General features: G+C 25.4%; 18 protein-coding genes and 1 non-coding gene across 36 annotated transcripts; 10 read left to right on the top strand and 9 right to left on the bottom strand.

Annotated features, from left to right (window-relative positions):
- The first annotated feature begins 108,538 nt into the window (after positions 1 to 108,538).
- On the top strand, positions 108,539 to 111,284 carry LOC129605468 (multiple inositol polyphosphate phosphatase 1). The gene is made up of 6 exons (XM_055515251.1): positions 108,539 to 109,198; positions 109,312 to 109,739; positions 109,798 to 109,945; positions 110,347 to 110,557; positions 110,616 to 110,804; positions 110,869 to 111,284. Exons 1-6 carry the CDS (start codon positions 109,015 to 109,017, stop codon positions 111,038 to 111,040), a joined length of 1,332 nt encoding a protein of 443 aa, XP_055371226.1. The 5' UTR covers positions 108,539 to 109,014; the 3' UTR covers positions 111,041 to 111,284.
- A 1,312-nt stretch (positions 111,285 to 112,596) lies between these two features.
- Positions 112,597 to 118,748, bottom strand: LOC129605484 (antigen 5 like allergen Cul n 1-like). Its single transcript, XM_055515267.1, has 4 exons — positions 118,423 to 118,748; positions 118,168 to 118,317; positions 114,580 to 114,824; positions 112,597 to 112,952 (listed from the first exon to the last, which is right to left on the bottom strand). The coding sequence occupies exons 1-4, from the start codon at positions 118,588 to 118,590 to the stop codon at positions 112,679 to 112,681; spliced, it is 837 nt and encodes a 278-aa protein (XP_055371242.1). The 5' UTR covers positions 118,591 to 118,748; the 3' UTR covers positions 112,597 to 112,678.
- A 25,423-nt stretch (positions 118,749 to 144,171) lies between these two features.
- On the bottom strand, positions 144,172 to 154,790 carry LOC129605178 (antigen 5 like allergen Cul n 1-like). Its single transcript, XM_055514771.1, has 4 exons — positions 154,727 to 154,790; positions 144,862 to 145,014; positions 144,529 to 144,764; positions 144,172 to 144,415 (listed from the first exon to the last, which is right to left on the bottom strand). The coding sequence occupies exons 2-4, from the start codon at positions 144,976 to 144,978 to the stop codon at positions 144,172 to 144,174; spliced, it is 597 nt and encodes a 198-aa protein (XP_055370746.1). The 5' UTR covers positions 144,979 to 145,014; positions 154,727 to 154,790.
- Positions 150,137 to 151,723, bottom strand: LOC129605230 (nuclear pore complex protein Nup50-like). The gene is made up of 3 exons (XM_055514850.1): positions 151,329 to 151,723; positions 151,144 to 151,269; positions 150,137 to 151,079 (listed from the first exon to the last, which is right to left on the bottom strand). Exons 1-3 carry the CDS (start codon positions 151,531 to 151,533, stop codon positions 150,214 to 150,216), a joined length of 1,197 nt encoding a protein of 398 aa, XP_055370825.1. The 5' UTR covers positions 151,534 to 151,723; the 3' UTR covers positions 150,137 to 150,213.
- On the top strand, positions 152,488 to 153,924 carry LOC129605231 (nuclear pore complex protein Nup50). The gene is made up of 2 exons (XM_055514851.1): positions 152,488 to 152,820; positions 152,872 to 153,924. The coding sequence occupies exons 1-2, from the start codon at positions 152,640 to 152,642 to the stop codon at positions 153,876 to 153,878; spliced, it is 1,188 nt and encodes a 395-aa protein (XP_055370826.1). The 5' UTR covers positions 152,488 to 152,639; the 3' UTR covers positions 153,879 to 153,924.
- A 551-nt stretch (positions 154,791 to 155,341) lies between the features above and the next one.
- On the top strand, positions 155,342 to 156,711 carry LOC129605566 (uncharacterized). Its single transcript, XM_055515411.1, has 2 exons — positions 155,342 to 155,816; positions 155,882 to 156,711. Exons 1-2 carry the CDS (start codon positions 155,453 to 155,455, stop codon positions 156,640 to 156,642), a joined length of 1,125 nt encoding a protein of 374 aa, XP_055371386.1. The 5' UTR covers positions 155,342 to 155,452; the 3' UTR covers positions 156,643 to 156,711.
- A 519-nt stretch (positions 156,712 to 157,230) lies between these two features.
- Positions 157,231 to 161,351, bottom strand: LOC129605445 (chromosome-associated kinesin KIF4A-like). The gene is made up of 8 exons (XM_055515220.1): positions 161,016 to 161,351; positions 160,467 to 160,914; positions 160,240 to 160,391; positions 159,413 to 160,076; positions 158,749 to 159,351; positions 157,797 to 158,691; positions 157,416 to 157,732; positions 157,231 to 157,360 (listed from the first exon to the last, which is right to left on the bottom strand). The coding sequence occupies exons 1-8, from the start codon at positions 161,239 to 161,241 to the stop codon at positions 157,273 to 157,275; spliced, it is 3,393 nt and encodes a 1,130-aa protein (XP_055371195.1). The 5' UTR covers positions 161,242 to 161,351; the 3' UTR covers positions 157,231 to 157,272.
- Positions 161,352 to 162,095: 744 nt separating this feature from the next.
- LOC129605401 (chromosome-associated kinesin KIF4-like) lies at positions 162,096 to 166,377 on the bottom strand. The gene is made up of 8 exons (XM_055515147.1): positions 166,052 to 166,377; positions 165,506 to 165,950; positions 165,283 to 165,434; positions 164,564 to 165,224; positions 163,889 to 164,491; positions 162,895 to 163,831; positions 162,454 to 162,803; positions 162,096 to 162,287 (listed from the first exon to the last, which is right to left on the bottom strand). The coding sequence occupies exons 1-8, from the start codon at positions 166,275 to 166,277 to the stop codon at positions 162,197 to 162,199; spliced, it is 3,465 nt and encodes a 1,154-aa protein (XP_055371122.1). The 5' UTR covers positions 166,278 to 166,377; the 3' UTR covers positions 162,096 to 162,196.
- Positions 166,378 to 167,490: 1,113 nt separating this feature from the next.
- LOC129605392 (ubiquitin carboxyl-terminal hydrolase MINDY-3 homolog) lies at positions 167,491 to 171,929 on the top strand. 3 transcript variants are annotated; one of them, XM_055515130.1, is made up of 10 exons: positions 167,491 to 167,686; positions 168,121 to 168,254; positions 168,311 to 168,511; positions 168,577 to 168,750; positions 168,802 to 168,955; positions 169,127 to 169,264; positions 169,352 to 169,511; positions 169,620 to 169,779; positions 169,841 to 170,007; positions 171,576 to 171,929. In XM_055515130.1, exons 1-9 carry the CDS (start codon positions 167,575 to 167,577, stop codon positions 169,988 to 169,990), a joined length of 1,383 nt encoding a protein of 460 aa, XP_055371105.1. In that variant the 5' UTR covers positions 167,491 to 167,574; the 3' UTR covers positions 169,991 to 170,007; positions 171,576 to 171,929. The 3 variants fall into 3 exon arrangements, with proteins under 3 accessions (XP_055371105.1, XP_055371104.1, XP_055371103.1); XM_055515129.1 differs by lacking the exon at positions 171,576 to 171,929 and adding an exon at positions 170,454 to 170,555; XM_055515128.1 differs by lacking the exon at positions 171,576 to 171,929 and having other exon boundaries at positions 169,841 to 170,408.
- Positions 171,930 to 173,316: 1,387 nt separating this feature from the next.
- LOC129605277 (uncharacterized) lies at positions 173,317 to 216,540 on the top strand. 5 transcript variants are annotated; one of them, XR_008696707.1, is made up of 10 exons: positions 177,279 to 177,344; positions 196,479 to 197,019; positions 208,776 to 208,878; positions 211,129 to 211,155; positions 211,308 to 211,498; positions 211,574 to 211,690; positions 211,810 to 211,893; positions 212,034 to 212,141; positions 212,997 to 213,270; positions 215,200 to 216,540. XR_008696707.1 is itself a non-coding variant. In XM_055514928.1 (9 exons), the coding sequence occupies exons 2-9, from the start codon at positions 196,819 to 196,821 to the stop codon at positions 215,272 to 215,274; spliced, it is 906 nt and encodes a 301-aa protein (XP_055370903.1). In that variant the 5' UTR covers positions 173,317 to 173,336; positions 196,479 to 196,818; the 3' UTR covers positions 215,275 to 216,540. The 5 variants fall into 5 exon arrangements, 4 of the variants coding, with proteins under 4 accessions (XP_055370903.1, XP_055370902.1, XP_055370905.1 ...); XM_055514928.1 differs by lacking the exons at positions 177,279 to 177,344; positions 212,997 to 213,270 and adding an exon at positions 173,317 to 173,336; XM_055514927.1 differs by lacking the exons at positions 177,279 to 177,344; positions 212,997 to 213,270 and adding an exon at positions 177,050 to 177,099.
- Positions 216,541 to 218,245: 1,705 nt separating this feature from the next.
- Positions 218,246 to 219,874, bottom strand: LOC129605460 (uncharacterized). Its single transcript, XM_055515242.1, has 3 exons — positions 219,514 to 219,874; positions 219,364 to 219,450; positions 218,246 to 219,297 (listed from the first exon to the last, which is right to left on the bottom strand). The coding sequence occupies exons 1-3, from the start codon at positions 219,657 to 219,659 to the stop codon at positions 218,454 to 218,456; spliced, it is 1,077 nt and encodes a 358-aa protein (XP_055371217.1). The 5' UTR covers positions 219,660 to 219,874; the 3' UTR covers positions 218,246 to 218,453.
- Positions 219,875 to 221,441: 1,567 nt separating this feature from the next.
- Positions 221,442 to 223,885, top strand: LOC129605508 (protein lin-9 homolog). Its single transcript, XM_055515305.1, has 2 exons — positions 221,442 to 222,334; positions 222,394 to 223,885. The coding sequence occupies exons 1-2, from the start codon at positions 221,648 to 221,650 to the stop codon at positions 223,633 to 223,635; spliced, it is 1,929 nt and encodes a 642-aa protein (XP_055371280.1). The 5' UTR covers positions 221,442 to 221,647; the 3' UTR covers positions 223,636 to 223,885.
- Positions 223,886 to 224,029: 144 nt separating this feature from the next.
- Positions 224,030 to 227,277, bottom strand: LOC129605509 (F-box/LRR-repeat protein 4). 2 transcript variants are annotated; one of them, XM_055515307.1, is made up of 11 exons: positions 226,894 to 227,277; positions 226,733 to 226,835; positions 226,376 to 226,668; positions 226,003 to 226,321; positions 225,691 to 225,941; positions 225,514 to 225,623; positions 225,132 to 225,462; positions 224,875 to 225,069; positions 224,742 to 224,811; positions 224,612 to 224,684; positions 224,030 to 224,541 (listed from the first exon to the last, which is right to left on the bottom strand). In XM_055515307.1, exons 1-10 carry the CDS (start codon positions 227,052 to 227,054, stop codon positions 224,613 to 224,615), a joined length of 1,905 nt encoding a protein of 634 aa, XP_055371282.1. In that variant the 5' UTR covers positions 227,055 to 227,277; the 3' UTR covers positions 224,030 to 224,541; position 224,612. The 2 variants fall into 2 exon arrangements, with proteins under 2 accessions (XP_055371282.1, XP_055371281.1); XM_055515306.1 differs by having other exon boundaries at positions 224,030 to 224,684.
- Positions 227,278 to 228,448: 1,171 nt separating this feature from the next.
- LOC129605505 (E3 ubiquitin-protein ligase Ubr3) lies at positions 228,449 to 258,647 on the top strand. 9 transcript variants are annotated; one of them, XM_055515298.1, is made up of 14 exons: positions 228,449 to 228,637; positions 230,309 to 230,943; positions 236,166 to 236,644; positions 236,728 to 236,831; positions 237,416 to 237,804; positions 238,256 to 238,668; positions 238,728 to 238,883; positions 253,230 to 255,126; positions 255,188 to 256,158; positions 256,229 to 256,652; positions 256,715 to 257,337; positions 257,514 to 257,645; positions 257,713 to 257,852; positions 257,909 to 258,647. In XM_055515298.1, the coding sequence occupies exons 2-14, from the start codon at positions 230,508 to 230,510 to the stop codon at positions 258,024 to 258,026; spliced, it is 6,282 nt and encodes a 2,093-aa protein (XP_055371273.1). In that variant the 5' UTR covers positions 228,449 to 228,637; positions 230,309 to 230,507; the 3' UTR covers positions 258,027 to 258,647. The 9 variants fall into 9 exon arrangements, with proteins under 9 accessions (XP_055371273.1, XP_055371270.1, XP_055371277.1 ...); XM_055515295.1 differs by lacking the exon at positions 228,449 to 228,637 and adding an exon at positions 228,652 to 228,803; XM_055515302.1 differs by lacking the exon at positions 228,449 to 228,637 and adding an exon at positions 228,652 to 228,837 and having other exon boundaries at positions 238,436 to 238,668.
- Positions 240,178 to 251,372, bottom strand: LOC129605506 (uncharacterized). 2 transcript variants are annotated; one of them, XM_055515303.1, is made up of 7 exons: positions 250,774 to 251,372; positions 249,943 to 250,263; positions 242,072 to 242,213; positions 241,550 to 241,905; positions 241,264 to 241,487; positions 240,814 to 241,200; positions 240,178 to 240,742 (listed from the first exon to the last, which is right to left on the bottom strand). In XM_055515303.1, exons 1-7 carry the CDS (start codon positions 251,059 to 251,061, stop codon positions 240,430 to 240,432), a joined length of 2,031 nt encoding a protein of 676 aa, XP_055371278.1. In that variant the 5' UTR covers positions 251,062 to 251,372; the 3' UTR covers positions 240,178 to 240,429. The 2 variants fall into 2 exon arrangements, with proteins under 2 accessions (XP_055371278.1, XP_055371279.1); XM_055515304.1 differs by lacking the exons at positions 249,943 to 250,263; positions 250,774 to 251,372 and adding an exon at positions 242,657 to 243,686.
- Positions 258,648 to 263,073: 4,426 nt separating the features above from the next.
- Positions 263,074 to 268,887, bottom strand: LOC129605374 (sorting nexin-25). The gene is made up of 13 exons (XM_055515088.1): positions 268,546 to 268,887; positions 267,395 to 267,491; positions 266,717 to 266,851; positions 266,424 to 266,600; positions 266,176 to 266,348; positions 265,862 to 266,110; positions 265,646 to 265,803; positions 264,872 to 265,576; positions 264,666 to 264,821; positions 264,434 to 264,571; positions 263,782 to 264,348; positions 263,597 to 263,722; positions 263,074 to 263,528 (listed from the first exon to the last, which is right to left on the bottom strand). Exons 1-13 carry the CDS (start codon positions 268,664 to 268,666, stop codon positions 263,436 to 263,438), a joined length of 2,895 nt encoding a protein of 964 aa, XP_055371063.1. The 5' UTR covers positions 268,667 to 268,887; the 3' UTR covers positions 263,074 to 263,435.
- Positions 268,888 to 269,521: 634 nt separating this feature from the next.
- LOC129605197 (anaphase-promoting complex subunit 1) lies at positions 269,522 to 276,447 on the top strand. Of its 2 annotated transcripts, XM_055514803.1 has the most exons (18): positions 269,522 to 269,653; positions 269,728 to 270,046; positions 270,107 to 270,649; positions 270,741 to 270,960; positions 271,015 to 271,176; positions 271,254 to 271,440; positions 271,503 to 271,765; positions 271,821 to 272,086; positions 272,162 to 272,724; positions 272,784 to 272,946; positions 272,998 to 273,090; positions 273,235 to 274,257; positions 274,314 to 274,532; positions 274,599 to 274,728; positions 274,782 to 275,216; positions 275,292 to 275,537; positions 275,594 to 275,927; positions 275,992 to 276,447. In XM_055514803.1, exons 1-18 carry the CDS (start codon positions 269,630 to 269,632, stop codon positions 276,394 to 276,396), a joined length of 5,595 nt encoding a protein of 1,864 aa, XP_055370778.1. In that variant the 5' UTR covers positions 269,522 to 269,629; the 3' UTR covers positions 276,397 to 276,447. The 2 variants fall into 2 exon arrangements, with proteins under 2 accessions (XP_055370778.1, XP_055370777.1); XM_055514802.1 differs by having other exon boundaries at positions 272,998 to 274,257.
- A 4,679-nt stretch (positions 276,448 to 281,126) lies between these two features.
- Positions 281,127 to 285,145, top strand: LOC129605578 (calaxin). The gene is made up of 4 exons (XM_055515437.1): positions 281,127 to 281,422; positions 281,614 to 281,737; positions 284,490 to 284,849; positions 284,912 to 285,145. The coding sequence occupies exons 1-4, from the start codon at positions 281,190 to 281,192 to the stop codon at positions 285,029 to 285,031; spliced, it is 837 nt and encodes a 278-aa protein (XP_055371412.1). The 5' UTR covers positions 281,127 to 281,189; the 3' UTR covers positions 285,032 to 285,145.
- A 1,398-nt stretch (positions 285,146 to 286,543) lies between these two features.
- On the top strand, positions 286,544 to 286,615 carry Trnap-ugg (transfer RNA proline (anticodon UGG)). Its single transcript has one exon. It is a non-coding gene; the product is annotated as a tRNA-Pro (tRNA).
- The last annotated feature ends 1,743 nt before the right edge of the window (positions 286,616 to 288,358 follow it).

The following is a 288,358-nucleotide window of genomic DNA, read 5'->3' as shown; positions in this document are numbered from 1 at the left end:
TAAAATAAGGACAATTCATATACACTTTCTTTATACCGTTTCATTTATTCCAACGCTCCAGCCGTTCAATACGTATTTCTTACTCTTCTGTCTTTTATTTCTCACAGATCATTAATATAAATGTAGAATTGTACATGTTTACAAATACAAATACAAAATTCCTATATGAATGTACTTACTCGTATGTACACCAGTATATTCTTAGAAAGTACATTAATTTCCTCCTTATACTTTTGTACTTGCATAGCAATCCCCTTATTATTACCGCACCAATGTCTATATGTACATGTGAATAATAATGGAAAATTTGGTTTAACCCAAATTTTACGGAAATCGAAATCAATTCAAAATAGCATCGAAATATAATAAGATTTTTGGGAACCATATTGAATAATGAAAATTGAAACAAAAAAAAATATTAAAAGAAAAATTTTGGAATAATATTTTCAAGACAAAAATCTAAATTGTCCCAAAATGTTATACTCGGTTTAAATTATATCAACTATACAACTGCATAAATTCAATTTTCGTACAATTTTCGAAATTTGTTAGTTGTCATATTACCATTTTCAAATTCCTGACCATATTGATTTGCTTGATTTATAAAAAATTTGTAATAAAGTATAAAAATTAGAATTTAGAATATGCTCTTCTCACAAATTAGTTTTGTGGGAATAGCATTTTCTAAACTAGCAATATATCTTAAAAAAAAATAAAAAATATTGCATTTTAAAAAAATATCTTCGAAAATCTTTTTGCGACAATAATTTGAGTCTCTATGAAAAGGCAATAAGCATATTATTTTGCATTACATGGTAACTCTCAATATTTTTCATCCTAAATTTATACAACCATTTCAGCATTCTTCACTTCTCTGCTCAACTAGGTAGCCCTTAAGTATTCACAATACTAATAACTAATCATTGACTGAATTGTGTTATTTTATGAGCAACTGAACACAAACATTTACCAAATTCCAATTGTCATTTGAATATTTTAAGAAAAAGAGTATAAAAAAAAATTATTATACGCAAACCGATTTATAAGAAATTGTATAATTTTCTGCAGGGTATACATACATATGTGCATATAGAAAACAAAAATACCTGATACAGCAATTGAAATTTTTCTTTTGTATAAGCTTCCAGATATTAGGAAATCATGAAAATATTCAATTGTAATTGAATTTTTGAAAAAAAGGAAAAATATATAAAATTTTATAATAGCTTACCATACATACTAAAGTCTTCCATTTATTCATATACGAACAATATTCATTGAACAAACATACAAACATACATTATACAAAATAATATTAAAACGTTTACATTACAAATACTCCAACTTTTATAATTTTAATTTAAAAATAAAAATAATAATAACAATAATATTTTCAATTGACATTTTATTCGATATAATAAGCATCTGGATTTCAAAAGTTTTTCAATTTGAAAATTCATATTGATATTTTGTATAATAAAATTCATAATGGCATGTAAATAAAAGAAAACAGTGTGTATAAAGAATCACAATATACTCGTTAGCTTAACATGGAGAATAATAATTACCTAATATAGAATTTGGAAATTATACTGTTTCACACTAAAGATTTTAAATATGCAACATGAATGAGTTGAAATTTATGGAAAATATTCGCGGGGAAAATTTAAAAAATTTTAATTTTGTGTTGAAATTAAATTCGATTTTTTATTGAAATTAATACACAGTTTCCGAAAGGAGTGTTTTACGAAAATGATGTAATAAAATATGGCGTACCAATGTTAATTAGAAATGAAAACTGTGAACTTCCTTCAATTGTTTGCTTTCGCTGAAAGAATGACAGCAAATTTTTCTTTAGTCAGCGGAAACCCGTTAGCCTTTGCGTACCCAAAAGATGTACTGCGTTACATGTAAACGAAGGTACTAAGTAGCTTCCCAATAAGCTTACTGTTCAAACTTACTAGAATATTTTAATTATTATTTATTTTTACATACTACCACCGGTTTTCTTCAAATTCAAAAATTCAGATTTTAATAAAAATGAAATTAATCCAATTTCATTTAAAAAAAACCCTCAAAACAGTTTAACACATCTGATTCTATTCAACAAATTAACACCATCTTTAACTTTTCAACTTAAAACCAAATTTAAAATTTTAATTACCTTATAAAATGCGAATTGTATAATTAGTCAAAATATGAAAATTGTACTTCACAGTAATAAATTACACTTCTTTCTATAATAATTAAAATTTAAAAAGGATAAAATATAAAAATCGTACATTTTAATTTCACTTTTATCTTATTTCTGCATCCTTAATTTTTAATTTGTCTTTTTTGTCTCTTTTATTACATTTTATTTCAATTTTAATTGCAGAACAATACCAGATATCGTTTCAATTCAATATGACACAATACATATACATGCAAACATATACATGTGTGTATATATATATGGGCGTTAAATACCTAATTAAAAATTCATTCACTTTTAATGTGTAATTATGCTAATCGATATTTTCAATTGCATCCTTTTATAAAAATTTAAAATGCGAAAAAACAAAAAGGAAAACAAAACACCAACACACACACCAAGCTAATTGATAATATTTTTCTTTTTGAATTGTGAAAAATACGTATGTATATATACATAAATGCGTTTAAATATTCGCAGAGATCCTTAATTTATCTGAATTTAAAATAATTTCAAAAGGAAAAACAAAAAAAAAACAATACACACTTTCACATCAATGCGATTTATTTATTTCAATTGTTACGATATGCCTGCTTATCCAATTGATTTTCATTAGTGAACAAAGGAGAAAAACATTAAAAGAGAACAATAAAACAACAAAAAATTTCGAAACAATGAAAAATAAATAAATTGTCACGGAAGAGAACAAGAATATTAAAAAACATAAGGTATAAATAAAATTTGCCTTTAGCTAAAATTTTAACAGACCTGAACAGAATAAAATCATTAAAAATATTTTAATCATAAAATATTTTTGTAGAATCAACTAAAAATATTAATTGTAAAAAATATTTCAGAAAATTTCGAATTTAAACCAATTTTCAACAAAATATGTGTGTGGTTATTAATTTCACTCTGTCCGTCCTAAAGGAGAAATTCTTTTTTTTCAATACGGAAATTCTGGGAATGAAAAACGGTAAAGTCTTCGAAATTTCTATAAAAGATGTAATTCTGTTACCTATCTCATTCACCTAATTTATTTTAAATAGTTGTTCTCATCCCAAAAGTATGCAATTTTATATTCAAAGAATTGTATAAATAAATCATTGCCATTTTAGTGTTTTCACTTCTTTTAGAACAATACGCTACTATACACACCATTTGCTTGATCTTAATTTATTATTCTACTCATATAAAAGAGTAAAACTACCACAAAATTTAACAACTTTATAACAATATAAACAATTTTATTATAATGAATAACAAGTTTATAATACCCAACCGAATAAAGTTATTTACAATATAAACAGAATTTTAACAGGATACACAATAATATTTTATATATCCTAGAAAATAAAAGCCAAATAATAAAGAACACCATATAATATCGCTATTGTGTAATTTTTATATTTTAATGAGCTTAAAACCAGAAAAACCAACACAAATAGTTGCCATACATATAAAGAATATTATATATGTATATGTAGAATTCAAAATGATAGTATGAACAGGAAGCGAACTAATTTGAATTTTATGTTCTGTTTTAGTTGCTAATTACTTTCTGCATTGCGTGCGAGTTCAATATAAAACAAAAAAATAAAAAAACCAAACCAAGTTTTTCCTCCAACAACAACAGTTGTTTATTGAAATTTTAATAGGGCATAAACTTAGTCGTCGTCAATACTCTTCACCCCTCTCCCTCTTTTTTAATCCATGCCTGAATTACACTATTGTATGTACTATTATTTACTATGAATATTTTTTTATAATAATTTTATATAGTAAAGTAACATACTTATAAAAAGTTATAATTATATACGAGTATAGTCCCCATCATACATAATTATATAGAACAATGTATATTGTTAAAAATACAATCAAAGTTTTCTCATTCCTTTATAAAAACAACAACAACAGTACATAAACATGGAACAATGTTAAATATGGAATGGACTTAATGGTTACTAATTTACTGACACATAATAATTTTACTTAGCGCTTTATGTATGTAGAGTTATTAATAAATTATTTCTTACTATATATAATGTGATTTTCAATGAACAAAATTATACAAATAAAATTTCTCATATAATATACGTGCAAAGTGGCAAAATTATTTAAGTGTGAATTAAATAAAAAGCGTACATTTAAGTACATTGAAAAATATTTGATATTCTTATTCCGGAAAAGTTATAAATTTAATATTTAGGTGCTTAATATTTGCTTATCAAAACAAAGATTTAATTTTATAGATTTAAAAATGTTCAAGTCTACTATGGGTACATATTTGTTTATAGCTCTTGAACGAATGCTTTCATTACAATAAAATGGAATGTAAATATCTCAATTCTTACACAATCTTTTGAGCTTTAGAGTCTCCACTTTAGGATTCAATGTGGTTTTAATAATTAATTTTGATTTCAGCTTTTGTCCCCCGTTTGTAAGTAGCTCTTGCTTTTTTGTTTGTGTTAATTTTTTTTGCGTTATTAGTGTTTTAGACGTTATTATTTTTTTAGATATATGGATAGACCTTTCTGTTTCTTAAAATATCGTTTGATCGTTATCTTTATCACAAATGTGTATTTTAATTTACTCTTAAGTAAATTGAGTTGGTCTTTATTTCATTTTATAACTCTTTACTCGCTTCGGACATCAAAAATCCTGTTCCCATTCATATACGAGTGCACAATTTTCTTTCTTTAATTTATTTTATAATCTTTTCTCTTTTAGATTGTAGATACATTTTATTTTTTTTTTATTATTTTCCAATTCAATGAAATGAATTCGAAATTGAAAAAAATTCTTTGTTGACCACATAGATTTCTTTTTTTTCTAGGTAGTGGTTTCCTCTAATATTGACCATCAAATATCTTCTCTGTTCCACAACCAAAGCAAATATTTAAACCTGAACCTTGGAAGAAACCTATTCCTTTTAATTTTCTTGCCATTTCCACTCTTGCCATTATTCATTGAAAAGTAAAGAAATTCCTAATAATACAAAAAAGAAAAAAGACTTTTTAAATATAAATCAAAGAAATTAAAATTTCGTCCTTTTTGTATATTTTAAAAATATAAAAGAGTCCTTGGAATAATGACTCTATTTATTTTCAAATTCCACTTAGAAAATATTTAATAACGTTATTCCTCTAACTTATCTTAACTATTGAACGAATTCTATAAAATATTTTGCAATTTAAATTTGAAAGTAAATAGTAAAACTCATAAAAACCATAAAAAAAAAACAGAAAAAAAAACAATTTTTTTAATGTCATAATTTACAATTCACCTTGAACCCGATATTGATAACAACATCAAAAGATTCAGAGGAAAAATAAAGATTTTTATGCTGCAATAACATTTTTATGTTTACTTAATAGAAGTCTTTCTCAACCATAGCACTGCTTTTTTGATTTGAATTTTAAATATTTTGCAAGAAATTTTAATTTTTATGTTTTTGTTCTTCTTTTTAAGTATAAACATAGGTTGTAGTAAAATTCTCAAGTTTCCACTTAAAATTAATTTTATTCATTAAATTCTAAGAAATTTACACTGAGATTTTCATCAAAGTTTTATTGAGTTTAAAGGCAAACTGTTTTGATTTACCTGCACTGTACAATAATATGTGCGTTTATATCGTTTATAAGGACATTCATTCATCACACCAAAAAATGTTCATAAATAACAATAATAATATAATATGTTATGTATGTATGTATTCATATACATGTTATATAAACTAAATGTACACTCCTATTCTCATAGTGAATTCCTCAGTTTGAAAAATTTATGCAAACATAAAATATGAACAGTAGAAAATAATGTGAAATTTATTGTCGTTCTGGGGATTTTCAATTTAGATTTCATTGTGTATGGGGTAAATAAAGTTGAGATATACGAGTATACAATGAGATTTGTTTATTCTTTTGAAGTTCTGTTAAAGTTGAGAGCCCGCAAAACAAAAAAGAGAAAAAAACAAATCAAAAAAGAAGGTAAAAAATATTTTATTGAAAGAATGAAAGAGATAAATGATAAAATGATTTTTACGATTGTGCTGAAAGTTAATTTTTTTTTTGTATTTTGTTGGTGATTTTCATTTTTGAAAAATCACTCATTTCATTCTCATCCTCTCTCTCTTTTTCTATCTCTACAGAACAGAAATCAAACGAGTCCCGTTGTAGTAATTTACATTTTTTTCCGTTTTTGCTCATCTTGATGAATGATAGGTCATTATAAGGTACAATATATACTTTTTGGACAGTGTATTTCACTTTGATACATGCGGGAGATCAGTGAGTTTCTCATTTTTAAAATTCATTTTCAAAAGCATACAATAAGCTTTAGTTCTCAATAATGTATTGTTGAAATATTCATTGGAGCAAGCCCGTATGAATATTCCTTATATAAATTATTATATACATAGAGCAATATTGCAAATTATTAAACCAGTTTCTTGTTGTCCTATAATGGTTAATCTCCTATGGTACTTAATATACTGATTATTTTATCTATCAGCTTTTGCTCATTACATATTTAGAAAAATATTTTAAAACCATGGATCCTTCTATACCAATGAATAAAATATTCCGGTAGATGGCTGCAATAATTCCATTGTTATCATACTCTTTGACCGGTACACATTGTATGCGCCCAATCCAACATAAATGGCTTAATATTTCAAACTCATATTATATAGACACATTCAATATGGTATAATCAGATTTGATTTTATCTATGCATACATAAATATGGGCAGGCATTCATTCTCTTGATAATAATTTTATTATTTTTTAATGTCATATTTTATTACCGCTTATGTTTTGTATATATGTACATAAGTAATGTATACTTGCCGCCTTATATACATAACTACATAAAAATGAACAATTCATCAAAGTCTAAAGTGGAAAAAACAATAAAAAATTAATTAAATAAATTAGAAAAATTATGATTTGAGACCTAAATTCACAATAGTTATGAAAATTAAAGGTAGGCATGCTATTTTTTCTTTATATCGTAAAATAAAATATTAAAATTTTATTAAGGTAATAATTTTGTTTTTTTTTTTGTCTATTTCAAAGTTATTGCAATAAAATTCTTTTCGGATTTGTTGCTTTTTCAATTAGTCTCTGAATAAATGAGTTTTTTTTCTAAATACAAAAAAAAATTTTGGTCTATGTAAGCACATATCTACGTTACAGTTTGTCTATATCAAAGAAAACTCAATTTTTTGAAATAGTCAACTGGAAATCATAAAATTGATTTATGGCTAATAGATTTAAGGCAATCAAAGTGAGATCACATGAATATTTTTATTTGATAAAAATTTTCCGATTTTTATTCCAATTTCAATTTGTTAATTGACAAAAGAAACTATACCGTTGTTCAATTAATTCACAAGGATAATTTGATCTTCTCTTTGACGTTTTTTAATGTGTCATTCGCATTATCAGAATTCAATTCTCAATTTTTTATTTCACATAAAATTGATTTAATTCTTCGAAATGCAATTAACACAATTATCTTTATCGAAAAATCATAACGCATGACAGATAAAAAAATGTATATTTTGTTAAGGTGAAAAAAATTAATAGCACATGACCAATGTTGTGTTTTACCTTAAAAATTTTTACACAAATGCATACAAACTTCCTATTAGTTTGATGAAAGAGTTAGACGAAAACGTAGTAAATTTTTTTTTTAATTTATCTGAAATTTGAGATCAGAAACCTGAAATTAGAAAGCTTCTGAAACCTGACTTTCGCATTCTTTCAGTTAATAAAGCAATCTATGTATAAAGTTTATCATAATAGTCAAATAAAATATCAAAATAGTCAAAACCTATAAGCCCAGATTCGACGATATCAAATTGCCGGAATTTTTATATAAGTCAGTTATCTCGATACTTATGCGTGTAGAATTGCACGGACAGATGGCATCAACAACTCGACATCAAGTTGAAAATTGTTTTTTTTTTTTGTTTCTTCAAAGCAAAATATTGTAATCCATAGACCTACAGGTTTGCTTTTAAATCTTCATGTTTCTTTACTTAAGTTATGATTTCCATATGTGCAAAAAATTGTTGTGCCTAAGATTGATCTCCAACAATCCAATTGGTTATGGCAATAAATGAATTATTCGATCTGTTTAATTACTTGTGACTCACCAAATACTAAACGAAATGTAGTTTCCGTTAAAATGTCAAGAAATTCATTTAAAGACCAAATTATTAGGTCACCACTTTATGTTCGCAATCAAAGACTCTACAAAACCTGAAATTGAAAAGTTAAGAATAAAAATTTAAATTTAATATTTTTGTGAACGTGTGAAATTTTTTTTTTTAAATTTGTTTCTTTGGAAAAGAACAGATTAGATTATATTGAAATTGACTTTAATAAACACACACACACACATACGATCAAAAAAAATTTTAATGTACTCAAAATTTTGTTCTTTGTTTTTTTTTATTTCTTGGTCCTATACGAGTTTTACATGAAAACGCATTGCAGGCAAGGACGTAAATGGCATATAAATTGTAATATTTTTCAATATTTAAACGAAAAATTGTTTTTGAAGTTGGAAAAAATTTGTACAAGCAGAAAATGCCAAGCCTCCTTTTATCCATTTTTATTTTTGTTTATTTTTTTTTTATTTTTGCTTTTTTTTTAGGTTATAACTTCCATTTATCTGTTTTATTGCCACTAAATTTCTTTTTTCTCTCCTACTTATTTTTGTTTTTATTCCAGATTCTTCTCCTTTACTTCTTGATTAAGAAGAATAAACCAATATTGTTGACTGTACAAATAAATTTACGAAACATCGTTAGTAATCCAGAAGCGATTTTTCCTTTACTCATAATTTTTCATTTACTTGCTTTAATAATGTTGTTTCATAAATCAATGAAAAAGCAATAAAATTTGAATCAGCAATTTGCAAAATTAACCAGAAATCAGGATCAGGAAAACAAAGTGAAGCAAAAATATAAAAAAGCAATCTGAATAAAAGCTCTCCATATATCAAACGTATAACAATATTTTTGTAACCGAAAGTATGTAATATGTGAGGTCCACAAATGAGGTCATTTTTAATTAAGTTTATCATTTTGTAAGAACGCAAAAAGAGAAAAAAATACGAAAGAATTATGCTATAGGAAACATTCATTATTCCCTTGGAAATATTAAAGAATTTTCTTTGACAATAAATTTCGATTACTTTTAAATAATGGGCTTTTAGATTTGGAAAGAATTTATGAAAAAATTAATTACTCAAAAATTTAGTAAAAATTTATTATCTACATACTTAAATCGTCTACACTTGTTCATTAAATTTATATTAATGTAAGTGGACGAACACGGAAGGTTTTGTTGATGACAATAGGTTGAGAAAAAATCAAATGTTTTAGTAAAATTTTCGAAATTTCTTAATTGGTGCAACTACTATCAATTAATTGATCCTTCTAAAAGTCTTGCAAAATTTTCTTAATTTCAAAATATTGAATAAATTTCAATATTTGCTCCCTCCACGCAAAAATAAACATTCAGGGAGTACAAATCTTGTACAGTCACCGGCTTGTAGCTACCTAAGAACCAGGGATAGCATGTAACTTAACTGGAAGACCAAATGTTTTCATTAATTAATTTAAATATAGATGAACTAAAGGAAAATTTCTAAGCATGATCATTATTTTAACAACATTCTTTTATGATTCAAGAGTTTAATACTTAGACCAAATTTTTTTCGAAAAGAAAAACTCATGATAAAATTTAAAAATTGCAAAACACTCCTTTCATTTCTTTGAAAAACTTTCGAATTACTTTAAAAAATTTCAATTTACACACAAAATTTTTTAAATTTCTTTATGAAAAAAAATTCAATAAAATTTTTGAGTACAACCACACATGAAAATCAATTGCTCTTTAAAGTTTTCATTTCATTTTAAATTTTTTCAAATATTCTTAAATTCTAAAGTTTCTGACTTAAAAGGCAACTCCTATATGCACACATAGTGTAGAACTTATCGCATATTTTTAAATCTTATTTTAGAACTACAATGTGATTATGTTTGTATGTTTAATGCAATGGAATCATTTCATTTACAGTACATCATAATTTACCTGAAAGAATTTTAAATGTGGGTTCTTTAATCGAATCTACATACATACATATATAAATATATATAAAAGTATGATTTTTCCTAAAGGAGAACTTTTTTTTGTTTTGTTTTTCTAAATCTCATTTTTAGCTTTTTGTTATTTCAATTTCCTCCATCCAATACGTACACACACATATACACTCATATAAATGTTTCTTCAATATTAATAAAGGAAAGTTCGCTTACAGTTATTTAAAATTCAATTACATACATATATACAAAATGACATACTCGTATACATTATAAAGCAATGCACTATAGTGAACTTGCAACTACTGAAATGGAACATTTACGTTGAAAAAGGATATTCAACTATTTATTACAGGTGAATGCTGCTAACAGCGTTCTATAGATAATGTTCTGATTCAACTATGAGCTTTGTACGGCACTTCAGGTGTTTGTGTGTGTTAGTGAATTTATAAAAACTTAAAGAGGAAAGAGAACTGTTTAAATATTATCATTAGCATCAACGGTGCTAATGAATAATGGTGAAAAATTTTCTAGAGCAGTTTTCTTTCTTTCGTTTTTACTCATTCCAATTTTTAAGGAATGATGAAAAACAGATGGAAATAACATTTTCATCATTTTATTATTTGTACAAAATAATAAAAAAGATTCACTTAATTTTTTTTTGCTTAAGTAAAGTTTTGTGGACGCGCAATCGTTAAAATGATTTTATGGTTTTTGTTACCCACAAAATAACAACAAAACTTGCTTTATCTCCGAAATGGGTGAAACTAATATAAATCTTAATGTAAACAACAGCACTATTCAAAATTATTTCATTACAAAATATGCACAATTTTCCATAAAGGATAAGATCACTAAAATTATAATGTAAAAGTGCAGCTAGGGCAACGAAATGCTTGTGAAATTATTATTAAACGGAAAATGCATTTATTTAATGTTATTTTTAAAACTTCTAATTCACTTGAAATCTATAACATTACAAAAACTTTGGTCAAATATAAAAACAAATTTTGTGCAGCAAAACTTTAACATTAGCAAAATATTTTAAAAAAATTCCACAACATTTTAATTTCTAAAGGATGTTAATAAAATAAATTTTCATAAACATTCAAACATTTGCGAAAATGGTTTTTTTATGAAATGAAAGCTAAGTAATAATTAGTTGTAGTTTTATAGATCCAAAATCCCCGCATTTCCATATAATGCTGTAAATCCAAGCTATTTCCAAATAGTTGGGAGCAATTTGTTATTTTGTATAGAAATTCCAATGATTTGGAGCCAAAAGTGACTTGCATATGCATACAAATTTACTTAGCTAATTTATTTAATGCTCTCTGTCCAGTTAAGAGTATAGAGTCTACCGAAATAGAACTCCGCAAATATTTAACTCAGCCATTATTATTTCACATGCGTGATTACAACTCTGAATCGAAAGTTATGCACATTTTCAGTACTATACGTTTTAAGTCTAATATCTCCGAAAATAGAACACAAACGATTTTTATGACCCTAAAAAGAAAAAAAATTGTTTACCACTGATTAATATTAAAAAATTAATTTTTTCACAAAAAAAAAAATATTTAGCACAAATTCTACATATTTGTGGTTGAATTCCCTTTAAGCGATATAGACGACATTCAGTGCAGGATATAGCTAATTCAAAAGATACAATATCTTTGAGAAAAAGAGAATCGAAATATGTTCCACAAGCCAGAGTACCTTTGTGTATTCATACACATAAATAAACAAATATCGGATAACCACAAAATCTAAAAAAAAAAATTATTCAAAAGTTATAAATTATTTTCCTTAATCCTTAATTCAGTATACAAAGATCTACACGACAAGATAATAACAAAAGCATAAATTTCGAAAATTTTTAACATTCTCTCTCTTCTTTCCCCTTTTCCTCTCTCATTAAAGGACATCCACCGTATTTTATTCTAAATATTTTGTTTTTTGTTATCTTTCTTAGACTCAATGAAAAAACAAAATGAAAAAAAAAAATATTACAAACCATTTTCAGAAAATTATTCGAAATCGAATTATCGAACTATAAATCAAATTTCATATTTTAGTATTGAGCTGAGCAGCCATTCTTCCCTTCTAGAGAACTGGTAAATAAAGAAATTTTAAACTACAACAAACCGCATGAACATGGTGTATGCATAAAATATTGTGTGTGTGTTCTAAAAAAAATTATCCTTTATTCAACACAGAAAAAAAAAGGATTTGTATTCCCTATGAAAGTGAAAAGTGGCTTTGAAAAATTGTACAATGTGACAGAAAGAAAATTTGTCACATTTTTCATTAAATTTTTTGTTCTCGAATTTGTTCTTGTTTGTAGTCATGTTTTTAAAAAAATTTAAAAATGAAAAAAATGTTTGGAAAAATTACAAATGCTTTTGATGAAAATATTGCTGGTCAATTAAAAATACACTGTGTGGCTGTATATTCCATATATTTCGAGTGGAATTGATTAACAACCATTTGCATAAGAAATCTCATCAAAGTGTGCAGCTGTTTTCAGTGAATAAGTGAACTGGTCAAATTTATATTGGATCTTATTGCTATTGTACTCTTGTAGTCTTTTTCGATGTAATTTAAGCATTTGGTGCAATGTTTAAATACCTCCAGTGAGCGAAATCCATTTCAACATCCTCTATAACACTAAATTAATATGCTCATAACCAATGAAAACAGATTAAGGGATAACTATTTCTTTTAACAAAAAACTTTTTTAATTTCCAACTAATTTTTATTGGTACCAATTTACCATACTTAAACTTACACAACATAATCACATACACCATAATACCCTCACTTATTCGCCTGAAGATTTAGGAACAAACCACAAGTATAATAAATTTATCAATCAAATCACGTCACACAAAAATTTTTTTTTTGAAAAAAACGGAAAGTAGAACAAAGGAGGAAAGAAGTGGATTAAAGATAAAACCAAAAACAAGAAGAAAAAAAGCTAGAACGAAAAAAAGAAAATTACTTTAAATTAAAGCTTTTCTGAAAAGGATTACAACCAATTTAGATGTATGGGTAGTACATACAATATATTTACAAAAAGGATTTGACAAGTTTCTCTACTAAAAACCATTAAAACTGGACTACATAAAAAACTAATCTAAGGACTACTTTATATTTTGGTTAAATTGGCACGTTCAAGTTCAGTGTCAGGAAGTACTCCCATATTAAAATTTTTCTTGTATATTTCTCGTTTTAGTGTGATCCCATTCACAAACAAAAAGTAAAATAAAGAAAAACTGTGATAAAGTGGTGAAACGTGTTGATGAATATCATGGCTGCTTTCTAAAAAACCTTAAATGTGAAAAAATTTGAAAATAAAATGTCATTGTTTGGCTTTCAATAAAGGGAAAATTGTATAATTGAAGAGTTCAATAAACCCAAGACGATGATGTTTTAATGAGATTTTCTATTATAATTTAATTTTGTAAACATAAGATTAATGTGATTGAAGAATTTTTAACATTTTAATACTTAAACTTCAATTGGAATTTATTTGAACAGTGTTTTAAATGAATAAAATCAAATTTTTTGTTGGTAATTGCTAAATAAGTGCAATGAATTTATCTTTTAATTTGAAAAATAAATCCTGCGATATGCGACACATATAAATAAATAAATCTGGGAAAATAATAACGTCATGCAATATATAGATGTCCATATGGGTCATACATTAAATTCGCAAACGTTCTCTCGGTAAAATAGGAATTCGGATCGAAATACAGAATACAGTAACGTTTATAACAATTGGTTTTATTTTTCATCGAGATTGCTAAGTGACAGTCATTAAAAGCTGTGTTTCTAACTATTGTATACATTAATTGGAATAACAGGAGGGATAGCGGTGGAATTCACTATGTGTAATTGTTTGACGTTAGTTTGAAGGTATCTAAAGCATCTGCAAAGTTTTGATCATCCAAATTAAAGATATTTCGAATGGTATATTACAAAATTTAAAAGTTTCAACAAACCGAACAGCCTGCAAGGTCCCAGAAGTGAATTAATAAAATTATCTATAAAGCAAAAGTCAAACTGATAATATGGACCTTCAATATTAATAAACATTTAATATTAACAAATACAATCAAACCGAAATATTAACATAATTTTTACGCGATCATGGAAAATAAAAGTGAAGTCTCGTAACCAAAATTCTACTACAATGGCATTAAAAATGAAAATATTTCAGCTTTTTTTTAAATTATTTCATTTTTTTTTCTATATTTAAATGAAATTTAAAAATTTATATCTAAAATTTAAAAATTATTTACATAAGGTTAGGATGAAGGTCATCTTCAACCTATTTTTGTTTGTGATTCCTTTTTTTTTTTGTTTACCATTTTTCTTTTCCCTTCTCCTACTTTACATTAAAAACTTAACAGTGGTTTTCCTAATAAAAATTCTTTTCATTTTTTTTTTTCATTTTTCGTTTTTTAACAAAACTTTTTTATTAATTCCTATTCCATAGAAGCTTTCTCCTACTCAAATTCAAATATACGCAAAATTGTGTAAAAAAAAGGACCGAAACTTAACCTTTTTCAATCTAGTTATAATGCAAACTCACGTCTTTCTATTAATTTTTACCACTGTAAATTTAAAACAAAAAATATAAATTAGTTGTTTTGAGCAACTATAAGATCTTCTTCTATAACTAACTAATTTGAGACATGTAATATACTCGTAGTAGTTAAAATATTTTGAAAGAATTCTTTAAAAAAAACAGAAATTTTTCCAGGGTTTCTCATCAATTTTCATTTAATTGTAGAAAAGTTCAAAGTTAATTGAAGTTAATTGAAAATTAAATTAAATAATTAATATTTGACCTGTTGCAACATCTTTCCCGAAATAGAAGCCAAAGTTTAAATAATCTTCAAGGGATCTTCAAATAATCGAAAGTTTGAGAAATTAAAATTTTTGAAAATTACAGGAATTTTATTCTTGAAAGCACCTTTCGTCCTTCAAACACAGTTTGACTCACTTAACAGGAAAAGACTGAAGCAAAAATTTCTAGTTTTGCCACAATAAATTACAAATCGTCTTTTACTGGCAAGCTTTTTTTAACAAAATACTAAAAATCTAACAATAATTACAAATACAAGAACAGGTCCAATCAATTTTCGAGTTTCATAACACAATCCAAAATAATTTGACAAAAAAGCATGTTAAAAATAAAAAATACCGAAAAAAAAAACACCGGACCAAAAAAATTTGTTTTTATTTGAATAAAATTACAATTTCACATCCATTTTTATAATAAACAAACGTGTATACATAAATAAATATGCAATATAAATAAAATTGTTATACTTATAGATGAGCCTTTTATAACTCTCATACATAATTTCATTGTACTTTTAGCTTTATTCAATTTCTTCTTATTTAACTAAACACTCGCATAGGACATTAACACAAATTGTTTTAACCGATAAATCCCTAGCACGTAATTCAGTGGACACAAAATATCTAAAGTGTTTTTGCCACTTCATTTGAAAAAAACAGATAACAACAAAAATAATGTACGTAATATTGTTGAGTGTTGACTTGTTGCATTTCGAAAAAAAAAATTAAATGTAAATAGAAAGGATACGTGCACGTGTATGTAAATATTCAGAAAAACATAGAGAAAATAAAGTCAAAAATAGAAAAACTTGATCAATGCAAAATATTTTTGGAAATTATAAAATATTAGAAACTTTAAAGGATTAATGATAACCGCATCTGCAAGTGCACTTTGTATAATATATAAACTCAGTCACCTTAACATGTTTGTTAATATGCACAATTGTCCCTGGTGAAATGAGAACAATCCACAAGGCTCTTATTATGTTGATTAAAATGTAGCATTTCATGAAGTGAAGTTCTCATTATGATTTAATATTGCCGCATGAATAATTAATTTTTAAAAATATGAGAACCAAACTGACTGCAGATGAGATGTAATGCTCTTATTCCATCACTTTAAAGACAAAATTTGAGGGTAAGTTGATTTCGAGAAATGAGCCTTTGAATTTCTTTCTAAGGTCGTTTCGTATCCTTGAAATTTTTCAATCTATAATAGTGTAAAAGAAATTGTTAGCATTCTAAAACTTTCGCATAAGGCTTTCCAAAATATCCTATTTGCACTGATTGTGAACAGTATTAATTTTTTTCTAAGCAGTTGGAATATAGAAATAAATATACAAAGTTTTGTATCCCCACCTGCAAATTTTATAAGAAAGAAAAATTTAAATACACGTTTAAGGTGAATGTGTTTACAATCCAAAACTTATATAGCTGTTGTTCCTTATTATGGCAGGTGCTTTTTAAGTAGAAAAATTTATTTTTCAATTTTTTTATAGTTGAAAAGTAGACCTTAAAAATTATTGGAATGCTAAAACCATTGTTCAGTTCAACACCTCAAATAAACTTTAGGAATAAATGAAATTTTCTTATCAAAAAAAAAAAAAAGAAAAATACCGGAAATTTTTCCCGTTCTCCTTATAAATGTGTACAATAAAGAAACTTTTTCTATTTCTAGGAAAATCCAATTTTTTTTCTTTTTCTTTTTCCCGGTTTATATTCATAATTTTGTCTAGATCTAGAATATGAGCATGACATTGTCGTAAAAAGGATATTAAAAAAATCCTCCTCGTTTTTTTTCTCTCGCTCTTTAGATTTATGACCGAAACAAATTTTAAAGTTTTAAATAAAAACGCATTTTATATTAGATGAGTAGATGGCATGGCATGGTATGGCATGGCACAGCATATTATGCCAAAAATTACTTTTTTAGACATAGACATCTGGATGAGAAGATTACCTTCATTTTAACAACAACAACAAAAAAAAATTTCATTGTTTTTATTTTTTGGCTTTTTGTGTTTTTGGAACGTAAGTTAATGAGAAAATTATGTTTTACAGCAACAAGGATTTTGTCTGAGATTTTATGATTCATACAACACGAAAATATTTATCTAATAATGTTCTGTTTTTTTTTACGTGCCTAAAGAGATTATCTACACTTCCTTCATAATATCCATAAACAAACCTACCTATATTCCATGTGTGTTATGAGCATATTTTAAGAGTTGATTTTGCTTCTTATAAAACACTTTAATTTAAAATTAAACCAAATTTTTTTGTAAACATAAGTTACCTTCCTATCTACCTTATGTCTTTAGTAATTAATTTTTTCTATTCGCCAATGGAATTGAGATTATTTTCTGAAGGAAACAACAAAATTCTTATTCTTAAAACATAATACCAATGAAATAAAACAAGGCACACGTATATTATACCGGAAATTTCAAACTATTTTCTGTATGCTATAACTACATTTAGTTCTAACATTACAAAAATATTAGCAAGATCAAGTCAAGTCATAAAATTAGTGAACCTTACCCAATAATATTCAAATCCAATTGAATTTTAATCTATGAATATACAAAGAATTTCAAAAACTACTGCAAAAAGTTCCCTTAAATTTTTTACTTAAAGTCTTAGAACTGAATTCCGGGAATGTCTTAAAAATGGGAAAATTTTAGTATCATTTTAGTTCGATAAGTTTTCCTTTATTTAGAAACACATCTCTTATACAACAATGTAGGCTCTTAAAACAAATAACAAGAATAAACCGTAAAATACAAAAGAGCTCAGAAAATGTTCGTGTATTTCTGAATTTTATACAAGCAATAATTGTCACATTTATAATCATGACCTAATAAATGTCTACACATGAAAGTACAATAAATAAACAACGTTCCACTACCTTAATAAACCGTACAGAAATTATGTATGCTTAAATATAAAATTTAAATTTTAAAGTCTTCTTCTATGCGCTCCAAAAAAATTCTAATTCTAATAAATTCACTTTGAGTTTATAAAAAAACAAAAGAAAAATCTAAAAAAAAATATGAATGGCCAATTTTATGATATTAACAAATTTTATTTAAAATTGCTCATAAATTTCTTGTTGAACAGAGAACGAAAATTTATGCACCTGAAATCCGGAGGTGAAAAAGTAGAAAAAAAACAAAAAAGGAACACATCTAAAATACAATGAATGTAATAAAAAAGGCACAGCATACAACCGACATCTAACGGCATTATCCTGCAACATAAAAATCACATTTTATCACTTTTCTCTTCCTGTTTTATTTTTTTCTGAAAATAATTTGCAAGTCACAATTTTTTTATTTTTATGAGCTCTTGTTCTTCATGGTACATACGACAAGATTGGTGACAAACTCACCTAAAATTTCAACGTGTAGACAGATTTTTTTTTTGATTTTATTTCAGAAAAATTTAATAAAACAAAAAATTAAAATTTAATTAAACATAAAAATGTTGTGAAAATTAATCAAATTAAAAATTCACGCGAAATCTGAACTGATTACATTTTGTACACTTTGTGAAAGTGAAAATTAACAATCTGCCTATCTAAGCAACTGTATTAGAAGATTTCTTCGAGGTCAATTCTGCTGACGAATTCGATCATCTTAATCGCAGCTTATTCAAGGGCCAAGAGCCCTCTTTCTCTTATAAATTAAAGAATATATCGAAGATTTCTACGGATCCTTACTGGCGCCCTCGCTCTATAAGTACAACTTTCTTTAGTATTGTAGTAAAGAATAAAGTACTTCACAGACCTCGGAACCCCTTTAATAATAAAAAGAAATTTCGCTCTCTCAAATACTGACTTATTTTTATTTCACAAAAGCTTCTATTTGAAAATGCATACTTTAATCAACAAAATTTGAAACGCACCAGCTATAAAAACGAATAATAACACAAACTGATTTCCCAAGATATGTTGTCTTCCCTACTGTATACAAAGTAAGGTTAGAAAAGTTTCACCAACCTATAGTCAGTAAAAAATTGTTTAAATTTCAATTGAAAATTTAAAAAATTAACTGAAGCACAAGAAAAATATGAATTGAATATTCATACAAGCACTCAAACACTGACACTCAAACAAACTATAAAAATGCACACACAAACATACTGTATGACTTGAAAGTACATTTTGAATCCAACAGAAAGAAAAAATGTTAAAAATAAAATTGCAGAAAAAAAAAACAATACAAAAACCAATACAAAATTTAAAAAATACACAGAAAAAAAAGAATGGAGGAAAGTCAAAGCGGTAGAAATCGATTCTATTTGGGTCAAATTTAAATAATTAATTCAGTTTAGTGGTTTTTAAAGGATCCTTTTTCATTTCCCCTTTTTAGTTTTGATAAACTCTTTAATAACAGTATTTTCGGGCGTGCGATAGCAATTGGTGTTGGTATTGGTTTTGGTATTGGCGATTGTGATTCTTTTTTTTCTTCGTTTCTCTTTTTGTTTTTCAATATTTTCAAAAGAGAATTTTTAATAATTTGAAACTGAGAAAAAAACAAATTTCTTTGTAATAAAAAAGAGTAAAATAAAACTAGGCTCTTCAAACAAAAAAACTCTCAATAGTTTTTGTAAGTACACAATGTAGACAATTAAGGGGAATAAAAATCCAAAGAGTATTTATTAAATTATTTATACTTTTTGACAAGTCAAGGACTTTAAAAGTGTAAAGCCAATAATCTTTGAATAGAAAATATAGAAAATATTAATAAATTCAGAAAGAATAAATTTTGATTTCAATGTTCTCTTCAATTAATTGCCAATCAACCGAAAAAGATTAACAACAGGACAACAATAAAAAATAGGACTACTGTAAAAAACGGGACAACAAATTTAATTTCGATTATTTTATTAATAAAAATTGATGAGAATTTTAAAATTTTGTAAGCGAAGACTATAAGTAAAATATATTTTGAAATAACCTTGGTCCTCTTCCCATAATATTAATTTTTGAAATTTATCCGCTTGCTTAACACAAACTGCCTTAATTTCGAAAAAAATATAACAACAAACTTCTCTCACATTTTCACAATGGTTATGCAATGCTGACACCCCCTATAAATTCAATTAATAAAAAATAATAATAACAATGGCTAACAAAAATTGCTTTTTATTCAAAATTTGCGCCTTTTAGTTTAGCGGAATTGATTTTTACTGTTTTTTCTTTTGTTTTAAACTTTTTATCGTTGTGCATCACACCATTTTTAATGAACTTTTCTTTTTCCGTATTTTGAAAAAAAAAAAAGGAAAAACAAAATCCGTGTATAGAATTTCGAAACAATGTTCGAAAAGTAAACAGGAAACAAACACAAACGAAAAAAAAAATGAAAAGACGTAAAGGATTTGATACTCAAGAGGATAAAAGGCAAACAAAAAACGAAAAAAGTTTAAAATTTCAAAAAAAAAAAAATTGGTAATAAGATAAAAGTTAAACCTGTATTTTATTCAGTCGCTCCAAAAAAAAAAAAAAAACAATAACGAAATGGAAAAACGGGCAAATAAAATGAACCGAATTGGATTTTTTTTTCACATTTCCTTATTTACTTTATTTATGCAAGCTTTAACTTTCATTCCATCCAGTCACACACACACAGACACACACAAAATCTGGCAAAAAAAGAAAAGTAAAAGTTATTACCTGGAACCGTATCAAATAAGGAACCAAAAGCAGAAAACAACAGAAAAAAGAAGAAAAAGGATATTCGAGTGCATAAATATGAAATTCTTTTTACAGTAATTTATGAAGAAACTTTTTGCAATTAGAAATCCATTAAGACTCTAAACTTTATCTGCTTTATAAAGAGAAACTTTTTCGTATAATACACAAAAGAAACACGCAATCCATTATATTGCCTTAACACATCAAAAAAACGGGGGAAAAAAAACTTTCTACTAAAACCTGAGAATGCTGAAATTTCCTAAAAATAAAACCAAAAAAAAAACAAAAAAACAAACAAAGGAAATGAAAAGTTTCCTGAAAAGGTATAAAAATAATTCAATTTTACCAACATTACATAATGAAAAGGTATATTACATAACGGTGAAAATAAACTTTTTTATAAAAATTCAAAATTCGTAATTTCCATCGTATACAAACCAACACAAATATTAATTTCAATTTATTTTCCTTTCTTTTTCCGATTTGATATTATTATTTGTCTGTAATTTATTCAATTTATAAAGTTGGGATACGTTTTCCAAAGTTTCTTCTTTTTTGAGACAAAAAATCATAAATTTTATATATTGCACCTGGCGTATATTCAATTGTAAATAAGTATGTAAAAATCATGAATTTTTTCATGTAATCCAAGTGTTATAACTTTAAGTCCAACACTGCATTTGTTTTATAAATTTTGGTCTAGAATCTAGATCATAAAATAAAATGTGGTACCTTTTAAAATGTGGTGGCAAAGGTCATTCCAATATTTTTTGACGGTAGCGTTGTGAATTTCTGCTATTGTTGCTAACGCAAGTGAATGTAATTTTTTTCTCTTTTGTTATATTATCATGCTGTGTCTGCATTTATAAAAACAAATTGTTGAAAATTACTTATTTTGATGTAGAAAAGTGAAACAAGTACAAGACATCAGCTGACAAGGGTTGCTTTATTTGTATATGAATGATATTTTGTCAGATTAATGATGTTCTGGAAAAGTACCTACATGACATGATCGCTAAATCGCGCCATCTTTACTATAAAAACTTATTGTTACAAATTTTTAAAAAGAGATGGCATTATAAGATCTAAAATGTTGATTTCAACAACGAAACACTCTGTGTTTCAGAATTAAAAAAATAAACTTTTATAAACTTTAAAAAAAAATTTCACAGTCTATTAAATAAAATATTCGCATAATGAAAAAGAAAACTTATTTTAAATATAATAAACTTTAAATATCCATTCTTCCATATTATACGAATCGGGCCAAACATTTAATTTTTTTGTTCCTACCCTTGTTTTTATAAAAACTTTTGACCCAAATTGAAAATAAATGAATACCAAAATTTTGGCTCTAAGAGGAGAAGAAACAAAAATTCTAAATTTTTTTTTCTTCATTCGTTTTTTCCTAATTCTGTAATGGGTTTAAGAAACAAAACAAATTTTTTGCAAACAATAGAAGAAAATTTTCAAGTTGGCATCAATTTAATTAGATGATTAGATTACATAAAAATTATTTGTGCTCTAGCAGATTTTCTCCATTGCTATTTTTAATAAAATAATGAAATTTTTATGATATTTTGCACTTTATATTTAAAAAAAAATATTCAAAAAATATCAATTCCAAATTTCCTCTCAATTTGCGTATATTCTTTCGCCATAACATCCATAGATTCTATATGGTTCAGAAACATAAAAACTTTATTATTATTTTAATAAGTGATTTGAAGCATAAAGAAAATTTAATTTAAGAAAAGAATTTTTAAATATAAAAAGACCGTATGGGAAATTTCAATAACAATACAATTATCATATTGGATAATTTTGCACAGGCGACAAAATGAAAAGTTTCTGGTTCCTCCTAAGAAGATTTTTTGTTCAAAAATAACCAACTTTTAATAAACAAATGAAATGATATCGAAAAGTATAATGAAATTTTGTTAAATATCCTTGAACTAATTAGCAATAGATTTTTCTATTTTTTGTGTTTTTGTTGAAAAAATCAATGTGATTTAAATTTTTTAATCAAAAAATAAAAAAAATGAAATGCATTCAAGCATTTATAAAAATAAATTGATTTGGAATCTCTTTAAAATATTTTCGAAAAAGAATAATGGAAATTGCAAATTAATTTAGTTGAGAATTACTCCTCACATTTTTAAAATTTTTGAAGACAAATCATATTTTCAGTGATTCGCCTGCTGTTACTATTCATGAAATTAAAGAAAATATGTAATTCTGGAGCCGAGTTCCTGGAAGTCCATATTAATTGGTCTTAGAAAATTAATCTTAATGTTCGGTTCTCTTTAATCAATAAAATACAAATAAGGATCACGAAATTTATGCGAAAGTTTTGTGGTATGACACACAAAAATTCAATAAAATTTTCGAACGCGAAATTCTCAAAGATGAAGGAACTTTTAATGGTTTATATATTTTAATTTTATATACAGTCGGAATCAAAATTGAATTCGGATTCGGAGTCAGAATCGAAACCAGAGCCGAATTCACAGTTGAAATGAGAATTTGAATCGAAATGAAAATTGAAGTCAGAGTAAAATTTCGAAGTTAAAGTCTTAGTAGGAAAAAATTTCCGTAGCCAAGGTATAAATATTCAAATTTTTGATTTTTTAATTTTCAATTCATTTGAGTATTGCCATAATAAATTAACTGTAGACATTTATACACATACTCTTGTTTTCTCTTTAAAACAATTGGAATTTGAAAAATACACACACGGGCTTCTATAAATTACCGTTATTCTTACAATTTCTTAAATTAAATTTTCATAATCTACTACGGGGCTTGTATATAAGAGTCAAACAAATAGAGAAACCCCTACAGAAAACTATTCAGTTTTTCTTACTGTTATTTTTTTTTTGTTTTTTTTTTTTTCATTTTTAAATTTATCCTCAAGGAAAAGGACTTAATTTTTTCTTTTCTCTCCGTTTTCTCATAGTTCTTATTTCCATTTAATTTTTTTTTTTTTTGTTAATTTCCATTGCCTTTCCCTCTCCCGATTCTTTTCTTGGTTTTAAAATTCTTCAAGTGTCATTCAGAATTTAAACTACCACAACTAAAGCGACATCCTTATGTCGCTACAATGTCTACAACTTTGTTTTTTGTTACTACATCCTTATATGAACAAAAAAACAAAAAAAAAGTCCTTTGAAGGTTTCTCTGAAAAAAGCAAAAAAAAAAGAGAAATTTTCTGGTTTTTTTTTAATAAAATGAGAAAAAAAATAGAAATGGAAAATCAACTTAAATAAAATAAAAAAAAAATTGTTGTTTTAATAAAAGTAGCATTTTTGTGGTTTTTGATTTTGTTATTTTTTTGTTTTTTTCTCTGTTTTGTCAAGAAAAGGATAAAATTAAAAACAATTGGCTAGGGAAATGAAATGAGTTTTTTTCATGTTTTTTTTGTTCCCTCTCCGTCAGGATCTCTTAAATATCCTTGTTGCAATTTTTTTTTGCTTTTGTTCTTGTTCAGTTTTTTTTTTTGTTATTTTTTTATTAAAATGTCATTTATTTAAGTTTTTGGTGCGTAATCATTTGCATTTATGTTCGTGTGCTTTATTTTTTTTACAGTTTTTCTCCTTTAACCTTAAAAGTTGTCGATGCTGAAAGTTTTTGTTATTTTTAAGTTAGAAGATGGCGCGCGCTAAACTATTTTTAAAAGGACTTCTAGTCTAAAAAAATTCTTCAAAGTTTTTTTTTTCATTTTCATTTTTTTTTTTACTTTCAAAGTTATGAAAATTCTTTTAAAGTGATTTTAGTTGAAACAATTTATTTTCTTGTGTTTTCGTTATTGTTTTAATTGTGCAAGAAGGATAAAAAGGGAAGATAAAATTCTAATTTCTTTTTCTTCATCTGTGTTAGCTGTGTAGAGTTGTGTGTTTGTAGATAAGTATATTATGTAGAAAGGGCCTTGGGTTTTTATTCTACAAATAAGAAAGAAAATCTCATTAAAAAATCGTTTCATATGTGTGTTGAATACAAAAAAAGAAAAACAAAACAAAAAAAAATGGAAAATTGTTGCTGTTGTCACTGCCCTTATTCTGAATTTTTTTTTTCTCTCTTTTTGCATTATCCTTGTTTTAATTGTTTTTATTATGTTTCGTTGCTGTTATTAAATTGAAGTGATATATTTTTTCACATGGTTTTACAACTTTAAGAATTCGTTGCCTTTCTGCTTCATAAATTCTTTTTAAAATATTTTTTTTTTGCTCATATGTTTTTCGATGTCACACCACTCGCATAATGTACAAAAGAGAGAAAAAAAAATATATTCATTTCTCTCATATAGAGCTCAGCATCCATCCTATATATTTTTTGTTTTGTTCGTCGTGGCAACATAATTACATTTTTTAAATTGAGTAACAAATGAAAATTGTATTTTTTTTTTATTGTTTTTTTTCTCTTTCACTGTTCCGTATAGAAATTACAGGATCAGTTATTCAGCTAGTAATGAAGAAAAAAGAAAGGTTTGTTCACAAATAAATGAAATGGTACCCAGCATCAAAAAGAAAGGACCTCTGATGTGCTCATATATAATTTAATGAAGGTTTCGCCTTTCATTATTTTTCCTTGTACCGTACATCACCATATGATGTATGGGGTTTTTAAAATCATGACAAGTAAAAACGATAAAAAATAAGAGAAAATTGGAAAATTAAGTTTTTTTTTTTTTATTTTGCTTCCAATTATTATACGAGTAACAATATATTGTAATACTATCTACACATGCATATGCCACACAAACATATAAATTTATTCATATGAGATTGCATATCTTACACGTACACACATATTTATATGTGAGTATGCGAATTTATAAAGGAGAATTTAAAAATTTAATTGATGTTGCTAGAAAAATTTTGTATTACATACTATATAAGTATAATGTGACCTTGAGAGATTTTAAAGCAGGGTGCTGTCTCAAAAATTTTATTCAGTTTAAATAAACTAGAGAATTGAGTTTAGGTTAATGGAACGCCATTAAAATTTTTGAAATCTCAACATTCCTTGTCAACATACAACGCAACAGTCGACATCGCAGTTTGTGATAACACTTTAATTGTATAACACATGTAAGTAAACTGGTCCATTTCTCTAATAATGGAGAGAGTAATAAAGCATTTCACATTTTTATATTTTCATTATTATACAAAAAGTGTTGCAATACATAACAGTGTTCTATTTTACTGCCAAATAACCTGAAATCAGAAGTTTGGAGTCTTATATTTTCATAAAAGGACCGAACTTTAAAAGTTAAAAATGAGCAGGTTATTATTAGAATTATTCAAAAAGCACTCAATGTAAACAAAAGGGTGAAATCTTTTATTACACATTATTTTTATAGAAAATAATCAAAGAGACGATTAAAATTAAAACCTCGATGCAATTCCTATCAAATCTAATTTAATATTCACTAGAATTACACTTTTCTCTGTTAACATTCATTTCCTTATTAAAATATTAAAATTACATTTTGCGCGCTCGTCTAGCATCCTGTACTCAAATAATTTAATCTTTATTCCTTATACGTATACATAGAAAAATATTGTGAAAATTATGATAAATTCCAATATACCGGGATTAATGTATACATTGTAGAATTTATTTCAAGGATCAAGGATAATGAAAATTAAAAGCTACTCAAAAGCATATAAACTTCAGATTATATATAAAAATTTCTTCTTCTTCCTTCTTCAAAGAATCTTAATAAAAAAAAAAATTTTGTTTTTATGCTGTTTGGAGTTTAAAATTTTCTTTAAACTTTTCTTTCATAAATTCAAGAGAAGCATTTAATTTTATTTCATATTATAAAGAAATTATGATTGTGTTTTTAACTTTAATGGAACCACAAAATTCGCATTGCAGAATTTTCATAAGTGTCACATAGAGTGTGAGTGTTGCATTTAATTCATTCATTTGAATTTAATAATTTATTATTAATATTGCTAATTTTTTAACCACATACTCAACTTTTCTCTATATTATTTAAAATGATTCTCACTCCCTTTACTATTTAAAATGAATTCAAATCAATATTAAATGTTATTTATTTTAAACATTTTTATTTCATAAAACATAAAAAATATTTTAAAGTATAACATAATTTTGCTTTTAAAATTTTACATAAATTGAGAATCATAGTGATTTTTTTCTTAATCAGTTCATTGAAATTCATTGCATTTACAAAAGCCAACAGTGCACAGTTTCTCCTTGATTTTAATATGAAAAAAGAATTCTTAAACGGGTTGTTTTTTTTATTTTTAACAAAATTAATACAAATAGTACGTGAAAATTCCAGAAATCACGTGCTTTTGAAATAATTTTAAAAAACCATAATATTTTAAGCTTGTTATTTGGCTATTCATTTTATAGGTAAATTTAAATTGCTATGCACTGTGGTAAATATCATTAGAATAAATCTGATAGGAAAACACTAAGGTTAACTAAAAATGTTTTGATTATTTGATTTTAAAATTGAAAAATGTATCAGTAAAATTTTATCAAATTTAAATGAATTTGCCTTCGTATGTACAGGTTGATTAACATAGAATTGCAACAATATATGAGTACCACTGGCTAGGATAAAAAATTGGCAAACCTTTTGTTCCGAAGTCAGTGCTTAATTTATGAACGGCTAATGAAACGCTTTTTTTGTTTTCAGTTCACAAAATTACTGAAATTACTGAGAGAAAATTACAGCTTGTAGATTTTGTCTTCTACAATGCGATCGCTAAAAAAACTAAACAATAAATCATAAATTCAGGAGTTTTTCGGCACTCCTTCATTTTATCATTTCGGAATCACATGAAAATAATTATTTCTAATATCTTTTATCTCGCTATAAAAAATAAATTTCCCAAATTGTGCAATTTTTCCATTAATTATTTTATTTAAAACACTCAAAATCTGAGCAGACAAAAATATTAAATTATAAAATTTAATTCTGTTCTGCAGTGAATTTGACACAGTTTCGCTTTCAAACAACTAATTTTGAATTTACGTAAAACTTTAAGAAAATCGCAGTAAATTACCGCAGTAAATAAATAATGGCATAATAGCGTTTAAGAAATCAACCCATAAAGTTTTCTCAATACAAAATGTTTAATGCACTAATCTGATTGTTATTTAACCAAAACCGCAAACTTCATAGAAATCACGTATATGTATTTCATAAATGTGTGTAAAAAGATTTAAAAATCATTGTAAAAAATGAAAATTTGAGGTGAATGAATTTTACTCTTTGCTTTTTGAATTTAAATTATGTTTCGTTTTATGAAATTTTATTTATAACATTCGTCTGTTTAAATGCAATTGTGGTTTTTAATCGATCCTCTTAAATAAAATATAAATTTAAACATAGTGGTAAATTAATTGAAAATATTTCCATGCAGAATATACTTTAGTCTTTAAATTTAAATTGCATTGGGAAAGAAATTCGTTTTCAATTTATTGTAGTAGTTAAATTGCTATCACTGATACTACGACAGTGATAGCAATTTTTGTTCTCATATGCCGCGAAAATTAATAGAAATTGAAAAATGGTTCCAAATTTCTGATATGTGACAATAGTTGTGGCATTGGAAGTGGTGTATTGAGAAGTGGCTTCACTTAAATACCATTTAAATTACACCAAAATCTCTTTAACTACTGAGTGAATATAACTATGTGCAGCCACTACCAAATAGAAGAGGTTTAGAGCCTGTAACGGTATGAATATTCTAAGTAGTAATTATAAAAAAACTTCACAAGCAAAAACAATTTTTAATCCGTCTTTTTTGCACACGTTTTCTTTCAACTGCTTATCGAAATCCTATACGAGCACAAACAATAACAAAAATTTTTGTATTTTAATTTTGCCACAAGTTTTCGACCGCGAATCAGTAACAAGAATAAAAATTTAAGGATATCAAATATTCCTCTTGTTTGTTGCAGTCTGAAAAAAGCATAAGTATCGAAAATTTAAAAATATTTTTAATCCTTTTTTTTGTTTTTCATAAAATAAACAGAAAAAATCTCCCCTTTTCCAAACATTTATTGAATATTTTTTTTAGTAAACCTGTTTTTGCATTGTATGAATATACCATTATAATTATTTTTATTTTATTAAACGCAAATAATATTGAATTTTTATAAAAGGTTTCCTCTTTGATTTGGAAGAATAATCTGAATTAAGGATTAAACTACTTGCATCATGTAGGATGTAAAAAACTGACAGATATTGTTGACAATTGACCTTCTCGAGGAAGATTTATTGCATTATTCAAAATTATAGATTCATTGGGAAAGAAATTACAACAAATTCTTGCTACAATTAATAAATTAAATTATACATGCCCGCATATCCTACAAATTCAAAATAATTTTGAAATTTCCTACGAACTGTGGCATTACAAAATCATTTTCAATTTTACATTCATTAGAAACTTTATAGTTATTAACAGGAATTGCTAAATAATAATTTTCAAACTTTTCATTACAGCATAATTTTAAAATTAGAAGAAAAAACTCAATTCTACTTCTTTTTCCATAAAATTTATAAGAAAAAAGTTTTGCCTGAGAAAATTTCAAAATCAAAATGTTTTTCTATAAATTCTTTTCAACACTTCTATAAAAATTCCGTCATTGGATTCTAAAAATAATTTGAATTAATTGTCAGGTTATTTAAATAAAAAATGTTTCCACCAGTTTTCCAAAAGTGTTTGGTTTTGAATGAATTTTTATTTACGTTAAAGTTCATGCCGTTAGAAATTTTTAAATTACAACAAAACTTAGAAAGAATGTACTGGGCACTACCATTTCAATTCTAAACAATAATACAAAAAATTTCCCCTATAAGTATGCAAAATTTATCAATCACTAATAAAATTAAGTAAGAACATTCCACAAGAAAAATTTTAACAATAATTCTTATATAATTAAATAGATTCTTGCAAAATGTGCTTTTTGTAGACCTTAACTTAATAATTGTTAAAATTTATATGACATACATACATACATACACATAATATTAATTTTACTCGAATTTACTTTACTATTAAACTTTTCAACTTTTATTTCAAAAAATACAAAATAAAAGAAAAAAAATAATTTCTCTCTTACAAAAATTTTAAGATCAAGTAAATTAAAAACTTTTTCTCCTCAAAATTACTGTAGTGAAATATTTTTGTTTCGTCTCTCCAATATACTTTTTCTTCCTTTTTAAAAATCCTCCTCTTTTAACTCTTGAGCTCTTTAATGGGTTTAGTACCATTCAATAAAAAAAAATTTCTTTTCCTCTTTGTATTTTCTCCTTCTCTTACTTCCAATTCTTCTTTCTCTCATCTCGTATAATAAATGAGGCTTTAAATTATAATGATCCGTTGAAATTAGAAGGAGAGCAAATAATTTAATGATTGCGAAAAATACAATGTGAAGAACACAAAATGTGGGTTTTTCTGAACAAATGTTAAAATAATTTTTAAACACATAATTGTAATTTCAATCGTATTTAACCATCACGAAATTGTTATACAGAATGTACAATATATACACAATTGAATATATATATATTTATAAAAATCGCATTTGTGTTATGGTTATATGCTCATTTATCTTACTTTGTAGTAAAGTTCAAAAAGATTTTGTAATTTGTCTTGACTTATTACAAAGGGTAAAAACTCAATATTTAATCGAAAGTTTTAAATAAATTCCTATACCGCCGGTTCCCATTAATTGCACATCTAATTGGAAGTAAGAGAATTCGATTCTAAGAGTCTAGAAATTTCAGAAGAAGATTGAAATCGCAACCATGTTTTAAATTAACATTATTTAATTTTATTATAATCGACTACATTGAAAAAATCAATTATACTTAGATGAATTGCTGCAACTTTTACAAAGTAATAACAATAAAATATTTTTCTTCAAAAGAGAAATTAATTATTATTGCACTATAAGTCATCAAATCCTCTAAAATTAAAAAAAAATTTACGAACTTCATGTTCATGTGACAAATTTTGAATTTATTTTTCTATTAGTCTTTCCAACTTATTTTGTATTCATACAAGTTTTCTTGTAAAACAAAAACTAATTTTTTTTTTCTTTGTTTTAATAAGACCCATTAAAGGAAAAATGAATTCTTGTAAAGGACAAGACAAAATAATAAAAACAATAACAAGAATTGAGAGAAATTTTTTTTCTTCATGAACTTAAACAATTTGTGAACCCTTGTTAAGAAAAATTTGTTTGATAGCACAACCATTTTATTACAGATTTATTTGTTTAGGAATTATTCTTTTATATACACATTTACATTTACATACATAATATAATATAATATACTCGTACATAATATGCAATTTTGTACCGATATAATGCATGTATACAAGTATAATTTGTAAAGAAATATTGGTGTGTTTACATAAAAACAGAAAATTATTTAAACATTCTATTACGCCCATAAAACAATTTTATCCTGCATTAATAATTGGATTTAGTTGATCTTATAATGATGTAACTGCAAATGGACTCCATTAGTCGGTAATCGGGGTACCGTTCTGTAGTAAAAAAGATGAATGTAGTGATCCCGAGTGTGAAATATCGCAAATTTAGTAAATTTCTATGGAATATTCATAATTCTAGAATTTTTAGTAATGTAAAATATTAAAAACATTTTATTAATGTCTTTAAAAATGCAAATAAATTGTATAAATGGAAATATTTCGATACTGCCGCAACCCATGAACAATTCATTGGAACTTAATTTAAACAAACTGGTTTCAAAATGAATTCCTTTACTTTTGTTCGGAATATAAGAGCAGCTAATATACATACACATATACGAATTATGGCTAAATTAAAAACTGAAGTTGATAGTCTTCGATGAATTGTTTCCTAAACATATAGCCTCAGATTACCAGCTCAGTTGCACTCTCTAATAATACAATTCTTAAAATTTAAGAGTATAGCAGAAGTTTTTTGCCAAAACCAATTTGTAAACAAAAATTTTTTTTTAATTTTGAATAGAACCAGTTAGCGTATTGGCATTGTTTGTTAGGTTTAATTTGTGGAGTATAAACTTTATTATATTAAAAAAGTTTTAAAGTTATTGTGCGTCAAAAAACTCATAAAAATAAAACCGGATAGTTAAAGGAAATTTCATGTATATTTAAGTATGCATTATGCTCTTTACAAACTATATGCACAAGTCTACGTATGTTTACATTTTACACAAATACAAAAGAAAAATCATTAAAACAAGTACATACAGCATATACATACATAAACACAATAGAAATATTATAGCATAACATACACACACATATATAATAACAAAACAAAATACAAAACTTTTACCCCACAATTTTTTCTTTTCTAAATAAAATTTACATTTTAATAGTTGCAAGTTGCAACATTTTTTGTTACAAAGTGAATATTTTTTTTTCTCAGTTTAACATGCAAATATGGCGTAAGTAAATATAAAATAATTTACTATGCAAAATGAAACTCACACCATTAAAAAAAATTCCAAAGAAGTAATTTATTATCATTTTTGTTAAATATAATTACAAAATGTTATTCGCTTGTGTACGTGCATGTATGTATGAATGTTTGTATAATGAGTTTGACAACAATATATTTAGAAATCGACTATGAAATGAAAAAAGAGAGGGAAAATTACTTTAATTTTTTTTTTAAATTTTTCAAAATAAAGTTATTAAAATTTTTGGAATTTAAATTTTCTTCTTACTTAATTAAGCGATTTGTAAATTTATTTTTAAAAAATAACAAGACTTATTTATTTTTTTAAAAAGGTACGCGTAAAATAAAATCAAAAAGGTTTGAAATTTGGAAAATAAATAACAGAAATGAATTTAATTCTTATAAAAAATAGTTCAATAGCCCTGTAAAAAGTTGAAGAGAAAATATAATCTGTAAAAACAGGAAGCGCTGCACAAATAAACTGTAAAGTGCTAAAATTTTCCTCCTTAATGTTCAGCTTCACACTTTCAAAAAATTTAATTTTAAGAATTTCTTCAAGACTAAAGCATGGAAACGGGATTAAAACACGTAACACATGAGCGAATTCGATTTGCAGTGAAAACCTGATAATTCGCATGTAGAAGCGTAAGTCACAAATTATTTTGATTTTTCTCCAAATAACACAAATTTTTTTGTGAACCTTCAAATAAACATTCTTCATTTATTGAATTTTACTCTATTTATAGAAATAAAAATGAAATTGCAGACATCACCTAACCGAGCTTTATGCTCACTTAATTTTCTAAAGTGGTTAATCAATTCTTGACGATTAAAGAATGAGATGATTGAGAACATTAGCAGTGATTCACGCTGGTATAAGCAATTGAACAGATAATTTATTGATTTCTTTTCAGCGCCCTCTTTTGATTGTATACAACAATATCTTTTAATGCATCCTGTGATAACAATACCTTGGAGATTATATAATACCCGACATCTGCGACATGCAAATAATCAAATGGAGTAGAAATGTTTTTTATTACTTTTACAATTTAAAATGTAATATTACAAATTTTATTAAAAATCTTTCAAGCATTAATTAAATTCTAATTGAATCTGTCATACAAATTTACATTTAATTTTTGTTTAAAAAATTTAAACGAAAATTCTGAAATTTTAAAGCCAATTTTTAACCATTTAAAAATCGATTTTCAATTAATACAAATACGTACACATGTACCAAGCAAGTATGTGTGCATGTATTTTATAAAAATAAAATTTGCCTGTATCTACCAATTATAAACAAAAGTAACAAAGCAAAAATAATCCTTTTATTAAAAATTTATTAGGAACAAAAGATTTTCCATACATACACAGGTTTTTCATTAAAATATTTTCCTCTCTTTTTAACATTTAATTTCAATTTTCCTAGAATAACAAAAGAATCAAAGATTAAAACGTCAACCACAAACTTTAGAAAATTTTCATATCCTTTGAACTTATGCTTTCAAATACTTTTAGGCTTCCCTTTTTTTTTTGCCAATAAATTTACAATCCTTTATTAAACGCACCGAAGAAGAAAGCATAAAAAAAAAACAAAAAATTTTTTCCTCCTTTTTAAAATTCCTTCCAGGTTTTGCCTCCATTTAATTTTATTACAATTTTCTAGAAAAAAAAATTTTTTTTTTTGATTTTACTTTTGTTTCTTTTTGTTTTTTTTTTGGTAAAATTTTCACAATACATAAAAAGTTAATAAAAAGCAAATATCGGTTTAACTACATAAACACTGACTGCTTAAAATAATGATATTCAATTTAATGGTAACGGTAATTTAATGATAAGAAAATATCCTTATTTCACAATAAATTACAAAAAGAAAAAGAAAAATAATAACAAAAAGTGTTATAAAAGATAAGAGTCCTTAATATTTAAAAGTAATATAGAGTGATACTTAAAGAAAGTGCCTAACAGTTTGAAAAATAAAACCTAGTGGAGTGAACTTCGTACACCCTATATTTCGAATTGTAGAAATTGTTAAAAGACTGGCCTTGTTCCTTCACACCTTCCTAATCAATATCAGATATTTTTGAAATTTTAATTATTCCAAATTGGAGTAATAACAAAATAAACCTTATGATAGTCAAGGACAAACCCAATTTTTTATCAAAATTTACTTACAAATTCCAACACGTACCTATAACGTATAGCAGAGCAAAAATGTTATAAAATATTCATAACCCAATTTCAATAACTCCTGAATTTTATACTGAAAATTTCAAAAAAATAAAATAAAAGGAAAGTCTTATTTTAGTCTTGAAACAAGAAAAGAAAAATCTTCTATTTTCCATTCACTAAATTCTCAAACATTTTTATTGATTCTTTATACAAAAGCAAATTTATAAGAATTTAAGTACTTGAAATATTGTGGTTCGCAAGGAAGAATGTATATAAGCAAATTATAATCAGCTTACTGATATTATTAAATTCTTTGTTGTTATATTTGCAAGAGTTAAAACAAAAGAAATTTTGAATAATTACGAGGGAAGCAAAATGTTTTTTACTTACTGTCAACTCTAAATTATTTAAAGCACAAAAATTTTGTTCTAAAGACGTTATATATGTTAAACACTCAAATAAAAGTCCTAGATTACCGATCAATGTCTTGAATTTTAACATATTGGTTCTTGACTTTATGTAATTTTTCCGAATTATATGTGACGATATGTAAAATAGTTTTAATAAAAATTAAAAAAATTTTTGTAATACCCGGAATTTATAAGAAAAATTTTCAAGACCGAAATTTTGCATCATCATTATAAATAATTTGATTGTATTTAAAATTTCAATGCAAAGTAAGACAGACAAGCAATTAAAGGTTAAATTCCAATTAAAATAATTCAAAAATGAAATTCCTATAGAATTGCTCAAAACATAAATACCGACTCGTGTTCTGAGAATGTCTGGGAATTTCATTTAAAATCAATCGAAAGTTTTTGATCTCTCATTATACTTACATAACATTTACTGCACTGCAAGTAACATTTTCATTAATTTTAATTTTACTCATCATTTAGTTCAATTACCAAAGACAAATAAACAAAAACTCATGAGTCATGAAGAAATAATTTGAAAAGAGAAAATTTCTTTTCCTTTTTTTTTAACAGTTTTCAGTACAATATAACATTAAGTAAATAAATATGTTTACATGTAAATATGTAATAAATTAAATAACTTATTACCAATGTTGACTTTTCAATAACTTTTTCTACATTCATAATATTATGTAAGTATGAGTGAATTTAAAAATTATTATATCCTTATTTTCAGAACTCGAAAAATTAAAATTTATGGTTCTTTATTAGTTTTTAATAAATATGCAAAAGAAAATAAAAAGAAAAATATTAAAATAAAATCAACTCAAACTCAATAAACAAAATACCATTTAAAGTGAACTTCTAACCTCTGAGTGACCTCTTCATTGTGAGCAACTTAATAGATATAATTTCTATTTAGCAAGAACTTAATGCATATAATAAAAATATCCGCATATATGACCAATATTCATTCATAAAAGTGAGTAAATAAATAAAAAAAATAAAGATTTTTTTTTTGCTCATCGTGTATCACATTCGAAAAGGAGGGATTGAAGAGCAGTTTTTGTTCTTGTTTTTTCTTTTTAAATAAAACCACACTAAAACTGAAATGGTTTTTCATCCACAGCATATTAAAGTGATTATCGCCAGAAGGAGAAAAAGAAAAATTTTTTTCTTTTTCACTAACATGATGAAGAGCGAAGCCAATTTTAATAGAATGAGAATTTTTTAAAATTTTATTAAGTGGAAAATTAAAAATTCAAAAACAAAATAAAAGAGAAAAATTTGAACAAAATTATTTGATATGGAAAATTTCGATCCTAATTCACTTAATTCAAATTTCAATTATTGGTATAAATGTGAGTAAATAATTTAATCATAATAATTTATCCATAGGGTATAACAACATAATAAAGTTTTTCTCCGGAATACTATATGATTAAAGCACTTAGCATATGAATGTTTTCTTAGGTGAATTTAACGAAACGTTGAATATTTTTTATTCAAATTCGGGTTATGTGGAATTTTAATAAAAGAAGACGTTCATTATGTGGAAGTTAGACGCATAAGTGGGAGATAAGTGATCTGTGTTGAACACAGTGTTACTCCTGCACAGTGCTTGAATTTGTTAAAATTTATTTTTAATTTAATCACTTTGGAAATTCGATTGACAATAAACAGTCTTTTAAAAATTAAATAATATTGCATAACTTAAAGGCGTAATTGCACCACTGACAGAACTAGAAGATATAAATTTGTTACAATAGAAGCTATTAACACGGCTAAAAAAATATTATAGTTTCTTTCTGCAAAAATTATTTCACAAGAGTTCAGCAAAATTACATTGTGTCCTAATGGTAAATTGATCAATAAGGTGCCGATTTGTCTCAAATCTAAATATTCACTACAGTTCTCTGATTAGCTTCTCCAGACCAACATTCTAGAACGTCAATATTTAAATCTTACTATTTAAAACACAAAATGGCTGTCAAAAATTATGTTCGTTTCCATGTTGAGCAAACCATTTATGCATTTAATTAATTTCAATTTGAACCATTTTTTAAACTTGCACGTGCAACTTAATTTCTTTATGTTAAAAAACTTAATTTTTATGTTTTAAAATGGGAAAAACAACAAATTAAATATTTTCTTTCTCTTTTACCTTAATCAAATTATTCTTTTAGTTTTATTACAACATTAAATGTCCTCGTAACCTCTTCATTTTTTATTTTCAAGTGGTTGAATAAGCAAAAAAGAAGTAAAAAGTTCCATACCACATTTATGATGTTTTAAAACGCAAAAGTTAATAGCAAAGTAATACACCTACAATTTATATAAGGATTCGTGAGTAGAAACACACTATTAGAAGACTACTATAAAACTTTTTAACAAAAGTTTGCATAAATTTCGTTTTTAATCTACCAACCACTAACGCTTATGTACAAGCAACTTTGTGTATTCTTTACATTATCTTAATGGTAGTTCCATTTTAAATTAATTTTGCATCTGCACTTAACCGAAATGAATGTGATTAACATTTACAGAGCAATATTTGACTTTAAAATTCTTCAGGAACAGTAAAAAAGCAAAAGTTTTTAAGATAGTATGAGGCAACATTAAAAATAAATTAAGTAAAGAGAATAAAAAGTAAATGAAGAGAAGAGAATTAGCGAAGAGAAGAGCATTGAGGGCAAATAAAAATTTTCTTATTGAATTAATATTTTCAAAAAACTCTTGACAGATAAGTTCTGTTCCTTTAACAAGTTATACAATTATTACTTCAGCTATATACATACATAAGAGCGAACACATCAAATAATCAATAGTAAATTACAAGAAAACAATGCATTATACTTTTACTAAACTAAACACTATTCAATATTCTGTACCCAAATACACTTTTCACAATGGCATTTAAAACACAACACACTTTCAATCATATCTAATTAACAGAATTTTTCTAATCAGTTGGATGGAGGTAACACTTAACCTTTGTTATGTTGCAATTCAATTTATAGTTATGCTTTTAAAATAAGAAAGGAATTAAGATTTATGGTCAAGAGGCAATGAAAGAAATTGTAAATCTCTCAACCCAACTGAGTGATTCTCAAAGTTAAAAAAAATAACACAGTGTTGCGAACTTCAATTAATAAAAGTTTATGAAAAACCGCTGTGAATATTATTTGCAAATGTTAACGGTTGACAATAAAGCAATTTTTACTAAGTCTATGTAATTTAGACTTGGATCTTGTCAGATATACATAGCGTTGTATATAAATATTTTCATGGTGGCTGCAATTCTTCTAAAATACGCTTAACTTGTTGGGTATCAAAATAACAATTTTTATGACCTCGTCGTTAATCTACTCGTTGAACTTCACTACTAAAAATTAAAATTTGAATGAAGTAATAAAAACAACTACTTACCATTGAATGATTGATTTCATGTTACAAATTTTCGTGCCGGACATGTTGGTGCGCCAAATTCAAACATACTTATAATTACAGACTTAAACCATCACATATTTTTTGTGAGTCATTCCAACATACATCCTTACGTCTTTGAGATGAAAAAATTCTTATTATGACACTATTGAGAGAAAAATATCATCAAAGTTGTTTAATAAATTATTCACAAATATTCTAGTTGTGCACATACACAAACGTATGACTGTAAAATTTTTGATAACGGATTATTTTCATAAAACATCAACATCATATTTTCGAACTCGTATTCAAAAAAAAAACGTTCACCCAGTTTTTTTTCTTTATTTTCAAATTTATTTTGTTTTTTTTTTGTCCAGGACTCTGTTGACTTTTTGAATCAATTTCATGTTTCGCTTACAGATCAGTTTTTAATTTTTTTTCATCTATTTTTTTATTCCTTTGTTATTTTTCCTTGTTTGTAAATAACAAGACGAAATTTATTTGTTGACTTTTCTGGAAATTTTAGCATTTAAATGGAAACATTTTCATTTATTGTCTGTTTTTAAATACAATCATGGCTATAATGATTGATTTTTGAGTCCTTGTCAAAAATAAAAAAAAATCACTAACTGTTTTTTATTTTTTTTTTTACCAGTTAACTCAATATAAAAGTTTTTTGTCCATAAAAAAAATCAAACAAAAGATTTTTTTTTTATATTTTTTTTTCCTGCTCCCAATATTATTTAAGAGTGTTAAAAACTTTTCTCTTCTTCATTGATTGTTGCTTCCAAAAACAAAAACAAAAAATAGAATAAAAAGAAAAATCTGGTCAGATAATGAGAAAAACTAAAAAGAATGAAATAATATGAAAACAATAATAAAGAATGAAAAAAGAGAGAGAAAAAAATTTGTTATCCTTCTAAGGATATTGGAAATTATGAGATGAGAGTTTGGTAAATCGGATTCCTAAACTTTATAGGTCTATAAATATTTTGGTATTTATGTACGATTTTTTTTCTTATTTTTGTTTTCAATATTGTTTCTTTGTCTACTGGCTGACACTTCTGAAGTAGCAGAAGAAGTTTTTCATTCGCTCCTCATAATATTCTTATTTTTTTTTTAAGGGAACCTTAAGATCATAAAGATTTTTACTTAAAATATACGAATATAATAAAGTAGCTTCTCCTTTTCGTTTTATTTTCTAGCATGGAAAATCATAACTTTTTGTTCTTTATTAATTTATTGTGTTTTTTTTATTATTCTCTGGAACTTTTTACAAATTATTTTGTTTTGTTTACTTGATAATCGATTTGTTGTAGCAGTGACTATCAAAGACTGCCGAATAATTTTATAATAGCGCTTTTGACAAAATTAAATAAGGAAATTCGCCGATTTTACCAAAACTAAATAAGCAAAAAATTTTACAATTAAATTGGTTCCACACTGGTCAACAATGGTTTCCACACTTGTCAACAATGAAATCGAAAATGTTTAAATCACAATTCGAAAGTTTATGGGACATTTTTGACGAAATCCGAATTTCTGTACTACTCACAAAAATATTAACTGTATATTTTTAAACGTGGAAAGACAATTTGAACCACAAAATTTAATATATAAAGTTGCCAACTCATTTAATTCAGAAAATAAAAATTAATGTTCTCGAACAAATTAAAATTATGACCTATTTCGTTCATTTACTTAACTGTTTCAGCTGTTACATTGTCAGATATTGAAATTAACTCACGATTTTCCAAAAACTTGTTTTAAAAAATTGCGATCTTAGTAATGACTTGTTGGGCTACCAACCATTATAGCACAAATGCAATTTTTTATCAATCAAAACTCTTTATGAATTTATTTAGCATTTTAGGATCAGAAGCACTTCACACATAGCTTTATACACATTTCAAAAGAATAGTTTCACATAACCTCTACAGTTTAAGAGTCACAAGACAATGATTTTTTCTTAAAAAAATAAAATAAAACTTTTCTAATGAACTGTTTATGTTAAAGTATTTTTCATTTTATTTACGAAAAAATGGTGTAAGAAAAAAATGGAAAGTTTTCCATCTTGTTTTGTTTTTTTTTTGTTTTCAATTTCTTAAAACTTTGAAACTTTTCCTCCATAATTTTTTCTTTTTTCCAATTTTCCCCATTCAAATTTATTTACAGAAAATAATTTGATTCCTCGTTTGTTCTTTTAAAAATTATGAGAGACCATCTTTTTACTTTTAATTTGAAATCAAACATTGAAATATTTTAATAAATTGCCATTATCTTATTGAATTTATTAAAATTGTAATTTTTTTTTTTAATTTTGTAATAATTTGGAAATTTATTACAGCCATTGATACTATTTAATAGTGAATGATATTCAAGGACTTCAAGATAAAATGAAATGTAAACAATTTAAGAAGGAAGAAAAAAGCTGAAAATAATTGTAAAGGAGATTTATTAAGAGAGTGAGAGAGAGAAAAAAAAGGGACAAGGTATCCATTAGACGTTTTTTATATATGTAGGTACAAAAAAAGTCTACTAATAATTTGAGCAAGAGCTTATAAACACCGTTATTTACTCAAATCGCAAGCGTGCCAAAATGACTATCAGCCGTGTAGCTAGATTAGATTAGATTTGATTTAATATGCATGGAGTAAGAATGCATCGCGACCCAAGAGGTAGATCTATTGTGCCTGTATTCCACCTATCATGCCTAAAGCGCTCTCTCGAAACTTATCGTTTTGAAATATTCAATTATCTTGTAGGAATCGGCAGTGTCACATAACTGAGTATTTTCACCTGGTTCCTATCCATTCGTACGAGTATTATTTTGCAATATCACTTCTGGTCACAGTTGCCCAGAGGCTTCTTAGAACTCTCCATAACTCTGACCTCACCCCTTCTACCTCCTTTCTGAGCACCTCCCGGACCCTCTGCGACCAAATTCCACAAAATATAAGCTTTACTCTTGAATATCTAGAATGTCCATTTGATTTAAGATGAAAATCTCAACTTTAGTTACGAATCTCAAATCAGACTGACACTAATGAGACTAATGAAAACCGGTATTTGAGTTGCTTTATTTTAAACATTGTAAAATTTCATCCACCTGCCACTATTTTAGTTTTTAAATTTATTTAATATTACTACAAAATGGTTGTTTACACTATATAGCAAAAAAGTCTTAAAATCCTAATTAAAAAGGTTAAATAATTTTACATAAAATTCACAACAGAAGCGTAAACAAAATTAATTAATTTCCAAAACAAAAAAAAAAGTTTCCTTATCCTAATTAACTAATGGCGCATTTAAATATTAACTGCGTTGTATTTTTTGTATAAATTTTACAGTTTGTCATTTTCACAATAAAAAAAAATACAGCCTAATCTTCAATCTTATAATTGTTTTGTGTTAAAATAAACACTATGAAAAAAAAAACCCAGTGATAATCAAAGGATATAAAGGTTCAATTAAGAAATTTCAAAAATTTTATTTATTGACGGCACAACAAAACAAAAAAAAAAGGTCGCGTTTTCAAAGTAAACATTATCCTTTATCAGACTCATATACATATGTAGGTGTAGATGTATACATATAAGATGAATTTGAACAAGAAAAGGGTCGCCCTTTTACATATCACAACATACATACACATTTTCATAATATGTATTTAAAAATGTTACTATTGGAATACGTGTCTTATTCAATTGACATTTAAATAGATTCCAAAATATTGTATCTTAATTAAGGATTAAAATTCCATTCAGTTGTGTTTAATTTTGGTATTTTGAAAACTCATTTGAGGCGTAAAATTCCTTTTTTTTCTCTGATTTGTTTTTGTTGTACAAAAGATTTAAAAGATTAAATATGAAATTTATAATATCTTTTTTGTACATTATATAGACAGTGCCGGATTTATCGACATTATTCTAAGCAGACTGTCCATTGTTTTGCTTGAAAATTTAAAATGTGCTTTCAATTTTATTTTTAATTATTTCTCCAAATATATGCAAAATGATTGTTCCATTAATCTGTAAAGTTGTTGCCAATTAAATTAAAAATCTCTCAGTAAGGGACACCATTTTTACTAGCTGCATACGCTCTAGGATGGATATTTAACACAAAAAAATTTTTTGGTGTATTCCAGTCAATTTTAAAACATATTAGTCTAGGCTCGGAGAAAAATTTAGTCCGACACTGACTCTACTTAGTAAAATAATATCTATATATACTAATATAATTAAATTTTCGTTAGTTAAATAATAAAAATTACAATTTTCTAATACTTTATAGAGTGAAAATTTAATCCTTAAATAATTCGAAAAGTATATAAGTGTTAAAACTAGTAACTTTTATATTTATTTTCTCATATCCACAGAAGTTGATGAGAAAATACTTTAAAAACTTGTTAAAAACCTCAATCTTTTATTCTTGAAATTGTTTTTTATGCTCAGTTAAGCTTCGTCGGTTAATATTCTATAACTGAAATTCGAATCTAGTTTCCAAAAATCACATAATTACCTGATATTCCGACTCATTGGAAATTCATTGGAAACACAAATACACCTTACATTATTGCATGAAATATGATCCGAAACTTTCTTAAAGAAAGCCACAAATTTCTTTTTGTGAACGCGTTACCGGTCGTTTTCACGGTTTACCCGTACTCCTGAAAAAAAAATTTATAAAAAAAATTTCGTTAAACCAAAGACAATTTAAAAAAAAAAATTCATTATCTGATAAGATGTGTAGTGCTGCCTCGTGTCTCCATTTTAACGTATTAATTTTAAAAATGAAAACAACAAGGAATGTTAAGGAAAAAATAAGCGAGATACACTTTCTTTTATTTTGCTATTTTTCTCTTTTTATTATCTTGTTTTTTTGTTTAATATTTCACTACATGAAAAAACTTGTCACATTGTATCAAATTTATACTCATTCCATTCCCTTTTTTTTACATTATCATTCAGTTTTACATACTCAAATAACATTAAAATGAAAATAGCAATTTCTTTAACATTTTCCTTTTTTTCTCTCTTGTTTTTCTCCGATATTATCAAAGGGGTACAAAATGTAGTAATCTTCTTTAAAAGAAAAGAAAAAATAAAATAAAAACATGAAAAGAAATTGGGATCGAATAAATCCCATGTTAAGGAAACTTGGTTATCATTAAAAAAAAAAAAAACTGAGAGAGAGAAACGGAGGTAAAGAGAAACAGAATAAAATGTTATTGGAATAATACTTTTTGATGAATATCAAATTCTCAACCCCATAACAATATCTGCCATCTTGAATTTATCAAGTTATTAACAAAACAATGATGCGTATAGTAATGTTGTTTAAAAAATGTGTTCATTCATGTTGTAAATGTTACGAAAAAATTATGCTGAAATTCAATTTTTATTTTGTTTTTCCTTGTTTTTTAATATTTTTTGAAAAAAAAAACACTACATATACGCACAATACTCAAATGTAATCGAAGTGGAAGTAATTTCAATTGAATCATTAGCGTATCATGTAGGAGGCAAACATAATCATACACATTTGAATTTTTTCTTTTTCTTCGTGTGTTTAACTTGAAAATACTTGTTCTTTATATTAGAAAAACTGATTCATTTTAAAAGAAAAAATTTCGCGTGTATTGTTGAAAATTTTAAAATTTTAAAATTATCATTTATATACCTTGACATTAAGAACATCTTAATGAAATCATTGTCAAAATTGAAGACGACACGTTTGTCCTATTAAATTTAAAGTTAGACAGTTCGCATCTGTACTGCGGGCTACGAATTTAGTGGAATGAATTTGTTTTGTTTTTTTACATTGGCGACTAGTCAAAATGAATTCGTGAAAAAATGACTGTACTACAAGTATTTTTCATTTAGTAAATGTTAAAACTTGAAATTTTACCAACAGAAAATGACCCAAAAAAATTCTGTAGCCAATTTATAGGATAATTATTGTTTTATTAGTCAGAAACTGGTGCAGAATGGGATTTTAAAAATAATTTAATTTAATTTACCACCTTCCTGATATTTTTGGATACACATCGCACTCAACAGTGTCCACAATCTTAAGGTAACTACTCTTAACAAGAACCTGTTTTGACTAACATCACAGTACGAGATAGACTTTTTGAGTGGGAAATTCCATAGACTGGTGCCCGATTTGTTAATCATAAAATTGAGACAGGCAACAACTACATGTTTGTTAAAAAATTGCATATTTATAGGCACACAAATTTTTTTAACCAAATTGTAATGACATTTTTATATTAAATTCAATTGATATAAATAAAAGCTAGAAATAGCATGGCGAAAAATGAGTAAAATATTTTTTCTCTTCTATTTTTCAAGCACATACTTTTCATGTGTAAAATGATTCAGAAATCGATTGCAGTTTTCTTAAGACCCTTGTATTTTACATGCTAGTAGATGTAACATTTCTGTCATATCAACATTTGTGCAATTTTCCATATTTTAATTTCACTAAATGTAATTTACAATAAGCATTATATAGATTTATTTTTTACATGTATATTTAAAATAGAAATCCCCGTTTACTCCCCTCCTAATGCAACAACTACTGTACCAAGTACGTGTTTGACAACTTTTAGTTGTCAACACTTTAATACATTTCCAACTTTTGAATTAATATTGCAAACATTAAAAATATTTTTATGAATATTTATGACATGTGCAATACATACATACATATAACTTAGTATGCTTCGAATATATTGTTGTGTTATAGTTTACACATGCTAACATATTTGTTATAAACTTATACATGAATATTTCTAAAATAAATGTTCAGACATGCCATTATAACCAACTTTTATCATTCAAAATAATTTTTTAATGTTACAAAACGACAAGCAAGAAAAAAAACCAAATGTTTGTTTGAGAAAATTTTCTAAAAAATTTCTTTTTTTTATTTCTTTTCATATATTGAAGAACAAAGAGATTTTGCAACGTATCCTAATTCCTGATTCCTATTTATGCAAAGTCATGAGCAACATTTTCTTAAGTAAACAAAAAATTAAATGTATAGTTAAAGTTAATGTGTAATATGTGTAATTTAAATAAATAAAAACAAAAAGAAAAAATACTCTGTGATCCTTCTTCCTCTTTAATCCTCACACACAAACAGAAGACATAAAAAAAGACAAACAGAAAATTGATTGTGATTGAACAGAAATTATGATGATTACCAAAAAATTATGCAGCACTTTTTAGAAAGATTAAAATTGAATAAATTTTCCAATTTTCTCATTTTTAATTTTAATAAATTTTTCATACTATGACGCCTTGATTTAATGGTACAAAATGGTAGAAAATTTATATAAAAAAAAATTTAAAATTTATTGCTTCTAGTCAGAAAATTTATACTTCTTAAATTTCTCCGACCTTATTTTCATTTTATACCAACTATAAAGTTAAAATTTTATAAAATTTTTCAAATATTTTCTTGAATATTAAAATAAAAAGGAATTTTTTAACTTCATCCCAAAACACTTAAACTTTGCCATAAATAGAAGGAAATTTAATTCAACATAAATTTGTATATGACAAGTTAAAATTTTTGTTTAATTTATATGCAAAATTGTAATATGTAAGAAGCTTACGTACGGTTTTATATACATGCCTTCTTCTTTTATGTACAAAATACGAAACCCTTACAAAATTCTATATAAATTCTGCTTTTATCATCAAAATTTTTCTGCTTTCATTAGAGGTAATTTTACTTTAATTTTTTTTTTCTGTTTTTATTTTTTTTTTATTTTGATTTACAAATTTATATCCGGTATTATTTTTTTAAATAATAATGAGTTTGTAGATTTTTTATTTGAAATTCAATATATTTTTTGATGACATGCAGATATTTTTGTCAATAGTTTTTCTAACGCTATATTAAGATATTAAAGCAAAGAAAATGTGAAAAAATTAATGAAAATTGTAAGTGTATAAGAGTGAGTTTTCAAGATTCAAAATTAATCAAAGATATCTGATTAATATAATGAATTAGAAAAAAAATTATACATCAAATGTAGAAAAATTGCATATTTTTAGGATCAATGTTAAAATTAAAAATCAAACTTTAGAGTAAATTAGTTATTCCAAAAGGAAGCAGTCGAAGCTCTTCTTCAACAAAATCCACTGAACTATTAGAATCTAATAAAGGGAAGGCAAGTTGGTGATAGGCTTCCTTGTTGAATACTGCAAATTGGGTTATCCCTTACACAGATTGGGGCAATCTGGAGACCGTTTGTGCAGATTTTGCCATGATGAAAATGAGACGGCTCAGCATATTTTCTGTTTTCCAAAACGATTGATTTCACTGGGTTATTATGTTGGTTTGAAAGCTTTTCATTGTTTTGTTAAAGCGCTTAACTGAAAAATTGCTTAAAAGCATAACTTGAAGGCGGCCGTCGTATATAATTTTCCTTACAGTTCTATGTAATTTTCATCTTATGAAAAAAATACTTTCGCTTGAGTTGTTTTAGGGAATTTGCGAATAAATCGAGTAACTCAGTGTTCTTTCATTGAACATTATAAACGTATAACGAAAATTTGAAAACCAATAAAGAAATTTTGAAAAATATTTTAATTCACTTTAAATTTTAACTTTTCTATTGTATAATTTAAAAAAAAAAAAAGAACATAAAAATTGTGAATTCTATTATTTATATACTTATTTATTATATATATATATATGTAAATATGTGTGTACTCATTTATATAAGAAAAATACATAAAAAAATAAAGAAAATAAAATTTAAACATATGAAAAAAGGAGCAAAAAAAACAAAATAATTGTCAAGTTATGCGGTTTTTCTTGTTCTGTTTATGACCTTCATCCTTATATACTTTAATATCGTTCGCTTTTTATATTTTATTCCCCATTATAATATTTATAGGAGAAGAAAGAATTTGAAATGAGAACGATATGAACATTTACAACTTTAAAATAAATTTGCTAAACACATGCTGATACACACTCACACACACAATTATTATACGACATACTAAAAATAATATTGAAATTTACTATTTTTTGACATCCCGGAGTGAACAATATACTAGGTTTTATCACCGCACAAAAGCAGAGTTGCGTTTTCGTTTTTTGTTTTTTTTTTTGTGTTATGTTAACAATATCTGCTAAGAGAGTTCACCACCTCAAAATATAAAAAAAAAATTATTTAATTTTAAAGTTTTCCTCAGTTTGTGTAACGCGCAAAAATTCATTTTTTTTTGTGTAAAAACGTTAAATATACTCGCATAATACAACACCATGTTATTTATAGCGTTTTTATACACACACACATGTACACTTATATTTCGCTCTAGTTATGTTCGTGTCATTTCTTGTTTTCATATTTAACAATACACGGGGTGTTAGATCAACATAATGAGAATAATAAAAATCATCATAAAAGAAAACTATATGAGAGGAAAAAATTTTGATGAAGAGACTGAAATTTATGTAAAATATTTGTGATTGTATATTGTTGCGTAAAATTTGAAAAATTTATTAAATTTAAAAATTATTTTTTTTATACTATTTAAAATGAATTCCATAAATTTCTCAAATTTAAACACAACTAGGGTTAAAACTATTTTATTTACTCAGTTTTTCTTATTTTTCTCTCGAAATTACTCTATACTTACACTCAATTTCACCAACGTTGTCACTTAAGCTCAGCTAAATTTATAATTCAGAATATTATATTATGGAATTTCAATTTATACAGCAGGAATGCCTCACACTTCCCAGTATTCAAAACGATTTAATTACCTTGAATTTAAAAATCGAAAATATTCAGTGAAATAACATTCCTTTTCAAAAAAAACAAATAACTTCATTCCTGTTATATAATGAAACACTCGGCACATACACCTTATATATCTATTTATTTGTTTATATGTATATGCTATCTACGTGTGAGAACTATTCACGTGCATGAAAAATGAATATTTAAAGGATCATAAAAAGTGTAACTACTATTTTGAAAAAGAAAATTTTACATTTTCGTGTTGTATTTTAAATATTAATGTTAGCAAGTCAAAATATACGAACATTTTTTATTGTGCCATTTAATAATAAAGCACACAGTTAGATTAAATGTATTCTGTGAATTGAAGCAGATGTCAAGGAATTAGTCTTTAAATCTTTTATAGTACGCCTTAATTTACTAACTATATAATTTGTAATTTTTAATACAAATTTTTTTTTAAATCAATATTCATCTAATTATGTAACGCAAAGAACTTGGCGAGGTTGTGTAAAGGATTTAAAATTGTGTGTATAGATATTTTCTTTTCCCCTCTGAAGTTTCTTCCTGTATTAAGTTCAAAACGTTTCATAAGCTGTGGTCACTAACACAAAATCAGACTGACCTGCTGTGATGCTTTTTCCAAAAAAATGCCCCTTTTTACATCTATATTATTTTATATTTTGTTATTGATACTGTCAGTAAGAAACGGAAAATCGAAATTATAAAATACTAAATGAAAATATAAATTAACAATTTTAGTTCTCGTACAATCTTATGTTGTGTGTTGTGAGAGAATGTTTTGTAATATATTTAAACACTAATTTCTTTATTATGAAAACATAATTGCCGAATAAATCAAAAAAATTCTAATCTGGTTCCGAATTTAAATTCATTTCTAAATTGAATTATAAAAAAAATCATTAAAATGGCACATTTGTGCCGATTCATTCCCTAATCAAAATCCGTTTTCCAATTTATAAACATATCTACTTATATTTTATACATAAATACGTGATAAATTTCCCATATTGGTTTATGCAAAATTAATAACACTTTTACCTGCATTGCTGAATACAAAGAACGAGCGTGGGCACTAAAATAAACTCTCAAATTTAATATGAAGTAATCATTAAACAATTTTTGTTATATTATTTAAATTATAAAATAATTATAATTTACATAAGGGCTCTTGTATATTTAAAATATTTTTAAGTCATTTATAATAAAATGAAACACAAGGTTGCATGCAGTAATAATGCCATCATTGCATCGTATTACAATAATTAATATGTGCAACAAAGACAGCGATATGGTAGCGGCATATAAAGCTATAGTACGATGACTGATAATTGAATAACTTTTGATTATATTTTCAGAAATGAAAATAACAAAATTGAAAACTTAAAAAATTCACATATTTTTGAATTATACAAAAATAATTTTAATTCATGTATTCTTTACGAATGTAGATATGTATAGGTGTATTATGTATATATATATAATTTCATACACAGCAATGCATTCACGTAATTCACATATCTAGCACGTATAACAGTTATTATATTCATTATATTGTCAAAGCATGTCAAAATTTTCACAATTATTGTTTAACATTTTATGTATTCAAAATACGCAAGTTTTTATAATAAAAATTATAACTTTTGTATTTTTATTTTAATAAAATTGTTTATTTCATCAATTTTCATAAACATTTTTAAACTATTTAACCTATGTATAATAAAAAAATTTCTACGATAACCCCAAAAAGCAAAAATCAATAAAGAAGAATGGTTCCTTTTTTTTTTATTTACTTATTTTCATTGTGTCTTGTCTCCCTAAATATTTCTATAAACTTTTATATTTCATTTTAATAATCTTGAATAACAAAATTGTCAAATAATATTTTGTCGTATAACAGCACTGTTTTCAAATAAATTTCATTCTACCCTCTATACTCTATTATGCAGCATACACGCATAGTTAAATATATTTGTAATACAAAAAAAATATAATTTGATTCACCAGATTCAAGTCACATACAATATTAATAAATAAACATCTAAGTCGTATAGCAAATAAGCAAAAATAAAGAAAGAAAATATTATAAGAATTCAAACAAATTCCCCACATTAAAATTCTGTATCTTCCCATACGCATACACATCTATACATATTTATAATATTATGTATATATATATTTGCAATAATGTCTCAACATGCATACAATAATCCAAATATTCTTTAATGTTTATACCCTAGTTGTACACGTATTCATTTATTTAATATTTAGCTTACATATTGGAACATAGAACAATACTCACATTTTGATAGTAATTTAAGAAAACTGTAAAAAAAAAATTAAAGAAGAAATTATAAAATTTAATATAAATTCCAACATTCTACCTCATTATTTTAAAAGAAATCCTTCTTTCTATCTCAAATTGTGTTGTGATTTTGCGTTCTATTTAAGAGTATATAACATACTAATAACACTCTCATCTACCCCATTCTTCATACAAGAATAGTTAGAAAAGAGTAAATAGATGGCTTTTATATTTGCTCCAATAGATGGCTTTTATATTTATTTGAAAATAAACTTCGAATTCCTTCAAATTTACTGCTATATTACTAGATTTTACTACTATACACCAGAATGAAGTAGCTCGAAACAGTTTTAAGCAATTTGTTAATGACAATTCTGATCAATCATCCATCAAGCATCAAATAACACAAGCTTATTCACAATGCCACATGAAGTTTTTGTAGTGTAGGAAAGAAATAAAGAGAGGAATGAAATTTTCATATTTTCGACACATGCTTTAATTGCTTAAATTGAGATTTATAACACTTTATTTACGTTTCACTACCATTCTGCTGAAGATTATCCTTCTTTCTGCTTAGTGCTTAGTAAGTTCTCTGCAATCCGCCAGTAAAATACCTCAGTACTTTTCTAGTTAAATAAAATTTTAATTTCATAGATAATTTTTCAATTTCTTATACATTTCTTCTGAAATTCTTATACATTTATACAACTTTGTACTCTTGAATGTTCAGTCATGCATAAAAAAGAAACAAATTTTCATTTTTTACCGGTAAATATTTTTCCACTCTATCTTCTTCTAATCGTTTACGTCTTACTCTTTCTAACATATTGTAAAATATTTTGCTATTTCGTTAACTGTTTTGTTTGTATACTTTAAAAATTTCTCAACACTTTAAAATTTTTACGACAAATGAAGATTTCTTACCACGTGCCGTTTAATTTTTAAATATTTTCTGTAAAATTTTGTATGACGTACGATGTGTTTTTTGGAAAAATAAATTACTGCCTTAGTATAGCCTTACTAAATTTTAAACCGGATATTTTTCATTTATTATTGACTTTTTTTTAAATTATTTTGTTTTTTTTGAAAGGATTATCGTCCTAATATAAAACCTTCAAATCAGCAACAAAATATTCTGGGAAAACATATTCATTTCTTTTTCGTTTTTATTTTTTTTTATATATTTTGAAAATCTAAAGAAAAAAAAAAGGTAACAACAGAAGAAAAAACACGTAACGGTATATTTACGTCAAAAAATTAAATTATTGCAGACAAAAAACAAAAATCAAAACAAAAGCAACCTGTAAACAGCAAGAAAGCAAAAAAAAAGGAACAGATGATTTTTTCAAAGCATGCGCATATTTGGTTTAAAAAAATTCGTTCTAAACAGAAGAGCGACTGCATATACGATAAAACAAAATCTGTTAAACAATATTAACATTTTGCAGTCTGTTCAATTAACAGCCGTATTTATAACAGTCTTTATTTTGAATGTTTTTTCACCGGTATGTTCCTTGTTTACATTCTTGTATATAAATTGAACAAGTGGGAGAGTAAGACGTAATTTGAGGTGTTAAAAATAATGTTATAATTCTCGCAAGAAAAAAAAATAAGAAAGAAAATTTGAAAAAAAAATTTTGTGAATGTGTCGCCTTTTGTTTTTATTAAAGTAAAGGAAGGCAAGGGGAAGGTTCTTGTTGTTATTTCCGTTCATATTTTGAGATTTTCATTTCCGACTATTGTCAAAAGCATCTGAAGTTATTTTTCCTATTTTTTTTCATTTCCTAAATTAAGTGAGAGAAAAATGTGTGTAAATGTTAGTGAAAGCATAACATTAAAGTCCAATTGAAAATTCCTATATTAAATTAAAGCGATAATTAATTTACAATGAAAATAATTTTATTAAATTTTATAATAGACCTATAAAATATCTTTATGAATGCTTGTATGGCAACACTTAAGGAGCAAGCAAAAATTGATGTGGGTGACGGAAAAGGTATTTTCACAACGGACGAAGGTACACTGAACAAATCATTTCATAAATTTTTCAGTTGACTACATTTGACAATGCACTAGTTAGCAAAATTTGTGACCACCTCAGAAGAAATTAAAAAGAAATTTACCGGTAGCAAAATTTGTTTTTCTTTACTCTTTTTTTAAAGAAAAACCTTTTATATACCTTTTAAATTGAAATTAATTATACGAATTAAAAAATTTCAAAAGAGGGACACCAAATTATGTAAGAAAAAAATTAAATATTATAAATGATAAAGGACATTAATGAATGAAAAAAAAAATGGAGAGAATTCCTTATTGTAACAAAAGGTTAAAATATGAAACAAAATCAACTTTAACATTTTATAAAAATTGTTGTCATTAAGTTTCTTTGTGAACTTTAGTTAAAGACTTTTTTGAACTTTTATTTGAACTTTGTACAATTTTTGGTTGAAATTATTTGTAATTTATATTAATTTCATGTTTTATATCATATAAATTAATATTAATTTTTTTTTATTAATTTTTAGAAAAAAAAAGTAATTGTACTCGTAACCATAAGAATTGGCAGACTTATGAAACTTCTGGAAAGATGTTTGTGCAATTAAAGTTGAACAATGCATGAAGAATTGGAAATGGCTGGCTCAGGTATTTGCTTCATATCAATAGCTCACAATTTGACACCCGCAAAATTCTCGTTTCTTCAAATAAAAAGATCAAAATCTTCTTCAACTGGCCCTTTTATTAAATTATAGAGCCCAATTATTGTTCAAAATGAACAATAGATCTGGAAATAATTTCCCTTAATTCAGCCACTTTTCAGCACGTTTAAACTTTATTTTATTTTATTTCATTCCAAATTTTAAATACACAATATAAGTAACCCAAAAAAATCTATTCAGTGAAAGTACAAAAATATATTTATTGTAAAAGATCACCCGGTATGTGATAAAGAAATTTATTTTTTTTTAATATTATTAAAAAATGGACTTCATTTTATTTTATACCATTCTTCTATAAAATTACATAGATAAATCATAATATAAATAAGTAAAAGACAACATAAGAATATTAAAAAAAGAAAATCCATTATGCCTTCACTATATGATTAAAGATTATTTTTAGGACAATAAGATTAAGTTACAGCAATCTTCTATATACAAATATGCATAATATTTTTAATGTAACACATGGGTCCATTAATAATAATAGGCTTATAAATACACAAACGTACCAATAATAAATTGACTAAAAGTAGAATTTAATAAAATTATACGCATACATACACATACATGGCTACTTTATTATATTATATTTAGAATAAGAAGGACAAAATACGAGTATTACATTTGAGTAAACAAACATACTCTATGATTAACTGCTCTTTTCATATATATACTCAAACTAATGACCTTTATCAAAGGTTTACGCAATTGTTTTCATATTTATTTGTATTACTATTGTTGTTGTTATTGTTGTTATTGTTACTGTTACTAGTGTCCTTCATACATTTTTGTTTTGATAATTTTTTCTTCTATTTTCTTGTCAAATTTTTTTTTGATTATAATAAAAATAATTTTATACCTATATGAGAAATTATTCTACTTATGTCCTATTTTTAGATGAAAACAAATAACACCATTGTTACCTTAACATGTAGTAATGCACACATATGCCATCATCAAATTCAGGTGAACACCACAGGACATCCTATATTACTACACTTATTCTTGTTGTTGTTATTTTCGTTTTGTTTTTGTTTGTATTTTCTTTTGTTCTTCTAAAATATTTACAATTCTTTGTAATCTATTCTGACAGATAATTATGAAGTGAAAAGAAAATAAAAATTTAAGATAGAAAACGAAAATAATAAAAATACATAAAAGAGGGAATTTTCATATCCGGAAAAATAAATGGACCCTTGTCAAAAATCAAAAAAAAAAGCAGATAGAAAAAATAAATTAAATAGTTCTAATTCATCAGCCGCTGCCGCACCTTTAATTCTTTTGAATACAATGAAGGCATTGAAGTTTCATAAAAAATATTTTTCCATCAACAATATTTCCTATTTGTAACGCCTTAGTAACTACCCTTAATTTGTCTTAATCAAATTTGATTATCAATTATTGTTTTTATAAAATTATAAAAGAAAATTATTTTCAATGCAATATGCGAAGACATTCAGTTCAATTGGCAAAAATATGCTAATATGAAATGTTACTGTGAGGGTGGAAATTAAAGTAAAATGCCTTTTACTTCTTGAATAATAAAAACACAAGGTATAACAGAAATTTTAACATCTTAAAATGTTAAGAAACTATGTTTCTTATGCTAAACAAAGAGAAAAATAAACGATAAGAGGAGAAAACTGTGAAAAATGTTGATTAAAAACATAGAAAAATTTTACATTTACATTGAGTAGCAGTAGAAAAATTTAACCGGTATCTGTATAGTGAGTGAAAGTTAATCGTTTTTCTACAATATAATTTAAATGTTATAAAACAAGTAAAAATTTTAATTTTTTCTACTGATTTCTTAATTTGTATGTAACATGAAGATTAACAGTACATTGCCAAATATTTGATGATACGAGCTAGATGTGATTCTATTACCGTATAAAGCCCTCTTAGGTTCAATTCCAGTGTGTAAAGAATTAACTAGAAATAATTAATAAACTTCATAAAATTATGTAGAAAACGATACTTTTGAAAAAACAAAATGCATACTTTTATGGGTGAGGTATATTTTGGAATATGTACGTAGCTAGTGTATAAATAGAATAAGAAATTCAAATAATTTTATCACATACCAAAGATATTGAAAATAATAGCAACAATGTCCTACTTTCATCTTCTGTCCAAGGGAAGAACCGGAAAAGGGTAACATTCACATTATGGAAAGTGAGAGAGTGATTAGGGAGAGGAAGTTGAAAATACTTGACATAAGCAAGACACAAACTGAAAATTCCTATTAAAGTATTAGAACATTTTAAATTACACAGTGTATTTTATCTCAAGTTGGTCTAAAGGCAGTTGGGATATGTAAGTTTTTTTTTATTGCTTCTTAGGACAAATAATAAGACCATTCATTTTCTTTTAGATTTTTTTTGTTTTCTGGTTGTTTTGTAAATAAGCACTGTTTCATGTAGCTGATCTTCTTTTATCAAACAAGAAAATCAACTGGAACGTATAATACTTATGAACTATGCAAGAGCACCATCAGAATACCTAACGAAAAGAATATCGTAACACAACTTCATTGTGCTATCAAATATTTTAATTTCCGTTTATCATTCATACGTGTACAAAGTATACATTATGTACTAATTCCTACACCATTCACAATATAAAAAGGATAATAGAAGAGAACATACACACAAAGAATTAGAAATCTATAATAAATAGTACGAAAATATTAGATAAAGGGTTAAAAAGTAAAAATGATTTTGAAGAAAAATTCTTAAAGAAATTTAAATGAAATTTGGGTCATTGTAACAAAAGATGTAATAAGAACTGACACACTAGAGAAAGAGAGATAGAGAAAAAAAAAATAAAACAATATTATTGAGTAACAACAACAAATTCTCATAAGAAGGATATTATACTTTATTCGGCGACAGAATAACTAAGCTGTAAAAAATAGAAAAGAAGAAAGAAAAAAAAAGGGTTTAAAGTTATTTTAAATAAGAATGACTAGAAGATTTTTTTTATATCCCTTCCATAACTTCCTTCCTTATCACTTTTTCTTCTTTGATATTTTAAACCTTAATATTAGATTGTATTAAAAACTATTTTATATAGTGTAATCAGACTTTCAAAGGATATTTTCAAATACATACCGGCAATATACACATTTCTATAATAATACGTTCATATTACCCACAAACTCTATTAATTTAGAATACATGAGTGTGTGTGGGTTTTTCATTTTTTATTGTATTTTATTTTTAAGGACGGTAAAAACAAGCGAATTTAAGTTTTAGAGATAAAATTTTATTTACAATGTGTTACAAGGGTTAAATCGCTTCTAACTAAATCTAGCAATTTTTCTTCATTTTTCGAAATTTTAGTAAAATATTCCTGTATTTGCACACATATACAATGTATGTGTATAAAATGTATGTATAATCTGTGATTACATGACCGGTTGATATATTTTCTGGTTGTAAACATGTGTTGCATCGCATGATAAATAAATTAACAACGAAAAATATAACTTCATAATATTTGCGATCAGGGATAAAAGGTTTAGAAAATAAGAAAATAATCAATTTAAAATTAAAATGAAGAAATTAATATTAAGGTCAAAATACCGTAACTTAAAAAATTACCATTTTATTTAATCAATGTAAAATTTAATGATGTTTTTCAATTTTGTTTCAATAACAAATTCAATACTGTTAATGTATTTGAAAAATTATGAAGGAAACGTGAAAATTCTAAACTGCGGCTTTACCAAGTAAATTTGAAAGTATTCTAGAATAACGTTTGTATTATTTTAAGGTGTTTGAATATATGTACATGTACGTGTGCATATTTCACAGTTGAAGCTTCAAATCACTGACGAGCCAGCAATTTACAACCCAGGATTTTTCAGTGATGTAAAGTCGTCGGCTGATGAAGTTACTACTTCTTGAATGATAAAAATTAGCTACTGCCCTTGCACTTATTGGTTCATTAAAAAAGATTAGCAAAGTATTTAAAAAAAAATTAAGTCTTTGTAATTTTAATGATTCATATCTCTTCCTATTCACCATCCCCACATATATATGCTCGTAGTTATATTGAACATAACATTCTTCAATTTTATTCCGACATTTACATTATTACATCTACACTGTTACATTTATATTGATCTACATGCATACAAATACAGGTAAATAGAGGTATTTTAAGATTAAAGAACAGACATAATATTATAAAAATTTATGTTTTCCCTTTTACATCTCTTAATTTTGAATCCTTAAGCAATTTATTGCCTTTCTTATATGTATACGAGTAACATTTTATTTCAAATTAAAGGTATATTAATTAGTTAGACAGATATTCTCTATATAATATAAATACGACATACATTTATGTATATGTATTTCGAAAGGAAAAATTTACAAAATGTTGATGGTTAGAGTTAACATGCACAATATAAAAATTAATGTTAGTGCTTTCGTAGTTAATTTAAGAATAAAATTAAAGATCCGTAACCTTTCGTATTATAGTAAATTTAAAGAAAAAATATTTATAAGCAAAATAATAAAATCTTTAAAATATTTTAAATAATTCAATTCATTAAATTGAATTTTATATGTGATTTTTATATAATAATTTAAATGAAAGAATTTTAATAATAAGAGCATTGCGTAATATTTGGAAATTTTGCATACTTTTGGGAGTAATTTGAAAATTTTCCCAAAAATATTAAAATTTTTTATTCTTGATTTATAATTCAATTAATTTTTATACATTGTAGATTTGTAAATTGAGTCAGAATTATTTTTATATTGAGTATGAGTAATTCAAATGTACTAGTTTATTAACTGTACTGCAGAGCAAACCTTTTATAAATGTTTAGTTGCGATTTCCGAAGAGGTTCTTGCAGATATTCAATTTTCCTTTTAAATCGACAATATGCACGGTGAATTGAATAAAATTCTACTTTTCATGAAAAATATCGTAATTGCCATCAAAATTTTAATTACAATTTTAAAATTTCCCTATTCAATAAAATTTTTTTTACGACTATAAAATTTTTATTCAATTGTAGATTATTTAGAATTTAAAAAATTCAAATTAGTAGTTAACATCAAAAAAGTTAAAAAAACATATTTAAAATAATCCTCATTATGATGAAAGATTAAAACGGTTCATCAATAACATGTTTAATAAAAAAAAAAACTATAATATTTTTTATTCAATTAAAATAACATAAAAAAAATCAATAAAATAAAAACACTATGAAAAATTTTAAATTTTTCCCCCATTAAAAGAAAAAAAACAAAAACAAATTAAATTTTAAATGCAAATGTCCTTACTTAGGTAAACATTTTTATTTAATTATTAAAATTGTAAATAAAACACATGTGTACATATTTAAATTAGGGCTTTATATTGGGATTATCAGAATTATCCATTCAAATTGACATTATTTTATTTACTATTTTTAATAAAAGTTAACATAAATTTTAAATTTAAACAATTTTTTTGGTAACTTTCGATAACCGAAACGCCATATGTACATTTGAATAACACGATAAAGTAAATTTACATGGAAAAAAATCTGATTATCTATAAATCATCGGTAAACAAAATATACAAAATTTTAATTATTTAAGTACCCAATTTATTTCGTCCCATACACCGAAAATATTTGGGTCCATGTCATTTGTTGTATTCAAGTAAAATTTAATATTCTAAAATTATTAGCCAAAAATTTATTATTGAAAAAAAAATAAAAATTTAATACAAATACTTTCGTTGGCACCATAATTTTTCTACTACACGATACACTCTGCAACATAAAATTTTCTGTAATATACGAAATATTTCTTGTGTTCCTTCCATTTAGTAATTTCGAAGATTCATTATATTTGATAAATATTATAATTTCATATTTGACTGAGCAATTTCCAAAAAGACGACCGGTACTTCAATCGTACTTTAACATTTCAAAGAATTCAGTACACAATTTTCGAAAAAAATTTCCATGTAATTGTTAATTGATTATTAGCTAGAAAAAAAATATGTGTTTTCATAATTCGACATCCCCGCTCCCCTCCTCACTATTCATCGAGTATTATATAAAGACAGCAATTTGTTACAAAAAATACAAATTATTTTTTTGTATAATTTTTTATTGGTTTTTATTTGGTAAAGTTTTTATTCATCCGAGCACAGTTTTTGCAGAGAATTTTCCTTTTATTCCATAATAGTTTTTCGAGCTCACTACTAATTTATATTGAATTTTGCGTTGAGTATTTAAACAGACATTTTCACATACAAACTACTAATTCCTCTTCTGTTCTCTCCTCTCTCAATACACTTTTTAAATTTTATGTTTCTTGGCACATCTGTATATTATATGTATATGTACATGTGTACCTACACAATATGAAATTTTTTTTGTTTGCCTGATATCATGTTATTATAGGATTCATTAATCTAATAAAAATGTGACTTTATTAGATTAATTGATTAATTTTTTTTTTTAGTTCGCTTTATATGGCAAATGATTTATTGGTGCTAAAAAGCACATCGAAGATTTCTCGACACAAAAAAAAGGAAAATATTAAACATAAAACGATTTATTTATTTCCCTAGTTTTCATATGCTGTCACGTCCCAATAGAACTTATCATTTTTTTTCTGTTCTTATTTTTGTAATTTGTTTGTTCAATAAAAATCATCACATTTATGAGGGACAAGTTAAAATTTTAAAAACCGAGTGCTAAAAAAAGTTTTATATGGTAATAAAGGAATGTTACAAATGAAAGGTGTTGAAATATAGTGCATGAACGATGAGAGTTTGATTGTTAAATTTTGATATGGCAATGATTTTCGCATAGCTGGGCAATTGTAAATGGTGAATTGCTCATCGGTTTGTCATTCTAGTTCAATAGATGAGATCAATCGCAGTGGATTTGCTAAAATAGTTTTAAGAATTCGACAAAAAGTTTTTAAGTAATCGTATATTTCAATATATTAAACCAAATGAGTACATGATGATAAAAATATGTGATTATTATCTTAATGGAAATTTCTTCATGCAACTGCAGAACAGATGGATGACGTAATCAAAGGAACGAGTTAAAGGTAGAAAAATTCATTAAAAAAATTTTTCTCCTCGAACTGGACTCGAACCAGTGACCTACCGCTTTCTAGGCGGACGCTCTACCCAACTATGATGTTGTATTAGTAAAATTCATAATGTGATTATTAGTTTGTGCACCAAATTTTAACAAATAATACGACTCTGTTCATCAGTATTTCTTTTAATAGTTTTATAAAAACACAAACTCATAATAAAATTGCTAATTGATTGACGATATTAATTTCACCATATTATAACATTTTAGACGTCAGACCCGAATATATTTGTGAATTTTTCGTTTTTTTTTTTTTGAAAGCGCGTTGAACATTTGTCGAAATTGATTTATTTGTTATTATGCATGTACATATATATAGAAAGGTTATAATATAAAATGAAATTATGTTAATTAAAAAGCCCCACCTGTTTATTATTCCCCACCAACTATCCATTCTCCCAACTCTCTAAGTGAATCCCATAACATACAAAACTATTTCCCTTGATTAAATGAGGAAATTTGCAAAGCTAACCAGACTTAAACGCCACCGCCGTGATGCTTAAAAATATTTCGTTTGCCTTGCGAATGAGAACTGAAAATCACCTTGGAAACCATACAGGAACGTTCTTTATAAAACCATTCATAAGTACATTCAAGATGCTTGTTTTCCGCGAGAATTTTCATCTGCTTCTTGACCATAATGAAGACGAACTTTTCTTTACCTGAAATTTAATTTGTATTTATTTTTCATTTATTTATTTGCTTATCTTAAATACACTGATCATGAGCTTTTGGAGAAATTCATATTTGAAAATGAAAAAATACGTACATTATTATTGCGTTTACCGTTTTTACTCAATTTAAGAAATACTAAAAACAGAACTCAATACAATTGTCCAAAAAAACACAATTAATCTATAGCAATGAGATTCACAAAAAGCTTATAATTTCTCTCTATGCTTTCACTTCTCCTCATTTCGTTTCTTCTATTCATTACAGGCAAATTTCTGTTAATTTTTTTTTTAAGAAAAATATTTAATTTTCCAGTCAATCGAAGAAAGGCAACAAAAACAAAGCTATTGTTGAGCGAAATTTAGTATTAAAAAAAATTCTAAAAAGACAATTTACTCAAGAGAATTAATTTTCCTTTCTTTTGCTAATGTTATGATAATTTCAAGAAGTGTATGACAATAAAGAGACAATCTTAGAAAAAATTGCCACGATTCATAAACATTTTTATCGCATTAACGACAGTGTGAAATTTTCTCTTATAAAATGCCTAATAATAAATTATTGAAAAACAAACTGAAATCATCATCTTATACTCGTACATACCATCAATCATAAATTTCATTAATTCAAATTTAACAATTTAACAATAATTGTTATTTGCATACTTTCCAATTATTATTCCATTAAATGTTTATAATTTCCTATTTCTGCAATGTTATTTAAAACCGTTTAAATTTTAATGCTTTTTAAACTTCTTACAGAAATTTTCACAAATTATATTTGCATTTCAATTACCGCAAATAGTTCTGTATATGTATGTATACTTGTTTTCACAATTTTCACAAATCTACTTAATTTTTGTCTCATTCATTATGTATTTTACATTCTTGTATAAGAGAAAAAATTAGCATTAATGTTTAGTCGCAAAATTAATAAAATTATTTTAGAATTTTAAATGAGTTTGTCATCTACTTAACATTCCTCATGCTACGAGTATTAAAGTGCAGAATCCTAACCCGACTAATTAAAATGTAAATAATAAAATATTCTAATGAAATATTTTAACATAAATTTTGTATGCTCCTGCTAAATTATTTCATTATTATAATAGACATAAAGCAATTGAGTATACGAAAGTATGCATACATTGTGGTAGCACTTATGAATTTTTATGTCAAACGAAAATATTATTATTTTCATTTAAATCTCAAGAAATTTTTTTTTTTTTCATTTTTTGTCATTATACAAGTAGTTTGGGTTTAACGAAGTAAAAATTAATTAAATTTTATGAAGTTTTATATAAATTTTAAATCTTCAAGCTTTCATGATTAATCTAGTAGCAAGCCTACTTTTAACAAATCAAATATGATTAAATAAATCGTAATACCAAGGAATCAATAAATTAAATATTTTAATATTTCTCAGTCTGACAATCAAATACAACAATATCACATATACTTATAGATAAAAACAATGTCGGCAATTATAGAATTAATTATGTTCAATAATTTATTCGGCAATTATAGATATTATGTATATAATGAAGACAGGCAGAAGAACGACTATTTTGTTACTCAACCTTCACATTTATGTTGAGACATTAATCGATTTTTGTGAGGCAGTAAATAATTTTGTATCTACCTAAATAAGATGGGAAAACTTTTCTCTGAATTGAAGCATTGTCATCAAACAAAGAGGGCGCTTCTCTCCGTTCTATTTCGCCGTACAGTATAGTAAAAACAAATGAAAAAACTTTGATAAGGTGGAAGGAAACACAAACGAGAATAGTAAAAACATAGAACGAGAATAAGCAGAAAATATTTAGAGGCAGTAACAATATAAAGGAGAATCAAAGGGGAAAGTAAATTTCCTAAAGCAATAAAACAGTATACGTGAATTTATCTGGTATTTTTCATAATCTATAGGTACTAATCTCAATTTAAACTTGATAATCGTTTGCATTATATCAACATACACTATTCATGTTAAAATTGAAACAATTAAAAACCTAGGCATTAATTCACAGTTACATTCTCTTTTCAATAATCCCTCGCATAAACAATATTTATTAGAAAATTTTAATTTAGCACGTAGCCCCATGACTTTGCACCCGTTGTTTAAAATTTATAATAAATTTTTTTTTTTTTAACACATCTCTCTTGTTTTGTCAAATAGATTTTATTTATTTTCCATCATTTATTCAGTCACCTACGACTTTTCAATTCAGAATGCAAACACTTACGGTATACGGAATATTTTTTCTTTATGTTTATTCATTGCAATAGTGAGTTTTTCATTTTGAACGTCGTTTTCATTATTAGAATATCCGCTATTGCATTTCTATTACAAATACGCAATATATACATATGTATATGAATATCTCTATATAAATGAATATGTTTTAAAACGGCTTCTCTTCCCTTAGGGCATTGTACAATAACAACTTTAGCATACGTGTATCATAACAAAAATTCTAAAATTAAAGAGAAAACTGAAAATCTAATGATAATAAAGTTGTCTTATATAATATGAAGAAATCAAAAAGATAAGATGTTTGACAATTTCCCATTCTCGGTGCTTAGAGAATACATATACCATATAAAATTGTCGCTATATACCATTACTGTCATACAATAAATCAAGAGAAATTTTAATTTACAAAGAAATGAACTTCAAAGCATTCGGGAAAATATTTTACATTTACATATATACGCGTATATACATACAAATATTTTATTTTACTACGTTAATAGAACAATTTTCAAGAATGTTATACATTTGACAGGATTACACAAATTTGCACGTTTGTGATCCTAGAACAAAAAGTATGATGAATTGATGTGTAAATGCCTGTGATATTTAAATACACAAAGCACAATACAACTTAAGTTATAAAACAGGTCATAATAACAGAAATGCACTATGATTTTTAAATAAAGTCAGAGTGCATAGTAAAACTATAAGATTTATAAATGCTATGACACACATTATATTCTGCTTGAGTAAGTGATGATTTCACATGTATTTTGTTCACTTGACAAACTTAAGTAGTACTATGAAAAATTAATGTGTTAAAATAGAAGTTTAAATTACGTCAAAGACCAAACTTTTACCAACTCGGAAATCTGCGATGGTTGAGTGTATTATTGAAATTATTATTCAATTTCTCTAAAAATTCTTAGGATAATTGCAAATGCTATTCTAAATGCCGCTCCGAAAATTAGAGTAATTGCTAAAATATTACATGATGACCTGATAATGTACCTTAGTTCAGAAGGGTTCTTTAAACCAGGTGTACTCAATTGTTCTACATCATTTTTATATCTGACAGATTGTTTGATTTTAAGGTGCTGCTAATTGCTTCAACTACAATTAACAAAATACGAACAATAAAAATTTTTCTTCAATAACAGTTGAAGGTTACTTTTTTATCATTTCCTCATTATTCAAGACTCTCATTTCCTTTATAATTTTTAAAATTATATTTTCCGTTTCAGGAAAATCCACAATTATTTATTATTCAATATTTTTTTTTCCGGGAAATTATAATAAAGCTATAAAGACACTTAATAAATTCATAATTAAAATTTTATTCTTAAATAATTTTTTTAACTCTAATTACCTTTCATTTTTACTTAATAAATTTCAGTTGCAATTCTTAATTTAATATTTTTTTTATTTTCTCTGCAACTTCCTACAAGACCAGTGAATCCTTGTTTTTTTTTTATTGAAATTTTATGAGAACTTTATACATTTAACATTTAATTGCCATAAATTTTCTGTTAAAAATAAAAATAAGAAAACTCAGTTATTCACATTAAAAAAAACAAAAAAACACTTTTTTTTTCTCATATACTTTTGTCAAAGTTAATTGGAGTTAATATGTATAGAATATATTCCGCAGTATACCCTTAGGAAATGCAAACAATTTTCTTCTACATATATAAATTTACATACAAAGTGTGTAGTTGTTTGTATAATATGGTTGAATCCTTTTAATGAATACAATTTGCATGCACACTTACTTATGATAATACGAATAGTTTTTTAAATACAAAATTTATTTATTTTTAATTTTTTTTTTCGTAGAATGTTATGCAAGAGCGCGTATATCTTTCGTTTGAGTGACCATTTCATACCAAGAATGATATTGCAAAGTTGTTTAAAACTGCTAACAAATAGCGAAGTGTAGCTTTGTATAATAGCCCTTTAGTATGAAAGAAAAATAATTTGAATGATCTCATCCGTAACATGTTTAAGTTTTTGATGAAAAGTAAATTTTTATTAATTTTGAGAGCTTATAACCGTTGAGCAGAAAATGGGAAATGGAATTTTATTCTTTAATATCAACACATTGCAAATTTCTTCATACAACTGCAAAACAGATGGATGACGTAATCAAAGGAACGAGTTAAAGCCAGAAAAATTAAAAAAAATTCTCCTTGAACTGGGCTCGAAGCAGTGACATACTGCTTTCTAGGCGCACGCTCTACAAACTGAGCTACAGAACCATTAAGAAATTGAATTCTTTACATTTTACAACTCACCATTTGTGGAGTTATAACAGTGGTTGTGACTTCCACCCAATATGATTTTTAAAAAAACAGTTATTTTTAGGACCAAGAGAGCTTTTAAATAGAGAGGCTCACAATAATCCATTTGTACGCAGCCTTTACCAATTTTACTTATTCTATCTCTACTGATGTTCTTCTCAATACAAAAATAAATGGTAAACCGCAAATAGCCACAATATTAAGTTGAAAATTTTTAAAATTAATAATCTTATTTTTCTCTACAATTAACAGAACTTTGTCTTTTTTTTTTTCATTTAATTCATTTCCGGCAAAATATTTATCACAGTTTTTTTTTTACCATAATAATAAAATCTTTAAAAAAAAAAATTGAAAATAAAAAGTTTTTGCTCTCATAAATCATGATGCAAGCCTAGGATGCACAAATAAAAAAATATATGTAAATAATCTGATATGAAGGTATAAATAAAGTATAAATAAAATAATCTGCTTGGAAATTAAACATTAACATTTTTTGAGGGAAATAGTACAGAAAAGTTGTTTTAAGTGTATAAAGAAAAAAAAATTTATCTTAAATTCGTACATGAACTTTTAACAGAATTTAAAAAAAAAAAGAGACCAATAATGACATTTTTTTTTAAATTTTCATACCAATTTTCTCGTAGGATTCTTTTTAGTTCCACGAAAATTGAGTGATTGCTTGTACGAGAACTAACAAACATTATTCTTAATGTGCGGGTAAGAAAATTATGAAAACTATAAGTAAATTAAATATTTAAATCACCTATTTTTATAACACCCAACCATTTTGTAAAACTTCACAATTCAATAAATAAGAAACATCCTTTTTCTCAAACAATACATGGACAATAATAAAAATATTTTTAATTCCCGTAAAATTAATGTTAACGAACAACATCGTATTTGTCATAAATTTTAATCTTAATCAATTCGATGAAAAAAAACATGAATATTAACGATAATTAAAGCATATACTTGGAATGTCTTCTTCCAGAAAATAAAAAATGTTGAATTCAAAAATTAAATATTTATTTTAAATCCTTATACAATCTCAATTCTTGAATTTTAATAAAAAGGACAAAAAAACAGAAAAGGATTTTTGATACATAACAATTAGCACCTTAACTATATTTCTAGCACAATTTTTCCTCTTATACAATCAGGCTCCCCTCTTCCCTGTGTCTTTTTTACACTTTTTAAAAATACTGTAAAAAAAATTCATACTGAAAAAATAAACACAATTTTTTTTTGTTTTTACTATTTTTCTTATTTATGCTTTATATTTCTTATTTTATGCTTTACTATATAGCTACATAATTAAAACACAGAGAAAAAAAGTGCTTGTAATAAAAAGGATTTCTTTGTCCAAACGTATTAAAACGGAAATGAGGTTGTTTTCCGTCTGTACTTAAATTTCGTAATCATTTTTGTTTTTCAAATTAAAATAAAAATATTTTTACTTTGGAACTTTACTTTCCAACTTAGAACAATTTGAGGGAAAATTCCTCTTACAACATCACATCCTCCTTATTACTTCCCTCTCCTTTTCTGTCATCATATTACACTTTACATAATATTTTATATTATAATATTTAAGCAGGACATTCTGTTATGTAGTATATGGCGATATACATTAAAATCTATGTAGTGTACAATCTTGAATTACAATGTAAATTTAAAAAGAAAATATGCTAGATACAAGGACTTTTACTGTGTATACTTATTCAAAAACAAAATAAACAATAAAAACAATGGAATTTACATGTTTCATATGTATTAGAAGAAAAATATAGTAGCCTTATAGATGATGATGATCTTTGTTCAGGCTTTCTTTCAAAATGAAAAAAAAAAGAAAAGAATGTAGAGAACTAATTTACATTTTCAAGCAAAACATGTTACAGCTATCATTACTCACAATCAAAATACATAATACTTATATACTGAACAAACATTTAAAAAGATTTAAAGGAATAAAAATAAGTGAGAAAAATCGTATAAATTTGCAAAAATTAAAGATTATAAGGACGAAAAATTTATGTTTTTTTTATTATGATTAAAGAAAATTGAAATGAAAATAATATGAAAATTCAAAAAGGTTGTTTGTCCGAAAACATTTCGTAATATGAAAATATTACGAATATTACCGAAATGTCACGATAATTTCCAAAAATCTCAATAATTTTAGCAAAGTTCTTAAGAAACGTTGGCATATTTAAAAATCCCAGCGCACATCTGTTTCCAAAAGAAAAGCTTCAACTCATCTTTTGAATCATTCATACTGACATGAGATTTTGAAAGTACCCAAATTTTGCGAGAGCATTCGTGCTTTTAGTTATGAAAAAAATTTTATTTTATTACTTGTATAATTTTTTCAACTGTATGAATGTCGTGCCTTCTAGACACGGTCATTATTGCAACTACCTATGCTAAATTCCACTTATAAAAGCCATATACTTCCTTTTCCTCGAATAATGAAGTAATACGAATTTAATATTGACGGCTACATCTGATCAATTAAAACAAAACTGAGCCAATTTTACCCATTTGACGACTGATCGTACTAAAACTTTGATACTAAAGCACTTTAATGTTAATTTCTTACTATAATAAAAATATGTGCGTACTACCAAAAACTTTAACAAAATTATGTTCTAAAAACAACTACGACATACTTATATTAACATTTACCATAGAATTTTATGATAAATTTTAAATAAATCTTTTAAGATAGCCATGTTGATTCGTATTTTTATGTTAGATCAATCTTAAATTAGGCAATTATTATATGAAATTTAATTCCCTTAAGTCGTCCAATACTTTTTTTGATTTTCTTCATTAATGTTGCAAGGATAGCCTTGAAAATTAATTTTTCAATATTTTTCATTCATTTTTATGATTACTCTTTCATATATCAGCACATTGTAATGCAGACGCTATTAAAGACTGCATTTTTACAATGATCTCTAAAAACTCAAATATAAAAAACATAAAAAGAAGTTTTGCGGATTACAAGTATTAAGCTTCAAAAATTAAATTTTTTAAAATTCATTAAAATTAAAATAAGCACTGAGTAACAAAAAATTGCATAATAAATGAAAATTATTTTTTCTACAATCATAAATTAAAATTTAATCACCTTATAATCCATTAAAAAAACCTTATAAAAAACTTTATAATTCCACTGCTCGTAAACCGTAGTCTCTTCTTTGCCTCCCAAAAAGTTCAAATACAATTTAAAATTTTAAGAAAACTATCATTTTCGACCCCCAAACTTCTATTCACATTCATAAATTTCTAAATTTTGTTATTTGATTTTGAATTTAAATTAAAATTTATGGTATAAAAGTTATGGAGCGTAGCAGTAATTAGAGCATAACAAATTTTAAAATGTAATGAAATTAAAATGAAAATAATTAAAATTTTTAATAATCAACTTAAATCTGATTCTAATTATAATCTACGAGTACATGTTCTAGATTCATATTCGTAAGATGCTTAAGTATAGTTGCCATGCATAGTTTTAAAGTACTAATTAAAATAATGAAATTTTTATGTTGAAAGTAAAAAAATTGTAATTAAAACAAAATGTTTTGTGAGATCATTTAATTAAAAATTTATGTAGACTGTAGACCATAATATAGTTTCAGGATAACTGAGTGTATGTAAAATTGTGGTAAGTTTAGTTAATAAAAATTTATGATTATTTTATTTATTATTAAAAAATTTGAATTTATATAAAAATTACACTTGAACTGGACTCAAATTGGAAAAATGTGGACTCTTCCAGCAAAATTAGAAATTAGTAAAAATTGAACTGGAAAACGTAGTGCTTAATAAAACGTACCCAGAGATAAATTCGTACCCAATATTCCAATTGATGAAATTGAAAGGATTTTTAATTTGATTTCATCAAATTAAAAAAACTTATTAAAGTTTACAAACTAATTGTTTAAAACATCTTAGATCATACTTCTAACTCAGCTGGAATGAGGCAATACTTAAAAATTTCTAGTAATAAACAACGAACTTTCTTTCTATGAGAGAAAATTATTAACGGACACGAAACTTCAATAGGTTTAATATTTTTTTTTCTTATGAAATTTAAAATTTTAAATGTTCACTTTTTTTTCTAAACGAATCACTTTTTATAATAAATTTTACTCTGAAGGCAATTTCTTAGAAAAACCGTTCTTACCTTTGAAATCATTTTTACAAGTGTTATATGTTAAACATTTTCTTTTTCAACTTAAAATTTGGGGAAAATCTTGCCCATTAGATATTTCAATTGTGATAGTCTTCACGGAATGTCCTTATCAATTAATATTAACGATATTGCTTGGTCAGCTAAGGTTTGGGAGCATATCTGTATCAAAAATCCTCATATTAAAAGAAATTAAAACATCTGCCGTTTATGATGCTTCTTAAATCTCCAATAATTTGCTACATCTTCAGATGAAGATTTTATTATGCTATAATATGAACGCCCTATATACTTATGCACCGCTGCAAAATATATGAGGCGTGCAAAATATATCAATTATTTAAGCAAAAGTCTCCCAGTTTTTAGTAATAATATCACATATCTAATATAAAAATACAAAAATAAATAGAAAACATTATTTTAGCAAAAACTAAAAATAATTTTATTTCTCAGATCATTTCTTTTTATACTCATCATCCTCATCATATATTTAGAAAAAATAACTCGCACTCAATTTGGTTATGACCAGTCACAATAATAATCAACCAATATGGACTACAATGTTCAACTCAACTTAACATAAATAAACGATATTTTTTATAAATTACAAAAAGAAAGTTGTTGAAACCATAAAAGTTATTATTATGTAATTTTGACATTTTCAAATTATACATGTGTTTACATACGTATGTGTGTATGTATGAATAGCGAAAAATGAAGAAAAATTAAAAAGGAACAAAGAAGAACAAAAAAAAGGAAAATCTGAACATAACTTTGGAAAATTCTATTAAAGTTTTTAAATGAAATATGAAATAGTCGAAAAGGATATAATAGAGAAAAGACAAGAGATAAGGATAAAGCAAAAAAATTTAAATTCATGTTATTTAACTTGGAAAACAAAAAAAAAAATTACTGTTTTCTTATTAAAGTTTAGAAATCAGTAGAATGAGTTTAATTTTGAATTTCTTTTCCCAGAGTAGTGTAAATTTTATGAGATCACATAAATGCCATGGAAACCATGTTTTACAACTAAGAAATTCTAAGAACTTAAAAAAGAACAAGTAAATTCAATTTAAAACTTTCATTTTGTTTATGTATTTACGACGACTTCACTTTAAAAATATATGAGCTTTTTAATGCGCCACAAATTTGGCACTTAACCAATTTATAATGAAAAATCGATTAGTACAATTGCCAAATAATTGCCAAACAATAATTTTTTTTATAATATTTTGTTCTCTTATAAAATGATAAAAAATTCAAAAGTCGTTTTGTTTAGAACGAGTTCTCTTTTTCACAATAATGCAGTAAAGCACACTGTTTTCATGCAGAACTCTTAATAATCGGAATAGTAAAATTTATAAATAATAAATTCTGACCTAATCAAGGGTTTCTAATGAAATAAAATTTTCTTTAAACAATTATTTAAAATAAAATGTTTAACTAATTTCAAATATTAATGTATTTCAGATTTTTACAATTTAAAAGCAAGACCGACCTGGAATTAATAAGCACATTTTACTAAAACTATTTTGGAAATGTTCTTCTATGTTGGAAAACTTCAACAACTTCCAATCGAAGTAAATGTTTTAAATTATGTTAACGTCCTAGTAATTATTTTCATGTAAGTATTTTATTTGAATAATTTGAATTTAAGTTACTTATATGTAGTTGTATATATTAATCAAAATGTTATACTTTCATAATAATTGTTAAAGAAATGAACTTTTAACGTAAGATCCCTTCACGCATTTTAATTAAAAATAATTTCCATTGTATTTTGAAATCATACCGCCATCCATAAAACAAAATTCAAAAATATAATTTGTACATATACAACAAATGAGTTTTTACTTTCAATTGTAAATCTTAAAAAATCATAAATACAGGATATTGTGCCTTCAATACCGTAACAGAAATACTCTTCGTGTTATACATATTCGATGTTTTATTATACAAATATAATTATAATTATACGAAATAATTATGTTTGTATATTATAAAACATCAAAAACAATGTAGTTGGTTACATAACAATATTCTTGTTTTACGAGTACTACCATTATCATGGTGTATCCAGTATCAAATGAAAAACGTCATGTAACTTAAAACAAATTATAAAAAAAAATATGTACGATATTGTTTATTTTGTTTTCTTTTTTTGGTTTCTTTTTAAAAGAAATTACACTAAACACATGTATGTACTTTGATAATACCCCTTTAATGGGTTCTACAACGTATAAAACAATATAATTAGGATTTAAGGTATATTATTGAGAAAAGATTATTATAATTTAACAAGCTTTTTAACCCTGTAAAACGCTATAAATATCGTAGACTTAAATTCATGGGGATACAAACATAAAAAAACAATTATAACATTTTCGTAATTGAAAACGTTAACAGCCACCACGAGTGCGTATAAAAATTGAAAAATAATAAGAATAGCTACCAGCATTTATATAAATAAATGTTACGTCAACAATTTTTGTAGAAAAAATACTAGAACGGGAAAAAATTGAAGGGAGAGAAAATACCTCATTGACATGGGATTAAATTATAACACAAAATAGTACTAATAATAAGAATATTGTAAATAATATGTAATAAGTTAAAGTAACCATAACATTATAGTTCGAATAATGTACTTAAATTCGCATAAATAAACTATTCAATCTATTAGCTCTGATGTGCCACAGAAATAACAAAATTCAATAAAATTATACAAATATAATGTAAACATTTAAATTATTGAGCAAAATCAATTATTAAAGAATTATTGAGTGTTTAAATTAACCTTAATTTCTATGCTTAAAATCATAGCGCAAATAACATAAGAGAAACTCATTTAATTAAAAATGGGATCATTTTTCTCTCATTATGAGAACAAAATTTTTCCCCTGTATGTATTTGAATGAATAAGTTTGATATTATGATCTTATTTGTTATGTATGGGAAGTTTGTTCTCTTATATTATTTATGTACTCGTACATTTACTGTTAAAACCATTTATTATTTACTTCTATTTTACTCTAATATTGTTTACTTTATATACATTTAAACTTTTTTGTTCCTATACTAACTGCAATCCATATCAAAATAATTTCTCACTTTTTACATTAGCTTAGATTTTATTAATAAAATAAAGTACATTTTCTTAAAACAATTTTAAAAATATTATAATTAATTTTTTTTACCCAAAATTATCTTGTTATACATATACATTTAAGTATTTAAAAACAATTTTCAATTATTGCGACACAGACATTAATAATAAAGTTTATACATACTCATTCTTCTAGTCGAATGTAATTTATTTTATGTAATAAACTTTTTGTAAAGTAGATATATTCTGTAATAAACTTTTTTTTCTGTAATAATAAATTTTCGAATTCTTTTTTCATTTACTGCCACCAACAATTTGTAGCTTTAGACACATAACTATACCAGTACATGATGTATAAAATTATATAACCACATAAAAATCTATGAATGAAAAAGAAAAAGGAAAATCATAAAAAATTATTTTAAAAATTAATTTCTCCTTTTTTATTTTCATTAAATACCATAATGAAAAAAGAAATATACAGGACGTGAATAAATCACATGAGCATTGCATTAAAAATGAATTACAATTTATTTTATTATACCATCATGCTACAAATAAGTTAATAATTATCAGGTGTGTAAAGAAATTTTTCAACATGCAACACTATTACTCGTAAATGAAAAAGAAGAAAATAAACTTGCATTTTAATAATTAGAAATGAACGTTGTATGACACAGGTTTAAGTATTGTGTTTATTTGTTTATTTGTTACTATAAAATGTATAAATTCTTGTGTCGTTTAATAATCATTTCAAATTACTTGCATGATTTTTTCGAGATTATCAATTAAGATAATGAATGTCATGTATGTGAGATTTTAAATATTTGAAATATTTGAATAAATATTCTCACAATAGTAATGCGTAACTTCAGTTTTTGCTATACACCTAAATTAGAGAGGAAGAGAAAATGAGAAGATGACATTAAAATTGTAATGGTACTTTAATTGCATGACTTACAATTTGTCCTTTCATTAACTAGGCGGCAGTAAATTTTCTACTTTCCCCTCTTTCTTCTATAAGAGAGTACCCTTATATTGTTGTCTCAAACTTTCATATTCTCTGTACCTTCATCCTCTTCTATGCTCTCTTACTCACTGTTAATTTTGTTATCATGCATAAAAAACATTTATGGAGAAATTAGAAGAGAGGTGTTTTAATTAAAGATTAGTAATACAAGCTAGTCCGTCAAATGAACTTTATTTTATTTGAATTTCAAGTAATATGATTCATCATCATTTATATAGGTTAAAGAAAAATTATACTGGAAATAATTTATAACAGAAAAAAGTATTAATGTTAATTTCTATATTATAAAAAAACTTTTATTAAAATTTTCAGCACAACGACATTAATCCAATGATAAATAATCCATAATAGTTTCATATTTCATTAAAATTATATTTTTTACTTTCAACTTCCAATAATAACCCGAAATAATTGCATTATCTTCCTTTTTAAAAAAAAAGTTTCATATGAAAAAATAATATGATTTTTTTTCAATTTTTTATATTTTCCCTTTTGTAAAAGTAATTGTTGTAAAATATAAAACATTTATAATTAAATTATTAAAAGTTTTTATTTTTTATTAAATTCACTTATACATAAACGTATATAAGTAAATCAACACACATACTGTGCATGCGGATATTATTTTGTACATTTAAAGTGCTTTAAATAAATTTTTTTTGTAAATTTTATGACAGTTCGGTTTTTTCATAGTAACAGTAAAATTTAATGAAATTTATTAATTAATGGACATTTAAGCATTAACTTGTCTGCCTTTATAAAATAACTTCGTTTTCAATTTGAAATATAAAAAAAGACAAATTACATTTCTTTTGTCCTTAAATGAATTTGAACAGCTGAGCTACTTTATTATATAAAAATAATAAATATTTTCACTTTAATTTAATGAAAATTAAAAATATTAATTAATTTCGAAAGGAACAATTTTTTATAGTTAATAAATTTCTCGTATGAAATATGGACAAATTCATATTAATTTGTGTACATTTATTACAAATTAAGAAATCTCAAAAATGCTCATAAATTGAAAAATTTATATCGCATACCCTAATAGTTCTAATATGGTCTCAATTTTCTCTATCAAAATCTTTCTGTTCTCCATGACAAAATATTCGATTAATAATAAATAAAACAAACCATTAATACGAATAGCTATGTTCTCTCAAAATTTCCTTTTCATTCTTTTCCTTCTATAATAAAAAGAAATTATAACAATAACACAACTAATAACAATTATTCTATTAACTACTAAGGAAGTAAAACAATAGTAAGTACTTAAAAAAAAAGTTTCCTCTTTGAATCAACAATATTAGGAAAATAAAAGAAAAAATGAAAGTTTAGTAAAGTCAAAAAAAAAACACCATTTTGTATAAATGTTCATAATAAACATTAACATTGCAACCTAATGTTTAACATTTGAACCCCTGAACAGTTTGTAAAAAGTGATTTTATCGAATTTTATTTGCCATCATGAAGTTTTTATGCAAAAGTTTCTTACATTTGAAAAGTTTTCTGCAAAATATTTGTTCATGTGTTAAATTGGTAGGGTAATGACGTGACCTATAATCAGTGGAATAAAAATAAGTTAAATTGTCAAATATATTACGTAGAGTTTTTCTTTCTGCCATCGAATATATGAAGCCCTCCAGTTATAAATCAACTTCTGCTAATTGATCGATTGATAAACAAATCGGCGCAGCTTCTAATTAATCCCATTAGAAATTAAGATCCTTTAATGATAAATTATTAAAGTGATTAAACAATTTTAAAATCTTGCAGTTTCAAGAAACTAAGCACACTGAATTGTATTATATTCCATAAAATTAAAATCGCTAAAGAAAGAAACAACCGAATTTAAAACACAATGACAATACAATTAAAGTAATAATTGCATTATAAATTTCAATGGCACCATATGAGACTAACAATTTCCTTACAGAATTTTTGCCTTTAAAATTTAAAATCGAGTATGAGGGAACTCTGTGATTTTATGTATAATTTTTTTCTTACTAAAAATTTTCCTTAAAAAAAAAATTGTTAAATGAACATAACTTTCTCAATATATTTGGAATCAGTACGAAAATTTTCAATTCTTTTATATTTTTAAATCAATAAAATTTTATATATTTTAAGATAAGAAAGTCCTCTGTACATTTATAAAATTTAATAGCAATTTTAGCTTGTTATTTCCTGCAACTCCAACTTATGTGCCCACGTCGGTAAGACAGAAACCATCAACTCTGGATCTTGTTCTTTGTAATATCCCTAATTATATTACAGCTCCTTATACCGTCAATGAACTAAATTCAGACCATTTGCCTGTATTATTTACTGCTAACCGAGTAGCACAAATTATTGAAAAGCCAAAAAGATTTTTATTTAGAAGAACCAATTGGAAACAATTTGGAAAGGTTTTTAATCGGGCTATATCTGGTACAAATTTTGAGACAAAACCAACTACCAAGGAACAAATTGAGGATTCAGTTGTTAAATTTCATGAATGTTTGAGGGACACTATTGATAAAGTTGTTCCTCGGCAAACTATATCGGATCATGATTATTTGATGAGACTGTCAGAGCGTACTAAGCTCGTAATATCTCTAAGAAATGCAGAAAGACGACGCTGGCAAAGAACAAGGTGTTACAGTCATAAAATGCTATACAAATTTTATGATCGTATAGTTAAGATGGAAATTAAAGAATCCAGAAATCGGGCATGGAATCAATATTTGTCCTCACTGGACAGAGCTTCGAAACCTTTTTACAGTTTGTGTAAAATACTCAAAAAAAGAAAGACTAGAATGCCAGCTATTTCCTATAACAATTCTACCTTAACTACCGATTTAAAAAAGGCTAATGCATTAGCAGATTTCTTTGCAAGTCAAAGTTCTCTGACTGATAATTATAGCGATGTTCTAACAATGAATGCAGTTCAACATTCAGTTGACGGATTACGATCACTGGCAATTACGGATTATTCTTTGATTTCTATAAATGAAATTATTGATATAGTTATAAAATTGAAAATCAAAAAAGCACCGGGCAATGACGGTATACCAAACATTGTATTGAAGAACTTGCCAAGGACAAGTTATAAATTTTTGACAAAAATTTTCAATAGCTGTCTGGAATTAGGATATTTCCCTAAAATATGGAAAGATGCCATAGTAATCTGTGTCCCAAAGAAAGGTAAGAATCAAACCCAAGTAGAAGGATATCGCCCAATTAGTCTTTTGAATACTATAGGAAAAATTTTTGAAAAAATCATTAAGCAACGTCTTGAGCAAATTGTAATTCAATCGAATTTTCTGCCTAATGAGCAATTCGGATTTAGAAAAAACCATTCAACGTCTCATCAAGTTTGCAGGATTAAGAACATTGTAAAATCTGAGCTTGAAATGAAAAATTCAATTGGAATGATCACACTTGACATCGAAAAGGCATTTGATTCTGTATGGCACGATGGTTTAATACATAAGCTCTTCGTAATGGGATTTCCATCATACATCATCAAAATAATATTGAGTTTTTTATCTAATAGATCCTTTTCAGTCAGAATTGGAGCTACAAAGTCTGAGACAACAAATATCACCTCTGGAGTGCCCCAGGGTTCTGTGTTATCTCCATTACTTTATAACATTTTTGTAGCTGACATGCCGAAACCACAAAACTGTAGACTAGGACTCTATGCGGATGATACGGCTTTATTGACAGCCTCCAAGGATCCCACTGAAATAATAAATAATCTTGAAAATGGATTTCTAGAAATAAGGAATTTCCTTTTCAGGTGGAAAATAAAGATTAATGGCTCGAAGACAAAGGCTATTTTCTTCACTAGGAGAAGAAAACAACGTTTTCTCCCGAACCGTGTTCTTACCTTGGATGGAAACCAGATAGAATGGGAAAGGGATCATATCACTTATCTGGGGATTCATCTCGATAAAAAATTACTTTTTAAATCACATATCGCAAGGACTGTCAACAAATTGGATCTGTTTATAAAAATACTTTACCCAGTTATTAATAGGAAATCTCTGCTAAATATAGAAAATAAAATTTTAATATTTAAAGGGGTTTTTCAGGGAATTCTTTTGTATGGTCTTCCAGTATGGAGCTCAGCTGCGAAGACGAATTTAATGTTGCTTCAAAGGAAGCAAAATAAAATTTTGAAATTAATTCTAAATAAACCTTTTTATTTTTCGACTCGAAGATTGCACGAAATGGCCAAAACACATCCTGTTTTCGAGCAAATTGATAAAATGATGTCTACCTTCCAGGAGTCGTGTTACAATTCTAGCAATCCTTTAATAAGAGAATTAGTAGAATAGTAATGTTAGACAATTATAGGGTTAATTAATAGATATAAGTACTTTAAAAATTTAGTTTAAAAATAATCTAGGTTTTATATATAGGAAAAATGTAGCATATAAGTCTTTATTTTTAAGTATTTTATCTTAAAATTTTCAAAAGGTTTTTTCTTGCCGTTTTCCTTTAAATTGAAATTAATAAAAAATCTTAGTCTTAAGAAACAAAAATTATACAAAGCTGTAAATACTAAAAATGTATGAACTCTTAAAAAAATATTTGTAGTAAAAATGTACAATCTAATATGTCCTGGCAATAAAATAAATAAATAAATAAAAAAAAAAAAACATTTATAAAAATCTTGACTTTTCAAACTTTATTAAATTTTTTAAAATTTTCATTGTGAACGTTGTGCGCTCTGATATACACACACACACACACTTTAGGGGTAGGTTACTTGTTGGTGTATCTTAGAAATCAGTTTTTGTTTTCTCTCTTTCACTTCTAGCACTATTAAAGAAATGCTCTGAATGCAAATAAATGGTATGTATGTACTTACATCAATAAACTTACATTTTTTTCTCTTTACTTTCTTATATAATCAAGTTCACATAATAAAATTTAATGTTAATATCTGTGTGTACATTCTTTTAAACATTGATTTTTTCTATTTAAAAAAAAATTTATTCAAATATGTGACGCAAATTTATTGAAAATTGTTGAGAAATCTTATTGTTTATTATAATTGGTAATAAAAAATGCATGTCAGAGTGTAAACTTTCTCATGTTTTATTTTTTAATATTCTAAAAAATTTAATATCAACTCACTTAAATTGCCCTCTTTTATTAATAATTTAACCTTGTATTATATTAAATAGATATTTACAGTGATGACACTACATTGCATATTAGAAAGCAGCTAATGCCACATCAATTGAAACTCTTTATACAATCATCTAAATGTTGTGAAAAAAAGGAAAACAATATTTATATAATAACATAGAATTATCTTATATTGCCCCATGTAAATCCTATAAATAAAATATTACTAATATAATCCTATTAAATCGTCAAATTCAAATTATAGTCTAATGAAATTAGTTTTTGAACGAAATATACAATAATTTCGAAAATTTGATTAGGTCTTTAAAAAATCTCAATGAAAATTTATAACAGGATTTTCTAAATCAAATAATAGGGGCCCAAAACCGCACTGTCACCTCCTAGTGGTGGGCCCCGGTAATGGCGGAGGATAAAGGGATGATTGAAACGATCAAAGTTACATTCGTGTCGTGGTCATGTCTCGCGGCCAGCCTCTTACTTTGTGAGTTTCAGCCCTATATCTATACGTCAGCTGACGACAGGCGTCCCAAGTCAAGATGAAACAGCATATGCCGATGATTGCGTGGTTAAGGGGGAGCTTAGTCGTTAGTATGCGGACTCTGGATACCAGGCGCCCTCCAGTTTAAACGAGCCTTCCCATGGTATGTCGGGCTCTGCCATGGGTGACATCACTTTCCCGCGCTATTCGTGGGACCAAAAATGGAAAACATAAACATTAACAGCAAAAACAGCAACAACAATAACAACAACTGTGACAAACACAACAACTGCAACAACAACAATAACAACAGTGACAATTACAACAACAACAACAATACTAAGGGCAACATAAACCTAGTTAGTGCTCAAGGGTCTTCGGAACCAGAGCTTCTCTCGACTAACGCAGAGGAGGAACTCCTTCTCACACCAGTAGAGGAAAAGGCGGTGCCTCCGATAGAGACGGATAATCAGGATCCTCTTGGACCTAATATTTAAAAAACTGAGGAGGACCTGAAAAGGTTGAACATCAGGGGAAAAAAACAATATTTCTCTGGTGCATCCAAGCGGCGTATCGCGGCTTCTATCAGGGATGGCATGTCCCCAGAGGAAGCTCGCAGATATGAGAAGGAAAGGCTGGAAAAGCTGGAGGCCTGCGGATCGGGTGTTGTGGCCGACCATCCCCAGAAGAGGGAAAGGTCGGAAAGCAACACCCCTGATGCAGGGCCCTCAAAAAAGAGGTCGATGAAGGGCAATGTTGAGGAAAAGGTCCCTGGGCTCAAGCCCATTGAGAAGCCCGGAACTGCTTCGGTGTTTGCTGTTGGAGGAGCTAGCGTGGCACCTGGGACGGCAAAAGAGGCTGTGGCAGGGCAGGCGCCCACCAAGATGTGTAAAAAGGCGGCAATGGGAGGTAAAGCTCATGTAAAGCCTTTGTCTAAAGGGCCAAAGCCCATAGACAAGAGCCGGAGGAAATGATATGGCTGTGAGGTGCATCCAAATAAATCTACAGCATGCTAGGGCATCTATTGATGTTCTAGCTCATAGATTTATGAAGGATCACCTCGATATCGATATTGCCCTTATCCAAGAGCCTTACATAGTGAAGGATCAGGTTAAGGGCCTAACAGGTGAGCTATTGTATGATAATACAATTGGGGGCAGGCCTAGGGCTTGCATTTTGTTTAGTAAAAGGCTAACGTATTTTCCCATTCCAGATTACTGTTCTAAGGATCAAGTAGCTGCGTTGATGAAGGTAAAGTCCTGCGGGGCTGGACAGAGTTCATTGTGTGCTCATCCTACCTCCCGGGGGACTGTGTCCACCCGGACGAGCAACTGAGGAATCTAGTGGACTTTGTGGAAGGAGGAACTTCCAACTTATAATAGGAAGTGATGCCAATGCCCACCACACCGTCTGGGAAAGCAGCAATATAAACAAAAGAGGTGAGTGCCTACTTGAATTTATATATAGCAATAAATTAATGGTTATGAATGAGGGCAATAGGCCGACATTCATAAATGCAATTAGGGAAGAGGTCCTTGACATGACCCTTTGCACTGAATTTATCGGCGGTAGGGTTGGTGGATGGCATGTCTCAAATGAGACATCTATGTCCGATCATAGGCAGATTAGGTTTGATATCATGGTCTCCGGGGGCCTGGCAGAAGAAATGTATCGGGTACCCCAATCCACAGATTGGAGTCAATTCGAAACGCTTCTCATGGATGGGATTGGATCCGCTCCTGCTTCTGTCAGAACGGTGATGGATATCGAACTGGCCAGCGAGGCCCTAACGGCGACTATTACTAATGCGTACCACGGGAGCTGCCGCGCTAAGCCGAGGCGGAGCAATAGGAAGTGCCCGTGGTGGAATGAAGAGCTTTCAAGGCTTAGACTAAAGACCAGAAAGCTATTCAATAAGGCCAAGGCGTCGGGTTTGTGGGAAGAGTATAAAGACTCACTCACAAAATACAATAAAGAAATTAGGAAAGCGAAGAGAATCTCGTGGAGGGCTTTCTGCAAGGGCATTGATGAACTCTCCAGCAGTGCGCGTCTTCACAGGGTGCTTTCCAAAAAGTATGCTAGCGGGTTGGGCCTAATGGAACGTCCTGATGGCTCCATGACTGAGCACGGAAAGCAGACATTGGAGCTTATGGCGTCAACGCACTTTCCGGACTCGGAGATTCTTCGGAATCACTCAAATGCGGTCATTGAACCGAGGGCATCCTGGCCCAGGAGAGATGACTGGCAACGATCCCGTATAGTCTTCACGATGGGCAGGATTAGATGGGCTGTTTTCTCTTTCAGGCCCTTCAAATCTCCAGGTGATGACGGGATATCTCCTGCATTTTTGCAGAGGGGTTTCCAACATATCGCTAGAGCACTGTTGGAAATTTTTCGTGCCAGCTGTGCGTGGGGCTACATCCCTCAGGCATGGAGGGTGGCTAAAGTGACGTATATTCCGAAGGTGGGTAAGCGACCCAAGGTCTTTTCGTCCAATCAGCCTTACTTCTTTTCTATTGAAAGCAATGGAAAAAGTGATTGATAGATTTATACGGGACGATGCACTGGGAAGCAATCCCTTGCATGAATCTCAGTACGCCTATCAGTCGGGAAGGTCTACTGTACTCGCTCTGCAGAGTCTGGTGGGGGTCCTCGAAAACTCACTAGAGGTGCGGGAGGTGGCAGTTGGCTGCTTCCTTGATATAGAGGAAGCTTTTGACAACACCCCATATCATGTCATCTGTGAGTCGTTGCACAAACGAGGGATTGGTGCGACGACTAGCAGATGGGTTAATCGGATGCTACAGGATAGGATTATTAAGTCCACCATAGCTGACGATATACTCTTCATCTCCGCTGCAAAAGGATGTCCGAAGGGCGGGATTCTTTCTCCCCTCCTGTGGTCCATTGTAGTGGATGATCTAATCGCTGCTCTCAGGGGCTTCGGGGCAAGTGTCTGGGGATACGCCGACGATGTGGCCTTCGTCGTGCGGGGAAAATTTGAGAGCACTATTTCTGATCTTCTACAGCAAAATTTACGTGTTGTGGAAAGGTCTTGCAAAGGCGTTGAGTTAAATATAAATCCAAGCAAGAGAACTTTAGTCGCCTTCACCAGACGCAGAAGCAGGGACAGATTAACGAGCCCAATTCTATTTGGTGAACGTATTAGTTACTCGAGGGAGGTGAAGTATCTGGGGGTAACCCTGGTTGATCGTCTCTCTTGGAATACCCATATAGATAGAGTTATCGGGAGAGCTACGGCGGCCTTGTGGACATGTAGGAGCTTCATCGGCTAGGCCCATCGTCACCTATGCGTCGATTTTATGGTGCCCATATATTGAAGGAAGCTCGGCTAGTGACTTACCGACTTCTCTCTGGCGAGGACGGGGCAGGGCTAAAGTTGGCCCACAGAACTCACAGAGACTTCGTTGAGAGCGATCCGATTCTAAGAATAACCATGTCGGATACCTGTCTGCCGCGGTACAACTTCGACCACAGGTACAGGGTTCTGTTTCCCGATCGATGGACTTGGGGTCGGGGTGCTCCGGTACAGTGTTCCAGGTCGAAATACATGCAATAGAGATCTGTCTGAGAATCAATTTGGAAAGGGGGTATCATCTATGTGTTCTCAGACAGCGGGGCTTGCACTGCTGGCGCTTCGTTCAGCTCAGGTTACATCCAAGCTGGTCTGGAGCTGCCTTGCTGCACTTATGGAATTGGCATCGAAGAACAGAGTGACGCTCATTTGGGTGCCGGGCCATAGCGGCCATGTGGGGAACGAAGTTGCCGATGGGCTGGCGCGGAGGGGATCTGGGGCTGAATTTGTGTAGTCGCTGCCTTTCTGCGGTCTGCCTTCTTCCGCCTTGTTCGCCAGGCTTGCCTGCGTGCTTGCGGCGGAATGCGGACGCCACTGGCGGGACACGAAAGGGTGCCGTCATGCGAAAGTGTTTCTTTCGGCATGCTCCAGCGGATTCACCGCAGAGTTGCTTAGGATGGGCGGGGGCCGGGTTCGCACTATTGCGAATTTCTTCACGGGGCAGTGCCTGTACCACCTGCATAGGCTGGGGAAGTCGGGCTCCCCCCTGTGCAGATTTTGTGGGGGTGGTGATGAGACCGCCGTGCACATTCTCTACGACTGTCCGGCACTGGCTGTTCGGCGCCGCAATTGTCTTGGACATGGGTCCCTAAGTGTTCGGGAACTGTTGTCCAACTCCCTTAGGGATATCTCCGGCTTTGTGATTGGGACGCGGATATTATAGACGGGGGAGTGGGGGGGCTACAATAAGTCAAAGATGGCTGCGGTGGCTTGGGGAGTTACTCCTGTTCCACTCGGTTCCCTTGGAATCTACAATCTACAAATCAAATAATAATTGAAATTATTAAATTGAAATATTAAATTAACAATTCGACATATTCGGTTGCTTCCAAAATCTTTAAATTCTCCTAAAAATACTTTTAAATCTTTAAAGATAATTTATTCGAAAATATATTAATTCTGATTATCATCGAAAATGTAAACATAAATTATCAAAGTTTACAAGTGCAATTTACAAGTACACTTTTTGAATAAATTTTAAAACAATTGTAAATCAAATTTATTACATTAATCGTTTCAGGTCTAGCGATGCAATATTACTAAACGCACTTAAAATTTGTTTACTCTTATCACATTAATTAATCAATTTCATTACAAAATTATCCAATTAATGCTTTCATATTAACGACTTTATCTAACTTGTGATTTAATAAGCTCTTTAGATTTTCATATTTAAGTAACAAGATTGTCATTAACTCTAACCTATATACCCAAATTTAGAAATATATAGAAAAAATAGATTAACCAATAATATTATTGATATCATCACCTTATCATTATCAACACTATATTATTATCATCCTGTTAATACAATCATCATTAGCATTTTTAGAATCATTATAAAATGAGATTTCAATATATTGTATATGAATAGAATAGAATGGGAAAGTGGATTTAAGTAGCTTTTTATGCATTATGAAACCTCACTTACTTATCTTATATACTTTCTATACAATTGCACACAATATATAGAATTTTCTTTAACAATGGAATCATTTGAAATAAAATGTAGAATTTTATATAGTATTGAATTACTTTTAAATCATTTCAAGCGTGATCGTGTGCTATACAGATAGTGGAATGTATATATATAAATTATACAAACATATATGAACACATACATCGGTTACTGTAAGTGAACATAAAAAAGATATGGTGTCAAAGTTCTTTTTAAAATTGTATCAAGGATATTTCAATTTTTATTTTGTTCTATATACTCTAAGTGTTACAAACTGTATATTATGTAGATAAAATGAATTTAGATTATTATTGTGAAAGCTAGAGCTTCATTTAAAATTGAATCCAATAAGAATGCATTTTGATTTTTATTTTTTATATTAAATTTATTTTATAACAATTTCTTTTACGTAATTTACGTTTTGCATTATAACTTAAATTATATAACACATAATATGCATTAAAGATTATAACATTTTCAAATTACTAAATGAAGAATGAAAATTAAATGATATCATGCAAGATTTAAATGTCCTTGAATACACAAAATTAGTTTCGAGTCATTTGAAAAATTCACTTTAAATAATTAGAAATTATTTTAGAAAATAATAATTAAAATTCTTTAAAGAATTGTGAGGTCATAATACTGTTTAACATTGTCATACCACTGAATTTTCTTTTCCTAAAAGGGAAATATCTTTGCAATAAGTCATTTAATCTGTAGAAAACTTTTGTTCCTGACTAGTTAATATTCTTTCTATAGGCCACACCCCTCTCTTCTGATCTATAAAATTTACTCCTAAGTACTCTCAAATCGTCCTGAACATTCCATAAATCGGTGAAACACAACCTGCTTTTCGAAATTTTATTTTGTAAATAAGACAAGACATTTTATTTTATATATAATCGAGTATACACCTTAAAAATAAATACGAAGAAAGTCTTTCATAATCTTACTCCATAAGGTAAAAAAAATTCAAAATTAAAACTCACATCTCATTTTATATACAAAATCGGATTTATAATTCAAAATATTAATTCAAATATGTATGTAAGACTTCTTAAGAACTTTAAATATACAAAAATTCCACAAATACGCACATGGTATTTCAATTTTTAGTAATTAATTTACCACATCCTGAGATATTCATAATCAAGTTCTTATTTTGAAATAATTACAGTAAATATTCCTTTACTTTTACATTAAATTTTAAATTAATTATTAAATATTAATAATAATTTTACGGGATCTGTGAGCAAATTATTTCTTATTATGTATATTTATACTTCAAAAAGAAAAACTCATCATAAGCTAAGTGAAGGAACTAAAGTTAACTCATAAAAATTTGTATTTTACTTGATATCCTGTAAATTTTTTTTTGTTACTTTTTTTTTTTTGTGTTTCATAAAACAGATTGAAACAAAGTGCTTAATAATTAATTATCCTGCTGTATTCTGACATATCCTGCGATGGTAACTTTTATTATTTATTTTATATGAAATATATATGTACGTATGTTCAAACATATTAAGATTACCATCTATATGAGAAAGAGCAGTTCATGTAAAACTTACAACTATACACAGTAAATTTGTCTAATTTTGAAAATCTTTATCTAATTAAATTTTTATTAGGATTAGCCCTTTGATTAGGATTTAATTTAATTCTCCCCTTGTTTTGCTTGTATTGTTATTGAAAAAGCGGGGCTTTCAATTTTGATCCTGGTTTTGAAGACGGGGCTGATCTGTTAACTTTGCGGGGCTTGAAATTTTGATTGCAAGAACTATTTCAAATTGTCAATTCAAATACCAAATTTGGCTTTTTATAGTCGCAACCAAGCACAGCTATTCATTTACTGAATGTATGTATGATAAATGTACAGAATGTAAAATTACTCGAATCAATCATAAAACAGAGGGTAACCCTAATTACTTTCTTTAATATTTTAGAGAATATTAATATATGTAGTTATACGTATGTATGTGTGCGCATATATTTATGCCATTATGTGGTTTTGAATGTTTTATACTTAAACTTAACTTTCTTGTTATTGAATTGCTCATTTATAAATTCTCTTTTTCTCTTTTATGCATTCTTCCTTCCTCTTTTTTTATTACCCTCGTGGAATTATTATCGCGTAATTATTTTTTAACTCAAACGCATTAATTTATAATATATTTTAATTATGGTAACTGTTTTAATAATGGTTTGAAAAAATTAAAAAAAAAAATATGAGAATATGAGAAATTTTGTAAAAAACAAAATTTCTATATTTTTTTAAAAATTGCGTTATTTCAGAAGTTTGTTTGAGGAGAAAATGAAAGAACAACTAAGAGACATGAAAGAGCAAGAAAGGTACGTAAGTGTAAGTGTCGCGGGCAATTGTCGTCCAAGCATCTCTAGAAAGTAATTACGTTTCCTCTCAAAAGCAGCATAGAGTATAGCATTCAAAAATTTAAAGAGGCGGCGAAATAGCTTTAAAAACAACAAATTTTCTAAATTTCTAAATTATAAAGTAAAAAAATTTTTGAAATCTTTCATGCACATGAAAATAATTATATGCCTACTCAAACCTACACTTACAGTGTTTATTCAATATTTACACTGGCAATATCATCTTATTGTAATCATCATAATTAATTTAAAACCGATTTTCTTCAAAAAACAAATTACATACTTTAATATTGTTTCCAATTTTCTTTAAAATTTACTTTTTTTTCCACTCATCACTTTTGAAATTATGCAAACAAAGAGTACTTGGAAAAAAAAAAAAAACTTGTTGAAATTTGAAGAGCAATTGATAATATAAATTTTTTAAAGCAAAATCATTCTTTACATAAAAAGGATCAAGTGAAAAGAAAAAAAAATTGTTCCTTCGACGCAAATGAAAATTATTTTTTATTTTGTTTTACAGGCATCCATGGTTTATTAACTTTGGTGATGCTTCAATTACTTTTTAATAAGAAACTTTTAAGAATTTGTTAAAGCTATACATAAATACCTAAATGTGTATATGTAAGAATTATTTTAATATTGTGTGAGTAATTAAGGATATTCGATAAGGAATTTGTCATTAACCAAATTAAATGTTCATATAAAAATTACTCTACATTTTAATAACATTTTCTTATTGACATTGCAATTTTTTATATTAATGAAAACTCCATGATTTATTAATGATTCTGTTCCTATTTTAATATACCACAAAATTCGCTCAATGAGAAAATCTAAATGAAAAACAAATGGATTATCGGAATAAAGTAGATTCTCCAAAAAATGTACCGTCAATTTTTCTAAAGAAAATATACAGAAGTTATATAAAATTATAGGGTACACTTTTGATTAAATGAAATTGCGAGGAGCTGGGAACTGTATGTGAAATAGCTTTGTCTACTTAACCTATATGAATTTGTTTTAAATATAAATTTTGCATAATATTTGAATCAATTTAGTCTAAAAAAGAAATGAAATTTCCTTCCTGTTTTAATTGAAATTTATTCATAGAACAAGTGGTCTCAACTTATCTCTTACATATTATACGGAATTATTAAAAAAAATTTTTACATCAAGTATTCAAAACATTATTAGAATTTTTTCCAACACCTTTTTGTTAAATATGTAGCTATACATATGTATGTACATTTTTTTACAAAATTTAAAATAATGTTTTTTTAGTATCCTTTTGAGCAAAAACTATACAAGCCCATCAATTTCTATACAACAAACTTTATTCTAAATTTAGTTAAAAATATAAAACCAAACGTATTCTTAGACAACTTTAATATTTGTGCTCTCGAAACTAAGTTAATATGCATTAACTTTCAATAATATATTTAATATGCTGGTAAAATAGAAGAGAAACTTTTTATACTTTCATGAATTTTAAATTTTCTTTTTTTTTTGTTTAAAAAAGTTTCCCGAAGAAATTTTCTAAAAGAATTGAATTTTTTATTAACTTTTATAATCAAATTTCAAAAATGTATTATGCTATTATATATATACATATACATGTATACGATAGTACATAATATAAATTAAATGTTAAACCAAAAGAAATAATATGATCCTTTTAAGAAAAAATAAAAAAAAAAAACTTTGGAAAATACTTTCCGTAAATCTTAAATCATCGCAAAATAAGTGTAGTAACTGTACACGTGAACACAAACCGTATACAGGATTGAGTACATAACCTAGATATATAGATTATAGAGAGGACTTTATGTGTATGTACAACTTTTCATGTAATCAGTGCGGTTTATATAAGTATGAAAACAATATTCTTCTTAAGGGTCAATTCTAAACCAAAAATATAATAAACATTACTAAGTTATACTTGTAGTTATACTAAAAGAATTTCAAGAAATTCTTCTACTTACGTACGTATGTACGTACATAATGTGCATATTATATGAATTTTTTTCTAACATTGCAAACATACTCAAATTAAAAGACTGAAGGATAATAATATTATATGTACATAAATTTGAGTTTTATACCACAAGGTGATTATCTCTTTCTGTCTAGCTCTGAAATATAAAATTTTTGATGAAAAAGCAATTAACATCAGTATACTTTAATCACTAAATATAAAAATAATGCTCAAATATTTTTAGTGTTAAAACCATATAGTGATTGGTTAAATGTGATGATAAAATAATAATTAAGTTATACTTATATATAGGGTTATATGGCTAGGTTATGAAAGTTGATAATAAAATGAAATTTTTGAAATAAATGAACTGAAACGTAATGATTCAATTCAATTAAAATTAGTTGATGCATTTTGCGATGATGATGAAGATCTGAAATTTTGTTATATTAATAATGGTGTTTAAAAAATTTTGAAAATTTTGGGAAATGTGATTAAAATTATATCATAATTTATGTTGTAATCGTGCAGCTATTTTCAATTAAATTTTACATTCTTATAGTAGAACGTAGTAGTTCTTATAGTAGAACAATAACTTCTGTTATTCCAAAAAATACTATAAAAAAAAAAGATTCTGAGCGTATCAGGTGTAATAATCTCACAAATTGTAATTTATGTTTTGAAAAGTAGTGAAAATCGTGAACGTATTTTGCATAAAGAATATGCAATTTATCAAATATTTCAAAAAAGTTCTATAAAATTTCATAATGGACAATATTTGAAATTATTTTTTGGAATTTAATGTAAAAATAATTGGAATTTTAGAAAAATATCTTATAATCTTAATAATTTTATATTTCATTTGCAGTAATATGCCGGAAATTCCGAAGAAACCTTGTAAACGTATATAGATCGAACTTTACACCTTTTGTACCAAATTCTAAATAAAGAATTCCGAATGGAATTTGTAATATATTACTTTTCGTAATTGTTTCTGGTCGTTCATTTCGTTATAGTCATTTAACACACATTCATATTAAATATTTACGTATTTCAAAAATATTATCTATAATAAAATTTAATACACAGAACAATTCTTTCAGAAGCACTCGCCTAAAATTATGCAAGAATTAAAAAATTTATAAATATTAAACGTATTATTCAAAACCATAATATTTTTCTATGAATTTCATAAAAATCCCAAAACATTAATTAAGAAATTAATTTAAAAAAAATTATATTATACAAAACCTATAGGTAAATAGTGCAAAAGAGAGAGTTATAAACTTAAAATACAAATCTGGGATTTATTTAATGCCTTTTTAATTACAATAAAAACAAAATAGAGAAAGAGTTTCAAATTTAAAATAAGGATCCAGGTGTTTTCTTTTAATTTATTCAAATTATTTTTTGCATTCCACTGAGAATTTCATGACAATTTTTTTTGTTTTTTCAAAATTCAATTAAAAAATTTATTATTTTGGGGATTTTATTTAAAAAAAAGAAAACTGAATTAATATACACAAAAGGTTTTTGAAAAAACATTTACTTATTTAATGGTTTTGAAGTTTAACCTCTTCTACCTGGTCGAATTCCTTAAAAATAAATTAATTTGTTATATTGCTTCAATCGCTAAATGATAGCTTAAACTACAAATATATCATATATAGGAAAAAAGAACCCAGCATTTGAACGTTGAGCTCCAAATTGCCATATTTATTGTTAGAATTAGAATTAAGATCTACCAATAACATTTACAAAACCATGAAAATGTTTTACATAATCAAAATTACCGCACTAACAAGTCATGGGTCATAGTATTTTCAATGAAAATACTGTGATCCATGCCTTGCAGTCTATAGTTTAAACTAATTGATTTAAATAAAATCTTTCCCCAATTATATAACACTCAAATCTACGAAAATTTCATAAATTTGTACAGAAATCTTGAAATTACCTTAAAGCAAAGGACAAACGTTAGAATCTTACATACACATGCATTTATATTCCATCGGGAAAATTTAAATTAATGTCACAATAAGCAGCAACTTAAATCTTTTCAAAGGACATTGAATTCAAATACTGAAATTGACCTAAAATGTTAAATTAACTATTATATTGAATATGTTTTACATAGAACATTAACCATTTTATATAGTTTTATACCCTTTTTTATTATTTCCTTGTTACTTAAAAATTTTCCACCTTTGCTTAATTCCTTTTACAATTCGATCTCAAAATCTTTAAAAAAAAAACAAAATTTACCAAAAATTTTCATGCACACAATGACTATATCTCATTTTCTGTTCATAATGTCAGTATGTCTGTTAATACTATACTGTTATATACATATTTATATATATGTTAATATTCATGTACATTTTAAAACTTCATATCGTATATATATTATTTATACCAGCAATATAGCACCTTTGACATAAGACCACATAATTTTAAAAAAATTTCTTTCTGCCTTTTACCCATATTATTTGAATATACATACATACATATGTATAAGAGTATACAAAAAGCTTGTGGCTTTTTCAAGCGAAAAACTTAAATGGTGTACAACTTGAATCTCTGACAACATTTTGAATTATCGTTCTTTTTAGAATAATGTAAACAGAATTAAAAACAAATATGAAACTATTATATTGTTATACATACAGTTATGTATTATATTTATTAAAATCATATATATGTGTGCATTTATTACCAACATATATGAATACATTCATGTTTTATATTGTGTGTTTTAGAATTTTAGAACTTTTATATTACATGAAATTCCCTATGAAACTAAGTTATTTTCAAATTTAGTAATTATTAGAATTGCTTCTAAATATGTTTAAAAGGGAATATACACTTGTTTATATACATATATATAAGTATATATGGTAGATTGTATACGAAAATGAAGAGAAAATGGTTTTTGCCACAAATAAATTTAAAATTTTTGTCATTGCATTTTTATATATACGAATATACACACATTCAAAAATTTACATTACATTTATATATAAATCAATGAGAAAACAATAAAATTTTACATAAAAATTTGTGAAAACATTAATAAAATGGAGTTAATCGTTATAAAAATAGTTTTTTTGGTCAGCACATTTTGTTCTTAAATCGCTTTAATGTTGCATGTAAAATAGAACCTTGACTGAGCTGTATTAGAATAAGATTAATACAGAATGCGATGATTTTATAAAAATTTCCTCATCATCGGAAGTTCCATTTTGAAATTTAAAAACAAGCTGAAAAATTTTACATATTTTTTTTAACACTCAAAGTCTTAAGTTGTTCACTTTCTAAAGAGAAAAATAAAATTGGAACATTCAACACGCAAAAACTCTGAATTTTCTCTACAATTTTGTAAATATAGCAAAATTCACTGAATTGTTCTTAGAGAATCTTAACACTCATAAAAGTGATGCTTTATTCGAAAATCTGTCTTTTTACGCCACAACATTTTCATTGATTTTGTGTTTGAATTGTCGTCAGTTATAACTAAAACTTAAATTTTTTGGGCTACGGTACTCTCGACAAAAATTAAAATATGCAACCAGAACAAACACGCAAACTTAACAAATATTCTAAATTAAAAGAACCCATTGCAGCATTTTCAGAATATTCTTAAAAGAAAACACCCTTATAATAATAAATTTTATATAGTTTATTTACATTTTCGACTTAATTTTACATATGAAGCCGTTAAAAAGTCAATTTTAATTAGCTTTATAATTTATAAACGAAAAATATTGGCTCATTTAGGAATTAATGTTCTCTGTTTAAGGAATAGAAATGTCCTTAAATAGTTTTTGGTAAGGTTAATTGAAAAATATAATTATTTTTTATTTGCTCTTTAGATAATTTAACAAATACTGTTTTGAGCATAACACTTTTACGAGAAAATATTTTAATTTTCCTTATTGGATGTCCTTTTCAATAAAATATTGGTGAATCCTCACAATTGTTTCTGAATACAAATAAATCGCAGATTCTTGTTTAAATTTTACATTTATATAAAAGGTCAACATTATAAAATAATATATGTACAAATAATTTTAATTTGAAAAAAAACGAAATCCCAATATTTTTTCTAAATTTATGCGTTAAGGATTGAGCATTTGAAAATCTGTTATATAACTTTGAAAGCAAAATATCCGTAAATCCAAACTACAAATCTAAAATGCAAATTTAAAAGTATATAATAAAGTGAAAAGGCTGGGAAATTGAACTTGTGTTAGACATTTGCAGATGAAATTCATTGAAAAAAATAACCCTGTAAATTTTTTATAACCTTGAAAAATAATTACCATTATTAGTTATTATAATCGCCTTTCAATGAAATAGAAACATATTACTGGTTCAAGTCCAATTTGAGGAGAAAAATTTTTAAATTTTTCTACCTTTCACTCGTTCCTTTGATTACGTTATTCATCTGTTCTGCAGTTGTATGATGAAATTTCCATTGAGTTAATATAAACAAAATATTTAATATTTTACAAAAATTCTTAAAAAACGGTCGTGTTACTAAGCCATCATACAAAATATTTATAAAACTGTTCGAAGTACAAATCAAAGAAAAAGCAAACATTCCATTTTAAAAACCTATAAAATTTAGAGACCTGCATAAAAACAGTAAGATTAATTTCGATAAACTTCATTGCACAAAACGTCATCTTAAAAGTTTACTTTAAAACGAAATTCATTTAAGCACATAAATGTCAAAAGATGCATTAATAAATAATGCTTTAAAGAATAAAGCTATAAAGTGTAATAATGTTATAAATTTCTAATAAACAACATTCATGAATAATCATCGCACACACGTTGGTTGGGATTTCCGTTTGAATAATTGAACCTTTTTTTTTTTTTGTTTAAAAAAAATGCTCCGATAAGTAAGATCTTCTGTTCTATCTAATTTTCAACATTGCTTGAATTTTTTCATGCTTTTTCTTTTTTCTAAAATCTCTTAAACACAAATAAATTTTCAATGAAAAAATTTCTAGATGTACATTTTCTAACTTTCCTCCTATAAAGTGCCATCCCATTAGAATGCATTTTTTGTATATTTTGTAGCACGTTTATGCAACTCGATGCATTTAATACCCCATTTTGTTTTTAGTTTAGTTTTTTGTTGTTTTTTTTCTTACTTCTTGTAAATTTTTCCACACAGTAATGGTATACAAACGTGTTGAAGTGATCACAGGTAAATCTATTATGTATAAATCCCAAAGGATAATTTTTTATCTACTTCCATCATATTCTTGTTAGCTTACAATTTTTTTTTATTTTAACTTCAAGTTTTATTTTTTTACCAACTTCATTATGTAAAATGAGAGAGGTATGGTCTTCGTACAACAGAAATCTTTTTTTTGGTATTATAGAGAAACGTGTAAAACATCAGATACAGTGTGATTGTTAGTTAATCATTATGGCAGTCTGTTGGTGTGTCAATTTCTATATTATTTAGTTCTGAACTGAAATTATTTGAATGAAAATTTTACATAAATGAAATAATAAATTTCAAATTTTTGAATGTGAGTAAAGGGATCGACACTCAAAATGTGCTAAGTCTCAGTCCCTGTGACCTTTATTGGAATCCAATTTTGCATCTCAAGGACACTATTTGGTGTACGGACGTATTGGGAAAAAATTGATTCCTCATACTGAAATTGATTCCTAATGGAGACAAAGAGTCCCTATTTGTTATAAGGAGTCATGGAGTAGTTACCTATTTGTTAATACCTAGTAATTACCCTATTTGTTAATAAGGAGTTTGTCAGAAAATCATGGGTGCTTGACAGTTAAACCACTGTCCAAGTTTAACATTAACTTGCTTAACACTCAATTATGCATACTGTCGCAACGGTATTTCTTAGAATTTGAGATAAATTTATCGAAAAATAATTATGCAAGTGTGCCAGTATGAGTTATCTAACATTTTGCAAAACCTGTGTGAAAAATTTTCAATCAGGATATGAAAAATCGGTCATGGTTTGTTCACATTAAATTTTTTGTTTTATATTTTTTTTTTGTAAAAGCAATTTTAGCTTATATTTACTTTAAATTTATTCACCTAAACATCTTCTACCTTAGGAAAAATAAAAATAACAAAAACAAAATTTGAATTGAGTCACATTTTTTCATGCTGATATGAATTTGTTTGTTGAACACAGGGAAAACAGAAACAAAAACAAAACAAGAATATTCTCTTCCTATCAATCTAAAAGCACGTTTCCACTTAACTATTTAAGCGTTTTACTTTCATAAAAATTACTTTAATATGCTAAAACTAAAAAAAAAAATATAAAATAAACTATAAACAAATGAAACGATTAGGTTGGTTCTATAGAATATTTATTATTTAACGTATATATGGAAAAGCTCTCAGTATAATATTTTAAGTGACACAGCGAAAAATAAGTCCAATGCAGTTTATAATGTTGTATATTAATATGTTTGTATTGATATGTAAAGTGTTTATTAAACAGTAATTGATTATAATACAATAATTTTAAATTAATATTAATTAAAGGTGTAAAATTTTTTCACATCAATAGGTGTTTTATGTCAATGGATAAGAATAAAGAAGATATAAGAAAATTTTAAAGTTATTGTGAATCAGAAAAGAAGAATTGTACTCGTAATACTGTTTGTTATGATAAAAATTAGCATCGTACTAAAGCGACATCTATCGATGACATCTGATTTAAGGATTTCATTATATAAAGATTTGTAATGTAAAATATGAATTAACATGGAAATAAAAATCGAGGTATCTTATACATACGAGTAGTTACACTTAGCTTGAAATCCTTTTTTTCCAATCATTATGATGGACCTGGCTAGATGTTTTCGAGTTCACATATACGTATATAAAGAGAGAAGTTTATTTATAAATATAAAAATCTAAATTAATAATAGACTATCATCTTGATTCAAAACACAATTTCTAATAAGTTGGTAAGTTGTTCCTTAAAAATATGTTCTACTCTAGAATTTCCAGCTTTATTTTTGATCTACTGTAATTTACTTTACTTTTAGCAAATAATTTACAAATGATAAATAAATTATGGATTCAATACTTTGAAAACAATACCATAAACATGACGTAGCACGGCCGTAATATATGAAACACAGAATATAATAAAATTATGGAGAAAAGAAATCTGAGCAGTGAGGAGCTGACAAATAAGATAAGAGGATATCGAACGCCTACCAGTACATATATGTAAATAAATAGTACCTTATGTAGTAAGATTAAATATGTGTAATAAATAAATATTTTTAGAATATTAAACTTATGAAACCAGTTAAAGTAAAATTATGTGAAAATATTTTAAATTTTTCCCCCATATTTTAATTAAATTTTTTAATTTACAGAGAACTTTCTTGTCACATTATAAAAATTTTATTTTTTTTTTTGTATTATAAATTTAAATTACAATTTTTATCACTATAAATTACTTAGCAAACACTTAAGTCCTTATATTCCATTTTTTTCGTTTTTTATTCTTTAATTACCTACATTCCCTCAATTAACTCAAAATATAATTTTAAATGACTCTCAAAAAATTACTTTGGTATATATATATATATAAAAAGCAAAACAAATCATTAAAACCCTTTACTTTTCATGTACCTACTCTCATTAAAACTAATTCATTCCGTATTAACGCGTACGTACCATATAAAAAAGAAACTTCATTTTATTTTTTTTTTTTTTTGTGCCAAAAATTAATATTTTTAAATATTATCCTTAAAAAAAATTTAATAAAAAACGATCAGTACCTTTGCCGCATTCATAAGTAAAAAAGTAATATTTTTTTTTTCAACTTGCTTAATCGTATATATGCGCATATAAAAAGGTTAATCGTATTTTTTTTCTAAATTGGTATGTACCTTCTTTTTTATGAAAGAAAATTGAGACTTTTATAAAGGATAAATATAAGTGTAAAAAGCAAATAATAACAACCAGGAAGTGCTGAATTCATTAGGGGCAACCCATAACTAGAACCATATAGCAAATAAGTTGTTTAGAAAATAAAATTATGTGAAAAGTGAGGTTTTCAAAGATTCAAAAATTTCTTAACATAGCTATATGAATTATGATTATTTCATGTTTTACTGTCCATCAGATTAAGAATGTAAATTTGAATCCATAATAATATGTAAACCAGTGCGTTAAGAAGATCAACTGATTTAATATTAAAATTTTATTGAAAAGTAGTTGCAAAATTAGACTTTTAATTTCACTGCCTCATAGATTAGGACCATATTACTTCAAAATTACCCGAAAACCTAAACCATTAATTTAAATAAAATTTTAAAGATTTATACCATAAATCATATGAATATGCTATACAATCTTATAGGAAATTTGTACAAAATTAGAAAAATTGTAAGCAGAAAATTCGATTAAATTTGAAAAATTTCAATTATTTTAATTAACAATACAACATGATATTCAAAATGTACAAAAATCCCTAACTATATGCAATATTTAATTTGAAAATATACAAGAACTCTTTAAGCGTATATCATAAACCGACATTTCCTTAGTACATAATGTTATACACATATACACTTGCTCCCCGTTTTTTGTCCGCAATATTATTTCACTCTAATAAAATAAAATTTATTTTAAAGATATTTATTTAAAAAAAGAAACCTATTATAAAACTAATAAATAAATTTTTTAATCTTTTTTCACTCTAAATAAATTTTATTGTTCTTATAAAAAATTCTGGAGCATAAAAAAAAATTTTAACATAAAATCTTCGTAATGGTCCTACTTCATCCTGTTTCTATACAAATACTTTTAGCCATGTTATATAATTTACTGTTATTGTTTCCTTTTTGGAAATTATAATAGCCAAAAATAAAATATGCAATAGTTATGCTGCAAAAAATGGTCAGGCCCGATACACCATTTTTAATTTATCTTATTAAAAAGTTTCAATATGCAAGTAGAGTACAATTTATACTGACATTAAGTCAGTATAAATTATAAAACTTCTTAACTAAAATTTCGAAATTAAGAAAAATTTTTTAATATTTTAAATTTTTTAATTATAATTTCCGCTCGAATAACAATTATTCTTAGTTATTATTCTAAATATTTCCAAAACTCATTTCTAATTAAATATGAAAAAAGTTCAATGTTATACTTTAATATTAGAGCTTATAAATTAAATTTAAATAATATTATGGATTTAATTTATTAGTGCCTACTTGTGTATGCTTATACTTATTTTCCAAAATGAAATATTTATAAAATTTTTCGTGCACGAAATTTTCATAACTTCACATTATCATGAATTTTGACACTAAAATACTCCAAAATTCATAATATTAAAGTGTTATACAATATAAAATATATAACTAAACTAATATAAAAACATTGAAACCCATTATCACTTGAAATATTATATGTAGACGAGAGTTTTTACAGGGTGAATAAAAATCGATGATATCACGGAAACCCGGTGATTAGATTGAACTCTTGTTAAAATGGACTCTGGTTATTGACTCTGGAAATCAGAAAATTTGAAATGATTCCGTTTTAATGCCACTTCTGACTGTAACTTAAAGGTTCGAAAAATTTTCTTTCCAGTGGCATATAATTGAATTTAAAAAGTTTTTTACTTTATAAAATGGTTCAATTCGAATTCGAAAGTTGTATGATAATTAGCCTTCATTTAATTATAATTACAAGCTGTTAACTTTTTTTTTACATTGAGTAAGAGTCTTATAATATTATCTAGTGTCGTTTATTAAACATATTAGTCTTATAATAACAACCCTATACGGACCCTTATATCTCATATTATGCCTTTTTATGGCTCTGTTTGTTTTACTCCAAAACACCCTGTATATATTCATTTGAATGTGTTTTTTTTCCATAAATGTCAGTAGATCGTTTATAAAAATTATGATAAATGCCACAATTAAATGTTACTGTTATACCCATATAAATAAAGAAGTTTGTGTATGTGTATGTTCTAACATTTTTAAATTCATATATGGTGCATAGCATATTAAAGGACTTTAAGTATATTATGCCGGAAATTAAAGTACACACACACTCATACACATGTGTCAAAAATAATAAATATTTTTTGAAATGATGAAAATTAAAACCGTTAAGGTTTATGTTTGTTGTTGTTTTTTTTTTGGAAAAATTTAATAGGGAAATTCTTTTCTAGTGATAACTATTATTGTTATTTTTATTTAACTTTATTTTTCATTTCAAAGAATTTTTTTTTTGTTTTTGAAAAAATAACATTAACGTACAAAATGAAAACAAAAACATTCCATTATAAAATAATTGAATTCTTAATGAATAACAAAATGGAAAGCAAAGGAGTGCTTAAAATAATATTCTAATAAATAAAAATATTAAGAATAAAACTTCAAAATAAAATCGGGAACAGATAAAGCTGACAGTATCTTTTATTGGTACAAACCGGCGGAAGACCGAACTGTTTCGTAAGAGTATAAAAATGTTAAGAATAAAAGATTGTAGTAGCGATTAAAACACAAACTTTTAAATATTATCAGATTAATTAGTGAAGTTCGAGAATTTTTAAAAAAAGAATTGAACAGAATGAAGCAGTTAGGTGGTATTTAAGAGTTAAAAAGTAATTATTTTATTGTTAGGTAAGAATAAAATAAAATTTCATATATGTAGTTCTAATCAATAACTATTTACAATATCTGATTAAATTTAAATTGCTTGAAAATACCAAAATTTATAATTATTATTGTATTTAAAAATTTATTATTCAAAATTTTAACACCTTAAATAAAAATCTTCATATGAATGCAGTATTAATTTTCAAGTACAATTTTCTGAATTTTAAATTAAAAATTCAATATGAATAATTTTATATTGAATAATAATAATTATTAAATAGCAATAATAGAAATTTAACAACTAAACCATATATAATATACAAATAGGAGAGTTATTTATAAAGTTATTTAAATAATTATAATAAATTCAAATATTGCATTAATTAATCAATAAGAAAAATTTGTTTTTGTTTGTTCTCTTTTGTATTATTAATTAAAATTTTAATTGATTGTCATAAACAATGAGTACAGACCAAAGAATATTTGAAATATTAATAAATTATAGTGAAACTACAATAAATAAGTTTATATGCATATACAATTACGTACGCGTATGTATATCTAAATCTAAAAGCCACTAAAATTTCATTATTCATATAGTAAAGTAGGTCTTATAATACACAGCACACAATAAATCTAAATAAGTATATACATATGTGTATATTCATATGTTTGTATATAAATCTATTTGGCCACTAATTTATTCCTTATAATAAGCCATAATTATCCTAATTTGGTAATTAACCAATATTTATGGTATTTGAAATGAATGCTATTGTTTTATTCTGGGATGATTATTACCTTTGCATTCAAAACCATATTATTATGAACTCTTAAATGAAGAAAAATAGCTAAAATCAAATAAAAAATAATTATGGGATATTATCAGAATGTTAGAGAGAATGCGGAAAAACAATTGCAGAATAGTTTGCATAGATTGTAGATTGGGGCGATAATGCACCGTGACCTACAAAATCTGCTGTACCCTTTGTAGAACAGTTAATATATAAAATATAAAATAAAAAATTAGTTTCAATTTAATATTTATTTTAACTTTAATAAAAAAACAAACAATTATTTTTCGAAGTAAGATGGTTTTTCCGAGTGTTAAAAACGCTAAAGCTGTAATATGTAGATAAAAGTTGTAAGACATCACAAAAAAAACACCTTATTTAACTTTTCTCTATAAAAAAAAATAATTTTTTGGAAGTAAAATTTTATTTAAATCAAGTCTTCTCGTTTTCTTATTTTACCTTAAAATAGCAAATTAAAAAAATTCTAGAATATTATAAATTAATTTGAAATAAAATATGGCAAATTCTTTGTTGCGAGAAATTTTTTCATTATTATTAAATTCTGAAACGATGAATTTAAATTTTGATGAACTCTTCGACTCAATAAAAAAATATCGCGAAGAAGATATCTCTAACACAATTACATCTATAGAAACTCTGAAATTAGAAACAATAGATGCTATACAAAATGGAAGAGACTTGGGTCTTTTAAGAATAATACCAAATAATCTTGGAAATATTGAATCAATCAGTTTGTTAATTTCGAAAGTTCAAAAACCTAACAGTTTTGATAAAAATGAAGAAGAAAATAATGAAAGTAATATTGAACAAAATAATACAGAAAATGAAATCCAAAACAATATTGCAAATGATGGCAATATTGATGCAGAAAAAGGCAATTCTGACATTGATAATAAAAATCTAACACCTGGCTCTAACACTAAAGTTTCAGTTGATTACGAAAACTTAAGTAACGCTTCACCAATCGAAAATAATTCATATAAAAGCAGTGCCAAAAAACAGTATAATCCCAGCACAAGAACAAGAAAACAAAATAAAAATGATATTTTTTTACTAAAATTTCAAAATGTAGATGAGAACTCTGAAAATGATGCGGAAAATAATAGTGAAAACGATAGTTCTTCGTCATCATCCGCAGAAGTTATCCAAAGTATGATTGATAGCAACGATCAACCAGAGTTTTATATAAATAAAGCTTGTAATTGGTATAGGCAAGGAGCTAGTAGTAGACGACGGTCCCGTTCTAGGCGATCACGAAGTCGTAGGAAGATTAAAAGTGAAGGTACTAAAAACAAAAGTGGCAGAGGTAGTAGAAGTCGAAGTAGAAGCCGAAGAAGGCGATCATCAACTAAATAAATTTTGAGCCAAACTTATATTGACAAATTTCCGAGTAATCTTTTATGTATGTATTTTATATTTAAACTTATATTTTTATTTAATTTAGTGAAAATTGTACTATAAATAAATATTGAATAATAGAATATTATCAACTTACTGTAGCAAATTTTATTTAAAATCAAAATATAATTTAAGTTTCTGATTAAAAATTAGAGTTTCGTAATCACAGAATTTTCCACATTTGTAGGTGCCATTAATATTAATAATTAATTTTTAAGATAAATTTTTCCAAATATGTAAGCGTGCATATCTTTAAAATTATTACTTTCCACTTAATATTCCCTAATCCTAACCATAATGAGTTGATTAAATTTTTTATTATTACTCTGTATTAAGCATTAGAATCGAATAATTGGCAGAGAATTGTAATTTTCTATGGATTTTAAAAAATTATTTTTATTGTTGAAAAATTGTATATAAAGAAAGTTTTTGAATGTTGCAATTAGAAGTTAACATTTGTACATTTGCTTATAACCTTTGCTTCTAAACCAACTTGTTTTTATTTACCGCATAAAAATGAAGTTAATTTTGAGTGTCTTAATAATTGTATTTTGTTTTGTATCGAAAATTTCTTCGATAGAAAATGACGTATACAAGGATATTATTGGAATTTGCGGATACGATAAGTATTTGAAACAGTATAAAACTTTTACTGGCTTTCTTGACATGATTTTACATAACATCTTTAATGATAAAAGTAAATTGAAATTCAAATCAAATCATAAAGTTAATATTCTTAAATTAAAATAAATTCTTATTGAAATAAAAATAATTAAAATAGATTTATATAAAAAATATATAAGTACATACTTACATAATTATACACATCAAATATATTTTTATATTATATTATTGTTATACCAGATTACAAATTTGAACATTACGGTGCGTGCAAAAATATCCCAACTTCACCATTAACACCTGAATTTGTAACTACAACCGAATCCGCAACATCCGTCAAAGTAACTGCATAAGTAAATTGGATGGACAACAAAAATATAAAGAAGAACTAACCATTGTAATTTACTTGAACTGCATAATAAATATTGAAAAATTATTAATACTGTGTATTTGCTACATAATAATATACATATGCATATACATATGTATTTATATACGAATATTATGTACATGTAGATATATAGCAGGTATGTACATACATACATATACTAAACAGTTTCAATTGAAAAAAGCTTTAACTTCCATAATTTTACATTGAAATTTTTTGAAATTAAAAATTATTTTTCTAACATGAATAAAGGTATGTACACACATACAACATACTACGACTGACAGAAATACACAAATATTTTTGTTACGCCCAAATAAAATACGACTAATTTTTAACAACTGTTCCTCTAGTTTAGTGAAAATTTAGTTATAAGTATATGTATGTAGATTCGTAGATTCCAAGGGAACCGAGTGGGACAGGACTAACCGCCAAACCCAACGCAGCCATTTTTGACTTATTGTAGCTCCCCACTCTCCCGTCTATAATATCCCCGTCCCAATCACAAAGCCGGAGATATCCATAAGGGAGTTGGACAACAGTTCCCGAACACTTAGGGACCCATGTCCAAGACAATTGCAGCGCCGAACAGCCAGTGCCGGACAGTCGCAGAGAATGTGCACGGCGGTCTCATCGCCACCCCCACAAAATCTGCACAGGGGGGAGCCCGACTTCCCCAGCCTATGCAGGTGGTACATCACTGGGCAGTGCCCCGTGAAGAAATTCGCAATAGTGCGAACCCGGCTCCTGCTCATCCCCAGCAACTCCGCGGCGAATCCGCCGGAGCACGCCGAAAGAAACACTTTCGCATGACGGCACCCTTTCGTGTCCCGCCAGTGACGGCCGCATTCCGCCGCGAGCAGGCAGGCAAGCCTGGCCCCCACGGCGGAAGAAGGCAGACCGCAGAAAGGCAGCAGCTGCACAAAGGCAGCAGCTGCACAAAGGCAGCCCCAGATCCCCTCCGCGCGAGCTCATCGGCTACTTCGTTGCCCCCATGGCCACTATAGCCCGACACCCAAATGAGCGTCACTCTGTTCTCCGATGCCAATTCCATAAGTGCAGCAAGGCAGTTCCAGACCAGCTTGGATGTAACCTGAGCTGAACGGAGCGCCAGCAGTGCAGCCCTGCTGTCTGAGAACACATAGATGGTGCGGTTTCTATACCCCCTTTCCAAATTGATTCTCAGACAGATCTCTATTGCATGTATTTCGGCCTGGGACACTGTGCAATACGGGTCAAGGGTTGCATATACACGCTTGTCCGGGCGGACACCGTATACGCCCGAACCCACACCCGTCCGCATACCACACGCTCGAACCCGACCTAAGTACCGGACCACCCCGATCCCACGTCCATCGATCGGGAAACAGAACCCTGTACCTGTGGTCGAAGTTGTACCGCGGCAGACAGGTATCCGACATGGTTATTCTTAGAATCGGATCGCCCTCAATGAAGTCTCTGTGAGTTCTGTGGGCCAACTTTAGCCCTGCCCCGTCCTCGCCAGAGAGAAGTCGGTAAGTCACTAGCCGAGCTTCCTGCAATATATGGAGGTGCAGTGGCGGCAATCCGATTATCACCTCCAATGCAGCGGTGGGAGCCGTCCGCTTTGCCCCGGTCACTCCCAGGGAGGCCACCCTCTGTAGCTTTTCCAGCTTGGCTCGCACACCCGCCTGCTGAGCCTTACGACACCATACAATCGACGCATAGGTGACGATGGGCCTAGCCGATGAAGCTCCTACACGTCCACAAGGCCGCCGTAGCTCTCCCGATAACTCTATCTATATGAGTATTCCAAGAGAGACGATCATCCAGGGTTACCCCCAGATACTTCACCTCCCTCGAGTAACTAATACGTTCACCAAACAGAATTGGGCTCGTTAATCTGTCCTTGCTTCTGCGTCTTGTGAAGGCGACCAAAGTGCTCTTGCTTGGATTTATATTTAACTCAACGCCTTTGCACCACCTTTCCACAACACGTAAATTTTGCTGTAGAAGATCAGAAATAGTGCTCTCAAATTTTCCCCGCACGACGAAGGCCACATCGTCGGCGTATCCCCAGACACACCCCCCGGTAGATGAAGCGTATATCGTCAGCTATGGTGAACTTAATAATCCTATTCTGTAGCATCCGATTAACCCATCTGCTAGTCGTTGCATCAATCCCTCGTTTGTGCAATTCAATGAGTTTTCAAGGACCCCCTCTGCAAAAATGCAGGATAAATCCCGTCATCACCTGGAGATTTGAAAGGCCTGAAAGATAAAACAGCCCATCTAATCCTGCCTATCGTGAAGACTAGACGGGATCGTTGCCAGTCATCCCTCCTGGGCCAGGATGCCCTCGGTTCGATGACCGCATTTGAGTGATTCCGAATCCGAAGAATCTCCGAGTCAGGAAAGTGAGTTGACGCCATAAGCTCCAACGTCTGCTTTCCGGTTTCAGTCATGGAGCCATCAGGACGTTCCATTAGACCCAACCCGCTAGCATACTTTTTGGAAAGCACCCTGTGAAGACGCGCACTGCTGGAGAGTTCATCAATGCCCTTGCAGAACGCCCTCACGAGATTCTCTTCGCTTTCCTAATTTCTTTATTGTATCTTGTGAGTGAGTCCTTATACTCTTCCCACGAACCCGACGCCTTGGCCTTATTGAATAGCTTTCTGGTCTTTAGTCTAAGCCTTGAAAGCTCTTCATTCCACCACGGGCACTTCCTATTACTCCGCCTCGGCTTAGCGCGGCAGCTCCCATTAGTAATAGCCGCCATCAGGGCCTCGCTGGCCAGTTCGATATCCATCACCGTTCTGACAGAAGCAGGAACGGATCCAACCCCATCCATGAGGAGCGTTTCGAATTGACTCCAATTTGTGGATTGGGGCACCCGATAAATTTCTTCTGCCAGACCCCCGGAGACCATGATATCAAACCTAATCTGCCTATTATCGGACATGGATGTCTCATTTGAGACATGCCATCCACCAACCCTACTGCCGATAAATTCAGTGCGAAGGGTGATGTCAAGGACCTTTTCCCTAATTGCATTTATGAATTTCCTCCCTGCCCTCATTCATATTCATTAATTTATTGCTATATATAAATTCAAGTAGGCACTCACCTCTTTTGTTTATATTGCTGCTTCCCCAGACGGTGTGGTGGGCATTGGCATCACTTCCTATTATAAGTTGGAAGTTCCTCCTTCCACAAAAGTCCACTAGATCCTTCAGTTGCTCGTCCGGGTGGGCACAGTCTCCCGGGAGGTAGGATGAGCACAGAATGAACTCTGTCCAGCCCCCGCAGGACTTCACCTTCACCAACGAAGCTACTTGATCCTTAGAGCAGTAATCCGGAATGGGAAAATACGTTAGCCTTTTACTAAACAAAATGCAAGCTCTAGGCCTGCCCCCAATTGTATTATCATACAATAGCTCACCTGTTAGGCCCTTAACCTGATCCTTCACTATGTAAGGCTCTTGGATAAGGGCGATATCGAGGTGATCCTTCATAAATCTATGAGCTAGAACATCAGTAGATGCCCTAGCATGCTGTAGATTTATTTGGGTGCACCTCACAGCCATATTATTTCCTCCGGCTCTTGTCTGTGGGCTTTGGCCCTTTAGACAAAGGCTTTACATGAGCCTTACCTCCCATTGCTGCCTTTTTACACATCTTGGTGGGCGCCTGCCCAGCCACAGCCTCTTTTGCCGTCCCAGGTGCCACGCTAGCTCCTCCAGCAGCAAACACCGAAGCAGTTCCAGGCTTCCCAATAGGCTTGAGCCCTTTTGGTCAACCCGGGACGCTTGTATTTGGCGTGCTGGTCGATGGTCCTTCCGTTTCCCTTGCCGCCATTTTCGGAGCGACTTCAGACTTTCCAATGAGTTTTGGCTCTTTTGGTTGGCCTGAAGTGCTCGTCGTTGTCGCGGTGGGCACTGGTTTGTTATTTTGTCCTCCCCAACCGCCAGCACCTTGAGAGGTTTTTCTTCCTTTCCGTAGATCTTCCAATCCGGAATCATCCACGGGAAAGGTGATGGAGCAGCCCCCGTCCTTTTCCTTATCCATCCTCAGCACCCTCCAGGAACTTATCTTGAGGCTGGGATTTTGCTTCCCTATCCTACTTAGAAATTTGTCCCTGGAGAGACTGACGGTTGCCTCGTCCTTTGGTACGTAGGTGACGCAGACATGCTGTTTGGGCATGTCGTCGCCATCCAGTACCACGACGTCGAAACCGTCCCAAGGCTTTATCTTCCTGCAGAGGTTATCCACTCCCTGGTGTTTTGATTGTTGCATGTTACGGATATCCATCCGTCCCTTTGCAACGCTGCAGTGAATTGTGGATGAGAGTCCACAACCTTATCCATTTCATCCATGATGGCTACTTTGATTTTCCCCATCTGAACTTCGGATAGCTTTTCCTCTGGATACAGTCTATGAGTGATGGCCACCTTGACCTGTGCTACTGCATCCCGATAAGAAGTCAATGTTCCCAGGGACCTTTTCCTCAACATCGCCCTTCATCGACCTCTTCTTTGAGGGCCCTGCATCAGGGGTGTTGCTTTCCGACCTTTCCCTCTTTTGGGTATGGTCGGCCACAACATCCGATCCGCAGGCCTTCAGCTTTTCCAGCCTTTCCTTCTCATATCTGCGAGCTTCCTCTGGGGACATGCCATCCCTGATATAAGCCGCGATACGCCGCTTGGATGCACCAGAGAAATATTGTTTTTTTCCCCTGATGTCCAACCTTTTCAGGTCCTCCTCAGTTTGTTGGATAATAGGTCCAAGAGGATCCTGATTATCCGTCTCCATCGGAGGCGCCACCTTTTCCTCTACTGGTGTGAGAAGGAGTTCCTCCTCTGCGTCAGTCAAGAGAAGCTCTGGTTCTGAAGACTCTGGAGCACTAACTGGGTTTATGCTGTCCTTAGTATTGTTGTTGTTGTTGTAATTGTCTCTGTTGTTATTGTTGTTGTTGTTGTTTTTGTTGCAGTTGTCGTGTTTGTCACAGTTGTTCTTGTTGTTGTTGTTTTTGCTGTTATTGTTGTTTAGATTGTCTTCCATTCTTGGTCCCACGAATAGCGCGGGAAAGTAAAGTCACCCATGGCAGAGCTTGGCATACCATGGGAAGGCTCGTTTAAACTGGAGGGCGCCTGGTATCCAGAGTCCTCATACTAACGACTAAGCTCCCCCTTAGCCACGCAGTCATCGGCATATGCTGTTCCACCTTGACTTGGGACGCCTGTCGTCAGCTGACGTATAGATATAGGGCTGAAACTCACAAAGCAAGAGGCTCGCCGCGAGACATGACCACGACCCGAACGTAACTTTGATCGTTTCAATCACCCCTTTATCCTCCGCCATTACCGGGGCCCACCACTAGGTGGTGACAGTGCGGTTTTGGGTCCCATATGTATGTAAGTAACTTCAATTAAACATTCTTAAAAAAAAAAAACCCTATATTATTCTTCAGAATAATATAGCGTTTGAAAAAGTTATCGATACAAACAATATTCCATTTCGAAGTACTTTCAAAATATTTTTCTTGCATTTTACTTACATAAAAATTTCATATTGAAATATGAATTTCATATCTGGCAACTCTTGATTTTTTTTTTTTTTTGTTAATTTAAACTACCTTATCGATACTACTTACTGCCAAAATCATATGAAGAAAAATGTCAATAGGTATATGCGTTTAATTTTGACAATTCATTTGTTGTCATGAGTTTTTGTTTTATTTTGGGAAATTAAACAAATAACGTCTATAAAAATTTACTTATAATATATTATTGTTTTTATTTTGTAGTCAGATGAAAGTTATTAATGAAGAAAGATAGTTGCCCATCAAAGTTTCTAAAGAAAAATAGAAGAAAACTTTAAGGGCATAAAAATCGTGTTCGGTATAAAATTTCATATTTTTGTGCACTTAGCCTTGAAAAAATAAAAAATTGGAAAAAAATGTTTTCGTAGCATTTTAAGAATTTTAGATTGTGCACGTTACAGTTTGTAAAAAAATTTTTTAGTTCATTAACTTTAAAAGCACATATTTACTTTGTCTGTTTCTGATGTAAATTGTATTGAAATCATCTTTAATTTAATGTTTGCCTTCTTAATTAATTGTATTGGTCAGAAAAGTTTTTATTTTAATATCAAATTTCGGATTTCAACTAGACACAACATTTATTTAAATGTAGAAAATTTGTATAAAAATGAATAATTTAAGTACATTTTTTAAATATGTGCTATTGGGAAATCTATTTTTTATGGTTTGGGGCGGGAATCATATCAACGAATGTACAAAAATACCCAAAACAGCTCTCGAAAGTCATCTTGCAACAAAAACTCCATACAGAGTAATTGCAAATCGAAATGATTCCCAATTAAATTATCCAGGTGAGTAAACAATAAAATAAATTTATATAAACGTGGTATTTCTTCTACTGAAACTGCGTATTGAAGGAATGTCAAGGTTATAAAGTCATTGCAGATAAAACTTTCAATTTCAGGTTGCGTCCCTATAAGGATATGGTCTATTGTAAGACATGGTACTAGAAATCCGAGTAAAAAAGTAATCAAAAAGGCTAAAAATGATTTAAGTATTTTGCGGAAACGTATATTATCATCGCAAAAGACCAAACTATGCGAAAAAGAGTTATCTTTGTTTAGGAATTGGAATTTCAATTTAGGAGAAAGTGAAGAAAAATATTTAGTATATGAAGGAGAAATGGAACTGATAGAACTAGCAGCAAGAATGCAAAATCGATTTCCAGAAGTTTTATATGACTACTACGACCCAGATCATTACAAATTTAAATATACAGCGACACAAAGAACTTTAAGAAGCGCAGAAAGTTTTGCCACTGGCCTCTTTGGCAGATACAATACTGATAGTATTACTTACCCTGAACCTATGCATAGAGATCCAATATTAAGAGTAAGTAAAACTTTCAAATGATTTATGTCGGAAAAACAAATGTCTTTTATCATTTTAGTTTTATAAACTTTGTGATAAATGGAAATTGGATGTTGACAAAAATCCAAAATCTCTTATTGAAACAAAAAAATTCATGGAAAGTGACTTAATGAAAAAAGCCATAAAATATATGGTAAATAAAACAGGAGTCAAAGGAATCACATCAGGTGAGCATACACCACTTTACGCAATTCTCTTTTTTATTTACAAATCTTGAAACACAAAATAATTTTTAGCAATTATCTGTAATTATTTGTTTTACTTAATATAGGATAATTTGTATGACGACATTTTATCTATTACGTGTGTTCAAATTATTTATTTTGTTATCTTAAACCGTTAAACTCTTATCTTTTTAATATCCATCTACAATATTATAAATACACCAATGTTTTGATTAAAATCTAATTAAATAACAAAGAGGCGTTGGTATTTTTTTTGTGTTTTTTGTTATTTTCTCAGTTCAACCTCATAATTCTTTATCAGTTAAACTAGGCGTACAAAATTTATGATTGATTAGGTTATCTTTTTAATTAATCTTTTTTAAAACACTTCCGTATTATTTTAGATGACATCCAGTTAATTTACACGGTGTGTGCCTTTGAGCTTGCGTGGTATAAAAGACGATTTTCACCGTGGTGTACACTTTTTGATGATGAAACCATACAAATCCTTGAATTTGCCAGAGATCTTGAATATTATTGGATTGATGGTTATGGCTACGAATTAACACATAAACAAGCATGTTCAGCGTTTTCAGATATGTTTTCTCATATTAGGTATCAGAAACATTTCGTTTTTTGATTAATACGTTAATTAACTTTTTTATTATTGCAGTCCGAATTCTTCATACCCAAACGCAACGTTTTATTTTACGCACTCTGGAACCATACTTAAGTTTTTGTCGCATCTGGGACTTCATAAAGATAACTTTGTGCTAACACACAAAGACTTTTTAAAAGAGCGCAAATGGAAAACAAGTGAAATCGATGCTTTTGCGAGTAACATAGCTTTTGTTACATATAGGTAAAAGAAGAATAAGAAAGTTATTTTATGGAAGCCTTTTTGATATTTAATATTTTATTTTTAGTTGTGAAGATGAAAGCTATAAAATTTTAGTTTTACACCAGGAAAAAGTAGTTCATTTACCAGGCTGTCCAAAGGACAGCGATCTTTGCGATTTAAAACAAATAAAGCATAGTTTTAGAAATAGTCTCGAAAAATGTGATTTTGATGAAATTTGCAAAATTTCATCATCATAGCTAAAAAATTAGCATATTATGTATTTTTTTTAAGAAAAAAAATTTTTTTTTTAATTTGTTTTAGATAAGGACGATAATTTTTTAATAAAAATTAAAAATCTACTTTAATTTAGATTTAAGATCTTAATTTTTAATAATAATTATTATTATCATTATTATTTGTATATTATATGTTGTTTATTTAAAAGTTTTGTTTTCTAGGAGTTTTGCACATTTGAGTCAAAATAATTAAAATTATAAAATGTGTGGCTGTAATCAAAGATTTTTGACTATAAAATATATTTCATAAATATAAGCTTTTTAAAGATAAATTATAATTTTTAAAATTTAGCATTGTAAAAGTAATTTATGAAAAATATTATCAAGTTTTTATTATATACAAATAAAAATAAAAGAAATAAAATTGCATTTTGCTTCGGTCAATTAAAAAATTTATTAAAGCGTAACATGAAAGGCTATATTTGCCGATCTTTCGTCATTCCTTAAAAAGTTTAATATTGGAAAAATATTTGTTTTAAAATAAAAAATAGTCAGTTTTCTCTGTTTGACTATCAAAACAACCTTATACAAAATTATAAATACTGAACAAACACTCGATTCTAATAGTTTCATTAGGGAAAAGCAAATTGTTATGAAACCGAATAGTGTTCGGAATTCTATAAATCTGAATTAATTTTTAAGTTTTTTTATTACTCAACTTATACATTTTTGTTAGAATTTATATTAAATTTATTATTTTCTTTTATTGTTAATTTTTTTTTAATTTTGTTATGTACCGAAGTACAAATACAAGTTTATTGTATCGATACATAATCTCGCAATGAAACAAAGTTATTGAAATTTAATAACATTGGATATGTGTAATTCAAACGATTTATCAAAAACATCATATTAAATTTAATTTGTAAAAAATATCAATTTAATCAATAAATTGTAATACAAATTTTTAATCTTAGTTCCTCAAACCTTCATTCAAAACAATAAAATAAATTAATTTAAAAATATTTATCAAAAATATTGTGGGATATAGATTATATGGTTATCTCACACCTAGATAAAAAGATTTATCTACACCAAGCTTGCAACAGACACCTTTATATAATAAGTCTATATGAGAAAGCTTACTTGAACGAGCCTTTGTCATAAGGTATACGAATACGTCAGCTAATTACTTTAATATTTAATATTTATCATTTGAAATATTTTTGTATAACCATAGCATTTCAAAAATATCTGCGTTTTATAAAAAGGTTGACGAATAAATAAAAGGCTTTAAAATGCAATTTCGTTAAAAAAATAGATAAAATTAAATACATATTTTTATCCATAATAAGTTTGAAAAAAAAAATATTTTTTATTTAAAAAATAATCAATGTATTATGATTTATAAAATCATATTCTATAGCTATTCTAAAACTAATATTTATAACTAATATTAAACAATTTTAAAATCACATTCTTAATGCGTTAACATAAACTTACATACATTTAAAAAAAACTAATCTACCTTAAATCTAATTTACTTGTGTAATACTTTGTGTTATTATTTTTTTTTTACAATTTTTTTATATTTAATTTATAATCCCTTAAAATGTAAATCATTTTTAAAAAAGCAAATTATTATAAAGAACATCAAATTCAAAGTATTAGCTCGTAATTATATATATTTGGATTAAAATATTCTTGAGGGCTACATAGTCCAGGATAATATGCATTACTTCCAGTTGTACATTTTGAGGCTGGTACACCTGATTCATATACTGGTGTTTCACTTGAATGAACAGATGCATAATCACAAACAATGTTAATACGATAATAAAATGGATAATCCTTTACAGAGAATCTTACAGCAGCACAACCAACATGTGTATTTCTGTCTACAACAAATTCTGTAAAATGTCCATAGTCCTCACTAAAATTAAAAATTAAAAAATGAGTACAAGAACTTTTTTATACGTCAATTATTATTTGAATTTCATAAAATAAACACAGTATTTAACAACATTTTGGTATTTTAAGATAAATTAAGTTCCGACTGATTAAATTTTTAGAAAGCAGTGAGCATATGAAATTATTTAACTTGAAACATCAATTCGAATTAAAATTAAAAATTATCCGCAAATATTGCATAATTTCGGGCGATAATATGTATTACATACTACATATTTTTTTCACAACCAAATTCCATACATAGTTAAATTCATTCATAACAATATGAGTTTTTATTAAATAATAAAAAAAAAGATTTAAAAGAAATAATAAGATTATTATAATCCCTTCCACCAACTTTCATAATCAACTAAATTTAAGTTTATTTTTATTGAAAAATAAAAGAATAAGAATTAATTTCCCATTAGTGAAGGATTAATTCATAAAGATTGTTATCACCTTCAAGACACACGAATTGTCTTCTTCCCCCCAAAAAAAAACAAAAACCAAAAAACTTTAATTTCTTTGTTTATTTTTGTTAATTATTCATTTTATTCAAAAAAAATGGGAGATTTCTTGAAATTTATTACGTTAATAAAATTATAGAAACATTAAAAAAATGCAAATATATATACTTAATGTCATTAGAACATGGGAATTAATAACATTAACTAAAAATATTCGGAAACCAGTTTCGTTTAAAATAAATTACATTGATCTGGGTGCTAAAATTATTAATTTTTCTTGTTTTCGATAAGGCTATCGATTAATATTTTATTTTTCCATTCATTTATATATGATGTAAATCTTAATTCTAGAAATCAGAAATAGGGTATTTATTTATAAATTATATGAAATTGTTAATTAACCTTATACATCACTTGTACTATACAAAATCATGTTTTAGCGCCCATTAAATTCTAAACATAAAGATATTCATGTGAGAGCATTTCAATAACCGAAACTTTTGCAAAAAATTTATAATTGAAATTATGCAAAAACTTAGAATTATTCTTAATCAAGAGTTTAAATGTAGAATCAATTCTCGAAACCGAAAATATTAAATTAACTGTTTTAAATATTCACAACGAAAATATTTTTTCTTGTCTTATTGTGCATAAATTAATAAACTTTATTCTAAACTGTTAAGATCACCATACTTTTATTATACCTAAAATTTTTTATTTTTCATAATTAATTTGAATCGGAAGCCGAATCGAACCGTATTTTAATTTCAATAAAGTCATTCACATTTAAATAATTTGTTTGGATGCGTTTCAAAACATTGTTTTAGCATTCTTTTTATTCAGACTCCCGCTGTATTAAATTATAATAAAATATTAATACAAAGCTATGGAAAATTTAAAATATTTTTTTTTCGGAAAGAAGTTATTTTAATCATGTATAATTAAAAATAATTCTAAAAATATTTTTAAAATTAAAAATATATTGAAAACAAAAAATATTTGGTATTTTGGCAAACTTTTTTTTCAAAAAGCTTTTTATACTGATTTTTGTTTTTATGTAACAGTGGTGCTCAACAAACTTAATATATCTTGTCAAAATTTCATTTAAATGAATTTAATAAGGAAAATTTATTATATACTTACAAGTTTGATTCAATTCTAAAATTATCAATATAACTCATGTCAATTAATTCATGCTCCTCAAACCATGCAGCTGCAGCTTCACTAATTAATTTTGTCATATTTAATGGACGATCTTTAGCATTCCATAAACCAGCTAAACTTTGTCCAGTATTTCTAAAGCGATATGTATTATAGCATTTATCGTGATCAAATGTACAAGTTTTTGCATTTAATGATGCTAGATATGCCAATTCATCATCCCATGACTATAAATATAAAATTTAAAAATATGAAATTCATTAGAAAGCGTGTTCATTTCAAAATAAATCATATATATAATTCGATATTCAACTCTGAACCTCCAATTATATCATTATAAAAAGTTTAAGAAGACATTATGACATACTTAAACATATTGCAATAACTATATCAAGCTGCATAAACTGTCTTAAAATATTCCAAGAAAATATTAAGCTCTTAGATTATTATCAATGTAAGATATTAGGTGACAAAATATTCAAAACACGTATAGGTACTATAATTTCATCCACATAGTAATTTAAAAATAAAAAACTATCCAATTTAATTCATTAATTGCCGAAAATCGAATGAAAGCTATTCAATTTATTGTGACAACTTTACTCTCTAATTAAAGTTTACTCTTAGTAATAAATAATTCAGTGAAAACGTATTAAATTTTAATTTTACTATTACACTTGTTCTCTATTGAGAATTTCATGAGGTTTTATACATGGGTACACAAAACAGATGACATTTCTTATTTGCAAATATTTACTCAAGTTTTCAGTTGCCAAAATAATTAATCAAATTTGTTTTTGTAAAATTACTTTTATTGATCTGGTTGTATGATAATAAACGAAAACAGTAATAAACACAAATATGACATTGACATATACATACGTCAAGTATGTATTGGATTTCAAATTTAATATTGTTATAATTTAAATGTTAATTAAATTAACAAAATGACACCTTTCAAACTATCATAACTTCGAACAATAGACCATAAAAAATTCTTGTTCTGAAATTTAAAAAAAATTTCCCAAAATTTAAATTTCATTTTAGTCCAAATGGAGCCACACGAATTATTTTTATTGTTTTTTTTTTATTTTTTCTTATTTCTGTTCACCTTTTCTCCCAGTGTTTTATTACATTTTAATTAATTCGAAATTTACTTTTGCTTTTTACGTAATTATCTATTTAGAAATTTTAATTTTAAATAGCTATATTCTCATAATTCAAAATTATTTAAAAAAAATAAAAAGGATTTTTATTATCGCTAATAATTTAAACAATAAAAAACAAAGAAAGGAAAAAACAAAAACGAAAAAAAGGTCGATGACTGATTTTTAAATTTTTTAAAAATTCATTTCAAAAAAAATTTATTCAAATTTCGAAATTATGTAAGAGTAGAAATTAAATCTTTATGGCAAAAATTATTTCATTTAACATTGAAAAGTTAAAAAAAAAATGATAGTTAAAATGATAAATTATTATTGCCTCGTAAATGATTTCAAAAAAAAAAATTCTGAAAAATCAACAATTATTGAAATTTAATTGTGGGGTCGTCAATACAATAAAATGTTTAACATGTGATTTTGTCTAGAATTTTTTCGAGCTTAAATCAATAAATCAGTACAAATACTTATATATATGTGAATATTACACCTCTATGACAAAAGTGTACTAACTCGAAAAGCACAATTTTTGAAATTTCAATACAATATTTCCAATATTTTTATATAAAGTGTATAAAATATTTTAAAATTAGTCTAAAGTCCGCCTGTTTTATAACAGAAAACTGTGTCCAATGGATTTTCACAAAATTGGTTTTTTTAAGCTAAGGCAATTTTGTCACAGAAATACGACATGTATACTAACTAGTATGTAATGCAAAATATTTATAATCACATTATTATAGACAAATTCAATTATTATAGACAAATTTAATAATTTGAAGTTAAACAAACACTTTTATATCATCTTCAAATTAACCGAAAAGGTGTAATTTCTCATAAAAAATAGTTACATTTCAAAACGAATTATGTATTTCTACGTTATTCATAAATAGGTTGGTAGCTTAAAAAATAAATATTTAGCTTAATACGTAAATGTAGTATTAGTAGCTTAATAAATAAAAAGTATGCTTTTATGTAATAATAAAAATGTATTTAAATTTCAATTTACAGAGCTAGTAAAAAATATAAGAAAACGAATTGTAAATGAAACTGTTATACGGTAATTTTTACATCTTCCAGAGTCATTTTCGAACAAATTATTTTTTATTCTAATCGAACTATTTATCACATACAATTGGCAACAATATCATATGCGGCAATTATTACGGAAATAATACGACTTTTTTTCCTGCTAAACATAAAATAGAAAAAAAAAGGTTTTAAATGTTTATATTAAAAGTACGGTTGTAGATCTAAATCTTATCATCAGAAACTTGGAAACCGAGTTATATTTTGTTTTTATTATTTATTTATAATATTATAAAAAATTGATTTTTAATTAATTAGGAGAACGTTGTTTGTTTTTTTGTCTCTATGCGAATTTAGTGGATTTTGTAAATGTATATATATATACATTTATATCTGCATATTATTTATGTATGCAAATTTCTAGAATATTTTTTTCTTTTTTTTTTTCAATATTTTTTTTTCTAATTTCTTATAGACAAATAAGTATTATATTGCCCCATATATAATGCAAATGATATTTTAAAATATTACAAATAATTTATTATGAATAAATTATCATTTAATTTTCTAATATCCAAAATAATTTGATTTGTGAATAACATTTTTGTTAAACTATTATGGTAAATTTTTTGTCATTTTTATTAATTTAACATTTTATGGTAATATTAACAATATACTCCTAAATTATGGCATATAATAATTTTTAATATTATTAGTGAAACTATAAGTAAAATTATAAGTATACATATTGGCAAATTAATTTTAGATTTAATTTGTGTTTTGTATCAGTTTGAGTTTAAAATAATATTTGATATGAATAAATTTGAGGATTTAATGTTATTTCTTTTAAAAACAATTCGGAATTCACGTACGAATTTATTTAGGTTTGAATTACTTTTCCTAATTTGTTCAGTATAAATCCCCAACTATCCCGCTTTTTATTCATATTTTCATAGTAATCAAAACATTAATTTTGAAATGCTTTAATAAGATAATTAATTTGAAAATTATGGAATTCATTAAGCACTGAAATGTGCCTCATTGACATGTTCACCTCATTTATGTATATGAAATAACCCTCAAAATTACTTAAATATTTCAAGTTTTCAATTAAGTACACAAAATAGCACTTGTTGAAAAATTGATTTTATCATTTGCATTAAAATTCTTTAACTAAATGCAATATGGAAAAATTTTTTCCAAATCACTAATAATTCCGTGTAAAACGCATTTATCACATAAATTGAATATTTTTTTCTTTTTCAATTTTTCTTTATATTTTTTATCAATAATTTATATGTATTTAATATAGGAATATATAAATATATATGCCCATATATTACAATATCATTATATTAATAAATAAAAAATTAATATTTACCATTGTTGCCATTCTTGCAGCTGATTTATATCCTGGTACATAACCCATTGCAATTTTATTTCTTAAACGATTATGTTCATGTAAAAAATAATCTTTAAATGGTTTAACATCAATTACAACAGCATCACTAGGGCATTTTGATCCAAGACTCTACATACATATATTGAAATAATAATGAAAAAATATGCATATAATAAAAAATTTTCTAACGAATGAAATTTTGAATGAAATTTTAAACTTTCTTCATATACTTACACCTGTATTACCGCAAGCAACATGTTTTTCACCACTATTATGACATAATTTTGGATCACACCATGTACCATGATAAGCGTTATGCAATTTACCAATAACATTATTATTTTTTATAAGAATACATAAGAAAAGAATTGTAATTGTTGATATTTTTGTGAAAAAAGCCATTTTGTTTTTTTTTTGTATATTTATTACACTCTTTATTTAATTTGTTCTTTCTATTATATTTAATTTTTATATTTTGATATTTTATGTTTTATTTTAGAAATCACTCAAAAATTAACAATGATTTTAACACCACTGTGCTATTGATTTTTTTTTTATTATTTTTTTATACGAGTATGTTGTTCTTTTCATCAATTGGTATACAAAAACACTGAATTAATGTCACCAATATACTCGTATACTTATTTTTGAATAAATTATCAATAACTATATACCTAAGTATTTAAATAATAGTTAACAAAATATTCGATTCTTTTCTTTTTTTATTGTTTTCGATTTTTTGAATATATGAATTGTTTTCTCCCCCTCTTAAAATTTATTATTTAAGTTAAATATTTTAATAATAATAATCTTTCTTTTATTTGCCTTTTTTATAATATTGACTTTGAATGTTTAATTAAGTTTTTTATATTCTTTTCATTTTATATTTTGCTTTTTCCTTTTTGAAATTCTTTTTATTAAAATTTTAAAATTGCGCGTAAACGATCCTATAATAACTATTATATTATACTATATAACAGTTATATAATATGATCTTAAGTAATCGTTTCTGTTTAAAACTTTTATAAGTGAAAACCAAACAAAATTAATTTGCAAAACAAAAAAACCAAAACAGAATTACAAAAACAACTATAAAAAAATAAATTAAAAAATTTTGTAAATCAAGTTACAAGAATTTTTTATTTTAATCTGAACGGAAGGAACTTCTGTAAAGTATTGAAACATCTTTAAATCAGACAATTTGCTTTTATATACTCTGACTTTGGTCATACTTTGGCGGGTCATATCATCGTCCATCATTTAGCTTTAGAATATCTAGTATTTTTTTTAATTTTTTTTTTATTATACTGTTTTGTTTTAAAAAATATTCTTATTTTGCTTCAGTGTATATAAGATAACAAAAAAAAATGTATAAATTATTGGCGTGCTTATGTTGAGCTTTTTTTCAAACTGATCATATTAAATTATAAATTTTTTTTTTTGAAGATTTGCGGTATAACACAGCACGTTTCTGAATTTTATACATTATATGTTAATTCATCAATAAATGCAAATTAATATTTCAATTTGAAAATTTTAATGTGGATATATGTAGATGTCGTTATAGACATTATATTGTCTATGTGCACATATAAGGTTTTAGGTCCAAAATTTACAACATTTAATTAAGAAAAACCATTGTTATTGTATTAAATTAAATAACCGATTACATTTACCTGCAAGTGTCAAAAAAGAGAGCATTTTTACTATTTAAATTTGAAATGAGAAAAATAAGATATAATCAAAATATATTTTTTAATATAGCAACATTATATGTCTGTAAAGTGATTAAAATAATGTTGTCCATTAAGACTTCTTAAGATTTTATTCTTCATAGTTACAAAACCACTCAACAACAAAATTAACTTTGAATTAATAACGTTTAATGGATACAGCCGAAATTTATGTATTTGAAAAATTAATTTAAGGTCATATCCCCAAAAATTTTAATATTTTTCTCTTTACGGAAAGAACCTTGGCATTTATATTAAAAAAATATCGCTTGTTTAATGTAACACTGACACAACTCAAAATTTGCACTTTTGAAAACATTTCATTTTAAAATTTTTAAGTTAATATCTTCTTTTCGTTCTAGCAATACTTTATGAACTAGAATAAGCCAAAATTTTTTAGTTTTAATTGACGTTTTTGCACAAAAATATATTTTAAGTATTTGTACAATTTACTCAGAAATCGTATTTTTTGAGTTATGCAACTATTGTTGCAAATGAGCGGTCCGGCAACATGGGTTTTTTAGTCAAAATTTTCTAATTTAATTTTAAAATATATTAAAATTTTTATCATATATTATGGAAAAAAAAATTAGATACTTAAGTAGATTATTTTATTGAAATCTACTTATAATGAAAGTAGCTGTCATGAATATTCAATACCGTATAACATGATTAGTTAAAATTAAATTATTCGGACAGTAAAACAAACAATTAAAATATTATATTTCTACACCAGTTTTGTATAATGAGACGAAGAAATAGAACGGAAATATTTTTAAGCTTTCTTTTAGATTAATTAAAATAAGCTAAAAAATTAAAAAAAAAAACTAATATTAGTTTTAAAGAATTATTAATAAAAAATAGCAGCTCGTTATGCAAATTTGCATCAGATTTTGGCAATTTATCATATATTTGACAGTTCTTTTTTACCGACCGTATTGTGTAAACAATAGGTAGGTTATGTGATGGCAACAAATTTTGCATATCGAGTTTTCGGTGGGAACGTACTTCTCCATAGTAGGGAAGTGTAAATAAACTATTTTTAGCAACCTGTCGGTCTGTCGGTCTGTCGGTCTGTCGGTCTGTCGGTCTGTCGGTCTGTGTGTGCACGCGTGTATCTCAAGTTCGGCTGAACCGATTTTGATGAAATTTTATATGTAAGTTTGTTTCCACCATGGCACGGATCGATCAACTTTTGGTATATATCAGGCCTCGGGAACTGCACTTTTTAGCGGGCCTGTTTTACATTTTTGAACATTTTGAAGAAAATATTCAACCGATTTACTTGAAATTTTATATATAAGCTCAGCTCGACCGTCCGCAAAAATTCGTATGTTTTGGAAGAAATCAGGCATCGGCAACTAGACGTTTACTACGGGCCAAATATACATTTTTGTTTATATAAAGAGAAATAATCAACCAATTTCATTAAAATTTAATATATGAACTCCTCGTATTAAAACAATGAACATATAATTTTTTTGGAAAGATCAGGGCTCGAGAACTGATTTGCGGGCCGATTTTATATTTTTCACCATATCCACAGAACAAATTGATGGAATTTCTTGAAATTTGATATTTGAGTTTTGGTTGTTACCGAAACTAACTGGCTAGCATTTCAGGTAATTCGGGTAGCACAAAGCGAAACTCTACTAAGAGCCAAATTTACACTTTTCTAAGTATATTAACTATAAGCTTACTAATGTCCTAAAAATTGGAAAGAAGTATTTAACAGACATTTTTATAATATTCTGTAACACTTTCATTTAACTAGACAATACACAATGCGGTCGGTTATGTGCTGACCACATCAGATTTTTTGTATCTAACGTCCAATCATATTATCATTAATAATTGTATTCTATATACAGGGTGTTACATTTTAAATACTTAAACCGCTGCATAGAACGTTATGGATGGATAAAACTTTTTTTAATAGGTCGCAAGATACTCGAGCAGTCAAGTCGCATTATTACAAAGTATAAAATTTCGTTTGTGCGTTAGGAAGTACTAAGATTAAATAAAATTTCCAGGTAGAGGTCTTTCCTTTCGACCTTTTGTACACATGAGCAAAATCATTCACATATTCTCGGATAGTCAAACGGCGATTCAGAAGCTTGATCATGGATCCTGGCGCATGTGAGTATTTATGGCAACGAAAAGGCAGATACTTTTTCAAGGTCAGGAGCGACGATGGCTATTGTTTTGACCTTCTGTGGTCTGTCGAATTGTTATATGAAGGCGTACGAGGCCGAACGAATGTTGCTCCATCAGCAACAGTGTTGAGACCGGATGTTGGTAATGAGACAGACGAAGCTCTTCATTCCTGCAAAAAGAGTGGAAATCAAATTGGACGGCCTATTCACTTGACATTGCAGACTGGAAAATCACTTGTGGGAAAAGGGACTTTATGGAAGTTGGCGCTTGGACGAATCTGTAATTATGTTATCCCTCGTAAATATATATACGGATTCGTAATTCATTTTTATTTCCACCACGTCTTTTCCATTTACAATACTAATTTCTTACATAAAATTTCAAAAAACAACCGCAAAAATACTGTTCTTCTTATATTTTGGTTATACATTGAACATTTTCATTTTGTACAAGACTCGTTTAAATTTCTTTGAACGATCTTACAAAAAAGAATTATAAATATAATAATATTTTATTCAAGATTAATAGACAACACGCTTACATTATATAAAAGCCACAATTAAATTTTTATCGTTTATTCAAAATATGTGTGGTAATGTTATCTTCCATTTTTGATCTTCAAATTATTGTTTATGTGTTACATATTTTTTTTTAATTTGTTTGGGAAACGCCAAATTCTGCTACCTCTGTCATGTGGTCATTTAATATAAAACAAATTTGTCATCTTGAAAAGGTTATCTGATAACATTAAATAAGAATACAAATTTTTTATAGTGATAATTATTCATTTTAAAATTAGTTTTATGTATCATAGGTACACCATATTAAAAAGAAATCGATATAGATTTAATAAACATTAAGATACACGCGCCTCATTTCTTGTCAATATTCTTTAACTATTAAAAATTTTTGAAAAATCATAAAATTTTAATTTTATTTTTTATTTCTTTTGCAATAAAAGAAATTTTGAACTCTTTAACTCTATACAATATTTAATTGAAACTTAAAAAAAATATGAAATCGAATTTGAAAAAATAGCAACTTTGAATGGGCAAAAGGTTCTTAAACTCTTTTACAACATCTTATGTGTTGTGCACGATTTATCCTAAAATGTGAATGGGACTCAGAACAAATTGAAAACAATCAATATAAGTATGTATATCTAAAAAAAATTTTCAGTGTTGGCCAATAAAGGGTTAATGAGTATAAAAACATTATCAAAATTGAAATTGAAACAAGTTTATTATTTTTTTTTTCGTGTGCTTTCTAGCTCCTACCTAAAATTAAAGCACATTTCTTAGAATCTAACAGAATTGAAAATTATGTAAACACTTTTTTCTATATAGTTTTAACAAATTTATATTGAATTGATTTTTTTTTTCAAATAAATAGAACTAGTTTCGGTGTTTTAAACTAGAAAAAGAATCTGTTTATAAAAAATGATTCAAAAAAAAAATATTTAGGCAATTATGATAAATATTTTGGCGTCTCTCAGTCTTTTAAGATTTTTCAAAATAAAATTTGCATAATTTTTAATAAATTTAATAACTACATGGTGTCATATGTTCGTATACATGATAGACTCGTATGTATTTATAAAGATTCATAAGCTAGCATATTTATTATACGTAATATAGGTTGTAATAATTAATTTAATTAAAGATCAGAATTAAAACGCCACAAGATGTTTCGAGAATAGCATAGGAAAAATTCTTAAGTAAGAGTGCAATCTTTAACATTACATTTGAATTTTTTTCTGTATAAAAACAATTATTTTTTTGCTAATCTCAAATGAGATTCGTTACAAATTGATGATATTATACTCTTCGTCCATTGCTATTGTGTTATATAAAATATCAAAGTATGTTCTTATATAAAATAACAACCATTTAATAAAATGCATTATAAGTTTCTGAAATCTATTACAACACAGTATTATTTTTAAATTTCATAGTTGAATAATATTCATCCTTTATTTATTTATAATTATTTCTGATTACATAAAAAATATTATCAAATATTAAAATATTCAAAGCTAGGTAACACCCACATTATATCAGGTCCTTTTATTTTAAGACATTTATAATAAAAGATTATCAATCATTTTAATTAAACTTCTTCTCAAAATGTATATTTGTAGATAATAAAATATTTGATTTTTTAATTTTTGTAATAAATCATTATCGATAATAAATTCCTTTGTATACAATATTTTGCAAATAAAATATAATTAAATCTTGTTTTATATATATGTAACGTATATATATAAAAATAAAATAACATCTTAATCACAATTGTAAGTTGATGGTTTTACATGAAAAAGAAAAGCATCCCGCACACGGTTTTTATTTTTGTTTTTCAATTGATAAAAAATTTATGTTACTTTCAACACTGTCTTAGTAGCCGAACATAAATTTAATTATATTTCCTTATATATAAGTATATGAATTTAAAAAAAAATCTATAATTATTATAATCATAAATTTTCTTATTAAGGTGTGTTGTTTTTCTTTCTCTTTTTTCTTGTTATTATAAATTGATGGAAAATTATATTGATGGCGTTCTGTAGATGTCAGGTGTTGCAAGACTTTGATTACTCTAAAATTATTTTTGATTATTATAATATCAAGTTATTTAAAACAGAAACGTGCTCAACAGAACACATACTCAACAGGAAATCAATTCAATAAGATTATGTAATGTCCTCACTAAATGATTTTTATTATAAATATTAAGTTAAGCTTATAGTATATTTGAGTTGAATACTAAAGTACATATTATTATAAAAATTTTTTCATATTGAAATCAAATTAGAAATTTATAAAGTCAAATAAAAACGAATATTAAACTCTGACATAAAATTTTCTATTACAGAAATATACCTTTGTTTTAATGACAAATTAACAACCAGGGAAGCTATTAAATAATTATAACAGTAATGGCACTTTAAATAAAATTGTTTTCTAACTCTGATATAGATTAGATTCTCGTAAATAAAATATTAAAATTCATTTTGCTAAAAAGTCACGGTTCTCTTTAAACACTTAAAATGGTTGAAGCAACATATTAAGAACTAATTAATTTTATTTTTTTGTTTTTTAATATTATTTCTCTTGTTTTATTTATAAATAAAATAATATTTGAAATTAATAAATGATTTATAATATTAATTTAACTGAACATCTTTCTCAGATTTATGAAAAACTCATTATAATCTTTTAGAAAATTCTTATATTATGTTGAAATATTAGATTAAAATATAATATTTTTAATAAGGATGACATCTGAACTGTAGTTCTTTAAATTTATTACAATATTATATTATTAAATATGTAAATGGTATTCAAATTAAATATTATTCTAATTTCTAAAAAATTATTAAAAGAATTCATATTCGAATATGCGAAAAGATGTCTACATATTTCTTAAGTGCGCAATTTAAATTTTTCTAAAATTTTGTTGTGTAACTAAAATGTTATAAAAAATTTGAAACAAAAGATTTCAAAAAAAAAATTTATTCATAATAATTTTATTATGTATAGATATAGTGTAGTAAAAAAACAGAAAAATTATTGTTCTTTTTTCTTAATTGTCACCTCATAATTAATTACTAGCCACGCTTATAAATTCTTCAACGCTCTCCTTCATAAACTTTAAACTCTCCCTCATATAAATCTTATAAAAATTTTTTTTGTCAAAAAATTTGATAGCGTTTTATAAATATTAATTTTAATAAAATTCAATATATGTTTGTACATATATGCATGACATATCTAATTAAGAATGAAATTCAAGTAGGCACTTCTTCACCCATCAAATTGAAATATTTTTTTGAAACAATAATTAGTTATTAATTACATACAATATTGTAGACAGGTAGCAGAAAAATAAGTAAATATAAAAAAAAATAAGATGAATATCTAAGTGGGCAGTAAATAGCAATAATAATGATAATAAAAAATTAAAAAAATTGAATTCAATATCCCAAATAATACAATTTCCGACAAAAACTTTCAACAGCAAACTATTTATTAATCATATACCATACCATCATAATAATAGAACGCCACCTGTATGCTGTTTAAATTTATTACGATTTACAAAGATAAGACGCAAGTCATTTTAAATGATTCTCTTTAAACACATTATTATAATTAATATTATAATTGATACATCGTATATAACAGAAAGTCCATATATAATATATAGCTATATGTGTATGTACATATGTATATAATTCATTCTCAATACAACAACAAGAAAAAAAAGAACAAAACTTACAATAAGAATTGATGGTACAAAAATAAATTTAATAATTTGCATATAAATTCATTAATAATTTTATATTTTCACGCTTATTATAATTTAATATGTCTACAATATTTTCTTTGATGTTATACTTAATTTAAGATCATGTTAGATTATTATAATAAAATTCTGGTCGAATAAATTTTATGAACTTCTATGACAACTCATTTTAACAAAGAAATTGTAAAAATATAAAAGATTTTTATTTTTTTTTTGTTTTTGAAGTTACAAAATTTATGATAATGAAAATTTTGTTTTTAGTTACAATAAAAAATAAATGTTTTTAAAGAATATCGTATAAGTTTAAGATTTGAAAGAAGAAGAAATTATTGCATGCATACGTCTTCCTAGGAAGGTAAGGAGGAGTGATCTTACGTAGTACGTCTTACTTCTCGTAGTTCCCTTTAATATTACCATGTCTACAGAGAGAAGTAGTATCAATTCGTATATTTAGAGTAATTAAAATAGGATGCATGATTTTGAAAGTGGAGTAAAATACCTGTACAGTGATTAATAAAACATGCATCCTTAAGTATTATATTCGAACCATTACTGGTTAACTGGTTCAGCTTGAGAGAGTTATCTATGATGCTTCATTGTTAAGGGTGCGACGTATATCTTTTGACATTCATACGGATTATGTTACTTGGAATATAGAAAGGAAGCATTCTTGTATATTGAAGTTGGACGTATCATTTCTGCTTTCACAACAATGGCTTATCAAATTTTAGCTGGATTATTTTAATACCTATACATAAATGTAGTTAAATAACATAATTTATGTCACTATTAAATTAAGAAGTACCAAAATTAAAAACAATCACATTTCAACGCGCACAGCAGATAATTTTTTTATTCAGAAGGATATCTAAACGTCTTGGCATTGATAATTTGTTGTTATGAATTTTATCTATCTAACCTTGATAAATTACATATAATTTTCTATAATGAAATAAATTTCAAAATCTTACAAAAAAAGAAAAATTTCCGAAAGAAATTATGTATATGTAACGTTTGTCTAATATTATTGAAACATGCTTGTTTGTATATGATTTAGGAGCTAGAAGGAACTCTCGCTAACATTCCTTTTTTAAAATATTAAATTAAAACAACTAATTAAAAATATATTTTAAAATATAAAAAAACGAAAAAAAAGAAATGAAAATTTAATTATTCAAGTTTTTAAAAATGAAATTGGCTTTTTCCAATTTTTTTCATCATAAACCATCTACAAATATACCAAAAAAAAAAATAAACTCATGAATCCAATATTGATATGTCAACATGTATTATAGGTATACAAAGATACCACCCACTGATTATTTTATTACATATTTTATAATAAAAGTCTACATTTTATTTACCAACAATCAAACCATATAATCAAATCGGCAAAAAAATATTGAACATTAATAAACTTGTAAAATTTTTTTTTTATATTTTATATTATTTTTTAATTTTATGAGAACCATGTGTTGTTATAGATATTAAATAATAATTTTTAATATGAAAATTAATCAAAACAAAATTTTGACTTTAGGGACGGACCAGACCACCTTTTGATATTGCGATATGAAATTAAAACTTGTTTTTGATGCTGATTATGGTTTGCCCAATTTTCTCTTGTAAAAATTTAATTGAAATCCCATTTATATATACATATGTATATGTATGTAACTTTAGTATACATATATTTCCCTTCAAGTTAAATATTTTTAGTTTCTTTCAATAATCAATTAATTTATTAGTAATAAAAAGGAGCGTTCTTATTACACCAACATAACGCCAATAAATATTTTATATATTTTTATAATATTTTTATTTTATAAACAATTTCAAATTTGCATATAACTAGATTCATCCATGGAAATTTTTAAAAATAGCTCTACTGTTCCAAAAAATTTTTAAAAATTTATTTTGTATACCTACCAGATTTTAATTATTTCAATAATTTTGAAATACATATTATACTATGTATATGCGGTAATGGTATATACTAAATATAATTTTAGAGCTACAAAATTTGTCACAATTTTATATGAAATAAAAACCAAAAAATTCTGCATTATAATCCAAATATAATCGTATTGTATTCAGAAAACCATTTACGTCAAACTTATAAAAAAAAATAAAATAAAACAAAAAACAAATTCTTAAACAATACTTTGATGATTGTTGATAAGTAGCACAGCCGCGGCATTACCTAATTCCTTATATACATATATATACATATATATGAAAAATAACACCCAATATACAAACAACTATATACGTTCACATACATATACATACATGTATGTATGCAATTTGACATCACAATTTTTATTATCAAAAGTTTAAAGAAACTTTGGAATAAAATTTTTCGGGTATGCACCATCATCAAAATCGACTAGCATTCAGTGATAAATTCACTTAATTAAAAATTTAATTAACATTATTAAAAAAAAATAAAAATTCTTTAATTAAAATAAATTAAAACAATCGATTTTTATGACAAGAAAATAAATTGTAAATATAATTCAAACGTATCCATGCAATATTTTTCCCCCAAATGCAATATTCCCCCCCAAAAATAAAAATTTAATTGTAAGTTGCCATAATGAAAGAGAGTGCCGTGTCGATACTCGCCTAACAAATTAGTAACGGAGAATTTGATTAATTATTTTTTAATAATTTAATTTTGAAAAATATAAAATTTAATTAAAATGATAACTTTTATTAATTATTTTATTGTTCAGCTTTTATTATTTTATTATTAATCGTGATTCAAGAGATCTACATATTTCAAATATTTTTCTTTAATTTATTGTTTTATATATGAAGTGAATAATATTTATTTAGCTGGCCCTTTCAACTCAATTAATTATTCTTGCATTTTAGTTATAAAAAATTAATAATTTTTTTTTTAATTAGTGAAGCTACTAAGCAACATGACAATTTGTCCGTTTCTTCCTACGTTATAATGACCCTATCTTAAAACTTAAAATGCTCATACGCTATCCTTTTTTTCAATAATATTCACAGATTTTTAAATTTAGGGTATATTTTAATGAAAGTCAGATGAAATAAATTGGTTAAAATATTTTTACACATTGTGATAAATCTACAATATAGAAAGTGAAATTTATTCTGACGCAAACAAATGTGACGAATCATTTGATTGATTTAAAACGAGAATATTAATTGTCACTAACAAATGATTAAATTTTTCAGCTTTTATTTCAACACTAAATTTTCAATTTTTTTTCGTTGCCTTCGATTTCAAAATTATGCAAAAATCTTGGTATTTTTCATTACACACTTTTTTTTGTCGAAATAATCTCTAATTTTAGATATGAATAAATTAATATAGATGAATAATTCTTAGATTTTTTATATTTTATTAAATTCTTTATCTGAAAGTCTTAAGAATAAAAAGGCAAAGAATTATATAAAGTGTTGTATGGATAACACTACTCTTACAACTATTCCTTCATTGGAAAACTGTAGAAATTCTACAGTATGAACATTAGCATCAAATATTTTACACCGATAGTTTCAATGAAATTATTATAGTTTTAACAATTCTGTAATACTATGAAAAATCTTCACTTATTTTTGTAAAACGAAAGTCCTTAAATAGCTAATCTCATATATTTTAAATATTTTTAATCAGTTTTAATAAAACGGATTCCAAAATTACAAAGAAAATTAAAAGCTACCAATTTTGGTACCAATAACATCTCTGGCAACACTATGCTAATTTCAAAATTCTTATAAGAATGGCCTCCTATAAATATGCAAAATTTAAAATTAATAAAACAAAATTAAAACTTTTGCAATACTGAAACATACAATAATACAAAGAAATAACGGTAAGCTTTAAAATCTTTAAATCTTTTAGATTTTTTTGATTTTTATTACAATTTGAGAATAAACCAGACATTTCAATTTTATTATGAGTAGAGTAGTACAATGTTTTGCTTAAAAACGTTAAAAAATTTATTGTTTTGTGTTAAGGATGATTAAGTTTCAAGTATCTGAAATAAAGTTTAATTTGTTAAAAAAAACTGAAATTTTCCAGAATTAATTTTTAAACATTGTCAAGGTCATCAATAAGCTTAAACATTGGCAAAGATTTTATAGGTAAATTTATAGGTAAAATTTTTATAGGTAAATAAATTGAGTAGACCTACACAAGCTGGCAAAATTTACAAATACGAATTTTTTCTATATATAGATTTTTCTGTATTTCCTTTGCTTTAAAAAGCTTTCTTTCATTTTGATAAATTTGAAAAGCTTATCAACAAAGGATCGCATCATTCTAATGGTTCTTTTGAACAAAAAACATAAAATAAAAAAATAAAAAACAAAAAAAATTTTAAACCAGAATCAGATTTTTCAAGCTCTTATTCGTTTGAAATAAAATTTTGGAAATTAGAAACAAAAGCTTTGAAATAAAATTCAGACATGTATAAATGTAATGTATGTATATATGTTTACACAGACAATATTTATACAAAGTAAATGTATAACAGTTGAAATAACAAAAGTGACTATAACAATAGGATAATATAAAAGTTGAACAACACTAAAATGCTCATAACTTATCACATATTTCAAAATTACAAGTACAGAATTAAAAATTAAACATTAATCATACTCATGTGATTAAAATTAATCATAATTAATGTCAGGACCATTTTATAAAAATTTATTTTTCAACAGTTTTGTTTATGTGAGGACTTTTAGTTGACAACATTTCATTTCTCCTTTCCTACAAACACTGGGAGAAATTTTGTTTGTAAACCAGGAGAAAAATCAAATGTATATGACATGATACAAGAGCCATCGTCTTACCACAACTAATGACTCTGCATTATCCCAACAATGAGCCCTAGCAATACTACAATAATACACACACTTCTAAAATTTACAGAAAATAAAATTTGCTTGTTAATGTTAGACAAACTATATGTCTGTATATATGTATAAAATTCTCAAATTTTTATATAATTAACATATATAGTTAAAATTTAACTATATATATGTACTATTATTAAATAAATAATAGTAATATTAAACCAACTTATTAATTTATTTGAAAGCTTATAATTATATCCGTAGGCAAGAGTTTCGCTTGTTTCGTTTTTTCCTTTCTCATTAATATTAAAATCCTCTTCCCAATCAAATTATTAATTATGATTTTAATTAGAAATATAAATAAAAATTTTGAAAATTAAAAAAAAAAAAAAATTGTAATATAAAAATTTTGAATTTATAATTAAAATATCTAACAATATTTTATTTTTATTTTTTTAATCTTAAATCCTTACGTAATTTTCCTGAATATTGAAAATTATTTTAAACACAAACACATAATACATAAAATATGTACACTCATCCTGCTCATATAAACTTTGTATATAAGCTGTTAATAAATATGTACTTGATAAATTTTGAAAATAGTTGACCACATTTCTGTTAGTCAATTATACTCCAATGAAATAAATGTCCTTTGTTAATTGAAAAACACATATAGTCTGGTACACCATATGAATTAAGCTATTAAGACTTGAACTATGTTGCATACAAAGTCTGTGATGACATACAAATCTATTGGTTTCAAAAAATAATTTTCATAAATAAAATGATCATAGCAATATATTTATTCTTGAAAATTAGAAATCCACATTAAACATACCCACAAACAGAAATATATATAATTTACATTATATACATGTATGTATACATATTAATACTATTTGTATATTCATAAAGCCAATATATAAAACACATAGCATTTTGAAATTTCATTTTGTTCAGAAAATTTACTTATTTGATTATAGTCCGCCTGGAAAGCGGCATAAGTCGCTCGTTAGAATCCATAGCTCGAGGAAGAAAATTTTTTTAATATTCTCGGTGATCTCCATCTGTTCCGCAATTGATCTGCATTTCATTATTTGTTTGTATAAGCAATTTTCAAAAATTCACGTTGTTTGTCCTTTGGAACTACACAAATTACTTATCTTAATCTTATTAAATAATAAATTTCTTTAGATTTTATCCTTGATTCCTCTAAATACAAACATACATAACATATTATGTATGTATATATACTTTCTTTTTTTGTACTTAACATGTGTTTCCTTTTTTTGCCTTTTTCATATAAATTCATTAATTTTTGACGCTTATTTGAAAAATTGTAAATACTTTATTATATTAATATAGCTACAGATCTTTATCTTTCTATGATTTATTCATCATATAGATTAAATAAGAAAAAAAAAACAAAAAATTTAAAATTGTTTAAAAAAATTCTAAAATTATTTTTAAAAATTAAAATTTCTTTTAGGTTATAATGACGTATACACCGGTATATTTCTACCTAATTTCAAATGTGGTTTTCTAACTTGTTGCTAAATGTTCTGATTCCACATTTTGGACTATTTCGTACCAAGCACCATCATTTGATAAATCAAAAGCAAAAAAAAAATAAAGAAAAAGAAATTTTTTTTTAATGATTTATTAACATAATTAAAAATTCAAAACAAAAGCAAAAACAATAATATAAAAAAAATAATTAAATACATACGTAAATATTTTAAATATATTTTATAGACTTATAATACGATTAAAAAAAAGTGTTTCATCAATGGTGAATCAATTGAATTATTGTCAAATGAATAATTTATTTACAAATTTACATACATATAACATCGCATACATGTAAGTATATTTTCAAACAAATCATAATCATAGGGTTTTTATCCTTCTATAATATTATAATTAATTATTTTTGATTAGAACTAATAAGTTGCGGTTAAAGCAGATAATTTAAATTCCATTTAAATTTCATATATATAGGTACATATAGGACTTAAATAATAAATGAAGATTTCATTGCGGTCAATTACATAATTAAAATATAACGTTAATATTATTATCTTTTAGATGTTTCCTTATAAAACATTTCACTTTCACGTAGAGGTCATACGAATTTACGGTGGCAAATTATGAAATTAGCATCTAACTATTAAACTGCAAAAAAATTTTTTTAGAAACCGCAAGTTATTAATTGATATCTATAGATTCTATTTCATAAATATAAGGTCAAACAAAAAATTCCCCCAATTTTAGAAAACTATTATACATATTTCTTTGTCATCTATGATGACAATGAACAATTTTTTTTTTTTCAAAAACTACAATGTCCGCAACTTTTGTTCTGTTTTAGTGATAACATAACACTTTTTGATTTTTGTAAATAGCCTATATTACTATAATTCAAGGCACAACATATAGAAATTCGCTTGAAATTCACATAGAGATTAGATGACTCAGAACATGAAAATTCATTAAAACAAAAATAATTTCACCTGTTTAACTAAACACAGTAAATCGAACTTGCTACTGTCCACCAAAAATCACTTATTCGATTATTATTTTTGTGTACTCATATACACATTCACAATACACTTGTATACAATGTATAACACATATGGTTTGTGATGTGATTTGTATGCAAATTATTTTTATTCATTTTTAATTTTATTGTTTTTATAAACGTTTTATTTCAAGAATATATGGTTACTACCTAAAAGTGTAACAAAAGAAGAAGTAGAGCAACAGTAACAAGTCATAAATAAATATTATGATCTTATTTTTATATACATACTTGTACATACATTCCTGTACATATAAAATAAAACCGGTATTTTTTTTTTTGTTTTTTGAAATATAAAAATTTTTTTTTGAAAAATTAAAGTGGAAAAAAATTCTCACAGTTTGTGTATATGAAAGAAGAATTATGACAAAGTTTTACTTTCTTTCACAAGAGAATCATGAATGGGAAAAATTCCCCAAGAGAATTCATTTAAATAATCAAACTGTGTCGAACTTCTTCTATTCGAACTCATAAGAGCATTTTGTTTTTTAACTTAATTGAAATATTAACAATAATTTATTTAATGAAATAACAATTTTTTTTAAAACAACTTAAGATTAAAAGATGATAACCATAACATATTAAAATTATAATAAAAAAAAAATTTATTTATTCGGCTTATGGCACATGTTGGTATAATAATATTATAAAACACAAGTTTTGGTAAAGATAATAAATTTAATATTGTGAATTTTAAGCAAAAAAGAACATATAAGAGAGTTATAAAATATTAAATGGAGATTTTTTTTGTTATCCTAAAATTTAATTATTGGTTTTGATTTATAAAAAAATAACTATTTGATTTTAAAAACATACAGAAATTTTGAAATTTTCTGAAAATTTTTAAACACACGTTTTAAGTTTTATTATTAGGGTTACTTTAAAAAATATTGTTGTTAAAAATTAGTTTATAGAAACTGAATGTGTGCAACGAACCAAATTCACATTTATAGACCTTATAATTAACATAATATGCAGAAATGTTAAATAAATGGATTAAGAAATAGCATACAAACATAATCAATAGTATCAATACTTAGCAACATATTCGAATAGCTTAGCAACTAAAGAAAACTTATGTAATTCCACAATAGTTGCAACAGTATAACGTCGTCCAACAGTTTTTACAAATCAGAAAATATAGATTTAAATTATACCACTCCTCGAGAAAAGTTCGTCTAAGAAATTGGATGTGCAATAATTAATTACGATTACATCGAATATAAAATAAAAAAATATCTTAATAATTTAGTAAATGTTTTTGTTTTAATAAATATAAAACTAATACGGTTCAGTAAATTTTTGTTATGTGTATAACCACAGTGCTATATATTTATAATATATAAGATCCAAATTTTCTTCACATTTAAAATAAGTCTGTAAAATATATTTTCATAATCTTGCATAATCCTTTAAATATAATAATGAGATCAATGTTCTTTGAATTTTTTGTATAAAACAATTATTTTTTTCGGCTATCTGCTGACGGTTATCAATGGAAGCAACCTGTTATCTTCTGACCATATTTTACCTTTTTACATAAAATTATAAAATTGATATCCAAAAATCTTTTTAAATAACAATTGCTTTACATATTAGGCTTCAATTAAAATTTATCATTATAACTGTTATTTATGCCGTTTATCAATTAAACTTTTCCCTATATATAAGTAAATGTAAAATTCACAATAAAATTCACAATTATTTGTGGGTGTTTTTACATTCATTTATACAGTATATGTCTTTAAACATTCTACCATACCATTTCTAATTATACCAAATCATACCAAATCATAAATATAAATTTCTAATTATAATTTTCTATTAAAAATAATAGGAAAAAAAAACAAATTCTCATTCAGGTGACATTCTATCGGTTGATAACCATAATACGACAAACATAGGTCATACCGGTCAATTAAAACAAATCCTTTTTTTTCAAAGATTTCTGATAAGCGCAAAGGCCTCTCTCTATATAATAATTAATTAAATTATAATCTGAAATATAATTTGATAAAAAGGTTCACAGACCCAAAATAGCAATTTTTCAAATTTTTCTTTTTAAATAATTAAAATTATTTTTTTTCTATTTTTCAAATTGTTAAAATATTTTTTTGAATATTGATCACTTTTTTCTATTAAATGTGTAACAATGAAGAGGAAAAAAAATATTCGCATTATCATTTTGTAATTTGATATTAGCATTTAAAAAGAAAATAAAACAAAATAGCGAAAAATATTGACAGCGAAATTGAGTATTTTGAATTCTTTATTTTGCCTAAAAACCTACCATTTTTATTAGTAGTTTTATTTAGTAGAATGTTATTAATAAATTAAAATTTGTATTTTGTTTTTTTGTTTCATTCAACACATTAATCATTTTCTTTTCTTTCTCATTTTATTTAAAAAAAAAAAAAATTTATTTCTTATTTAATTCAGAAACCTTTTTCTTAAAATCTTAAATAATAAATTATCCTTCTGTATATAGTCTTAATATTATAATTTATTCATATGTACATATTTATCTGAACTTTATATGGTAATTTAAATTAAAATTTTTTAAGGAAAAAAGTAGCTTTATACAAGAATGTTCTTGTTCACACACTAAAACTGGTATATAAGTATATATTAATGCTTATAATATTAAGACTAAATTTCACACTAATCTCTGAAATTTAACAAAAATTAAAAATTCATTCATATATACATACCTATACACACATATATAGTGATGAACTCACTAATCATTCATTTTAAAAGTAATAAATAGTTCAAAAAAATTAGTGACCATATTGCTATTACTTATATATTCCTAGTATATACCAATATATGCATACACATATCTACAAATAGAAGAATTTATTAATTTGTATCCAAATGAAATTCTCTACATGAAAATAATATATTTTTATAATGAAAGGACACACAATACATAATTATATTAATCACTCATCAAAAATATCAACGGTATTAATCTATAAAGGCAGAACTAATATAATAAAAATTCTTTTTTAGTAACAACTAGTAATAATTAAATTATATCTTTTTCTATTATGTAACCATCTTGTCTAACAATTAAAAATTTCGAAATTAATTCTTTCGAGAAAAAAAATCTTTGTTTTTATTTGTTTTTTTTTCTCTCTCTTATTTTTCTTGTTTTAAATAAGGTACGGAATGTTGTTAACAACTTTTATTCAAACTCATTGGGGAGTATATGAATTTAATTTTTAAATAAATTAAACAAAAAAAAGTTATACACCAAAAGCCGACTAATTTATTATTTATTTTTTTTAATACTGTGATGTTTAAAATATTTTTAAAAACCATAATTAAATAATATAAGAGAAAAAGTTTATATTCTTATATTTTTTTTTTCATTAAAAAAAATATATATAATTAAAATATTGTTAATTTTAAAAAACGTTTTAAACATACAATTTGCAATTTATTCTTAAAATATTCTAAAAAAAAAACTTTATTCAGATTTCATTCATTTTAATTGCATTAATCAAAAACTGCACTTTATTACGTTGAGCTTCAATATTGGTCGCATGTCATCAAAGTCACAAAAATGTGAATGAGAAGAAGAATAAAGGAGATAAACCACATTTCACCAAAGAAAATATGAGTGAATGAATAAACAACTGTTCATTTCAATGCACTATGACAACTATTTTTTACAGTTCATTTTTTATTGTTGGCACCGAAAATGAATGATAACTTCATTAAAATGAAAAAAAACCATGATGCGAGACCCCAAGGTTTTATTAAACGACCAAACTGCTTTACCTGTTATCATTGTAGTATAAACAGTAATTTATTTATAAGTAGGCCCATTTTTTAGGTCCATTTAAGTTTCAAGAAATTCATATGACAATCAAAAATTCTTGTACATATATGTGCGATTATTAACTAATACATCAAATTACCTACCTATGTACTGCATTAAATCAGTAAAAATTTCTCATTCGACAAACATAAATATCCTATAGTTTGTAAAAAGAAAACAATTTCAACATTTCTCTTATAATTCATTTAAACTGTTCTAAATTTCATTTTTAAATAAAAAACAAAATAAAATAAAATTTTATGTAAATTTCTTTAAACCTGTTAAACGCTTCACTCTTTATAATCAAAGATAACATATACATACATTGATAGGTATAAATTGACATATGTACAAACATGTATTAATATTTTTTATACTTTTTAAATTTTTAATAGTTTTTTATTCTCAAGATTTATAAAGTTAGCGATTTAAGATAAAGAAAAAGTTTAAAATTCATTTTAAATCTTTTATTCTTTTCGCGGAGAACTTTTTTTTCGAAAATGTTTCTTTTTTTGGAAAAACAAGCTTCAAAGGTGCTCTACGTGTTTTTTTCTCGAATTTTGAATTTTGAATTTTATTATAATTTATTTTTATACTTTTTTTATTATTATTATTCATATTTGATTATTATTTTATTGTTTAAACTTAGTATATACATATGTATGTATGCTAGTATGTATGTATTTCAAAAGACGAAAATATTTTTTGGAATGTTACACGTGCCTTAGATATATACGATTGCGAATAAAACATACCATATACATACTTTCATTTTCGTACTCCATTCCAATCTAACTTACAGACATATGCGCACACATAATATAAACTATAGCATGGTGTTAGTATGGCGGCATATTATGATATTTTGTATTATAATCAGAGACACTATGTCTATCTTGTAACTTGTTTTAACTTTTTTTATTATTCTTTAAATTTAAGTTAATCAGGTGCATAAATTATAAATCAGTGATTATATTAAGCGAGTATATTAAAAATATTCGAGTTTTAAAGATTGAGGCATTTTTCAAAATTCAGTTCTAACTTAGGTTTTAATGTTATGTAAAGAACGTTCGACGAATTCAAAATCTCATTATCGAAAATGACAGTTGTGCTTAAAATTTTAAGTTTTTTATACATATTTATCTACTGCAAAATTATTATAAATTAGAAGAGGAGCACAATAGAAAAAAGTTGAAAATTGAAGATCTGCAAAAGTAAAATATTCACTTTCTGCAAATTTTATAAGAACGTGCGAGAAGAGGTTTTTAAGATTTAATTTAAAACTTTCAGTATATATCTGAATTATAGAAAATCCCCTTGATTAATGAAAATGTCAACGAAATTCATTTTAATTATATGATATATACATACATATACTTCCACATTGTAGCACTAAGTTTGTATTTGTCATTGCATTTTGAGGTTTTTTCTTGTTTCATTTGCGATTTTAACCCACATTTTATGCGTAAAGCTGTTGAATTTCCATATGCAAGATATTGCTTAATTATAAGATCGCCCATAAAAATAAATATTATATATATACAATATAGTTAACTCTATCATTGATTAATATCCATACAAAATTACCTAGATATATACAGGTATACATACATGCATTCATATTTTTAAATAAGTATGGTAGTGTTGGAAAGTTTTTAAAGAAGAAAAACGAATATTCGTCTCTGACATTGAACTTGAACTTTACTAATCGAATTATAATATTTTTAATATTATGGTTTGTTTCGATAAATGTTTTTTTTTTATTATTAATATTATTCTTACCAGTTATTTAATTTTATTGTTAATAAATATATTTAATATTAAATATGAAATAAGTTAAAGAAGATGTGTTTTATATATTCTTAATATAATATGTATGTATGTACATTTATTTGTAAATATTGTTATGTAAATTGTATATTGTTATTTAAATTGCATTATTGATTTTTCAGTGAACATATTATTGTCAAATATTCTATAATATACTTTTCTATTTTTAATGAGATTTAATTTAATTATGATTTTTAAAATATTATGACTAATATGCTAATAATATAATTTAGTAATATCGTATAACAAATCGTATAACAAATTATAATTTAATTTATCAAAAATAAATTTTTATTTTAAACAAACAAAAACTTGTTAACAAAGATAAATAATATTATATTTTTGCATTATTATATTAATAATATTATTATGTTTACCAACATGTTAACATAATTCATTTAAAAAAATTATGTTTTATATATATTTAAATAATAGGTTAATTAAAAATATAATGGGACAAACGTACGAAATTCGGCATTTCTTTTTAAAATTAATTAAGACTTTTTTTATGATGATAGAGGATAATCATAAAATAAAATGTATATTATGAATTATTACATAATATAACCACAAATATATATACAATGAATACATAAATAATTAGTAATGTAATAATTTCTGTTATGTGAATATTACCATTAAAATGTCATTTATATAAAACGAGCACATATTTAATTGTAATTAAAATACAGAAAACCTTTATATTTCGACATTTTATTGGAAAAAATGGAAAAAAAGAAATATTTTAGAACAATTAAAATGAAGAGTAAACTTAATAACCTAAAACAGTTAGTTAAGAAAAAGGAAAAATAAAGAAGAGGAAAGACAAATGCAACTTATTTGCGACATCTGCCCAGAAATGGGCAATATTTAATTATTATGACTACATACTAGTAATAATACCAATACCATAAAAGATAAAGGCTTTAGAATATCTTCGACTTTCGTTCAACAAAACCTGTATATGCTGTAAAATCTGTCTATTCAGTAGGAAAACATCGGCCCCTTGCAATTTCACCGCTGTAACCCCGAAACAAAAAACAAATTTCATACTTATAACCGCCATCTAAAATCATTTTAAACTATTTTTATATAATTGAAATGCTATTCTCAATTATCGTTCAATCACTATTCTATAATATCAATATACCGTTTTCTTTCAATCCAGTATCCTATCCGCGCCAAAAATTTTAGTTGTCAAAAATGTCAATGCTAAAAGGAAATGTTCAAATTTAGGTTACAAATTGCTATAGTAGGTAATTGATTCATAGAAAGCTTTAATTTTGTAAATATGTATAAACAAAATAATATATAGAAAACTACATTTATGGAGCAATAAAATAAATTAAAAAAACGTGTTAACCAACTATTATATCGCTATACAAATTGCCTAAAATGAATTTTTGTTATGTCCTACTGACAAAAAAATATTACAATAGAATTTATCTCGCTCCCATAGAATATATTTTATCCTCTTTCGAATTAATATACTATGGGGTACCAAAATGTAATATGAATTGAATTCTTTTTGCTAAAATGATAATTCAATAAAATCTACTAAAATAAATCCAACATTTAAAAACTCTCTTGTGCATAGGATAACAAAATAAAAGTAGAAAGTGGCAGAATATTCAAAATTTTTTCAAAATTCAAATTTTTTCTTAATCAATCATTTTTATAAAAACAAGACTAGCTTCATATTAGTTTTATAACATTTCTTCTGTTACATAATCTTATATTTAGTACAATTTGACATTTAAATTTTCATATTAGTTTGCATTTCATTCAATGAGAATCATGAGAAAAAAATTCAAAATTCTTAATTCATGCAAATATACATACAACCGTATATGTTTATTTATATTTCTACGTATATTATTAAGTATGTACTATATATGTGTGTATATACTAACTATATGTCAGGTTTAAAACTTCTTAATACCAATCGGAAACAAAAAAAGTTGATTTACAATGTTTTTTCCTTATTTCTATGCAAAATTTGTATAATATTTTGTCTTAGTTTAAACTTTTAAGAATTATTCATTAATATTTTTGTAGTTGGTCCGAACAAGCATAAGATGTATGCCATACGAGTAATACCTATAGGTATGATGATGAAAAATTGGTTGTTTAACAAAGCTTGAAAGCTTGGTTTTATTCATATTATGTTTGTTTAATAAAAATGTTGCTAAATAGTGTTGCGAATAATTTTCTGCAAATATTTTATGAAAAAATCTCATAAATTTTTATTGTTGAAATATGTTAATATTTGGAAACAAAGGTTTTCGTAATATTAACATATCTTATCTAAAAATAAACCAAATTCACCACATTATTATTATGATTGTATTTTTAAAAGAATTGCAAGTTTTTATTTGCTTTTTGTTATGAAGAATTTGTTTCTGCAAACATTAATTTGTTGATTATATGATGACATTCTTTTGACTTATGCAAATATAACCAAAACAAAAACAATACTATGCATTCACAATAACTAAATAAATTAGCCGGAAATTTTTTATGTTTTTTTTTGTTTTCAGAAAAGTTGGAGGATAATTTTAAAATTACTTAATAATATTGAATGCAAAATGGTGCTGTTGAATAAGTAATATAGTGTGAAACCGACATAATATTATAGCAAAAATTTTGAAAAAATGTACATAATTATTAAACATGAATAAAATTTGCAATTTTGTGTTATATTATATAACAGTCATAATCAATCATACAGTACTATAAATATGAGAAATTGGGAATAGATTAGTAAGTCAAACATACAATCATATCATATTATATAATATACATTTTGTTATACATATATTAATATGATAATTATTGATATTATCTGACATTTATTCTTTGAAGATAAATTGAATAAATGAATGAGCGCATGTGATTTTATTTTTTATTTCATTGATTTTAACATTTTTTTAATATTATTGTGTGAATTAATTTTAAAAATAAAATAACTGTATATTTGATTGATATACATATATATATGTATATTGTAATACATACATTTAATTAACTAGTTTTTATTTAAAATGTTTATCAAATTATAAAACAATACGTTATCTCGCTATATTCAATTAACAGATGGAAAAACTATTTCACACCTTATTTTTATAGTTCTAATTGAAATTGTAAATATATAATATTTGGACACACCCTTTAAAGTTAATTTTATAATATATAAACAAAAAATAAGTAGGTCCTCCTCGTGCACAGTTTGTTTTATTTTTATAATATTGTATTTATTTACAATCAAAAGAACACATTATACGGGCAAATTATTTATGGCAATATTATAGTAAAAAAAATTTTTTTTTTCAAATTGTGAATGAATCAAATTTAATGAACAAAAAACAAGTTCTTCATCAACTATATATGTATGTACATTTAGTAATACAACTTTTGAGTAATTTAAGTATATTTACACGTTTATAATATTTGTAAGCTTTTCATGAATGAATATTAAAATAAATTATAAAACATATTATTTATTTAATTATTTTTATATTAACCAAAATGTGTTTTAAAATATTTGAATGATTGCCAGTAATGTTTTTGGACCTAATAGCAGAATAATTCTGATTTATATAAAATTTTCTAGAATGTTGTCAAGTTTGTAACTGGTCATAAGTGAAATACTTACTTATGTTGTTTCTCTTTTTAAGTATAACACTCGAACTTAAATACCATTAAAAACGAACCTGTATATTATAGCTATTAAAATTAGATAACAATTTAAATAATTTCGAATAATTCCAATTGAATAAATAAAACTTCAATATTCATCTATAAAAAATTTTTATATATGTATTAAAATACTTATAATTTTTCAAAATATTCTTGTTTTCTTTTGAACTTAAATACATATTATGTAAATTGGGTCTACATTATATTATGTATTTAAAGTTATTTATATAGGAAGTTACAAAATAATGTGAGTTGTTTAAGGTACATGCTCATAATCTATATACATACATATGTATATTTAAAATATAAAATACTTTTACAATGATATTTATGAGAAAAATGCATTTAAACAATTTTTAAATTTACTTAATAAATTATGCAATACTGTACTTTAATTTTAATAAATATTATTAAAAAAAAAGTTCAGTTAGATTTTTTTATCTTACTTTTAGCAAAAATTTTAAAGTTCTTCAACATTTTGATATCATTGGCGAGAATTTTAAAATTATAGCTGCGTATATTTCAATATTTTAATATTCATGATAACGTTAGCGGAAGAAGTCATAAATATTTTTTTCTTTTGTTTTGTAACTTCAATTCTAAAATATTTGTAAAATTTTGTAATTTTTCAAAGTGGCTTTATTAATTTCAGTTCATATTTCTATATTTTATACCTTATTCTTTAAAATTAATATTCAACAAAAGCAAATTTAAATTGACTAAATTCATTGCTTTGATTTTTTTATTCAATTTTAAAGTGAAAATAAAAATCAAATATGAACATAACATTCTAAAATTTCAATTCAATAATATCAACTGTATATTATTAAATTACATTAATTGAAATATACTCTTTAAGTCATCTTCGCCAATTCTTCAATATTTCGAACTTTAAATATTCATAATATTATATTAAATAATTTCTAATTGTACACAAATTCAAATTTATATCTAGTTATACTTATATATGTGTTTTTTATCTTGTTTTTTTATTTTAATATTTAATTTGATGGAAATGATTCACTTGGATTGCATAAACCAGGATAATATGCATTTCTTCCTGTAGAACAATATTTTCCAGTTTTACCTCTTACATATAATGGTCTACCGATAACTTGTGATGCACTATAATTACATGCCAAAAAGTATCTTTTACCATAATATGATGATGGTGAACGTACTACTGCACAGCCAACTTTATAAGCTTTATCAACAACCATTTGTGTAAAATGTCCATATTGTTTGCTTTATTTATAAAGATTTATTAAAAAAACAAAAAAAAAAAAACGGGAAATCAAAATTTAAAAATTAGAAAAATTTCACAATGAATTAACAAAATTAATTAATAATTAACTTACAAATGCGGTTCGACAACTAAATAATCAACATAACTTGGTTTTGCAATTGTTTTCTCTTCAAACCAAGCATTTATACAGCGATTTATAACGCCATGTAATGTTTCGTATGGTCCACTTCTAGTACATAAATTTTGACCAGGAGTTCTAAATGCTAAAGTTGCACGACACTGATCATGTTCAATTTCACATTGATATGTATTCAAAGCAGCTAAATTTGCTAATTCATCTGACCAACTCTATAATTTTTCGAAAATATAAATAAAATACATGCATTTTATATATGTAGATCATTTTAATTATTCTAGATTGAATTCAAAATATAAAATTCTTTACCATAGTTGCCATACGAGTTGCTGGTGGATATCCACGTACATGTCCCATAGCTACTTGACTTCTTAAAGAATTATGATGATGTAAAAATGCTGCACGCATTTGTGAAGTCATTGGCATTACTTCTGTACCTGGAGCACATTTCGGTGAAAATCCCTAGAGTAAGTAAATTTTTAATCATTTTACTCATTTTTACTAATAAAAAATATTATAAGTATATGTTGTACATAAATTTTTAAACGATAAGCATATTTTATATTAAAATTATTCAATTAAAACTTTGATATTAAAATGTCTTAGTTTATAGTTTATGCCAATTTGCAATTTAAAATTCAAAAAACACAAAATAACTTTTTTTTTTTGCAAATCTTTACCACTTTACATTTCATTTTAATTGGAAATTATCTTCAAATTATAATATTATAGTATCTATACTATAATGGCAATATATTTTGGACAATGACCCGAAATTAACAAGAAAAATCTCATGCACTAATTAAGATTTAAAATGCGAGAGATTAAAGATAAAATGAAAAAAATGGTTTAATTAAAATCAATTGACCTTTATCATTAAGATAAATCTGGTATTCAAAATTATTTTTGTAGTTCAAAATAATTTAAAAACAAAAACAATCATAAATTTCAATTTAAAATGAAATAATTAATTTTTTTTTGTGTTATTTTGAGAAATCGATTAATTAAAATTCGATTTATTTTTTTTCATTATTTTCGATTTTCATTGTAATTAATCATTTAATGATCGATTTTTAATTTAGTATATAAGAGAATATTATGCAAATGCTTTCATTATAAAAAAATTAATTTTAAAATAAAATATTAAAGTTATTTGCTTTAATTACTGCATTTTACTAGCAAAAGTTAAAAAAATTCAAAAATTTTTAAAAATTATAATTGCTTTGCATGTATGGTTGATTAATGACTTTAAATTTTAGTACACATAGATTTACTAATTTTAATACTTATAGGTTTAAAATACCTTCAGTGCATCAAATATTCATTGATAACTAAAAATTTAAATATTTTCCAAATATTTTTGTTTTACATATTTATTCAATAAATTAAAGAACACCATAAAATCCAATTGATAGCAGTTTTTTTTTGTTTTAGCTCTGAAATATACCCTAAATAATCTAGATTTTCTTATAGCCTTAAATTTGATTTCAAGCTCTTTACAAGCTCTTTTAAAAATTCTTTGTCTGAAGCTTCTATCGTTTTCTGAAGAGAAGTTACAGGAAAAAATTTTTGAGGAAGTATAAATTTAACTCTTATAACTCGTTAAAATCTCTGTACCTTGGAAATCTCTGATCTATCAAACTATTAATTGCACTAAGCTCATATAAATTTATTTTTTATAAATTGAAATTTAAGTCAATTTTAAAGAAAAAACTCAAATATTTATTTATATATTACATAAGTATATACAAGTATATTTTTCTCGCTCGTAATTCTAATGTGATAAATTAAATTTGAATACGATTAAATTGGTTATTTAATTAGGTATAAAAAAATTGTTTTCTTTTTTTTACCAAAAAAAGCTCATTAAAACTGACACGTTCTAATCCGAAACAATCGTATATATAATAGAAATTGCGAAAAACTATTAAAAACTTGTTTTCTTATTCAAAAATTCTTTAATTTTATTATCTTCTACTAACTGTAATACAAAAAATTTAAAAAATAAAAATAAATGTGATTTATTTTTATTAAAACCAAAATGATTTTATTGTTGCATAAAGAAATCGTCAATGAATTTTTATTTTAATTGAATTTTTTAATTTAATTCCTGTGAAAAGTTTTACTCTTACTATTTATACCGTTATTACACAAAGCGATAGTATTTTTATGATTTTTTTTTCGAGTTTTTTTTCTTCCTGGCATTGCTAAAATAAAATTTGAAATTGTACATGAATATATTTATATACAAGCCGTATTACACATAAGTGTAAAAAAAATCTTTGAAGCTTTTTAATTTTTATTATTTTTATTGAATGTAAGATTCAAAGTAATTAATAAGTATCAATAAATTAATGAATTAAGTTAAGTTGATAAGATATCGGGAATATTTAAAAAAATGCATTTATGAGTATTTTATCTGAATTATACCACAAAAATAATTTATCTGCGAATATAATACAATACAAGTATATTTAACCTCCATGTATTTGAAATTTCCAATTTTTTGGAGTTTTTTCAAAATTTTCTACTTGCAATGTAAATATAAATACCTTTAATCTTATAATTTAATCTGATTAAATTTAGCTTATTCTTTTAATTTTAAAAGTATCGTGGAGCACAAATGTAATTAGAATATTATTTTTTTTTAATAATTCCAAATAAAATTACTAAATTAAAATAAACGGGTCCCAATTATAAATTTTTCACACAGATATCAATATTAATACTAATTAAAATGAATATCATATAATAATTACGAATATTGTGCCCAAACTTCATCATAACAATTAATATTTAAATTTTTTCACTAAATTTATTATTTCTTAATCAATTAAATAGGTATTTTTATGTTTTTCTTGTAATTCCCAAGAAATTCTTTTACAATTTCATATACAACCATCATATTACATAACCATTATACACGATATTGTATTTCCAAAAAAAAAGTAAAAGTTTACAGTTAAGTTATAATTTTTGAAATAAATTTTTATTTCTTTTTTATCTTTTCTTATCAAAGCTTATCAAAATACCGAAATTTCAAAAAAAAAAAAATCACCATTTTCTAAAATATAAAATCCAGTTCTTTAATTATAATCTTGTTTTTTTAATATTTTATTTTTGGTTTTTTTTTTTCTAAATTTTATTTAAAATTTAAAACATTAAAATTATAATATTCTAATAATAAAAGAATTTTTTTTAAACTGACCCTAGTGACACATCCTACATGATTGGCACCATAACCACATAAACTTTTATATGTGCTGGAACAATAACCAGATGTTGCATAATGTTTTCGCGAATATCTTGCTACACTATCAACATTATTGAAATAATTTAAAAGTAAAAATATTAAAACTGATACTAAAGAATCAAAAAACTTCATTGTTTTATTTTTATAGAAATTTTAAATAAAATAATTCAAACTATAAAAAAAAAAAAGTAGTATAAAAAATTTAATTTAAAATTTGAAGTAATTTAGATCAGATCAATTAAATTTAAACGGAATGATCTTTTTAATATCAACCTTAACAACTCTAACAACTTCCGCTAACTAAATCGACTAATAGACTAAACTTGATCTTTTATACTTTCCTTTTAAACCTTTTTATGTATAGACATAAGACATTTAAATTATCTTGTCTTTTTTTTTTATTTGTTACTTCAAGTAAGTTTAAATTTTTTGAAGAACTTCTACATTCGGAAAAAAAAACGAATATTCGGAATAGCAAAAATATAGCATAAAAAAGAACTTAGTATTAATATGCTCCTCTACTTTTGAACAGGTATTTCTAAAAACACAGTGATCGGTAAATGACCCATTGAATAACTTTTTTCCTCAAAGAAAAAAAAAAGAAACACAATTTCTATATTGATTATATCTACATACCGACATTATGTTTATACATGCGTGTAAATATATGTTTGAATAATATATTACAATTGAAAAGATGCTTCATGCTTGCTTTAGATACATATTTACATATACATACTGTATAATTAATATTCATAAAGCTACTAAAATCATATACTTAACATTATACTATGTCTTATGTATGTATTTAACTTAGTTATTGGTGATAATCGACAACCTGGTACAAAAGTTTAAAAAAATAAGCATAACAAATTAAAAAAAAAAAAAAGTAGTATTAGACCAGCCTTTAAAAAACTCTTCATACAAGTATGCTAATTAATTTTATTCTAATAAAACACAGGATAAATAAGAATGTGGAATTTTATATTAAAATATCATTCATTATACATAATTAAACTTTTAAAGGATATCATAAACCGAATGATACAATTCACTATTAAAAATTAAATTACACACTAACATATGTATAATAATGTAGAATATAATATGTATATTGCTATAGAGCTTTAAAAAATTTAATACACAATCATAAAATATGTACTAACATAAAAAAAGTATCTGCATTGTGTTACAGTTTGTCAAAGTTACTTTTTCTTTTTTTCTATGTTAATATTAACCTATTGTTTTAAAATTAAAAATAATATTTAATCTTAAATATTATTTTTAATTAATATGTTAATATAATCGTATATTTATTTTCAACTAAACAGAAAAATTCTTATTAAGTAACCTAGGAATCATGTCTACATAACAGTTAAGAAGTTAATTTGCAAGTTTAATATTATCCCTTGATCTAATTTCTATAATATAGAATATTTTCGAATATATTCTATCAGTTGATGGACTATGTGTAGTACTTTATAAAAAATAATTATAGTTTGACTTTAGTTTTACATTACATATATAAAAAAATATTAACAATTATATGAAAAGAACAAATAGAAAAGAAAATAATTTAATTGCATTTTAGTTTTTGACTCCTTTAAATTTTACTAAATTTAACACATTTAATATTTAAGTAAAAAAATTTATTTGTGTATATATGTATGTACATATATCAAACAGAAAAAAAATTTTCAGAAAAAAGTTTTATTTCTACACTGTTGGATCTAAAATTAAGGTTAATTGTCCTGTCTAAGATTGAAAACTGGTCAGTGCTATAAATGAGTTTAATGAACAAACAATTCTTTTGTATAAATTACATTCTGATATGCAATGCATACACATATTTCAATATAGACACAAAAAAATACTTTTAGGAAACGATTAAAATTTATTAAAATGCTTTTAAATATTTACATAACTTTTAATTTTTTTTGCCTTTCCATTAATTTTCTGATTATTGATCTAGTTGTTTAAATCCGTAGATAGAGTGACAATCAGCTATTCTCTTACCTAATTTTACAAAACGAATCTCTGGAAAAATTTATTGGTATAAAATTCACTAAATTTAAAAAAGAAACAACTATCAAACTTTGGCATTTTTAATGAAGAAAATAAATAAAAGAATCTTTATAAGAAACCAAACTTTTATTTATGCTAATAATATTTTCGTACCTGAAAATTCAAAATAGGATTAAATTAATTCGGAATTTTACATGACATACATATATATTGATAATATAAAAAGTACATTGCCTAAAAATTACATTGGGATTTGATAAAATTAAAAAAAAAAAAAAACTTGAACAAAACGAACCTGCGAATTTTCAGAATTCAACTGCAATTAAGTATATATACAAAATAATATTATAAATAATAACTTTTACAAAGTTTATATCGAAATTTTATTTTTTATATTTTTCAATGTTTTCAAATAATTGGTCAGCGTCTTGTTCCGTTTTTACTCTTATTAAAACTGAGACCGGCTTCTGCTCACTTTCGGGTGTTGGGATACATATTAACATTACGTTATTTTTGCCTAAACGTTGACTAGGCAAAGATTTATTTAAAATGAAGTTTAGTAGTATATTTCCTATATTAGTATCAGCCCTAACAATTAATTGAGTTTTTTCTGAATCTTTCACAGGTTTTAAATATAGTGTACCTACGCCACGGTCTTTAAAATCACCATCTTTTTTTGTAAATACTTTACATCTTTGAGAATAAATACTATCTTCTTCTACAACTGGTTTAAACTCGTTCTTGGGAACATCTACATTTTGTTCTAAATCTAAATTTAAATCAACTTTTCCAAAATTTGACGACTTAAATTCTAAATAATCGAATAAAGGTTCATGTGATGCCTCAGTGTTTGACGTCGTTTTTGAATTTTCCAAGAAGGGACATTTAATATTAGCGAAAACATTTATTCTCTCTTTAGAAGTGGGCGGAAATTTGAACGCCGCAAATGAATCAGCTCCATTTTTTCCAACATCAAATTCAAATTTTTCTTCCGTTGCTGTAAGACTTTCAATTTCTTTAGAATCAATTAGTTTTTCAAGAGAACACTCATATTGCTTTAAAAATGAATTAAAATTTCGCTTAGGATCCTTTTCTAACAAATCTGTCAACCACACAATAAACTGCTTATTTAATTTTTCGACTATATTAAGCATTTTCTTTGAATTTTCAGAATCTAAGCCTTCTCCATTACTACTCATTTTTGGCGAAAACGTGAATGATGAAGATTTCGCTTCCGTATTTTTTAAACCTTTAAAAAACCAAATAAAAATAATCATACATACATATAGCCAAACATTAAATAGGTAATATACCTTCATTTTGTGCATGCTTTAAATCACCTGAATTCAAAGACTCAATATTAGAAGTAGTTGCTTCTTTATTATCTTCCATTTTTTTCGTTAAAAAAGAAAATGGACAGTCTGTGACACTTTTAAAGCCTACGAATTTCTTGTTTAGAAACTACATGCATATACATACAATTATTAGGTTTTCATACCTGCAAAAGATGCAAATACACTTTTATTTTTATCTCCACCATCGGCTTTGTCTTCTTTTTCTATTCTTCTGCGAGCTTTTTTTATTACACGTGTTTCAAGCTCTTCCTTTGGGGCAACTTTGAAAGTCCCAGCTTCTTCTGGTTCTTCTTCCTTGTCCCAATTATCGTGATTTAAATCAGAGGTAGCAACACGTTTAGAAGACATTATTATGTTACCAACTTATAAAAAATTATTATGCTTTGTATGTATATAAAATTATTCTTTCCACCAAATATTCTTTAACAGTGTTTGTATCAAATTTAGAAATTTAGCTTTGCTTAATCTATACAAAATCGGCACAAAAAGAATTAAATCGTAAGGAATAGCAACTTTAATCGCGGTTCTTGTTTGTATAAATTTTATTTTATATCTGTCAAAAAAGCTAAGTGTTGTTGTGGTAAGTTAGTGTAATCGCTATTTCAAAAATCTCTGTGATACTTTAAAAGTACATTCATAATTTATTAGAAAAATTGGTTCAATATTGTATTTTCATTTTTTAATATTTTATATTGTATCTATATTTGTATTGAATTTTTGATTGCAATTATTTACCAAAAAAACATACAAAAACTATAATAACTTAGAATTCGAATTTTAAACTTCTTTTACATAAGAGTAGATTCAGGTCTGTCAAAAAAAAATTTGCCTCCACTTTTCACTGTAAATATGGATTCTTTTTAGAAATTAGTTCATGTTAAGATAATACTCAAGGTGCTTAATTTTTTCGATTTCACAGAGCTCATACTCTATTTTTACACTCTGAATTTAAATCGGATGTAAAAATTTTGTAATCTGAGAACTTTTTTCTCAATTAAAAGTTAGTGCAAAAAATACGTTCAATAGGGCTTTGTGAAGGGCCCTATAATAGGGCCGCTATTATTTAATTAAAAAAACATTGAAAAAATGAAAATAATTTATAATCATAATTTTCTCTTATTTTTTATTTTCTTACTTTATAAAGTTTTTTCAAGTTTTAAGTTTTTTAAAACTTTCTATACCAGACCTACTATATAAATTAAATTCTGTAAACACGGTTTGCAAATAAAGTGCTGCCGTGTTTATAGAAATATTTTGAAAAATGACAATCAATGCTATTGGCATTGTTTACAAAATCGGCGGAACATGCAACAGCTATTATTACAGCTATCATTGTAATATTTGTAATTTAATTCTTTTAACTTATTAAGTTTGACTGCACAAATTTAAAAAAAAACCATATCATTAAATATTACAAATAACCTCAAAAGGAAGTAATTTAAATTGATATCGTCATGTCCGAAAAGCGTTCACTCGATCCAGATCTTAATTGTGATGACTCCGAAGAGATTGGTGCTCAATTCAAAACTGCTCCAGCTGATGAATTACAGAGTCGTGTAATTAAAAAGGCGCGTCGAAAAATTTCTGCTTCCTCTGAGGTGGATGGGAATAAGACTGTTTTTAGTGGATTTACAGGTGAAGAACTTTTTTTATGTTTCTCTTTATACATTGTTGTTTTTTTTGCAGGTTTTAAAAAATTTACAAACTCGCCTATTGCTTCGACTGCTTCACCGTTTTCATTTTTGAACAAAATAAGCTCAACCACTTCAACCGCCCCTACTATGATCAAAAATGGATCTCATAAACCAAAAGTAGACTATTCAAGACTTGAACGACTTAATCAAGATTTAATAGACTGGATAAAAAAAAATATTGAAGAAAATCCAATTTGTATTTTAACGCCCATGTTTAAAGATTACGAAAATTATGTCAAAGAAATTATGGAGAGTGATGATAATGCTTCAAAAGGAAATGATCAAGAAAATTTAACTAACGTCACATCAACATCATCGAATGGTTCTGAGTCAAAACCCTTTTCTTTTGGTTCCAATCTTCCCAAAGTATCAGTGAATGATACTGAAACACCATCTTCTCCAGGGGTTTTTGCTGCTAATTTGAAAGGAACAAACTCTACATCTATTTTTGGAAGTTCTGGAGGATTTCAATTTGGTAAATCTAATGCTGTCGGAAGCACAACTACTTCTCCTTCTAGCGGATTTAGCTTTACAAATTCTAAACCATTTACTTTTGGTGGAAGCGTGTCTAATCAGAATAATGCACTTGACGGAAATAAAGTTGCTGAGGTAGAAAATGAAGAAGACGAGGAACCACCAAAAAACGATTTTAAAGCAGTGGTAGAAGAGGATAGTGTATATTCAAAACGATGTAAAGTTTTTGTTAAGCATGATGGCAATTTTGCAGACCGAGGTGTAGGAACACTCTATCTAAAACCAATTAAAGATCAAGAAAAAACGCAGTTGATTGTCAGAGCCGATACAAATTTAGGCAATATTTTATTAAATTTTATTTTAAGTGAAGGTTTACCAACCCAACGTATGGGTAAAAATAATGTGATGGTAGTATGCGTTCCAACACCTGAATGCGAACAAAAACCTACATCCGTCTTACTTAGAGTTAAAACTTCCCAAGAAGCAGATGAGCTCTTAGAAACGATTAATAAATACAAAAAGTAATGTATTAATTAGATAATAAATATGACTGTTGATTAAATTCAATTTAAAATAGAATTCATGAAACTAGTTTATTTAGAAAGCTTTTTAATTTTACTTAAAAAGCTTTCTTAATTTAAATTTAGAAATTCGCTACAATAATTCATAATTTTAATGTTTTTTTTTTTTTGAAAACGGCTTTATATTAAAGGAATTGCGAAAGGAGCTGTGCGCGTGAATTTGGATTTATTTTTAAAAAAAATCATAGGCTGCACATTTTCTATCTTTTGATGTAAAAATTGAGTGTTGTAAGAGTCGTTTTTCAATTTGTTTTTTGTACTCATGGTCTAAAAATTTATAAGATCGGAAAGATGCCATTGGTATGTTTTCAAAATGTGACGCCATTGGTCGAAAAAGAGCTTCGTTGTTCTAATGCCGTTATATTTATCAGGTCACTAAAGTTAGGGAAGGGAGTAAATCAAAAATAAACTCCAAATTTATGTAGATTTTAAACGGAAGGTCGGAAATCATTTGTCTGAAGGAAATTAATTAATATTTAAAGCTCTACAGATTTTAGATATTTTTTTAATTTAAAATTTAAATTTCTAATAACTCGGTTGGTAAATTCCATCTGAAAAGGTCTTTAAAAACACATTGCAATTTTTAACCTTTTCTGTCTTTAAAATAGAAAGAAATTGAATTATAGAATAAAAATTTTAAAAAGAACTGAACTTTAAAAAACTTGGAAAAAAGCAGAAAAAAACTGCTCATAATCAAAAAGCCTTTTAAACCCATACTGAATAAAATGAGAGTCACAAAGAATACTCAAAAACTTCACAAAAAAGAATAAAAAAATATTTCAATTGGAATACCTTTTAATCAGGTTCCATCAATTATTCAGCAGAATTTGCCATAATGTGCTGACTGTTGTTTTTTCTTTGCCAAATCAAATTTTCAATGCTATAATAAATGTGATCCAAAAATTGACAGCGAAAGTTAACTGCAATTTACTATATGTATTCTCATGTCCGCCTGCGTACGCACCTTTTCAGATATATTGCCTTATCGTCTAAAATAAACCTCAATCGTTTGGTATTTCTGTCGTTCATATTCATAACGAAAAACTATATACATATGATTTGGTCTGAATTGAACGTTTACACTGTAAAAGTAATAATTGACAATTTTCATAATTTCATTATTAATTATAAATTCAAAATTTTGGAGGAAACATAAAAATAAAATTTAATTTTTAAAAGTTTAAATTTTTTTTTTAAATTTAATGCATTTAGTTTGTTATTTTCCTTCCCATCTCACTTTCTATTATCATAACATTTTCGCGTGACCTAGTATACTCAAATTAAATGTATCTGGATTCAGAAAAAACTGATTTTGTTCCATAAAGAACTCAAAAAGGAGCACTGGAAAACGTCACTATTTATGAAATGACATTTGAGATAAACAAAATAAACTTAAACATATGTACAATTACATACATATGTACTATAAAAAATAAAAATATTAAAATTTGTTAAAATTCAAAAGTTTGGTAATAACAAAAGTAAGAAACAATAGTGTAGCGAAATTACTGCTTTACAATGAGCATTTTGTGGAAACATTTTACTGATGAAGGTTCTGAAAAAGTTAGATGCAAATATTGCAACATTATAGTTTCATATAAAAAGGGAAATAGATCTATTATGAGAAAACATCTGGAGCGAAAACATCCAGAAACTTTAGGAATAACAACTAAAGCCATGACTGAAGAATCGTTTATAGGAAAGAGTGAACAAACGATTGCTTGTGCAGAAATCCATCCAATTTTTCATATTGAACGCAATATTAAATATTTCATTCAAATGGTATATGAAAGACCTACTTTATACGAATATTCTAGATTAATTGGATGGAATAGCAAACAAAATAAAAGCATTTGGCAAGAACTTGCTGATACTTTCCAAGGTACATATATTCAAATTTTCAACGAAATAATATAAATACTTGAATTTTTATAAAATTTCCTCTAGTGGATGTTGCTGAGTGTCAAAAATTCTGGAAATATTTAAGAGAAACTTATGATCTACACAGCAGGAACCCAAAACTAGACGATCATAAATATGCAAATGAGCTTTCGTTTCTGGGGGAAATGTATAAAAAACGCCGTCAAAGAAAAGAAGATTTGGCAAGACAAAGAAAGTTACAGAAAACGGTTGAAAATATCAGCAAATCACCCCTAGAAAATAGTTTTATTACTAAAACTAAAGAAGAACTAGTAAAAAAACCACAAAGTATTGAAATTTTAGGACTTAGAGAGAACGAATCCATAACAAAATATGAAATATATGAAGACTGTTCCGGTAATTATGATGTAGACTATATTGAGAATAACACAGCCCAATTTACTGTTGGAGATGTAAATAGTTTCATTATGAAAGATGTTAAAGCTGAAGATATTGTGATTTTTGATGACAACTCGTCCTTAACTGAATCCCCAAATATAATTAGTTTAGTTAATAATTTCACTCAAACTGAACTTTCTGGACCAGTTATTCCAACTAACCAATCTAAAGATGATATTCAAGCAGAAGAAAATCCAGCAGAATGTATACCCTCAACGAGATGTAAAAAATGTTCTAACGAATTTGATGAACTAGATTTATTAATGGAATTCATCAAACGAAAAATTAGGAAATTTCCCATGAAAGATATGAACAAATTGCAAATAAAAATTCTTAAAACTGTTATGGATGCAGAAAAAGACATTAAACTATCTAAAAACGAGTTATGAAGTTATTAATTCTACAAAAATTAAAAAATATTGGTAATATAAATAAATTTTCCATTTTTAATTAAATAATGAGTTATTTTTAATGAAATATGACAATACATTTACTGGAAATTAGGCAAATTCATAGATAATATAATTAATTCATATATAATGTTATATATTATAATATGTATTAATTAATATTAATAATGTTATATATTAATATTATTGGGAATATTGAGTACCCATGTATATTAATTTTTAAATGTCATATACTCAAACTTTCTTTAATGCTTGGTTTTCCAATTAAATCATTTAAAATTGAATTTTTGAAAAGAAACAATTTAATAATAAAGACAACACGAGCGAGTTCCCTGAAATTTTTAAATATGATGATCTACACATAATTAAGCACCTAAATGATTCGAAATAAAATCTATTTATGTATGTATAGTTATATATAAATTTATTAAAATACAAAAAGTAAAATAAAATGTATGTATAAGATAAAAATATGAAAAGTTTTTAAATATTTACAAAAATAAATACTATTTTATGAGAAATAATCTAAATATTTCAAGGTGAATGTTAAACAAACCTCATATAATATATGTATATGCTCATAGTATGCACTAAGTATTATCAATTTTTTCACTGATAAAATGGTGTTCTTTTTTTTGATTTGAATGGATATGAAGGAGTTGTTACGTCCAATTTACTTTCCTCCTCCATAGAAAATCTAAAATATTTAATATAAATATTGCTAAAAATTGAAAATAAAGTTTAAACCTTACTTAAATTTCTTAGGAGTATGCAATACATCGCTTTCATCGTCGTTCTTATAAATGTTTATAGTTGTATTTAAGATGTTTTTGGTTTTTAAACTTTTATTAGAAAGTATTTCGTCGCTTTCGCTTTTGACAAAAGTTTTCTCATTCAAATAATTATTTTCACTCGTGGCCCTAGTTACGGTATCATCTTTCCTACTGCTACAAAAGCACGAAGTCTCCCCAAATTTTCCATCAGAGCATCGACATTTTATTGCTCCATTGGAAGCCCTTTTAGCTCCGAATGTAGTTACAAAAGTTTTTGTTTCGTTAACTAATTTATTCTAGAATTAAATTGGAAAAATTAATTATATAAAACTATATATATTATATAAATTGTAATATTACCGTAGGAACTACATTTAGATCCTCAATTTTTGCGAACATCGGAGAATTTTTCATATTTAACTCTCTACAAAAGCTGTCTTCTGTAATATCAGTTCGGTAGTCTTCATTTAAATAAAAATTGTCCGTTACTTTCGAATTATTTTCAATTCGACTTTGTAATAATTCTTCATATTTAATACATTTTGTTTTGTAATGGTCCAATTTCTCTCTTAATGTATCAACTTTTTCAAGCGCTTCTTGTTGAATTTGAATCCTCTTTCTAACTTCAGGGTCATTGCTTTGATTCAATTTACATGATGATTTGTTAAGCTCACGCAACAACACTGAAATCTTTTCTTCATAATTTTTTTCAGCATTTAGAATTTCATCTTGATATTTGTTTGCATTTTCTTCAATCGTCTTCTTTAGTTCATTTACTTTTTCTTCTGTGATTTCATATGCCGACTTGTACTCTTCCATTTTATTGTCCTTTATTGCATGTTCTTTCCTTAGATCTATTAACGCGTTGAACAGATGTTTTAAGGCACCCCTAGCTTCTGGTAGACTGGAAACTCCCTCACAAATCGCTTTTATTTTACTTGTGATGTCCGATGATAGAATTTTCTGTTGCATATCTTCAATCTGAGCATTTCGTAAAGTCAAATCGTTTTCTATGCTTCTAATTTCCTTCTTATAATTAGGGTTTTCATTTTTTATTTCTTTTAACCGATGATTTATTGCAGCGCGATCCTCCATTAACTGATCCAGAGTAATTTGTGCGTCAACAACAGATAAAATCAATTCAAGCTCATGATCAATTAAGGTTAATATTTGATCTATTTTTCCAGACTGACCAGTAGTTGTTGTATTTCGTTTAAGTTGAACTTGCTTCTGTTTATCCAAAATCTCTTTAAGTCTGGAATAATCAAATATAACGCTTTAAAAAAATTTAAAATTTAACCATATTCAATACCTTTTATTCACTGCCATTGCTTCTTCAACTTTTCTTTTTAAAACATTTTTTTGTTTGTTATGTAAAGCTTCCATACGAGCCATTTCGTTACGTCTTTTACGGTCCTTTTCTCTAAGTTGCGTCAACTGTTTTTCCCTACTTAATTTCCACTGTCTAAAAGATTCAGCTTCCTTCTTCATAGCTTTAATTAAATTAATTTTTGCAGCTTTCATTTGTTTAATTTCATTATTTAAACTGACTATTTTCAAAGTTTCTTTTTCTCGAACTTTTAATATTTTGTCCTGCTGAGTGATTTTCTTTTTTAAATCTATTATTTCTGATTCTAATTGCTGCAATCTTTTGCGTCTTTCTTCCGCAATTTTTGCTGTTACATTTTCTTTTACCGATTTTAATTTCTCCAGCAGATCATTCTTCTCAGTTTCAAGAATATTTATTTTCAATTCAGCTTCTCGAATGAAGTTTTCATTCCCTCCATCGTAATCACAAAACTTTGTTAAATTAATAGAAACTTTTTGATGATGAGATTCCTTGAGCGCTAGTTCACGGTTTATTTTACGAAGTTCATTATTAATTTCAAGTTGTTTCGTTGTGAATTGGTCGTATCTAAATTGTAAAAGTAAATACCTTAAAATAAAGCCACAAAAATCTTTTTTGAAAATTGTACCTTTGTTGCATGTCTTCAGAGCCAGCACAAAATGTTACATCACTGATACTGTTATTTTCAGATTTTTGATTCATAAGTTCCTCTTGATTCTCTTTGAAAATTTTGTCTATTTCCTCAATGTTTTCAAAAATTTCGGGAAAATCGACTTGTTCACCAGATTTTTTCTTTTCTAAAAGAACTTTTTTAATTTCATTAAATTTTGTTAAAAGTTTGTCATTAGTTTCCTCTGCAATACTAGCCCTGGTTTCAATTTCTGTAACATCGTTCAAAGTAGTTTGCAGTTGTTGCCGTAATTTTTGATTTTTTTCGTATAATTCATTATTTTGTCTTTTAAGGGTTAATATATCCTGCGATACATCATTTTCAGTTTTTTCTGAATGGGCTAACGAACAATTTTCTTTCCCCAACAGCTGAAGACGCAGACTTTGAATAATGTTATTTAGTTTATTTATTTCCGCATGTTGAGGATCTTGATTGACAACTGGTTTATTTTTAATTTTTCTTGCTCTGTCAGCGTATCGTAAGGTACTTATCGTTTCGTCTAAATTATAATCGGCTGGACTAATGCAGGCTATCATCAGCGTTATAGAGTTTCCTCCTAAAGAATCTTGTAACAATCTTGTCAATTTTGAATCTCTGTAGCATACATACGAATTTTGACCACCTATATAAAAATATTGTTTTATAATTTCGATACATGATAGGAAAGATTTATAAACAAGCGGTTTTGAAATATTACAAAAGAAATTAAATGAAAAGAGCACACAAATTAAATAATTTTGCATTTAGTTAAGTTTTTTACATTTAGTAAAACCAATTCTTCTTACTTCCAAGTGCTGATATTACATTTCCTAATACCAGAAGGCCTTTATTAATATTAACTCCTTCCTTAAATCTGTCACCTGTAGCTTTAGTTTTTTTCGACCTCTCAGATCCGGCTAGATCAACTAAATTAAATTTTGACGTGGTCATTGAAGTACTTAATAATACAATAAAAAAAATAAAAAAGTGATCTTAATTTGTTAATTAAAGAAAATTCGCAATTTATACTTACATTTCATCTTTTTTCATTATGTTCACATTAACTGTAAATATGGCATGCGATCTACTTGATTGTTCGTTCATAGCAGTAGCTCCAACAGCACGCCCAGATGATCCCTTAATAAGACATCCAATAGTTTGTTCTGCAGTTGAAACAGGAATTTCAGTTAAGCCAGGAATAATAATACCTTTATTTGTATCTTCTCTAATATCTACTGAACTTTGATCTCTTGTCGAATTCGAAAGCAAATCGTATAAAGTTTCCTGATAGAGTTCCATAAACGAACAAGTTACTGAGATATCGTATTCTTTAGAAAATTCGGATATTTTGTTAAATATATCGTATATGGACCTTGGTATAACGCCCATGTCAAAACTTTTTTCCCCATCGAACGAAGTACCCATGGTATGAGTTTTCCCTGAGCCTGTTTGACCATAAGCTAGTATAGTAACATTGTAGCCTAGAATCAAATATTGTCAATAAATTACATCAATATTCTTAAAAATTAAATATTTTGCAAAAAATTTTTGTAGTTTTAAATTTGCTACTTCATATTTTTACCTTTAAAAAGCTTTGATATCATAGATTTCACAGCTTCTTCATACACGATTATTTGAGACTCATTTTTTCCAAATACATAATTAAAAGTGTATGAATCGTGATTTTTAACAAAAACTTGTGATTCTCCATTTATCTTGCTCACTATTTCTTGGCATCCTTTATCAATTTCTGTTTTAACCAATGGACGAATGCGAAGTGCTACTTTAACGCTTTCGGCATCACTCATTATTTTTATTTTAGCTCGAAAAAATAATTTTTAAGAACACTCTTTTTTCTTTTTTAAGAAAATAATTTATATTATTTGTATTTTTATTTATGTTTGAACTTTAACTTGCTCCCTTTTTCGCTACAGCGGCGGGTTCTCATAAATTTGAAAATCAGTTTTACCAACATTAATTTGATATAATATTTAATACTCATGAGCCGCCATCTAGATTTTTTCTTCTTTCAATTTTATTCACAATGAAGTGAGCTAAAGACGGCTTAAGTTTTCGTACGAACTAATGAAACTAATGAGTATGTTGTACATATTATGTACATCCCTGTGGGTGGTATGTGTTAATCCAGAAAGTTTCATGTAAAATTAAATTTAGCGAAAGTAAAATGTCGACAGATTTTTGTGGAGCTCCGAACCAGGGATCAGTGTTTTTCATTTTGATTATACTTTTCGTCACACATTTATTACTTTAATTCTGACATTTAAATTTTATCGCATATACAGCATGTTAAGTATTAGTAAATAATAAACACTGAGGTTCATTTTGACAACGTCAAAGTATCTATAATATGTTAACATTAATGCAATCTGTTAAAAGATTAAACATTATTTTTTGATAAGTTTAGCGGTCAGTTTCCACAAAAAAGTTTGTGATTATTACACATAAGTTGATATATGCTGCACTTATATATGTATAACATTATACTCGTACATAAACGAAATGTGTAATCTTACCTGCAAATTTCAATCTGAAATATAAATTCCATCAACATCAAAAGCTGAAATTTTATAACCTAGCTATAAATTAAATTAACAATGCATTAGCTTTAATACACCTTGATAACTTATTATAATGGATTTTATTACAAACATTTAAGAGTTTTTACAAACTTTCTACTATTTAATCGTAACTAAATAAATAAATCACGTAAAATAACATAATTTATGTCTTTTAAAAGATTCTTCATTGATAATACGAAGGCCTCTTCTTCGATTCAAATGGGTACTTTGGGGTGGTAACATCATTTTTATTTTCTTCTGTTCCAAGCGTACACCTAATTTTTAAAAATTTTGTTAAAGTATACATAAATTACATAATAAATTTACAGCGAAAATTTCAGAAAGAGAAAAATTTTGTACAATGGCAGTTTTTTTTGATAGTTTTTAAATAAAAATTTTAAAAATTAAAAACTAAAAAATGTTCTATCTTTTAAAACTTACTTTATTTTTTTCGGTGTATTTAACGCTGTATTTTCGAATAAATCGATCGATGAATTTGAAATGTTACTTTTGCATGATCCTCTATTTGAATCTATGTTTTCTTTCTCTTTTTTAAAAATACTGTCAGTAGCTGTAATATCCACCGATCCTGCATCTGCATCATTTCCATTTACTATACTTTTATTTCTGCACAATTCTAAACTGCAGGAGCAGCGCTCTGTGCACTCAGCCTCATTGTTTCGACAACCGCAACGTTTTGTGCTACAGTTTGTCTTACACCCACATTTTACCATTCCATCGGAATTTCTTTTAATCCCCGCAATCATCTCTTGACTTATACTACTTTTTTTCTAAAAATTTATTTACAATTTTATTAATACTTTTAAATAATGATTTAAATATATTTATGTGTATCTTTTTAAATATACATATTGTACTTACTAAAGACACAGCACGTTTTGATTTTTTGAACATTGGAGTTCTTCTCCAATCAGGGTCATGAGAAAAACTATCTTCGTGATATTCTTCATCAGCCAAACTATCATCTAGAAGAATATATTCATCAGTAATGATTTCATTGTCCTCTATTTTTATTTTATTAGGTTTTAACTGGTTCAAATTTTTTTGCTTTTGAGCTTGCAGCAATTTTTCGTATTCGTTACATTTCATTTTATAGTTTTCTAATTCCCATCTCAAAACATCGATTTTATCTAAAGTTTCCTCTTGAATTTTTAATCTTTCATTGGTTGCGGAATCATTTTGGTTCTCTAATTCATTTGGCACTTTACTTAATTCACGTAACAAAACTGCTATTTTTTCTTCATAACATTTTTCGGCATTCGAAATTTCTTTCCGGTACTTGTTCTCGTTTTCTTCAACAGTTCTTTTTAATTCACTAATTTTTTCTTCCGTCATTTCGTATGCCGATTTGTATTCTTCTATTTTGTTACTTTTAAGAGCGCATTCTTTTCTTAATTCTATGAGTACATTAAATAAGTGTTTTAAAGCACCTCTTGCTTCCGTTAAACTGGATAGTCCTTCACAAATTACTTTTATTTTACTTGTTAAGTCTGAAGATATAATTTTCTGCTGCATATCTTCAATTTGAGCATTTCTCAAAGCTAAATCGTCTTCTATACCTCTAATTTCTTTCTTGTTATCTGGATTTTCAATTTTTATTTCCTTTAAACGCTGATTTACCGCAGCTCGATCTTCCATTAGTTGGTCTAAAGAAATTTGAGCATCGACAACAGATAAAATTAGCTCAAGTTCGTGGTCAATTAAAGTCAATATTTGATCCATTTTTCCAGATTGGCCATTAGTTGTTGCGTGACGTTTAAGCTGAACCTGTTTTTGCTTGTCCAAAACATCTTTTAGTCTAAAAAAAAATGGCAAATGAAAATATTGCAAAAATAGAATTGAATTAATTTACTACCTTTTATTGATTGCCATAGCTTCTTCAACTTTACGCTTTAATACATTTTTCTGTTTATTATGTAAGGCCTCCATACGGGCCATTTCATTACGTCTTTTGCAGTCCTTTTCTTTTAATTGAGTAAGTTGCTTTTCTCTATTTAATTTCCATTGTCTAAAAGATTCAGCTTCTTTTCTCATAGCTTTGATTAAGTTAACTTTAGCAGCCTTCATTTGTTGAATCTCATTATTCAAGCTTGCAATTTTCAAAGTTTCTTTTTCGCGAACCTTCAAAATTCTATCCTGTTGTGTTATTTTCTTTTTCAATTCAATTATTTCCTGTTCCAAACGATACAATCGCTTCCGTCTTTCCTCTGATATTTTCGCGGTTACATTTTCTTTTACAGATTTTAATTTCTCTACAAGATCATTCTTCTCAGCTTCAAGAATTTGTATTTTATTTTCGGTTTCCTTTATTAAATTTTCGTTTCCTCCTTCATAATCACAAAATTTTGTTAAATTAATTGCAACTTTTTGATGGTAAGACTCTTTAATTGCTAATTCTCGATTTATTTTTCGAAGTTCGTCATTGATTTCAAGTTGCTTTGTTGTAAAACGATCATAACTATTAATCATAATAAGTTAGGTTTTTATTTTTTTGCAAACAAATTTCAACAAATATAACTATTATTATTACCTATGTTGAGCATCTTCATAACCAACACAAAATGTTACGTCATTAATACTGTGATTTTCAGACTTTTGACTCATAAGTTCCTCTTGATTTTGTTTGAAAATTTGGTCTAATTCTTCAATTTTGGCGAAAATTTCAACATTAACTAGTTGATCACCATTTTTCTGCTCTAAAAGAATTTTTTTGAGTTCATTAAACTTTATCAAAAGTTTATCATTAGTTTCTTCTGCAATGCTAGCCCTAGTTTCAATCTCTGTAACATCGTTTAAAGTAGTTTGTAATTGTTGCCGCAATTTTTGATTTATTTCAACCAATTCATTGTTCTTCTTTTTGAGAGCTAATATATCTTCCGATACTTCGCTTCCAGTATTTTCAGAATTTGCTAATAAAAAATCCTGTTTTCCTAAAAGTTGTAGACGCAGATTTTGAATTATGTTGTTTAGTTTATTTATTTCTGCATGCTGAGGATCTTGATTGACAATTGGTTTGTTTTTAATTTTTCTTGCTCTGTCAGCGTATCGTAAGGTACTTATCGTTTCATCTAAATTATAATCAGCCGGGCTAATACAAGCTATCATTAGCGTTATAGAGTTTCCTCCTAAAGAATCTTGTAACAATCTCGTTAACTTTGAATCTCTGTAGCAAACATATGAATTTTGACCACCTGAACATGAACTTAATTTAAAATACCTGCATATATTTAAAAAATTGAAATTCCTTACTTCCAAGTGCCGATATAACATTCCCTAATGCCAAGAGACCTTTATTTATGTTAACGCCTTCTTTAAATCTATCACCGGTTGCTTTAGTTTTTTTTGACCTTTCTGATCCTGCTAAATCAACTAAGTTAAATTTCGACGTAGTCATTGAGGTACTAAATCAGATGTATTAGAAAAAATTTTCAAGTAATTTATGTTTTTATTTTAACCTAATCCAAGGTCTTACATTTCATCTTTTTTCATATTTACATTTATGGTAAATATGGCATGTGATCTGCTTGATTGCTCATTCATAGCAGTAGCTCCAACAGCACGTCCAGATGATCCCTTAATTAGACAATCAATAGCTTCATTCGCAGATGAAATGGGTACTTCGGTTAAACCTGGAATAATAATACCTTTATTTGTATCTTCTCTAATATCTACTGAACTTTGATCTCTTGTCGAATTCGAAAGCAAATCGTATAAAGTTTCCTGATAGAGTTCCATAAACGAACAAGTTACTGAGATATCGTATTCTTTAGAAAATTCAGATATTTTGTTAAATATATCGTATATGGACCTTGGTATAACGCCCATGTCAAAACTTTTTTCCCCATCGAACGAAGTACCCATGGTATGAGTTTTCCCTGAGCCTGTTTGACCATAAGCTAATATAGTAACATTGTAGCCTAGAATCAAATATTGTCAATAAATTACATCAATATTCTTAAAAATTAAATATTTTGCAAAAAATTTTTGTAGTTTTAAATTTGCTACTTCATATTTTTACCTTTAAAAAGCTTTGATATCATAGATTTCACAGCTTCTTCATACACGATTATTTGAGACTCATTTTTTCCAAATACATAATTAAAAGTGTATGAATCGTGATTTTTAACAAAAACTTGTGATTCTCCATTTATCTTACTCACAATTTCTTGGCAACCTTTATCAATTTCTGTTTTAACCAATGGACGAATCCGCAGTGCTACTTTAACGCAATCAGCATCACTCATTATTATTTTTTTCCAAGTTCAAATAATTAAAAATACAGATTAAACTTTCAAAAAATCGAAAGAAATCACTAGCTATGTATTTTTAATTTGTTCAACACCTTTTTTCAATTGCAAGAATACAGCGGCGGGTTTTTACGAATTTGAAAATCAGTTTTGCCAATAGTGCAATAATAATTAAAAATATGCATAAAAATTGCCTTAGTAAATTTTTGAGTTATACATGGTATATATGAAACATGCTTTGAATTGTGTACTTGACGTAGCAAAAATCTATTTCTGCCAACTGTAATTGTATATCATTAAATTTGACATGTCGTTAAGTTTTCGCAAAATGTTTAATTTTTTTAAAAGAAAATCAATCCTAGAAAGAGGGAAAAATTCAATAAGAAGACATTCTAAAAAGAGAGTAGTAATAAATGATTAAGAAAATCTTTTTTGTAAATATTTTTTTCTGTTTTAATACGGATATATAATTGTTTCTTCCTGTTTTATTAAAAATACGTTATTCACTATGACATTTCCTATTTAGTTTTTTAATTTTAAAAATGACATTTCTTTATTAAAAAACAATTTACTATAGAACAACTGTCGATCAGAGCTGGATAGTCGAATTTTCAAAAGTTAATGATTTAATATAAAAATTATTGTTAAAAACTGTTACAATTGTTAAAAATTTAACCATCTAGAAGTTTGTCATAAGCCGTACATCATTTCTTTAATATAATTGTAACATCGATTAGGAAATGTTTAAAAAAATATGCTGAAAGCTAGGTGAGATAATAGGAGGTGTCAGAGTGGGTTAAGCAAGAGATTTAATATTTGATAAGACAAAATCACAATCTATCGAATAAACTGATTAAGTGTGCTAGAAAAAATTACTTTTGAATTTTAAAAATTGAAAATTTTTGACATTTGATTTTGGCGAACTTAATTGTCACAGGTCCTTGCAACTAAAAACAAAACATAGATTAGCAGAATGAGTAAGTTAAAACTGACTGATTAATAAAAATAATTCGTAAACCCCAAATATATAAAAAAAAAGCAAGAAAATACACATATCAATTTATTCCCGGCCATTAGAATTTAGTACACTTTAATGAATGACACACCTGTTCTTGATAATAATGTGACGTAATTTCTCGAATTTTAAATTGTTTACAGGGTTTTTTTTTGTTTTCATTTTCATGCTATAATGTCAATGTCAAAAGACTAAAGTGCTGTTGCTTGGAAAAAAGTTAATGTATTAAAATTTTGAAAATAGCGTAAAACATAGTATTTAAGCTTTATTTATGATAAAATGGGTGAAAACTCTAGTGCCTCAGCATCAAACGATGAATATGAATTGAAAGAAATTCGGAATTTGTTATGGGGTTCAATTAAAGAAGATGTTTTTAGACGATGGTCCCAAGGTAAAATAGTGAAAAATTTATGTACACTTATCAAATAATTGAATCATCACTTAAAGAAGAAATTATAAGCAAAATCTTAAAAAAGGATTTCACTGTTACTTTTTTTGCTTGTTATTTAAATATTTTATAAGAAGGAATGCAAAATTTTTCGAGTAAAAGAAATTACTTTTTATTGAATTAGTTTCAGTTTACATTGAAATTTGCTTTGTACTAACCAATTGTAAGGCAGGCTGGATACAATAAAGTTATCTATGAGTATAATATTGAAAATAATTTTTTCAAGTTAAAAAAACAATATATGTGTATTAAGACATCTAATCTAGATAAAATTAATTTCTGTAAGAAGTGATGTAATTAAGTTCGACTTATTCTATAATTTCTTAATTTAATTTACCAGAAAGCAAGTCAGCATTTTAGTTCTTTTTTATTTTCAGGTTTTGAATTCTCTGATGTTGAACCATCAGCTTTAGTGCAAAAACAAGGTGGTCCATGCGCTGTGATAGCTCCTGTTCAAGCTTTTCTTTTAAAAATTCTTCTAATGGAAACTCCGGGTCATAACTTGAAAGATGTACTTATTTTCTTACCCATTTTTACAGTCAATTTTTAACACTTACATAATTTTAGCTAACTAATGAAAAATGTAACCGATTGTTAATACAAGCTTTGTGTAATATATTAATGAAATGCAAAGTAAATAAATATCGAATCGTATATTTGCCAGATATAAGTACAGAAGCCAAAGAATCCAGTTCTGCTCCAAGTCCTGCGGCAGACGCTGAGGGCAATATTCATAATTCTGTGGAATCTAACGAAGAACATATTGAAGTATGTGTGGGTGTTATAATATGTTATAAAATACAAAATATATTTTATTTTTAAATAATCATTAGCAAATGGTAGCTAAAGAGCGACCAGAATGGACGTCTGATGAATTTCATGACCGATTATCAGTTATTCACTTAGAAACAATTGATGATGTTGAAAAATATTACACCGATAATTTTTACGTACTGACGGGGAAATATGGTGTACTATTGTTTATGTATTCTGTCATTTTAACTAAAGTAAAGTTTATAAAAAAATCACAAGTTTGTATTCTAAAGTTTATTTCCTAGGGTGTTGAAAACGTTCAAACAGAGCTATCTGATACATCAGAGCCATTAATTCATAATACATATGGGTACGGTTCACAGGGTCTAATCAACTTAATGTTAACTGGTCGAGCTGTATCATACGTATGGGATAATGACCAAGATGTTGGTGGTCTAAGTAAGTACACTTTTCAAAATTAAAAAAAAATTCATTGCTGTATTTTTTGAAATTTCGTTTTTAAAAACCTCATGCGACAAATCGAAAAAAATTTTACCATGACCATTAAATATGTACCATTAGTGAATTTTTTTTATTAACTTCAAAACCCGGATTTGTTATATATTTTAGAGCTTCGTGGAATAAATCAGCAATCGGATATTGGATTTATTACATTAATGGAACAAATGCGTTATTGCACTGTAGGTTCATTTTATAAAAATCCTAAGAATCCTGTATGGATTATGGGTTCAGACACACATTTAACAGGTAAGCATATTTGGTAAAATAACTTAATATTTGGTTGACTTTTTTAATTTCAAATTTTTTATTCTATTCTATTCTATTTCATTTCAGTTTTATTCAGTAATGAAAAGAGGCTGGTTTCACCAGAAACACCAAGTGAAATTGCTCGTCGTGTTTTCAAATCCTACGATCCAGATTGCAACAATTTCATACCTACTCCCGTTTTGCAAGATGTGCTTTGTACATTGCATTTAGTCAGTGACCCAGAATAGTAAGTATTTCTATTACGCTTGTTCATATTGCTTACATATATTTATATTCAGATATGCATATATTACGCTGCTTTAAAATTTATTACATTACTTTGTTTTATATTTAGTGTTGCTATTATGCAAAAGAAGTTAGATCCAGAAAATTTGGGAATTATTTTACTCAATGCATTTATGGATGAATTTTTTCCGGAAGATCAACGTTCAATGCCTGACACATTTGATTTAATGCATTATAATGGAATACCAGGATCCAATTTCGGAAATAAGGTCTGAATAACATTAAACGAGATACATTGTATAAATAAATTTAACCTATCGAATTTTGTAGGTCAAATACAACAAAGGTACAGCAATTTTATTGGAGAGTGATTTAAAATTAATGTGTAGCATTTCTAATAACATGTTGACATGTTTACAAACAAAATGGCCAAACATCGAAGTAAATTGGAATGAATCACGGATACCATCATTGAATTGACACAGAAAAATAGTAACGTATGTGAAAAACACTTTTTAAATAGAATTAATTTAAAGAAAAAATAAACATTCAAATAAAGTAATAAATTTAACAAAATTAATGAAATACAAGAATCTAATAATGACAAATGCTAGTATAAAAATAGAAAGGTGTTTCCTTGTTATGTCTTAATTCCAAAACTAATAAAAATTTAAAGCATTTAATTTAGCTCACACGGTCTGTAATAAATTGATGTAGAAATTAAAGAACTACAGTTTTATATTTTACCTACAGCTTGTTGATTCATTTTACATTATCAACCATCCTAGTTATGTTGTATAAACATATTTGAGAAAATTTTGTGATTTAGATGAAGCAAGGAAACTCCAATTAAAAAAAAAACAACAAAATAATTTAATAAAAATTTTAGTGATTGTTTCTAAAAAAAAATAGTTTTTTTTTTGTTTTACTCTTTTTTTTGTAGCTGTTTGCTTTTCATCAATTATTATTCTTAATAATAAGTCGAAATCTGAAAATAACATTAAAAAATATAAGTATGAAAAATTTAGTACCTTTTAAATTGTATGTATTACACAATATTATGAATTTGACTAATTTCCTACTAGTATTAAATACAGTAATGTTTTAAAGCATATTTCGTTTAAAAATTGTAAATTCGTTTTAAGAGCTATCATAAGTTATAAAAAGTTCATAATCTCTAAAGGCATACTTAAATAAAACATGTTTTTTTACTCAACGTGTTATTTTGATAGTTTGTTAAAATGTGGCCTAATATGTATTAAAATAATTATTTATCTTCAATTGATCGGAAATACAAAAAAAATTAGTTTAAAAGGATCCTTATACAGTAAACAAGCAAAAACTTTATTCGATTTGAAAATTTTATAACATAACAAAAATTTGTAAAAAAAATAAGATTGTAAAAATAAGTGTTTGGCTTATTTTACAATTAAATAATGACTATAAAAAAAGCATTATTGAGACTATAAATGAAAAAGTAGAATATTTTAATTAAGTTCGATATCTGAGATTAAAAAAAACACATATGTATACGCAAATTATTATGTATTCAAATTATTGTGAAAAACACAGGTACGCAAATTGTTGTGCATTCAAAAAACTAAAATTAATTTCAAAAGCCAGAATGATTATTTTAAATATGGGTTTCTTTTTAGAAAAGAATTCCCATTTTATTTTTATTCAAAGGAACACTATGAGTTTAGTATTTTTATAATATTTTTAAAATTAATTAAATAAGAGTTATACATTTATTTTTTTCATGAATAAAATGAAAAATTTTGTCTTTGAATTATTTTTTGTTTTAATATCCTTTTCAATAGCATGCTTTCTGATTTTTAATCTGATTATTTTATATTCTTATATATATTTTATATAAAAAGAATGAAACTTTGCGCTCAGATAACGAATTTTATTAAGATATAATGAAAAGTAAATTAAATAGAGATGTTGGCTAGAATTGAATTATGAAAAATAAAATCATCAAAAAAATACATTTGTATACTGTGACTCAAATAATTTATGTGACTATGTGTTTCTCTTTTTTATTTTTTCAATTTGACATCAGTTGCAATTTGTTCAATACTGCAATATAAACGTTTTGTTAAAAGAAAAATCTTTTGGAAATTTTATGTTTAAAAATTTATATATTGTTTCAATTTTCTTAAAACTAATATCAAATGAAAAATTATAACAAATTAATTGAGTCACTATGAATATTGTAGTTTTAATTGAATTATATGAAACAACTCAAAAAAATATAAAAATAATATAAGGAGTCTATTATAATTGAAGCAAACGCGAATTAAATTTAAAATAAATAATTTTTTTTGTTAGTTTTAATCATAGAATATTTTTTGTGTATGTAATTTGTTATAATTATAATTTAACAAAAGAAAAATAAAACTGAAATAGGCTATTTATTATAATTATTTTTGCCATTTTTTCGAAAAACTAATAATGAAGGAAATTAAACATTAAAAAATATATATTTTGAAAAAAAGTATTAAAATTGTTTTTTTATTTATTGTTATCTATTTTGCCTATTATTCGAAGTGTCCCCTGTTTTGAAATATTCTTTTAAAAATTTAGGTGCCATTCCATTGAATCCATACATTAAATTTTGGAACCTAGAAACTTAAATTTTCAGTTTCAATGTTCTTTTTCAGGTTTTTATTTTAGCAACTTCTAAAAGTTTTTAAATTTTTAATGCGTCGATTTAGAAAGTTTGTGAATTTATGAAATTGTCCGATCATAATGTGTGCCAGTATATAAGTATATTCGATTTGTATATTCCAAAATATCTATACATTTGCAGGCAGATAATAAGAAATTTGTACAAGACGTTGGAAGATTATTGAACAAAAAATATTTTAAAAAATACAGTTAAAAGGTGACATATTTTATTCATCATGCTAAAGCTAAATATAAAGTAACTAATGATTTTAAAAGATCTAATAAATATATTATATGCAATTAATATTATGGAAAGTTATAATAGGCCAATATTTACCACATCAGAAATTAATGAGAAAAGTGTTAAAAATAAATGTTGAAATTTACTACTAGATTTTTTTTATTCATTCAGTAATTAGATTCACTTTTTTGATATGTTGGTAAATCAATTAAATTTTAATAAATTTTATCACATATTAAAAAAAATTTTAAGTATTGAAAAGGGAAAAAAACAAATTTAATGCATAATTTATTTTCCTCATTTCCGAACGATTACGAGCATAAACTAATTAGGTAACATTAAAGTGTATATACTTATATATTATATTGTATAATTTCACCAACACCAAAATAATTTAATTTTCCTTGTTTTATAACAGTTGAAAAGAAAATTCAAATGTGCATGCGTAAAATGCAACAAGTTTATGCTTTTGAAAAGGAGAAATTTTATATTTCTTATCTTTAGCATCGTATATCAATTTAGGGTAGCAATCTATAGTAACTTAACAAGGTTCGGTTAGAGAAGACGATTTTCTTATTTTAAAAATATTAATCTCTAAGAATAAAAAATATGTAATATAACTTTAGAGCACAATAATAAAATTCCAAATAATATTAAAATTAAAAAAAAATAATTGAGTAGATCAAATCTAATATTATTTACATAAATGTAGCTCCTTATCTTCTTTTATTTAAAAGAAAAGTGGTGAAATAATATTTTAGTTAATAAACGTGAAAAATTAACGGTAAGCCGCTTGTTCAAGTGGAATATCATTATTTATTACAAAAAAAAAAAAAGGAAGAAAAAATTACATCATGCATACATTATGTATGATGTGAGAAGGATTTTGTAAATATGCTGTTAATCTATGATGTAATACATTCTTTTGTGTTTTTGTTTTTTTTTTTGTAATTTGTTTTTTATGTATGGTATCATTGTAAATTTTAGGAAAATAAGTGCTTTGCATATCCTTACAAAACTATGACTATTATTCTTAAATGGTTAATATAAACTATTATTTTTATATGATTTGAATACTTTTTAATAATAGTTATTAAATTTATAAATAAATATTAAATGAATTAAAATACATAGTGTATGTATAGATTTCTGTTATAGTAAAAAACATTTATTGTAGAATTGATACAATTACAATTTTTAGAATTTACAATTTTTTACAATTTACAATTATTATTAATTTTTAAATACAATTTCAAAAACAGTATATTGTTAACTTATAAAATATTTATAAACTTGTAATTATCCATGCAAATTCGAATCGAAAAAAACTAATCGTGGCAACAATTAGATAATTACTGTTTTGTAATTTTAAATTTATTTAATAAGAAAAATATAATTTTTTGCTCATGTTTTTTGATAAAATTATTTATTAAAATTTTTTATAACCATTTATAATTTTTGAAGTTCAATTATTTTCCTTTCATAATTCAATTAATTTTGCATAAAAAGTTAAAGTCCATTCCATCTTTACAAAAGAAATTGTGATATTTTTTTGTTTCTAACGTTATGAATATAAGTACAAATTGAAATCTTGAATAAGTACAAATTGAAAGCTAACTATTGAGGCCACATAAGAAAAATAACATTTCCAAATAAGTTTTTGAAAAGATATACGAATGTTCTACATGATTTGAATTAAAATAATGTATAACCGAAATATTATACAATATTACGTGAATGCACGATTGTAAGTTACATTGCTATAAGTTACGTTGATTATAAGTTACATGGGTTTTTTCAATTTATAAGAATACTATTGCTGTTATTCGAAATATTTTGTTTCTTAAGACTAAAAATTTTTTGATTAATTTCAATTTTAAGCAAAATGAAAAGAAAATCCTTTTGAAATATTCGAAGTATTATATCAATTCTATGATATACAAAATTCCCACAAAGTTCCTTTAGAAACTATTCACATGATAGTTAAGTTTCAATAAGGAGGATATTAGATTGCATAAATGTCAATAATTGGCAAAATATTATTAGTTGAAAAAAAGAAAAGAAATATTTTAATTTTCCATTATCTTTTGTAATGGCCTTATATAAATCCTTTTATAGGTCATTCTTAATTATTTTTATTTAATTGAAATACATAAATTATGAATTTATTTTTGAAAAAAATATGGCACATGTGGGTTTATCAAAACGAAAGATTTTCCGCTCCAAAAATCCGACAATTTTATATAATATATGTATGTAGTTTATAATTTATAACTTCTTTAAATTTTTTTTTTTCATTAATTAATTTTATAATAAATAAATAGATATAAACACATCTATACATATAACATAATATAATATAAGTAAATATGTAAGTAAATATGTATAAATATGTAATAGTTTATTATTGTGTCAAAATCGTTATTGTATATATAAATTTCCCTTTTTTTGCAAAGGAGATAATGCGAAAAACATGTAACGTATGTTATGTTTTGCGTAGGAATAACAAAAGAAAGTGAATTGTATGAAATATTACTATATTCAGCATTTATATATATCTATATACATATATATGTATTTATTTGTAAATTTCCCAATTATAATAAAAAAATTGCACATATAGAAAGTCTCTTCGCATAAATATGAATTAAGTTAAAATAGTTAACCGAAACCGGCGTTTATGATAAAATTTACTTTCATTCTACAATAATCATATTTTTTTAAAAAAATTTATGTATTCATTGCAACAATAGTAAATTAGAGATTTTATTTGGAAAGTGAATTTTATTTTTTCCCTATTATTTCCCTATATATGCATTTGTGATGGAAAATTTGTTAGTACACCTTCTTCAAATTATATACAATAATTTTTATGTTAAAGCGTGAAACTATTAATTAAGGTATCTTGTGTGTCACCAAAAATAATTATGAAACAATTTATAGATATTTATATATACATATATAATATGCATACGTAAAATAAATGAGGATTTAAAATTTTTCGTAATTCTGTACATCTATAGTTATGGTTAAAAAAGAAATAATCAATTTTTCTATTGATATGGTATTCAAAATAAATTTATGATCATAGTTAAACATCCTTAATGTATTTATTCTATATATAGAAAACTTGGACATGATACGCTTTATATCCAAATATATTGTAAGTCCAGTACATAACAGTGACGTGTTCAAAAAAAAAAGACTCAATTATTTTAATCATAACATTTGCATATACATATGCATGTCAGTGCAAAATATCCTAATAAGAATGTTTTTTTTGCATAGTTGCTATACTTTAAAGTAGTTGATAGCAGCATTTGAAAATGAAACATTGTTTTTATTAAAAAATTAATAACTAACCATTCCTCTCAACTACTTCTTTCTATATAGAATAATGCAAATGGTAGTATTATATATATATATACTACCGTGTTATAATATATTTAAACTGTTATATGTGCTAAGATATAAAATTTTATTGTTAACTGATAATAGCATAATTCTTTGGAAAAATACATTCCCCGTCCACATTAGAACTAATATATATATATAAAAAATTATATACATTCATGTATGTACGTATTCGTATGTTAATTTTACATTTATATTTTCAATTATTTTTATTCTTCTGCAATATTTATTGTCAGTTGGCAATCTTATTTTATATTTATTATTATCTATTATATTTATTAAGTTCAATTTTAAAAATCTAAATAGTTATAGTTTAAAACACATTTTATAATGTTATACATGTATAATAGAGAGTAAAAGTTTATTTTTACAAGATTATGTATTTTAAAATTTAACTTTTATAAATGTACATTTACAGTTATTTTATTATTCGAAATAACATTCACAATAATGTTAAACAATGTAAAATATAAATTAAGCCTGTACAAACAAAGATCTACTATACAATATGAGCACCTTACAGTTATTTTGTAATGCTTACAGGTGTTAAAAATCAAAATTAACAAAAACAATATTTAAGAGTTAAAAAGACCAACAACAATCTAAACTATCATTAAAATTTGTTTTTCGATTGTGTTTTGTTTATTTTCTCTCATTTTTACTCAAAAATTCACCACCTGAAATACAAATAAAGTTAAAAGGTAATCATAATAAAAAAAAAACAAGAACAATAGCAAGAAACAAAACTGTTCTGTTACGAGTATTGTTAAACTTATACCTTACTACTGTAGTAGTAGGTCTTTATAGTAACTGCATGTATTCATACATATATATATACTTAATTACTATATTATATTTACATAAATGCGAATACAAAAATACATTAGTTATAATAGCGTTGTTATTTTTTATTATGTATGTATGTATGTACAAACATACTACATATATTGAATTGAGCAGCGACAAAATAAAATTTTAACCGTGATATTAAAATACATACATACATCTATACATATTGGTATATATGTATATGTATTTGAATATAGTTTTAAATGTAAGATTTTAGTTATATTTTTTCTCATTATTATTATCGTCGCTGTTGTTTTCTTTTCTTTTTTTTTAACTAACAATCTCAAATAATATCGGTTATATCGCATAACAGTTTTATTTTAGAGTTCATTGCGTGAAGTTGTGTTTTAATTTTTTTTTGCATATTTTCGTGAATAAATTCATTTTTCTTTTTCACATTTTTTTGTTTTCGGTGATTATAAATATTTTTATATTGTATGCAAACTTTAACCATTAACAGTGTTTATTAAAAATAAAAAAAAAATTATTTAAGTACATGTTAATTACCTACATGTTTGTGTAAATTTAACTACCCTGGCAAATGATTATTCAAAAAAAAATATTATGATACTAAATTGAAATAAGTATTGATATAAAGATAAATTATTAAAATAAAATATAAAATTTAAAAACTGTAATTGGTTGGTGGTGGTGGTGGTAAGTTAAGACGAGTATATTAAAATTTATTTAAATTTGATAAGAAAAAAATTAATAAAATTAATAATAAATGAAAATTTTCAATAAATAATTTAAAAATTTAAATAAAAGAAATTTATCTACTTATATACGTACATATGTAAGTTCATAATTTGAAATCAAAATAATAAGCATGTTTCAAGGTCATTTAATTTTTTATTTAATCTAAAATTGTAAAAAAAATATTGTTAAAAAAAAATACTTATGCCGTTTAAGTATTTATGCCGTGGCATCTACTTAATTTTATTTTAAAATGCTTCATTAACCTCAGTCATCTTTATGGGAGTAATTTTTTGTGTTATAATTAAAACAAGTGTAGCTATGTGTATATAATTAAATAAAATAATTATGTTAATGTATGAACAATTTACACACTCTATATACATAAGCAAATTAATGTAATATTAATGTAATTTTGTATATTTTAAAATTAGAAAAAAACATAAATAATAAAAAAAACTACTAATTTTTTCGATTTACAAAATTTACATACCAAAAAAAAAATAAAATTTTTTTTAATTAAAACCAGTAAATGAGGTTCTATATGTATAATAAATAATTATGAAGAGGAAATTATTGTTATACACATATTGGGTGAGGCGGATGTTCGCTTTTTATAGTAGGTATACTTATTAGATATACATACATTAAAATTTTTTGGGGCTTTTCGCATTTATTTAAAATTAGATTTGAAATAAATCTGTGAATTAAACACTACTTAAAGATTATAAAATAAACCTTTATGAGTAAAAACAAATTTTTCAATTATAATACAAATTTTAAAACTCAGACACAAAAATGCGATGAATCACTTTAATTAGCATTTATAATAAATACTGTTTTTTAACGACTTAATGCATGGTTATTTTTTTCACATTAACTATACATATACATATATGTAAGATTTATAGAGAACTTTAATCAATTAATGAACATTTTAAAATTTTTATCACATTTTGTTTTTTTTTTTAATTTATACAATAACCGACATTGATTTGTTAAAATTATAAAATATTTTTCAGTTATATAAATTTATAATGTCTGTGCTACAATACTAAAGAGATTTTTATATAAACTCAATATTACAAAAACATAATGTGATGTCTTTGCAATATATTTTTTACTCTGTTATAAAATTTTGCTACATTGCGAGAAATTAACAATATTAATAAATACAATTGACTAGGATAATTCGTTCATAAACAAAAGTGTTGACTTTACATCGCGATATGCTGCGTTTTTGAAAAGGTCAACTATATTTGCATTTGATTTTATGCAAAATAATTATGTTGCTTTGTGCAACATCAATTCTCGTAGTAGTAAATAAAATAATGGTAGTAATATAAAATATAAAGTAATATAAAGTTATATAAAATATCGCAAAATTTTATATATATATTGCAAAAAATAAATTATGTATTAAACGTAAAATGAAATATATACATACCTGTAGGAAACAGAATGGTTCTACAAACGAATATTGATGGTGAAATTTTCGAGAACCATCGATTTAATCGAAGAATTGTTGAATGTAGATACTTTCATTTTTTTCATTTTATCGCTTTGCATCTCTTTTATAAAAATCTTCAAAATTCTACTTAAACTTAACTTTAGTTGCGTTTCGATTACGTACCAATAAACTTCTTATTTGATGCGATCATTAATAATTTGTTTATTCAATATAACACTAAATATATAAAGATATTAGGATTATCATTGCAAGTGTAATATCACATATTACGTATAGTGATTTCATTTAATTACCTTTATATATTAACTGGTTTTAACTAATAAATTCTGCATATAAATTGTAATTAATTTCGGGGGAAATACATATCAATTATTATTCTATTTTTATATTTGTATTTTTAGTTTTTAAAGATCTTTTAACTTTTCAGTTACTATTCTGCTTTTTACAAATTATATAACTTGAGATGATGACTGAGGTTAATTATATTGTTAAGCTGTAAGAAAATAAATAAGTGAATTTATAAAATCTAGTTATGTCTTTTTTTCTTGTTATTTATTTTAAATTGACATACATACATAAATTATTTAAAAAAAAATAATACGATAAAAATGTGAATGAATTCAAAATTAAATAAACAAATTGTACAATAAAATTCAAGTAAAATTAAATATTATAAAATTGAAAGTGCAAAACTTAAGAATAGTTCAAGTTTAAATACAAAGTTTATTATTTTAAATATAAAATTTTTAATAAATATTACAAAATATAATCAAATAAATGCATTATAGATGCGCTAAGTGAGTTATAGCCTTCGATATAATATTTTTAATATAATGGTAAATCTATGTATACATGTCAATATGTGAGTATGTTATATAATAATAATAATAATAATATTAGTAGAGATTATATGCTGCTAATCAACTTGTTTTTTATTTCATATCTTCAAGTAACAACCATATAATGACTTGCTGTTATTTGAAAAAATGAATCACTTATATACTGTATGTACACATTTAGTTTTTAATTTTTAAATAATATTTTATTTTCAATTATGTATTTATTTAATGAACTACATAATTGCATTAGATTTGCATGGTAAAGGTTAATATTATGTAGATAAATAATCATAATTTATTTTACCTCTTCCAAAAGATCAAATTCTTTTCGTCTATTCTTAATTTTGGATAAACTCGCAAATATAATGTGTTTTCGTGCTTGTATAATCAAGTATACCAGCAATTACATAATATGTATAAGTATGTTTTAGAAGATTTTACTGATTCTTTGCAAAATTTTCAATGAATTTCATTTTGTATAAATCGGAATTCAAGAAATCTTTCCAAAAATTTCATGATATTTTGCAAAATTAAACTTTACACATGAAGTTTAACGGAAACTATATTTATGGTAAAAAATGCGTAATTAAATTTGTATGTAAAATGTGTAAAAAAATTGTACAGAAACAATTTGTTAATTTATAAATTTGAAAATGTATCGCAATATAGTTGTGAATTAGCAATAAAATGATAATTAAATGACTACGTTTGATTTTTGAAAACTTTTTAAGCTTACATACTTTTATACTTATATACTTACATATACATATAAAAGACTGTACGAACATGTTAAGAGTTATAACTTAAAATTTAAGTTTTACAGCTCTGTTTCATTATGAATTTTAATGATAATTATATAATAATTTGTTATTAGTCTATTGATCGATATTTTTAACATTAAAATTTGACTTTATTTTCAAATATTCATTCCGAATTTTTAATTGTCGGATTTCGAATTTAAAATCATTACAGTGTCTTTAAATTCCATCACGGTAACAAAAACGATTCCACCTTTAATAAGGGTTAATACATGATTATTCTTAATTTTAAAATGTCCACTGTTTGTACTGGTAACTGATCTAAACTCTTCTTATACATTTTAAATTTTCAGTTAATTAAAATAACTTTTTAATTATTTTATTTTATAATATTTAAATACATACGTACATACATACACATCAATAATTAATTTAACAAAAAATCAAGCTTAATTTTTTTTTTTTTTTCAAATATCCAGAAAACTAGCTTAATCGAGAAATTTATTCAGGTGTTTCGCAATTTTATATCTTAAAGTTATTTTCTATGCAAACATTTGTATGTATATCAAAAATTAAGCTTGACAATACCCTATATATATACGTATATATAAAAAAGTGATATTATATTATGTAGTCGCTAAATAAGAGTTATTTAAGTTACTGGCAATATGTGTAGTTTAAGCAATTTGCAAATTTTCCGGAAATTCCGTGAAATCTCAAATATTTAAGTATAACCTGTTCGGAATTTTAAGCTACGAGAAATAGCTTGCAAAGCAAATTATGTAAATTATAAAATATTTTTTTGTAAAATAATAAAGGAAATCCATAGTATCAATAAAATAAATTTAAAATAAATATACTTGGTAACTGATATAATCATAAATCGAGTGTGTTGCAAAATTTGTAATTTCTTAAAATTAAATAAAATTCTGTGCATTTTTACAGAAATCTTGAAAATTTTTCGAATAAAAATTTAGATTTAATTATATTCACCATTGGTGTTAAATTACCGAAAATTTCAAATAAATTCTGTTAATATGAAAAAAAACATTATGTTAATTAAATAAAATTAAAGAATCATTATAATTAAATTTTAATATAATTCGAAGGATATTAGACACATTTAATGATCTGCTACATTCATATAAATATTTGTGCTCATACTTCCTTATTAATATTGTAAAAAAATATAATAACATAAAGTTGAATGCATGTAACGTATAACAATTCCACATATACCTATACTATCGATTTCTAGAAGTAAATGTTTTATACACATGTAAGTCTATATTGATATTCAATCACAGTAATTAGTTTTGGAAAGCTTATAACTCAATCTAAATAAAAATACTAGTTTTTTTTAATAAATTAAATATTTTATATATGAATGTTTGTATGTATAAATGTTTTGTATTTACATAATATTATATTTCTATTATAATTTATTCCGAAAAGCATTCATAAAAACTATTTTTGTATATAATTTATCTATACAACTTAAAAATAATAGCAATACAAAAACAAAAAAAAAATATATGTATAATTTATTATAGAAAATATTTTCTATAAATCTGGCGACATTTTACACATACATAGGGTACATATAATAAATTCTGTAAAATATAAGAAAAAAAAAATTTTTGGACCACTTTATATTGTAGCCATCAAAATTACATTTACATAGCTAATTTTCTTATAATATTTATTATAACTCAGAAAATTTACAATAAACACACTTATACACATATATAAATTTCATATACGTTGTATAATTTTTTACTATTTGACCTACATAAAATTAAAATTTTGCATGTTGTTTTATTATTACAAATTTTCTACACTTGAACTTGCTAAAAAAATTTGTAATAAAAAATATTGGCTAAAGCATTTTAAAACTATAAAATTTATTTTGAACCGCATACTGGAATACAATCCAATTTTATTTATTGTTGTTTTTTTTTTAATTTTATTTTTTTAAGGATATTATTAAAGATTTCTATAGCGTCTTTTTTTTACCCTTTAAATAGACACGTTTACTAAAAATGAGAAAAATTTCTAAAAGTTTTTTCAAGTGTTATAACTTTACAGCCATTCTATCAGCGTCACCATATTCTGTCAGCAGTTATAAGTAAGTCTACGAAATTAAAAAAAAATATTTTATAATATTTTCTTATTTTTATAAATATAATTATAACACTTTCATATTCAAATATTCAAATAAAATAAATATAAAAAATATTTAATATCCAAATATTGTGGTTAATTTTTTTTTTATAAAACAACCATTAAAAACCAATTTATTTAAATTTAATCCAAAATAATAACGATAATTTGACAACCGAAATACATACATAATACATATATTATTAACATGTATATGTATATAAAAGTGGTAAATTTCTAACCTCAAATTTAGAATTGTTTTATTATACTTTGTAAAAATAACAAAAAAGTTACTATAATTGGAGCATATGTATATATAAAGAAATTATAATATAAAAATAATAATTCATCCTTGGACTTGTAAAAATAATATTGATAACTACTTACAATATAAAATAATATCGATAAATTTTCATCCTTTCCTTCCTTCCTTACAGTCACGTCAATGTTAATAGGAGTAATAAATTTAAGTGTAAACAAGTTTAGTAGTACGTACATAGAAATTTGATATTTATTTTCTGTATTAGAGAAGTTAGAATTTTTTTTCGAATTTTAAATTGTTTGTGAGCAGAATTATGTATATTACAGTTAAATGATAATTGAATTATTTAAAAATTTTTAAGTAAAAAATATCAAATTTTTTTCTTTCAGTTATACAAATTATTCTTTGATGATAATAATCAACTTAAATGATCATTAATCACCCACATTGTGTTAGTCGCATTACTTTATGTGATGGATTGTTATTGTAATCAAACGAAAAAATTTTTTGATAATTTCAATTGAGACAATTAACAGAATATGATGGTGATTATAATTTATTCTTAATTTTTTTATGATATAATTAGATATAGTAGCAAGTTTTTGGTTGTCGGAAATAAAAACAGGATATTTCAGCTCTTAAACTTATAAGTTCAAAATTGTTAATTGAAAATTTCATTAAATTCCTTATAATTTTTTCAAACAATTTTAGGCAATGAATTCCTTAAAAACACCTCAAACTAAATCAGCCCCCTAAATTAAATCAGCTAATAAATTTTGTATATTAAATTTTGTAATCAAAATTAATTTATTATTTATAACATATCTACATATTTAAAATCAATTTCAAATTCAAAAATTTATGGGAAAATTTTACATTTTGATGTTATTAAATGTCACACTAAGTGAACAAATACATTAAATAAAGAATCGGAGTCGATAATAATGCACTATAATATAATTAAAATTTATCGAATGATTTATTCACCTATGCATGTACGTGCACGGATGTGTGTATGTATGTGTATACATTTATCTGAATTCATTTTATTAAATTATATTGCATATTATTATGCTTCTTATGTGTATTTACTTCCGATTTTTCTTATATCTACTATGTAATTTGGATTGCTTTTTAAATATCTGGCCCATTTCCAAAATTGTTATTAATAATTTCTTTTGTATAGAATATAATATAAAAACAAAAATTATATTCACACATCGTCAACAAATTATAAAGTAAAACAAAAAGGAAGACTTAAATAACAATTGTTTTTTGTATGCATACATACATACATATATGAAATTATTTTAAGATCAATGAATTTTATTCATGGCACACATGGTGAATTGATCCTTTTGAGTTTTTGTTTTATATCATCAGTGTATTGTGTCGTAATTATGTGTGAAAATCGGAAATTTTTAAAAGGATATTATTGTGTGAGCTTATACATACATATATACACACAAAATATAAATATCTTTTACATTAAAAATATATTTTTCCGATTTTTCTTTTAAATTTATTTTTATTATAAATGGGGTGAAAAGTTACGAGGTTAAAAACAAAAATAAAAACAAAAGAAAATAAAAATTATTTTTATTTTGTTATTGTTTTGAATTTTGCAAAGAAAACAAAATCAATTCCACATGAAATGAAATTAATATTTTGGTATAAAAAAAAAGAAAAACAAAGCCATATTATATGAAATCTTATGGAAATATTTTTTTTTTCCAGAGTATTCTCACATATTGTGATTAATTTGTAATTTTGTCTAAAGGGGGCGCATATAAATTGGGTATTGAAGCCCGAAATAAAACATATTATATACGATACGTGCGTATATGCATGTGTTTATATATACCTTCAATATACACAAACTAATATAAATATTAATAAATCTGTTGTGAATAGCACAATATAACCAACTCCTAAGATATTTTTTAGTTTAACAAAAATGTTGTACAAGATTAGAAAATATAAGCTTAAAACACAAATTTTTTCAAATTTTAAGAACATTTTGTAGGTATATAACAGATTCACTTTATATCATACAACTTGAACTCTCTGAAAAATTCATCAGTCAGTTGTGATACATGTGAAATGTTGTTCCACCACATAATCTCTCTTATTTGTAAACGGTCGATAATAAACAAGAATCTAAAGCAAATTTAACTTATTAAACAAATTAAAATATTCTACTGGAAAAATTCAAGCCGACGTCAAATACTTATAGCCTGTCAAGTGTAGAGTGTTCTAAATCCAAATACAGTATTTAGTTTATTTTAAAGTGAATTCTATTTTATAAAAATTTCTCTACAATGCAATGAAATTAAAAGTATTAAAAGTGTGCGTGGCTGCCAAAAAAATTTTTTTTAAACCAATAATTTTTCAATTAAAAAGGTACTTGCCTAAGTATTTTTCTATTTTTACTCAAAAAAATGAGGTCATATTACTTATATAAAAATTACCAAATTCTTTAAAATATTTAAGAAAAGATAAACTATGAAAAGAGCAGTTTGAATTTTTATTACATTACAAAATTTCTAATAAATTTATTGGCATATTAAATATTTCATTTTCATAATAAACTTTTAATGTATTTTTGTATATATTTAAGAGAATTTTAAAACTAGGCGACATACAAAAGTAATGATGTGAATGAAATTGTAAACTATACACTAATGTCCTTATTTTTATTAGTTCTTTTTTTCTTTTTGAATTTTGATAAGGAACCGGCCTCTTCCATTTGTGATACAATAGAATATGGTATAGGAACTAAATACTTTATTTATTTTGTAGGTTTATTTATTGCTGTTATAAGTTAAAATGTTGATATTTATTGTGTTTTATTTGGTATGAGTATTTTTAAAATAACTTTATGGCTTATTTAACAATTTTTTATTATAAATTATCTTAAAACACTTTAAACCGTATACCGAAAAAAAATATTCGTTATTACAATAGTGTGAATTTTTTTCGTTCAAAGGATCTCCTAAATACAACATATATATATTATATAATCCAATTTTGTAACTTGGGTATATACGATTTGAACTAATTAAAACCACAAATAAATAATGCGCAAAAATAATTGAAATATTATTATGAGATTAGTTTGTTATGTGAGTATAAAAACTTCCTTGTATATTGTGAATACTTCCTTGTACTGGAAGCTTAATTGAGTTTATGTCTCAAGAGTATGAATTGTACTTTTTATATAAAAATATTATAAAAAATACTGTATTTTAAAAAGTTGATCAAAATAGTCATTCCACATGTGGAAACTATTGACATTTCACACCTAGTTGCAAACAAAAGTTTTACCTATTTTTAATACCTCAAACGATGATATATAATATTGTATACTATTTGCTGAATCACCCTGTATAAAACTGCATTCAAATTTGTAACATTTTTTACAAAAATTTTTAAAATATTTTAAAAGTAACAACCCGTTTAAAAAGTTTTAAGTTTTCAAACTTGAATTGAATATTAAAATTTGTGTATTACTGTCTCTCTATAACGTACATTTGAATGTTATGGGAAGAAAATAAAGAAAGATTTAAATACCCTAAGGAATTGATTAAATTTTCAAAATTAATATACAAAGGGCATAATAAACTCTTTAAACTTTAACATATATGGGCTATTTGTTACAATTTTTCTTTTCAAAATTTTATTAATCTAAAAGATACGTGTTACAAGTTTACAGTCTTTTCAAAAGTTCTTATTCTTTTTATACATCTTTGTTGTATATTGAAAATTTACATATGTATATATGTAATTATAAATATATCGCAACTCTTTATAATTTTTTTGTTGTTCAAGATCATGTTAAGTATTTTAAAAAATCAATTTGATTAAATCAAAACTTATAATAACTAAAATTAAAATAAATTGACGCGTCGGTAACATCAAAAACGCAATGAATCAAACATACATACACTTGCTTCATCTTATACGAGTTCCTTATGCACAAAAAATTTACTTTAAATGCTTATAACAGGCATATATTACTTATATATGGATTTAATATGTTATTCTCTTTTATCACATTTCATCTCAAAAGAACTTTCAAACAATAACACACAGCTTAAAAAATTAATTATAATAATATTTTGGCAATGACTGGCAGGCGTTGAGGATTTGATAAATTATGGTAATTTGTATATGCATTGTATTTGAGTATGAGTTGTATTTTAATGGACACCTCTTCCTTATTAAGCCTTATTAAATTTTTTATGATTTTTTCAAAATTTATTTACTTTTCTGATTTGGGAAATTTTAAGAATTACTTAAACTGTGCTGTTGACGAAAATTAATTATTATAAAGAAAAGGTGACTATTACTGCATTTTAGTATATATACACAAGTTGATTGCAATATCTTACTACAAACTGAAGAATATGAAATAAAGTCTAAATTTGAATTTGAATTAATTACTACATGTATATATAGATATATATATAATGCAATTTTTAAGTACATTACATTAGCATATTTGACCTCTTTATGTTAATTTTGAAAAGCATGACTAGTAATTCACATTTCGCTCTCTCCCATTTTATATATTAATAAAATCAACATAAAATTTAACTTCATTTTTAAATTATTTTACATATTTTGTAAAATAATTAAAAAAATTATTATTCTTTTTAAGAATTATATTTGAACGGAAAACGCTAATGCAGATAATATGTGCCTGTGTATAGGGAAAACTTTATTGGATTGTCAACGAAAATGAACAAAAATTTAAAATTATTTTAACAGCAATGTTTATTTGAAGTAGTTTTGTTTTTACAAATTCTTATAAGCGCACGGTGAAAGAAGTAGCAAGTCCTTATATTTAATTTTTACTAATAATAATTGAACTTTTTCAATTTCTATTTTATGAAGAATTCCCAAGCAGTTCAACAGTTTCAGTGTTCATATTAACAGTAATTTTGATTTACGTTCGTTATTTCTGTCATTATTTTTGACTGATATAACGAAAACTACCGAATGACTTTAAGAAATAACGAAATTGCCGAATCAATAGTCTTATGTATAGATACGAATTTTCAATTTTGTTTTTTTTTAATAAAAATGCAATTTAAAAAATTTTAGGTATCAAATAAAAGGAATTTCATCGCCATTTGCATATTTTTGTTTCGTGTTCAAAATTTTAATTTTTTGCTTTATAAATTTTTTGTTTTAAATATGATTATGAAAAAATATAAAAATTCAAAATATTCCATTAAAAAAAACTCAAAATACCCAAACATAAAAAATGATATTTTTTGCTTTTTTTTATGTACTATGGAAAAACTATTCCGGAAGGAAATATTTTTTTTCTATTTCGTTGTAATTATTAATCTTATAAGTAAAAGGACAAGTAAGTTACACATACATATGTTTGTATGACTGTGAATGTAGTTGTATGAACAACAAACAGTAAAATAAATACAATATTGAAAATGTATGTGCATATTTATGTACTCATTATTTGGGTCTGAGTTATAAAACGAGTGATGAAAAGTAATGAATGGGAAGTAATAAAAATTTTTATAAGCAAAAACTTAATAATATTTTTGAAAGTTCAAGGAAACAAAGTTTGCTTCACATGTTCTAGAAAAAATAAAAAAGAGAACAAAAAAGCTCGAGAAAATAGAAGGGTACTAAATAAATATTCAATTATTTTTTATGAAAATATCTTTTATTAACAACTATAGGGTTAAATTAAATGCGGTAAGATTATATTTGAAATAATTTTTCTAATAAAGTTGATTGCTGGTTAATTTATCTATACAGAATGAATTTCGCTTGTATCCCCAATTGTTTTAATTTATGCCCTAAATACGATAAGACATTTTCCTTTTTAGTTTAAATTTTCCGAACTGAAAAAAAAATTTCTGAACTGAACAACTGAAACAACTGAAATGTAATAAATCATACTGATCGGTCAAAATCTGCATAACGTGACAAACAGTAACTGCAAAAATAGAAAATATACTAATTTTGAAATAACAGTTTGCGGTTGCAGTTTTTTTGTCCATTACATACTCTGTTCCTTCCACTAATAACCCAGAAACTATATTTTATTGCAGTTTTAAGTACTGCCTTATTGTGTTTAGGACATTAATGTCCAAATTGTTCTTACTTATTTTACTTTAAACATTCGAGGTTTAATAATGGTATATTATTGTCCATACACAGACATTTTTATTGATTATCGCCAAATGCTGTGGTATTTAAGGAGTTGCTATAATTTTGCTGTGAAATTCTCAAACTTAGTGTATAAGTATTAGAAACCGCAAACAGTTTTTCGATGTATTTGGCTTAGATTCTTGAAACATGGTGATTTTTACACTTTTTTAATCAATTGCAGATTCTTATGCTTGTACAATAAATAATTTATTAAAAGTGAGCAGTGTATGATTTATAATACATATATAACGACCAAATGTAATTAAAAATTTGAGAATATTTGTACATATTATATATTTTGCAGTTGGCATACCTTTAAAAAAAGCGGTAATAGTTAACGTGTATTAAATAAATATATTGAGACTTTTTCTTAAGGTGAATAACATTACAAAATATTTATGTAAAAAAAAATAAAAATAGAAAAACAAAATTAAATACATGCGATGCACGAATCCTTTTCCCATTTAATATTAAATAACCTAAAAATGTCCTAGGGAGAAAAAAAAACAAATTACGAAATATGTAAATTAATGAATGCTATAGAATTTCACGAATTTTATATACCTACATACATAAGTACATCCGTATAATATACGTTAACCAATTTTTCCATTCATTCACCCGAAGATTTATGAAATATAAGCGGGGTTTCGAACCTAAACGGAACAGGAACCCATGCAAAGATTTCGTTTATGTGCGAATTGTAATTGAAAATATGTTTGCTGCGCTGAAAGAAATTTCAATTTCATTTCGTTTGATCATATTTATTTATGATAACTGTACCATTGCTCTTTAAATTTTTTTACACGCAAAAAATTAAAAAAAAATTATTCTATTTGTTTTTATTTAAATAAATTTATTTTCAAAAATAATTAAAGGTACCTCCATACCCACAATTTTGAGGTTTTTGAAACCCTGAAAATAAAAAGAAATTTATTAAATATTTTTTATTTTTGTTCAAATCTTTCTTAAAGAAATTTTTTTATTTTCAAAGTTATTGATTTAATTAATAATTTTAATATTGGTAAGGGCGTTAATAAATCGATAAGTTAAATCGATAAGTAAGTAGGCGCGTTTTTAATTATTAAACAAAATTTTTAACGAAATCCCAAACGCATTGTAAATAAAAATTACATTTTCTAAATTCGGGTTTGTCACCCATCTAGTCAACAACATAAAACTGCGGCAAGGTTATCTACTATATCATGCACCATCCCTATATTCCTGCCCTATAATAGAAAAATTTGAACAGGAAGCAAAGTAGCACAAAAAATGAAACCTAAAATTACATAAAATATTGTGATAAAAAACAAACCCGTTTTGTAAAAATTTTTTATCCGTCTTACAGGTACTGCCTACTCAGTACTTCGATGACAGTCCGAATATCTGACATAATCGTTATCTCCTGTCCCCGACGGGTTTTAGCCTGGGCTTTACGCATAATTAAATGCCTGTTTTCTTAATAACAAGAGTGATTAAGAAACCTCAGTTTCAATTTTTTCTTTTATTTTAAACATGCATTCCATTCATGTATTTTTATCAAGATAACATTGATGTGTTAAAGTGTTACTTATTTATAAAATGAGTCATTTTTTTTTAAAAACTGACTTGATTACCTAGAGTTATATTGTTAATCAGAAACCGCATTCCAATACTTTTTACACAATATTTTTGATGATATTAGTACTTACAAAATATAACCGCGTTTCTATGCTAAATTCGAATTGAATCACATAACGTTCTTCATACACTTAAATATGTACTAAAAATAGATATGTATATATATGATTATAACTAATTATTTATTTATTAACAAAAATACAAAATTCTTTGTTTTTTAATGTGTTTTGTATTTTTAAATGTAGTACATGTCTTCCCGGTGTTTATTCAAAGTTGATTTTATAAAATGCCAATAAATAAATATGTATATGTATGTATATTAAGTAACAATATAATACGATAGTAAAAAAAAGATATAACGTGACAAATTGTAAAGAAAATTTAATGAAATCTGTTTTATTTTTTATTACAAACGTCATCAAAAGCTTAAAATTAAGTTATTTGTTCTTCAAGCAAAGCATGTTATTTTGTAAATTATTTTTACTATAATGACAGTTAGTTTAGAAAACATACATATTTATAATTATAACAACTGGCTTCATATAATGTACATATATACTTTTTACTTAGTAACACAATTTTTATTAATGGTAATTAATTGCATAATAATTTTTATAATTTAATAATTAATGTGTTTTATTATACATTTCTAGCCGCCTCATTTGATAAAATAATTCAAATATTTGACATTAGCAATGAGAATTTCTCTGTAAAAATATGTATGTACATATGTATATGTGTAATATATAAGTACAATTAACAATATAAATCAAAAATAACAACTGCATAGTGGATAATAATGCAAGTTTATATAACAAACATATTAAATATAATGTATATGTTTCTCCATAATGTAAATGTTATAATAAACTTTTATTTTTTAATTAAGTAAAGAGCTAGAATAATTACAAATATTGTTATTCTCGAGGGGGAAATGCATAACAGAACAACTTTTAATAGCTAAATTGAAAATTTTTAGAAACAATTTTTATCTAAATGAATTTCCGAAATTTTCAATAGATTAGCTTTAATTATATTTGTTATGTTCTATTTAGGGATATTATAACAGTATATTATTTTATACTATACAGTTGAATTTAATATAGTTGAAAGAATAATTAATAGTTCTTTATGTAATTATAAAACTTGAAGTAATTTATAAAAATAATAGAGGTGTTCAGAAGTACAATCATAAACTGTCATCCACCAACTTTCAAATGTAACGTAAATTTGACCTAATCGGCAAAATATTTTTGCTTGCAAAATAAGTAATAAACTTTGCATTTATGTCACCTTATGTCAGTTCTCACAAATTCATGATAATTTTTAATACTAACTCTTCATTTGAATTTTTTGTTTATTCAATATTTTAAGTATCGCATCCATTATCAAAAAAAAATGGAAATATTTAATTTAATTTTCAAATAATAAAAAATTAGAAATTTCCAAAATTGCAAATTTTCATTTATTCTTATAAAAATTTTTGTCCTTCACATATTTTGATGTTAATAAAGAGTGCTTAAATTTTGTTTTTGTTTTTTTTTTCAAATAAAATTTGTGTTTAAATTGTTATAAAAATAGTTATGAGCCCGAATGTATACAAAATACTTAACACATTACACTCGCCACATAAATGAACATATTCTATATAGCTATACATTCGTATTTGTTTTATTATGCAATTCAATTGAAAATTCATAAAAAATTAGAATTTTTGCATTTTTAATCTGCAATAACACATTAAAAAAAAAGCAAAACTTGAAGAGCTGTTAACATTCCGTATAACACTTAAGGACGGCTTCAAAATAATCAGTACAATTAAGTAATATACGTGTATAAGTATATAACTTGGTGTATATATTATAAAAGTACGTGTGTGTAGTATATTTAAACGATGTCGCATGTGGAATACATAAATACTTTAAAGAAATGAATATTATTATGTACGTTGCATTTTAAACTGAATTTAAAGAGAATTTTATAAAAGTAAGGTATAAATTAATAAAATAAAACGTTTAACAACAATTTTATTATACTATAAGATATTTCAAATATCTTTTATAAATTTGGCATCACAATGACTACAAAAATTCAACCCTTTTTGTTGTACCAACCAAATACGGTTGATGACATTCAAGTTATTACAGTCAGGTCTACTTGAGATCCAAGATTTGTCTTAAAAAAATGTTTCACTAAAAATTGTACTCCTTTTTTTTTCTTTTGATCATAAGGCGTTGACAAATTGAGAATCTATCAGAAGTAATATGAAAATCTGTCAACTCCAAATAAAAATATGTACAATATTACGAAGTTTGGATGCATATTAGTCCCCGTATCTATTATACGTATATTAAATATTTCAAATTTTATCGGAAATTTAAATACGAAATGATGTTGTAAATGAAATAAGATCTACAAACTACGTTTAACATTTTGGGTCTTTAAGAAGTAAAAATAAAAAGAAAAAAAAAAAGAATTTTCTTTCTTGCATCATGCCCCAACGATTATTGTAATGATGACGGCGGCGATGATAATGTTGATGGCCGTGTTAAAAATGTTAACCGCTAAATAAATATTAATAGACAAGCAAAACCAATTTTAAGATCTAAATGGTTGAGTTTATGAAGAACATAACAAAAATTTTCAATATATATATATATATATATATATATATATATAAGAAATATAATTCAGCAATAAATTCATTTCACGAGAAGCATGCAATATTTATGATTGCACACACTATACGATTTTATAATGAGAAGATTTTTTAAAAGGAAATTTACTGTATAGGGTGCGACACTAAAATTTTTTGTTTTCAATAGAAAATCCTTTAAAAATTTAATATACACCGGAAACTCGAATAACCACTTAAATTATCATAAGTAAATAAGAAAATGAATTCCGATGCCAAAAAATTTTGGGTAAATTATTTGTAACGTACTTTAGTAAGTTAATTTTTAGTTATTGAGATACGATAAATATTAGCGCTATCTTAATATGATCTTGAATGCGATCCATCAACCTATGTATCTTAAACTGAATCAGAAATTCTATGTATAAGAGATTTATGAGACATAATGCGCCTTCAAATAAAAGAAACGGAATAAATGGAGTATGTACGTGAGTGGCCAGCTCTGGAAAGAAAATTACTTTGAATTCTCAGCGGAGCTGCGATCTTCCAGGGCTCACAAATCGAGTTTATTAGAAGGGTGGATTCCAAGCGAGTGAGGAGTGGGGGAGCACGATAGATTCTTATACGTGGTCCCGGTGCACTATTAGCCCGGTTAAAAAAAATCTACAAATCTACCCTGTATTCTACATTATATTATTTTGAAATTCACAATTTATATACTTCAAATGAATGTACATAGGCACAATCCAGTACATAAAATGCATGTAAAAAAATGTTTTCTTTTTTCGTAAATATTAGACTTTTTGCATAAAAGATAATTAAATTGACATTTAATAATAGTACATACATATATGTACATACATTAACACACAATATATTATAATTTAAATAGTATGTGCGCGTATAACAACAAAATATAAATTTATTTATAAAAGAACGTCATATTGTATTCAATATTTATGTAATGCATTCAGGCATATTGTAAAGTATGTAATAAAATTTCGTGTAGTCTTATTTATTATGTGATATCCTGTCTCCTTTTCAGTTTGAAACTTTATCATCGTTTAGAAGTTTTCAAAGTCTTTATACTGTACTTGTATAATTGTATAAAGACTCATGAATGCATGCATGCTTACGATGATGAAAAAATATAGGCCGCGCGTTAGCTTTAGGTAACAAAAAAAAAACATGGGTACCTATTTTTCTTTTTAATTTTTTTTGTTCGTGTGTCAATATTGATTTTTAGTTTACCGGATTCTTTTAAACTCCTTCCTTTAATATTACATGAATAATTGTTTGATTATTTTAATTCCATTATAATGAAATATTATAGAAAAAATGTTAGAGCAAATAATATATTATAAGAGTATGTTTTGAAATGTTATAACAACAATAATAAATTAAATAGAGGCTATTGTGAATTCTTGTAACGTACATACATAATATTATACATTAAATTATTAATACGGAAGTAAATATAGGATTTACTAATATAACAATAACAAAAGTAAAAGCGTGTATTTTTTATACACATATAGCAATATACATATATACGTATTTATTTAATAAAGGAATGAATTTTTATGTTTTCTAACACTTACGGTAAACAAAAATTGTCATGAATTACAACTAAACTCAGACGCTATTAATTTATTTATAAAATTATTTTAAATTTATACAATTTTTAATTGACTAAATCTTTTAAATTTAATTTGATTTTTTAATAGAAAAATCAATGATTCATTATAGGTTTATTAAATAATTTAAAAGTATTTTTTAACTCATAAATCAAAACTGAATCAGTTTATCTTTGCCAATTTAGTATTACAAGTGTTTGCAAAATCTATACTTAAATATTTTTAAAGCTCTGTCACTTTAATTCTTAATTTTAATCTTAGAAATTATTTATTTTATTTAATTCAAAACAAATTCAAATTAGCTTAGCAACTCGTAGCGAGTATATACTCCGTAGTACTTAGCAATATAATAGAATTCAATTCAATTCAATTCAAATTGGTTAAAAAATCAATTATTTTGTCATTATAAGTAAGGATTCTATTTACACGTAATTTACGATTGTTTTAAATTCTTTAAATATTTCAATTATTATGTAAGAGTTTATGGTCATAAAGTAGCGGGATTTATGATTTGCAATTAACTATACTTGTTGACGTATAATTTTATAGGTATCTATAATTAGATAATTTATTTTATTATATTTATTTTCTAATAAAACATTGATTACACTTGATACCGTGTATAAAATATGATTCATTATATTGAATATCAATAAAAATTCAATAAAATGAAAAATTTATGAAAAAAAAAAAAAAGAAAAATGTTTTTGTTTTTTTAGTATTGTCAAAATAATTTTATATTTTATCTTATATACGATTACACGATAAAATCAAAATAATGACATTAACCTAGTTATTCTTAAATCTTGTTCAAATATTATTATATAGGTATGAATGTCATTACATGACATTAATCATAATACCCATGTATTAAGGGTGAATGACATTGAGTCATAAATTAAATTTTATTTTTTAAAATACATACTTAAATATATACCTAGATATACAAAATACATTATGTGTCCTTAAAATTTAAAGAAAACATTATAATATTGATAACGTAAATAATAGAGGTCAATTAAAATTTTTTTGAAAATTTAATTTATTTTCAATTATTATGCAGCATTAATCTCGTAATTTTGATAATATTATATAATCTCGTAATTTTGATATCGTATAATGTGTTATAGATTATGAATTAAAGAATTTGTAATATTTATAAAATTTATAAATAAATTTTTTAATAACTCATTTTGTGTTTAATAGAATTGTAATTTTAGTAATTTAATAGTTAAATTAATTAACTATTAATTATAGTTAATTAATTTAACTTATATATTATTATTTATAATAAACAAAAAATGAAGTATCGTCTAATATAATAAAAACTGGCACGTTAAAATTAATATTAAACACGTTCTCTTAATAATTAAAAAATTAAAATAGCAAAATAACATTTAAAATATATTAAAAACCATAATATTATTTTTTTTATTATAAAAGGAAAAATATACTTAAATAATAGTATATTAAAATTCTTTTGTTTTAATTTTATTTCCTTGGTTTATTTTTTTTTCTTAGATTTATGTTGTTTCCCTCAAAACCATTTTTCATTTTTCAACAAATTAATATCAAAAATTAAAATAACAATAAAACCATAATAGTAAAGGTGACAAGAATAAATAAATAAATAAATAAAATAAATAAAAAACAAAAACTAAATAAATAAATAAAAAAATATATATGAAGTGTAAGTTTTATATTAAGAAAGTACACTGACACTGCAAACTAAGTAGTGTTATAATACAGAGGAAAAACAATAAAGGTGATAAAATAATATTATACGTATATATAAAAAAAATACTTCTTTACCAACAACATTAAAATAAAAGGTTAAAAATAAAAATAAAAATCTGTGATAATGTCAGTTAAAAAAATGTTACTATTAACAATTTTTTATATTTGGACAACATCATATGAAGTTAACGGTTATAAAACATATAATAATAGATATACCGTTGCTTCAGCATCATCATCAGCATCATCCTCTTCAGATATATCATCAACAGATAATGATCATCCAAATGATATTATATTAAGAGAAAATGATGCACCGGTAAGTGTATGTATATTTTATTTTAAATTTTTTTTTTACATTTATTTTTAATTTATTTAGTTTATTACTGTTTGAATAATAAAATGTATATAATTTTTGTATAAATTAAATATAAACCGGAGTATTCAGAATATTTTTTAAAAATACTAAACTTATCTTTGCTCATAAATCTTAACTTATAATTTTACATTGTATAAAAAAATTTTCCGCTAATATACCAATGAACCCTATGCTTCTCATATTTTTTATTTTCCAATTTCAATTCTTAATTTACAAGCTTAACATTTACAACTTACAAATTGAATTGTGTATAGTAAAACGGTGTAGTTGCATTTTAGATTTCAGAATTAATTTCAAAATATTTTTTTTGATTCAAGCAAAAGTAAATTTACAAGTTTCAAGACAATTCTTATTGCTCAAAATTGATTGTACATAAAATTTTTTTCGCACTTATTATAATTATAACAAAAAAAGAATCCTCTAGCTGATAGTTAATTGATGATAGACTATGCGTTTAACATATTAATTTCTTTAAGTATATTATTGATTAAAATAATTAATTCTTGGTAATATAATTATAATGGTTCTCATTAATACATATTTTGCTTATATGTATAGTTTATTGGTTTCTTAAAAAAACCAATTTTAGAAAGCCAATTAAATACAATGCATTATGCGTATACATTAATATACTTATACATATTAATATACTTATACATCATATTACATATATCAAAAGAAATGATATAAATCAAAATTCTTAAGAATTTTATTTTCTAATAAACAAAAAATCATCTTATATAGAGATCGTAAGATAACAAATTTTAATTATCATTAATAATACCATATTTATAGTACTAATAATACCCAATTATATTTTTATAAGTACCATATAAACGTACAAAAATATAACTCTTTGACTCTTTATAGTTAAAAAGAGTCAAAGTTCAAATTCAAAATATTCAAAAAATTTTCATAACTTTACGGTATTGTAATACTTAGTGCGAAAGAAATTTCTAATTCACAAAAAATATACTGCATGAGCCTTAGAAATATTTTAGAACAAAATATCCTACATATATGGATGCAATTATAAATATCTTTTATATCCTTGATCTTAAAAGTACATGCACTATTACAAGATGTCCTTGATTTGATTTAATGATATAGTTAAAAATAAATCAAACAAAAAAAAAAACAATTGCGTATACACATACATACGTACATGTAAATTTATTTTTTATATGAATGAAAATCAAAAAGAAGAGTGTTAATTTCAAAAATCAAAAATAATTGAAAAATTTCTAAATTTAGAAATTATATAGTGTCAAAAAAGAGGACATTATTTACGTCATTAATATAGAATAATATAAAAATTCAAAAATAGTAATGGTATATGTATTGAAAATCAATATTTATGTACATATGTATGTAATAATATCCTCTAGACATTCTGTATATAAATTGAATAACTTGAAATAAATCAAAAGAGAAAAAAATGTACAAAGGAAATTAAAATTCTATATAAGATTTTTCTGATTAGAATGAAAGAATCGAATTATTGTACCTAAACATGTACAGAAATATGTATATATATATATATATGTATGACATAATTATTTCAAATGAAAAATTAAAAGAAACAACTACAATAATTGCATTCAAAGATAGCATTGCATTCAAAAATCTGTTGGGTTAGAGCAATGCATAAAAATTAGTTTCAATGAGATTTAGGTCTGTCATTGTATCTCTTTATTTAAGTTTTGTAGTTTGAAAAACTTTTTCCGGTAAGTTGAACTTATACAAATTTCGTAGATGAATCTGTGTGAAAAATATAAACTAGTATTTTTTTTTTGTTCCTGGCATAAAACACAGTTAAATGTCTGCATATTATACAATATTGCCATTTATTCAAAATCCATATGCTATTCTGTAATATTTAAATGAAAAATTATCTATTTTTTTTTTGTTTTGAAATAAGCTAATAAAAACAAAGTGAATTTAAAATTTAAATACAAGTGTTATAATTTGCGTCTTTTTTATTGTTATTTTTTTTTTATCAACTAACTTTTTCCTAAAACAAACAACAAATGTTTTTTAAGTCAATAAGTCTGCTTTTCTTCAAAGTGTAAACTTCATATACCTAACCAGATAATTATATAACATTTTTCTTTAAATATACTTTTCAAATTTGTATTTTATCGATATTTAAAGGTCACATGTATGTATATATACAATAAGAAGAAGTCGTGATACTATTATAATTTATCTAAAGTCGAACCCACCATAGTAAAAATGTTATGTAGCATACGTACATAGATAAAATTGAAATGTCCGGAAAACAAACAATATATGTATACGTTATAGGTAATTAATATAAAATATAATAATTACATTAAAATTAATCGTTTGAAGGCATAAATACGTGCTTCTTGAAAATAACTTGATCGGAACTTGTAATTTTAAAACTTATTTTTAATATTGCACCTGTATATAATAATGCACATGTATGTATGTATATACATATATTGATTTTGTTCTTACCTATACCAATATGAGATGGTAAATTCAAAATGTTTTTTATTTTATTTCCATTTTTTGAAATTTTCCAGAAATTAAACAAAATTATTAAAAATTTGAATTATTCAATGGATGTACATACTTTCATTTTAATTTAACAGTTTTTGAAATAATTGGTGGAAACAATTCGTGTTGTAATTTACGTCCGTCACATGTTAGATTTTAGATAATTGAGCAATATTGAACATCAAATTGACATTATGGAATATTAAAACAAAATAAATACATATATATATAAATTTCTATGCATTCATATGCTACAATAAGGAAGTCAAATTGTAGCTAAGTTCCATCTGTTAAATACACTTAAAATGTGTGAATATGTATACACATATGTATATTGCAAAAAAATTATACAATTATATGTTTTTCGTGACTATTGTTTTTCTTTTTTTATGTAATAAACATTTTATTTTCAAAATTAAAAAACAAATATAATTTATTTCGTTACGATATTAATACATATAATTGCTTACGATATTAATAGGATTAGGTAAAATAAGGTTCTATTGAAAAAAAAAATTTGCCGAAAATTATTAAATATAGGGCAATATCAGTATAAAAAGTGAAGAATACTTGAGTTTAAATAAAGGTATATTACACGTATTTAATTCCAAATTACAGAAAATTATGTATATTAATTGCATTATCTATATTAATTCTAAATACGTTATTTTTTGTATAACACATTTATTATCCCTTATTATACCTATATACTCATATACAAATTATATTTAAAGCAGCCACCATGGGCGGCCACATTATTATTTAAGGTCATTGACAATATTTTATTTGTAGTTGTAAAAGCTTTATTAAAATTTTAACAAAAATAGCTCCATGGACCAACAACATTTCAAAATTTATAAAAAATATTAATTTTATAATCTTAAAATTAAATATTGAAAATTAAAATTGAAAAAAAGCAAACAGCAAATAGCAAATTTGTTTTGTGTTTTTTTTTTTGTCTTAAGTAAATAAAGTTGTTTTGGCGTAAATATAACGTGTTTTTTTCTTTATTTATCACGTATTTATTAAAGCTGTTACACAGCTATTATGTATTCGCTATATTTATTTTTTATTATTTTTTATAAGCAGTAACTAACTACCTTTTTTTTTTCTAAATTTTATTGCAAGTACCCCATGAGACAGTAGTAGATATGAGAAGTAATTATAAAAAGAACATAAAAATTTATGAAGATATTCGAATATCACTTATATAAGGTATAGTTACTATATATATATATGTATGTGTAATGTACAATATTTGAACGAAAAACTAATTTTCAATGATTTAATTAGTTTAAATTGCTTTTAAATTGCAATTAAATTGACTATGTATATTTGGTAGAGAACATAAGTCGGTTAATGTACACAAGTATAAGTGAAATTGATAACAAATTATTAAGGTAAACTAAATGCGGTTATAACATGTGCATAGCAATGTACATGTTATAACCATGGAAAATTACAAATATTGTGCTAAATATTGTTTGTATTATGTATTAGAACATACTTTCAATATACACAATACGTATGTATATAATTACCATTCATAAAATGTGAATTTATGAGTAAAATTCATTTTGATTATGTTTTACACATAACGATGAGAATTTTTAATTATTGCTTATCTAGTACAATTAATTTGAGAATAAGAATTTTGTACTTATTAATTATCTAATTATTATTTACATATATATACAATATAAATGCATATAAATATGTTGCTTAATTTCAATAAGAATTTTATCTTTCTGAGTTTTAAGGTAAAGTTCAAATTGAATTTGAATTAGATTATTATCAATATTGTAAAGATTATTAAAACTTGGTGTTAATAACGAAGGAAACTTAATAAATTAGCTATAATTTAGGATAAGTTATTTTGGAATTATTTGACAATGCTATAATGTGAACGCTGTCTCTATTAAATTTAAATAAAATATACTTTAATTAAATTGTCATTTTGACGCTCAATTAAAGTAGCACATGATTAATAAAACTTAACAGGATCAAGCAGTGATAATCCTGTTAAGTTAAGCAGGAAAAAGTGATAATCCGCTACATCCTTTATTCAATAATTTTTTTTTTACCTTTAAACTACTCTTCAAAAGCTTCAATGAATATTATAAATTCTAGTTTCTTTATATGAGTTCTAATTCACATTTTTTGCTTTTGGAAACCGGTTTTATGAGAATATTTGCTTGTGCTATAGTCAGATAAAACATACATTTTGAAATGAATATAAAAGTTTTCTTAATAAACACAGTTTTATACAAAAAAAAAAAAAACAACTTTAAATAAAAAATATTCACTTTTTTTCTTCATGGTTCATTTGATTTCTGTATATATACTTGAACTAATTAAATTGAAATATTTATTAAAAAAATGAAGGTTTTTTCGAAAAATTTTTATAATTAAATTTATACCTTATCGTATGTTAAATTCAAATATGTAATTGAAAATTTCACAATTGTTCTACTATATACTATATATGTAATTCATAATATGAAATTTGGGGCTATACATTAGGCTTACATAAAAAATTTAATGACTTTTACAAAAATTTGAGATCAAAACGTATGTAGGTATGAAATTCAATAAATTATACTTATAATGCACACATACATATAAACTGAGGCATAATAATAATCTGTTTCATTTGCTCAGTTAAAATTATTAACATATAGGTACTATACATATTACTAAACTAATATCACATTTATATTAGAGAAATTGAAGATAATAAAAATAACATGAAATTTATTATAATTTAAGTACATTATAATAAAAACTAATACTTCCAACATAACTTTAATTAGTTTTTAATAAACTATATGGGATTTACATAACAATTTGAATTGAGTTGTTATTCAAAAGAGTCTATATACTAGGACTTCCACTTATTATATATTATTTTCATATTCAAAACGCCTATAAATGTAATCAAACAATTTATTATTTTACTGTAATTATATACATTAATAAACAAGATTTCGATAAATGCTTATAAGTATGCTATAAAATAATTTGACTTCTGTACATGCTACTAATAATATAATGATCATTAAAATTTTATAACCCATCATTTTCTAATAATGTAATAACTTATTTTGTGGCAATTATAAAGAAAATTTTTAAAAATATTAAAATGCAATAAAATTTTAAATGCAGCCAGTGAAATTCGAATTAAAACTTTCACAATAAGTTTGACATCTGAATTGAAAATTATATTTAAATTTTTTAAAAATTTGTTGTAAAATAAAATGAGCAAAAATAAATTTATAAAATAATTATAGGAACGTTTAATAAATTTTAAAAGAAAATAAAGTTAAATAAATCCCAACAATTGCATATAATTTCGTATAAAAAGCCTAAAAACAAAATAATATTTTAATTCGCGGGCATGCATTAAATATTTCCTTATATACATACTACTATTTTAAGTATGTATATTCGTATATAAGAGGTACCTAAATGCTACTTTTTAATTTTGAAAGAAAATTTATACACACTTTTACTAAAATACAATATACTTTTTGGATTCTGATTCACGTTTAAAATATTTTTAAATACTATTTACGTATGCTATTAATACATAATATGTATAAAGATCTCCAAAAAATGTTCGTGATTCACCACTATTTTTCATATGATCCGCCTTATATTATCATACTTACTTTTATTCATAAGTATTTGTATGCAGGAATAATAAAATGACAAGAAAATAACAAAAACAAGAAAAAATTTTGCTTTTTAATTAATATGCCATCCAGATGATCAAAACGTATCTACGCAAATTTACAATAAGCCTTGCCGTGTACATATCTAAAATGTATTTATTGTGAAGGTTGTAATATACTGCTTATAATGTACATATGTGCAAATATTAAGTGTTCTTCAACATAATAATTAGTATGTACATATAGCATATAGCAATTATGATCTCGGAATTTTCAAGTATGTTGAAACAAAAGCAAAAGTGATAAAATAAAATATATTAAAAAGATAAACTTTTTAAAATCACACCTGATAACAGGAAAAACAAGTTATACACACTGTTTTTCAATTAAGATTACAAACACATATAGTTCTTATTGAAATTAAGTATTAATTAAAAAAAAAAAAAAAAAATTTGTGTGAACAAAAAAAAAATTAAAAAAAGAAATATTTTAAAATTTAGTTCAAAGTAGTAGTTTAACAAGTTTATTCAGAAATTTGCGAAATTTTCATTTTTTGAAACTTTTTAAGCTGAATCAAATATTTGTTTAAGAATTTTGTATTTAGAATTGAAAATCTTAAGTCTTATTCTATGAAATTTTTTCAATACACATTATTTATACACTTTAATGGTATTCCTATAAATTTGAGAGTAGTGTGCTCCATGCCTATGGAGTTAACAATACCAATATGCATGTAAGTACACATATGTACGTATTTTCAATCGAAATTACTATTGAGGAAAAAAGGATGATAAAAGGAAAAAAAGATTCACTCAAATTCTGTTGTAGTTCTCTCAATTAAATGATGCAATACTATTGAAAAATAATTTCATTTTCTTTAAAAATTAATTTTATTCAGAAAAGCAAAAAATTTTTGAATTACAAAATATATCACGTCAAGTGAATTGACTAATCAAAATGTAAATAACCGTTTTCATTAGTTTTTTTTTAAATGCGAAACAACAGACTGTCTTAAATAGAACCGACATTCAAAATTTTTATAAGAAACAAGCTTCAATTACAAAAATTTCTAAATGATAGCCAAAATATAAGTCAAATCTACGAAACAATTTATAAAAATCTTCATTTTGATCAAAATGGAGTAATTGAAATTTATTCATTAAAAATCGCAATAATGATATTTGTCATACTGTGCAAACATCTACACCCTGTACACTGTACTGCACCTCAATGCAATATAAATTATAAGGTAAAATTCTTGTTTTAATTTTAATTTTTTTTTTTTGTATTTGATAAGATAAACATTAATGTTACAATAATGATATTGTATCAGAAATGAGTGAAAAATTATTAAAAAAAAAACAGAAAAACAAAATTTGCAAGACAAAAATAGAAAAAAAAAAATACAAGAGAACTTAAAGGCACGATGGTGAGGTGATGAATGCTCTTTTCTTATTTAAAATGTCTTATAGGTTATTAAGATAACCTTAAAAAGCAATTTAAAAGCCTGAATACTTGAATATTGTATACAAGGTGTGAGTGAGTATATTTGTATAATCTTATGTCTACCTGATTTGGCATATATATTTTTCATTTTTTATTTGGTATCGATTATAATGACAACCTTTTTGTTTTTTGTTCCCATTTCTCGTTTCTTTTTTCTGTGTCCCTTTTTTCATTTAAGATTTTGTTTCTTTCCTCTCATACATTTTTGTAAGAGAACCGAAGCCCACACGAAAATAAAACTTATTTATTTTTTTCTTTTTTAGATGGTTTTTTTTTTTGGATACCTACGGTTTTGAAAACTATTGAGATTTTTATTTATTTTATGACATGTTATAATTTTTGCATTGGTTTGAATACTAAAATACAAAAACTATGCAAAAATTTATTTATAACTAGGCGCATAAAAAAATACTCAATTTGTACCCTTTTGCCACTTTTTATTTATTTTACATACATACATATATATTTTGTATTATTTTCTTTTATATGAAAATAATTTTTTTTCAATTTACCAATATGTTCACTGTTTGAATTTTGAGACAATAATATGAACATTTTATTATGATATTCATAAAATGTTGTGATAACTTTTTTCATAAAAGTTTTATTTTTTTTTGCAATTTTTAAGGCGAGGCTCCTCTCTCTGTATGAAAATTCCAATCATAGTGAAAATAATCTTTAAATTTAATATAAAGTATTGGTAATATTACAATTATTGTCTCTCGGTATGTAAATTACATTCCTATTACCAATGAAACTTAGTACCAATTTTATTAATTTAAATAAATTTAATCGTATATGACATTTTTATTCGTAGATAAAAAAAAAAATTTTATGTGGCTGTGTTTAATACGGGCGTGTGTGGTAAACTAATAACTATATAGTATTAGGTAAAATAATGACTATATAATAACTATATAATACTAATATCAATATAAAATCCTTAAAAATTTTTCAAAATTAATTTTTTTTTAATAATTTGTACCAACTTGTATCAAAATTAATCAGTTCTTCCCGCAATGTCCTGTATAACAGTTTAACAAGATAAAATTGTCACTCATTTGACGAATAGAGTTTGAAGTCAATAATATGAAGTCAAAATCAATAAATTCATAAATTTGGCAATTCACACATAAATTCATATTGATATTATTAGCATGCGTCGTATAGTAGTATTCATAAGTATGGGTCGTTAAGAAAGTACACTTATAATACTACCTAGCTTTTAATAGCTACTTAATTAATTAGAAATTGATGCAATATCGTAATTTCTAATTACTATCGTAATTTAAAATAAGCTGGTTAAAACATTTCAAAAATGCAATATTTATTAATGGGGAATTTTCACAATAAAGCTATCTTACTTTTAATTCAAATGAAAAAAAACTCTACTTCATACATAATTTTCAAATAAATTAATTGTAATAAAAAATATAAAATTTTTAGAATTAATTTTTACCATTTCATGATATATTCAATAAAAATATTAAAATAACCACTCCATAAAACATTTTCTAAACTACTAGAAAAACTTGTAAATCTGAAAAAGCTTTAAAGAATGATTAAATTTAAAAATAATTGTTCATTTTTTTGGAGTTTCCCAATAACGTATACATTTTTATAATTCACATTATATTAATTGTGTAAATTAACACATTTATTAGTCATAGTTTTACAATTTTGTAAATAAGTACTTATGAACTTTACATCAAAAATTTTATTCTCAAAATTCACGTATATTTAAAAAAAATTACAATTAGCATTTCTCTTTTTAAGCCACGGAATGGGTTACCAGTATGAATTTTTAGTAGTTTCCGCTTTCTGACTCTTTCGAAATTATTTAGTTCTGAAATAACTAAATAACATTAAAATATAAAAAGGTGCTTGTTTCCAATCGAAATTGCAATATACTATTGTTCCCTTCACAATTATGAAAGTTAATTAAACATTAATTTGCACTACAATATTAAAAGCGTATATAATGGAAAATCATTATACTTTGTTGTGATAAAGATTATTATATGTGTCCACATGCATTTCTATACTTTTGCAAATTATATAACGTAAGTTGAATATTAAATAAATACATACATATATATATGCACAACTATTGTATTTTTTTATTGTATTAACAAAGAATTGTAAAATAACCTTGAACTTCCCTTAAAAATATGTGTTGATTTAAATGCTCTTATAGTTTTGAATAGAGAAAACAAAAAACGCATAAATATGCTATAGAATTAAAGAAAAGTAGCTTAAGACTTGAAAATGTAATAAATTTTACTGTAATACCTACATTATTTACGTATCTACTCATAGGTTCCTATTATATTACATGTGCATATTATGTGAGAACGTCATTGTAGTCTACCCTTAAAAGTACAAAGTTATTACAATATTGTTATTAATTGCATGACCTGCCGGTTAATATTTTCTTTTGTATAATTTTTCTTTTGCACTTTCTGAAAGGATTTTTGTTTTGCATCATTTAATAGTGTTGCTTTTAAAATATTACTTGTGATGAATGTTAAAAGTCTTAAATAAAGTTATGCTAATTATAAAATTTTAGAATTTAAGAAACAAAAAACAATATTTAATGATTTCTACAGTTAACAATAATGAAGTGTAAAATACATGTTTAACATATAATTGAACTCTAAATTGTGGTACTATGCAGATGCATACAAATAAATTTGTTATAATATTTCATTCTACAGAGTGAAAGTTGTCTATAAATACTTTAAGAGTTTAGGCTACAGGTTTACCTTTTAATTCTTATTAGATGGGAGGAATGAACATGTGCCTTACATACTTTTTTACTTATCAAAAACATTATTGCGTCATATACAAGTAGTTTATACATCCTGTACCGTTTGGTGTCATTGTACTAAACTGTTATTGAAAAAAAAATGTAAAAATTTAAAGAAATTAAAAAAGAAACATTTTATTAAGAGTACGAAATAATATTAAATACACTATATAATATTATGCATTTTTTAAAGCAAGTGTAATACTAAGTATATTTCAACTAAGCAACAATAATCATTTGAGACACATACACTAAAATCAAAAATATTTCATGCTAATATTTTATACGACAAAATAAATTTAATGAAGTACAAACAGGTATCAATATGATGCTGGCGCCATAGTAATACAAGAAAATTTGAATACCTTGAATACATTATTATATATTATAAATATACAATTTTCTTCTAAAATTCAATGATTCATTAGAAAGCATTGCGGTAAAAAATTGTTGACATTTGTTAAATATTTTTTTTAATTTGATGATTCGTTTTAATAGAATTTCATTGATATGTGGATATAAACGTGCATCTATACACACTTTTAGCACATTTCTAAACAAAATTTTATAATTAGTTTCACTCTAAGTCTTTGTTTGTTTACGAAAATTTTCCAATTTTTAACATGGAAAACTGAAAAAAGTTAATATGTATACCATGTTGAAGAAGTATTCCCTATAATTGCTTTACTAAATTTTTGTAAAAGCAATAATGCAACAACAATCTTTCGAAAATCTAAAAATAATAACTTTATTAGCAAATTGAATAATTAGCAATTTAATTCAATCTTAATACGATATATGTACATACATACTTTAAAATTACTCCATTTTACTAATATTATCTGCATTATAACATTTTAGTAAAATTGAGCCATATTTCAATAGGGAACTGCTTTCGTTATTAGCTTTCAAGTAATAGAAATGGTTTTAACATAAATTCTCAAAGTGAAATGTGCTATTTCATAAACCACTTTTTTCAAGTATTTATTTTGTTTACCTGATTTTACCCACCTAAGATTTCATCTGTAAATATGTAAATATTTAATTCTCATTTGAAATTACATTTAATTTCCGGTTTTTTTTTTTGATTATTCATTATCAAATTTTCGCTATACAAACCTTCACTTATTTAGAAATGTAATTATTTAAAAAATTTAATTAGCTTTCTTTTTCGTTTAATATTCTAGTTTCCAATGAAGGAGTTGGAGAAATTCAACAGTATTTCAACGTTAGAAGAACTTTACGAAATGTTAGGAGAGGAACAGACTGATGCTCCTGGAGATTCATTAAGTAAGTTTTAAATTTCATAATTATATTTTATAAAATGTATTCTCAGTGTCATTTGTTCATAATATGATTTAATTATTGTCACAACTGCTTAAAATTACATAAGATTTTTAACTACCTTATTTAAATTTATTACAAATTCTATATTCTATTTTTCGAATTATAATTGAAATTTAAAGTGTTATGCTTATAATTTTTATGTTACACAAATTTCAATAAACTATCACCGTTTCTGAGAAATTGTTGTATTTTAATAAAGTTGATAACTTTGCAAAATCAACCGTATGATTTGGTATAAAAACACACATTTATGTCCTTGATAATGAAGTTTTTAAAGCATAAATCATTTCATTTCTTATATCACACTTAGATTTTGAAATTTGAATTGATTAAAATCAGTTTCAAAACGTCACTAGCTACACTTTACATCACTCATTTGAAAATAATATACACATAACTAAACTGTAAAATATGTATACATTTTAGTTATGTCAACGCACATGTAACTTATAGATTGTGACACAAGTGGAGTTGAACATAGTAACTGTTTTGATTTATTCTATTCTTAAATAAAAATACATTTGACGTGTACACTTAGATAATTAAAATTACTGAAGCGTGTAAAAAGTATATAAATTTATTATAAAAGTATAATGATTCGTTTTGAAAATATAAATTACGTAGATAATGATAGATACACAAAATTATTTTATATACACATATGTATATTCTTGAACTGTCCAATCATAAAAATTAAATAAATTAATAAAATACTAGTTTGGTTGAATAGGATTTTTGAGCTATTTTTAGGTTTTGTAAAACTAAATGGTGACATTAAATTTAAATATAAAACATTTTTTTTAGCATGAAAGAGTTTATGACATTTGAATTTTGGAAGTAGACTTCTATGCGACTTCTATGTAAAACGCTGAAAGTTCAAAAAAGACTCTTCTCCTTCAAAAAACACTAAAAGCACATTTCAGGCGGGCATTTTAGGTGGTGCTGTAAATATTAATCGTTATCTCGTCTTATTAAACCAGTGTTTTGCAAAGTTTTAAAGTAATTTTTATTTTACACGGGAATTCGTCAAATTTTAACAGCAAACTAAATGAAGTCTTTAGTTTGGATCGTGTAGTAAATATATTTTAATTCTTATTCGTGTACGTCATATGTAAATATTATTTTTATTTAAACGTCAAAACAGTAATTTATTCTTATGATGTGATAACATTTTTAAATTCATATACAGTATTTGGCTAGGCTAAATTGTGCTAAGAATTTTTATACGTTACATTAAATTCCAAATAAGAAATAATTTTTTATTTATCATAATTATTATGAACATTTAAATTCGTCACAAGATTGACTCATCGACTATTAGATTATTGTAATCATATGACAACACCGTAAAAAAACCCTGATTAAAAGCTATTACAAACCAAACCAGTTAATTAAAAAGATTAAAGCTAATCACGTAAATATTATTCTATTATTTTTTATATTAATTTAAATTATTTTTTCCTAAATAACATCAAAACTGCAATTTAAAACAATTTCAAGACACATACATATGTGTTATAAGTTCTTTTCATTAAATTGAATAATACAACTTAATGGTTGGTTTTGTTGGAATTTCAATTAACAATTTTTTGACGCAATAATTTCCAGTTTTTTTTTTTTATTAAAATTTTGGGGTTTTTATTTTTATCTAATCCAGTTTTTTTAATACAAAATAATATCATACTCGTACATAAGATCCTACCAGTTAGACGTTTTGAAGCATGAACTCGAAAAAAGGGAGGAAAGTGTAGGAAAAAGCAGTGAAAAAAATTTTAATAATTTGAAGAATATAAAACAGCGCATTTCGAACCAAACTTTAGCAAACAATGTTGAAATTGAATGTGGTTATAAAAAATTGTTTATATGTATGTAGGGTACATAGAATGATTTTATACTCCTATTTTTATAGACTAGAGAACTCTCGTGTTACATAATTTGCGGGATTTTGAACTTTCTTTTATATTAAAGATAAACGATTTAATTGCAAAATTTTTACAATAAACCATAATAGTCTTATATCCAAAAAGTTTGTTTATGGTCATGTAATAAACTTATTTATAATTGCAAATAGTTTATTGTAAAGCAGTTGTTGGTGGATGCCATGCATAAATCACTGTAATTATAGATTTTTTATGTACATATGTGTATATTATGTCCTAATTTTTAATTTTATATTTTTTTTTGTATTTCCAGGTGAATTGGGCTTAAATTTAGGCAGAAGTAAGTTAAAATACTTAATAGTTAATTGTTAAAATTATCGTGAAATTTTCAAATATTCCAAAAAATTTCCTTATAAGACGCTTATGGAATTCCTAAACCCCTAATTAAAATGATAAATTTAAATGATGCATTTTTTTTGCATGTACGTATAGGTGCTGTTCAAATACCAGTCCAAGCAAAATGTGAACCTAGAGATACTGTTGTCGATATAGTTCCAGAGAATTCATCCAGACATCGTATATATTTCCCAGGATGTATATTAGTTAAAAGATGTAGTGGTTGTTGTATTCCAAGAGAACTTAAATCTTGTCAACCAAGTTCAACATCACTTTTGAATTATGCTGTAAGGGCTTTAAAAATATTTTGAATTTGTTCAATATATTTTTGCTAAAATATTAACAATATATTCTTGTTTTAGGTTGTTGTTAGCGATTTTGATATGAAAACAGGACGTACTAAATTAAGACCAAAAAGAGAAATTGTTACAGTTGAACAACATGATTCATGTACATGTCAATGTATAGTTAAAGCAGAGGTAATTTCAAATTTATTAGAATGCATTACTATCCCAATTTCGCATGAAATTTTCTTTTTATTATAAATATATTTCAATAACAAAAAAAAACTATTAAAATATTTTATATTAAATTTAAGGATTGTGGAGAGTTCCAAAAATATGATCCAATCAACTGTCAATGTATATGTCCTAATGTTGATGATAAGGAAAAATGTGAAAAGGTACCAAAGAATTAGAATTAAATTGCATGCACTTTTGTAAATTTAAAATAATGTAGACAATTTGTTATTAATATGGTTAATAAAAAGAATCATTAGATTTAATTTAAAGTGTTTAATAATTTTTCTATCGCTTAATATAGGATAATGAAAAAATTTGGGTACCACAAAGTTGCGCATGCAGATGTCGAAATCAATCTGTTTGTACATCGGGAACATTTTTTGATGAAAATATTTGTGCATGTAAAGCGGTATGTTTTAATATTAAATTTCATTTGTTATAAATAAATAAATAATTTGATACAGTACAATGTTTCTTCATGATATTATACAGGATAGACTTTCAGTTACTCTATTTTTTTTTTAAACTTTCTATTGGCGTTTTTTATCTTGTTTTTGATAATTTTTTGGGTTTTTATTTTATTTTTTTTTACAATATAATCATACATTTCATAATATTAAAAATACAAAATGGAATATGTTGTTTTGGAAGTATTTTAACAATTCATAGCTTCTATTGTGTATTATAAAAAATTTAAATATTTGATTTAACAAAAGAATTTTTTCTAAATTACGGCATGCATTTTTTAAAAATTTCATTAATTTCGTCCGAAATTCGCAAGAACTGCGATGCTTTGATTTTTGTTTAATTTTTTAATACAAAAATTGCTTAATTGATGAGTGCCAATCAATTTGCCTTAAACTTTTCTGGTTTTTTTTTATTCCTGTAAAAAATGTTTGTAATAAAATTACGCTACATTAAATTGAATATCAATTATCACAAATGCCCGAAAATTAATTGTAATGAAATGATAATTGGACATATTTAAAAACCATTACGTACAAGAAAAATCTACTATATTGAGTCAATTTTTTATGTTATTTGTACTGGGATAACATTTTTAGTTTTTATTTTTAAATACATACTTCCAAAGAAGATATTCCTATATCTTTTTATCAAAATTTTTAATCATATTGAGTAGAAATCAATTTCATAATTTCATTAAATTGTTTTCATTAATTTATAATTTTCGTGAAATACCCACTATATATTTTAAAGATATTTATATATATATTTTGTATTCTTTTTTTTTTTTTAATTGTAGATTGATGACTTTGACTTTTAGCCTCTTTTAATAGAATTTATAATGTGAAATTATAAAAAAATAAATAAAACAGAACAAAAATATATATAGAAATTTTAAATATATATATATATTTATATATAATGCCATTATATACTCATAATCTCTTTTTTACATATTATAATATAATTACAATAGCATATTATATAATACATACATATTTTATTTTGAATTGTTTTTCAATAAAATTGTTAAATGATTAAAAAAAAATTAATTTAAAAATTTTCTGCCATGTGTGAGTATTTTTTGTTTTCTTTTTTTGTTTTGTATTTTAATTATTAATTTTCGACTATATTTTATAATCTGCCTTTACATTATACTTTTATATTTTATTGCTTAAATTAAAAACTAATTTAAAATTAAAATTTACATTTTATCTACATTTTAAATAATTTAAACATTTTTAAATAATAATCTAATGTTATATACCTACAAGAACATCGAAATTACAAAAAAAAAAACAAAAAAAATTAATCTGGAAGTGAAACCTTAACTATAGATGTGATTATTCCTTCTATAAAAAATATCTATACATATGTACATAATACATACATACGATTATATTATATATTTTAAATTTTATTAAAAATCATTTTTTAATTATAATATTTTACATACTATACGTATATAAATTTACTACATAAATACATTTTAATTTTTCCAATACGGGTTTTACTTCACAGACTTTATAATATTCATTTGGCGACGGCTATTTTCATTATACTAAACAAATATATCTCTTCTAACTTATATATTAAATACTATTATTAAAATATTATTATTAATGCATGAAATCCTAATTAAAATTATCAATAAAATGTATACATATTTACTTTATCCAGCAGGTCCTTATTCGTATAAATTGATTTTTTTTTTTGTATAAATAAATTGATTTACAGGCCTACCCCCCATATATAAAGACCTAATTTAAAAAAGTTAATTATGTGAAAATTAATTAAAATTATTCATTATACATACATACATACATTATTCATTTTGTAATTTTCATCATATTAATTAAAATTTTCATTTATTTCGTAATTTCATAGTTGCATTTTTAGGTTTTAGTGTATTTTTCTTTTCTAAATTAACATTTAAGCAAAACTTATTTATTATTGCAAAACTTAGCATCAAAACAATATTTATAATTTCGTTGAATTATACTTATCCATTCACTTTAAATATCATTTTAGTTGAAGATTATAATAAAAGCCAGTGATTTATATATAGGTTCTTATTTAGTTAATTGAAATGCAATTTTAAATTTGTTTCTAGAACCCTTTACACTGCAAATATGGGTTTTCCAAATAAAATGTAATTCTTCTTAAATTCAATTCCGTTTTTTTACTAGATTATTTTCCGAGAATTACCGAAATATGTAGTTTTTAATTATTCAAACTGTGTAAATGCGTTTAAACATTTGTTTAATGTTAAAAAATGTTGGAAATTATAAATGTTGTTATACATAGCTGAATTTTGAAAAATCTTCACACCTTGCAATTTAACATATTTATAATCGTCAATTAATATTCAATAAAAAACAATGTGCAATAGCACATGCCAACCCTTCTGCACTTCTTTTGCCTTCATGAGATCTTTAACTTCTGTGCCAACTTTTATCTCATTATTTTGTATTAGTTTCATAAATAGTAAGTTGTGTTTTTTCAAAAACTAATATTCTTTTCACTGATACATACCAAACCTCAATCTAAGACTGTTTTATCGAACATTTGAAATTTGTGTTTCAAAAATTTTTGAATAGTTTTGTTTTTGTTTTATATTTTTGTGAGAAATTAGTAAATATAAGTTTAAGATCAATTCACCATCTTCAGAATTGAGTACCATGACTTAGTAAGCGATTTGCATGAAATCAAATTGTTTCCAGTATTTTCGATTAAATATTGTATTAGTATTTCAAGTCCGTTCCATCCATTTTTTAATATATTATCTTGTTCTATCAATTTTCTTTCGCTTCTTAATAAAAATCTCTTGCTTGCTTTTATTACCTCTTTTTTTCCAAAATTTCTATGCAATAAAAGAACATTCAAAAAATTGAAAATTTTATTGCCAACATTAAATTTTTTTTACAATTTTTTAAGAATATTTTATAATTAGAAAAGAAAATTAATTATAATTTTTTTTTATATTATACTCTTTTTTTCAGAATCGACGTAACAGAATAGTTAGCCCAGTTTTAGTTGATCCTGATACAAATACACAATACACAATTGCCGGTTAAAGAATAATTAAATATAAATTTATAACCAACATAATTTAATTATTATTTTAAAAAATTAATTCATAATTAATTTATATTATTATATAAAATAAAAAAATTTTAGTGAAGGAATAAAAAAAAATTATATAAATACACAAAATTTACACATTTCAAAATTGAAAATTGTATTAAAATTGTATAATTGAATTAATTTATTCCAATAATACAATATTACAATATTTTTAGCGATTATTCAAAAATTTCATACAGAAAAGAATAATCAAAGGAAATATTTAGTTGAAAAAGGCTAGTCTCACTATATGTGCGTCAGTATTATCAGGGATTTCAAGATAACATGATACATATAAACACAATTATCTTTTAAATACAAATTTTTGGTAATTTTATTTTGGAAACTTAAATTGAACGAATTCAAAAATTTAACTTCACTTAAATTTAAGAACACTATTTAGATGTTAAAGGCTCAAAAAAGTTTATGTTTCATTAAAGTGTTAAATTGAATAATTAAAAAAACTGTTGTTACAAGATTACTGATTCTTGCAGTTTTTAAGCACAAAAATCTTAAAAACTGAAATGACTACATAGATTTGGAATTAGTTTAGCAATATAAAAACTAACTTTATTATTTCTAATATGTGTCAGAGCGAAGTTCCAGACGGAAGAAGTAATTAGACTCGAGTGGCTCACTTGATGTAGTCAATTTTAATATTGCTATTTGATAAAAAAAATCATTTTTTCATCACAAAAAAGGTAAACTTTCAATTTCCTAACTCTAAAAGGTAAAATTTAAAAAACACTATAGCTGAACTGGCTTTTTTCAATTCACAAAACATTTGACTACTGGCAAAACTAAAATAGTTAATAAGTATTCTTATTTATATGTTATGTAAGTTTGTATGGAGGAGAACAAACAAAAAGAAAGATTAAGAAAAAGCAAAAACAAAAATGATTCATAATTAAATTATTAAAAATTAAATAGAAAAAAATATTCTTCTGAAACAATATATTTATAAAAAATATGTATTTTAAAAAAACAAAAACTTTTGTATTCATTGAGGTCATTAAAAATCCTACATATCGCTCGTTCGCTGCAACATAAATCAAAAAATATGGTTTCTGAGTTAATTATATAGAAATGAGCACCTAAAACATTTCTTTTTTATGGAGAAACGTTATTTCTCTAGCTTGAAAAATACACTTTTCTATGCAGTGTTGCAGCAAACAAATTATATTTGTGCTAACCAATTTTGTGTTTGAACGATTATTTTGTACAACGCATAATTTAAATAAATAAAATGAAATTAAACTTAAACCATATGCATTATAGGCTCTTTTTTCAATTAATTACAAATTTTTACGTTTTATCTTTTTTAAAATTTCAAAATATATTAAAATAACAATAATTGAATAAATAAAAATTTTGACCTTAATGATAAATTTATTTTAAAAATTTTTGTTTAGCTTTAAGTAGCGTATAATTAATTTAAGATTTTAATTATTTATTTGTAAAACAAAATAACGGACATAATTATACAATGCTTTTATATCCATAATAATTAGGTTTTAAAGTATTCAAAATTTAAAAAATTAAATTAAATTTAATTGTAACGTATGTATTGGAAACATTTATTGTATCAGAATTGATATAACCCTAAATTGTGAAACTTTAAATTGTTTGAAATATTCACATAAATTAATATAGAAATACATAAATCGTATTTGCTTCATTTTATAATATTTTTAAAAAAGTTATAAAATTGTTATAAATTTTAAATACTTACTTAGATATAATGTCCGCTTGAAATAAGCCATAATTAATATAAGGCATATTCGATTTAGTATTAGTTAAAATATAAATACAAAAAAAAAAAAAACAATACAGACATAACCATTTAATATATGTTCAAAATATTAACACATATACATACATATGTACTTATACATACACTAAGTTATTATTGTAATACTGAAATTAATTTATTTCTTTAAGCAAAATATGTACTTGTAAAAAAAAAGTTTATTTATATATGTAATTATAATATGTATGAATATGAACAAATTTATTTCGAACATTTAAAAAAACAAAGGTGCCCGGCCTAATAAGCCAGATGCAAATTAAAAACATGGCATTTTCAAAAAATTAAATGAATGTTACCTTGAAAACAATTTCAGAAAAAAAAAATTAGAAAATTATTTTCGTACCAAACTTAAATCTTAAATTGAAATATTTCTTTTGTAATTTAATAAATAAAACATGTTATTCATTTTTTTTAATCATGAAAAATATACTATTTATAATTGAATTATTGATATCGTTTGATCCTTATTTAAAATACATATTTTAATTCGATATGCCGACTTTAATAATGCATCAGCTTCTTAAACCGCATCGAAATTTATATGCGTGCGTACATTTGTACATACTTCTTTATTAATTTAAGAATTTTTACTAAAAACTATCCTATCAATCTTATTAATAAATATTAATTAGAAAATAGGAATTACAGTGAACTGATCAGGAAATAAATCACAAAATCGTTAAATTTTATTTATGTAATAATAATAAAAAATTGATTCAATTAATTGTTAAGTTTTCAAGCAAAAGTAATAATGAAAAGAAAATTAGAAGAATAATATTATATATATTATATAAAGAAATTATACATACTTATACATACCTAATGTATTCAAATAAAAAATAAAAAAAAAATCACAACACTTTAAGAATAAACCGAATACATATTTATTAGAAATTAGAAAGTTGTATTATTTCTACCCAATGATCACCCAGACCCGTCAGGTGATACTCAATTTCACATCACTGAAAGAATCATGTCGGATATTGGTAAACTACATTACATAGCTGTAAAACCAATTCTATTACCCAATGATATGTATAAATTATTTACTAATTTTGCAAATGAAATATGCAGCAACTATATACAAAACCCTTTCTAATTCTAAAAACACTCATTATAAAATGATACAATGTTTTATTAACTGCTTATTCGAATATATTACAACAAAGTTTGTACATTTAATTTCTCAAAAATATATAAATATAAATATTTTGAGATTCTTTTACAAATATATAGTATACAAAATAAAAGTAAATAAAATCCTTGATAATCTAACCATGGAATGGATTTTGTCCATTTTCAAAATTTATTAAAATTGTCTTAAAATAATCTCATCAATCGTTTTAAAGGAGTTTTTCTTCTGATTTTAACATCCACTGTTTTTTTTTCATGCTTTATTATACTTGTGGAATCCGTTTTTTTTTCTTCAATTCCTGATGACGCTTCTTTGAACTCCAATAAAAGATTACGTCTAGTAGATGATTTCCTAACTGAATATTCATATATTATTAACGCAAATTCTATTTGGTTGTTATCCATACGAATTCTATATGATATTTTTAGTTTTACTTCACGTTCTAAATGTGACCTGGGTGATATATTATAAGAGTATGTTTTAATTTCCGATTTTTTTACATTTCCAATTTCTAAGTTAGTTCCACCAATAGGTAGTGGTTGCACTCCTGGATATTTTGAGCGATTTGATGTAATTAAACATCCTACTGATTCTATATAGTGTAAATCACTGTACATAGTATTTTGAGGGTTTGGCATGTCACAAAGTTCAGTTTGTTTCAAATCAGCATCACATTTGTTTAATTCAATGGCACTAGAAAAATCTTCTCGGATTTTAAAGTTTTTGTCTTTTGATGAAAATAAATTTTTAAATTTTCCAATTTTTGATTTTTTTAATGCAGGACCTTCATCAACGCCAATACTAGTCGCATTGCCCGGACTGGAAGGTGGGGTAGTATCATCTATCTTTGCAAGTCCTAAATCTCTTAAATCTTCGTCGTCACTGCCAATGTCTGTTAAAAATTTGCGGCCTCGGTGAAGTGCTGGTAATTCAACTAGTTTAATTTTACTTTTCTGGGGGGTTGTGTCATTTATGTAATCCTTTCTAACAACTGTTTGCTCGGGGGGTGTTTCCAAAGAAAGCTTCTTACTAGAAAATATAAATATGCCTAATAAGTAAGTAACGTAACTATAAAATTTTTTTAATATTACTTACGTTTCAAAATGTGATGGTCTCACTTCGAAAGGATCCACAATTTTCCAATTATTGAATTGATGCTCATATTCTTGCGATAATTCATATCTATGAAAACAAAAATATGACATTTTTATAGAAATGAAAACAAAAATAATGAACTCTACCAACCTGACGAAATTCTTAATTTTTTCTTTTCCCCTGATAGTTCTCCCAAACCATTCAAGAATAGCATTATTAGCCAGTTGATATTGAAGATGTCCAGCATGATCAGTACACAAGTTTAGAAAATCTAAGAAAACTTTTTCTGGTTCCATTATTTACTCATTACGCGCGATATGGCACAAATTAAAATTACAATTCATGAACAGGCAAATCATATATGTAGATATTATTTTAAATTTTCCAGAAAAATCCCCGTAATACTTTTAAACTTTTATATTTCGAAAAAAATTAAAAATGTAATTTGTTCTCAATTGATCCTTTGTTTTTAATTTACTTTTACGATCGAAGGCTAGTCAAGAAGCTTTTGTTGATATTTAAATTAGGGTTGTGTGGTAGAGTTTTTTTTTATAAAAATGAAACATTACATTTTCTTTGTAGAGTTTTCACCCCTTTTTTGAAAATACATAGTTAAATTCGTGTACGGTATCTATTTATGTACTAAATGCTAATAAATTGAAATATTAAAAATTTCGTATTTTTTTTCGATAATTTCACACAAATTTAATTATTTTTGTGGATAATCGAGATTTGTTTTTTAATTAATATCATGGAAAATTTAATAAATTGCGGATATAGTGTTCATGAATTTTAAAATACATTACTTTTGAGGTTGAAACGCTACCAAAATTATATAAGTTCCCCTCACGAAACCGTTTTGAATTTCAACTTAGTTCACTTAGTTATAATAAAATAACAAGCTTGTCATATGAACGTGATTTTTCTCACCAACATGATTTAATTTTTTGACAAGTTGTATTAATTTTAATATATACGTTGACGTTGTCAAAATGTACCACTATTTTTTGACTATATTCAAACTATTTCAAAGCCAGCCTCAAGGTTTAAATTCTCATCGTGTATCTCTAATTTTTATTAACTTTTTATTTACTTTCAAATCAGAATTCCCAGTGTTTTCTAATGTATGTTTCACTTTTCCAATAAGATTACTCATTTTTTCAATTGGATTTTTGCATTTTTTTAAAATTATCTAAACAATTCTTCTCACTCGAAAATTTATTACACAAGTTAAATGATAATGTGTAACTATTTTTCTTGAGTACTAGCTTTCTCACTTTTTGAGTATAGCGAGATAGACTATCACTCCCTTATTATTCATAAAAGTATAACTAAGTGTGAGAACTTTTATTATATATTAAAAATTAAAAATATTATAATAAAATTTAATAATAACCAAAAGTGTAAAAATAAATTTAATGGCAGGTTTTTCTGTGAATTTTAATACGAGGGTTTTTTATTATCAAGCTCAGAAATACTTTAAATAATAAGAAAAATGTTTGAAAATTTAATGTAGGGTTCCAAGCGTGTTTTGAACTTTATAATTTTTTTTAAAAAAATATGTGGTTTTGTGTTAAAATTATTAGATTTTTAAATGAAAATATTTATCTGCAATATGTATTTAAAAACAGTTTTCTGATTCAGTATTAAGAAGAAATTTAATCTGAAAGACCTTTTTTTTTAATTATTATAATTTGAAAAGCTTGTAACCATATAAAAAATGGCAAACAACAACACTCCATTTAAATGGCTTAATGACTGACTGTGAAGGCATATTTTTTAAAAATATGTTTTATTTCTTGTAATATCTTAAATTTAATTTTTTATTATTTTTATTATTAATTGTCGGAAGCTGACAATCCATTAAAGTATACGTTCGGGTAATATGTAGACCTATATGAAATAATCCAGTACGTAGGTTTATATATCCATATGCACATAAAATATTAATCCTATTTACAAGTTGAACTTTTAATAACCTAAAGTTTTTCCTGACTATCTTTCGTGATTGTTCACATTTTACATTTTTTAATTGTAAATATCTGGCCACATTTTCGATATGTCAAAATTAATGGCGGATGGTTTGAAAAAAATTATTATGTATTTATTTGTGCATTTTAAAAAAATTTTTAAAAATAATTGATGATAAATAGCTATTTGAATTAAATTAATAATAAATAAAGTTTCCATCAAAAAACATTTTACACAAATTTTGATGTAATCATAGTATATTAAAGAAATATAAAAATTTAAAAAATAGTGCGCGTAACAATAAATTCAAAAAATGTCTGAGAGTTTAGAAACACCAAATAAGAAAAAAATGAAAGAGGATTTTATGGACACAAGTGAAGAATTTGAGGAGCCACCAACATTTAGCCCTGCTGCCTTGGGACTTCATCGTGTAGGTACTGTGCCACCACCAAAAACCCAGCCTGTGCAACCAATCCAAATTTTAAATGCTCGTGGAATGCCTGCCAGAATTCGTAAACGAAATAAATTATTTTTTGACGATGATATCATAAATGATACACGACAATTAAGAGCTGTTAGCAATTCACCTAAAAAAGCATCCAAACCTAATTCTCCAATGAAGACTCCAACAAAAGTGTTGGAAAAGAGAAGGGGAGTGGTTTCCCGTTATATGAAATCAGATAAAGAAGAAAGTAAAGAAGAATTACCTTCTCGCTCACATTCGAAATATAGAAAGGCGCAGCAATTTTTAAGTGAACAAAAAATAAAAACTGAATCGAAAACTCCAACTAATATTTCTGAAAGCAAAATAAACACTACTCCCACTAAAGATGTTCAATCAAAAAGTGTTTTTATTCCTGCAGATAAAAAAGTTGGACAGCAAATAGGGCTACGACTTAGAAATTTGCTGAAATTACCAAAAGCCCATAAATGGGTTAGTTATGAATGGTTCTATTCTTATATAGATAAACCGTTATTTGAAGGAGATAACGATTTTCAGGTAAATTTTTCTATGAATAACAAATTGTTTTATATTTAATGTAATTTTTGCGATGTTAGGTTTGTTTGAAAGAAGTTTTCCCTAAGCTTAAAACGCGAATGCTCACTAGAACAGAATGGTCAAAAATTCGCTCAATGATGGGAAAAATTCGCCGCTGCTCTCAAAGATTTTTTGATGAAGAAAGACGTGAATTAGAGCGAAAGAGGCAAAAAATACGACTGATACAAAACAAAAAAACGTGTGATGTTAATTTTTATAAAGATTTGCCAAATGAAATTCCACTTCTTTTGCCTGTTGGAACAAAAGTCCAAGCTCGCCTACGTGCTCCACAAGATGGGATATTTTACGGCGTTGTTGATGCGGTGGATTCTTTAACGTCTACATATCGTATAACATTTGATCGTCCCAATCTTGGAACGCATTCCATACCTGATTTTGAAATAATTTCAGACGATTTTAATGAAACAATATCGTTAGCCAGTTTGTTAAATCCTCGAGCACAAAGAAATTATAACGGAAATTTAATGAATTCACCATTGCGAACGAAAAACTCACTCAATAAGAGTGACCCGTTGTTGGGTCAAGAAATAGTTGGAGGTCAATTTAGAAATCCGGTTACTCAAACTGAAACAATTGGAGGATTTCCAGTTAAATTACTAGAACTTTTAGTAAGGCTTAAAAAAACGTTGTTAATAAAACAATCAAAATTGCAACGCTTACGTGATATGAATGCTGATGCCGAAATTCAAAAATCTAGAGGAGAAAATTATACAGAGGATTTTCAAAGGCGTTATGCAAGTATTGTAATATCAATGGAAAAGTTAAATAAGGACATGCAAGAATATTTAAACCAAGTTCAACAATATGCTGGTGAATTGACAAATGATCCAAACCTACGTGCCATGTTAGCTCCGACATATTTGCGTGAAAAATGTAGAGAGGCGGCTGATGAAGCTGTTACTAGAAATAATTCAAATACAGTTCAAGATGAAAACATGTTATCTCTGATTACAAAACTTGCAACGATACTGTTGGTAGCATCGCATTTAAATAGTGATGGCGGTCAACCCAATACACAAGTCTTGCAGGTGTTTGAAGGTTGCATTGAAGAAGTCAAAAACCATTTAAATACTGAAAATATCGAAATTTTTCAAAAATCTGTTCAAATTCATTTACATCATATACGATTGGGTCTTGGTCAAGTAATATTAAATGAAAATAATAATGTTACTAATCATAACAATAATGCAGATCGAACGTTGACTAGTATTTCAAATAACGGGATGTTACTCGATAATTAAAAATTTTTACTAAAGTTAGATAGCCAAGTTTTGACATATGCAATTAATTAAAAAATAATTTATAGGTTTAATTTTAAAATGTATTTGTATTTCAATAATTCTATATTCATTATTTTCCTTGTTGTTTCTTCAAATTTTTATAAGTTTGACTTTAGAAGTTTTCAAAAATATTTAAAATAATTTTATGTGTTGAACTAGTGTAAGTTACTTGAATTTGTTTATGAAGATTCAAAATCGAAATAAAAAAAATATAATAATTCTCTTATTTTTATTTTAGCGCAACTTATCTATAAAAGTAAAAACGGAAGATGAACTTGTTTTAAATTTGCAACGAAGTTCTCTTACCTTCTTTAATTTCCTTACTTCTCTTTACTTCTTAATAAAATAATTCAAATGAGTTTTATGAAACGTTTTATTACAACACAAGACAATTTGTATTTTTTAATTTCATCTAATAATAAAGAGATTACTTGCAATTTTTAAAATCCTAACAGTAACGCTTTATGCTTTTAATTTTTAATAATAAAATATACTTTACTTTATATTTAAATGTACACTGTAACCATTATAAAAAGTCTTTGAAAAACATACATAATATCAATAATAAATTTCTTATTCTATTATCTTTTAATTTTTATAATAACGTTTTAGTTTTCTTCCCACATTTGTTGAACTTCTACAATTTTTAAAACAATTAATACATTTACAGTTAAGAGTAGTCTAGAAATAAATTTTATAAAAAATAGATTTTAATAACAATCGCTTTGTTTTTTTAATATATATAGTATTATAATTTTTGTTTTGTAATAATTCTGCAAATATTGTGATAAATTGTTATTTTTGATGGTAATTATTTAACCTAATTATACTGTCATTTTAAGTTGGCGGAACTATTTAAATCTACACCTTTATGGAAGAATATACGTAATTTAATGAATAATAAATATTCCTTAATTAATTTAACAAAAAAACCCACTTTAGGCCAAAAAATCTGAAGGCACGAAACTACTTTTAATACTAACATTAAATCTTTCACGCCAAATATTTATCTGAAAACAAAATTTTTCGTTTAACATTATATAATATTAATAGTTAGTGCTATTTACCTGGTTTTCGTCGATATTATCACAAAAGCTTAAATCTAATAATTTAAGTTTCTCACATTTAATAAGAATCCTATAAATAAAACATATCTATCATTTTCATATTGAATAAAAATAAAATATAGCTTGAACATACTCTAAGCAACGTTCAGTAGAAATTCCAAGAACTCCCATCAAGTCTAACTGTTCCAAGTTTGGACAGAGATTAGCAATATTTTCAATATCACGGTCAGTAATTCCTCGTATAGCTGCCAAAAATAATTTCTTTAATTTTTTACAATTTTTTAACAACATTTTTAAACTTTCGCCTGGTGAAGCTTCTTCTCGCAGACTAAAATTGACATACAAATTATCAAAATTCGTTTTATAATCATTTTCGTAGTATGCACTTACCACCAGCCAAAGTCAACTTCTTCTATTTGTTCACAAACGGACAATGCTTGCAAACCGATCGATGATAAAGAATGAGACTTCCACATGTCAATAGAAATTAATTCTTTATTATATTTCGATATTTGTTGTGCAATTTCATCCATATTAATTCCAATACCACAAAACGCTAAATTTAAATGTTTTAGTCTTGGATTATTTTCCAACATTGTTAATAACAAATCAGTCTCAATAAGGGTGCGAAATAAATCAAGCCTCTCTAAGTTTTTTAAATTACCTAAGCATGAAAAATTTAATATGGGTGGTTCTGTAGAATAATTTCTTAAAGAGAGTTCTAAAAAATAAAATAATATCAAAATATGCCTACATGACAGAATTATATTACCTCTTAAATTATCACAGACTATTCCAACAGTTTCCATGCAACTAGCATTTAAAAATTTACAGCAGTTTAATCTCAAATGAGTTAGGCTATCCCCACGTTGCTGTATGAATCTGTGATTAAAAAATTAAATCACAATTAGTACCACCGAAAATTAGTATTATATTTATTAAAATTTACTTTTTGAATTCTATTGGGGATATAGAACCATATAATCCACACCAAGATATATCCAATTTTTTTAACAAAGTCGATCTTTTTGCTAAAGTGCATAATAATTCAGAAGAGGCGAGATGCCAATACGGCTTTAAGTTTATTTCGCTGTACAATAATGGATCGCGCGAAACTTCGTACAGCATTTTACACACTTTACCCACACGAAATAATGACACTAAATCCAAATATGAAAATATTTTAATCAAAATTTCAAACTAAAAACAGAACAATTAATTTTTTTAACCGAAATCTTTGGAGACTATTATAAATTGTTACCGGCATGTCTTTTAATCCTAATTGGGTTTTATTGTCTTTATCATATTCATCTGGCATCAACTCTGACTCTTTTATAAATTTTTCTAAATCGTTTATTAAAAAATCTCTTAGAAAATCTTGATTGTTTTCTTTAAAGCATGGTCGAAATTTTATACTCTCGAGCTTCCTTAAAATTGGTCCCTTTTTTTGCTTGCCTTTTGACTTTGTTAGGTTATAATGAGAACTACTTTGCATTTTCCATTTCCTTCCGACAAGTGTCACACCATCAATCTCAGTAAAGTACTCCAGAAACGAATGGTTAAATTCAAGTCTTATTGTTCTAAAAATTTTTTTTGCTTATTATATTGTGTAATGAAATATGATTTGCACTGACCTAGTTGGGACAGAAATTTTTTTCAGAGAAGGACAAAACGTGCGTGCTTTGTTTGTAGTAACTCTGTCAGGTTTACCTTCCCACAAACATATCCATTTTCCAAATTCTGTTAATGCCCAAATGCGAATCAATGCACCAGGATTATATGTTTCATAAACTTTCAATTGATGTGGAATTACATACTGTTCAAACTGAATAACAATGAAATCTTGGGATGGAATTCTTTTAAGATCTTGAGATCTAATTTCCGTAATCTTTGACGGAGCTATATCCCACCACAGGCCATACGTTCGCTAATCAATAAATTAATAAATTAAAAAAAAAGTTCATTTTAATTTTTGAAGGAATTATTTTTACCATAGCGAATGTTTCAGGAAAATCACCGTAATCTGGAAACTTTGATGGTCGAGAAGTTATATTAAACGCTGTGTAAGATATGCTATAATCTGACCCATATTGACTACAATTAATGTAGACTTTTATAAAAATACATATTTTAATAATTCTATTTGCATTACCTGCTGAAGTCTATAACGTCTTGGGCAAATTGTTCAATTATAATATCCCGAGATTCTACATCTACATTTTCATCAAACACATCAGTAAGCGAAGAGCTGGTACCAGTTGTTGTGTCAGTTGTAAAATCATCTGAAGTCACAAGGAGAATGTTTTCGTTCATAATTATTTCATTTACAGAAAATGGTTCCGTGTGTTGTCCTTATTTTCTTTGTTGGAAAAACTTCAAATGATCCACTTTTACTTCAGGTACAATTTAGTTTAAAACTTCTTTGGATATGTGAGAATTACTTTAATGTTATTTCATAATTCTTTTATAAATTTTTCTTTGATAAGATTGCTTACTAATTTAATTAATAAAAATTACTATTTAGTATACAGATGTGTTGGTGTTTTTTTTTTATTAACTAAACAAATTTTTTCAACACTTTTGAACAAGCCAATGACAGTAATGCCATATTCACAAGGAAATCTTCTGAAAATTGTAATTTGAATTATGACACGGACAAAAATGTTATTCACTTTGGTAACCTTGAACGATCATGGGAGTATAACCCAGCATTTACCCAGCATTTACACATACAAGTTACTTGCATGCAAGTTTGTATAATATTAATTGTCAATTAGTTTTTCGAAATGTCAAATTACTTGCTATTATGACGTAGGCGTTTAGCAAGTTAATTTTTGAAAATGTCTTTGAGAAGAAAACAACTAGCAATATATATAATTGTTTATAAATTTTAGAAACCATAAGTTTGCTAAGTTTAATTTTTTCAAAACAAAATTCAAAAATTTTAAATTAAAAAAAAAAAAAAATCAAAACAACAAATTTTTTTTTGTGAATTTCTCAATATGTCAAATTACTTGCTCAAATTACTGGCAGCAAAATTTTCTTGCAAGTTGAACTGCAAGTAAACAAGCAAGTAGAAATATTTCAATGTGTTAGTAAAATTTTTGTATGTATTGCAACTTTCTTGCAAGTAACTTGTACGTGTAAATGCTGGGTAAGTAAGATGAATTTGTTTGCGTAAACTTAAGAGAAATTTAATGAATGCGTAAAAATCAGAAATCAGAACAATGTTTGCTGTTATATATACAAAAAGTTTTTTATTACTGATGTTCGGACATTCTTCTGTTATGGTATAATGAAGAAAAGAAAAATATATATAGATTATTTTTTAAATTAGTATGTGTAGGTTTATTTTATTATAAGAAATTTTAACTTTGTTTGAAACTGAAGTTCTTTTAATTTTTAAGAGGATTGACATTCTTCAAAAAGTGGAAATTCATCTAAATATAGCTGATCTTCTCAAGTTTCGGTTATTTTCTCTTGATGGGTCTTTTGTCGCTTTTGATCCGAACGGATTTTTCTATTATATTTTATTTTACATTTACTTGACAAGATGCAATTTGACAAAGTATGTAATAATTGTAGTTGTGTATGTAAATATATGAAGATAATGAAAAAGTCAATTTTAATAAATTCAGATTAATTTTAATCAGTCAGAATCAGCCACACTGTGAACAACTCATAAAATCATAATTTTCTAAACTTATCAAATACTTGTGACATTTTAATGGAGGCGTTTTTAAAATAAGTAATGTCAAAAATTTAGAAAAATACAACAAAAATTAACCTAGAATTTTAATTCTTTAGTACTTTTGTTCCGACCAAAACTGATTGAAAAGTGATTGAAAAAAATCTATCGCTGCATTAATTTTTCATATAAAAAGCTAAAATATTTGGTATTGAATATTGCAAATCAGAATAAAATCGCGAATTATAAAAACTAAATATAAAAGATTATATTTAAAAATTAAATACAAATCATTTAAAGATTTTTTTTAAGTAAATTTAGTGAAAATTTTGCGCAGTCATTAAAAGAAAAAAAAATTTGTCTCACACAAAAAAGTATGGCTTACATGCATTGAATAATTTTTAAATGGTGATTTCTAATATGAAACAAATTTTGTTTTAAATAAGTTTTTTTAATCTTGTTAAAGAAAAGTGCAACTCGAATGTTTAAAAAATATTTTAAAAATGTATGCTAAAAAATAAATTTGAGATTTATATTAAAGTCAAATGAAATCAATGTGGCAAATAGAAAAAAATTATGTGGTTTTTTTATACCTACATACCTAGATATTCGTAATCGTACCTGTAAAAAAAAATTTCCAAATATTCATAATTTGATAACCAGTTTGATGTAGCCACGATTTCATCTACGTTCTTATGATTTAAGTTGAGATGTAATGTTCTATAATATTATATCAAAGCTTTATCTTAATTTTGATGGGAATTACAAAAACCTCACTAATCTAAGTGTACCAATTAACTTATAAAATATGAAAAAAAAATTCTACAATTGCACAAGAATTTTAAGGATTTTGACATTTAGAATATTTTTTATATCAGTAGGTATAGATTTCTCTTCAATAGAATAATTTAAAAGAAAAATATTAGGCATAGGTAAGTATTATTTTATATATATTATGTGCGTATATACATATGTATATACATATGTAGAAAAGAATTAGAGTTGCCAAAAAAAAAAAGCTATAGCAAAATATTTTGTGATTTCAAATTCGTTCTTTAAAGCAAATAGTTATTTAATTACAAAAGAATAATTATAAAATTTGAAGTTTTTACAAATAATTTTCAAAAAAAGATCAATTGTCTAATTTTGAGTTATAAGCATATTATTTAAAATGTCAAGCTAAAGTTAGGTACAAGTTAAATACATAGGTATCTACTTATCTGCATAAATGGAAAAAAAATCTTTTATTATTTGGGCTCTAATACATTTATTTAGTTTATTTGCATTTTTGAATGTACAATATGCAGTAAGATTTAGAATAGAAATATTTTCTTGAAGTTTCTTGAAGATTCGATTATATATTTCAGATTATTATTTACTTTGCCGGCTGCGCTCATAATACACATTTCAAATTACTTTTACACCTCATTAATTATTTCGTATATTTTTAATTTCAGCTATTTATTTTAGTTATCACGTTTTAGATTTAATCTGATGTTGAAAAATTTTTTGAGGTAATGGTTGGTACACCTAGCTACCGGAATATTAAGTACAATATGTAAATCGATAATAAAATTTTGGTACTTATCCAACTACTCGATAGGAAGATGCAATTTCAATAGGCTTAAATCAGCTCAGTCTAATTAGATACCAACAATCAATCAATTTTATCTAAATGGGTAACCTACTATGAATTCACTTATAGGCACGAAATGTGGAAAGAAAATTAGTAATACGTATTAATATAGATTATAAGTAATTAGGTAGTACCTGTGTCAATAGTTAATCTTTCTGCTTTGACAAATTAGTTTAAGAATTCTAAATGTCAAAAACCTTTTGTAAAAAGTATTAATAATATATATATACTATCACTACGTAGATAGCACTTGGTTCTAAATGTTTAAAGACACTGGATAAAGTTCTGTAAATTGAACTTGCATTAGCTTCCTAATGAAATTAATTAGGTAGAGACCAACTAAAATTTATTTTAAACAAAAGTACGACAAACGATAAAAAAATAAGTCGAATTAAGACAAAAAAACATTTACATATAAAAATATAAAAAATAAAAATTCAATATGAATGTTGACAACGATGATGAGCAAAATAATTCCGCTGAAGCAAGCAATTCCAGCGGATTAGCAGAACAACCAATAACAACAGAAGTAACAACAGCTTCAACGACATCAACACATGCATCAGCAAAAGATGAAAATTTAATAGGAATAGCAGAAGATACCATAGAAGTAGGAGATGAAACAGGAGATACAGAGTTTCCGGGAGATTTTAGTGATGATGAATCAGTTGCCTCAAGAGCAAAGAAAATCTTAGAAAAAGGAAAGGAACAAGCAGCTGCTTATATTAATGAAGAATGCTGTCGAGGAGGCCCAACACCAGAGCTAAACGTTCTCATTGATTATTTATTTAGTATGGGGATTGACAGTTATTTCAGTATAGACTGGGTTAGATACTTGATAGCAGGAGGAAGATCCTTAGGAAAATTTGCATCAATTGGTGAGTATTTTGGGATTTTATTTTATCTTTGTATATATTATTTTATTTTTTATATAAAATAATAGATAATAGCAGACATTATATTAACATTAGTATAAAAAATTTTATATAAAAACAATTTTCTTTAGATATATGTATTAGGATTCTAATAGTCGAGTCCTTAGTATCTAATTAACCTGTTTACCTAGGTATTGCAACACGTTAATTTTTTCATGGATAAAAATTCGAAAAATAATTAGTCTAAATTTTTACTTTTTTAATTAGTTTTTTTAATTGAACTAATTAAAAAAGAACAAATTTTACTAGAAAAGTCATTGTTTTTAGTCTCAAGTAAAGGCCTTCAGTAATCAAGCCTTAAAAAAATGCTAGATTAGAAACAGTATTTCAAACAGTATTAAAAATGTTTTATAATACTAATACATTGAATGTTTTTATAAGGCCTATGAAACAAAGTAATGTTGACTAAATATATAAGTAACTGTGTTACAAACATATTTTAAAATTTTCAAAAAGAAAAAAACAGAGTTTCTCTTTCGAATCTTTTGTTTTTTAGTTTTCCTTTTTTTTATTGAAAAATTTTCAATTGATTTTAAAAAGATTTTTCTGCAAACCTAGATTTTCTATTGTAAAGAAGATGTTTTGCCTTTTTTTTTATAAGTATATATATATGTTAATTTCATAAATATTTACACTGACTAGTAACAATTGAATTTAATTAATAACTTTCTTTATTGAACTACGATGTCAATTCAACGGTTAGCATTATTACATTCATTTTATCAATTAAATAAGCGGTTTGTAGGTAGGTACCTATTATGTTTTATAATTTTCTAAATGGACATTCATGTCCTGAACATACATTAGTATTTAACGATCTTTTGTTTTATTAATCTTATAAAATTTTATTCTTAATTCAGAAAAATCATATAATTCATTAATACTTAAGCATTGAACAAAAAAATTAAGGCGAAGCAATAAGTAAGTTGAAAAAGAAGAAACATACACTATAATATTTCCAGTTCAATGAACTTGAAGTAATACAAACTCCATAGATAAACTTACATTACTTCCAATAACGTTTCTTCTATTTTTTTTTTAATAATTTTACTCTTTCTAATTATACTGATGTTTTGTATTTTGTTTTATACATACATATATAAATATACACAATTTGTTTCCTTTTATTTTTTAACTCTTCTGCAGCAAATAAAAACTAAAACAAAGTAAAATTTTTATGTTTAATTCGATTTATAGTAGTTGAAAAACTTTGCGAAAGTATTCTTATTACTAGCGGAACTTGTTCGACAATTGATCTAATTTGATTTATTTCAAATACTGTAATTCATGTTAAAGTCATAAGACTTAAATTAATTATATAATTTTCTGTTCATCTAATTAAATTTAGTTACGTTATTTAAGCACTTACGAGTATATATTTAAAATATTCTTCTTTTATTTTATTTTTTTTTATTGTCAAGGATAGTATTATGTAAAAAATCTAGTAAAGTACCAACAATTTTAATTATTTTTAGCAATTTGTTCATAATAATAAATTTAAAATATTTTTTGTCTGTAATAATACACTTAGGCATCATTAAAGTTTACAGATGCCTAAGTGTACAATTCTTATGTTTTAATGATTGTAAGTTTAAATTGTCAATTACATTTACATTAAGTTTTCCAATTTCAAATATTATTTATTTCAATTTGAAATTTTTGAAAAAAGACAAATTTTATAATTCATAGTAAATACATAGAATACACAATAGACGAATATAATACTTAAGTCAGTTAGTTCTAGAGTTGAACTACCTAAAATGCAAAAATACCATGCTTTTGCCACTCATGAAATTATTAGTGATTTCATTATTAATTTTGAAGGCCAATTGATTTAATGCGAATTTTCCTGGAAGTTTATTTTTTGAAAAGTTAATTATGTATTAAAAATTTTACTTTGTCTTATATCACAATTTTCGCTTTGAATTATAGAAACTTAATCATTTCATTGAAAAATGAATCCTTATTTTATATAAAATTAAATGATTTATCGTAACTTAAATTTTTTAACGATAAGTTAGTCATAACTACTATGCTTGTATTTAACTCATTAAGTATTTTTGTTTTAATTTTTAATTTTTAATATTTAAAGAATTGTTATTTTTTCCTTTTTTAGTTGTGACTGACTAATTGTGGAACTTGAATATTTATTTTTTTTTCTTTTTTTTTCCACAGATGATTTCAAGCTTTTCTCAGTTAAAATTTTTTTTTTAGTTTTTTCATATTTTTCCAAGTAAAATTGAAGGAAACTTAAGTATATAATATTTGTTGTTACAAGCGTCTTGCCTAGGTTACTCGATAAATAAGAAATTGTAATAGGATAAGAAATTGTAATAAAAATTAACAAAATCGAGATATAATTGATCTTAAATCGAAAACAGAAGAGTATTCGATTTGTTTAAAATTTAGAATTTTTTTTCATACATGTTCTGACGAGAGAGAAACAGCGTTTTGGAAAGGTTTATCTATCTTTGCCCCTTGGCAAACTGCCTAATTTTTCTGATTGGGAGACAGAGGTTTTTGAGATCTTATGCTTGTATCTCGGGTTGGCTCAATACGTTTACCAACGATAAAATATATGGTAATATATATAATACAATCTGTCTAACTACATAAAGTTTATTTAAGTACTTACTTTTTGTAATTTATTGACCTTAATTTATTAGTGTTTAATAGCGGCTTTTCCATATCGATTTCCCAATGATTTAAGTGCACGAAATTTTGTTTCTTGACAAAGTAAAAAGAGTGTGAGTAAGAGTGTGTAGAACGTAAACGCCCATATAACTTGATTACAATTCTCAATTAAAACTGCACTTGTGGCAAGAATTTGATTTCCTGTACTACAGCCAAAGTCTAAAATTAAAATGAATAAAATTAAGAATTATTGTGTATTTTTTTTTTTTTTTATTCAATAAATGATATTGCAACTAAGAAAATAATTCCTATCTAGCAAATTTTCTGGCTTAATATGGGGGTTATGGGTGTATCATCCACTGATGAGTTCCCTGTACATTATATTTGTCTAGCGGATGAGTTCAAGCGGTCTGACCCTTTTTAGTCGTCTATGTACTTGATCAACATCTAAAAGTTGCAGCATCTCGGGGTTATCATGCTGGAGTAATCTCGATTGATGATTGATTGGATACTTCTTTATTTCATCCTTGACTGTCGGCACGTTTAGATCTCGATGTAGAGTATCATTACTTACGTACCATGGTGCATTTACAATGATTCGGAGGAGCTTGTTTTGGAAAGTTTGGATAATTTTCAAATTAGATTCTTTGGTACAGCCCCACAGCTGTATACCGTAAGTCCAAACAGGCTTAAGAACCTGATTGTAGAGTAGTAATTTGTTCTGTGTATTAAGCTCAGAATATCTTCCAAGAAGCCAATACATGTTTCTCAATTTGATGTTCAGCTCATTTTTCTTTTTTTTAACATGCTCTTTCCACTTTAATTTAGCATCCAGTGTCATACCTAGGTATTTGGCTTCGTTGGCGTAAGGAATTGTTACCCCATTAAGTAAGACGCCCATTGGATCGCCCCTTCTGTTGGTGTAGTTTACGTGTACTGATTTAGCTTCGTTGAGTTTGAACCTCCACTTTTTCGTCAAGTAGACACTTCGTTCAATGAGACTTGCAATTTATTCGTAGCTTCTTCAACAGTTTTACCTGTCGCTAATATTGCCGTATCGTCTGCATAAGTTGCTAAGAAAGTTTCTTCGCTTTGCGGAATATCTCTGGTGTAAAGTAAGTACAAAAGGGGTCCCAGCACACTTCCCTGAGGCACACCAGCCCTCAAATTTTTAAAGATGGAGTACTCTTCCTCAAATTTTACCCTGAATATTCTGTCAGAGAGATAGGACTTCAACGTATTTATTTTAGAAAAATATCGTAAACAATAGATACCAATTATCTCAATTTTGAATACTTCATATATTTGTACAATTAGATAATTTTGATACGAGTACTACCAAAAATTTCTATAGAATGGAACCTATTTTTATTTTATAATTATTAGATGTTCTCTTATTCAAGTAGCTGCACATAAGTAGAAGTACTTAAAATCTACATAAAATTTGAATTCGAAAGCAAAAAAATTACGAATTTCAATCCTTGAAAATTGTTTCAAGTTTGTACCTATTAAACTTAAATAAAAAACAAAAAAAAACATTTATATGACGTCACAACTGAAAAGTGTATAATATTTTTATTATGATTTAATGAGAAAATTTTTGTGTAAATACATTGACATAAATGTAGCAACAAATAAGTAGTAAAGAAAAATAAGATTAATGAAATAATATAACAGCTGATATACACACACAACAGCAACCGCTGTTTAAAATATATAAAACTTATTTTTCAAGTCTGGCTAGAGTACAGATTATAAAAGAGCCATGTTGTAATCATGTATGAAGTTAATAACCTTCAAACAAGCTTTTAGTATGAGCTTTTTTCATAAAATATTTTAATACCTATCTAATATAAAAGTACACAATTAAATTAGTGTAAGTTCTTACTCATTTATTTTAAAGGTTACAGACTAAATGAATAAGAAAAACAAAATTAACTTGATATTACCATTTAAAGAAAATATTTATTTTCAAAGCTGTCAAAGTTAATTTCATATAAATTTTTAATTAATCGCGCGTATAAATATAATCTTATTTAAACTAACTAGAATCTTATACAAGTTAATTGAGAATTTCCACTTTATATTGCGTCGCATTCTTAAACAATAACTAACAAATTGATTATATGTTAATGTTAAAAGAATTTTTATATTAAAGTTTTTACTTAATTCTTAAGCTACAATAAAAGCTATAGTATTAATAATAAAATGCAAAGAATGAAATTTAGACATAAAAAGGCAAAATTTATTTACTTTGAGATATTGTAAATGAGAGTAAATTAATATTATGAGTGTTTAAATTTTATACATACCTAATATATTATATACATATATGAAAGATGACTTCTTTGTTAATAAAAAATAAAATCCATTAACACACAGATTACACATAAAAAATTTTTATTTTAAATGAGGAAAATATTTGACTTACAAAAATATTATTTACATTTTTAAAATTTAAAAAAAATCATATTGAAACAAATGTATTCCTTAAAATTTCCTTATTAATACTTTCTTACTTACATTTTCAGTTCGAAGTTATGATAACCATGCTAAATGTGGGCTTGTTTGGGTACCACATGTTGTTGCATATCGATGCCGAACATGTGGTATATCGCCATGTATGTCAATATGTCGAGATTGTTTTAAAAAAGGTGACCATGCAAACCATGATTTCAATATGTTTTTATCACAAGCGGGTGGAGCATGTGATTGTGGTGATACATCAGTTATGAAAGCTGAAGGATTTTGTAGTGATCATGGAATTAATAATCGGGCAAATAAAGATCCAGTTCCAAATGACTTATTAGCAGTTGCTGAAGCTATAATGCCAAAACTTTTATTTCGTTTACTACATCATTTTCGGGAACATAGTTCAACATCACATCAGCATAGTTCAATTAATGTTGCAGCTGGCCGTTTTGAAAAATTTTGTAATATGTTAATGGATTATAATAATATGGGTGAATTAATGAGACGTGTAATGACGAAAGCTTTAATCAATCCAGAAGTGAGTAAATCCACATCCTATTAATATGTTTTAATTTCAAATATTTAATTAACTTATATTAACTATCATAAAAAATATTTTAGGTTTACAAAAAATTTTCGGAAAAACCTTTTCCTAATAATAGTTATGGAAGATTCTTAAAATCAAGTAAAAAAAAGTATATTGAAGCTGTTTATAAATTTCCAAGGTAATACATTTATTAGAGGACTTATGTATGTATACTTTATGAAAAATATTTAACGATTTGATTTATAAGTTTATTTTACAACATTAACCTTTTTACACATTTAATATAATTTTTATCTGTATTGTTATCCAAAATAATTGATAGGATCTTTAATTATTGGAAGTAAAAATCAGTTCTTAAATTCTTAAAAGTAGTTTAACAACTTAAAAAATTACACGCCTTACTTGTTTTTTTTAAAAGTACTAAATGGTCCGGTAGAATTGATGGAGAGTTAACTAATGTCGTTGTAACTTTTTGGTATCAATCTTGTTTATGTATATTACATGAATATGAAGAACTTTTTAGAACTAATTTATGTAGCCGCAATAATTTTTAAAAATGATTTTCTATTACGATTAAAAAGTGAATATTATCCTTGAGAAAATTTAATCAAACAACGCGTTAAAGTTATGCATATTTCCCGTCACATTTATGAACTAAAAAAAATCTTTTTATAAATGTTAATAGTGTAGCTATTTAAATATTAAAATAAAATATATTGCAAATTTTTATGTAAATAAAGTAAACTTTTTTTAATGTTTTAGGCTAGAACCGCCTGACGAATATAAACATTTACCAGCATTGGACAGAACATTAAAACACTCAACATTGTTAGAAGAATTCATATTTTGGACATTTAAATTCGAATTTCCTCAGAACTTAGTTTGTTTCTTGTTAAATATGTTGCCTGATCAGGACTATAAGGAACACTTGACAAGAACATTTGTGATGCACTACAGTCGTATACCAACGGTTTTAGAGCTATCACAGGATCCCGATACATTAAGTAATCGAGTTGTTCATATGTCAGTACAGTTGTTTTCAAATGAAAGTTTAGCACTTAAAATGGTTGAAGAATTGAGTTTATTGCATGTTATGATTATTAGTTTAAAATTGATGATGTCAAAAATTTTAATACAAAATTCACTTCACGGTAAGTAATTTTTTCCTTGTAATTTATCATATTTTTTATTTTCTCCATTTACCTTTCATTAAAAAAATGAAATGTATAAAGGTAATTAAAATTTAAGCTCAGCTATTTAAATGTTTTTCGAAATGTAAATATTTAATGAACTAATTTTTTAATCATTAGTTCATTTTATTTCTCAAAAAAATGGATAAACATAAATTTCACATAAAAATTCACATCTTCATAAATTTAGTAATTTTTATAAAATATAATTATAACAAAAAAATTTTTAATTCTTGGAGTGTTAAAGAATAAAGCAAATCGATTATAAAACAACTTTATTTTTATATTGAATTTTTAATTTACATTGTAATGAACTTAATAAAAACTTTTTGGGCTTTTATTTGATTTAGATAAATAATTTCAAAATAGCTTTCAAATTTTTATTAATGTACACTTTTGGTTTTGTTTTCAGTTGTAGACAAAAATTTTCATTTTGTCATTGATTGTGCGAAGAGTGTTATGAAAGATCATTGCTATTGGCCATTGGTATCCGATTTTAACAATGTTTTATCTCATGAATCAGTTGCCTTAGTATTTTTGCGTGATGATAATTTAATTGATATGTGGTTTCAATTTTTATCTATGTTGCAAGGTATGAATGTTAATGTTCGTGAAACAAAAAGTCACGTAGAGTTTGAGCCAAGCTCATATTATGCTGCTTTCTCCTGTGAATTAGAAGCAAGTGCATATCCGATGTGGTCAATTATATCACATTTAAAAGATCCAACACATGCTCAATTAGCTAAAAAGATTTTGACATTTTGTGTAAATTCATTACACGAATGGTTGGATGCAATATTTTTTCTGAAACCAAAGTTGGAAAAAGTAAGTTTTTAAATTTTCTATTGTTATGATAAAAAATTTTAATTACATTTTATTTGTAGAGTGAAATGATGACAGCGTCATTTCATTTTCCACTGCATCGGTATTTAGCGGCTTTTACTTGTCAGGCTGTTACATCAATGGGAATGTCTTTAAGTGAAATATTACCATCCCCAGATTTATTGACATTGCTAATGGCACATCCATTAAGAGTTCAAGTAAGTTTAATATATAAATAAATGGATATACATACCTGCTTGCTATATAAATCTATATAAATATATGTATATATATATACAATATATATACAATGTATATTTTAATAAGCCATACATACAATATATATACAATGTATATATATGTATATATGTATATATATATATATATATATATATATATATATATGTTTTTTTAAGTATAGAGATATATTTGGAGATTTACATATAATTGCGTATATCTAAATATATAATACACATTTGTGTTTTTTAATATATATACAAAAACGGGAAGAATTATTAACATTTTGTCCACTATTTTTCGGATGGCTTAGGGTCGAAATGGATTTCCGGTATAGAATTCGGTAACGATATACATTTTTAAATCTTTATTATATATGTAAAACAAATATTAAACTGATTTAGCCCTATCTTTTTTTTTTTAATTGTCATATAAGTTTTAAAGATACCGTATTGTAAAATCTTTATTATAAAATTCCTGATAGCGCTATATTTAAATTTCACTAATTTTACATTATAAATAACCAATAGGTACCAATAAACCAATAGCAAAATAGGTATAAGGTAAATTTGAATAGATTTGAATATGAAAGATTTACACAAAGGTTAATTCAATATTATTAATTAAAATTTTTTATTTTAATCAATTATTTGTAACTATTTAGAAATTGTAATAAGTACCCGCAAATTCTTTAACGTCAAAATTTTGATTTTAGTCTGCAAACTGTCTGAAACTAAAACTTTTACGGACAGAAATGTAGTAAACTTTTTACCCGTAATTGACTTTGAATTTTGATCATCCGTAAACGTCAAAAAAAAATTTTTTTTAGATTTAAAATAATTTTATACTTACATATTAAAAATTAATAAAAAAAGTATTTTTTATATTATTTTTAACGTAATGATAGTCACTCAATACATCAAATTTATTTACTGAATTACTACGTCAGACTGTCTGCATATAAAAAAAAAAATCTACAATTTTGACGCTTAATTGACTTTTTTTAAACGTTTAAGAATTTAAACTTTGACTGAGAGTAAAAACGTAGTAGAGTATCCGTAAACTCAGACAACTCAGATTTTGTAAAATTTGACGTTTAAGAATTTACCATACCTTTAAAATTATTTTAAAAATATGAAATATATTGCTCTTTTAAAGAAACTCTCAGTACAAAATATATGCAATATGTACATATCTAACAAGCTTTTTGTGCTCCGCCTAAGCACACAGTTCAATAATCAGTTAGAATTTCATACAAATTAAAAGTTTGCAAAGTTAGTTTTTTATGAAATGTTTCTCACATTTTTATTTGCATAATTTGATTAACCAAAATTTATTACTATTTCTATAAAATCACTATAGGTTTATTTAATCTTCTCATTTTTAAGTTATAGAAAATTTGCATTATAATAAAATTTCAGATTTTCTATTGAAAAACACATGCATACACACATACACATAAGCAGAAAAAGTATTCTTAGTTTTCTATGATTTCTCTTTGTATGTTTCACTAGAATTTGTTTAAATTCAAATCATTCTTGATCTTTCTTCTGCTTTGAACGGTGATTGAATATGTGGTGTAAAGTCATATGTAATTAATTTAGGTGCAATAAAACCACCATACTGTCCCGATCCTTTGTAATAAATTCCAACTCCTGATAAAGGAACTGGCGGGCTTGATGTTACTTCTTGTATATCAATAAAAGGAACAGTTGTTTGTGCAGCATCTTTGTCCATGTCTGTGTTAGTAAATTCGATGTACTGATTATGTTTAGATTTTACTTGAGATCTAGCAATACTTCTTATTGGAATATCAGGACTGCGCAATATAACTTGTGTTCTAAAATCAAATTGAAATTGATTTTTAAGTCTTTTACTTTCTTTTAAGTTCTCAGTTAAGTGTGTTCTTACCGTTTATCTCCTGTAACATCTGTGTTATCATTAGATTGCCAGAAACTATTTATTTCTGGTTCAACTAACAGACCGGTTTCAAAATTATATTCAGATAATTTGGCTTCTAGATTTAAATGAGTGCCCACAACTCTAAATCTAATTCCAGTAATTACATGTGTTGGATCAACAACATTGATATCATCTAAATCAATAGCACGGTTTTCCCAAGCCAATGTATGATAGTCAACTTTTGATTTGACGTTTCGGTCAAATATTTGGTAATCATCTACTGGTTTCCATTCTAATGATTCTTGTTTAATGTTACCTCGAGGTAAAAGTTCACCCTGCTGCACTTGCAAATGGAAAATTCTTTTAACTTTAACGAATCGAAGTCCTGTTACAACCCTAAAATAACATAATAATTGATTTTTTTGTAATTTATGTGAAATAATTTTCTTGATTGCTTACATGTTTTTGTGTATATCGGATTCGGTTGATCTTAAATTAAAATATCTGTCTGATTTCAACCCTTGTTCATCACATAAACAAAAACAATAACTGCAATGCCAAAACAGCCATCTCCACCAGGAATCTACTTTGGAGGTACCTCTAACACAGCTACCGCTTTTTTCACCTAGCACTCTTCCATTTTCATATTCGATGTAGTCATAACGTCTACTACTATTGAGTGCCTGGAAATATGCAACAAATTTTTAAAATTTGTTAATATGTTCACGTTATAAAAAGCATTTACCGAAGGACAAATCCACATATCGGAATCTACATATTGACAATTGTACAATTTTCCAGTGCAACGTTGTTGCTTTGCACAATAGAGATCCTGATAACAACCATGACTTTTAGAAACTTGATAATACGCACAATTTTCTCTACATGTTCCATCTTCATTCATGTCAACCTCATTTTCAATATAACCTTGTAAGAGTCGAGTAACTTCATCATATGTTTGTCCCTTGAGATGTTTAGTTGGATCACATTTCCATACACTACGATCCGCATGCTTTATAACTCCACGTAAGGCATCTTGTGTACGATCTATTCGTTTGATGAATTCGTTTCGCATTAAGTTAGATTCCTCCGTAAAATTACCTACAAAGTAGAAATTATTTAGAATTATATAAGGAATTTTTTCGAAATATTTTTTATTCTCTGAAAAAATATTTCCTGACGGAATATTTTTTACTTCTGTTAATTAAATATAGAATGAATAATGAAGTAAATTGCAAATAATTTGATAAAGAAAAGTTTCACTTACCTTTTTCGTAAATCCTTAACATCATCCAAGAAAATTGCATCATTGTGTAACCCTTCAATTCTGCATATGCAACATCAGAATACAACGAATATAAAAATTGTTGCGCCGATTGATTGGTTACGCATATCTGATCTCTTGCATCCTAAAAATATTTATTTTTTTATTTCAATTTAACGTACACGAATAATATTTAATTAAGCACTTAATCGATAATTTCCAAAAATTGAAAATGTTAAAATTGGATTTATGAAACATGAGAAACATATACTAACATTAGTTTAATATCAGTATTTGGAATTTATATATCAATATTAATTCATTTTTAAGTTGAAGTTTGCTAGAGAATTGCTCAAAAAGAAATTAAATAAATATTTTAATTTTATTAAAAAACAAATTATTCTTCTACATCAAAATTTTCTTATCAGCAATAGGAAATAAATTACTCAATTAGTTAAAATTAAATTTTTTGAGAACAGTTGTTTTGTAAATATTTATATGTTATACATTGTGTACATATTCATATATGCTTTTTTGTAGTATATAATATATTTTATTTTATGTTTTATATACATTTTATATACATACCAATACTATACGATAACTTAATTTTTGTTTATTCATAATATTATCAATATTATCAAACATTTTTTTTACTGAATCATTTAAAATTTCTTCAGTAAAATCTAATATTGCACGTTCTTCAATTAAATCCTCATTAGATGCAGATTTATATACAAGACTTTTGAAATAACCGAATTCACCATCCAAATGTATTAAATCTCTTTGTAATTCTTGCCCTTCATAGTAACGATTTAATAATAAATATTTATCTGATTTAAATGATATTAATGATAAATTTTCTTTTATAAATTGCCTATGACTATCAAAAACTTTTCTAATTTGTGATTTTTTATCGATTTGACGTTCATTTAAATATTTCCATAATGCTGTATCTAAATTTATATATTCGGCTCTTAAATGATCTACAATACTTGCACCTTTTGGTCCAGCCAATGTTGATTTTATTTGATTTGTTAATATTGTAAAAACTATTATGAGAATGGTGGTTGTTGATAGCATCTCTTTAATTTTTATTCGAAACATTATTTTTTGCGCTCTTATTTTATTTGTTTAAATTTTATAATTTATTTTTTTACCCCCAGTTATTTTCTTTCTCAGTTGTTTTATTTCACATTATTTGATTTATAAAAATTTAAATTAGAGTTTTTTTTATGCAAAAATATTATAATTTCACTTTTTCATTTAATTTTGCTGTACTAGATTTAATAAATATTGACAAAATTCGTATTGAGCCACTGTAAATTTTAACGTTTAAATAGTCGTGACCTCTTTTTTATCTGCAATGTGTTTGTTTTTTTTTTAGTTGCGATTATTCTACTTATTATAAGCTAAATAATGTTAAAGTTGTAGTTATTCTTTGTGTTTTCATATTTTTTCATGATATTTTATTTCACTTTTGTTACTTAATTATTTTATTTTGTTCATTTTTTTACATAACTTTGATTTTTTGTTATTTATTTCGCGCTGAATTAATATAGTAATTTGTAGAAAAAAGAACAGGTGCAATTTATTGCATTATTATGACAAAAATTTTTATTGTTATACTGAATTAAATATTAAAATAAAAAAAGATAGTGAGCTTTTAGAATATCAAGGAACAAATCAAATTGCTGTAATAAAATAGAAACTACTAGTGAATGAATTTTGGAAAATTTGTAACATTTTTTGTTACCAGTAATGTACTTTAGAATGATTGAGTTAATTTCAATATGAAAGCAAAGCGGGGAAAAGTTTATATAAGAGAAAATAATTTATACTTCTAATAATATTGTTTTATAAAGTTATATGTATGAATAAACATTTTTTTTAATAAAGTTCTTTTGTTAAAAAAAACACAACCTCACAAATTAGTAAACATGATAAAATGTACAGGAAATAAAATGCCAGTTAAAGCACAAAGAAATTTGTTGGAAATGAACTTTTTCTGGTAATAAAAACTACATTAGGGTAGGTGGTGACATTTTATAACTTTTGCGTGTTCATCATTTTTTCATTACATACATTTATAAACAAATTTCGCTACAGAAGATTAAACCTATTATTATTATTAAAATTTTTTTTTTAAATTATTAATTACAAGTTGATTTTAATATTGTATACGATAACCTTGAAAAAGTTGTTTTCTTTTAATTTTTTTAATTTGCTAAATTTGTTTTTTAATTTTTTTTTTAATTGTGTTTAATTTTAACACTTTTTTCAATAATTTTAGATTGCATTCATATTTTCAAGGCTTGATTTTGAATTTTTGAAATGCACAAATAGAAAAATCAATAATTTCACTGACACTTTGAACTCTTCTAAAAACGAAATAGTTCAAATTTTGCGTTTTATTCTCGCACTCAAATGAAAATTTATTTTTTTTTTAATTCTAAAGCAAATTATAAATTGTGCTTTTTAAAGAAATACATGAAATTAAACAATATTATTAATAAATTATTTTATCTTTATAAATTCAGTTCCCTCAAATAAATTATTATTTTTTTATACAAAAAAAAAAAAACACCACTAATTTACAAGTAATTTAAAACAGTTTAAAATTACAATAAAAATTTTAAATGCAAATATTAATATGTGGCTGAATATATTAAGGTTCCTTTGTACTCATTATTTTCATATTTATTTAATAAAAAACCAAATAAAACAAAATATAAAAAGTACAAAAGAATACAAAATCGAAATTTTATGCATTGTTTCTCTCTGAACGATCCAAAAAAAAAAAACCAAACCAACCTCTCTCAATGATTGTATAATAAGAACTGGTTGAAATAAAATTGAAAAACAACTAAATTGGTAGGGTACCAATTTGTCTGAACTAAATGAATTCTTATATATATATTTACACGTTCAGGGATTTCACTTTATTCATAAAAACATGTAGCAAAATTTGAGCTTTTTTTACTAAATTTTTTGATATTTTATAACTCAATTATGATAGTATCTAATAAATTTGTATGGCATTATATTTTGAGTATTTTTTAATATCATGAGCATTTCTTTTAATAATTTTAGAAAATAGAGTCTCAAATATAATATTGACAGCGTTATGGTAATCAAATAACATTCAATATTTTTAGTATAATCCAATTTTATGGTATATTCCATTATAGTATGTTTTAAATTTATAGTATATTTCTAAAAATATTAATCTATTATATAGTATAACTCCAACAATATAAATATCGTATAAGTATAAAAAGTAGGAAACAACTAAAAATCATTTTAAAACATTTAATAATTTTTTTTCTTCTAATTTCTGGTAATCTAATATTCTAGATTGAGTACAATCGAACTAGAATTGAATTGAAAATAAAATTAAAAGAAATTTGGCTACCCAGAAACTGGTTTTAAATTCTAAATATTCTTATTGAATCTATATTCTAGATATTATTAATTAGATTTTTGTCATAATCATTGTTAGATTAACAATTCTTATTAAAATTAGATTCTAATTTTTATTAATTTAATTGTTCATTTGCTACATTTTATCGACAAAACTAATTAAAAATATTTTCATTCTCATCAACTTTATTCCGTATTCGTATTCTGATTACTTATTGTATGTAGTATATAAGAGTTAAAAAATTTAACTTGTATATTCAGTCATATAAAATAATCACTTTATTTGTATTTAATATGCTTTTAATAAGTTGTATACATGTAAAGTTGGCTTCGTTCTTTAAAGCTTTATATGACAAGTAAACATAACATACATATATACAAACGTAAATATTTTATTTATGTATTTAATATTTTAATATCAAATAAAATTTCGTACTTCAGTTATTTACAGTAGACATGTTGTACGTACGTTTTCACAAAAGTTATATGTATGACATTTGCCGTTTTATAATAAAACACAAATGATAATATAATGTGAGGTATAGGTAGGTCTAGAAGTATAAAAGTACATGTCAAATAAAATAAATTCATTTTCATTTGGTATTTATTTAGGTACGTGTATATAATGTTTTGTATATATAGTCAGTCGCTTATATGTACTGTTTAAATAATAGGCTTACATGATATTGTAATATGATGCGTAGATATTATAATTATCTATGATACATTTAACCGGGAATATATTTTATGTATTTTTTCTTTTGTATAAATGTACAAAGTACTTTCGAAGTGTCAACGAAATTTTAGTATAATGCAATGAATTCCCCCTCATTTTTCTGCATTTTGAAAATATTAATTTCTATGGCAACATTTTCTGGTAACGGTGAATTTGTTTAATTAATATTATAGAATATGGATATGGAATGCATACATACATACATACATTCAAAATTTATATTAAACTATCATATAAAACTATATAAGTATTTATATTTATAATATAATAGAAAAATTTTTAAGGAATTTCCAAATGAGTTAAGGGCCGTTTCTTTAATGCGACCTTCCTATAATACACGCTTTCAGAGTAAATTCAGTTTACAAATTGATTGAAACTTAATTACTTAACTTGTGATTCGGACTTAATTTTTCTTCATCGAAATGCACAAAATAATTCTCCTCAAATAACAAGTTATGATAAGTTAAAGTTCTAAGTCGTTGTTTTACCAAAAATATTTGGTGAAACGAAATGAAAAATAAACATTGCTATGTAAATATTAATGTTGTGAAGAAAATTATAAATGGAATTTAAAAAAAAATACTGCAAAATTTTCTAAATTTTTTTTTATCTTTAATTTTCTATTTTAAGCATAATCTTTTATTATTATTTTGCTGAATTTTATTAAAAAAAAAAAATATAAGTATATCGTAAGCAATTTATTTCTTGTTTGTAAACCATACATGAAAAATTCTTATCGTTGTGCACACCAAACTCAGTAAAATAAAAATAAAATTGCAAAAATACGAAATTTTTTTATCCAAATATCAAGTATCACAGAGAGCACAACACAGCACAAAAGAAGCTTTAAATAAACATGATATAATAAATATATATGTATGTAAATATTGATAACATGTTGAAAGTTTTGAAGTTAAACAGGGTGATTCTCTTAAATCGCTTCAAATTTTTCATTAATTTTACGTCATAAATTAATGATATAGAAAATATACTTATTAGGCTTCTAATTTGATTGCTCTTTTTTGGATTGATTTTGGTTTTTAGTAGTATATTCTTGTAGTGCAAAGAAGAAAATCGCAATTTCTGTATAGATTTTTGAGTGATTTTTCTTTTATCATCAAACTAAGCACATTTAATAACGTGATGAATTTATGATAGAATTTGAGTGGTTTGATAAAATTTACAGGAATTTAATTTTTTTTTTAATATTGAAATTCTATTTTATTTAATGCAAATATTAAATTTCCAACACTCTGAAATTAATGATGGAACAACAAAATCATTGAAATAGGTATAAGGTTCCATTATACCCCCTCCTCATTTTTTTTATATTTTTTTTTAAAGATAGAATTGTGAATGAGAAAAGAAAATTGAAGAATTTCTAGGAATTGGCTTATTATAATTATTATTATTATTGATGATTATTAAAGTTCATTGATTATTGTAAAAAAAAAATCAATGAACTTTCGTCATTTTATAAACAACATTCTGTACACGCTTTAATATTTATATGAATGTATGTATGTAATATTCAAATAGGAAAATGAGATTTTTCTGTTTTTTTTTTTTGTTTTAAATGTTTCACGCCAATCTTTTATTATAGTAACACATTTAAAGTTTAGCCCGCATACTTATATGATTTGATTCTGATTTCGAAAGCGAGGCTTGAAATGCTAGCTAGCTAGAACGCAAAAGCACAAAAATTCAATTTTTTTTTTTGTGTTGTCTTTTGTATGTGTGCGTATTTCTTTTTCCTTTATGAAAAAATTATAATATTAATAAATAAAATTATAATATTAAATAATAATTCTAAGAAAACAAAGCAAGTTGATAAAAAAAATAAAAGAAATGTTTTTATTATAAATGATTCATGATTTAAGTATAAATTGGACATGTTTTATAACTTAATTTTATTCTTCTTGTTTCTTTTATTTTCTTCATCTTATTTCTAAGAGCATTTATATTGAATTTTACTTAAAGTTTCTGAAGTTTTAAAGAGACCACAAATCAAGTTTTAATTTATAACCATGTGTTTTTTTCAAAATTCTTATTAAAACCCATGTTTTTTCATACAACTCATCATTGGTCTTAAAAAAAAAACAATCAAAGACAAAATTACATAAAGAGACTGAATTTTGCATGTAGGTGTTAGGGATAAACAAACATTTTGAAAAGTTTTTTTGCGAATAACTGATACTTAGGTCATAAAATAAATTAATTACAAGGTTATTATTAATTTTAGATTTCTAAAAAGATTATTCATTAATAACTTGAAGAAATTTTAATTTATATTTAAGGGTTAATGAACATGGAATGAAAAGTGATTTTAATATTTACATAAAATTTATAAACATACTCTTCAAAATAATAAATACATAATATTTAAGGGGCAATTAAAATTCAGAAGTTATTTCACTAATTTAAGTTTTACTATCAACATTAATAAAATTGACTCTATTTCTGTTAATGTTTTTAGGGTTTACTAATGATTAGTTTGGATAATAGGCGTTTCTTAAATAGTTTGAAAGTAGGAAGATATTCAAAAATCGGTTTAGAAATAGAGAAATAACGTTACAATATGGGAAAAGATAAAATAATGAAAAATTTCTATTAAAAGTCACCCTACATCTTGCTTTAAATAGCTTTTTTTAATGAATGACAAACGATTTTTCATATCACTTTACAATTTTATAAATATACATATTTATATAAATTAAATTAAATATTAATACTATTCAAATGATCCGTGACGATTTTTACTTAAAGAATTAATTCTTATAAAACCTAATAAGCATTTATAAAGAAAGAGCTAGTGAAATTTCTTTTTTTAATAAGAACTGCAATATCTTCTGAAACATCAATCACTCACAGTTCTTTTATTGCAATTCTGAGCTTTTTTTCGTTATATTTATTTTCACTTACTATATGAATTATGTATGTACATATACATATTTTTTTATTATGTATTACATTACTGCATTATTAATAAAATTTATTTTTTAAAAGCGGTTTTGAAAATGTTGATTAATGAAATTTAAATTGTTAATTTAGTTTTTTTTCTTTTAGTATAAGTAAAAAAATTTTTTGCTAAGTGAATTACAAATTATTAGTCATTTTGTTACCCTCTTACTATAAATATTGTAGTAAGTGCTAACCTTACTTTATGAAAACTAAATAATGTCGAAATTAAAACCGGAAAATACAGTTATTTATATACATATATAAAAATTTTTTCGTTATAATTTACACTCTACTAAATGAGCATGAATCTACTCATTTACTTTTCTTTAAAAAAAATACTGATGTGACTCATAGGTTATTTTCTTTGTAACTCTTTTTTAATAATTCATTTACCTTAATACTTAAATATTTGCAGCAGATTTGTAGAAGTATATTTTATATGTAGACATATGTAACGTATATGTATATTAATTCAATTTAACTAACTAATTATTATTATTTTTTTTTGCATACACTTTCGCTTCGAAATCTTTCCGATAGACCAAACTAAAATTAAGCATGGTTAAATTTGAATAGTAAATGTGTGGAAAGAAAGAGAACTGATTATGTTATTTTAAAAAGGAAAAGAAAAAAAAAATTATTAAGTTCTTCGAAGTTAAAATGAATTGTGCAAATTTTTCGATTTTTGGAATTTTCGAAAGTTTTAAGTGCGACAAAAGTAACAATAAAATAAAATATTTAAAATAAAAATTACCAACAAACTATCACTTAACATCATAAGTACATTGCGATTACTTGTACGTGATTCACGTTTTGCTCCAATAAATAATACATGTAATCTTTCCAATAAATGATTAATTGCATAGGCGTTAGGTGAAACATTCCATTCAGCAAATTTTATTAATGTATCCGGTTCTAAGGTATCCTGATGTTTTTCATATCGTTCCATTTCATTTGCCCGACTTCCAATACGATTTATAATATCCTTAATTTCATGTAATTCTAATTCTAATCTAGTATTTGTTTTTATTCGATCATTTATTTGTTCAATCGTATATTCAGCAAATATTGAGAACTGCAAAATAAGATTGAAATTATTGAATAATTTCAATTTCAATAGGATTGCACATATGTATTTGGTTAAAATTTTTTAGTTTAATTTAAAATCAAGATAGAATTTTATTTATTTTATATTCTTGTCTATTTTATTTTGTTTCAAGTTATAGATCAAATTTTCTAATAGGTTAGTGACTGTGACTTTAATTAAACTCTCTTATAAATTACATTATGAATTTTTTTGAAAAACAGTTTGCATACATATTTATTATAAAATTGATAAATATAATTCTAATTTAAGTATTTCAGCATATCAAACATAATAGAATCAATTATGAGGTATTTTTACCCTTTCTTTCTAATTTTAAAGTGATTAATTTCGAATCTATGAATTCTAAACGTTGATATCATACATTATGTTCAATGTGTTTTATATGAAAACGGAAATTTAATTGAACTTTTCAAAATACAAACCTACTCTTTTGTTTTATTTTTTATGTTTTATTTACACAACCCAACACCTACTTACCTTTTCTTGATTTTGATCAATTTTTCTTGATAATTCAGCAATACGTTTTAAAACCTTTTTAGATTTCTCTCTCATTACTGGTAACTCAACATGCTCACCAACTTTTGTTTCTTCAATAATATCCCATGTTTTTAATATACCAGTTGCAACTACTTTAGTTACATGTAGAACATCTAATACATCATCTATTACAGCATTTGTATTATTAAAATTATTAAAAAAAACTAAAATCATTAAAAATGATATTAAAGGTTTATTATAAATTTTTTTATTATATAGTTGCACCATTATTATTATACTATTTAAATATCAATTTAAATTTTCTTTTATCCGTAACTACCATTTAAAATTATAGAATTATCACAATAAATATCTGAGATAGGAAAAAAAGACTATTAATTCTCAGTTATTTTATCTAACATTTATTTAACTGGCAGTGAAAATTATAATAAATGATTAACAAAGCACAACATTGAGCACTGCCACGGTATCTCTTTTTTTTTTGCACTTTTTGTTGTTATAACATTAAAATATATACATATAAAAAAAAGTAAAGAAATCAAAGTTATAAAAGAAGATTGTAGCCTGCTCTCAGACCAAATAATAATTGATGACTGAAATAAAAAGTCAAAATAAAAATACAGCAATAGTCAAAAGTACATAAACATAATTCATGTACGAATGTATGTGGACAATAAATGTGCTTATATATTTACACTCTTCGTATATTTATTATTTTTACATCGAATCGAGATATTTTTATTATACAGAAATATACATTCATACATAAGTGATTAATACAACACAAGAGACAAGCACAAGAGGTAGAAATATATAATTTCTAAAATGCCTCAGTGACTCTGTCTGTCCGTGTAATACTGTAATCTCTAGGTGAGCAATAAAATAAGTTTAAGTATGTATTTTATATGATAGAAGTTTTTATTACGAATACAAGTTGAATTAAGTTTGAGTTGAAAACGAGAGTTGAATATAATGATAATTATAAATTCGAAAAATAACAGTTATAAAATATACAAAATAATAAGAATGGTGATGTATATACATACATACATATATAGGAAAAATATATGAATGGTGGTAGAGATTTATATTCTTGGAACAGGCTTCTACTAATTAATTTTAGATAGTCTTTATCAAACACAATGGTCTGTTCAATCAACTTATTACAATTTAGCATTTTTATTACCTATACGTTGTAAAAATAGTTCTAACAATTCGGAATTATATTATTGTAAATATAAAATAATAATCTATAACACATTCAATATGGTTTTGTTAACAAAAATTTTAAAAATTAAATTACGGTTTATTAAATTTTTGTCATTTAATCTAAACCTTTAAAATCTATTTCGTCGATTGCCATAGAAAATAATAATCTATCCTTGGTAATAATAAAACAATGCATAATGTGCAATTGTAATTAATTACGACATGAATGACGCGACGACGCTCAGTGAAAACCATTTTGAATATTCTCTCTTTTAAAGATACGTTGTTTATATCAATCTCTTATTTATTGTCACCCTATTTTAGTATCTATAAATTTTTATTAAATATAAATACCTACATATGTACACGAATAATCGACGTCTGAGCGCTTTATGTAATTTTTATTCTCTTCATTCATAAAATTATTATGGAAGTGCACCAAATGTAGTAGTATTTGTTCAACATAATTCAACCAACAATAACTGCATTTTGGAAACAACGACAATTTTATAAAAATGTGGTTTGCAAGCCTAGAGACTGATTCTTGTGCTCACATTTGCTAAACAATTTTTTTTATTGTTCCCAGAATCAAATGTAGTTCTTTATAAGTTTTTTAAAATTTGTTACGAAAATATATGCCTACATACATATGTATATGTATGTACGTGTATATGATAAGTTTGAATTATTTTAATTTTTGTAATCAGCCTAGACTTTTGCTTCCTTAAGAATATATTATGTGTGTATGTATCTTTTATAATTAAACAATTTCGCTCTTTAAAAATAAAATGGAAAAATATGTTTAAGAGTAAGTTTTGTTAATAAATATTGAGTTTTTAGAGTACTTTTTAATCAATATTTTCAATCTGCTATCAATTCAATTTTAGGGTCAGTAAAAGTATGTTTCTCTTGGAATTATTGCCAGGTTTGATGATATGTATTTGCAATGGAATATTTTGAAAAAGGGAATTTACCTTTTTGTTTATTTCTTACACAGGAGTGTTCTGAAACTTTGTGACTTTTACATTTGAAACTGTTAATTTTACATTTTGTTGGAAAATTTTCATGTTATTATATCAACATGTAATTTGTTCATTCTTTTTTATGTGTACTTATATATAATGTTAAAAAGTATAATATCTATGTGCATATGTACATACATATGTACTTCATTATAAGAAAAATTTGAATGCTAAAACTTATTAACTTTTTCCTTCTTATTTTAGAGTTTCTTTTATGAAATATTAGCTGGTATATGGATAAGGAACGGTTTACAAATCAAAGGACAAGCAATGACATATATCCAAGCGAATTTTTGTAATTCAATGGTTGATATGGATTTATTCTTCCTGCAAATATGTGCAACCCAATTACCCGCTAGTGTTTTTTTAACAACAACAATTGACTCATTTGGAGTATCCGACTGGCTTGGAATGTCACCGTTATCAACACCACAAGAAATGGAACAGGATTCTATGTTGGAAGGCTTTTTAACATTTTTAGCAACATTAGCAACATCTCGAACAAATTTGGGGAATGATGAACGTACGCAATGCATAATTGAAATTAGTGCTCTATTAGCTACAGAAAACAAAACACATAGTCAACTATTAGAGTTGATGCCAGAACGTTCTGGAAATGTGCATACGAAAAATTTTGAAAAATTTTTAAAACAATTGTCAGTTTACAAAGCACCAGCATCACGTTCAGAAAATTTAGAACAAGGTTTATTTATGCCAATAGATGAAGTTTGGGAACATTTTTACGATCCTTTGCACGTTTTGTTAAGAGCTGTGCACAGACGAGATTTTCAGAGTTCAATGGATCGTTTTGGAAATTATGTCAAAAGCAAAAATAAGATGCCAAAAAGTGGCAATTTGTGGCCACCATTTAGACTACCACGTCCAGTTGGGGAACAATTCAGTGATCCATGTTGCATATTAAATTCTCGTGTCTTCCATTCAACAATATTGGCAATATTACATCGCGCTGTTAATTCGCATAATATATCCGAACATTTATTGGCATTGGCAGTATTTTTACTTGAAATTGCTGTAGAAAATAGTGATAATTTGAAAACTAATAAAGACACAATATCGGAATGTGAACGAAATACAAGTGGTGGTTATTATTCAAGATCTTCTCGTGATGCTCCAGAGCTATTACAGTGTTATCCAACTGATAACCTTTTCGAAAATTTGCGTTTTAATGTTCATAAAGTGTCCTTAAAGCCACAGGAACCACAAGTTACTCCCAGTTACAATACAAATAATTTTGATAGCGATCAAGAGTGGGATGTTTCAGAAAGTGAAACATTACCAATGATCGTAGGACATGACATGTTACCACCAGCTTCTAGTGGCATGGAAGTTGCAATACCCCAAGATTTGTCTATTGTTTCCGAGCAATCATTAGTAATACGCAGCAATAGTCAAGAAGAAGATGTCAGTGAAGACGGTAGTATGCACGGCGGAAGTGGCGGTACAGTTATTGTAGAAGCAACGACTCCAACTGAAGAAAATATTAGTAGTGAAGGAACGGTAGCATCCAATTCTGAAAACAGAAATTCGACAAATCGATTCGATTCAATGGAACTTCAAACTATAAATAACATAGCATCACATTTTGCTCTGCAAACCATAGCGTTACCTGAAAGTGGTATGGAAGTAGCTATACGCCGTGAACTAGGCTTAGAATCAACAAATCATCAGCATACAAATGTACGCCAACCACCATCCACTCATCAAACTGAAATGTTTTCCCCAACTTCAAATAATGTAATGTTATTGCCATTTCAACGTGTTCAACCAGTTGCTATTCCTAGTCGTAATCTAGACGTAGTGCCTACTCACGGAAATCGTGTTATATCAAGCACTATGGCAGCTGGGGGAAGTCGAAATAGTAACATCGGAAGTGGTATAAATATAAGTGGAGGTTGTACTAATAGGAAACGTGCCATCGAAAATGCCTTTAGTATAGATTCCGACACGGTGTTTTTGGATGAAAGCATTCTATCTTTACTTCTCAAACTACACTCTCAATTAAGCGGTACTTTAGATAGTTTCTCCTTAGAAGACTATTTTTATGATAAAAATGAAAATGACGAAAGTAATTTTAATGAAGGTATGTAATCCCATTTATGTTAAATAAATTAATATTTATGAAGTATTATAAAATGTTTTAGAATCTGCTAGTACTTCTATGGATGTAGACTCTGAGGAAGCAGGGCCATCTTCTTCAATTAGAAATGACGAATCAATACTGGAGAATAAATCTAGTCGACAAAATAATCGTATTAAAGTTTCTGAATCTCGTGTTGGAGATGGCCCTTATTTCATTGGAAACTTGTTGCGAAAGATTGCTAAACGTAATGAAGCTTGTGCTCAAAATATTGATTTAATACGACAACGTTTGTGGCCAAATCAAAGAGAAAAACAAGCTGAACAAAAAGCAAGAGAGGCTAAAGAAAAAGAAGAACGTGGAAAACGAGCTCGTGAACGACAGCAAGAACTTTTGGCAGAATTTGCTAATAAGCAAAAACAATTTATGAAAATGGCTGCTGAAAATATGGATATTGGGGAAGAAATTGAAGATGATGAAATTGAGCAACCTCGCGAGAAAGAATATGATTGTATAATATGTAATCGAACTAGTGCTAGTACCGAAACAAACCCTATTGGTTTGGTGGTTTTAGTGGAATCATCTGGTGTCGTTGGTCATCGACGGAAATCTGAAGAACGCTTGAAATTACCATTGTCATCTAGTGAAGCTGATGAACTAATGCTCAGTACACGTTTGGCCACAGAATTTAATCGCCGTACAGTTATTTTAGGTATGAAATTTGGTGAAGATTCCTGGTATTTATCTAACAATTTAGCATATGAAACTGGAATACATGTTCAATCATGTGGTCATCATGTACATTTGACATGTCTTGATGCATATTTAAATTCATTATACCCAACACAAAGACAAAATTTACACGTTGAACGTGGCGAATTCTATTGTCCAGTGTGTCGGCAACTATCAAATTCTGTGCTTCCTCTAAGTCCTCAATTAGATCGCCTAACACCAATTATACGATCTGGACAACATAGTTATGAACAGCTAGTCAGTGAATTAACAAACTTAATTAAGGAAAATGAAAAACCTCCCGTAAGATTTTTTTTTGCACTAAAACCAATATTTTAACCTACTACATTTAAATAATTTTTTTCTTTTAAAGCCTACAACAAAATTGTCTGAAGCGATGGGTAGGGCTATGGAAGATATGACTAATATAACACATCGTAAGCAAAAACGTGTTCCCCCGACATTTAGAAGTCTTTTTTTGTTTGTAACATCTATAGCAAGAACAAATTTAGAAGCTGAAATAATACAAAGAGGTGGTTCTTTATGTACTAATAACACAATTAGATATAAACCAAAACGGGAATGCATAGTTCCTCTATTACATGTATTATCTGTTCACATAAGAGTTTTAGTTGTATGGCCCTTATGGCGATCATGGGCTTTACTAGCCGGTTTACCTATATTTGATTCAGCACCAGTGCCTTCACATTGTAAAGAATTTATACCTAGTCTTTTAGCTGATCCAATTGCATTATTAATCAAATTCATATTATTAGCTCCACTTCATTTGGATCAAGGTAAATATTTAAACTTTTGTATATCAATGGATTATTTTACTTTCATTTATAAATATTTTCAGTGTATTTCACATGCATAGTTAAAGCAATGTATAATTTACTTTATTACCAAGTTGTTGTTCAGCTATGCACAACTTTGACTGATTTAGAATGTGATGAAATCATAGAAAAGTATTCAAATAAATCAAATTATATTAAAACAACTGGAGTTAAGAATTTAGGAGCTGCATTAGCTTTTGTCTTATCAAATACAGACCGTTTAAAACAGTTAAGACGTGAAAGTGTACAATCATCAACAGCAAATTCATCGATACACTTAGGTACAATGGAACAAAACTTACAAAAATTATGCTTACCATTTTTAAGAATAGCAGCATTATTACGACATCATTTATATAGGCAGGAATTGCCAGAAATAGCGACACCACAATTAGAATTTGTTCGCTTAGTATATTTCCTGGAATTGGTAACAGAAAGTATGGATTGGGATTGCTTTAATGCTTCAAAGGCGTTATGCTTCATATTGGGCACAGAACAAACTTTACCCAAATTTTGGTGCGAACAACTTTTGTCAGAAACGCCACCGCCAACGGACACAATTAGGGAGCTAGTAATGAATCAACATTTGGATTGGCATCAGCCAAAACTTTTAAAATTACCTAAAGAATATGAAAGATTATTTACGGTAAAAGTTTTTTCAGATTAAAAAATTTTTCATTTTTTTTCATATACATACATTGTACATTTACTTTTCTATATTATTCATACCTACATATATTTAAATTGAAATTTTGTTTCATAAACTGTAAATTCCTCTAAAAGGAAATATCTAAATAAAACTTCTTACTTTTATAATTACAGTACTATCATGAGAGTGCTTGCTTGAGTTGCCTACAAGTGCCAAAAGAAAGCTCAATTTGTCTATTATGTGGAACCATTGTTTGCTTAAAACAACAGTGTTGTGCAGTTGGTGAATGTTGTGAAGCAGTTAGAGTAAGTAAATTTAATTATATGTTTCAAACTTTAAAGTGAAATTTCTGTTTGTTCTTTTTTATAATAGCATGCAATAAATTGCGGAGGTGGAATAGGAATATTTCTCGTTGTAACATCAACTTACATAATAGTTATCAGAGGAAGAAGAGCTTGCTTATGGGGTTCTTTATATTTAGATGATTTTGATGAAGAAGATAGAGATTTAAAGTAAGACATTATTGCAATTTCAATCGAATTTAAAAAACTATTTGTTTTAATTTTAGACGTGGAAAACCACTTTACCTTAGTGAAGATCGTTTCAATTTACTAGAATCACAATGGTTGTCTCATCGTTTTGCTCACACAAAACACACCTGGGTATTTCATCGTGACTTGCTATAAGGCTATGTAAATATACAATATTTATAAAATTTTTCTCGCTAAATAATTTTTTATTAAACTTGTTTTTATATTCTTTTTTGTTTAATTTTGAAAGACATTTTGTTTTTTTAATTTTTTAAATAATTGTTCATAAAGAAAGTATAGTTTTATTATTGAATTTGTTATATTGTTGAACAATAATGTATAACATATTAAAAAGCATATATGTATCAGGAAAAGCTGTACCGCGTTCTTTTTAAGATTAGTGGATCTTAAAATAATATATTCTGTGCATATATGAATTTTATGAAGAATAAAGGATTTTTGCCATTAAGTTCTTTTTTCGAATCTATTTCAAATTCAATAACAAATCTAAATTTATCATAAACTAAGTTAAGATGATTACAGAACAAATATAATTGAAAAATGCTTAACAATATCTCCTTTAGTAAAAATGTTAGAAATAGAAATAAAAATGAATGAAATGTGAGAAAATAAGTAAAAATTAATTATAAACGCACTAATATTTCAAAGTAATTACAATAAGTACATATGATAATTATTACAATAAATAATTATCACTTATTATAAAATAAAGTGTTAAAAAACATAAAATATTTGTGTGATATTTTTTAATTCAAATTAGACTAATAAAATAAAACATAAAAAAAAAATTAAATATTAACGAAAAAAAATTTTTTTTAAAAATATTATTGTATATGTAAATTAAAACAAATTATTTAAAAAAGAAAATATTTTTATCACTCAGCAAAATTTATATTATAATTACTATTATATTGTAGTTAATAAAATTATTTTGAAAATTTGAATAAAAATATTAACGTAAAATATTAACTATGTAATTTGTTAAAATGCAAGACAAATTTTTATAAATTATTTCAACAATAAAATTGTAAATTTTAATGCATTCTAAATAAAAAAGAAAAAAAAAATTTCAAATAATAATTTAGTTAAATGTCTCCTTATTTTAAGGCTATTCTCAAACTTTTTGCAATTCATATTCTTCGAAAATATGTTGTAATACGAAAATAAAAGGAAAAAAAATTTAGTTGTACATTTTTTATCATAATCAATTCCTATATATATGTACTTGTTATTCCTATATATATTTTTAAGATTTGTATAAAATACTAAATGCAAATTAAGGTTGTTTTCTTTTGTTATCATGCTCAATTTCTTTTATTTTATATTTAAGATGTAAATAACTAATTTTTAAACATTTTTCTTTATACTGCAAATAAAATGACAAATCATTTTACAAATTAAATTTGTACATTTATTTTTCTACTTCGAACAGAGAAAAAAAATTAAAATTTGAATTTTATATTGATATTCGATTGCAATGAAATAATTGAACTTAAATTATTTAATTAAGTGTGAAAATTAATATCTTACTGGATACACATATGTATTTGACAATATTTTTGGAAAGTTTTTAAATTATATTTTATAAAAAATTTTCAGTACTCTTATAATCTTTTTAATAATATGTCCATATTTATTATTTTGCTAAATTGATAAATGAAATTGAATAAAAGAAAGACTGCAATGTGAAAATGGCTTGATTTTTTTCGCAATATTACGATCAGTGTTTTTGATCAGGACACGGAAATGTTTCCATTCAAATTGCCATTTAAATTATTCAATGAAGTAAAATTTCTTAATTTCATTTAAATACTTGTACTATTATTTTTGTACCATATAGAATAATATTAAACATGCTATATCGTTTTTACTTTAATATTAAAAAATTTTTGGTGAAAATTATATTTCAGTTTTATATAATTACATTATCCATTCGATTATGGCAAATTTAAATTTCTTTGATCAGTGAACTTTAAAATACGAAAAATTAAAAAGAAATACGAATAGAATTTAAAAAATTATCAATACGTTTTAATAATAAAAATTATTGTAAAATAAAAAAAAGGATATATAATTTAATAATTATTATTGTCTAATTGTTGAAATAAAGATACACATATATATTATGGTATTATATTATGTATAAAATAAATTTAGTAATGTTTATTATTTTCAATTTAACATAAAAATTAAAATGATTTTATTACTACTAGTTATTTCGTTTTTATTTAAGTAAATAAAATTGAAGAATTTGTATAAAATAAGATAATTAAAAGAAAAATTAATTATTATGCTACAACATTACACATATTAAAAAAAAAGAAGAAAAATAACATTAGTAAAAAGCAGATATATATTAAAAGTAAATAAAAACTTTTAAAAAATTTATTCGATGTTTTTTTCTTATTTATTTAGCTATAAAAATCATTTTATTCTTAATTTTAAAACCACATTTTTCAGATAGTTCATAGTTCATAGTCTGCCGGTATAATAGATAGGCTTTGCTACCATATTTGATATTTAAAAGCCAAAAATACAAGCAAATCGCATAATAAAACATCACATATAAAAACAAATTCTAACGCGGAGGTCTTGATAAAACACTAAGGATAGAAGGTGGATAATATTATTTTCTCATTTTCATAGCTGTTGTATGGAAATATAAAAAATTCAAATTAAAATTCGAGAATAAAAATTCAAAAAATAAAACTACATTATTTATTTATCACGACATATATATTTTCTTTTATATATATATGAATATGTTATAGATTTTTTGTAAGTTTGTATATCCAAAATATTATTTATAAATCCTAATTCATACATAAAATTTCAATATGTATTGTATATAATAATAGATATTATATTTTCGTTATTAAATTCTATTTTTTAATTTTAATATTAAGTCACATAAAAATCAATTATTATATTGTATTATGCCATAAATATTATGTGTTAAAATTATATGTTTATAATGGTATATGTTGCATTTAATATGCTTTATAATGTACTATTATTTTTTAGGATAGATTAAAATCATTATAGTTACAAGTTCACAAATTCAATTACATAGGATCATTTAATGTTCCTGACATTTCAAATTGTAAATTTTAATAAATACCCTTTTAATTATATAATTTTGAATTTTTCATAAAATAAATCATTCTCAAAAAATAAATCATCAAGTTATTTTCTAATATTTTAATATGAAATTTCTGAAGTTAATTAATTAATTAACTTTTTTCAAAAACCAATCGAAATCAACTTTTGCAAACTTAGGCGAGAATCTCAAACTTGAATATATAAATTGGGTAAAATTTAAAAAAACAATTCTTTTTTTTTTCAATATTTAAAAGCCTTTATTACTCTTTTTTTTTATTTAATTATTTTAAAAATACATGAATTAGTTTCTGACTAGGCCTATCGTTGTCAATTGTTCCCTATTTATAGAGCAACATATTAATTTAAATGATTAATTAATATTAAAAAAAAATATTAGAATTTCTCTATATTATTTATTTTTGTGAGCTAAGTACCCCTCAAATACATATTTTATTTCAAATATATACATATTATAATGTTATTGTAGTTAATGTATTGATGTTTTTTTTTTTATTTATTAGATTAGAAAATTAGTTATTATAATGTAAAAAGCTAAATTAGTAGGAAACTTGGTAGGTATTGCCTCAAACATAGGTGTACATTGTATTATGATTAAAAGTTGTAAAATGATAAAGTTTACAAAGTATTAGTAATAAAATTGATAGAACTTTTTATTTTCTTAAATAGTTAACCAAAATTTTATTTGTTATATTAGAAAAAATATTAACATGTTCATATAAAACAGGAACATTTTATACACATACACATATTATAATAAATTGAAATTTATGTCAACAAGTGTTTAGGAAAACTTATGAGAATACAGAGTACTTCTTTTCTTAAATTAGAATCTATATTTTTATTGTCGGAAAATAATTTTTCATAAATAAATATACACATTTTGCATGAGGCTTCACTTATAATTATATATTTGTACGTTAAATAAACTTTAATATTAAACCTAAAAATTATGTATGTGGATGTACCTATAAAACAATCTAAAGAATAATATTTTCATATCCTCCTATATAAAAATTAAAAAAAAATCACTTGTCGAAAATTAAAAATTGTATTCACAAACCTTAAAAACTACATTAAATATATAGCATTATTGATTTTTAAATATATTATTTACTCTAAATGTTAGAAAAATTAAAGTACTTAAAGTTTGGAGTGTTTGTCATGGTATTTTTTTTCTTAAATTAAAATCATGAAATTTGTATAAGGCATGAAATTTTGTTTCTTCTAAAAGTAAATATATTTTTTTTTGAATTTCCATATTCGTTACTATTTATTCAATTTCGTCGTTACATGGGATTAAAAATTATCAAGTTAAAAAAATGAAATGATTAATGAATAGATCTTATATAATTTTAAATTCCAAAATTAAAATTAATTAATCTATTAAAAGTGTTTTGGGAATTTTGATTAATTAATCATTATAAAAATATTCATAGTAATTACAGAAATAGTAAATAGTATCGTATAAAAATTAAATACATTGTCAAAAATACAAATAAATATAAATTATTAAATTTAAAATTTTATTACTTCAAACATAAAATAAATAATTAGCTTTTTACTTTTTGGTAAAATGAAAATAAAAAGGAAAAATTTTTAAATTTTTATTAAAGTATAATTTTACCGGGATTAAAAATTTAAACTAATTTTAATTTAAAACTAACTAGAGTTAGTATGACTTTGCAATTTATCATAAAATATTTTTTCATAATTCTACAAATTACTCCTTAAAATTAATAAAATGTTTTAGAAGAATTTTTTTTAATTTTGGTCAGGTTATCATTTTCAACAGTTGAATTTAATACAACAAAAAAAAATAAGAAAAGTAAGACAATCTGATTAAAAATATTTTTACGTTGTTAATTATTTAAAATCAATTCAATCAATACGAAATAAAAAATATTTTAAAATTATGCATTGATTTTTAAAATTGAATGGTCAAAAATTTATGCATCAATACTTTCATACCAGTTTTTAAACATAATATACTGGGTCAAAATAATTAAAAAAATAAAATCAAGTTTAATTGTGATTGCCAATGATATTTATAATTTTGTAGCGTATTAAAATTGAAAAATATTTTATGATATGTTATACAAAATATTTCATTAACACTTTTCAATAGTTTTGACCTTTAAATTCAATACATGATTTAAGTTATTAGAAACATAGAAACACTATCTGTTGCTTACAGAAGGTCTTAATTTTGATATAAAAGAACAAAATAAATAATGAAATGATATTCTTATCTTCACGAAAGTCGTAATTGTACAATAAAATATATTAATAATATCATTAATATATTAGATATATGTATTTATAATGAAAAGGAACCAAATTTTTCACAACTTGGAATTTTATTCTTAAACAACTTAATACGAACCGATAAAATTGAAACAACAATTCCTAATGATTTAGAATTTATTGTTTAAGATTTGAATTTGTTTTTGGAATTGTGGGTTTTAGTTGCCTAATCTCTGGAAATAATTCTAACATGAAAATTTCTATGAATTCCTGCAAAAAAAAATTTTATTTTATATACATATTTATTAATCATATATGAGTAAACGAAGTGAACTTACATAAAAGAGTTGTTTGTTGTACATTGGATTTTGTAATGCATCAAATACCTTAAAAATTCCATGTTTAGCGGTTTGCGCTCCCAGTAAATTACATAATACTTCAGGAATGTTATCAGCTAGTAGTGCCTAAAAAAATTTTTTTCGAAATTTTTTCTTTTTACAAATTGATTAATAAATATAAATACTTTAGCCGCATTTGTTGTCATTTCTTTCATATCATCTGATCTAACCGGATAACTTGATGCTAAAATACCACCAGGCCAAAAAGATTTTAAGGCTGTCGACACATAAAAATGTAACATTGATTCTTCAAACAAATATGATATTGATTCCCTAATTTGACGATTTATTGTTCTACCATAAGTTAATTGAACAAAAGAGATCAATTTCTTTCGTAACCAAGTAAATAAACCACCCATATCAAAAATTTCACTCATTAGTGCGTATAGTGGTTCAGCTATAGAATCCTTAGAATCGATGTCAATATGAAACTTGCCATCAGTGTCATTTGAATTAGAACTATCCAAATATATAGATAAGTCATCATCTTCACGACAACCAGATAGGCCACCCCAGAAAGGATCCTTATTATTAGTGGAATCCGACTTACTGGAATCAATTTTAAATAAGGTTGATAATGAAAATTTTGATTTTTTTGGTGAGGGTGTTGAATACTTCAAATGCTCCGATGATGGACTAAGAAATGTATATATAGCTTCGCTTTGACTTAAATGTTCATCTTCCAAAATGAACTGAATAAAAAAGAGAAAATTGAAGATGAAAGATTTTTTTCTTTCTTATTTTTAATTTTTTGGTTTCATAAAAAAACATTCTTACATTTAAATATTTTTGGCTTTGTGCTTTGGCTTTTTCTAAAGAATTTTTGTCAGACTTCAAGAAAAACAATTTGAACGTTGTTGGCAATTCGTAAGATTTTAGTTCTTGGCTTAGAGGTCGTAATTTTCTATGTAATTCCTTTATATAAGAAAGTAAATCGAAAGATTACTTATCGTTGCAGTTTTCAGAAAGAGATCAATTTAAAAGAATAAATATTGTTCTAATTGCTTACATGAAATTGTGTTAGAGATCTTAATACAACCCAACCCGTGGATATGTTTTCTGAATCATTATACCCATTTTGATGCGTTCCATTTGCAGATGAATGAATATCTTGATTAACATGTACCAAAATCATAAATTGTGGAACATCTTTATCTTCGGAGATCTAAAATCAAACATGTTGCAGCTGACTAATAAAAAGTTTCAGTAACTTACATCTACACTTTGTATATCAGCTTTCCACTTTCCTAAATAATCACTCCAAATTTCAGTTCTTAGCAAGTGTGCTTCAATCTGTCTCTTCTCACCACGTAACCATTCAACCTCTTTTTCTAATATGCCCAATACTTTCGATTCAGGCTTAACAGAAGATTTCAAGGCTTCAAATGCCTGATTTTTATTTTCTAAACGTTCATGTAATTGCTCAAGTTTATTTCTCGCATAACTAGAATGATTTGTAAAATCCATTGTTGTGCACTCTGTTTCTAAAGAGGTAGTTTGATTTTCATCTTGACTTTCATTCACAAAATTAGAAATGTCCTTGAAATCGTCCGATGTTAAATTATCTTTTAGTTGACGGTACTGGTCACTTAATAAAAATGGTGGGTAGTATTTTTCTTCTAAAGTTTTGAAAATATTTTTTTGAATATCATAGAAGACATCTGGACCTGTATCGCCCAACAAAAATGTCTCAATTTTTTTTCGATCACTTTTATCTATATTAATCTCTGACATTGGCACACGTATATATGTGTAAAAAATTTCAGCCCCTAATTGATGCCAAGATAATTTTGAAGAATGCTTCAACTCTTCAACCGCCGTATAATAGCCAACCAGCGCGCTAGCTTTTAGTGGTTCTAAAAATAAAGTCAGATATCTTCTTCCAACTACGGTTGATAAAATATCAAGAAGTGATAGATTCTAAAATTTATTTCACATAATTTAGTATGAATAAAAAAATATAATAAAGCAAATTATATACGTTATTACCAAATCGTTAGTAAAATGGCCATCCCATCCAAACTTTGATAAATTTTTTTCACATTGCGATTTAGCGAATGTTAATTGCTGAACATACCTTTTAAGACGTAAGGCAGCCGAAACCTCAGATCTAGATAAGCAATTGTCTTCTTTATCTGGATCTAAACCTATGGACAAGTAATCTTTAAAAACCTTCATCAGTTTTAAAAAAAAAATTATATGTACCTTTAGATCTCTGTAGGTTTTGCATTGTTGTAGCATGCATTAAATCATTTATAATACTTGTTCTTATATGTAAAAGTTCATCAGTATTTGTTGAATTTTGAATAATTTTTAAAATATCCTCAAAGCTTGCAGCATACTCATGTGTTCTTTTATTCATAGCTTGTGCAGCAAGTCTCTGTTCTATATATTGTACAATTTTTTGATTAATATAATCTGGTGACGTTATCATTTTAATCATCGGGAAAAATACTAAAGTTAAAAGTGTGAAAAGAAATAATTAATGCCTGCATTTAATAAAAAAAAATTCTACATACTTTTATACGAAAGAATTTCACTTAAAAGAATTTTCAAAGGTGATAAAGAGTATCCTCTCGGCAGTAAAAAAATAATAACAATTTCTGTTAATTTTCTCAGAAACTCTAATTCTCTTTCTTCACTTTGTAAATATGAGTTCGTTGCAAACATTGGAGTTGTGCCAGTTTCAAGACTAAAATTATACTCATTAAATTTCATATTATATAATTATATAAAGATAAATAACTTTTCATATAGCAAAACTTACGCTCTAGAATTTGTAATACGTATTTTTTCTAGATGAACTGTTATACGATTGACCATATCTACCGCTATAACTTTAGGAGAGTCAATTTTAATTGATCTTTCACGTAACTTTTGTATTCCATTCCAAATGTCCTCGCGGAGTACATCGCTTAAATTTTTAGGTTTTGTTACTACTTGCCTATAAATAAAAATTAAGTTTCTTTTTAAAAAAGTGCTTATGATTAAATTAATTACAAATAATACTTTGTAAATAATTAGAACAAGAAACTAAATATTTTTAATAAAACTACTTACTTTAGCCATGGTGTAACAAAATCTTTTAAAGAAAATTCAATCAATTGTTGAAGCTGTAAATCAACAGTGCGTCCAAAAATTAAAGGCAAATTATTAGGATTACTTATTGGATTTGGTGGGTCAAAAATGCTTGATCTAAAATTAAATAAGAAAGCATTTCAGACAACAACAATATTAAACCAAAAAAAAAAACAAATAAATTTAGCAAAATTTTTTTATTTATTAATAAAATATGTAATTTAATACTGAATGTTTTTTGAGAATTTAATACTACAATTACAAAAAAACTGATGAAGGTTACAAATAATAAATTTTGCACAATTTTACAAATTAATTTTTCTAATATCATTTTAATTTCTAAAGAATAATAATGGGCACGATAATATTTCATGAATCGATAAATAATTGTTTATTAGATCGAGTTCATAACGAATTTATTACATTTAGGGTTTATTAATGATAAGGCGTCAAAACACAAACAAAATGCAATTTCATTATACCATAGTAGGTATGTTACAATCACATTTAATTAAAAAAAAGAAACAAAAAAAAATTAATTATTTATTTATGTACTTTTAAGAAATAATTGCGACTTTTATACTAAAAAGCTTTTAGATGAGATGAAAAAATAAATTACAATAAGCATGTATGTATGTATGCAAATTTTGAAATACTTACTTAGTAGCGTTGTAAAGTACATTCAATCTTTGAGGATGATCTTTCGTTTTTGGTTTCGTTGAAATAACATGTTGTAAATACAGAGTAGAAGTTACAGCTTAAAGTTAAAATAAAAAATTTTGTAATTAATTTGGTTGTTAATTTAAGTAGCTATTTTTTAAATGAAAATATTATTATTAGCTCCACACAAATTCAAAATTTCCACAAAATTACAGATATATATAATTATTCAATTTTGAAATGTAAACTGTACTGTTCTTATAATAAGAGGGCAATAAAATTATTTTAAAAATTCAATATAATTGCTTTTAAAAAGAAATATAATTTTGTTTATTAATTTTTTGCCCCATTTTCTTTTTTATAAGTATTTATTGATAAACTACAAAAGGAAGTTCCAATAGAATTTAAATATTTAATTGTAACCTACATTAATCAATTAATTTAGATCATATTTTTATTATTAAAATATTAAACATTACTTATAAAAAGATAGTTTGATATAGATAAATTGGATTTTCAACAGGTAGTGGATATTTATCTATACCTACATAAATCCTAAAAATTAACCTTCGTCATAACGGTAGTATTAATAATTTCAACAAGTTTTTTTTTTATTGGAAAATTATTGAGAACAAACCCGTATGTATTGTAGTACTGTATTCAAACATGCATAAATTTATACACCCACTTTTCACAAAAATTATTAATAGTATTAAATTGTAAATATTTAGGCAGATATGTATATAAGTAACATAAGCAGATAGGTACCCTACCTACATAATTTGTAAAATAGTAGATGGGAACCTACATACAAAATATATTTTCCATTTATATTACATATACTCGTATATGTTACCCTATGTACATACGTCTGTTCCTTCCTTCCTACACATGTATTTTTTAAGGAATTATTTATTTTACTTACATATTTAAATTTCATTTACATGGGTATATCATAAAAAATTAATAAATTGACAATAATTTTATTATTTATCCTTTATAAAAAATGGTAGGAAGGCGTGTATTGTATTTACATGTACATAATATATATTTTAAAACAAGCTTCCATAATTAGCAAACAAACTGTTTAATATGTCTGTTATCGATTTTTCCAAAGTCAAGGTAATGAACCTTTATTTTTGAAGACTTACCTGCAGACACTAAAATTAAAGAATATAATCCAAATAGGAAAATATATAAGAATGTTGGATAATACCAAATTAATCCAAATAACACAGAGAAACTTCCGGCTAACCAAATTGTTAAATTCATATTTTAAATTTTTTCTTTTTATTATTCCGTTTCCTTCAATGAGGTAATAAGAATATTATTTGCAATTCTATTTCAATATTTGTTTATTATTATTAGTTAAGCATTTAAAAAAATTTATTTTGAAAAAAATGTTAAAAAACTATTTATTTTAATATTTTTAAATACATTTTTTGGTATTATTTCTGTTTATAATTCAAATATTTTAATTTTTCATTTATAATTGTATATAGCGTTTAAAAGCAAAAAATAATAATTAAAAATTTTTCCACCTATTCACCAAACACAAGCAATAAGCACTGTTCTTGTTCTTATACTACTAGAAATTGCATCTGTTCATTTGATTTTTGAGTTTGATGTTAGTAGATGTACGTACGGATGTGTGTGATTCTGAAATTCTATAATGAAAAAACTATGACGTCACTTTTTGACAATCATATGTTCAAAAATTTTTGTTGTACATATTAATAAATATACACAATACCCGCCGCTAAATTGTTTACATATTTATTTGAAAGCGTTCAGAGATAACACTAAATAATTAAATTACTATTGCGATAAAAGCTGTACATACCTACCTTCCAATTTTACTATTGTATACTATTGTACTATTGTATGGTATAGTAAATGCTTTTGTTGTTATACAAAATTATTAAATTCTGTACATATTTTTAAATTATAACTTCAAACAAGAAAATTAAAATTTCAAATTTTATTATAAAAAGTACTAAAATGTAGTTGTTTGTAATACTAAAAAGTACTAATTTTCCAAACTAACTCGAAGAAACAATATGAGAACTGAAACAGAAAATTTGGCAATTCTGATATTTTGAAATATAAATAATTCTGTCTGTTGACAATTTTTATAATAAAAGAAAGAGGAAAGCCGGTTGTTTTTTTAATCTGGTTTAATAATTGATCTAAACAATTTTATAATACGCAAATCTGGATGACTCTAGTGAAGTTATGATCGCCGCCTCATCGCCTGTGGTAAATTATAAAAAGGGAAAATTTAGTAATTGAAAATTAAAATCTATGTTTCTTGTTTTTTTTATTCATTCTAGGAATTTATTCCAAGAGGTCGCCAGGCGGTCGAAGAACACCCGGGGCCTCAAAATCATAATAAGCAACAATTAAATATTCCAAGTGAGCACTTGTTATTACACCGTATGCAAAATTTTAATATATCATCTAATGATGAAATTAAAGAATTTTGGTCAATAAGATCAATATATAAGGATTTTGATGACATAAATCAAAAAATATATAGTAATTTACCAAAAGTTCAGAATCGAAATAAAAATTCTAGTTATATAACAGATTATTATATTAATTCAGAAGAAGAGTTGTATGTTAAAGGAAATACTGCAGTGTGGTCTAAAGGTTTGTGACAATAAGTAAAAATTTGCACATTTTTTTTCGATTTATAATACTTTTTTCCAGGTCTTTTAGAAGATGGAAGTGTTCTACCAAGAACTTGTTTTACATGTGATTCTCAAATAAGATTTGCATTCTTTTGTAATGAAAGCTTTATTCAAGCTCAAATAAATAAAGATGAGATAAAAACAGAAGAAAAGGCGCAAAACTCTAATGAAAATACTTCAATTTGCCTAATTGATTCCACATGTTTGCGTGTTTATTGTAGTAATGGCGAGGATTATCTTACAAATTTAGAATTTGCAGTATCCCATGTTTGGTCAACAAAATATGGAATTCTTTTAGAAAAAGAGGCATCAAATGCTATTATTCAAACTCATTTGATATCAATGCCCAGATTTTTCACTTTAACTCATCCGTTAGATGAAATGTGTCCATTGCTTAGTAAGTCAAGCACCGGAGGAATCGGCTACTTGACAGAAGCTGACTATAAAATTATATTTACAACACCACAAAGTGATTTGATTTTACTTTTTGATAATAAAATTGGGAAACATTTTGTTGCAAAACTTCGCAAAGCCACTGAAGATGAAATTCATGTCGTTGGATGTAAATAGTTATTAATATATGTTTTATCAAATTTTAATTTTATTTCGAAAAGTTTAGCGTGATTTCATGTTATAATTTAATATATTTTAAGGTGCAAACGAAACATGTGTTGGAACTACTTTTAACAGTACCAATAAACCTTCACAATACTTTTCCCACAATTCTTTAAAGATTCCTTCGTTTTCTAAAAACAGTCCTCTGGTTATGGGAAGATCGAGTCTAGGAAATCCGGGATATAGTTCGCATGTTGGAAAATTTTTAAACACTTCCGGAACACCTCCAGTTCAATCTAATCTCAGTGGACATTTTAAGTTAGTTGAAATTTTTTTCATAAATATATAAAAATATTAAACATTTTTCCGCAGTCGTTCAAATTTACAGTCACCTGTTGCAAGACTGCAATCATCAATAGGTCCTCATTCTATATCAGTTCAAGATATAAGAAAAGTTAGCCAAACTCAACCATCTAAACCTATTTTGCCAGAGTTTTGTTTAGAGCAAATATGGACAGAAAGTTTGATTGGAAAGTAAGATCCAAACAACCTATTTTACTTAAGCAAATTATGAATTATAAATTTCCTTTATAAATTTCCATATATTATAGAGATTTTTGTGAGGTAGCTTCACTAGCATTTATGCATACAGATTTAATTGGTCAAGTTTATTTATGCTACTTACTACCAAGGACTGGAAAATTGCAGTTATCACGTCTAGAAAAAACTAGTTCTCCTAATACTCAAATATTTGGAATGATATCGTCTTTACCAGCAAAGGATGCTGTAGTTTTAGAAGTACATATTTAAGTATTTAATATTAATTTTCTTTTTTTATACTAGTTTTTAATTTTCTGCAGAAAATGAATATGATTGCGATATTGGACTCCAATTCTTCTTTAGTTTTATATACTGGCCCAGTATTAATTTCTAAAGTTCATATATCTAGTTTAGCTATACCTACCTTTACTACACCGATAACGTGCACTACCGCTACACTTATGGCAAATTTTCCAAGACGAAGTAGTTTATTACCATCTAGAGCACAATCTGATTCTCAATTTGATGATGAATTAAACTTATTGTCTCCAGTTCAACCATTACATGCATCGCTTCCAAATAAGTAAAGTAATGAAAAAAATATAATATTCATTTATAGTAAGAAATTGTTTTTCCAGAGTTTCAAATTTATGCATAGGTCTTAGAGATCCAGCAGGAAATAGATTGACATTAACATATGGATGTGGAAAAATGTACCGAATATCATTACCTTTGATGAACGAAAATCATTTTATTACCCAATGTATATACGCATTAAGACAAGTATTAAAAAAAGATGTATATGTCCAACTGTTAGTTAAATGGTATAGCGCTCGAAATGTACCAGGTTCACAAAACTTTAGCTACAAAAAGGAATGGGAAATATTTTCAAATGTGCTTTCAGGTTTCTATTTTTTTTTCAATTCTAAAAAACGCAAATATTTCAAGAAATCAAGAAATAATCAAAAACTTGTTTTAGAATTACTCGGTCGTTCTGTTTCTACTAATGAATCTGCTTCAAATATGGTTATAAGTGATGAAGCCAAAAAACGTCGGAAAGATGATGATGATACAAGTGTTTGCGGATCAAATGAAGATTGGGAATTTTTAATTTCTTTCGAGTCAAATAAAAAAATTTCAGAATCTGCAACTACAATCCTCCATGATGACAATTCGGCTCCACTTTTTTCACAAGTTCCAGTTATTTTCTATACACTTCATTTACTTTTTGAAGATTTTAAACTTAATTCTATGTTTGCCAAATATCTTAAATACTTAGCAGAATTCCTATATGAACTTGCTCTAAGTATGAAACTTAGCTCTTACTGCTTACATTATACACTGAATTTTCCTTACTTAAGGAAGATTTCATCTCATGACTTTTATAACGAAGAGGATGCCGCCAAAATGCAGCATAAACATTTATTAACGGAAAGAGTTCCAAATATTTTTCAACAGATTTCAGATATTATTCATGGGCGTGAGATCTCCAAATACCCGTGTATTTTTAAAGTGAATACAATGAGTAAGAATGTAGTTCAGGTAAACTTTGTGCACAGTAATAGATTTTAAAAAGTTTTGAATTTAATTTTTGATTAAAGTTAGTATCTTTAATTATACATGGTCATGAAAAAATACGAAACTGGTTACAAAATTTGGAAATTCCCGGAACACAATCAATGGAAATTTCAAAAATCAAAAAGAGATACATATCTACCAACTTGAACCGAAATGTACAGCTAATTCAAATGCTTATTAATATGGGTATAATGAAATATATTTTAATCGACTTAATATTACTGTTTTTTATTTCAGACATGAACCGAAAAGATATAGAACGCTTGCCAGCTTCTATTCATTTTATAATAGCCCAGTCTTTGGAGTACAGTAGATTAGTTCCCCCAACAGGTTTTCCATTTCTAGCTTATGAGTTATTATTACGCTCGGATCTAGTAGCACATGCTAAAACTTCAGTTTTGCAAATAGATCGTAGTTTTATTGCTAATAAATCTAGTATAAATAAAGAGCACTCTCTTTCACCTAACGTAATAGCTACGCCAAATTTTCTCACCAAATCTGAATCAAGCACTAGTGACGAGGATGGTATGGAAAATATTAACACAAAATTATTAAGCTTGCGTTTTCCTGATGATTTACGTATTACTGAAGTTCGTCGATTGCTAAACAGTTCTGAACCTGTTTTAATTGATTTAACTCAATCTCCAGGAGTTACGGACCATGAATTTATAGAAGAGCAAGAAAAACAATTATATGCTCTTTGCACGAGAACTATGACTTTACCAATGGGGCGAGGAATGTTTACATTAAGAACATCAATTCCAGCACCGACTGATTCGATGCCAATACCAAAACTATGTTTAACCGGAAAAGAGCCTGTAAAAGGAGCGACAATTGAAATGCAATTAATTGAATTTCCTGCGAATATGAATCTTTGGCCATCTTTCCACAATGGTGTAGCGGCAGGACTTAAGATATCGCCCCATGCGAAAGATATTGATTCAACTTGGATTGTATATAATAAACCAAAGGGGCAAGCAGATATTCCTACTGAGCATGCTGGATTTTTGATGGCGCTTGGATTAAATGGTCATTTGAAAAGTTTATCGTTTATGAGCGTGTATGAATATTTAGTAAAGTGTGATGAAATGACTAGTGTAGGGCTTTTATTGGGCATATCAGCAACACATAGGGGCACGATGGATAATACGACAACCAAATTATTGAGCGTCCACATAGAAGCTCTGCTCCCAGCAACAGCATTGGAGCTTGACATTCCTCAAAATACCCAAGTAGCTTCTTTAATGGGCATTGGTTTATTATATCAAGGTACAGCCAAACGACACATCGCAGAAGTTTTATTACAAGAAATTGGAAGACCTCCAGGTCCTGAAATGGAAAATAGTGTAGAAAGAGAATCGTATGCTTTAACAGCAGGACTCGCTTTAGGTCTTGTAACTTTAGGACAAGGAGAATCGCCCGCTGGGCTAAGAGATTTGCAATTACCAGATACTTTGCATTATTATATGGTTGGTGGAACAAAAAGGCCTTTAACTGGTTAGATCATGAAAAATATGAATTACTTTATAAATAAATCATATTTTGTTTTGCAGGTTCTCAGAAAGAAAAGTACAAATTGCCATCGTTCCAAGTTCGAGAGGGCGATACTGTTAATATTGATGTTACAGCTCCAGGGGCAACACTTGCATTGGGATTAATGTTTTTCAACACTGGAAACAAATCTGTAGCTCAGTGGATGATGCCACCAGACACAAGTTATTTGCTAGATTTGGTCAGACCAGATCTATTGTTATTACGCATTATAGCGAAAAGTTTGTATTACCCTAGAGCTATATTCGACTATAAATTTATGTTTGACAAGTTTTCATTTTAAATAGACTTAATATTATGGAATGAAATTGGTGATGATTACGATTGGTTGTTTGGTCAATTTCCCTCTAAACTTGAATTTGATTTGAACCGTGGACCTCAAGATAGTGGAAATGGAATCGATCATGAAGCAAATGCGTAACAATTTTCTAGCATATTCTTTTCAAAATGCATAAAATAGTAAATTTTAGACAAGCATACTGTAATATTGTTGCGGGGGCTTCTCTTTGTATCGGCCTTAAATATGCAGGTACTGAAAACCATAAAGCTTTTAAAGCTTTGAAAAGAACAATTAAACTAATTTTATCTTGGAATGGACAATATGTTGGTGAATTTGCTGGCAAAGCCACTGTAGAAAGTAGTTTGATTTTAGTATTAATTTCTTTATCACTTGTCTATGCTGGTACTGGTAATATTGAAATTTTGAGAATTATTCGTTACCTTCGTTCTCGAATCGGTCCTTCACATTCACAAGTTACTTATGGATCACAAATGGCTATTCATATGGCCCTTGGGTTTTTATTTTTGGGTGCAGGACGTTATACTTTGTCTCGAACGCCAGAAGCTATAGCTGCATTAATTTGTGCTCTATTTCCAAAATTTCCAAATCACAGCAATGATAATAGGTAAGAATTAAATTTTTTAATAAATCGGAGTAAAAAATTCTTAAAATATTTTTTTCTAAAATTGTAAAATATAAGGTATCACCTACAAGCTTTTCGACATTTATACGTACTGGCAGTTGAACCCAGGTTATTTTTACCAAGAGATATAGATACTGGAAAATTATGCTTGTGCCGCATAGAAACGGATGGTGAAGTCATAGAAAAATTTCCGATGGCTCCTTGCATGTTGCCAGAACTTTCAACTCTTAAGAGTGTTAAAGTAAATGATCCAAATTATTGGCCAGTATGTTTTGAAAGAGGGAGGAACTGGGATCAATTGGAGTAACGAAATATATTTTTTTTGTGATATATTATTTATTACTTGAATATTATTTTAGAAATGTTTTGAAAAATTGCGGATGTATTGATATTAAGAAACGAGCAGGTTGTTTATCTCATTTGGAAGATCCAGATCGATTGAAAAGCATTTTAGCTCAAACATTGACCACTGAACAATACAGATGCTGGAAGGTTGATATAAAATCATTGTTAGCTTTTTCTACAGACAAAAAACTCCTAGAATTTATCGAAAAATTTTTGGATCTAAAAGAAAGCAAAAATTTTGTTTCTAATAGTGAACTAGAAAAATCTCAATTATTTCTTATAATTTTTTATACTTGCCTAAGTAAGGATAAAATGCACGCGCTCCCACTTTATTTGTCGTTAATAAATGTAAGAAATTGTTATATAATCCATTTTTTTTCGAAATAAAAATTTTTTCTTCCATTAATTGCAGGATCTAGGTGTACTAGAAAAAAATCCAAGTAGTCAAATTGTATGGCAATTCAAAATAATTAATGCAATGCAAATGTTCAACAAAGACGATATATTTTTGTCAAAAGAAATTTTGGGTTCCATAGTCGAAAAGTTCAAAACAATTTTGGAAAATTGGAGAGATGAATTTAAATTACAATTAAAAAGATTTATACAATCTTCTGATGTGAATCTGGAAAATATGCCTGAAAACTCTTTGGAAAAAATTTCAGCCGTTATTACTTATTATGATCTTGATCCGAATATTGGAAGCTTAGTTGATTTAACATCAGAAGTAAATTATTTACAATTGATATTTCAATTAAAAAGATGTGGTTATGATGTCGAAACTATTAATTGTTTATTAAAAATTTTTAATATTACTTAAAATAAAATGAAAAATGTAATAAATCTAGTTAATTAAATTTTTTGCTCTTAACATATTATATTTTTATACTTGAATTTTGTTTGTAATACAATTTTTTTCTAATAAGAAGAACCCATTTCCGTTTTTTTCTATTTTAATCTGTTCGTTTTTAAACTGTTTTTTTAAAATATGAACAATTTTTATTTTTTGCAAATGTTCAAATTTTTAAATTTGTTTATTAAAGAATAAATAACTAAAATCGAGAAAAATAAGATTGATTTATACAAATGAGTATTTTTATATTAAAAAAATATTGTTGAGCTGCAATTTTATCATCAAAAAATTAATTTTATTCATAAATTATTGTATATAATAACAAATACAGTTCAATTCCATTCATATACCATTTTAACCTTAGTAACCAAACAAAATATTCAATAAAAGATATTTTCTTGGGAAATACTGCTGATATATTGATTTGGATAATAAAAAAAAAAAATTAAATAAAGTTAAAAAAATATTTTGCAAAATTTTCGAATAGTAACCAAAATTGTCTTCTTCAATTAAATTTTGAATTATTTTATACAAATATTTATAATTCATACAAATAATTTTACTTTAATTTTTAAAGTTGTTTGATTTAATATCGGTAAGCTATTTTGTTACATTTTGTTTTTAATATATTTTTTTTACATTGACCAGTTTTCATTAATAGTCTATTGAAGCTATGTGATTTAATATATTTAATAAAATTTAATATAATTTTAAAGTTTTAATAATAAAAATTTAAAATATAATGTCCATAACTAGAGTTTCAAGGTCAAAAAATTTCATTACTGAATGCTGTAGCAAATATTGATTAAACAATTTTTGTTATTTTCTCAATAATATAATAAGGAATAATATATAAAATACAAAGAATTGTAAAATTTTAATGAAACTCTTATTCAACTATTAATTTTAAAAAATATGGTATCTAAAATTTAGGTAATCTCTTACATATGCCAATCAGAAGTGAATTTAAATTGAATAAAAAAATACCCATGTTTATTCATTTTTTGTTTTATAAAGTAAGTAAATGAACTAATAAATTTTTATAAGTATACATATTATTTGAAATTCTATTAATTGCAAATCATAAAGCTGTAATAAATATTAATTGCAAACTGTTCAATCAATAAATTTTAAATATCGTATTAATAATTCAGAACAGAAATGTTAATTAGTGATAAAGACATAAAATTGTTATTACTTTTAAACCCTACATAAATATTATTGGCGACAAGGTTTGATTATAATGCTCGTGTCTGCAATTTTAAGTGATTGTTATTTTATTGTTCTTATAATATTAAGTGCAAGGGTACTATATACTTCCACCTTAAACTAAGTTTGCATTTTAAAAATATTTTGATGAAGAACTATCTCTTGCTTTACAACATCATTCTTAAATGAATATTATTTATCATGCATAGTGAATTCGAACACTAAGAAAAACTTAACACAATATTATACATACGAGTATTGTAAATTTTGAACAGAAATGTTGAACCAGGAAACAAGAAATTTAATTATTAAATATAAAAACTAAAATCAAATCAACTGTTATCTTTAATAGTTAAATTTATATTATATCCAGTTTATTTACAATGTTAAATTTATTATACCTTGCTATATATTTTTACAATATTTTAATACTTCATATTTTGTCTGATAACATAAATTTTATTTAATAAGAAATAATTTCAAAAATTATTTAAACAAACTATTCTTTGAGTATTTAATTTAACTGAACCTATTTTTCATTATGAATTTATTAAGATCCAAGATTATGAATTTATTAAGATTAATTAATTATAAAATTATGAAAAACTTAAGACTGCGCAATTTTAATTAAGACTGTAGAGTTATTTAATTACAGTTTAATATATTTATTAGAGAAACTATGTACTTATGCAGCTACTTCAGTAGTTTCTTGAAAAATATTATTATTTATAGTTAATTTTAATATATGTCGGTTATTATATTTTTTTATTGAATGAAGCGAAAAACAACGTACCTCATGTACTAATGTTTAAAAAACTCTTGTAGTAATAATATTTAGTTTCCACATTTATGTTCTTTTATACATAAAAAATTTCAATTTATAGAATTGTTTTTAAGTTACGTAATAATGTAAATTGACAGACATGTAAGTATGTATGCATGTTTCATATATGAATACTTTTAAAAAGGATATTTCTACGTATTAAAAAATATATTTATACAGTCATGCATATGTTAACATATGTACATATGAATATACAAGTTTTTTAAATTAAAATGAGCAATGAAAATAAATGAAATAGCAAAAAATGAAATGATCGACCAAACAAATCACAATTATTTTTGTTGTTTTTTTTTTCATTATTTCAATGGAAGTAAAGTTGAACATAATGTATGCATGTATACATGTGCATATATGAGGGTGGGTGGGTGGCAGTTTTTCATTTTTATTTGAAATAGAATTTTACATATAAAAATCACATATGTATGTGTATATATATTTGAACAAAAATTTAGAATTTTGCTTAAATTGGTTTTCATATAATTTTTGTTGGTTAAAATTCTTACCGTTATTCAATTAAGGTGCACAAATGAAACATTTTTTTTTATATTTGTTTTAAATTAACTGGTAAACAAACATATTGTAATTCTTTGTAAAAAGAAACCTGTTATTAAAAGAGAATTACTTCAGAAATTGTAAAGACCTTGATTTCCATATCGTAAAATAAACATTTTCACTTAGTCTTCTATATTGTTCGTTAGTCTTCCATAAAGTTTTCTATAATGCAACACATTTCAAGTTGTAAAAATAGAGTTCTAGATACCCGACAGAAACGAAAACAGAATTGTAAAACTTATTAAGGTTTCGGATACAGTTCAAAGGTTTATTTGAAAAAAAAAAAGAGAAATTTTTTTGCTAGCTAATTTGCAAGTTATCAATCATTTCACATAACTTGAAGTTTATAGTCTCGTTAATTAAATTTATGTGAGATAACCTTATAATTACCAACTTTTCGTACACTACGAGTATTAGTCTTAAATCAGTAACTTTTGGCATTTGTCTTTTTTTTCAGAAACAGGAAGTTGTAGAACTTTAAAATATTTACCAGACAAATTTAATAAGTATTTTACCCCGTTTTCCTTTTAAAGGAACTAAGGTTTCTTCTTAAACGAATGCAATTAGAGCATAAGTGTAAAGCTTTTCAAATGTTCTTGTAAATTTTCGATATTAAGCTAAGTTCAATAAGAATATTATGAAGATTAATAATATTTCAAGTTTTTTAATAAAGCAAAATTTGAATAAAAATAAAATAGTAAGCATTATTTTGCAAAAATAATTTATAAATTCTTGTTTTTGTTAAAATTTATTTTGCATTCATTATTTTTTAAACGAAAATTTTGCATATAGAAAATTATTTCAAGAAAAATTGCTTTTATGTACAAAAAAAAACCAAAAAACAGGCATGTTACGGTATTTTGAAGAAATTTTTAGGGTAGATCATATTTCATATAAAAAAAAACAAAAGATTTTTACATTGCATGACTTCATTTTTTTCTTTTTGCTAATAGAAATTCATCATTCCTTATAGCGAGGCAACAGTAATTTTTAATAAAGTTTGCCTTTTTTTCTAATATGCTGTCTAAAATCACGTGAATAATTAAAGTATTTAATTTTATTTACTTTATTTAGTAACGAACCATTTCTCTTCCTCAGTTAAGTATAATAATGTAGCTACATGCTAAGGTAAAAAAAGTACATTAACATTAATTCTATTTTTGTGTTATACAATTATTTTTTCAAAATGTACTATGATAAAAAAGAAAAAGGTGGCCGCATGTTCAAAAATTATTCTTATAAATGTTCTAATTACCGTATAAACTTTTAGAAATATGTACATAATTCTTTTTTTTTGCATTTTGTAATAAGTATATTACAGTTTTTGTATAATTATTTGAAAATTAAGAGAAAGTGATAGAGTTATGACTCTTAACATAAATTAGTTATTCAAAATATTGGATTCAATTCGCAATATAATTCGACGGGAAAATCAATGAATGTTAAAATATTAAAATAGAAGTTTAAACCGTCACTGTAATTCCAAGGACCATTTCGATGAATTGAGGTGGTCCATATAACAGTTTTCAAGAAGAACAATATTTTATTAATTTTATAATAAAATATATAATTAAATATATATGCTGATATAACATTTATAGTAAATTAAAAATCCTTATGGCCCAATTTTTATGCAAGGCAGTTACCAAGGGCTCATTTTTTAACTAATATTACTTTTAGTTTACAGAGCAGGTAACTTGGTTATATTTTCATTGAGTAAATTAAGCAGAAACAGTAGTAGATGTTACACTACTTATATACATATAAAGCTAATCAAGTAAATCATAATTTCAGTTGTATTTTATAAGAAGTTGGAAAATTTCTATATCAAATTTCCATTTTTTATTTTTTTCTGTTTATTCTTTTTGTATTGTTCAGTTGAATTAGGTGTGAATAAATTTCATTATATTATTTTATTTTTTTTTTTTATTTTTTTTTTATTTAAGGATAAAGTTCCCAACAATTTTTTTTTAATTCAACAAAAGGATTATACAAAACCTAATTTTCTATTATAATAAAACACAAAAAGGGAAGAAAAAACAAACCACTTTAAACGCAAGTTATAGTTAAAAGAGAGGAAAAGAGAGAAAAAAAAGAACAATTACCTATAATACAATATTTGTTTAAAACTTTTCTATTATACATACTAACAATCATGAATAGAAAAAGTCCAGCACCACGCGGTGAACGTGTTGTTGAATCAATGCAGCATTCAACCAAGGGAACAATGTTATTACGAAGTATATCAATGTTTTTAGTTGGAAGTAAAGGTGCCAGTTCAAAAAGTCGTTCAAGCAGTAAACAAAGTTCGCGCGTAATGGATGATCAAAGTGGTAAAGTAAATCCAAAAATGATGGATGTATTAAGAAAGAAAACAAGATTTTCAAAGTGAGAAAAATTAAAAATTAATTTAAAAATTTTAAAAATTATTTTTTTTATTACCTAATTTAAAAAAAATTAAAAGAATATTTTTAATAAATTTTAATTTGTAATTTTTTTTCTTTTCTCTGCGCATATTATTTGTTTGTGATATTAAAATTAAAAAAACAAAAAAAAAACAAATTTAAAAATTGAAATAGAGATGAAATTGAAGCGTTATGTAAAATTTATAAAAAATTGGTTTCAAATTGTCAATATGCAGCAAGAGCTTTAGCAACAGCTCCGGCAACTTCTGTTATAGCAAAACCACATGCAACAACTGAAGTAAGTTAAAATTATTTTAAATTGTTCACAATTAAACTAAATTATGTCACAAATTAAACTAAATGTCACAATTAAACTAAATTAAATTAATTGCATTTATTTCAAATTAGTCTTCAAATGCATACTTAAATTAAATTTTGAGGAAGTTATATGAGTTTTATTTACATTGTTTTTAATTATGAATTAAAATAAATAATATAAAAATATAATTCTTAAAAATTCCATATAAAATGTACTGGTATAATTAATTTCAATTGCAAGTTTTATTATCATATATGAACTTGACTTCTTAAAGCTTATTGTAACAGTATAATTATTAAGTTGTTGAACTACCATATGAAATTTTTAAGTTCAAATGTGAACTATACAAGAAGTTCACTGTTAGATTTATTACTTTCAACATTAAGTACTGCAATATAAATAAAGTTTTTTCAATTCAAAAATTTTTTTAAATTTTTATTCATTAGATTTATCTCATAATCAGTTTTAAAATCTATATTTACGAACTAAACAAAATATAGACTATGTAACCTTCCTTATATAGGAGGCTCCAAGATCAGAAATTTGTTCATTTTTAATTACAGTAGAATAAAAGTTTAGTACAATAACTAAAAAATAATTAGTAAATATAAAAGATTTCTAGGTGCACAAAACAATTTGCAGTTAAGAAAATGTTATATTAAGAAACTCTTTCCTGTTTCTTATTAAAATAAATGAAAAAAATAAACCTGGATAAACTTTGCTCAAAAAATGTTCCAAATTTACGTATAAATACTTTAATTAAATTAAAAATAAAGAGAAAAATAATTCTTGTCCACTTGGCTATATTTAATTCTGAACAATTACAAAATACCAAAAACTTGTTTCCTGTTTTGCTTAGAAGATCTTATTAGTTGTTGTACTTTTGAATGCCATATGCTATAAACTGATATTTTGCTCCGCTATATACTTTATTCGAAGCTCATTCAATTCAATAATTATTTTAAAATTTTGCTCTGTATAATTCAAATTTGTTAAAAAATAAATTTCAAATAAGTTATACTGGCCAATATTTTAAACAATCAATTCAGTCACAAATCTTTAGCACATTTTTGTATAAAATGGTAAAAGTTCAAATAAAATAAAATTATTTTCATTTTATGGTGTTATACAAATCATTATCAAATTTCTCATTAAGAAATTATAAATTTACTTTAGAATTTATGCTTGTATTCAAATTTAGGGAGCTTTGTGCACATATTTATTTATTTCTTAATATTTCATCATGTTGTCTCGAAAAAATGATTGTATATTAAATATTTTTGAATTAATATAGGTCAGTTAATCAATTTTTTATTTATCACTTCTTCTATATTTAATTTTGTATTCAATAAAGAAAAAAATCATTACCGTGCTTTATAATCATTAATATTTTTTTTTATTTTCTAAATTAAGTATAACTATATAAAATTCATTTTATATAAATTTCCATAATAGTTATATTTTGCCACACCATTTAATGTTAAAAAGTTATACGATAATGATAAAACTAATAACGCAGACTTATAAGACTGTGGTGTAGGTATTTAATTTTTAAAAATAATTGCATATTTATAGGGTACTTTAATGAAATTACCAATTTATTAACTTCCTTCTTTTCTTTTGCCTTTTTTTTTTGTTTTTAATTTTATCATTCTCCTCACAATTCTATTACAATTCGTTAGAACAAAATGGATTTCCCCAAAATAAAATATGTATGTATATATATATTTGTAAATAAGTTGGAGTATTTGTTAAATTTCCCTTTTGATTCAATAAATTTTTATTAGTATAACAACTAGTAAATAAATTCAAAACTGTATTATATTCAATATTCCTTTTATATGTTAAAAAATAAATTCTTTAAGAAGTTAAGGACCATAAAAAGGTCTTATATTCTAAAATATTTTTTTAATTTTTTAGGCACGCGATTCGATTTATGAGTTAATTCCGTTGTTGTGCTTTAATATACATATGTATTATAAAATTTGAATTGACATATGTTTTGTGTCAATAGGAATCAATATGATATTGAATTAGAACAAAAAATAGATTTGCGTGTGGGTATAGAACCCTTTCTGAAAGTTATTGTTGCATAAAATATTATTGTTGGCATAGTGTAGGAGTAAATTTTATTAATTACAAATTTATTGTTCTTTTTAGAGTTTTGGGAGATTTTATATTTATTTTAATAAGGTAGATTTTTGTTTTAGCACAAGAATTGACAGTTTTTAAGAAATTTGATATTATCGAACTTTTTACATTTGATTTCTATCTGTGTGAGGCTATACCATATTAAAACCGCAATAACTGGAATTTAGGATGATTTTGTTTTGGTTTTTGGTAAGGCATAATTTTGATATTCTACCTATCATGTTTTGAAGAGGACGACGGCCTAATAATGCTTCCAAATTATTATGATATTTAACAAAATTTTGATAAAGAATGAAATTTGGTTAGCAATTAAATTCATTTCAGAATGACTTGTCCTATATATAATGATATTTGACGCGTCTTTGACTTTTTTAGCGGGAAATCAATACTAGCAGTAAACTAAATTAAAAGTATATTTGATCATTAAGTCTAAACGTACAATTTGTATGCCTATTAAAATATTGCCATATACAATTTTAAAATTTTAATTAAAAATTAATTAATTTATTTTTAAATCACTTAAACTCAAATTTTAAATTAAAATCAATTTTAATCTTATTGTATTATTCTACTTGTATAGGGAATTGATAGAATCGTTTTTCGTGAATTATTACACAGTACTTTTGATATCATTACTGAAGAAATATTAATGGAAAGAATGTTTTGTAGTTGGGATAAAGCTCATGAAGGATTACCATTACGTTTAGAAGGATGGCTTTGTGGTCTGTCAGTATTTTTACGTGGTAATATTGCTGATAAAACTGCATTCTGTTTTCGTGTATATGATTTAAATTCTGATGGTTATATAACAAAAGATGAAATGTTTACATTATTAAGAAATTGTTTAATTAAACAACCACAAGATGAAGATCCAGATGAAGGTGTTAAAGATTTAGTTGAAATCATATTAAGAAAATTTGATTTAGATAAAGATGGAAGAGTATGTGTATGATGAAATTTAAATTACAGATCATCTATTGTGTTTTTTTTCTTTATTTTTAGATATCATTTGATGATTATTCGAAAACAGTGAAAGCTGAACCATTATTGATAGAAGCTTTTGGACAATGTTTACCAACTGAAAGTGCAACTCTTTCATTCTTTGCTACACTACAAATGTAGAGTGTTAATTTTATTCTATTAATCGTTTATGTTTAATGTTACTAATTAAAATAATTATTTAATGTTTAATAAGAAAATTTTTTAAAGTGTATTAATTTTTATGTACGCGTATGATTCGATCTTACATTTTTAAGTTAATTTAGTTTTTATTCAAAAATATTTATTATTCGTTGTAAAATAAAATATTTCTTAAGTAGAAAAATTTGTGTATTATAAATTTTCAATTTTTCTATTTTAAATTTTTTTATAGGGTTATTTTAATAATTAAAAAAATTTTTTATGAGCAGAGAAACAACTTAGATTATTAATTTTTTGTTTTCCCTGTCATGTATCACGTAAATTAGTTTTAAAGCCCGAAATAATGTTGCAAGCTATTACATGGTTATTGTTACAAGCTAGACTTTTTTAATTATTTTTAAGATAATTCATTATTATGGCTGTAGTGTTTGAGATAATAATGTTAAATTCGTTATTGAATTTGAAATAATGACTAAAATTATTTCTATATCGTATAGAAACTAGCAACTGTATATAAAACTAGCAGCTGTGACTAATTAAAATTATACATTGTTTTTAAGCATCTGTTTTTTAAATTATTTATTGACTTTAAATAAATTGAAGACATTTTCATATGTATGAGTATATATGTATAATTGTATAATAATTCGTTCTGTTATGAAAGTACTTTTGTTTATTCGTTAAAAAAGCAATAAACTTTTCTCTAATTTTTTTTTTTTTTGTAGTTATATGAATTTTAATGGCAAAATAGGTGCCATTTGAATCAAAATTTCAAACAAGACTCTTAAAAATTTTCATTAAAATCAAATTTTTCATAAATTTTTATTTCACATTCTGTATCTTATGAATATGAAATAAATAAAGTAAATATATAAAATAAGGTCAATAAAATTTATTTGATTTTTTTTTTTAAGTTCTATTCATCCCAAAAAAAAAATTGTATTTTAATCTAAAAATAAAATTGTAAAATGAAAATACACAAATATCGAAAAATAGCTATATAAAAATTTTCTTTTATAGAAAATTTTAAATGACTCAATTTTCAATCTATTTTCGTATATTGCGTATACTTCGAATACTATAACTGCAATATTTTTAATAAATCAATTCATAATTTGAAATTTTATTTAAAAATATGGAAGCATTTAATTTATATATAACCTGATATTTATCGTTTTATATTACAGGTATTATATATAATTAAAAATTTTTATTAATTAATATTTTTTATATAGATTTTAATAACCGGTAGTTTCGGATTGCACGAAGTATAAATTATACACTTATAAATCGTTTTATATCATATGAGCTTTTTAAATATTTATTCAATTATATAAAAAATACGATATTAAGTAATTTACTATAATTTTTTATAAAATAGAAAATTACCATACGTGAACATAATATTAAAAGTTTCGTATATGATATAAAATTATCAATTCCATTTTATAATAACATTTTTTTAGTTCAAATACAAATAGTATTACATTTATCGGCTCAATGGTCTAGGGGTATGATTCTCGCTTTGGGTGCGAGAGGTCCCGGGTTCAAATCCCGGTTGAGCCCATCAATTATTTTTATTAAATTAATCTTTTTGAAATGATTAATTGTAAGGTATGAGTATTTTCATCAATATATAGGGAGCGTGAATTTAATTAATTTCATTTTAAAAAGACCTTTGATATTATATTGCAATATTTTATAATTACTTAACAATATAGTAATAGTTGAATAATTTAATTATAATAATGATTTATTTGTTTGATTAGAATTTAATTATTGTTTATGTTGTATGAAATGAACGTATTATTTAATATGCAAATTATTGTCTGGGAAAATTTGTGTATATATTGTTACCATGTGTTTTAAATTATTTTGTTATTGAAATTAAAGACTTAAATTGAAATTTGAGATAAGTTTTACAATTAAGATATTACTTTTCGTGTATTTAATATAGTTTTATTCTAAGACAATTTAATGAAAACCAAAACCCTGTTACTTACTCATACTTGTTTAAGGAATATGTTTAAAAATTACTCTTTATAATTGTGGCTACATCTGGTGAAGAAGTCCTCTGATCTAGCTGATATTACATAATTTTCGAACCCTGATGAATAAATTTTTGAGATATTTGAAAAAATATTATAAAATTTATTTATAAAAGTCCCCCATACACCAAAAGTTTATGTACATGATAATTAATTAATATGCAATATTTTATATTATTTTAATTAAAAATAAATAATGTACAAATATACATTTCAGCTAGATGATGTTTGCTTAATAATAAATGACAAGATATTAAAAATTACATTGAATTTAATTACACGTGTGGAAATATTATGCACATGGCACTATTCACAAGTAGCATTATTGAATAATAAAACTTTTACATTACTGTACTGCAACAGTAAAGCAACATTAATAAATCAAAAATTATATGAGTCATACATGCCTTATTAAATTATTTTCGTTCTCTACAATTCAACGAGAAGAGCTAGTGTTGAATGTTGTCTCTTGAATTAAATCTTTTTGATTTAAGACTAATGCATTCATCATAATGACTTCATATACGCATAATTTATATCAAATTATAATTAATGTCGAAATCAATCAAGTACATTTCATAAAGTTTATCACGAGTATTGAAACTTTGTAACTAATTAATTCGCATAAATTTTAATATTTTCATTTCACTTATATAATATTTCATATCAATTAATAGATGTAGATAAATTAAATTTATTTGTTTAATTAAGGATTCACTATGAAAATTTATAAAATAAAATAAATAAATAATTTTGATATTTATTTATTTTATTGTACAATAAAAATAATAATAAAAAAATCACACTGATATTTTAAACTAGACACTATAATGAGAAGAGCAGGAGAGAAAAAATAAAAGTTGACCTTGAATTTTGCATTCATGCAAGTATAGACACATTTATATTAATTTTCAATTTCAAAGGTAAAAAATACTTGATGCATTAATAATATTAAACACCTATAATAATATAAAACAAGAGGTTTTAAATTACCGGCAAATCAGGTTTTAAATAAAAATTTTTATTAAAACTATTTTCATGTACAATTCGAAATATTTAAAGATCATCGTTAAGAATTAAATTTATTGATTATTAAATAAATAAAACGGAAACAAAACTGTTTTATTAGGGTACACTGCAGAATGTTGTGACGTATGTACACATATGACGTGACCTTAAAGTGTACATTATTTTCTTGTTTCTCTTTATACTCTTACAATTTATTTTAAGAAATTTGTGATCGAATGAAATCTGTTATAAA

Source organism: Condylostylus longicornis, unplaced genomic scaffold (assembly GCF_029603195.1).
Source record: "Condylostylus longicornis isolate FDR11 unplaced genomic scaffold, ASM2960319v2 ptg000013l, whole genome shotgun sequence".
NCBI classification, from domain to species: domain Eukaryota; kingdom Metazoa; phylum Arthropoda; class Insecta; order Diptera; family Dolichopodidae; genus Condylostylus; species Condylostylus longicornis.
This window is presented reverse-complemented; position numbering and strand designations above follow the sequence as displayed.

Excerpts from the sequence above, each read along its gene's own strand:
- LOC129605509 (XM_055515306.1), bottom strand. The coding sequence starts at position 227,054 with ATGAACGAAAACATTCTCCTTGTGACTTCAGATGATTTTACAACTGAC. Across the intron at positions 224,812-224,874 it reads TCTACTGAACGTTGCTTAGA|GATTCTTATTAAATGTGAGA; the intron begins GTATGTTCAAGC and ends TTTTATTTATAG. Across the intron at positions 224,685-224,741 it reads ATAATATCGACGAAAACCAG|ATAAATATTTGGCGTGAAAG; the intron begins GTAAATAGCACT and ends TTTTGTTTTCAG.
- LOC129605468 (XM_055515251.1), top strand. The coding sequence starts at position 109,015 with ATGAATAATTTAAGTACATTTTTTAAATATGTGCTATTGGGAAATCTA. Across the intron at positions 109,199-109,311 it reads TTCCCAATTAAATTATCCAG|GTTGCGTCCCTATAAGGATA; the intron begins GTGAGTAAACAA and ends TTTCAATTTCAG. Across the intron at positions 109,740-109,797 it reads ATAGAGATCCAATATTAAGA|TTTTATAAACTTTGTGATAA; the intron begins GTAAGTAAAACT and ends TTATCATTTTAG.
- LOC129605484 (XM_055515267.1), bottom strand. The coding sequence starts at position 118,590 with ATGGCTTTTTTCACAAAAATATCAACAATTACAATTCTTTTCTTATGT. Across the intron at positions 118,318-118,422 it reads TTGCTTGCGGTAATACAGGT|AGTCTTGGATCAAAATGCCC; the intron begins GTAAGTATATGA and ends ATATGTATGTAG. Across the intron at positions 114,825-118,167 it reads CTGCAAGAATGGCAACAATG|TCATGGGATGATGAATTGGC; the intron begins GTAAATATTAAT and ends TTATATTTATAG.
- LOC129605178 (XM_055514771.1), bottom strand. The coding sequence starts at position 144,978 with ATGCCAATGACTTCACAAATGCGTGCAGCATTTTTACATCATCATAAT. Across the intron at positions 144,765-144,861 it reads CAACTCGTATGGCAACTATG|AGTTGGTCAGATGAATTAGC; the intron begins GTAAAGAATTTT and ends GAAAAATTATAG. Across the intron at positions 144,416-144,528 it reads TTAGTTGTCGAACCGCATTT|CAAACAATATGGACATTTTA; the intron begins GTAAGTTAATTA and ends TTATAAATAAAG.
- LOC129605230 (XM_055514850.1), bottom strand. The coding sequence starts at position 151,533 with ATGTCTTCTAAACGTGTTGCTACCTCTGATTTAAATCACGATAATTGG. Across the intron at positions 151,270-151,328 it reads TGTATTTGCATCTTTTGCAG|GCTTTAAAAGTGTCACAGAC; the intron begins GTATGAAAACCT and ends AGAAATTCGTAG. Across the intron at positions 151,080-151,143 it reads AAAGCATGCACAAAATGAAG|GTTTAAAAAATACGGAAGCG; the intron begins GTATATTACCTA and ends GGTTTTTTAAAG.
- LOC129605460 (XM_055515242.1), bottom strand. The coding sequence starts at position 219,659 with ATGGAACCAGAAAAAGTTTTCTTAGATTTTCTAAACTTGTGTACTGAT. Across the intron at positions 219,451-219,513 it reads AAAATTAAGAATTTCGTCAG|ATATGAATTATCGCAAGAAT; the intron begins GTTGGTAGAGTT and ends TTGTTTTCATAG. Across the intron at positions 219,298-219,363 it reads AGACCATCACATTTTGAAAC|TAAGAAGCTTTCTTTGGAAA; the intron begins GTAAGTAATATT and ends TATATTTTCTAG.
- LOC129605374 (XM_055515088.1), bottom strand. The coding sequence starts at position 268,666 with ATGAATTTAACAATTTGGTTAGCCGGAAGTTTCTCTGTGTTATTTGGA. Across the intron at positions 266,349-266,423 it reads CGTATTACAAATTCTAGAGC|TCTTGAAACTGGCACAACTC; the intron begins GTAAGTTTTGCT and ends GTATAATTTTAG. Across the intron at positions 264,349-264,433 it reads AAAGCCAAAAATATTTAAAT|TTCATTTTGGAAGATGAACA; the intron begins GTAAGAATGTTT and ends TTTTTTATTCAG.
- LOC129605197 (XM_055514802.1), top strand. The coding sequence starts at position 269,630 with ATGATCGCCGCCTCATCGCCTGTG. Across the intron at positions 274,258-274,313 it reads AACAAAAAGGCCTTTAACTG|GTTCTCAGAAAGAAAAGTAC; the intron begins GTTAGATCATGA and ends TTTGTTTTGCAG. Across the intron at positions 274,729-274,781 it reads ATCGATCATGAAGCAAATGC|ACAAGCATACTGTAATATTG; the intron begins GTAACAATTTTC and ends AGTAAATTTTAG.
- LOC129605508 (XM_055515305.1), top strand. The coding sequence starts at position 221,648 with ATGTCTGAGAGTTTAGAAACACCAAATAAGAAAAAAATGAAAGAGGAT. Across the intron at positions 222,335-222,393 it reads AAGGAGATAACGATTTTCAG|GTTTGTTTGAAAGAAGTTTT; the intron begins GTAAATTTTTCT and ends TTGCGATGTTAG.
- LOC129605401 (XM_055515147.1), bottom strand. The coding sequence starts at position 166,277 with ATGAGTGATGCTGATTGCGTTAAAGTAGCACTGCGGATTCGTCCATTG. Across the intron at positions 165,435-165,505 it reads AATATGAAAAAAGATGAAAT|TACCTCAATGACTACGTCGA; the intron begins GTAAGACCTTGG and ends CATCTGATTTAG. Across the intron at positions 165,225-165,282 it reads TGTTATATCGGCACTTGGAA|GTGGTCAAAATTCATATGTT; the intron begins GTAAGGAATTTC and ends GTTCATGTTCAG.
- LOC129605231 (XM_055514851.1), top strand. The coding sequence starts at position 152,640 with ATGTCCGAAAAGCGTTCACTCGATCCAGATCTTAATTGTGATGACTCC. Across the intron at positions 152,821-152,871 it reads TGTTTTTAGTGGATTTACAG|GTTTTAAAAAATTTACAAAC; the intron begins GTGAAGAACTTT and ends TTTTTTTTGCAG.
- LOC129605392 (XM_055515130.1), top strand. The coding sequence starts at position 167,575 with ATGGGTGAAAACTCTAGTGCCTCAGCATCAAACGATGAATATGAATTG. Across the intron at positions 168,751-168,801 it reads ATTCTGTCATTTTAACTAAA|GGTGTTGAAAACGTTCAAAC; the intron begins GTAAAGTTTATA and ends TTTATTTCCTAG. Across the intron at positions 169,512-169,619 it reads TTAGTCAGTGACCCAGAATA|TGTTGCTATTATGCAAAAGA; the intron begins GTAAGTATTTCT and ends TTTTATATTTAG.
- LOC129605445 (XM_055515220.1), bottom strand. The coding sequence starts at position 161,241 with ATGAGTGATGCCGAAAGCGTTAAAGTAGCACTTCGCATTCGTCCATTG. Across the intron at positions 160,392-160,466 it reads ATAATGAAAAAAGATGAAAT|TACTTCAATGACCACGTCAA; the intron begins GTAAGTATAAAT and ends TGTATTATTAAG. Across the intron at positions 160,077-160,239 it reads TGTAATATCAGCACTTGGAA|GTGGTCAAAATTCGTATGTA; the intron begins GTAAGAAGAATT and ends ATTTTTATATAG.
- LOC129605277 (XM_055514928.1), top strand. The coding sequence starts at position 196,819 with ATGTCAGTTAAAAAAATGTTACTATTAACAATTTTTTATATTTGGACA. Across the intron at positions 211,156-211,307 it reads GGGCTTAAATTTAGGCAGAA|GTGCTGTTCAAATACCAGTC; the intron begins GTAAGTTAAAAT and ends ATGTACGTATAG. Across the intron at positions 211,499-211,573 it reads CATCACTTTTGAATTATGCT|GTTGTTGTTAGCGATTTTGA; the intron begins GTAAGGGCTTTA and ends TTCTTGTTTTAG.
- LOC129605578 (XM_055515437.1), top strand. The coding sequence starts at position 281,190 with ATGAATAGAAAAAGTCCAGCACCACGCGGTGAACGTGTTGTTGAATCA. Across the intron at positions 281,423-281,613 it reads AAGAAAACAAGATTTTCAAA|AGATGAAATTGAAGCGTTAT; the intron begins GTGAGAAAAATT and ends AAATTGAAATAG. Across the intron at positions 284,850-284,911 it reads ATTTAGATAAAGATGGAAGA|ATATCATTTGATGATTATTC; the intron begins GTATGTGTATGA and ends CTTTATTTTTAG.
- LOC129605566 (XM_055515411.1), top strand. The coding sequence starts at position 155,453 with ATGAGCATTTTGTGGAAACATTTTACTGATGAAGGTTCTGAAAAAGTT. Across the intron at positions 155,817-155,881 it reads ACTTGCTGATACTTTCCAAG|TGGATGTTGCTGAGTGTCAA; the intron begins GTACATATATTC and ends AATTTCCTCTAG.
- LOC129605505 (XM_055515298.1), top strand. The coding sequence starts at position 230,508 with ATGAATGTTGACAACGATGATGAGCAAAATAATTCCGCTGAAGCAAGC. Across the intron at positions 230,944-236,165 it reads AGGAAAATTTGCATCAATTG|TTCGAAGTTATGATAACCAT; the intron begins GTGAGTATTTTG and ends TTACATTTTCAG. Across the intron at positions 256,653-256,714 it reads TCCACTTCATTTGGATCAAG|TGTATTTCACATGCATAGTT; the intron begins GTAAATATTTAA and ends AAATATTTTCAG.
- LOC129605506 (XM_055515303.1), bottom strand. The coding sequence starts at position 251,061 with ATGGTGCAACTATATAATAAAAAAATTTATAATAAACCTTTAATATCA. Across the intron at positions 241,906-242,071 it reads GTTAAGGATTTACGAAAAAG|GTAATTTTACGGAGGAATCT; the intron begins GTAAGTGAAACT and ends TCTACTTTGTAG. Across the intron at positions 241,488-241,549 it reads ATATGTGGATTTGTCCTTCG|GCACTCAATAGTAGTAGACG; the intron begins GTAAATGCTTTT and ends GCATATTTCCAG.